This window comes from Macaca thibetana, chromosome 7 (assembly GCF_024542745.1).
Source record: "Macaca thibetana thibetana isolate TM-01 chromosome 7, ASM2454274v1, whole genome shotgun sequence".
Classification (NCBI taxonomy): Eukaryota; Metazoa; Chordata; class Mammalia; order Primates; family Cercopithecidae; genus Macaca; species Macaca thibetana.
The window spans coordinates 136,630,863-136,877,796 of NC_065584.1; the positions used below are offsets into that span (position 1 = coordinate 136,630,863).

Here is a 246,934-nt window from a genome sequence, read left to right on the forward strand (position 1 = left end):
CGGTGGCTCACTCCTGTAATCCCAGCACTTTGGGAGGCCGAGGCGGGCGGATCACAAGGTCAGGAGATCGAGACCATCCTATGAATGGTGAAACGCCATCTCTACTAAAAATACAAAAACTTAGCCGGGCGCGGTGGCGGGCGCCTGTAGTCACAGCTACTCGGGAGGCTGAGGCCGGAGAATGGCGTAAACCCGGAAGGTGGAGCTTGCAGTGAGCCGAGATCGGGCCACTGCACTCCAGCCTGGGCGACAGAGCCAGACTCCGTCTCAAATAAAGATATTTACAATATCAGTAAAAGTATAAAGCATCCAGAGATTACACTCACAAAAATGCCCTTGGCCTTTGTGGGAAAATGCTTAAAATTCTCTTAAATATCTTAAAAGGAGACCCGAGTAAACGGGAGACATACCATTTTCCTGGCTGGGAATATTTAATATGGTCAAGGTGTCACTTCTACCCAAATCAATATATATGCCTAATATATTGGGATCAGAATCCTAACAGAACTTTTGGAGAATTGTACAGTGATTCTATATTTCATTATAGAATAAAAGCCCTGTATAACTAAGACAATTCTCAAAGAGGAGAGATGTGTCCTGCCATATATTTAGTGACATAACAAAGCAGTAGTCATTAAAATAGTGTGACACTTGCATGAGAACAGATACGTGAGTAATGGAACATGCTGGAGCACCCCAACAGGGCCCTACATTAAACGGTAGGCTTAAGGACCAGATAGTGAAAGAAAAGAATATTTATTAGGTGGGCCTGTTATATGGAAAAACAATAAAAGCAGATCCATGGCAAACACTGCGTCCAAAAATAAGCTCCAGATGGATTCACGAATAAAACTTAAAAACAGGAAATCATTAGGAATAAAAGAGAGATAATATCTTTAAAATGTTGGGTTATAGTAGTTTCCATATATAAGAATTGTTAATTCGTTAAAGAAATCCAATTTTTTAAATTGACAAAAATTAATAGGCAGTTCACAGATGGGGACACTTAAATGGCTTGTTAGCATATAAGGAGATATCAGCTTTAGCAGTAATCAGATAAATACAAATGCAAACAACGAGATCTTGCTTTATACCCATCATATTGGCAAAAACATTTAGGTTAGACAATATCAGATACTGCCTAGGATGTGAGAAAATAAAAACTTGTTTTTCTTACATAACTGGTGCGGATTATACTGCCAGCCTAGAGAGCAATTTGAGAATACTTATGAAAATAAATGTAGGCAGAAAAATTCTCATATAGTCACCCAAAGAGACAGTTAAGTAGATGTTCATCACAACATAGCTATATATCAAAGAGTTGGAAGCATCTAAATATCAATAGGGGAATAAATAAAATAGTATATACATGGTAGACAGCAGAGAAAAATAAAAAAAGAAATAGTATATACATGTAAAACTCTACAGCTGCTAGTAGGAATAGACACGATCTACTTGACTCAGAAATAAAAAATAATGTTGAATAGATGTCTAACCCAAGTCTTTAATATTTAAAATCTCACAAGAACTGCAATACTGAATATTGTTCATGGGTACAACTATGTGTGAATAGAAGTGTGGAGGATAAATTACAAAGTCATTCATTAAATATGCAAGAGTGGATACCTATGAGGGAGAGAAATGGAATTGGAGATTTCAAAAAGGAGATCAAAAAATATAAAGAGGGACCTGGCATGGATCAATAATGATAAATGCCACAAAGAGAGGATTATGGTAAATTTAATTCTGTATTTGTTTATATACAAAATTATTTATGTTATTGCCCCCCAAAATTATATTTTATATAAAGAAAAAGAAAAGCTATAAGGTGAGTAGTGACAGCTGCCTGATTGCTCAGAGTTAAAAAGAGAATCTAGCTGCTTTTATTATTTAAAGAAAACTTTTATTGAAGGATAAAATTATATACAGAAAAGTGTACAAATAATAATTGTACAGCTCAATATATTCTTTTTCTTTTTTTCTTTTTTTCTTTTTTTTTGAGATGGAATCTTGCTCTGTCGCCCAGGCTGCAGTGCAATGGCATGATCTCGGCTCACTGCAACCTCCACCTCCCGGGTTCAAACGATTCTCCTGCCCCAGCCTCCCGAGTAGCTGGAATTACAGGTGCACACCACTACACCCAGCTAAGTTTTTGTATTTTTAGTAGAGACGGGGTTTCACCATGTTGGCCAGGATGGTCTTGATCTCCTGACCTTGTGATTCACCTGCCTCGGCCTCCCAGAGTGCTGCACGCCTGGTCTAATATATTCTTATTCACGGAACACATCAACACACCAAAGTAACCACCACCCAGATCCAGACCACCATGCCTGGCTAATTTTTTGTATTTTTTTAGTAGAGATGGGGTTTTACCGTATTATCCAGGATGGTCTCGATCTCCTGACCTTGTGATTGCCCGCCTCGGCCTCCCAAAGTGCTGAGATTACAGGTGTGAGCCACTGCGCCTGGCCACTGTGCCTGTTTTTTGTTGTTGTTGTTTGTTTTTTTCTTAAATCCAGTCTGATAATCTCTGCCTTTTTATTGGGGCGTGTAATCCATTCACATTTAATGTAGTCTTTGATATGGTTGGATTTATGTCTGCCATTTGTTGTTTTCTATATGGCACATGTATTTTTCTTCCTCTATTTCCCCTTTCTTGAATTTTTTGGTGATAGTTTTTATTAAGTGCATAATTTAAATTTCCCCCCTAAAAAGAACTCTATTTCTTAATTTTTCAGTGATTCTTTAGGGATTAAGTAACATTCCATTGTATTAATTAATGGATATTTGGGTTGTTTCCACCTTTTGGCTATTATCAGTAATGTTGTTATAAACATTTATGTATAAGCTTTTGTATGGACATATATGTCTTCATTTCTCTTGGGTATTTCCAGGAGTGGAATTGCTGGGTAATAGGGTAACTCTGTTCTTTAACTGTTGGGGGAACTACCAGACTGTTTTCCAAAGTGGCTGCACCATTTTACATTCCTACCAGCAGTGCCTGAGAGTTCTGATTTCTCCACATCCTTGCCAATTCATGTTATTACCTGACTTTTTGGTTCTAGGCATTTTGGTGGATGTGAAGTAGTATCTCATTGTGGCTTTCATATGCATTTCCCTCATGTCAGGCATCTGCATCTTTTTATGTGCTTTTGTATATCTTCTTTGGAGAAATGTCTATTTAGATCTTTTGTTCATTTTAAAATTAAGTTGTCTTTTTATTATTGAGTAATAAGAGTTCTTTGTATATTCTAGATATGACTCCATTATCAGATATATGATTTGCAAATATTTCTTCCTGTTATACAGGTTGCCTTTTCATTCTCTCGACAGTGTTCACTGAAGCACAAAAGTTTTCAATTGTGATGAAGTTCGGTTTATTTTTTCTTTTGTTATTTGTGCTTTTGGTGTCATACCTAAGAATCCCTTGTCAATAGAAAGTCAAGAAGATTTATCCTTTTGTTTTCTTGTAAGTTTTATAGTTTTAGCTCTTACATTTAGGCCTGTGACCCATTTTGAGGTTTTGTTTGTTTGAGACAAGGTCTCTCTCTGTTACCCAGGCTGGAGCACAGTGGTATGATCATAGCTCACTGCAGCCTCAAATTCCTGGGCTCGAGTGATTCTCCCCTTTGGCCTCTGTAGTATCTAGAACTTCAGGTGCATGCCACCATGCCTAGATAAAGTTTTTTTGTAGGCCGGGCGCGGTGGCTCAAGCCTGTAATCCCAGCACTTTGGGAGGCCGAGATGGGCGGATCACAAGGTCAGCAGATCGAGACCATCCTGGCTAACACAGTGAAACCCCGTCTCTACTAAAAAATACAAAAAACTAGCCAGGCGTGGTGGGAGGTGCCTATAGTCCCAGCTACTCGGGAGGCTGAGGCAGGAGAATGGCGTGAACCCAGGAGGCGGAGCTTGCAGTGAGCCGAGATTGTGCCACTGCCCTCCAGCCTGGGCAACAGAGCAAGACTCCGTCTCAAAAAAAAAAAAAAAAAAAAAAAAAAAAAATTGTAGAAATGGGGTCACTACCTTGCTAAGGCTGGTTTTAAACTCCTGGCCTCAAGTGATCCTCCTACCTTGGCCCTCCCAAAACACCGGGATTATAGATGTGAGCCACTGCATCCAGCTGAGTTTTGTTTTTTGTACATGGTATGAGACAAAGGCCTAACTTTATTATTTTGCATTAGCTATTCAATTGTGTCAACATTATTTGTTGAAAAGACTATTCTTTCCCCATCAAATGACTATGGCACCGTTGTTGAAATCAATTGATCATAAACACATAGTTTATTTCCCTACTCTAAATTATATTCCACTGATGTCTCTGTCTATCCTTACTTTCAGAGCCAGATGGTCTACTTTGCTGTTGCTTTGTAGTAAGCCTCGAAATTAGGAAGAGTCATCCAACTTCGCTATTGTTTTTCAAGAGTGTTCTGGCTATTTGGTGTCCCTTGCAATTCCACCTGAATTTTAGAATCGCTTTGTAGACAACATGTAGTTGGATCTTGTTTTTGATCCACTCTGACAATCTCCGTCTTTTAATTTGTGTACTTAGACCATGGACATTTACACTGACTACTGATATAGTTGGATTAATATCTACCATATTTGTTACTGGTCTATTTGTTGCCCTTGGTCTTGTTTCTACTTTTTGTCTTCCACTCTTTTTTCTGCCATTTGTGGTTTTCATTGAGCATTTAATGTAATTCAATTTTTTCTCTTAGCATATTAATTATACTTCTATTTTTACTTTTTACAGTGGTAGCCCTGGAGTTTGCAATACACATTTATAACCAATCCATGCCCATCTTCACAGAACATGGTATCACTTCAGTGTATAAAGTACAGTACAAGTACCTTATAATATCAAAAGGTTCCTATTCCTCCCTCCTGTTCTTTTATCGTTGTTGTCATTCATCAAATGTATTCTTTAACCATAGTTTCCTTTAGTTCTTTGAATATATTTATAATGGCCATTCTGAAATCTTTGTTAATCTAACACCTTGTTATTCTTATAAGCAGTTTCTGTTGCCTGATTTTTTTTTTCTGCTTGTAAGTCACACTTTCCTGTTTCTTTGTATGTCTTGTAATTTTTTGGTTATAATCCGGATATTTCTGATAATATAGTGTAGTAGCTCTGCATACTGGTCCTTGTTTTTGTAAATAAACTGGGCTTGCTTATGTTTTAGTGATCAGCTGGCTTATTTCAGTAAGATCTATTTGGCCCTCCCCCAACACCCCATAGTGGGAAGCCTCTGATGTTGCTTCTCAGGCAGTGTAGCCTGCCAAACCTGGGATGACAGTGGTTTTGGCTAGCTTCACTTCACTTCACTGTGTTAACATTCAGCTGTTAAACTCCACCAATTACGATTTTCTGCAATGCCATAAGGAACATATTGTTTCACAGACAGTATCCTATCAATTTTGGGCTCCTTTGAAAGGATAGTTCTTGAGGTCAATGTTTGAGACTTGTTCTGATCCTGCAAGGACTCCTCCTGGTGTCTCTTCTCCCAATTCTCTCCAGGAAAGTTATAGCCTAAAGTTTAGCCTATAACTCTAATAAATCTACCAATCCCCTCCCAATCCCCAGTCATTGCAACCTCCACTGTTTTTGAAGTGCCCTTAGGCTTGAACTTCTCTACACTCTTTTGCAAATGAAGTCAGTTCCTTTAGGAAGAAATTTGGAGCTTTCCGTTCCTCAGAAAACCTCTGAGCCATTGTTCTGGAGCTGGAGGTGGGGACAGTGGTTTGCATCTCTTTGAGTGATGGGAGCCAAATGCTCAGTGGATGGGGGATAGTGGCCTTAGGTCTTTTTGGTTGGCCTTTCCCAGCATGAGAGCACCACCTTACAAGCCTGAACGAGATCCACTGGGGTCCCAGTATTTTCAGCAGTGATATCCCCAAGGTAGGGCCTGTGAGCCATGAGTAGGGGCTGGGTAGAAGGGAGTCCCCACCTGTTGACTTCATTTATTTGAAACTTAGCTTAAGCAAGAGGTGGCTGGGAGCAGGATGAGAAGTGCTGACATCCTGCCCCTCCCAGGAAGACAGCCCTCCTACTGTGAGCTGGCAGAGAGGAAGCCCTGAGTTCTTGGCTATACCAGTCTAGAGTGGAGTTTTTGTCTCATTGACCTGGGAAGATGGAAGGAGGGAGGAATCTTGGTTCAGATACAACAAGCTCACTCTTCTTATCAAGCTTTAGTATGTTTTCTTGAATAAGCGTTTCTTCATTTAGTGTATGCCCTTAGGACCATTTCTAGAGACTTTAAAAAATTGCAGGTTTGGTTTGTTTTTAAAATAATTCTCACTGGTTTCACTGGTTTCCTTAGGGAGTTGTCTGCAAAGCTCCTTATGCTATCATGTCAGAAGTGGAATTCCTAAAAGCTACTTTTGAAATGTGAGAAATATTTCTCCTCTTGTATTTAATGTCAACTCAAGAATGGTTTTCCATGGGCTTTTGCCCTTTCTTTGCCCATTTCACTTCTGTTGACCAACCCCATTCCTACCTGTATTTTCCTCCATCCTAGCTAGGGTCATCCTAGACACAGGCCATTTAGCCCAGAGACCTATTTTTAGCAGACCATGGGTGTCCTGTGAAAAGCAACCATTTGTCTTCCTAGATTATAACCTGAAGATTTGACATAACCCAGATCTTCTCAGTGGAAATTTTTTTTTGGTCACAAGTAGCATTGACTAAACTCTCTTCAAATTCATTTAGCTTTCTTGATAATACAGACTCTTAGGAAATGAGTTTCAGAAGTCTATGGTTGACAACATAAACTAGTATTTTATTTCTTTTTCAGTAACTGAAGTTTCAAAATTTGTCTGTTTACCATATTTGACTTTTGGTAGGTAGTTCATGTTTTCCTTAACTGGGCTTAGCATAATTTTTTTTTGAGATGGAGTCTTGCTCTGTCGCCCAGGCTGGAGTGCAGTGGCACAATCTTGGCTCACTGCAAGCTCCGCCTCCCGGGTTCACGCCATTCTCCTGCCTCAGCCTCCCGAGTAGCTGGGACTACAGGCACCTACCACCATGCCCGGCTAGTTTTTTGTATTTTTTAGTAGAGACGGGGTTTCACTGTGTTAGCCAGGATGGTCTCAATCTCCTGACCTTGTGATCCGCCCGCCTCGGCCTCCCAAAGTGCTGGGATTACAGGTGTGAGCCACCACGCCCGGCCCAACCAAGCATAATTTTTTAGTACTTGCCCACATTCTTACCTTCTTGGCATCCATTTCTCTAGGCTGAATTGTCTCAGGATTTTCAAACCATTCTTAATGTGTAGTATCCTTTTCCTTCAATTATCTCTTTTATTCTCTTCTGAACCTCTTATATTCCCTTGCGTTTTGTTTGAAACCCAATGACCAGAACTGCCCATAGCTGGCCAACATGGTGCTAACAAGCTCTGTATGGCAGGTTTTATTTCTCTCCTTTTGAATAATGTCCATTATATTTTGGTTTCAGCAGCAAGGTGATCAACGCGAACAAATCACATGTCTTCCCAGGTCCCTTTCTGGGGTGGTAAATGTGATTTCAAAATTCTTCAGTTGTGTAACACTTTGCTTACTTCTCTGTGCACTTATGCCGACTGCTAAGACCCAGGAACCCACCCAGCAGCTCCACACTTTCACATGCATGGCACACTCCCAGTGCTGCACGCGATTCGTGTCCCTTTCTTTCCCATTCAAGAAAAGCATTACTGTAGACATACATTGCTTTCATTTCCTCTGTTAATTATACCGTTTTACCTCTGGTGAACTCCCACTACCACCTAATCAATCCTGTGTTTTCTGTGAATGATCCAATTTCTAGTTTCAGTGGGGGGTATGTCAGGCTAGGACAGTCAGAGCACTCCACTCCTCTGTACACAGTGATTATTCGGAGGATGGAGGTAGAACTCGAGCCAATGAGACTCCACCCTAAAATGTCTTACTGAGAATTACTGAAGGCAGAGCCATAGAATGAAGCCAAACACTACTGAGGGCCATCTTTGTCACTTGGGGGAGAACATGACTAAGAATGAAGCCAAAAGTAAGGAAAGAAAGGGAGAGATCCCTGATGTCAATGTTTGGGCACCTGGATATATCTCTGAACTTTAGTTCTGTTACATAATACATTTCCTTCTTGGTTGGGTCAGTTTGAATTTGATTTTTATCATATGCCCCAGAAAGAATCCTAATGATCATGCCAAAATGCAACTGGATGAGAGTGATTTTATTATGGGGAAATAATCTTGACTTGGTTCCAATTAATTTAGAAAAAGAAACTGTTGGCTGAGCACGGTGGCTCACACCTGTAATCCCAGCACTTTGGGGGGCCGAGGTGGGCGGATCACGAGGTCAAGAGATTGAGATCATCCTGGCCAATATGGTGAAACCCCATCTCTACTAAAAATACAAAAATTAGCTGGGCGTGGTGGCACGTGCCTGTAGCCGCTACTCGGGAGGCTGCGGCAGAATCACTTGAACACAGGAGGCAGAGGGTGCAGTGAGCTGAGATCACGCCACTCCACTCCAGCCTGGTGACAGAGCAAGATTTTGTCTCAAAAAAAAAAAGAAAAGAAAAGAAAAGAAAAGAAAAACTGTTTGCAAATTTTGACATTTTATTGCTTGTAACATACTGGTGTTCTGCTGTGGTTCATGGGGCCAGTGATTGAATTTAATTTGGAAGCTGATATATTTCAAGGGCCTGTTGCAGTGCTCAGAAAAGTACTTAACAAATGAGTTGAATGAATGTGTCATGGAAGTAGGAAGTGTATAATCTACATGAAAACCATGTACAGTCATATAGTCATGCATTACTAACAAAGGAGATATGCCCTAAGAAATGCATCATTAGGCAATTTCATCATTGTGCAAATATCAGTGTTCTTACACAAACCTAGATGGTATAGCCTACTATACACCCTGGCTATATGGTATAGCCTATTGCTCCCAGGCTAGAAACCTGTATAGCCCATTAGTGTACCGCAAATTGCAGGCAATGGTAAGTACCTGTTTTTCTAAACATAGAAAAGATAACAATAAAAATACAGTATTATAAACTTACGGGACCACTGTCATATATGCGGTCCATCATTGACCCAAAATGTTATGTGGTACATGATGATATTAATTCCTTCTTACCATCAATAAATATGAGACTAATTCCATCATCACAGGTCTGAATAACTGCTCTGTTTCCTTACCCAAAAAAGCACATCTGCATACTTCTTTGATCTATGTCCTACGCCAAAAAATGTCTACTCTCCCACTATATTAAAAGTAGAACTTTTGACACAAATGACATCCTCAACCTTTTGAAAGTCTAAGTAGATTATGTATCTCAAATTCCCCTTGGTTATGTCTATTTCTCTGTCAGAGAATTCCAACATATTTAGGCATGACTTTCCCTTGAAGAAAAGACACTACCTTTTCCTCAGCTGTTTCTGTTTGCTTAAGTGTTTGGCAGTTCTCTTCTTTATCATATATATTACTAGGTTGTCCAGTTTAGGAGGGGAACTCGTCAACTTTTAAATTTCCAAGACTTCTTAGAATATTCTCATGGGGAGAGATTGTATTTACATTCACCAGTCTTCAGGAAAACAACTTGTTTTGTTGTTTTAAAATGTGCAGTGGAGTTATTTATAAGACACTGACAAAAACTCTTTATATCCATATCTTTATTTAAACAAGTTTCTATAATAGCTAGGAGAATACAGCATTAATGACACACATTTACTAAGCACAACATTGGACAACTACAAATTTAGAGCATAAATGTAATTCTGATATTGTTTTGGTTTTTATCTTAGCACTAGGTGATATCTAGTGAAAACCCATGTTTCAAAGGCTTTTTTGATATGAGATGAATTATTAACTTATTTTTAAAAATTGCACGTGAGATATGCTAGAATGGGTTCTAGAGTCTAGAGTTAGTTGATAATGCCTTTCATGTCTCAGTATTTCTGCTTCCTTTTTAATGGGTAAATGTTTCACCTAAGAACTCTCAAAAAATTGTATCAAAATTTTCTATGCAGATCAAAGTAGAATTCCTTTTCCAGACCCAACAAGGAAAAATATTTGAAAACCGCAATGTCCAATTTCATTTTAGTTAAAAGGCATGTCAATTTCATAGTAAATTAATGAACTTAATAATTAAAATACAATATGTTAAATGGCATGAACTCATTTCTGTGCAACACTGTTAGAGCAATTTAAATTTCCCAAAGACACAAAAAAGTCAATTTTACTGCAGGATCCCACAAAAATACATAACTAGGAACCATAAATTACAACATATATATCCACATTTAAAGAAAAAATTCACCATTTGTTGGGAAAAATAATGGCTCAAATGATTTAGGGAGCCTGAAATGTGGGCTAAAATTTTGTAACACAGTAACAATAAGATTTGAAACTGCTGACGCTGAAAAATGCATAAAAATATACTGACCTGCCAAGCACTGAATTATATATACCAGTTTCAACTAAAAAACATTTTTTCTTTCAAATATTTCAAGCATTACAATACTGAGGAAATGTTAGTCATATGAATCCAATAACATCCATTAAGTTAAGCTAATGAACATTTTAGATAGACCAAATTACAAATAAAAAAAGTATAAAAAGCATTTTGGAAGATATTTTACATAGTATTTTTCAGTTCCTGATCTACTGAGAAATCTACTGTAATTCAGGTTGGTTTATTTAATTTAGGGTGATACAACAGAACAGAACTTATAGAACGCTTTCCTGTTTTTACTCAACCTTTTATAGTACAGGGTTCTTAAAAAATTTTGAAAAGAATGTCCACAAAAAGTTTGAGTTATACCCTTTACCTTTAGTAACAAAAGGTTAGTAGAAAGCAAGACATTTAAGTATTACCAAGAATCTAACTTATCTCCATAATTTCTTTCACATATTCATTTGCTTACTTGTGACACAGGGTCCCACTGACTCAGAAGCATTCTCTCAGCTGGCCTCACTGGCTCTGAGACTGTCGCTGCCCCACAGTTCCAGTTCCCATTTGGAAAGGAAAGAGGAAGTACAGGAGAAGAAGGGTCATGCAGGGCCACACCCAATCCAAACTCTCACAAAACCTTGAGAAACAGGGCAAGATATCCCTTCCAGGCAAGATATCCTTTACAGAAGAAAAGTTCTGGAGAACTTAAGGCAGCTCTAGAAGGGAAGGGAGCAAGGGTTAAGGCGGCCCTCACAGCACAGCCTGAGAACAAATTACAATGCACTCATCCATGAACAGAGGCGACAGCAATACAGAGCCTCTTCAACGTGCATGCACACGGCACCCCTCCTAGCACCCGTCTACACCTGTGGCATGCACACACTGCAGCGCCCACACACACACTGACATGTATATGGCCTGCCCAGTGACAGCTCTCAGAAGGTACCCGGTGGCTTGGGCTCCCCTGTGCTGAGGACCTAAATTGGGAAGGTGGCCTATAGCTGCAGGCCTGTCCAGGCTGCACAGCTCACCTGGTGGCTCCAACAGGGACTCTGATGGGTGTGTGGAGAGTAACTTTCCTCTTAATTTCAGAGAGACTTTTGCTGCTTCCTGTCTTTTTGGTTGAGATAGTCTGCCACCAATTAATGCCCAAACAGAATATTGCACCCTCCCAGAGAGCACTGATTCATGACAAAAGTCAAGCCTAGTTATAGCAAGTAACTACGACAAAAAAGAAAACCACGGGGCGCTGAGCACTTGGTCCCCTTAAAACAAGTCACTTGGTGCTCAGCACTTGGTCCGTTCCCACATGCCAGCTGCCAACTCGGACAAAAAAGCACCCCTTGCTGGCCAGGGGCATTCCACATGTACCAGGAGGGGCAGCACGTGACCTCACGACTTTTTAAAGTCTCCTGCCTCACAGGTGCCCACACCACCACTGCTCCGTATGGGAAAGCGGGACAGCCAGAGGGCTGTGCGACATCAGGCAAGTCACTGCCCCTATCTCTATTCCCAAGCTATTATCGGCAAATGATTGTAGAAGCAACCCCATCCACCGTCCATGCTGCTGTGAGGATGAAACGAGGTAACAGAGAAAAGCGCTGCAGGAAAGCATATCTGGACCCAGGTACTGTTTCTGCATTACTTTCAACAGGATGCACTAGTTTTGGCTCTGTTTTATCATAAGCAGCTGACATTACCCAGAGGATCCTTGACTATGCCTGCTAAGGAACTCTATGAATTAGTGGTGTGTGTGTGTGTGTGTGTGTGTGTGTGTGTGTGTGTGTGTGTGTGTGTGTGTGTGTGAGAGAGAGGGAGAGAGAGAGAGCGCATTGTGTGAGGACTTCTCAGGATGGTGGTAGGTGCTCATTTTCCTAGGGTTACCAGGAAAGTAATTTCTCACAACAATCACTACACTGAAATTATAATAATATAGTATTTTCATAGCCTCCCCTAGCATGTAGCTATAACCTTACTAACATATTTGATCTATATTCCACGTAATTACTCACCCAGAAAGAGCCAACTATCAGCTATCCATGGAAATGAAGAAATAACACAGCAACTCATCCAAACTGACAATAATCCCCAAATCTCCTATCAGTTGGCTTTGGAATATGTTTTTGTGCTTCTGCACCTGATGAAAGAAGCATCAGATATGTGGACATTTTTTAAACTTCCAAAGGAATTAGAAGCTGCACTTTGTGGATTTTATCCCATATTTATCTTCCCTTCTTTTAGAGTTACTCTCGGGCAGATCAAAGCCTTAACCTGAGGAAAAGCTGCAAGAAGGGGAAATTACTTTTAATTCTTCAGCTTCAAGTTGTAAGGGTGTGAGGTGAGTCTGTATGTAGTAAGGTGAATGGGGAGGGGATTATTGAGATAAAGAACTGTTGTGACTTTTAAGATCACTTCCTTTGAATTCCCATTGTGTGTCACAGAGGAATTAAGAAAAAGTCAATGACTGATCTTCTGAAGGAATGTATTGCAGAGAAGCAAGAACAACAAGACCAGCGCAAAGACTGGGCTGATGGTAAGCACCAGGAAGGCCAGCAGGGGCAACTGAGGACTGACTCCATCCACCTGCCGTCAGTGCACAAACAGCAGGCAACGGGAGAGACTATTAAGTTGAGGGAAGGGGAAGAGTGAATGTGTAGGGGAAAGGGTGGCAGGGTGTGTCTGAAGTTGGGTGAGAAAGTATGGCTGACAGAGAGAAAGAACCTCAGAGGGAAAGCAATCCTCAAACTGGCCCAAAGATCCCCATAGTCGGCAGAATCTTCTTTTACCTTCAATAAAATGGTATACAGAGTCATTTACTGGACCTTAGGGTTCCCTGGTTACAAGGATTCTTGTGAACGACTAAAAATCTCCAGGCCAATTAACCAAGAGAGGTTAATTCAGACCCTCATCTGGGGCTCTGGGTAGGCCTGGGAGGAAGCTGGAGCCCTGGAGTAGCAGAACCTTTGTGCCACCATCACTGAACAGGAGAAACCAGCAGGGGCGGCTGTGGGAGCTCTGGCTCCAGCACTTGACAGGAGAAAGACAGGAGAAGGGAGAGAAAGGCTCAGACCATAGCCTTTCTTTCATGACGCTTCAGTACATGAGCTGTCTGGAGTGAAAAAAAGGGCTGCATGGCAGTGAGAGCTACAGCGTGACCTGGAAGACTTGAGAAGATTCAGGGTGCACGTGAGTCGTGCTACACAGGATGAAGCTGGGGGAGGTCTGGGAGATTTCCAGGGCTGAGGTGGACTGCTTGTACCACGGTTGCATTTTCTTAGCAAGTCCCCAACTTACAGCATATCGGATGCTGTTAGATTCTGACACATTCAGTACAAACCAAATGGCTGTGACTAAATTGTGCATTGAAAACCGCCTTGACAACCAGGAAAAACTGGGAGAATCTGATGCAATTGGTAGTGCTTCTGGTTGATACTGCAAATAAATAAATACATGTATTCAAACTGAATAAAGCAGTATATGATGTAATAAAAATTAAACTAATTATAATACAAATATAGTAGGACCTTCTAAGAGCATGTACATAAATCATGTACATTTAAGAAAGGTTACGGTCACAAACCTGTGATTTTACATTTGATTAATCCTAAGGAATTGACAGGCACTACACACTGGTCTTTCCATCAAAGAATGAACTTACTGAATAACTGCAGCTTTTTTTCTCTAGAATCTAAGGGCTGAGAAGAGAGAATTTTAAATGTGGAAGAGACATTAAGAATCAGTGTCCAACTCTCTTATTTTATAAACAAGGAACTTGAGGCCCACGTGAATTAACAGACAGTATTCATCTTTTAATAACAATCTTTATCACTGATATGAAGCTGTTTGACTTCCACAAATATTGCACATATTTTAATAAGATTTGTCATTTTTATAGACCATCTAACAGTTAAATGATATAATCTATGATTGTAATTCAGAACCAGAGTTTCTAATGAAAACTAATAATTTGCTTTTGTGCAACCTGAAGGATTTATTGTATAAGATTCCTAAGAAAAATGGTGAATATATTTAACTAGAATTTCAGAATGACAACTTACAGAATCTGGGTCTTAATGAACCAAATCCTCTGTAAAATTCAACAATCTTCTATTTCTTATATAAGTCTTCTTAAAGTATTTCTAACATGATGTTTTTAAAAGTACCTAGTGGCATCTGAGAACACTTATAGAAGTTGCAAAGCCTTAAAAACTGACTCATAATGAAATATTTATTATATACCTTCTTTTGCATAATCAAAGTTTCAAGACCTGAATCATGAATATTCTGACAATCTTTTCTGGATAGTGAGTGATATTAAATCTTTTTTTTTTTTTTCCCCAAGGCAGTGTCTCTCTCTGTCACGCAGGCTGGAGTGCAGTGGTTCAATCTCATTGCAATCTCCGCCTCCCAGGTTCAATCGATTCTTGTGCCTCAGCCTCCCAAGTAGCTGGGATTACAGGCACGCGCCACCATGCCCGGCTAATTTTTGTATTTTTAGTAGAGACGGGGTTTCACCATGTTGGCCAGGCTGGTCTCAAAGTCCTGACCTCAAGTGATCCGCCCACCTTAGCCTCCCAAAGTGCTGGGATTAAAGGCGTGAGCCACCACACCCAGCCTAGATTAATTCTTAATAAATTAAGAAGAGAGAAAACCTGTCAAGGTTGAAAATATGCACTGAAGGAATCGGATCTGGTAATTAAAAATAAGTCACTTCACAGAACACTGTACCCTGATGCAATATCCACCCAGGGAAAATTAATGAGCACATCAGTGTAATACATCCTGAATAAATAATGACATCAACAATAGCCACTTTGTCTAATCCTACCCCTAAATGTCAAGCATTTTGTCATATTATTACATGACTTTCCAGTGTCTGCTACTTGTGCAGGTGAATCTGTAGGTATTTGCATATAATCCAGTTAAAACTGTGATCTGATTGAATTGTAAACAGAGTTGATAAGAGAAACTTATTGTTGTAGTGCCTAATAAGAATATCACTTACATTTTAAGAAGACAGTATGTAGCAGCAGTTTAAAATGCTCAGTAAACTATAGTACAAATGGACATCTATACTATTTAGCAAACCAACATTCCTTTAATATCTCTATATAATAGTGACACAAATGAGGAATTACTTTACATATTGCCAGTTTATTTCTTTGAACCAGTTTGACAATATCAACATAATTGATTCCTAAAACTGATATGATATGTACTCAATGGAGACTTTTCTTTCCATTCTCCTGTTTAGTGCAGAGGAGATTCTTTGGTGCCTTCCTAACAACAGCTCATCTATGGAAGTTATGCTTTTTATACCATTCAAATGCAGTGCTAAGGATTTAAAATAAATGCTGCCAGCTGAAGACACATTTTTCTCCTCCTTTCCTTCCTCCCTCCCTCCCTTCCTTCCATCATTCTCCTGTATGTAAACTCAGGGTACCTAGTTGGTTAAGGATGAGTGTTGCTATAAAGATAACACAGCACAAAAGAGCCTATCTTTGTTTCCAAAGTGATGAAAGTATTCTAGGGAGACTTCCAGTTAATGACTTCTCATATGGGAGATAATCAGTATTTTCTCTTTAAAAATGTATTTTCAGTAGCTCACTGGAAATAATGGGTTCCTATTTCAGGCAAGAAATGTATTGTCAATGTTTGCCTGGGCATCACTTTCAGACCCGTGAAATGAAGCCCAGGCCGAGGCTGGCTGGAATCTGGATGGTTTCTAGCGCGAGGGAAGATGGGTTGAAAGGAAAGGTGACAGGAAAGATGTGTTTAGCATCCATGAGCAGCTGGGGAGAGTCTTTCCTGTCTCGTAAACGCATCTGAGAAGATTAAGAAAAAAAATTAACAGAGCATCAGTTCTTTGAATCTAAAAGACTTTTTTCTACTAAAATTTCTACCCTCAAATTCTCAACTAATGAAGAATGTTTACCTTTGTTTTAAACTCACTTCATTTTCCCAATAAACTATTATCAAAAAAGTTAGTGCATTGTAAAATAAGATAAAAGATAACACATTATCCTTCAATAAATCACAAAATGTCCATTCAAAAGACTGTGTTGGCGAATCAAAGAAGATGGGAGCTCTTACCTGTATCGTACGAATGAATGACACAGAGACTCTTTCTTCAAACTCATTAACAGGAGTATACAAATTCAACACTTTCACAATCTGTGAGAAATGAAATGATCAAAGTTTTTGGCATATTATCAAATACACACTGGGCACCTATAATCTGGAAAATTAAAAGGATCTGTGCATACGGATTTCAGTTCTACTCAGTGGTGGGCTGGGCCCAGAAGGAAGGAGGAGCTGGTCTGCACATTTACCTTTGTTATTTGAATTTTTACAGGAGAATGTATCAATGTAATGTTTGTGTAATATTGTAAGAAGCCGTGTACATTTAGAAGAATATTCAAACAGCACAAGAGAATAAAACATGAAAAATAAATGTCCGCACTCCCATCCTTCCAGTCTCCCAAAGTGGCAACTGTTAACCAAGGGTGGCCAGGCTGGTCTTGAACTCCTGACCTCAGGTGATCTGCCTGCCTTGGCCTCCTAAAGTGCTGGAATTACAGGTGTGAGCCACCATGCCCAGCCTACTGATTTTTTCTGTCGCCCAGGCTGGAGTGCAGTGGCGCGATCTTGGCTCACTGCAACCTCCGTCTCCCAGGTTCCAGCGATTCTCCTGCCTCAGCCTCCTGAGTAGCTGGGATAACAGGTGCCTGCCACCATGCCCGGCTAATTTTTGTATTTTTAGTAGACATGGGGTTTCACCATGTTGGTCAGGCTGGTCTTGAACTGATTTTTTACTGTATTGGGCAAAACTGAAAATTTCATGTTATAGGACATATGATGAACATTAAGAAAGTCTAAGACTTAGCACAGAAAATAACTGGGCAAAAAGAAAATTGGGCATGTTCTTGCCTGTGCCTTGCTTCATGCTGTCACTATCATCCTCAAATGCCCTTCTCATTCCCTTACTTCCTTAAATTCAATGCCCAGATTAATAGGACCTTCCCTGAATACAGTTATCTCCCCTCAGCACTTCCTTTAGACATCTTACTATAGAATTTGCTAGAACCTCTACGGTAGAGTCAGTTGGATATGACTCTGTCTGCCCTACTAAACCGTAAGCTCCTTGAAGGCAGGAATTTTTCCTTATTTATTGAAGCATCTTCCCCAGCAATAAATATGGTGCCTTGAGATGGAGGCTCAATTAGTCATCTGTTGAATTGAAGTAACAAGAATTATCTGTCTCTAAAAACAAAGTCATTATTTGATAATCCACTCAATTATGAAATAATATAGAAAGCTATTTTATGGAATATAAGCTGCATAGACTGTATACTCCATGAGAGCAGAGGCTTTGTTTTGCCTTTGGGTACATCCCAGTGCCTTCAATGTTATATAGAACACTGTAAGCACTCAATAAATATTGGCTGAATATTAAATATATTTAACTATAATTAGCACTGAAATGTATTAATTTGTGGCAAAATCTCCTTGCTTTAAGATCGGCACAGGTATATATCTTCTTGGACACAGGTGAAGTCAGCTCAGAAATACAAGCAATAAGTAGGAGACTTCTTTACTTCCCTAAAGATCATCTTTGATGAATGTTAAATTATTTCATAACAGGGAAAGTGGCTCTACCTGGGCAGTAGTTAAAGCATTGCACATAGAACAAATGGCTTCTGCATCATCATCTGTTTTCTTTTTCACTTGCAAAAGTTGAGCAGCCTGAATGAGAGGTTCTAGGGTTTCTTTAGCCCCACTGTTCATCAGATTCTTGTCACGCAGCCATTCTTCAAGTTGACTGACATTGTACCTATTCCAAAAAAAAAAAAAAAAAAAAAAAAGAGAGATACAGAGAATGCAAATTTGCTGAATGTTGTCAAAAATGTCTTAATTTTTTTTTGTGTGGCCTTGTCAGGATTTATGTTAAAATGACAGGCAGTATTTTTGTTCAATTTTCTTAAATCTCATCAGCTGTGCTTAAAAATTTATTATAGTCATGAGGATTATAATCATCATTATATAAGATTAAATGACAAGATAATGTAATTCTCTTTAATGGAAGATGGAAGTAAAGTCATTATGGCAAAAGTTATTAGACTTGCTAATAAACAAAATAGAATACATAATGTAGCCCTGTCTTTATTGGTGGGCTGGCCAGAAAACACTTTGTAGCTTCTCTTACAATTTCAGAGCTGGGTTACTGTTGCAGGGTGAGACTTGATAATCCTTGAAGCACTCTCTCTTAAGACAAACTTCAAATCAGGTAACTGAATAACCAGAAGCCCTACATATACCTGTGCTCAAGCCTTAAGGGAAGAGCCTAGGAGATGAAGATGGTGACCTGAGAAAGCTCCGGGATGAAGGGAGAGAGAGGCAAGGGAGGGCCACTGGAAGAGACAAGGACTCCAAATGGGGACAGAGACAAACTACAGACACTGAGGTTTCACGAAGCAGCCAACCAAGTGGCAGCGGTCCGAAGACTGAGGTCAATGGACACACAATCAGCACTTAGCACCCAAGCAAATAGGGGCCAGCATAATATTACCACAGGCGGCTCCACATTTCCATGCAGACCTTATAGAGAAATATGTTCCACTATCTGAGAGGAAAGCATTACTGTCTTAAAATTCACTACAATTCAGTGTGAGTCAGGATGGAAAATTTGAAAAGAACACTAAGAGTTCCTGAGATTGAGTAACTACTAAGACTTTCATAGGAGAAATCATTTTTCTCTCCTCTTGGTGAATATTCTAGCTGTTTTAAAATAAAAATTTGTGTCCCAGTACGGTGGCTCACACCTGTAATCCCAGCATTTTGGGAGGCCAAGGCAGGTGGATCACCTGAGGTCAGGAGTTCGAGACCATCCTGGCCAACATGGGAAACCCTGTCTCTACTAAAAATACAAAAATTAGCCAGGCGTGGTGGTGCATGCCTGCAATCCCAGTTACTTGGGAGACTGAGGCAGGAGAATTGCTTGAACCTGGGAGGCAGAGGGTGCAGTGAGCCAAGATCATGCCATTGTACTCCAGCCTGGGCAACAAGAGCGAAACTCCATCTCAAAAAAATAAAAAATAAAAAATTTGTAAAAAAAAATTATGTTACAATAATGAGGTTATGCTGAGGAGTAGTGGGCATAAAATTAAGTGTAGCTTTTCTTAAAATATAGAGGGGGGATATTGTAATAATTAGTAAAAGATCTATTAGACCTGTTCTTGTTGTCATAGGTACAAAAAGGTATTTTTCCAAAAATATATTTCTAAAAGCAATCAAACAATACAAATATTCATTATTATAATTTAATAATTTCTTATTGTATAATTAAAACACACACATAAGGAGAGGAAGCAGCTATCTCATCTTTGTGTATGTTTGAATCATCTCTTCACTCCCCCAAATAAGTAAGCTTCACAGTGGAGTAGGGTTTCCTATCAAGCATGTGAAGAACCTGTTGGCAGGGTACAGACAGGGAGCAATAATGAGATGTGAAGAAATCCAGCCAGGCAAGGGAAAGTGGCTCCGTGCCAGGTTCTCCCTTGCCGCTTGGCCGCATGGCATCAGACATGAGATGCAAGGACTGAAAACAAGCCATCAGCTCTCCACAACCCTGGCAGGCCAGCCGGGCAGCAAAAAGAGACTGTTGTAGGTGTTGGCGTTTGCTCACCTGATCTGCATGCCTTTACTCCAGGAGCACATGTCCTTCCGCAGGAGTAGGTTGTTCAGGGTGATGGCCCCCACGATGTAGAACATCTGCTTGACCACCTGCTTGATCAGTTCAGGGTCCATGCCGTGCTGACACATAACTGAGTGGAAGGAGTTGAGCTGCCGGAGGATGGAGTCCAGTGTGTAGGTGCCCTCATCGGCGATACTGGAGGTTCGCTTTCTCAACCCTGTGGGCTTCACCCCAGACACGCCCTGAATCGTTTCATGTTCCAGCATGCCTGAGACTGCAGGAGTATTTCAATTGTTAGAGGAGAAGATGTGGACGGAAATCTTTCACGTGCACACATCCATTTGCACAAACACACACACATTCAACTTAGGAAAATTAGCTGGGCGCAGTGGCTCACGCCTGTAATCGCAGCATTATGGGAGGCTGCCGAGGTGGGTGGATCACTGGAGGCCAGGAGTTCAAGACCAGCCTGGCCAACATAAGGAAACCCCATATCTATTAAAAATACAAAAATTAGCCAGGTGCGGTAGCGTGTGCCTGTAATCCCAGTTACTCAGGAGGCTAAGGAAGGACAGTCACTTGAATCTGGGAGGCAAAGGGTGCAGTGAGCTGAGATCGCACCTCTGGGCTCTAGGCTGGGTGACAGAGCGAGACTCCATCTCAAAAAAAAAAGGAAGGAAGGAAGGAAGGAAGGAGGGAGGGAGGGAAGGAAGGAAGGCAGGAAGGAGGGAGAGAGGGAAGGAGGGAGAGAGGGAGGGAGGGAGGGAGGGAGGGAGGGGGAGGGAGGGAGGGAGGGGAGGGAGGGAGGGAGGGAGGGAGGGAGGGAGGGAGGGAGGGAGGGAGGGAGGGAGGGAGGGAGGAGGGAGGAAGGAAGGAAGGAAGGAAGGAAGGAAGGAAGATCTGGGTGCCAAGATACAGGGAAAAGGAACTTCACTACAAAAGGGCTTCTGGATTTTAAACTTTACTGAAGGAATAATTCTTAAATGCAAAAATTTACTATAAATTTAAGTAAACTTAATGGTGTCTCTTCTAAAATAAGAAGAGTAAGAAGCAGTAGCCTTGTGATAGCACAAGTCTGTGTGTCTTGGGTGGGCTTTTGAGAGTGATTGGTAGCAGTTAGGGTTAAGATAAGCATTCTCCATGTTATCTGAGCCCCACAGGCAAAAACAGTAAGAAAGGCAGGGCACTGACAATCATCTTGGAGAAGACATGGGAGAGGGGAGTGGCTGGAGAGCTGGGCCCTTCCTTATTCTGGGCTTCCACAATAGCAGTGGGCCCTTGGGCTGACCTCCGTCTCCCAGGATTCGTCTTCTCACATGTGGCCTGGCTGCTTCCCTGTTGTGCTCTCTTAGCATTTGGCTTATGCCTCCCCTAGAATGTTTCTGAGATGTCCACTCCCTGTGAGTCCCTTGAGAGCAAAGGCCACGTCTGGTTCATCTTGCTATTTAATTGTGCTAAACATAGATTCCCTAGAACTGGCACGTTTGTTGTTGCTGTTAAATGACTGGGAGATGGGGGTAAGGATTTAGATTGGGGCTTCTTTGAGGTGAACTTCTTTTTTTTCTCTTTTGAGACGGAGTCTCACTCTGTCGCCCAGGCTGGAGTGCAGTGGCGCAATCTCAGCTCACTGCAAGCTCTGCCTGCCGGGTTCACACCATTTTCCTGCCTCAGCCTCCCAAGTAGCTGGCACTACAGGTGCCAGCCCCACGCCCAGCTAATTTTTTGTATTTTTAGTAGAGACGGGATTTCACCATGTTAGCCAGGATGGTCTCGATCTCCTGACCTCATGATCCGCCTGCCTCGGCCTCCCAAACTGCTGGGATTACAGGCGTGAGCCACCACACCTGGTCCAGGTAAACTTCTTATTCAGCCAATAGAAACAGGCAAAGCAACAGAAAAACTGGCTGAAGCTGACCTTCTTGGTATCTGTGTTATCTCCTATATTTTCGCCGACCTAGGGTGCTTTACTGACTTTTTAAGGGACATCTGAAGAAAACATTGCCATCTCCCATGGCTTCCTCAGCTTTTGATGTCTCAAATAGCTAGTTAACTGTGGCCTATGAAAGCAAAGGAAACACTATGAGCCCACAGAAGGGAAATGAAGAAGTTGTGGAAACATGGAAAATGCATGGATGGGGAAAGAAAGTGTAGCTGGAAGTAGCCTTAAGAGCCTGCTGATAGGCTGGGCGCAGTGCTGGCATCTGTAATCCCAGCACTTTGGGAGGCTGAGGTGGGTGGCTCACAAGGTCAGGAGATCGAGACCATCCTGGCTAACACAGTGAAACCCCGTCTCTACTAAAAATTCAAAAAATTAGCCGGGCATGGTGGCTGGTGCCTGCAGTCCCAGCTACTCGGGAGGCTGAGGCAAGAGAATGGCGTGAACCCGGGAGGCGGAGCTTGCAGTGAGCTGAGATCCGGCCACTGCACTCCAGCCTGGGCGACAGAGCGAGACTTCGACTCAAAAAAAAAAAAAAAAAGAGAGGCTGCTGATAATTTGCCAGAAGATAACAGTGTTTGGTAACTTAAAACAATTTTTTAAAATTCAATGCATTAAACTGAATTTAAACATTAAACATTAGGGAAGGAAGCCAGAAACTACTGTTTCAGTCTTGTGGAAGCAGTGATTTTCATGCATCCCAGTTAATTATGGCTGGGTTTCTGGGATTCCTCGGCTAATTTTAGCCCTGTATCTTACTACTTTATGCTCCCCAAATGAATAGCTGCCCTGAAACATGTGCCCCTGGAGGCTACTTATTGATGGGCACGAATGATAGGCAGGCTGCAATGCCCAATGGGGCCCTGGCCTTACCAATCATTGGCTGAAGGATGTTCTCTAACACCCGCACGAGCTGCTGGTAGATCTGAATGGCCAGGTCACTCAGCACCTGCCGATACTCAGCCAGGTCAAAATTGGTGAGGCAGTGTTCATTCTGGCGAGATGTGTTGTGCTTCATAAAGCCCTAGAGTCATAATGCAAAGTTAATGATACACGTGAAGTAACCTGTCTCTTCAGTTTAACTATCTCCGATTTGATCAGCATCTTCATGCTCTTTTCTGCTCTGTCCAAGGAGCTTCCCCACTAAAATGCCAGGACTGACATTCTGCAATGCTGACGTGTGTTTGTTCGCTTCCATCACACCCCCCCTCCACTTCTTACTAGCTTTTCAACAATACCTAAACTTGGCAACCTAGCATTTAAGTCTTCCCAACAGCAATGTCAATGAAACAAGTTGGAGGAACTTAACTAAAAAAATAAAATAAAATAAAAAGGTGTTTCACTTCTGAAACAGCAGGCTTACTGTCAAACACTAAATTATCTAGAGTACTAATCTCTTAACTTCAGTTCATTATAGTCCTGTTCTTAAAAACTACACCCAAAGGACATATATAATCTTGAAATAGACCAATTTCTACAGAGACTGGTGAATACATACAAAAAGTTCCCTTTGGCCGGGCGCGGTGGCTCAAGCCTATAATCCCAGCACTTTGGGAGGCCGAGACGGGTGGATCACGAGGTCAGGAGATCGAGACCATCCTGGCTAACACGGTGAAACCCCGTCTCTACTAAAAAATACAAAAAACTAGCCGGGCGAGGTGGCGGGCGCCTGTAGTCCCAGCTACTCGGGAGGCTGAGGCAGGAGAATGGTGGGAACCCGGGAGGCGGAGCTTGCAGTGAGCCGAGATCTGGTCACTGCGCTCCAGCCTGGGCGACAGAGCAAGACTCCGTCTCAAAAAAAAAAAAAAAAAAAAAAAAAAAAAAAGTTCCCTTTACTCTATTTCGTGGTACCCACACCATGGTTTTCAGTCAGAGGTTAGAAGGGAATCTTTGGTGGTATCTGTTAAAATGGAACTGAATGGGCGGCCCTTTTTCCAGTCATTTTGCAGTTTAACACGTTGCTTGCCTGACGCTACCTGATAAAGGCAAGTGCTTACTTTGAGGATTCTCCCCACAGCCAAGCATCTGCCTCCTTACCACCTACTTAATGACTGGTCCAAAAGTGGGGACTGACAGGATGCAGTCAACAACCCCTCAGGGGGATTCTGGTCTGTTGGCCCCGTCTTCTCAAGGACCGGGCCTTGCTCATCTCTGTGTTTCCCATCATCTGCCAGGACAGGCCTGGGTCTTGGGGTGCTCGGGAAATGCTGCTGGGCACCTTCTCTGCTGCCCTCCTGGCAAAGGGATGGGAGGCATGGAGGGCAGTTGGTTAGGGTCATGGGCCCTCAGCGGTGCCAGATCCAGGATCCCAGCTCTGCTCCTTGTGGCCAAGAGGACTTGGGCAAATCAGTGAGCCCCAGTGAGCCTTGGCTTCCTCATCTGTAAAAGTGGGCTATAATTCCTACCTCACAGAGATGCTGTAAGAATTAATGATCATAAAGAACATCATGTATAGTAAGTGCTGTCTGACACATACTAAGCAGCCCTTAATGATCATTATTAACATTCTACATAGTTTTGAAATATTTGAAGTCTATCAAACAACTAATGAACACATCCCTACAAACAAAAACAATAGAGATTTTTTTGGACAAATTGAAAGACATGATCTTTGATCACCTTTTAAGGTATTGTGGCAAGCCAAAATTGATTAGTTTCTTTAAATAGTTCACTATTCTGATACTAGCTCTTGAAATGCCCACTAAAACATACTGACAAAAAGTTTCACTTCTGGTAACTATTCACTGACCAATGCTCATTTTATTTTCTCTATGCTTTCTCATAATGTAAAGAAGAAGCTGTCATTCTCCAAATCACTGTTTCATAGAGAGTGAACATTGAACAAAGCAATGAACTTCCAAGCCACCTCTGAATTTGGGTTTCTAAATAAAGAAGTGGTTAAACATTTTGTGCTTTTAAATTTTTCCTTAAAAAGGTCAGAGAAAGTATAGCATGCTGGTTTTGTAATCAAGGTTTTCTCACCTCTTCTCCACTGTACTGCTTCAAGCAGTGCAAAAATCGGCATGTGTTAGAGAGCCAGAAGGAGACGGTTTCAAAATCATCACCTCTTTTCTGAAAGAGAGAATAATTCTAAATTTGCCTTTTCCTTAGGGAAATAACCTAAAAAAAATTGAACAGATACCAAAAGACCCATTTCTTTCAGTTACCATTATAAACAATTATAAAAATAGATCACATTACAATTGTAAAGTCTTACGTCATTGCTAGCAGAATGTCAGCCACCAGGTTCATTAGTTGTTGCTTTGCTTACCATTCACTTTTTTGGCATAGAAAATTAAACTGATGTGAATTTAGCTGTTCCTTTAAGCAGAAAAAAATTCACCTGGCCGGGTGCGGTGGCTCACACCTGTAATCCCAGCACTTTGGGAGGCCGAGGTGGGTGGATCACCTGAGGTCAGGAGTTCGAGACCAGCCTGGCCAACATGGTGAAACCCCATCTCTACCAAAAATACAAAAATTAGCTGGGCATGCTGGCACATGCCTGTAATCCCAGCTACTTGGGAAGCTGAGGTAGAAGAATCACTTAAGTCCAGGAGGCGGAGATTGCAGTGAGCCAGGATTGCGCCACTGCACTCCAGCCTAGAGACAGAACAAGACTCTATCTCAAAAAAAAAAAAAAAAAAAAAAAAAAAAATTCACCTAGCCACCGCTGACCCAACCTCATGTCCGTCTTGGGGTTAATGATGGGAGTCAGAACTAAAAGCAGAAAGAGGAATAACTAATATTGTGATAGAGAATTTGAAGCACTTAAACCCAGACTAGATTAAAAATCTTGTCAAGGGTAAGACAAAATTTCTGAGCTGTGAATCCAGAGATGAGATGGAGGAAGTCCTGCGATGAGCAGTACAGTCAGGGGAAAGCTGGTTGGCTCTTCACCAGGACTGGGCTACCGTGGCAGGAAGAAGAGAGACTCATTGTGCCCGAAAAAGCTGTGAGGGCTGGGAATACTTCCCAGGAGCTTCATGGCAGACATACTTGGAAGGACCATGCATTTGTCAACTAAACCATTTGGATGAACTAATCCCAGTTTATATATGGGAAGTCACAGAAATATCAATGTTTGCCTACACTTTTTCTCAGAAAACTTTGCAAAGGAAAACCAGAATAGTTTACCTAGGACAGGTGCCTAGCACTAAATGGTCTTAGAAGCTCATTTTTTTTTTTGCATGAAATAATATATTCCAATAACTCTACTACCATATCACAACAAAACCCAGGTTCTTAGAAGCTATGTGAGAATACCTGCCTTTGGTTTCTTGGTAGTGGCTTTATGCAGTAAACATGCACAGGATATATCATGGGGAAAGATGGGTTTCTCATCTTTTTTTTTACATAAATAAAATCACCTTTTTAAGAAAGTACAAAGCACCCTTGAATTTTGTAGAATGCTCCCCTAAAAAGACTTTTAAGAAAAAAAATCCTAGAGGATATCAAACCTAACTAAGTCTTTTCAGCTGAGACAGAATTACTAAACTCAGGTCCTGACTTTACCACTAAGTAAATATCCGAAAGACCTAGCTACGTAGTCTTCCAATGTCAGAGGACTGTGAATAAAATAAATAAAATAATAAATTATTTACTGCCAGTAAATACAATTTTATTACATTCCCAAACACGGAAAATCATCCTACAGTTTAAGTGCAGATTTGACTAAAAATAACTCTGCCTCTTCCAAAAATCTGGATTACAACTGTTCCTAGCGGAGGCTCTGGGCTAAGCTGACGAAAGCAATGAATGCAGATTGGGAAAATGTGCTGGTCATTGTCAGGCTATGGGAGAGCGTCACTAAAGCACCAATCTAGACTGTCTTCACTGACGTCTACACAAATCAAACTGCAGAGATCCTCAGAATAGTCCCAGCTGGATGTAACGGCACGTATACTAAACAGTTACCAGATAAAGGTGATTAAAACCTAAGGAGAAGACTTCATTCTAGAAATAATCCAGCATCTGTTTTCATTAGTGGGCTCCAGCCTTTGCTAAGCCACTTTTTTTTTTTTTTGGAGACAGAGACTCACTCTGTCTGTCGCCCAGGCTGGAGTGCAGTGGTGTGATCATGGCTCACTGCAGCTTTGACCTCACAGGCTCGAGCGATCCTCCTACCTCAGCTTCCCAAGTAGCTGGGACTGAAGGAACACGTCACCATGCTTGGCTAATTTTTTTATGTTTTGTAGAGATGGGGTCTCACAGTGTTGTCAGGGTTGGTCTCAATTTCCTGGGCTCAAGCAGTCCTCCCACCTCTGCCTTCCAAAGTGCTGAGATTACAGGCATGAGCCACAGCACCCAGCTCACTTTTAAACAAAATAACTCAACAAATACAATTTGAACACTAAGGGTATCCTCTGTCCTCATGAAAATGAGATACTCTATATTACTTCAAAATAAAAGAACATTTGCTTCTTTGGAAATTAAAAAAACATTAAAATAGAATGCCAATTCTTTACCTAAGAGAGGTTACTAGATTGAGTTTATTGAAGTAATATTTTTTGCAATAAACAAGCTGTATTTGATCAAAATTAATAAATCCATGTTAGTTCCTACTCTACCCCATAGGAAAAACAAGTTGAACTCAAAGCTATTTGCAGTTTTTGATTTATTAGAAAAGATCATAAGCTAAAAACTATGGATTCTCTACACATCTTCGGCTAGTTATGCTGCTTAGGGCCGATGGCAAAAAACCAGCTGCCAAAGTTGAAACAGGTATGCAACACAAATATACAATTCAAAACTGGGATGTGAGACAAATGCACATTAATTTTAAATGGTATTAAAGAGTGTTATGTTCTAGTGCCCACTCACTTTTAATCTTTACAGAATTTGGTACAATAGTCAAACCAGATAAGTATCTTCTTGCAATTATGATGAGAGAAAGAAAACTTTATGATTTAGTTTTTTCTCTCTCTAGGAGTTGGCCTAACAAGTAGCAAAACTTGTAGTTTATCTAAGTACAATATTGCATCAACGCTCTCAAAATAAAATGAGTTATGTTGGGAAGACATTCATCAACTTTTAACTGTTAAATCTTCAGAAACTCCATGCTTTAGTAACCACTGTAGAATGTTAACTACAGAAAGTATCTGCACAATAGGGACCAACAGAGAACCAGCATTTATCAAAAGTTTGCTCCCCAGGGCTGACGGAGGGAGGAATGGGGAGTTAGCATTTAATGGGTACTGTGTTTCAGTTGGGGAGAATGAAAAAGCTCTGGAGATGGATGGTGGTGATAGCTGTACAACAGTGTGAACACATTTAATGCCACATAACTGTACACTTAAAAATGGTGAATATGGCAAATTTTATGTTATGTATGTTTTACCTAATTTTTTTTTAAGTTCATAAAAGAAGTCTTAGATTTGAAAGAGTGGCATGCTGACTATCCACTTATCTTTACCCTAAAAGCTCTCATTAAGTTTGATAATCCGAAAGCAAAGTACCTGAAACACATGATCTTAGCTCCTCACAGCAACACTGAGTTAAAACTAAGCCTGTGCTCACTGTTTCTCTGGAGTCAAGAGGGGGATTATGCAAGGTGACTCAGTGACTACTGAGTTGTGTAGGCTTTCTGCTCAGTTATATAACTTTGCTGTCTTTTCCAAGTCTCCTCTCTGATTAGCATCTGTGTGTTGCTTCCCACATGGAACCAGGCATTTTAGGTAACAGGGAAAATTATGGGGCGAGGTGGAGAAAAAGTTGGAAGAAAAATTGTAATGTTTTATCAGACATCTTTTTATATGAATGAGCCATATCTTAAACTTATTTAACATCTATTTTAATTTCAGCATCACATTCCCTGTATATATGAACTCTACTAAATATTTTTTAGTTCTAAGTAAAACCTCAAACTATATCTGTCCATGAATAAACTTAGTTTACTGCACAATTAAATGCAGTTATGTCAAGTTGATTTTGATTACTGTTCAACTTGAGCCCTGTTTTGAAAGAAGGCAGGCAGACATGTTCAAGGAAGAACATTTCCTCCAGTGGAAGTTTTCACTCAAGACTGAAAAGTGGCTGGGTGCAGTGGCTCACGCCTGTAATCTCAGTACTTTGGGAAGTTGAAGGGGGAGGATCACTCGAGCCTAGGAATTAGAGACCAGCCTGGGCAACACAGTGAGACCCTGTCTCTACAAAACATAAAAAATTAGCTGGGCGTGGTGGCGTACAACTGTGGTCTCAGATACTTGGGAGGCTGAGCTGAAAGGATCGCTTGATCCTGGGGTTGTACTGGGGCTGCAGTTGAGCTGAGATTGCACTACTGTACTTCAGCCTAGGTGACATAGCAAAACCCTGGCTCAAAATAGATACATAAGTAAATAAAAATTGGAAAGTTAGTAACAAGCAACTTAGCTAAACTCTAAGGAAGGAAAAGCAATCAGTGCAGATTCTGTCATCATTAACAATTCATGATGAGAATTTTGTTGAACAGGAACTGACCTTCAATACTTTTTTGATGCTGTTAATTGTTGATGTTAGCAACGACCTTACTTTCTGATCATCATTCAGGTAGTCAGCATGTCGAACACACATAAACAGGATATATGCCGGTAATCCTGGAATCAAATTGACTGCTACACCACGTGGCTTCAGTTCTAAAAAAAGAAAAAATAATAATTTTATATAACATGGAAAATTTTCACAAGGCATGCATTGTGAGATATAAAAGCACAGTTGTCATGTAAGAGTTCCATCATTCAAGGTAAGTAGGTAATATAAAAAGTGTATTTTAATAGCTCTTTAAGCAGAAAAATTCTGGAGTGTGGGGCATGTCTATGTAATGACAACTCCCAAACTGATATCTCCTGCGCTGACTTTTCCCTTGAACTCCAGTCTCACTATCAACCGCCTTCTTGACAACTCTACTCAGGCACATGAAACTAAGCCTCTCCCAAACCAAACTCTTGCTTCCCTAAGGAGCCTCCTTTTTTGGAAGTTGTCCCCATCTTAGTAAATAAATGGCAGCTCCAGTCTTCCAGTACCCTAGATTACAAACCTCATCCTCATTTTTGACTCCTTTCTCTTCTTGTACCACATATCCAATCCATCAACAAACCCTGTTGGTTCTATCTACAAAATACGTCCAAAATCCAGCTACTTCTCACTGCTTCTACCAGCTACAGACGTCCCATGGAGGCCACCATCATCTCCTGCTGGGCTGCTGCAATAGCTCCCTAACTGGCCTTCCTAATTCATCTCTCGCTCCCCAGTAGTGCATTTTCCATACAACAATCAGAACCATTCTTTCAGAAAATGTTGGTCAGATCATGTCACTTTTGTTCTGAGAATCCTTCAAGCAGCTTCTCATGTCATGCATTTATAAAAGCCAAAATCCTCACCATAGTCCATGGGATCTGGCCCTATTCCCCTTCCCCACTCCAGCTCACTCTGCTCCAGTCAAATGGGTCTCCTTGCTGTTGGTTAAACATGCCAGGTATGCTCCCCGCCCAGGGCCTACGTGCTTACTGTTTTTCTGCCTTGAATGTTCTTTCCTCAGATATTAGCATGACTTGTTCGCTTACTTCCTTTGGTGTCTGTCCAAAGATCACCTTACCAAAGAGTGTTTCCTGACAATTTTACACAAACCAGTACACCTGCCTTCACTCTTTATTCTTTTTATTCCATCATATATTTGTTTATTTTGTTTTCTTTATTTCTCCACTGGAATGTAAACTCTGTAAGACTGGATACTTCACTTTGCTCATTACCTAGAAAATGCTTGGCACATAAGAGTTCATTAGACATTTGCTGAATTGATAAATCTGTTAATTCTGTGCTTAAAAACCAGTGGCTCCTTAACATTTTTGCTAAATGAAATTCATGTTGAAACTTAAGCACCTGTGCAACTATATATAGTACTAAGTTTAATGCCAGGAACATTCAATCAGGTATAAGTGCCAACCCCATTGCTGTCACCTTGGCACCTGGCGGGAGGAATGCTGTGCAAAGGCTGAAAGGAGAGGTTTTTAGGATTTTCACTTCACAGCTTACGGGTGTGCACTGTAATCATTTACCACCACCCTCTAAAAAGTCTTCTTGCAAAGCCGGTGGGCTCAGACCCAATCTTAAAGGCAGTGTGCTATTCTGAAATGCTTTTTCCACTCCCATCTCATTTGTTCTGTCCATTCCTTCCTTTGTTAGAATCTTTTCCTTTTTTGTTTCTTCCCTATTATTACACTGCTGTACTTGACCTATTTAGTTGCAAACCTTTCTAGGGGAGTAAGGAAAAACTGAAATTCGGGAACCTAAATGGCCTAGAGCAGTTGTGCTCAACTGTGGTTACACTTGAGAATCTCTTAAGCTTTTTATTTTTATTTTTGAGACAGACTCTTGCTGTGTAACCCAGGATGGAGTGCAGTGGTATAGTCATAGCTTACTGTAGTCTTGAACTCCTGGGCTTACATGATCCTCCCACCTTAGCCTCTTGAGTAGCTAGGACTACAGGCATGCACCAACACCTGGGTAATTTTTTTCTTTTTCTTTGGAGAGATGCGGTCTTGCTATGTTCCCGAGGCCGACCTTGAGGGGTTTGTTTGCCTTCCTTCCTTCCGTACTTCCTTCAGCCTTCCTTCCTTCCGTCCTTCCTTCCTTCCGTCCTTCCTTCCTTCCTTCATTCCTTCCCTCCTTCCTTCCTTCCTTCCCTCCTTCCCTCTTTTTTTTTTTTTTTTTTTAATTTCTTTTAAAGTACTAGACATTGCCAGGTTCTTCTCTATAGAGATTTTTATTTAACTGGGCAAGAGGGAGAGATACATCAGTATGGGTCAAAGCTTCCAGGTGATTCTAATGTGCAGCCAGGGCTGAGAAGACCTGATCTTGAGCAATCCTTGTAGGTGGGTCTGAGGCATGTGTCCCTGCAGTTGGACTGAAAGTGCTTGGTGTGGTCAGAACACTACTGCAACACTAGAATACATGGTACATGATGATGTCTAATGAAACCTATGCTGAATATCTCAAAAATTAGAGACTAGTTTTTCCCACCATTGACCCATGTGCCAGAGGAACTTTTATCCAATGCAGAAAATACTTGCCCAGAATCAGGTTCTTAACAAGTTTTTGCTCATCCTCCTTCTTGTATTCCAGCATTCCTTGGAAATCCTTTTCTTTCCTGGGAATGTTGACTGGTCGAATGGGTTCATCAATGATCTGTCCTGGGGATATGTTCTCCATCTGGCCCACTTTATGAGAATTAAGAAAGGAGAAGAAAATGTTTTCCATATAAAAAACATGAGAGGTCTCCAAGTTCCTATAATTTTGAATGCATTCTACAACAACTGAAACTTGCCATATTTGCCACTTAATTGCCTCCTCTTAAAATAATTTTTTTTCGTTAAAATTGGGTGAACAGATGGCAAAATTATATGGTAATCTTACTCTGAAAGCCACACCTACCTAACTGTAAATTAACATCAAATAACCTTACATGATCCAAAACCTTTTTTATGTAATAAGGTTTACTTTTTAATAAGATTAAATGTCCAAAAAGTAAGTGGTTTAACAGATTTGTTAATTAATTGATACTAATCAGAAATGATTAAACATATTTTGACTTTAATTCACAGGAGGAACAATCAGTATCCTACAAAGGGGCAGAAGGAGCAGAAACAATTCCCCCTTGCTCTTGGCTCAATGACTTTAGTCGTTAAAAGCACAAGAATATTTACTTTAAATGTATTATTACAATCAGTTCAAAACACATACAGATAGCTGGTAGAAGAGTGTTTCTTCATACCACTTGGTCCAAAATGTATTATTTTTCACAAAGGACTCATATGGCAAAGACCTAATTTTCTCCTGCCACCCACATTCCCAGAGAAATTATGAACACATAAACTATCTCTATGTAGTATGATTTCCTAAATGTTATTATTTTTTATTTCTTTTTAATAGAATGTTAAAAATTCTACTTATGAAGTTGCAATCAATGAAGTAAAACCACTGGCTTACAATGCTTTCAGATGTTAAAGACAGTCACTATTGTCAAGGGCAGCAGCTAGAGAAGAATTATGCTAAAGGTTCAAAAAAAAGGTCTCCAATTTCATCTCAAAATTGAGACTTGAGTGGGAAATCCAACGAAAAGTAAAGGGACATATGAGTTATCACAGCTGCTGTGGGGATACAGGCTAGTAACCAGGTTTTTTATCCGTTTATCTACAGGGAGGGAGAGTGGTTAAGAGATTTGTTTAAGGGCAGATTAAGTTTGAGTTCTGAGATAGCTCTCAAACAAAATGCAGATCAGATGCAAAAACATTAGAAAGTTTAATATTGCTGACTCCACGAGGTGTCAGTAGTGCTTCTTGTGCCACTCTGGGTAATTTCCTGGGTTAGTTCTGAGAAGCCAGTCCCGCAGGAAGAGGTTATCACAGAGAACATCAGTACCTGCCAGTGCTCTTGCTTATGTGGCACGGAGCCTGGTGACACACCGTCCACCTCATGCTGCAGCAGCACACACTGGGACTATCAGCGCTGAAAATCTGGTTTAGGTGAAGTCACCACCATCCAGCAACACTATGATATCTAAAGAGTGGTCAGATTGTGATTGGACAGATCAGGGCTATGGCCATCTCCCATAATCTAGTTTTTCATATGCATGATCCAGTATGAAAGCCACGGGACTAACTCTAAAGTGTATTCTTCCATACAAGAGAAGAGGAGACTCAAGCTATTTGGTTTTACGTAATTTCTGGTGTCAGTTTAAACATAATACCACAAGGACCTCTGAAGCAGCACACGGTGGCCTCTACAGATCATAAACCTGCAGCTGCGTGTAAAAAACAAAATAATAAAACCCCTGCCATCTATGCCACTAGTAACTTTAAGCTGCATGTACAACTCCAAAAGGGGAAATTGGGAGAAAACAAGTTCAACACACCAGGTTTATCAATAAATGCACATATTTGGACTCCATGTAACCCAAAGAGCATATTTTAAACCTACTGATTTATCAAATCTTTGATGCTATCGGTTATGAAATACAGTATTTTATGTAACACTAAAAAAATTGCCAACTAAACTATAATCCATCAACAATTGTAAGATACACCCCAATTTCAGAGATGTTAAAATGAGAAACACTGTGCATCTCAGAATTTGTGAAATACGATGGATACTTTTACTAAGAAAGTTATGTTTTAAAAGGAAGCTTCACCTTCCTTTTGCAAAATCTCTAACCAGGACATTTTTGGTGCTGTATAAAAATGTCAGATAAAATTTACCATACTCTCATTAAAAATTTTCTCTCTGCCTCTGAATTCTCCCTAGGGACTTAAGTCTTTGCAAAGCTCACAAATGAAATATAGATGTCAGTTCAACATAACCTTGATTGGTTTAGCAGTATTATCCACTAATTAAAATAAAATGTTGGCCGGGCACAGTGACTCATGCCTGTAATCCCAGGACTTTGGGAGTCCAAGGCAGGCAGATCACCTGAGTTCAGAAGTTCAAGACCACCCTAACCAACATGGAGAAACCCCATCTCTACTAAAAACAAAAAAAAGTTAGCCAGGCATGGTGGCACATGCCTGTAATCCCAGCTACTTGGGAGGCTGAGGCAGGAGAATCGCTTGAACCTGGGAGGCAGAGGTTGCAGTGAGCCGAGATCACACCACTGCACTCCAGCCTGGGTGATGAAAGCAAAACTCCGCCTCCAAAATAAATAAATAAATAAATACGCAACTAGCTAAGCCCTTTGCCCTTCTGCCTTCTGCCATGTAAGAACACAGCATTCGTCCCCTTCGGAGGATCCAGCAACAAGGCACCTGCCGTCTTGGAAGCAGAAACCAGATCCTCCGAACTTGCCAGTGCCTTGATCCTTCAGAACTCTGAGAAATAAATTTCTGTTCTTTATAAATCACCCAGTCTCAAGTACTTTGTTATAGCAGCACAAAGGGACTGAGGAGCCCAGTGATCAATTCTTCTAGGAAGGCCTGAACCAAGACTCTAGTTTCATTTTCTATATTCTTTATAAACTTGAGGGAACCATTTTGTCCTCAAAAAGGAAAGAAAATTGGAAAGTTTTTTAAAAATTTACTTTAGTTTGGCACCAGGAAGATCTTCATCTCAAGTCTGAGACAATCAGATAAATTCCTAATAGCAGAAAATTTCTGTGGGAAAATCTGACACAAAGGAGAGAAATCAGTGGCCCTCAGAAGGTGTGTGTTCTAGTCCTGCCATCTCACCTGCTGCAGACATGGGTCACTTACAGGCCTTAGTTTTTTCCTCTTATTAAATAATTAATTTCTAGAATCCCTTCAGGTCTTAATTTCTTGATTCTATGAATATTAAGATGGATGACAATATAGCACAAAGCAGATCAAAGTTTGAAACACTCTTCATTTAGCTATATAGTTTCTGCTAAAAAATTATACATGCTAGCATTTTTTTTAAAGTCTCTGTTGGTTTTTTAAAAAGCCTCCTTAATTAAATGTAGCTTGTAGGAGGAGGCAAGAGTTGCGCTATTTTAAACCAAAAGGATTTAAGTGTATTGCAATACATTTAAAGAAAAGTATAAAACAACATTTAGTTATTAGAAGGTGGCCGTACTTTCTGTGTAACAGGGACATACGAGGATGAAAAGTATCACCTTGATTCTCTTCATTTGGGGTAGAAGCAGGGACACTGCACTCAGCAAGTGCCCAAGTCACATAAATCTATTTCATTTCATCCTCTAGATATGTATCACTTAACTCAAAATGTAACTCTTCTTAAGAACTATTATAATGTTTGTTTGATCTATGAATTGCTATTCTCAAATGCTACTGATAGCTTTATAGCTGTCTGGATAGTTTAAATGATGAGGTTGATTTCTGATTGACAATGGCTTAAGAGTAGTAATATCTTAAAATAGTCTAACCCGTCTCTTCAATTAAAAATATACATATCAAAGAAAACTAATAAAAAATTATGTAAAATAATGAATGGCTTTTCTGTTTATCAAAATTTACTAAAGTATGGCAAAGGAATCATTAGGAGTTGAACAAAAAAAGAATCTCACATGTCAATACACTTAAAATCTGTTTTTTTCAAGCAAATACTCTGCTGTCTGATTATCATCTCATGATATAACTAGTGCAAAGTGCAAAAAGTTCTCTGAATAAAGATTTTTAAGTTCTGCTAATAGACATTATAGCTTGTGTGAGATTGTGTGATTTAGAGGCTCAAATTTTAATGTAATACATGACTCACGTAATGCTAAAGGATTATATATAAAGTATGACTATAAAATAATCTTTCTGATTTCTAAACAAATATTTCAATATTTGTACATCCAACAGAGTAATATCCTTTACAAAGTAAATGTCGATGTTGCCATGTTATAAATATTTCTGAAACTTACTCATTCACTCAACAAACATTTATGGAATGACTATGAGATAGGTCGACACTATGCTAGGTGCTGTGAAAACCAAGGGAAATAGAGATGTTTCCTATGCTCAGGAAGCTCAGAGTCTATTATGGAAGCCAGTAATTCAAACAGAAAAATTGCTAAAAATATGACAGAGTGAAGACCATAAAAGATGTCAGCCAAACTGTGGTACACGGAGAGCAGAATCATAACGTCTGTCTGGGTAATCAGGAAAGGCTGCTCTTGAGGATATGACTCTGGTCTCAAAGGCTGAGCAGGACTTAACCAGGAGAAGCAGGATGACCAAACAGAAGGAGCAATTATGACAAGGCCTGGTATGTTGGAGGAATGAAAACCACACTTAGAGTTAATCATGATAGATTCTTTTGAACATCCTCAGTGATGGGGAATCTTCACTGTTTGAACCAAGCAAGAATTAGATGCAGAATGACAATGAGAGAAAATGATCAACATTTCACACAGGTTTGAAGGCAATTCCAAAAAGTGTCTCAAAATCCCTTAAGCAGTGAGAAAACTGAAATAACCTTAAAATTTGGCTTTAGGCTGGGAGCAGTGGCTCACACCTATAATCCCAGCACTTTGGGAGGCTGAGGTGGGTGGATCACGAGGTCAGGAATTTGAGATCAGCCTGGTCAACACGGTGAAACCCTGTCTCTACTAAAAATACAAAAATTAGCTGGGCATGGTGGCATGCACCTGTAATCCCAGCTACTCAGGAGGCTGAGGCAGAAGAATTGCTTGAACCCAGAAAGCAGAGGTTGCAGTGAGCCGAGATTGCACCACTGCACTCCAGCCTCAGCGACAGAGTAAGACTCTGTCACAAAAAAAAAAAAAAAAAAAAGTTTGGCTTTAGTCTTGTTCACTGCTAGATCCCTGTACCTATAACTCTTAACAAATAAACACACTAATAGAAAAGATGAGATTCATTTCTATATAAATAATAACAACAACTGATATTTGGTTATTTCTCAAGGAGTTTTTTCATCTTCATCATACAGAAATCATGAGATGTTTTTTAAAATCTTATTTCTTTATCATAATTTATATTTTTCTTTTTTACTTCTCTTTTTTTCCCCCATTAGACTGTAAGTTCTTTGAGGACAGACTCTGTCATACTAATCTTAGTATCCCTAATACTAAGAATAGTAGTAACTAATAACTAAGTCGCATGAAGCATTTTTACTATGTGTCGATAACTCTTCTAAGTGTAATATACTTATTAGGTTGATGCAAAGGCATTTGCGGTTTCTGCCATTAAAAGTAATTGCCTTTGGACCAACCTAATAGCTCATTCAATCCTTATAAACCATGTCAGATAGATGCTATTATCTTTCTAATTTAACAGATGGGAAAGTAGAGGCATACAGAGGTTCAGAAACTTGGCCAATATCATATGATTAATAAGTAGAAGAGCTAGGATTTGAACCCAAGAAACCTGACTCCAGAATCCACATTCTTAACTCCTATGTTATACTGCCTAGCACATTGTCTGGCATATAGAAGATATTCATTAGATGCTTACAGAGTAAAATCTGTAAATTATTACTACCATGAAAAAGAACACTTTTCTTCATCTAAAAATGTAAAATTCTACTTGACAGAGGTTAGGTTTGCCAAAAGTCCTATTTTGTTATTATCCCTAATATTTGCATGCAAACCTCATTAGGCCACTTATATAGCCTAAAGACTAGTCTTTAGGCCAAGACTCAAACCAAGACTCAGCAACTGTCATAAAAACATGTTTAAATACCTTCTAGTTCACCAATTTTTTTGGCAAATACTTTCAATTGCTTTTTCAGTTTACGGACCGTCTTATCCTGTTTTTCAAGTTGTTCCATCAAATCCTAAAGATCCAAAAGAGAAATATATCAGAAAGATTGAAGCAGGTCTTCTAAAATGCATCAAGGGAAAACAGACACATATCACAGAAACAACACTGTTAGTTTTACATAAAAGCTCCAGAAAAGCTCGTTGGTGGAGCCACCACCTGGCTAAAACTGGCAGGCATGGGAAATGCAGCTACAATAAAAGCCATATGTTAAAATATACAACACAGTAAAATCCTTTACAGCGTGATGGACAGCAGGCTCACCGCGGAGTCTTTCCAGTAGACTCCATGTGGGAAAATCAACTGAATGCTTTGTAAAATGTATGTTATTCCAGTAGAATGCTTTTTTTTAAAGGAGGACTGACTAGGCAAAAATAAATTTTCATGAATGCACAAAAAGGTCTGTGAGAAGAATGGTTGAACTTAGGTAGGAACTGACACTCCCCATGTGTGAAGCACTGTCTCTATGAGAGCCACCCTATGAGATTCTAAGAGTAGCCTTGAAACTTAAGAAGAGTTCAGAAGTTTTGGGAATTAAAAGTTAAGTTGAAAAAAATAATCACAAAGAACAGGATAAAGAGTGGTCTGTTTACCTAGGACCAAAGTGGCAAGTGGCATAAGGCATCTATAAAATCTTGCAGGTGATATAATTTTGCTTATACAGAAGAAAGGGGTATTTATGAATGCTTTATGCAAAAAGAGAAACAAAAGCAGTACACTTAAGGAGGAAGGTTAAAAAAAGTCCATGATTATTAGCTATTTAATAAAGAATTTGCTCAAATGACAGGCATGGTTAAAAACTCAATAATCAAAAAGAAAGTGGACAACAGAAGGCTCAGAAAGAGCTTAGAAGGGCTATGAGTCAGCAATGATGTATGTGGTTTTTATTCAGGTTATGGAGAAGAAAGGCATTCCAAATACAAATATTCATTTTCCAGTTTAGACAGGAGTAGATTTAGCTACTAGGCCAACCATTCAAGGGAATAGTTGCTATTCTTCAAAGTGTTAAGTTGTGCTTCTTGGATTTTAGGTGATCTTTCAAATCACATTTTGCTTCCATCACACTGTAAGCCTAGTGTTAATAACAAACCAAACATGACAATGGACTCAGGACACTGATAGAGGTGACACCACTGGCTAAAAGACAGCTGTGGGGAGAAACAGGTTTCGTGAAAAATTTGAAGAGACTTCCTGGGAGGGGGCAGGCAGCGGTGTGCTCTTCAGTTACAGAGGGCTAGAAGTAGCGAGGAAGACAGTGGAAAAGCACTATGGTTTTACATACAATCATCCGCTTGTAAAGGGAAATCCGATATGATTGATACTTCTTAGGTTCATCTGCATATAATTCCTCAAAATACTGAAAAAACAGGCACAATGGATATTTGTTTTTGTCTGTGTTTTTGAGGGGAATGCTATCTTTCAGCAAAATCAATTTTAAAATATTTTAAAACACAAATAGTGAAACTATATATACTCGAAAGGCTCTGATTTGTCACCTTCCATTACCCTTTTATCTTTCTAGTATAGACTATTATAATTATACATGTACAGATGTTTCTTGTGTGATCAAAGGAAAGAGGCTGTGGCCAGGATGCCATCACTTAGCAGGCCCAGATAAGGCTGTCATTTCCCTCCTCTAATCTGCCTTTTTACTCCCAGCCTTCCCCACGCATGATGCTCACAATTTGCTGCACCCTTTTTTTTTTTTTTTCCTGCCAGCAGCAGTGGCAAGAATAGGGGAGGCAAATATAATAAAAGTGACAATAATAGCAATGTTAGCGCGTGAAGTTGGAGAGGCTGGTGGGAAGCTGTGCATCTTCCTTCGCTGAAAGACAGCATGGGGGAGGCCTGTGAAGCCTGTTCACTAGATGAGGTAGAAAAATCATTTTTGTGTTTTGTGTTGGTGGTAGGTAGGTGGGCAAGGTAGTTTCAAGAACACTAAGCCCAGGTCTCCTGCTGGGCTTTAATATCTTGCTCAAGTATTTCTTACAGAAATGCACAATTAAGATTAAGAAAACAATGATTTTGAAAAAGTGTATCATTTCCTGTACTTATGTTTGAATCCATCCTCCTGAATTAGTAGTCAGAATAATGGCAGGAGAAGCAGTTGACCTACAAAGGGTTTTCCCCAAACTCAAATTCATTAACTGGGCTCTCTTAGCTTAGAATATAGGGGCTCAGTCTATTTTTTGTATTAGCTATGAAAAATTGCCAAGAAAATTAATATTGCAAACAAGGTTGCAAGGGAAATGTCTGACCAACTTAGTGAAAAAAACCCTGGAAATCTGCCACCCAGAAGCATCTTTATTTCACGATTTCACCTTGTATTTTAAAACAACAAATTTAAAGCACAGAATTTGTATGCCAATCAATCAACTCATTATATTTTTCAGTATATTCGGTAATACTTAGTCATCAAAGCATTGTTAGTATAATTTAAGCAACAATATACTTGAGTGTTGTAAAATGACACTTCAAAAATATTTTATGATTCAGAAAAATTTCCCCACAAATTAGTGAGATTTCAGTCACTTTGGAAAAAGCCCACACACCGCCCCCACCCTCCTCCCTCATTCCCTCCTCCCTCATTCCCTCCTCCCTCATTCCCTCCTCCCTCATTCCCTCCTCCCTCATTCCCACAGTGGAGCCTCATACAGACAGACAGACTGTGAAAAGAATAGCTTTGCGTTTTGCTTTTAATTCATATAAAAGATAGTTGAATAAATGACACTAGAAAACTATTTGTAATGTAAATTATCACTAATGGAGTAATGGAGGGATAATTCAGATTGTTAAATCTTCAGAGGAAATTCATACTATTTTATTATAGGTCATTAAAAATGTTAATTTAAAAAAGACGGCCGGGCTCAGTGGCTCAAGTCTGTAATCCCAGCACTTTGGGAGGCTGAGATGGGCAGATCACGAGGTCAGGAGATGGAGACCATCCTGGCGAACACGGTGAAACCCCGTCTCAACTAAAAAAAAAAAAAAAAAAAAAACTAGCCGGGTGAGGTGGCGGGCGCCTGCAGTCCCAGCTACTCAGGAGGCTGAAGCAGGAGAATGGCGTAAACCCGGGAGGCGGAGCTTGCAGTGAGCCGAGATCAAGCCACTGCACTCCAGCCTGGGCGACAGAGCGAGACTCTGTCTCAAAAAAAAAAAAAAAAAAAAAAAAAGCCTCGAGGCATGGTGACTCACGCCTGTAATCCCAGCACGTTGGGAGGCTGAGGCGGGTGGATCATTTGAGGACAGGCGTTCGAGACCAACCTGGCCAACATGGTGAAACTCTGTCTCTACTAAATATACAAAAAAAAAAAAAAAAAAAAAAAACTAGCTAGGCATGGTGGTTGCATGCCTGTAATCCCAGCTACTTGGGAGGCTGAGGCAGAAGAATCACTTGAACCTGGGAGGCAGAGCTTGCAGTGAGCTGAGATCACACCACTGCACTCCAGCAACCTAGGTGACAGAGTGAGACTTCATCTGAAAAAAAATAAAAAATAAAAAATAAAAAAATAAAAAAGACACAAATCATCAATCCTAAACAACTTTTCTCAAAATCAGGCTAGCACTACAATATAGACTTTATATAGAAATGTGAAATTATCACTTTTTAAGGATTTTTAATATAGTAAATATACTTGTCAAAAAACTGTAAATCTGTAATAAAAGTTATTAGGTGACTGAGAGATATATTTTAGAAAATATTTTTGGCAAAAAAAAAAAAAAAAAGGAACAAGGCAAAAAGAAAAAAGAAAAGAAAAAACTCGACTCCATGCCAGGGTTTAGAATCTGACAGAGAAAAAAACAATTTCCTCATTTGTTATACAAGTTTTGTTTAAAATAACAGAAAATATGTAAACCTGAATCCTAACACACACCTCCCTGGCATGGGAGCTCCATCCAGCATCAACCAAAAACCGCTGTTGGTTTTGCCAACCGCCTTTCTCAACCTCAACTCTAACTGTACTTGTCTGCTAGAGATGGAGCCTGGCATGGCCTCAGTGGCTATTTGGGGACCAAAGGTAAAGAAGCCTGTCCCCAGTCGCAGTTGTGACAATCACATAATAAACCTCCTAGGATGGCAGAGGATCTGCAGCTGAAATGGAGGAAACAGATCACCTGAGCCTCAAGGCCATCAAAAACCCAGCCTGCACCCAGGTGGCTGGCTGCCTCCAGGGAAGGTCTAAGAGCACTCAGCCTTCTGTGATAAATAGAACTCGTGCACGTGCCTTTTTCCTTCCTACCAAAGTATTCGTATTTTCCTTACTCTGTCTCTGCTGGAGTAAAAGGGGTAACAAATACAGAGGGGTGAGTTTTTCCAGCAAGAAAAAAACCTGTGTTTGATAAAAAAGAAACTAGACTGTCGGGCAGGCCAGGTTAAGGAGCATGTGGACCCGGCAGCTCTCCTTACCAAGTTTTCATTGGTCAGCCGGGTGATCTCGTGCTGCAGGCTGGCCTCGATGCGGGCCTCTGGGGGCAGCTGCAGGTTCTGGGCCAGCAGCTGCTGCTGTCGGTTGTTCTCCTCCTTCAGGCTCTGGATCTCCCCACGGAGGGCCTCGGCCTCATTCTCATGGCTCCTCTTCTGTGACTGGAGCTGGGATTCCAGGAGCCTGTGGAGAGGACACACAGGTCGGAAGGGGAGATGACACCCCAAGTCGCTGCCTAACGGGTGTAAGGCATCGTGTTCACTTGCAAGAGTAGGAAACGCAGATACTCTTTAGTATCTGTATATCTTCTGGCTTGATTAAAGTCAAGAAACTTAAACAAGAAGCAGAAATAGAAATGGATGCTCTCACATTTGTGTCTTTCTGCATTATATAAAGTTCTCAGAGGCCCTAAGAATCAGCAGAGTTTTAGTTCTTTTGAAAGGTTCATAGGAGGCCGGGTGCGGTGGCTCATGCACTTTGGGAGGCTGAGGCGGGCGTATCACCTGAGATGACGAGTTTGAGACTGGCCAACACAGTGAAACCCCGTCTCTACTAAAAATAGAAAAAATTAGTCAGGTGTGTTGGTGCATGCCTGTAATCCCAGCTACTCAGGAGGCTGAGGCAGGAGAATTGGTTGAATCCAGGAGGCAGAGGTTGCAGCAAGCTGAGATCGTACCATTGCACTCCAGCCTGGGCAACAAGAGCAAAACTTCATCTCAAAAAAAAAAAAAGGGGGGGGGTCATAGGAAATGAGGATGTGAAAAAAAAAATCAGTTGAAAAAAACAGCTTTAATTTGCCTTCCATTTGCATTTATAAATTAGCAAAGACAGTACACCTTTGCCACAAAACAACTCTGCACTATAAAGGGCAACATTACAAACTTCTAATCTAATTAAATGTGCCTTCAGAACTACAGAGTTACTAATTCCAGGCAGAGGGTGGGACCAGTTTCCCATTTTTATATTCTACTCCTATTCTGAAAGACAGAAAGGCTGAAACACCACTCCAGCCTTATCTATACAGATTTACCCAAATTCATACAAATAGTTCTGAAATTTCCTACACATATTTTAGATCTGTCATCTTCTCTCTCCCCATAAACGTACATATCAGAAACAGAATCCTAACAAGATGTGGTTTTAGAACACAAATATTAATAGGACCAACAAACTGGTTATTGCTTCTTCAAGCAAACATACAGCCAGCTGTGCCCACAGAGCAGACCAGGCATTGGCAGTGACAACACCAGAGTCAGAGCATCCTCCCTTTGCCACGCACCCCTGCTTCTACAGTCACTCTTTTCCAAATGCAAAGTTATGGTTAAGAACTAACTAATATGAAGAAAGAAAAGACATTCTTTTATTCCAGTCCCTTGGTTGCCAACTGCTGAGTAAAACTGATGCTATTGCAAGCAAACTGTTAACAGTGGACTAAAAATATTTTAGTGATTAAAAAATTTTAAAAAGATCTGCAGCAATAACACGCCAAAGTTAATGACAAGAGTTAATGATGAGAACAAACAAAGCAGATAAGCAGAAGCCCCTTGAACAAACATTTGAGTATTTTAAAAATTTAATCACTAAAATGGAATTTTAATGAGAGTTCAAAGACAAATATCACTAGAGTAGATGAATGTCTGTGTTAGAAAGGTGCTGCTGCTGCTGTTTCAATTTTATTTTCTCTCCTCTGAACATATTTAATGTGTTGAATTTGGGTAATTATTCTGAGCTATAGCAATGCAGAAAACTCTCCTGATTTGCTGTTTCACAAATTTGAATTTCATAATAACCACACAGAGTACCAAATCATGCATTTCATCTTGCTTTTAGACAGCATGATAATAATACATAAGAATGTAGGCTGGGCACAGTACCTCACTCCTGTAATCCCAACACTTTGGGAGGCCAAGGCAGGATTGTTTGAGCCCAGGAGTTTGATACCAGCCTGGGCAACAAAGTGAGACCCTGTCTCTACAAAAAATCAAAAAATTAGCTGAGTGTGGTGGCACATGCCTGTGGTCTCAGTTACTCAGGAGGCTGAGGAAGGAGGATCGTTTGAGCCCAGGAGGTCAAGGCTGAATTAAGCCGTGATCATGCTACTGCACTCAAGCCTGGGTGACAGAACAAGACCCTGTGTCAAAAAAAGGAAAAGAAAAGAAAAAAAAAATGTAGCCATATTGCCATAGGCACATATATCCTGTAGATTTATCTATAGGATATGAGAAGCCACTGTCTAAGTAATAAATCTTAATCTCTTCCCCAATAGTTTGTGCCCTAACTGAAAAATTTTGTTTTTCTTTTAACTCTCGGAATAGAGAGATTCACAAATTTTAGTGTCTGAAGGGGAGTGTCTTATATTCACCATGAATCCATTTTAGCTTTAATAGTATCTTGTAGTGAAGGTTTTTTTTTTTCTGAGACGGAGTCTTGCTCTGTCGCCCAGGCTGGAGTGCAGTGGCGAGATCTCAGCTCAATGCAAGCTCTGCCTCCTGGGTTCACGCCATTCTCCTGCCTCAGCCTCCGGAGTAGCTGGGACTACAGGCACCTGCCACCACGTCCAGCTAATTTTTTATATATTTTTTTTAGTAGAGACGGGGTTTTACCGTGTTAGCCAGATGGTCTCGATCTCCTGACCTCGTGATCCACCTGCTTCAGCGCCCCAAAGTGCTGGGATTATAGGCGTGAGCCACCATGCCTGGCCAATGAAGGTTTTTAAAGGTGTTTGGACCGGGTGTGGTGGCTGATGCCTGTAATCCCAGTACTTTGAGAGGCTGAGGTGGGCGGATCACCTGAGGTCAGGAGTTCGAGACCAGCCTGGCCAACATGGTGAAACCCCATCTTTATTAAAAATACAAAAAATTAGTTAGGCATGTTGGTGCATGCCTGTGGTCCCAGCTACTCGGGAGGCTGAGGCAGGAGAATTAGTTGAACCCAGGAGGCAGAGGTTGCAGTAAGCTGGGATGGTACCACTGCACTCCAGCCCAGGCAACAGAGTGAGACTCCGTTTGAAGAGAAAAAAAAAAGGTGTTTGGCTGAATGTTCTCAGTTTTACTGAAAAGCTTTGGACAAATAACACAATTACTAACACTAATTTACCCAAGAAGACAATCAATGCACAAGAAATACAGAGGTGAAAGTCAGGAGGCCACTGTTAGTAAGAAAAACAACACATTAATAACATTCCATTTTGAGGAGACAAATATAACCTGTTGGCTTGTTTTAACCCTTCATAAACCAGCCACAGCTCTCCATCCTCATTCAACTCACGGTAATCCAGAGCAGATGATCTTCCATGCAAAAGGAACAACAATGCAAAACACAAAAGGACAGAGGATGGTGATGAGGTGACGATGGTCAACAGCAGCACACAGTATTTCAACATTTTATAAGTGAATAAGACTGTTTTTATTCATTATGACAACTTTAAGACATTACCACAAAAATTATTTTTGGTTAATTTTTAAAAATGGTAACACGTAGCATCACATGTAAATGGGTAGAAATTAAAGCAAAATAATCAAGGATGTAGAGTTACTTTTCCTGTAAAATAAGAAACTACTGGAAGGTGAGAAAGAGGTTCTGTTTTTGATGTTTTATTCGGCTAGCAAAGTGATCTAATATATCACATATTATATTAGAGGTTATGACACATATAGAACGAAAATTTCAGCTACTGTCTTTGTGTGGCAAACTTCATAATATTTTTCAAAATGAATTTTTAAATCTTCTAGGTAGGAATGTTTTTAACTTAATAAAACATAATTTCCCACATTAAAAATATCAGTTTAAAAAATTCTTATAGCAGTAACATAAATCAGAACATGTCCAAGGTTCTCAGCTTTTATGACATGATTTTTAAAAGCTTTTTTGTGTCAAAAATTAATTGTAGACCTGGAAAAACTGCTATATTAGAGATGTATCACATCTTATTAAAAATATGTGTAATTAGTAATTATGATAATGTTAGTAATCACTTATTTTCTACTTAGAATATAAACATAATATTTTTTGAGTGTTTGCTCAGTGTCAGATGCTGTTCTACATTCTTTCACATGTACTATTTCATTTAGTTTCCCTAGTAACCCAACATAAATCATTTGCCACATTGCAAAGGAAGACACAGAGGCTTAGAAGTAAGATACCCATAGAGGTTACACAGATGGTAAGTAGTGGATCCCAGCACTGACTCTGGAGTCCAGGTTCTTACTCCTGCTATATTGTTGTTATGTTTACATAACCCAAATTCTAGGCATTGTCTTCTACTTTACATCTAGAAAGTTCATCTCTCCCTAAAGAATTCATCTATTTACATGGTTTCCATTGTATTATTATATTCTGATGACTTCAAAATTTATATCTCAGTACACACTGAGCTACAGATTTACATATTCTCCTGGCTACAGATTTACATATTCAACTGCCTAATATATTTCTTTCTCTGGATGTTTTCCCGGCTCCTTAAATCCAGTATGTATAAATCTACTGATCACCTTCACTGTGTATTTCCCCGCACTCCAGTCCCACCATCACAAAATGGTATCACCACATCTAACCAAGATAGCAGAAACCATGGAGTCGCCTTCAGGCTTCTCTATCCCTCGCCCACACATCCAATAAGCCAAACATTTTTCTAACCTCATCTTCTTATGTATCTTTCAAAACGTTCCATTTATGTCAATCCTAACTGGCACCCGCCAAGCCCAAGTCACCATAATCATTGGGTTACAGGCATACTCTCTGGTCTTTATGCTTTCAATTTTGTTCTACTGCAATCTATTCTCTAACATAACAGCCAGGGCTAGCCTTCCAAAAATCAAATCTCATCACACCATTCTCCTACTTAACACCTTTCAGAGGATTCCATTATCTTTGGAATAAAGTCCAAACCCTCTCAGCTGTCTCCCCAGCAGCCTATAACCTCGGTGAGAGTAGGAACCGCATTTATCTTGCTTATTACTGTATTCCCAGTACGTGGCACAGGGCCTGGCATGAAGTAGGCACACTGGTGATTGAATAGCTAAGTGGATGGAAGAACAGTGTGAGACAATACAGCTCTTTCTATATTAACACATTCTTAGATATAACATATGTTTATAATTTACACTGATAAATTAAAATTTAAGTTTAACCAAATACTTTTATAAGCATTCTCCACCCTTGTCCATAAAAGAAGATAAGAAGTATAGTCATCCTTCAATATCCATTGGGTTCCAGGTCCTCCCTTGGATAGCAAGATCTACAGATGTTCAAGTCCCTTACATAAAATGGCATACTATTTGCATATAACCACGTTCATCCTCCACATACTTTAAATCATCTCTAGATTACTTATAATACCTGAAAATTTATAATATGTAATCTCTAGATTACTTATAATACTCTGTAAATAGTTTTGTTTTAAGAAATAATGATAGGGCCGGGCACAGTGGCTCATGCCTGTAATCCTAGCACTTTGGGTGAAGCAGGTGGATCACCTGAGGTCTGGAGTTCGGGACCAGCCTGGCCAATGTGGCAAAACCCCGTCTCTACTAAAAAAAAAAAAACAAAAATTACACGTGTGGTGGTGGGCACCTATAATCCTAGCTACTCGGGAGGCTGAGGCAGGAAAATCGCTTGAACCTGGTGGGGGCAGAGGTTGCGATGAGCTGAGATTGTGCCACTTCACTTCCAGCCTAGGCGAAAGAGGGAAACTCCATTTCAAAAGAAAAAAAAAAAAAAGAAAGAAAAGAAAAAAGAAAAAAGTCTGTATATGTTCAGTACAAAAATAATTTTAAAAATTTTTTCCATTCTCCATTGGTTGACTCCACAGATATGGATCCAATGGATATTTAGGGCTGACTGCACCTTACTTTTTGTATGGCAATATTCTTCAGTTTATAAAGTATTTATGCTTACCAATCCTGAAACTATCCATCAAGAGACCTAGACCAATAGACTAAGGCTTTGCTGGAAAGGAGGGTGGTAGTAAGGCCAAGGGGAATTCCAGATATGAGCCTTCATTCTCCTATCCTAGAAGTCATGGTGCCCTTTTAGAGTTACATGGCCAACACCAAGTGATTCCAGATACCTCATCACTCCTCTTCACTCCAAGTTTCAACTATTGAAAACTGCAGTTGCCCCTACAAACCTTCACAAATAACCATCCTGAATAACAAATGATAGTGACTACCTAAGACAGTACAACCTGAGCAGGTGGTTTTCTTCACAAGGCAGCCCCTTAAAGCTAAGACATTAAATATTTTTAAAATCTTCCTTTGATTTAAAGCATATTTTCCTTGACACCTTTTGTCAATACTATTACCTTATATTATAAATGAAGATCTTAACTAGAAATACATTGGAAACCTTGGATTCCCTTTGAAGGCCAATTAATGTCTAATATAAAGGAATGTATACACACTTTTACTGTCCAAGAGGCTGGCTTGAAGGCTAAAGATCAATACAGTTAAACCAAAATGAATAAAAGAAGGACCAACTTACCTGTTTGTTTCTTTCAAACCAATGTATGCTTGTGCTATTTCACCTTTATCTTTCATTTTTTGTACGTCTTCCAAAAGTATTGTGGAATCTGTCATTGTATTCTGAGGGGGGAAATAACACACTTACGCATTAAGATTCAACTCAAAAGCTGTGGACATATAACACATTTATTTGGTATAATTGGGGGGCAGGGGTTATGTGCTCCACCACACCTGTGACCCACCAAAGCATCAGCCCCAACCTCATGTAACTGCAGAGGGGAGTTTGGCCCAGGTAGTTAAGAGAAAGGTACCTTCAGTTTTTCTCCTGAGAAACACTAGCACTCTACTACAAAGGTGGGAAGATTCTAGAGTGCCACAGCCCTGTAAATAAAATCACTGATGGGCCATATATGTGTTTTACATTATGTGAAAAAATATATATATAATTTTTATAAAGTATATAACATAGTATATGTACAGCATTAGAAAAATAACAAGGCACCAATTTAATGGAATGTACAAAGCCATTCTTTCTACTACTTTTTGACTAGTTACAATGAAGCAGATGCCCCAACAAAACAATGAAAGTTTGACATAAAGTTCACTTTTTCATTAAAAACTCAGAAAAAGAAGGTAGTATTCAGATTATATGCTTCAGCAAAATTAAGGTTTTTTTTTCTCAACTTCAGTTCTTTTTTCCTCTAGTATAATATAACATAGTACTTAAGCTTTTGAAATAAACATCTGGCAGGTCAGAATTATTAATGATTTTATATAAAAATAACTTTTTTGCCAACATTTTAATTTTCTTTTTAATTTTCTCCTTTTAGTCAAATCTGTCTGACAACCAATGTAAGTTCAAAATCTTCTATTCAGCTACTCTATCTTTCCAGACAAGAGTAAGATATAAGAATCACTGCTGTGCAAACCACCATGGAACACGTATACCTATGTAACAAACCTGCATATTCAGTACATGTATCCCAGAACTTAAAGCAAAGAAAGAATCCCTGCTCTGTAGCCTCTAAAAAAATAATATACTTCAGAACCCAATGGCTTTGATTAAATGGAAACATTTCCACATAAAATTCAACTCAAAAGCTTTTGGACCATATATTTGTCTAAATAGTATACGTCTGATTCTTTAGTAAACATGATCTAAGTAAGCTCAGGCCTTGCAATGAAACAGACTTAATAAAATACACTTCAAATACCATGATCTTAAAGACAAGTTCCAAGATAACTTTAATGCCAACTAGAGACTTACAAATGCTTGTTTCTGAATTTCAATGTGCATTTTAAAAACCCTTCAAAAACAAATACCACTTTTCTCTTAATGTTATCCTTTTGTAAGTTTGTAAATGCTTCCTCTGAGAAGACCAACTATAATTTCACAAAATATACTAATACATAGTTTAGATTTTACTGAATTTTAAAAATCTTTCCCATTAATACCACATAATTTTTTAAGCTATATTTTATAAATATTTTAGTACCTGTTTTACAGAGAGCTTCTTTTTTCTCTTTCTCTGAAAGGAATAAAATCTTTCTGTTTTATAAAGGGCCATACTCAGATTTTTAAGACCCATAAGTAATAACTTTCAAAGACCTGATTGTTTACATCAAATAATGCTATCTGTGTGCTCTGATGTCTCAGGACTTACACGGTATAGTTTTGAACTTTTAGCAAATGAGGTAACTTGATCAAATTAGCTAATTCAAGACAAGAAAGCTTTCTTAGTATGCTTCTCTCCTGGGTAGTAAGTTCTTCCCTCATTCTGCCTACCTTAGCTAAAAAGTGGCACTTGGGGAATGGGTTCAGACTTGGTCTACAGCATTTAGGAAGTTCCTGACTCACTGCTCAAACTTTGTCTCTCTCAAGCCTGTGACCAGAAGTTCTAAAAGGGTTTTGCTATATAGGAAAATCACAGCAATATCTGTCACTCAGTATAAAGAGAAACAAGATATGGTAGAGAAATCTGACTTTGCAACCTCGTCACGAGCCACTTTTCATTCTAGCTGTGGACTCTACACTCAGGGAGATAAAAGTGGTAGCAAAGAACAGTGTGCTCAGCTCCTCAGGCTCCTCTTCACCCTTAGCCAACAAGCCTGCCACTGGTAGATATGAGAGCTCAAGAGAGCCTGTGCTTTGGAATGTACTCCAAGTTCAGGGCTTTCCTCCTCAGCCTCTGGATGGCCTACCAGAACTACGGCAATGAGTCATAGAGCTGCCTATAAATCAGAAGTCATGGAGTCCCCTCCATAATCCAGATTGGAGCCTACTACAACCACTGTTTCCCTACTGACTTCCCAAATCAGAAGGAGTCAAATTGGAAATTCACTTATAAATATCAAAATATCAAAATAGACTTGGTCAGAAAGCATCAATTGCTTTTATTGGGGGATATTTGTAAACTAAAGTTAGGATTAAATAGAAGTATTTACTAAAAAACCAAAAATGTATAATTACCTTGTCATCCTGGAAATCACAAGTCAGCAAGCACAAAAAACAGAGAAAACAATAAACCCTTAGTTTCATAAATAAATTTCATCAGAGTGCCTATCATAACAGATAAAAGCTAATTTAAAAACAGCCATGAGTTGTTTCTCTAAAATTAACTCTGTAAATACAGTAACATTCCTGGAGCTATCATAAAACAGACACTAATATGTATTTATGTGTTGACAACTTCTATTTCCAGGAACAAAAGTTTGAAATTCTTTTAAAATTGTTTTGATTTTTCTGGTTATAAAATATCTTTGAGTATGGGAGAGAATGGCCCTCCTGTTAAGGTATGTGGGTGAAATTCTTATCATAGGTCTGTGGAGTTAAAGTTATGTGCCCCGTAGGAAGTCATTTGTCCAAGGGAAGATTCCTAGAATACTCTGGAGGTGGAGCCAATACACAAGACCTGCCTGGGCTGGATCATCCCCTAGCTCTCAGGGTGTTGCTCATCACTGCCCTGAAATGGAGTGGTGACATGATGGGTCTCTCAGACTAGAAACTGAGAGGGACAAATAGCCCCGGGGAGTCTGGAAGATCTTAATTAGTGTCATGGGCATTTCTCCTAGGAGGGGACATGAGTGCTGCCATGTTTAGGCTGGGAGCTGAGCGAGCCGGTACGTCAGTTGGACAGGGTCAGCCCATTAGGGTCAGGAGAGCAGCTGTCACACGGGGTACGTGAGCTGGACAAGGGAGAATGTGTGATAGTAGAACTCCATGCTCTGTTAGCTGGATTGTTTTTACGCCCTTTGCTTCATTTCTCTTTTCCTTTCTCTTGATTTTTACTAAAGTTTCTTGTGAGATTACCGCATTGCAACCCCATAAATATATACAACTATTATTTGTCAATCAAAAAATTTTTTAGAAAGAATACTAATTTGTCTCAACAGAACTAGAGAAAGGAATCTTGATTTTTGACTCTGCTCAACCAAGACTGCTAGCCTTGTTTTCTGAGGCCCAGCCACAGTGGTAGCCAAGGGAACCAACTGAGACAGCCCGGGAGTGAGGTGCGACCTATATGGCCAAGTCAAAATGGGGTCTCTTCTCATTTCTGGCTTAAGGTGTTTGTGATTATTATTATTATTAGTTTTTGAGATGGAGTCTTGCTGTGTCGCCCAGGCTGGAGTGCAGTGGCGTGATCTCGGCTCGCTACAAGCTCTGCCTCCTGGGTTCACACCATTTTCCTGCTTCAACCTCCTGAGTAGCTGGGACTACAGGTGCCCACCTCCATGCCCGGCTCATTTTTTGTATTTTTAGTAGAGATGGGGTTTCACCATGTTAGCCAGGACAGTCTTGATCTCCTGACCTCGTGATCCACCCACTTCAGCATCCCAAAGTGCTGGGATTACAGGTGTGAGCCACCACATCTGGCCTGTGATTTGTTTTAAAGTAAGAAAGCCCATTTCTCTATATAATCCACTACTACTGGAATTTTATTTCCCCAAATTAGTCAAACATCTTGTTTTTAGAATTTGATATTTTTTGGACCAGTGTTGATCTCAGGTGTGAGTTGCCTTCATCAAGTCCAAACATACGTGCCAGGCACAGTATCTAAACTGTACGCAGAAATACCATTTCTAAGAGGAGTACTCTCAGATTTTCAGGCATCCAGCTCATTATATATCATGGATTTTTTTTTTTTTTTTTTTTTTTTTTTTTGAGACGGAGTCTCGCTCTGTCGCTCAGGCTGGAGTGCAGCGGCCAGATCTCAGCTCACTGCAAGTTCCGCCTCCCGGGTTTACGCCATTCTCCTGCCTCAGCCTCCCAAGTAGCTGGGACTACAGGCGCCCACCACCTCGCCTGGCTAGTTTTTTGTATTTTTTAGTAGAGACGGGGTTTCACCGTGTTAGCCAGGATGGTCTCGATCTCCTGACCTCGTGATCTGCCCGTCTGGGCCTCCCAAAGTGCTGGGATTACAGGCTTGAGCCACCGCGCCCGGCCATGGATATTTTTTATATGACACACCACACAGCTGGGACTCTTGATTGCCTTGAGTCCTGTGATGCTCTGCTGCATGCACAAGGGCAGGGAGGCAGGCCAGGTTTTCAAGATGATCACTCAGATTCCCTCTGATGGCAAATGACCGAAAGGCCCATCTCTCATTAGCATATGGCAGCACTGGGTCTCAAATGAAGGCAGGGAAGGACTTCAAAGGGCCATCTATGTCCTCAGGGTGGGAGTCCTTTCTGTTGAATCCTGAAACAGCTCCTCCCACTGGGACAGCACCCCCTACTAAAGAGAACTGCCTGAAGTGAGCAGCAATCATCTCCATGTAACTTCACTCACTGATCTCACTTCTAACCGGTTCATCTATTATTTCTCCAACTAAACCAGCTATTTTCAACAAATGATTTTAAAGTTGTATTTAATGCCTTCCCACAGTAAGAAAATTCAGAGTTTTGTATTTAATGAAATTTTATTTTAGATCAAAATTTATTGTCGCCAGATTACTACAAAAAGATTAATTTTAAAACTCAAGAGAGATGAAATTTTGATGATCATTTGGAATTCTCCTTGCTTTTTGCTTATTCCAATTTATGCTTACAATAGTTTTAAACAACACTGGGATTTTTTTTTTTAAATGATGAATCCTCAATTAGATTAAAAATGCTCTTAAGTGTTTGCTGCACTATAAACTGGAGGGAAATGATAAGAAGACATTGAGGCCAGTCCCCGAACACCCAGTTTAGTTGTGTGCTTGTGCTTACCTTGGGATGGATGGCCTCTTTCTGGCTCACCAGTTGAGACCTTAAGATGAGGACTTCTTCCTTGCGGACATCAAGCTCCTCACTCACAGAGGTCAGCTGCTCCATGAGGACACGGTAGGCAGGTGCACCTGGGGCGGTCACCTCTGGTGCACTTTTCTCACTGAGGGCCTTGCGCAACTCATTTAGCTCATTCTTCAGTTTTTTGTTTTCCGATTCTAGTTCTTGACGCTGTATGAAAAGACAAAGAAAAGTTCATTGCTGTCATCCTCAACTTTATATTGGATGCTCAAACTTCTCCCAAGCTGGTAGAAGAATTCTGCTGAAAAAGTTCATCAGAATTATCCTAGTGAATGGCTTCCTAGGTTCTGCCAGGAGCTCTGCTCTGCAAATTAAGGAAGTCTGACATCAAGTAGAATTGAGCAAGGTCAATGGAAGTTTGCTTCATCAACCCAAATTCCAGAGACAAATGTATTCTGGCCTGCCCAGGGTGTGTTCGCTGGCATGGAGAGATTGCTGAGTCCCAAGGGGCGAGTTTAGCCAGTGCCATGGAGCCCAGCTTTTGTTTGTAGACAAATATACGGGAAATCTGAGGGTCCAGCTGGCCAGGATATTTCCAATGAATGAATCAGATGGGTGGATCCCTGAAATCTTTAGTAGTCTCCTCTTATTTCCTTTATAAAGTAGAATGGAAAGACTATTGAAATGTTAGGCTTTAACTTCTAATTTAAAAAATTTACCATATCGTTCAAACTAGTAAAACTCCCTTTAGTGTCTAAATGACAATAAATAGTGCATTTTTCAAACTTCTTTTCTGTGTGACATGCTTGCGACATTGTGGGTAGAGCCTTGGGAGGCAGGAGGCAAGGCTGAAGGCCTTCCTCCAGCCACCCAGAAGGATATGCACATCCTCATCCCCCCAATATTTCATGTCCTACCAGCCAGCCCCTGCCACCTGTTAGTGCCGCCCACTCCATGTTCAGTTCAAACAATGGCAATAGGAACCCAGAACAGAGTGACACTGACACTAGAACACAAGTGTCACAAGATGCTGGTTGGGAAACATAGATGTAGACAGGCACTTAAAAGCACCATGGTGCCTCATTTAGCACAGGACACATGGCCTGATGATACTGAAACACTTGTGTATAAACACTGCATATTTTAGTTTCTTCCCAGAGACAAAAGCTTAGGTTTGTAGCACCATATCAGTCCTTTCAATGTGTTATATTAAAACTATTTAGGCTGGGCACGGTGGCTCATGCCTGTAATCCCAGCACTTTAGGAGGTCGAAGCGGGCGGATCACAAGGTCAGGAGATCGAGACCATCCTGGCTAACACGGTGAAACCCCGTCTCTACTAAAAATACAAAAATTAGCTGGGCGTGGTGGCGGGCGCCTGTAGTCCCAGCTACTCAGGAGGCTGAGGCAGGAGAATGGCGTGAATCCAGGAGTCAGAGCTTGCAGTGAGCCGAGATCGTGCCACTGCACTCCAGCCTGGGCAACAGAGCGAGACTCCATCTCAAAAGAAAAATAAAAAAACTATTTAAAGTCCTTCTTTTTTCTAGTTTAAGAATATATAACCTTTCTTTCATGAATTAATCTATTCTTTTATAAAAATGAATGCTCCCTCCCTTCCCCGTTCTCCCACCAACTGGTAATCAGATTCTTATTGCTTATTTCTGTAACAGAAGACACATAAATGTCATTACTTTGACGTGTAAACTACAAATGTTTCCCAAGTTTACTGTGTATCAGAATCACCCAGAGGTCTTGTTCAAACACAGATTGCTGGGGTCCACCCTCAGAGATTCTGATTTAATAAGTTTAGTAGTGTGAGGCCTGAAAATTTGCATTTCCAACAAGCTACCAGGTGACATTGATCCTGCTGGTCCAGGGACCATGTTTTGAGAGCCACTAATCTAATGCTTTGTGAATCGCGGCTTCATTCATACTACAGAGAATGTTTTTATTCATTCATTATTGTGTGGGGCAGGAGAAGATCTGGAGAGCAGATTCCTACTTCTATGTCTGGTCTGCCCCATCACACCCAATTGGATTTTTATAGTGGCCGATGCTAGAGTCCACATCCTTTACTACCACAGCCTCGAATGGCAGCTACTTCTCCTGTTCCTATTTAGACTGAAGTATAGCTTATATGAAACGGAATTTATAAAAAGAAACAACAAGAAATAATGCGGAATAAGGCTGAAGCTAGGACCTCTGGTGCAACCTCCAGCCCTTAAGGATGTTCTCTGAGAAAAAGAGAGGCTCTGAGTGGGCCTCTTGCCAAAACAAAATATTCAAAGTCTTGAGCAGAAACTCCCCATTACCTTGAGTGACTCATATTCCAGTTCTGCACCTCTAATTTGTGGTCTTTCTTCTTCCTAGGGAAAAGTTAAAGTTTCATATTTAATCGTCACATTTTTACTCTTAAAATATTTACTTGCTCTACAGAAAACGGGGAAGAGAGTTTAGCCCTCACTATTTTAACCAAGTGCTGCTTGGATAGGCTGGGCTGAGTCCCCACTAAGGAAAAGACTGCTGAAATGGACATAAAGCCCCGCCTCAGCTCTGCGGACGGGCTGTGCTGTGCACCTTGGCCTTGCTGCGGAGCACCTGCTCCTCCTTGCGGTCCAGCTCATCCTGCATCACCTGCTTCTCCTGCTCCAGCTCTGTGACCCGCTTTTGGAGTTTAAGGAACAATGACATGTCCAGAGGTACCTTCTTCTCACTTGGCTCCTAAACACCAGGAATCACAAGATGGTCAAGACAAGCCAGAAGACATACAAGTCAATGAGAAAATGACAAATAGCTCAATGGAAAAATAGGCAAACTTACAGAATAAGAAATACAAACATCTAGAGAATATATTTAAAAAATGCTCAACCTAGCTAACAATGAGAGAAATGCAAATTAAACAACACTGAACTGCTACTTCTCCCCTATCAGACTGGCAAAGACTAAAAAGATTCATGATGCTCTGTGTTAGCCACAGTGTTTCATATGATATTGGTGGAAGTAAAGGTAGGCCTTTGAAAAGGGCGATTTTGCTGAACTTACTAAAATTTAAATGTGCATACCTTTAACCTAGCAAATCTACATTTAGGAATTAATCCTACAGAAATACTTACACAAGTATATAAAAATATATGGAAAAAGATGTTCATTGCAGCATTTTTTTTTTGTAATTGCAAAAAACTGGCAAGAATCTGAATGTCAGTCAATAGGACAGTTGCTTAAATAAATTACGGTATAGCCAAACTGTGAAATATTTTTTAGCTGTTAAAAAGAATGAAGTAGGCCAGGCGCGGTGGCTCATGCCTGTAACCCCAGCACTTTGGGAGGCCGAGGCGGGTAGATCACAAGGTCAGGAGCTCAAGACCAGCCTGACTGCAACATGGTGAAACTCCATCTCTACTAAAAATACAAAAATTAGCCAGGTGTGGTGGCATGCGTTAGTAATCCCAGCTACTCATGAGGCAGAGGCAGGAGAATCGCTTGAACCCAGGAGGCGGAGGTTGCAGTGAGCTGAGATCGCGCCACTGCACTCCAGCTGGGGCAGAAGAACGAGACTCCGTCTCAAAAAAAAAAAAAAAAAAGAATGAAGTATATCAACATGAGCAGATAAATATGTCTTAAAGTATTACATGAACATACAAACTGCAGGACAGAAAATATACCTTGTTTTTGTTAATAAAACACAAACGTATGTGACTTTTAAATGTATACCTAGCACATGCATATAAAAATTTGGAAGGCCATCAATGGTTATCTCAGAGGACGGAATGTACTATGGGAAAGTTTCATTTCTTTACATTGTACATTCCTATATTTAAATTGTTTACAATGGGAAGGTTCTACATTTGCAATCAGGAAGAATGATTTTTGAAAACATGAAATGCCAGCATAAATATATTGAGATCACACAGAGAAAACTGAAATCTGAAAAACCAAAACATATACAGTCAGCCCTCCATATCCTTGGGTTCTGTATCTGTGGGTTCCACATCCTCTCAGATTCAACCAACTGTGGATCAAAAATATTCCCAAAAAAACCTCCCAAACAATAAAAATAAAAATGATTATCACATTTTTACTGTTAGATTATTTACTGCCTCTTCAGAAAACAGTGAAAAGAGTTTAGCCCTCACTACTTTAACAAAACGCTGCTTGGTTAGGCTGGGCTATGTCCCCGCTAAGAAGAGACTCCTAAAATCGACATAAAGCCCAGCCTTGGCTCTGCAGATAGGCCTGCACTGCGCACCTTGGCTTTTTATTACAAATAAACAACAATACAGTATCATAACTGTTATACTGCATTGTTTACATAGCATTTATATTGTCTTAGGTACTACAATATACTGTATTTGTCTTAGGTATTAAATAATGTTTTATTTAACTATATATTTTCTTAGGTATTAAATAATGCTATAGTTACACAGCTTGTCTTAGGTATTATAAGTAACGTAGAGATGACTTAAAGAATATGGAAGGATGTGCATAGGTTATATGTAAATACTACTGCATTTTATATAAGAGACTTGAGCATCCTTAGATTTTGGTATTCATGAAAGTCCTGGAGCCAATCCCCTGCGGAAACCAAGGGATGACTGTATAGTTCTTAATAAACTGAAGAATAACCTAGTAACATTTTAAAAGTGTGTCAACTGGTTCCAAAACAGAATCACAGTGAGACCTACTAGGATAAATAAAGGTACACTAATTAAAGCTTAAAAATAATGCAAACAACTAACCATCATCATGGAAGTTGTGGGTGCCATAATTGTTTTAACATGTTTACTTAAGGTTTTAATTTTTAATGAGGTAAGAGGAGAAATAATTGTACTATTAGAGTTAATGTAGTAGAAGATAAAGAGTCCCTTTGTTAGAGAGACAGAAGTGAGGATGGAGGAGCAAGAGAATGACAGCAATCATCTATTTAACTAAACGGTCAATGTATAATTATTAAATGATTGGCAAATCTACCCAATTGTTTAAAAAGAGAATATTTACTTTTGCTTTTCTGATATGAGAGCAGAATAAGCTTTTATAGAAAATCTAGGAAATAAGAAAAGTTCAAAGAAGAAAAACACACCATAATCCTATCTCCACAGAAAAACTATAATTTTTTCTTAGTCTTTTTCTCTATGCATCTATAGATTTAAAGAATTAGAATAATATTGTCATTATAATTTTATATGATCTTTTAAACTTGGCATTGCATTGTTTCCCAAATTTATGATATTTAAATATATAGTCAGGTGTGTCACCATTTGCTTAGCTATTATTTTACTGATGGGTGTTGAAGTTGTTTCTAATTTTTTGCTATTGGAATATTACTAAAATAAACACTCCAGTATACAAATATCTAAACATTAACTTCTTAAAAGTCCATCAAATTGGCCAATTTACACTTCTATCAGCAACCACCACCTTGAACAGTAGTGACTGTTATAATTAAAAAAAAAAACATTTAGCTCAGTTAATAGACCAAAAGTGGAACTTTGTTGTTGATTTAATTTGCATTTCTTTGACTTTTTTTTTTTTTCTTGGACGGAGTTTTGCTCTTGTTGCCCAGGCTGGCATGCAGTGGTGCAATCTCAGCTCACTGCAACCTCCACCTCCTGGGTTCAAGCAATTCTCCTGCCTCAGTCTCCTGAGTAGCTGGGATTACAGGCGCCTGCCACCACACTTGGTTAATTTTTTGTATTTTTAGTAGAGACAGGGTTTCGCCATGTTGGCTAGGCTCATCTCGAACTCCTGACCTCAGGTGATCCACTGGCCTGGGTCTCCCAAAGTGCTGGGATTACAGGCAGGAGCCACTGCGCCTGGCCTTCTTTGACTTTTGAAGAGACGGAATAATTTTTATTTTCAGGAATTGTATATTCATTAGCTACCTTTGGTCTTTTGTGAATTCAGAGTAGTGTTAAGTGTTATTCCAGTTCTAAAAACAACCCAAGAAGAATCAACTGAACAAAGAAGTAGGCATTTACAGGCTGTCAAAGTGATTTGTCCACAAATTAATTACACCTGAACTTTTTCTTTCTGCCTACTTTGTAATACTCAACAATTAGAAAAAGTTTAGGTATATAATCTTTATAATAAAGTCTGTCCTGACTTAGCAGAACAGATATAACATCTTGCCACAACATGAAATCACTATAGAATTTCATTTGTATAAAAATTCTTTTCTATATGTCCCCCATAAAAATTAAGCATAAAATACTTATATTGACGCTTATTTACAATTTAAACATTCCATATTATATATTTTAATGTTTGTTCATTATGAATGATGTACATGTCCCCGAAATTTTAAATTATTTCATCTTTTCTTACACTGTCATAGAGCCTTTCGTTCCAGAAATGAATGTAATATTTCATTCATTATACCTAAAATATCATTTGGAAATCATTCCTTTGAGCCTTGAATGGGCACTTTTTGTTTAAAAGGAAGCCTCTTATTAAAATGGGATGGTGTTTTGACAACTAGAAGTAGCAAAAAAGAAAAATGAAAAGAAAAAAATGTGATGGGGTAACTCTTCAGACATCGGTTAATACTACATAAACAACTAGTTGATTGCTGGACAAGAGCAAAATTCTGTGGATAAGAGTATTAAAATAGAAGATAGAAGATCACAAAAGATTACATGTGAAAAATGCAAAATGACTTAAGGCATAAATATTGGTAATTATTTAAGGGTGCTCCCGATGGTGCCCATTCTGAGCCCTGATGACACGTCTAACTAAAGAGATGTCCGCGCTATACCCCATGAACAAGAAGGAAGATTGGGCCATCTGTCACAGAGAAGTTTCTGAGGTTTTGTTTCGCTTTCTTGCCTTAGTAAGGACTTTGTCACCCAGGGCTTTTCTAAGACAGCGAAGCTCTTTAACTGACCTAAAAAATAACACTAGTCTGTCATCTGAGGAAAATCGAAATAACTGAATGTAGTCACAAAATTACCACCATTACAGGCCTGGCAGTCATTCTGAAATAACTCCTAATGATAGCTGAGAAAGTTCTGGTGACCCTTCCCCAGATGTGAAAGGTGTGAGAAAGCTTGAGAGCAGAAGCAGAACAGGGATCATCAGTCAACGGCTCCTAGAAGAGGTGCACACCAAGCAGGAGGAGCACTGGTTCCAAAGCAACATCAACCCAGCCCGTGAAGATCTGCAAGCGCGGGAAGGCTGCAAAACAAGTGGGGCCGGCAGGGGAATTCTCCAGAGAGCTACAGACTGGTTTCCAGCAAGCACACCTTTTTTATTATGGTTTCCCCCTACCAGCAGGAGCTGCTAAAGTGGTACTACACTGGACTGGGCAGTTTGTAAATGTACTTCCCTCCGACTATTGCAAGTGAGTACTCCCACTGAGATCAACAGGATGCAATCCTAAAACCTTCCTATCTATCGAAGGCTCAGAAGTCCTAATTTTGAAGTCTTCAAAGTCTAACTTTGTGGTATGATGGCACCAATGATTCTTCTCAACATACAAGTCTTTCCTCCCAACAAGAGATGGAATCTATCCTCTTTGCCTTGAATCTGGGCTGGCCTTGTGATTTTCTTTGACCAGAATGTGGCAGAACTAACACTGGGCCAGTTCTGGGCCTAGCTCTAAGAGGCCTGGTATCTTTTAGTCTCTCACTCTTAGAACCCACCTACCTGCTGCTGAAGAGAGGCTACATGGAGAGGCCCAGGGAAGAGAAGCAAGCACTCTACAGAATGCAGCTACATGAGGCACTCTGACCACCACCACATGGAGCAGAAGAACTCCTCAGTCAAATCCCACAGAATTATGAGTAATAATAAATTACTGTTTTTTTTTTAAAAAAAAAACACTACAATTTGAGATCAATTATTACATAGCAATAGATAACTGGAAAAACCTCTATCCTGCTATATACTGGTCATACTGTTATATCCATGGGCCCAGCCCATGGATATATAGAAAAGGGATTTGGAGACTTGTAGTGTAGAATCCCTGGATGGAAGTCAGTAGAATACAATGGCTTAAGAACATGAATTCTAAAGAGACAAGCCTCAGTTAGTATGCTGGATCTACCATTGATAAGCTGTGAACTTGGACAAATTCCTTAGCCTTCTTGTATGTATGATTCCAATGATATGACATTCCAACTATATAACATTTTTCTTCAAAACAGAATGAGATGGCAGAAACTTCATTCTTAAGTAGAACTAAGACCAGAAAGGAAAGAATCACTCAATTTCTCTAGCTGTTCTGCCAGAAGCAGTCTATTTCTGATTTGGTCATTTTCAAAGAATATAATATAAAAATAGTACGGTTGTGTCTGAATTATCCATTATTGAAACTATATCATATTTAAAAAGATCTTAGAATTGGTTGGGAATAATCTAACTAGAAGTCACTATACTTTTGGAGTTACAGTAATACATCATTTTGGTTTCATACAACATAACACAAAACATTAAAGCAGATTTCTAAACTATTTTCCATGCATTTTGTAGAAGAAAGTTACATTGGTAAAAACTGGCAAAAAACAGAGGCAGCAGTTTTGCTAAACTCTGGGGCGCCAGTGTTTATGATATTCAAGGACAAAGGGCTTACTTGAAAAATAATTTACCTCTGTCTACAGTGGTGGTCTATAGATATAAAGTAAATAATAAATAAATAAATAAAATAAAATAATTTACCTCAGTCTGAAATAAAATCCTGTATACACACCATGTTAGGGGTAAAAGAGAATTACAAAAATAAAATCTCACCATCAAAATTGCATTAAAAATTAAAATTAAAATTTGTATTGACAAAAAAATATGCAATAGGTATGTATGTACATAGCACTTAAGTGTACAAAAAGGTAAATAAGATAAGTTTGTATCTACAGGTCACTTATGAAGAATAAATGATTCAAACAAATACTACGTTTATGGCCAATTGGAGTCTGCTCTGCAATGGAAATGTTCCTTGTTAACAACAGCATGCTCACATCCTACTTTCAGTCTAAACTGTACCTCTGTCCTCGATGGAATGTCTTCCATTTCTGCAATTTCAGAGCTAAAGGTATATTCAGATTCGTTGCTGCTGTGGGTGGAGTCTGTCCTCTTGTGTCCAGGCTTAGGCACATGCTGCAAGGCAAATAACCCAGGTATAATTAACACAACATAATTAGTCTAGGCATAGTTAAGACGGCATCCACCTTGACTTGGTTCTTATCCCTACTGCCTGACTTGTATTGGTGCTCAAGTGATCTGTTCCATATTGTTTTGACCAAATAATTACAAAAAGGTCACCTCTTCAAAGAAAAAGGTACACTGGCATGACATGACAGGAACAGTTGCAAATCCAAATGCCCAAATAAAAATCACTTGTGATTATTAGTGGAGTACCCTTTGGGTGTTGAAAACTTTGAGTGGTCAGTCACACTGGGTGAAGCAGTGCTCAGTGAAGCACTGGGTAAAGCTTCCAAGCACTGACTTTAGTGCTGTAATCAAATAAAACTTATCAAAAACCTCATAAAATATATTGAAATGGCATGCACAGTCATTTTACTGCATGGTAATTAGGCAAAAATGGTTTAAAGGAAAGATGAAGGAGTTCACACAGGCAGCTCTAATTTCTGTCACTTTAATACGTGCAGTTAAATCTTTGGAGTGAGCAGTGGGCAGGATGGACAGTACAGGGGAGGTAAGAAAGCTGCTCTAGTAATCCTCCGAAGAGCCCTCGGTTATTACCTCAGGACATCCAGGTGGCATTTTTATGACATGTAATACCTAGGAAATTAGTGTTCAGAAAGCTCATGGGGAATAGAAAAGTTTAGCAATGACACATCCTTTCCTCCTGTAGGAGAAGGGGTTAGAGAATAACCTGAGGGAAGAAGGAATTAAAAGGCTGGGCTCTTAGCATGTCCCCAGCAGGAGAGATGGAAAAATCCAGTGGCCTTAAGCTTTCAATGTTACAGTCCTGAGGGCTTCAGAAAGGCCTCCGAGAGCTTTCTCATCTGTCCAGTTTTCTTTGTACCTTTCCCCAGCTGCTGGAAAAGAGCTGGAAGCCACAAAGAGCTTCTTTGTCTCTTCCCTTCCTACACCCAGGCTTATGGAGAGAAGATTCATCCAGAGACTTAAAAGTCTCCCAGGCCGGCCCAACCTGTATTGCAAAGCGAAGGGAAGATCCAAGAACACCAGCACCTCTGAAACAATCCAGAAGCTGGGGTGCACACTAAAGGGGATAATCATCACAGAGGAAGTCCAAGGCACTCAAATTCACTGTCTGTTTACAGACACAGGCACTCTTACTTAAAATTTCCAGCCCAAGACCACAGTTGTATGAATGGCATTTATTTAATAAACTGGTTGTATCACTAAGAAAAATAGGTAGTCCAGATAAACACCAGGACAAAGATTTTTAATAAGCTTATTAAAAATGAGAGAGATCCCTGTCTTCCCACATATATCTATCATTATACAAGGAATACCTTAAGGCATTAATAGAAGCAACACTGCTTGTTGCTATTTAATGTAACTTTTGGATACAGGGCAGTGGTTAAGTGCTCTGGGTCTGAAAGGAGACAGAGCTAGGCAGGAATACCAGCTCTTCCACTTACTTGTCCCTTACCCAACTTTTCTAGGCCTCAGTTTCATCATCAGGAAAAAAAGGGTAGTAATTTCTATCTCATAGGGTCTGTGTGAGGATTAAATAAGAATGTGCAGGTAAACAGTCTGGTGTGGCATAACAAGCATTCAATGAATGTTAACTGCTGCTGCCGTGATTGTTAGGGGACTGCAGTGATTCAACAACTTCCTTGTTGGTAACTTTTCAGTTCTCTGTTTTTAGGATTTTGCTCCCCCGTTTATATGTTTTTCAACTACAAGGATATATATTTGACTGGATCAATATGTTCTCCTTCAAGATCTGCACCTCCCTCCTCTTCTGCTCCTGATTTCTCCCATGATTCCTTCTTTTCCAGAACCTGTTTTATTCCCTTTGCCAAGACTAATGACCCCACGATTGACATGCTGGTTTCCCTCCACTCTCTGGAATTAATTTACCCTTAAATACTTCATACGCCTGTATTCCCATGCCTCATCATCTTTTCATCATTGGCTTGAAACTCCTTAGCCCTGGATTGGTCCTTCCTCATTGCCTCTGCCCCTGTATTGTCTGGACAACCCAATGTTCTTGGAGAAAAATGCTACAACACTTCTTATACTAGGGCCAACAACTCTAGAGGCTGGTAATAAGTGACACTATTAGCTTACTAGTGTTCTTTGGCCCATGTATCACATAGGTTATGGGAAGCGCTGGAGGCAGCTTATCAAGTCCCCTCCCTAGAGTTTCCTCCATTCATATGACAACTCTGTTTACGACCAAATGCTTCATTAGCTCTGGATAGAAGCAGTGAGAATGCCATTTCCAGAAGAGTGTCAGTCTAATATTAGTCAAGTACTCATCTGTTAGCTGTTCAGTTGTACCTAAACATTAAAATAAGATATTGTCGCTAATATTTTAATTGTCTTGGGTTATAAGATCAAGTTTTTTATTCTCTGCAATTCTGGGCAAATATTTTCTGCAAAACCTGTGATCTGGACTACATCTGGAGCTAGGAAATGAGATCTAGTGAAGAGATGAGTGGAAAGCAAGCGAGCTCTTATCTCTCTTCCTCTGCTTTCTCCTTTTCCCTTCCTCTGACCATTTTGTCTCCCAAGAGGAATGACAGTGAGTCACAGGCATACACAATGGAGAGGACACACGACTGAGAAAAAAGAAATTCAGCAACTAAAACTACCCCTAGAGCACTGCTGGGAACAGATGGAGAGCAGGCAGACTTGCTTAGAAGAAAGGAGAAGCTGTGTCAAGCTGCTGGAGGATGGCGTCACTGGAGGGCCCTTCTAGAAATGGCCACCTCCTTGACTAAAGAGACCCATGACCTCCTCACAGATGGATGTCTCTGGAATATGCTCAGAGAGGGATACATGTATGGTACCTGCTTCTCTCATTTTATTTTCTGAAATTCATATTGCATGCACTATTAAAGAATCCAAGAAATTCTGCAGAAAAGACATCTGTTTATCTCTGTTTAACCTGGTAGATTACATTTATTTTACCTCAGAATTTCTTCTCCAATGCCACTTATTAACATCCCAAATAACTAGGGGGTCTCAGAAACACCTACTTATAGGTTATAAAGTTTAGCTCTAACCATAACTGAAACAGAGATTAACCACAAATGTTGGCATGGTCATCTAATAAATACAGTGAACAAAAATATACCAAAGAATGGAACTGGGGAACATAAACACTGAAAAAGAAGAAAAGAATTCTAGAGAAAGCTAAGAATTACAGAATGTGAAGGAAGAAAGGTTTCAATGGGACCAAGGGGAGCATGGTGATCAAGGAAGATGAAGCTTACCAAGGGTCTTTAGATTTGTCAATTATAAGAACAGTTACAATGGTGACTTGCATCTACTTCTAATTTCTCTGTCACACATAAATCAGAGTAGTGAGGGTTGAAATAATGGTCCAATGTGGGATTTATATTAGCTTTTTAGTCTCTTTTAGACAGGATTTTCTCATCTGCAAGGTGATGAGAGCCTATCTTTCGTATTACATAATCTCTTTTATTTTGACTTAAGTGTCATATTGTAATGAACTTTGTCAGTAGGTCCAGATAGAAGCAAATACTCTGCTCCACAGATACTGAATTATCTGGCTTTTTATGAGATATTTCAAAGTATTTCTGGTCATTTGTATAATTGTTACCTTTAAGGCTGGTACTCATAGGCAGCAAGAGAACTTGGGAACTCTTTGTTTTCTGATAGCAGGATATGTGGAATAGGGAGGATGTGCAGAATTATTACAAGTATGAAAGGTACATTGGTAAAAGAAGAGTCCTTGAAATAGATAATTCATTATAAATGGAGTCTGAATTTTCTTTTCATAGGAATATGTCTTCGAAATTATAATCAAAATCAGTCTACATGTAAATGTTTCATTAGGCCATTCAATATATGAAACAAAGTCCAACTGACTGGGCGCAGTGGCTCATGCCTGTAATCCCAGCATTTTGGGAGGTGGCCAAGGCGGGTGGATCACTAGGTCAGGAGATCGAGACAATCCTGGCCAACATGGTGAAACCCCGTCTCTACTAAAAATACAAAAAATTAGCCAGGCATGGCAGTGGGTGCCTGTAGTCCCAGCTAGCTACTCAGGAGGCTGAGGCAGGAGAATCAATTGAACCTGCGAGGCAGAGGTTGCAGTGAGCCGAGATTGCGCCACTGCACTCCACTTGATGACAGAGTGAGACTCCGTCTCAAAACAAAAACAAAAACAAAAATTCAACTGTACTGACTTTATACTACCATTTAGCCCAGTCTTTAAAGTGTTTGACTTTACTGAAGTACTTGTGCATAAAATTATATTATTTCTGAGATTTGCTTTAAAATAATCCAATCCATTGGATGGAGCGGGTTGGGGAGATGGAACGGGAGGTGAATATGTGTTGAACATTCTGGAATTGGGTGGTAGGCACACGGAAGATATGGAGGTTCATTCTACTATTCTATTTACTTTTGTATATGTTTAAAATTTTTCATTAAAAAAAGCAAAAGTGTTTGACTCACCACCATAAGGGTCATCTCTTCTTTGAGGTCATCATATCGTTCTTCTAGGCGACTGAACTCATTCAGAAGGTTCTGATACCTCAGTCTTTCATCATTAAGGTCGAGCTCGAGTTGTTTTGTTTCTTCTACTAACTTCTTCTCCATAGTTTCTGAAATTAAAAAAGGATATGCATACCAAAGATGGCCCCTTGAAAATGCAATTGTGTAAACATGTATACTGATTTCCAGTTTCTCTGCAGGGAATTTTACTTTTAGTATCACTGTGATCCATGAAGAGCGTCTTAGTAAAATTCAGGAAAAGAAAAAATGACCAAAAAATGAAATAATTTATTAATATTAACAATCATCTACTGAGTTATTGCCCATACTCTGGCCTTAGTCCCACTAATTGATACACTGGTTACAGCACATCCTTGAAAAACTTCCACTAGTCACTGTCTAGTAACTAAACTATATGTATTTTTATTCCAGTGGTATTTTATTCATAAAATTCTTTTGCCCAAAGTAGTATACCCTCTTCAAAAGTCAGAGATATTTCTCAAGAGAATGGCAAATTTTCAGTGGACCCAGCTGTCCTACTCTACAGAGTCTCTCTTCATTTACCATCTCATGGTTCTATCTTACATTTTCTATGACTTTAACCTCCCCTGCTGTCCTATTACTCTGCAGCTTCTAACCAGATAAAATGCTCAGGCCTGGCCAGCTGTGTTGTGTGTTTCTTGGTCATCCCCCATGCACTGCTGAGGAAACCTTGTCTTCTCCATTTACCTATCCCCTCCACCCTCTCTGTGGCTATGGTTTGTTTTTGGCTATGACATGATCTGGAAATTGGAGATTAGTCCTTGACTGCAGATGAAGTAAAGTAACAAAACCTCAAATCTCAGCTATATGTCTTAACTCAATCAGTCAACCAGTCACATTTATAATATTAAGCTTCCTACCACTTTGCTCCATTTTACCCATATATTTTGAGGTTAAATCTTAATCTGCCCTGCCTGCTTCTATAGCTTCACCACTGCTTTCTCTGTGAGCACCATGAGGCAAGGGCTACAAGTGTCTTGTCACAGCTGCTTTCCTGGTGCCCACCACAGTGCTTCCCTAGAGTAGGGCTTTAATAATTTGTACATGAATGAATGAATTTCTTCTCTCTAAAACATTCTACAAGTTGCCTTTTATTCTCACCAGTTTGCAGAAGCTGTTCTGAGGCTACCAAAAAATTTTCCTTTGGCAAACTCACTGACATTTCTTTGTTCTTACAGTTTACTTTCAAATAACATTTTATATTTTCCTAGAAGATTCTCATCATTCTGGATCCTTCTGTTACATGCTGCCTCCCAGCAGCCTTCTTTCCAGGGCTCTGTTTTCTCCTTCACCTCTTAATTTTATTTTCTGACACCTTTTCTTTACCTCATCCCTTAGCATGGTCATTAATTCCAGGTTTTCTTCTCTTTCCTCTCTACTGTCCCCTTCAACTAGGAGAGGTGAGGCAGTCTCTCTTACCACCACAGTTTTAATGGGTATCTTTAGGCTCCCTTCTTATTTTTTCTCTAATCTTTAATCTGGATTTGCTTTCTGAACACCTCCATGTTGAGGTCCTGACTGACATCTCAAACTTAACACTCCAACAACTGGCCTCATTAATTTGCCTCATAAATGTGTACTCTTTTCTCAATATCCCTATTACTAATAACATACCATTATTGTTTTGTTATCTCATTGTAAAATCTTAGAACATTTTTGCCTTTTTTGAATACCAATGTAATCAACGGAATGTATATGAAAATGTACTATTTTCATATAATAAATCCCCATTCCCAACCATCTTTTCTCTTCCATTTCCACCACTAATTACTGTATAGATCTGTATCTTCTTACCCCGTATTTATATATATGTGGATTCCTTATTAATTTATCACCTTTCTAACCTACCCCACAAACAGAAAACAGAATAAATGTCCATACCTGGTTAGTTCTCTATTTAAAAAATTAGTGTTTTTTTAGTTTAATAGCAAAAAGTGGTGCATCTTAGAACAACATCCATTGATTTAGTCAAAAAAAAAAGACAACATACACACACACACACACACACACATAAATATACACATATTAGCGCAAAAATTCTTACTAAAACATTAGGAATCCTATAAGCCTTAACTAACGAATCGTACATGCAGAACAAATTTAATTTTTTAAAAAAATTACTTATGACACTGACTGAACCTGAGTTCACATTTGTACCTAGAGATACCAGATTTACAAGTTTATCAACCAACTAATTCAACCAAAATACGTGATCTCTTGCGTCTTGGAACTTTGTAAATTTGCTGATGATAGCCTCAACTTTTAAAAATATTTAAACTCTAAATAACGTTGTGTAACTCATCAAGTAACACCGTAACTTATACAACTTTGGTGTGAGGTTGGTTGGCGTGTAGTACACGTGTAAGCTTTACCTGTCATCTCCTTAGCCTGCTCCACGATGCGGTGATTGAGGGCTTCTTTTTCTTGCTTCAGCAAAGTATTTTCTTCCTTCAGATTTGATACCAGCTATGAAATGAAACAATAAAGTGAGATGGCTGCAATGGACAGAGGAAGCCTGATGACCAAGGATAAAGACCATAAGCAGTCATTCCTTACTTCCACCACCTCTGTGCTTCCTGTCTGCCTGGTTATGTCTAGTAACCTTACAAACTGGCTCAAGCATTACTCCCTCCCAAGAGCCTTCCTGAAACCCTTTTCAATTAGTTGTCTTTTCCCTGTGCTACCACAAGACCCTGTATATGCTCTTTATATCCGTCACAAATGATTTACTTTCCTCTTTTACAGAATAGACTAGAAATTCTTGAAGGATAAGGATGGTGATGGTTTTTTACTTTACACCTTAAACATTAAAAAATTGCCTGGCACTAAAGTTAGCATTTGCTCTCAAAGGTAATTGATATTACCTTCTCATTTCAATGCTTTCACATAAAGCTTATGTGTACCCATGATTCAAGTGGAGAGATTAAGGAGGTTAAGAAGGATGTGAGGATATTTTAGTTTGGGAAATTCACTGAAAACCTTTTGATTCTCCCTGATATCTATGTTGAGAAAGAGAATTTCTTTTTCATCTCTCTTTAAGAGTTTTACAAGGCTGAGGCTGGGTGCGGTGGCTCACGCCTGTAATCCCACCACTTTGGGAGACTGAGGTGGGTGGATCACGAGGTCAGGAGATCAAGACCATCCTGGCTAACACGGTGAAACCCTGTCTCTACTAAAAATACAAAAAAATTAGCTGGGCGTGGTGGCGGGTGCCTGTAGTTCCAGCTACTTGGGAGGCTGAGGCAGGAGAATGGTGTGAACCCGGGAGGCGGAGCTTGCAGTGAGCCGAGATGGCGCCACTGCACTCCAGCTTGGGCGACAGAGCGAGACTCTGTCTAAAAAAAAAAAGAGTTTTACAAGGCTGAGAACTAGTCCTTTTATTCCATGTTTAAATAAGCATTGACATTACAACAATGTCAATGTACTTAATGCCACAGAACTGTCCACTTAAAAATGGTGAAAATGGTAATTTTTTTTTATAGTTTTTTCTTTCTTTTTTTCTATATATATATATATATATCCTTTTCTCATCAGGTCTTCTTTTTTTTTTTAATTATAAAGTTCTAGGGTACATATGCACAACGTGCAGGTTTGTTATATATGTACACATGTGCCATGTTGGTGTGCTGTGCCCATTAACTCATCATTTATATTAGGTATATCTCCTAAGGCTATCCCTCCCCTCTCTCCCCTCCCCACAATAGGACCCGATGTGTGATGTTCCCCTTCCTATGTCCAAGTGATCTCATTGTTCAATTCCCACCTATGAATGAGAACATGTGGTATTTGGTTTTCTGTTCTTGCTATAGTTTGCTGAGAATGATGGTTTCCAGCTGCATCCATGTCCCTACAAAGGACACGAACTCATCCTTTTTTATGGCTGCATAATATTCCATGGTGTATATGTGCCACATTTTCTTAATCCAGTCTGTCACTGATGGACATTTGGGTTGATTCCAAGTCTTTGCTATTGTGAAAAGTGCCACAATAAACATACATGTGCATGTGTCTTTATAGCAGCATGACTTATAATCCTTTGGGTATATCCCCAGTAATGGGATGGCTGGGTCAAATGGTATTTCTAGTTCTAGATCCTTGAGGAATCGTCACACTGTTTTCCACAATGGTTGAACTAGTTTATAGTCCCACCAACAGTGTAAAAGTGTTCCTATTTCTCCACATCCTCTCCAGCACCTGTTGTTTCCTGATTTTTTAATGATCACCATTCTAACTGGTGTGAGATGGTATCTCAATGTGGTTTTGATTTGCATTTCTCTGATGGCAAGTGATGATGAGCATTTTTTCATGTGTCTGTTGGCTGTATGAATGTCTTCTGTTGAGAGGTGTCTGTTCATATCCTTTGCTCACTTTTTGATGGGGTTGTTTGCTTTTTTCTTGTAAATTTGATTGAGTTCTTTACAAGTTCTGGATATTAGCCCTTTGTCAGATGAGTAGATTGCAAAAAGAAAATGGTGAATTTTACGTCATGTATATTTTAACAAACACACTCACAAAAGCTGACTCTTAACTTTCTAGTTCTTTGCTGGATAAGGATTCCCAGGAAGGAAAAATCAAAACCAAAGGTAATTTTGCAAAGTACATAATTTTCATCTTTGGAATAAAATGTTTGCTTATGAGTAAAATCTGAATTCCTTTTTCTAAGCAAAAGTTTAAGAAACTCTGAAAACAAGAGCTTTAATAATAGGGAGAAAGCTGGCAGGCAATCTCTCATCATGTCAGGGGGCTTAGGACAGGAAAAGAGGGCTCCGGGGAGCAGGAAAGTTGGATAAGCACGCTGTGCCACACACAGCAGACATCAGTCCAGAACGTATCCCTTCCTAGGGCTGTCTTCTCTCTGCACTGATCTTGCCTGAACATCCACTCTCAGTTTAAAAAAAAAAAAAAAAAAAAAAAAGGCCCCAGCTCTCTGTGGGCTTTCAGGAGAGGCTCTTGTTTGGTAGGGGTACACAAGTCACCTATGGCTCTTTTTCAAAATAATCTGCCTAGCCCACACTCCCAGAGTCTGGATAGTTCCCTTTTTATATAAAAACTCCTCAGCAGTTTTGATAAATGCTCTTGGTTAGGAACCATACATAAATCTACTGTAACTTCAGGGCTCCTTGATCAGACTGAGAATGTCATTTTCCTGACCATGAAGCTGACTGTCACAGTGAAATGTTTTCATTCTTTCCCTATCACTACATTCCATCAACAGAACTAATGGGGCCAGGTGCAGTGGCTCACACCTGTAATCCCAGCACTTTGTCAGACCAATGTGGGAAAACAGCTTGAGGCTAGGAGTTCAAGACCAGCCTACACAACATAGGAAATGCCTTCTGAATGTCTGAATTAATGGTAGTCCCTACAGCTATCTCTGTGAAAAGAGGAGAAAATGAAGTGAAATGAAAGAAGACATGTGAATCTGCTTGTGTGTTTATTCTATCAGACTAGAAAGGCAAGAACTTGGTTTTCAAGTGGAAAGGAGAATCTTCCCACCACACTTAAATACTGGACGGATTCTGAGGAATCAGAAGCTGGAAAGCTTCCGTGGTTTTGGGAGACTTAAAGGAAGAAAAGAGATCTTAAACATTCAAGAGTATCTTTATGAGTGCACGTCTGAGTTCTGAGGGAACAAACTTGCCGTATCAAAACAACATTACGTAAAACAGAAAAGAATCTCACCTTTTGGCACTGCTGTTTCTATATATAGAGTACAGATCTAGAGATATAGCAGGAATTACTTTATTGGAACCTCGAATGCAATGGAAGGACTGCAATTTTACCAGCCACCCTACCCTAACCGACCTGCATCTAAGTTCCTGCTGTGGTTCTCACTGCATATGCTGCTACTCACATTTAGAAGCCAGTACAGACAAACCATATCAGGATTCTTGCCAGCAGTTACAGCTGACACAGGCAAGTCTGTTTTCATTTAAAGTTGGTAATACCAGTGGAATCTCTGAAAATTGATTACTTTTTTCCAGGAAGCCTAATGTTGAGGTACTTTTACAAATGTTTCAGCAGTACATCTCATTACTACTTGATAATCTTAATGTCTTCGATACTTAATAAAGTTTTGATATGTTAATACAAATTTATAGCATGCAAGTACTGGTCAATCTGAAAGCATTTTGTGGGGAGGGTTCCATCTGCATAAAGCTATTGGTTGCAATCACTGTGCATTTAGATTTCTCCTGCTTGGACTTCTTAATACAGCCTTAATGCAGGCTTCCACAAGGATCCCTACCATTAGGTACTAAATATTATGCCTAATGTTCCATTATTGGAACACTAAGCATGTGGGAGTTATTTATATCCTACTGCTCAAGGTCATTGCCAAAGATTGATTCTGCAATTCAAAAAACTGCAACCTTAGGCATAAATGGGTTAATCACATTAACCTTACTGAAGAAAAAGGAGTCTATGCCCCAGACTGACTGTTTTTTTTTTTAAAGGAGTCTATGCCCCAGATGGACTTCTTTTATTTTTATTTTTTATTTTAATATACGAGTGTTAGTAGGTACTTGGCCATTCTCTCCTAAAAATACTGCTCTGCCTCTGTTCTTATTAGAGTCAAAAGTTCTGCTAAAAGACCTGCAGCCTACTCATTCATAATGTGAAATAAACACTTAGGAAACAGTAATAATTAACAGTAATTCAACTAAAATTTGTACTACATTTCTAATAAAACCAACAGTGAGTCACATGGACCAAGTCATGATGACAGCACATTTCCTTTGTGTATGGAGTAGACAGGGATATGGACATTATTCCTACCTGCTCTGTTTCTTGTTTGTATTGATCTGCACGTTCCTCAATGCATTTTTTCTCTGAACGAGTTTGCTCCAGGTCTTTCCGGAGCTTGGCAATTTCTTCCTGCAGACTAAGGACCCGCCCAGTGGCAACTTTCGCTTCCTCTTCACTTAGTTGAAGACGTTCTAAGTCACTTCGTAGTTTCTCAGTCTCAGAGTTGTATATTCCTTCCAGATTGGTTAGTTTCTCCACAAGGCATTTGTAGTCTTTGTTCTTTAAACATACACATAAATAACAATATGTATTTAGTGAGAAAACCATGCTTATTCATCATATTCATGCTGTATCATCATAACACTGATATAGTATCTAACCAAAATACTAACTACAACATTTGCAATAGCACAACCAATACCTTCTAGGTGACACAAAGAGAGAAGAAAACAGGGACAAATAATTCAATTCTGTTTGATGGGGTAAGCAAGACAGATGTGATTTTCTCATAGTCACAAGGTGAATTACATAGTAAATTCTTAATTTCCTGATTCTTAACTCAGAAATAGGAGGATCTATACTTGTTTTTGAAAACAGAACAAAATGTTGCTCCATGTAGTAGCTTAGTGATGCATAAGAATGATTAAAACAGTCTCAAAATCACAAGTTGGCCAGGTGTAGGGGCCCACACCTATAGTCTCAACACTTTGGGAGGCCAAGGCAGGAGGATCACAAGACAGCAGGAGTTCAAGACCAGCCTGGGCACATAATAAGACCCTGTCTTTATAAAAACTTTTAAAATTAGCTAGACATGGTGGTGTGCACCTGTAGTCCTAGCTACTTGGGAGGCTGAAGCAGGAGGATCACTTGAGCCCAGGAGTTTGAGGCTGTAGTGAGCCGTGACTGCACCACTGCACTTTACCCTGGGTGACAGGGTGAGACTCTGTCCCAAAACACACACACACACACACACACACACACACACACAAATTTCTCACAAATCCTTGTTTACTACCTCAAAATTTCTCCCTGCTACTCAGAAAATCTTTCCTCCCATTTCATTCTGATCCCTGTTTTGCTTTGCTCTCCTTAGCATTTTTATATTCTTAACTACCTTTATATCATTTACACGTGCTAAAATATTAGTAACTATCTTCAATCAATCAAACTTTTATCTCTGCAACAGACTGCAAGTTCATCAGAAGCATGAACATCTTCCTGCTTCTTTTGCTATTGCAATGCTAAACAACTCATCTGTAAAATAAACATGATACCACACGAAAATAAATGATAATTATGACAAAGCATTACAAAGTACAAAATACAGTATGCCTGGTTCAAGCTGATGTTTGAAAAATAAATAACATACAATGTGACTCTTGATCATAAAGGTTTGAAGCATTAGTAGATCTGTGTTCTCAAAAATAATTTCCTGCCAGGCATGGTAGCTCATGCCTATAATCCCAGCACTTTGGGAGGCTGAGGCAGGAGGATTGCTTGAGACAACAGCCTGGCAACATGAGATCCTGTTTCTACAAAATAAAAAAATTAGCTGGGTGTGGTAGTATGTGCCTGTAGTCCCAGATACTCAGAAGGCTGTAGTGGGAGGATCACTTGAACCCAGGAGGTTGAGGCTGTAGTGAGCTGTGAACATGCCACTGAACTGTAGCCTGGGTGACAGACAGAGTGAGACCCTGTCTCAAATAATAGTAACAATAATAATAATAATAACTTCCTGCCTTAGTTTTTGCAATTGTGATCCACCTTATGAGTTATAATTACTTTCATGCTTATTATGGAAATAAATACGGTCATAATTTTACTTTTTACTAAGACCGAAGGGTAAAGTCAAAGAAAAACAATATTGAAAATAATCCTGGTGGATTTCTTCGGGCATACTCCACTCTCAGGGCCCCTCTGTGAAACACACCTGCTCATCAACTTTGCGCTGCAGCTGCATGATCTTGTTCTCCATGCCGATGTGCAGCTTCTTATAGCGCTCCACTGAGCGAGCCTCGATTTTGAGCTTCTTTAGCTCACGCTTGGCCATCATCCGCCGGAAGCAGCACTGAAGGTAGATGATGGCATGCATGCTCCTCTTGTAGTGTGTGCGGGCCAGCCAGCCCCGGACTCGCTTTTGAATGATGACTGCTTTGTGCTCACGGAGTATCTGCAGAAAAGGATAAGGGAAAGCAATGTCAAGACCCTGGACTACACTCGAGATTATCAATCTATGTCGGGCTGAAAATCCATACATTACCTAGAAGAAAAGACACAAAAGTTGAATTGACAATGTACTAGGTAGATTATACATATCATAGATATATGGAGGCCACAAAATTATTTTTAAAAGTGATCTGAAAAGTAGACTTTAGAAGGTGATTTCAGAAACATAATAAAAATGTGTCATATGCACATATTATGTGTTTAATTCTAAGCAGAATATAGATTTGGAAGCTGTCTAAATAAAAAGCACCAGATTACCAAAAGAAAAACAACTTTAATAAGAAAGAAAAAAATATATTAGGTTTCTTATTAGTATATGACTTCTGTTGGCAACAGATGATCCTCTATAAAATTAACAGAATCAGGCATCCTGTAAACTATGTGCTACTAAAATAAGAGATATCCCCACCACCCTGACTGCTGATACCACCTCACTACGCATTATTAAGCCCGTGCATGAGGACATGGGGTATGGGCAGCAAACTGTCTGTAGAGGCCAACACTTGAGGTGCTAAAAAGTTTGTAGTGATTTATTGATTTTTTTTTTTTTTTAAGAAACTAAAAGATGACACTGTTGTTTACCACATTTGAGGAATACCATTCTAGTGAGGATTTTCCACTGCTATTTCAAATGTAGTAAGGATTCACTTTTGGGATTCAAAGGCAGGAGGGATGGGGCTTTAAAATGAAAGGTAAAAGTAACAAGATGTGAAACAAACTAATCTTACTTTTGATTTCATGTTACATTTCCTAAAAACAATCATGATATTTCCCTAAACTTACAAACAACTTACAACAAAAGTTTGCCTTATGAGATGAATTTGTTGTCACTAAAGAACACCAAACAGAGACTGTGTAAACATTTTCTAGGAAAGATGGAGAAGAAATTCTTGAATTTAAGAAGAGGTAGCCAGGCACAGTGACTCACACCTGTAATCCCAGCACTTTGGGAGGCCAAGGTGGGTGGTTCACATGGGTCAGGAGTTTGAGACCAGCCTGGCCAACATGGTGAAACCCCATCTCTAATAAAATACAAAAATTAGCTGGGCGTAGTGGCGGGCACCTGTAATCCCAGCTACTCAGGAGGCTGAGGCAGGAGAATAGCTTGAACCCAGGAGGGAGAGATTGCAGTGAGCCGAGATCGTGCCATTGCACTCCAGCTTAGGCAACAAGAGTGAAAAGCTCCATTTCAAAAAAAAAAAAAAAAAACAAGAGAGAAAATAAAAGAAAAAGTAAACTAGAAAAATCTGGCACCTGTAGATTTTTATGTTTATAATTTTATGAAGTAACTCTTCCATGATATAAATGATATTTAAATATTATATACTTAAAATACTTGTTGGTCATTATTACAAATGGACACAATACACCTCCTATCAAACTCTTTTTTTTTGCTTTTTTGAGACTAAGTCTCATTCTTGTTGCCCAGACTGGAATGCAATGGCGCAATCTCGGCTCACTGCAACCTCCACCTCCCAGGTTCAAGCGATTCTCCTGCCTCAGCCTCCCGAGTAACTGGGATTATAGGCGTGTGCCACCACGACCTGCTAATTTTGTATTTTTAGTAGAGACAAGGTTTCATCATGTTGGTCAGGCTGGTCTCAAACTCCTGACCTCAGATGATCCGCCTGCCTCGGCCTCCCAAAGTGCTGGGATTATTGGCATGAGCCACCGTGCCCGGCCTTATCAAACTCTTAAAATGTAAAATCTCTGAAAGCATCGATTCATATATATAGCAGTTTAATAAGATCATTAAAAGAATACTTTCTATTTTTAGGTTATTGCACTTGATAAAAATAATGACTAAAATGTGTCATCCTAGAAGATACATTTAATAAATAAGTGGTTAACTTTTAAACCATCAAATACAAAGTGAACACAGTTGTTCAGGAGATCTGAGTAGTGTCTTCAGCCCCCTCAAGCCTGCCTTCTGTGGTTGTTTTCCTAACGCGAAGGTAGCCTTCAGTTTTCCTTCAGTGTAGCCACTGCATCGCGCTGCACTGAGGTTGGGAGTTCTGAACGTTCACTGAGCATCACAGTCTGGAGGGAGGCCTCTGTCTTATCCGGATGAGTAAGGAGCAACTGGATGAGTCTCAGTGATGGCAAATTAAAGACTTTTAAACTCAAGCAACACACAGCAGCAAAGCTATTAATGCCAAGTTTCCTGTTCCATTTGCTTCTCCCATGCAACTTTGGACACTGGTCCATTTTTGTAATTTTAGTCAAATGGAAACATTATCTAATCAGAGCTTCCATTTTCAATCTCACTTTCATCATGAGTGAGAGAAATTAATCAACACCTGTACTCTCTTTAAGACCCCCCCCAAATCTCATGAAGGGGAACCTTGGACCTGAAATACAGCTAGAAGGAGTACTAATGTGATGGCTGTTGGCTTACATGTAAGCAAGCCTCTACGCTGCTACCTTCCACCCTGTCCAGTCACAGTGGGAGCCTGAGCTGGCCAGAGGCTGCTACTGCTAAACCAGTGGCCTCAAAATTCAGCTCAGATGTTCCTAAGGAGAGTAGTGAGGAACACAGGAAGGTAACTAGTTTGGTATATCTGAAAAGCCAACTTCAAACCTCTTCCCTCCCTAAAATCTCACACCTATATAGAAAGAGCATGAGACTACATAAAAGAGGGGTGAGCAGAAAGATCTGGAGTAGCTATCTTCAAAACACAGCTATTAAATACACTCATTCAAGCCTCATCAGTTTCGAATTTTTTTGTTGTCTAAAATCACTTCAAATAAAAAGTAAAATAAATAAATAAATATATAAATAGGGCCTAGGTCACACCCATATACTGCCTGTGCTTAGAGACCCAAATCACCCTATTAATGCTCCTTCTAATGGTAATGTCCATAGAGTTCTAACATCCAGGCTTATATTTCTTGCTTATTTGAAATATATTCTATAGGATAGATTCCCAAACCTTGCCAAAATGAAAGAGATAAAAATCGTTCATCAATGGTCACAGGTGATAATTAAGACTACTCTGGTGACCCCGTTAATTATCGCTAGATATAAGATTATTCGTCAAACACTTTTGGAGCATCATACCTGTCAATACAATTTTAACCACATTAATGTTGTAATTTGCCTCCTCTTCACCATGGTAAATTCTTCCAAGGTTGTCTCATTCTTGGAATAACCTTCAACCTGTTTGTCATATATTCTATCTATTCAAAGTTCTCTGTAGTCATCTGAGTAGTGGGCTCCAAAGAAATTAGGTGCTAATCCCTGGAACCTGCAAATGTTAACTTATTCAGAAAAAGGGCCTTTGCAGATGTGATTAGGTTAAGGGTCTTCAGATGGGAGGATTATCCTGGATCACATGGGTGGAACCTAAATGCTATCATAATTACTCTTATAAGAGGCAGATAGAAGAATCAGATACACAGAGGAGAAAATGCTGTGAAAACAGAGGCTGAGACTGGACTGATGCGGCTACAAGCACAGGAATGCTGGCAGCCACCAGAGGCTGCAAGAGGCCAGGATTCTCCCCTGGAGCTTCTAGAGGGAGAGCAGCCTGCTGACAACTTGATTTTGTCCCAGTGATAATGATTTTGGACTTCTGGTCTCCAGAACTCTGAGAGAATTCATTTCGGTTGTTTTAAGGTAACAAGTTTGTGATAATTTATTATAGCAACCACAGTAAACTAACATACTTTTTTTTTCAAATTATATAAACAAAGAGAAAAAAGGAGGTAAAAGATTTTTTCTCATTTCTTTTTTAATAACTATATGTGATTATTTAGTATTTTAAAATGCATTTCAGGCTGGGCATGCGCACAGTGGCTCACACTTGTAATCTCAGCACTTTGGAAGGCCATAGTGGGAGGACTGCTTGAGGCCAGGAGTCTGAGGCTGCAGTGTACTATGACTGCACCGCTGCACCCCAGCCAGGGTGACAGAGCGAGATCCTATTTCTAAAAAAGAATTTTTTAAAATAAACAAACAGCATTTTAATAGCTGGTTGTCCCCATACAGTTCCTACATTCATCGTAGCCCCTGTAATGCTAATAGAATGAATAAACAAAGTTGAAAATAATGCCTCACCTTGCGATACCTATTTCTGGCCAGGAAGCCTCGCAAGTAAGACTGAAGAACGATAGTGGCAGCTCGTCTAATCTTGTACCTCCTGCAGACCACAAACATGCGCCAGTACTTTTGAATGATGGTTGCTGCCTTGGTTCTGCGCAGAAACTTAGCATAGCTGGCCAAAGAAAATAATATTATGTTGTCAGTAATCAGAAAAAAATGCAGGAATACATGCTAGAGAAACGTAAAGAGTGTCACTGTTTTAGGCATAAAGAGTAGTACCTCCATTGTATTATTCTAATAATGTGCATGCTAAGTCAACATTTATATTTACTTACATTTGCATAGCAGTTTCCCAAATACGTTTCCCAAAGTATTTCTGCATTTATTATCTCATCTGAGCCCTCCCTAACTCTGAAAAGTAGGATGGCCCACATTGCCAGATTTTACAAGAAAGCAAAATTCATAAAGGTTCATTCTTTCTACAACAGGATCCATTTACCCTGGGCCATGCCCTCTTTATAGAGCAGACAGACATACACAGTAATCTCATACTTAGTTATCACCATCTTTCTTGGATCTAGCCATTATTAATCTACCATATTTTTCCTGAATTTGTGAGGGTATAAGTTCATGATTAATTCATTTCTACTTATACTTCTCAATTAAAATTAACCTAATATGTAATCACACTAAAGTGTAATTCTCTTCCAGACCCTCTCAGTTAACTGCTCCTGAAAATTATTCCATGAAGTCATTGTTAACTAGCTCATATTCATGACTGTTTTAATTTATACACGATTTCCTCAAGCCCAATATAAAAGTATCAAAAATAAAAATTTTGAGGACATAAGTAAGCAGCAGTTTGTAAATGTTTTGAAGATAAATCTGAATCATTCATATGGCTGAGTGAAATTTTATTCTATTTAGCTGTCCTATGAGTTAATTTGTTGTCCCTTGGAACTAAGAAAAGGTAAGGTGTTATCTTTTCAGGTATGGTGACCACTCAAAACTGTCCTCGGACAGTGAATTAGATGTGCACTCTAATCTGTCCCCAGGAGACCTACCATCGGGCCTGGTAGCCCCGCACGTATCTCTGCACGGTGATGGCCGCCTTCCGCATGCGTAGGTACTTCTTCCTCAGCAGCCACCCTCGGATGGTCTTCTGGATCCGGATGCAGGCAGCCCTCAGTTTGTCCGCTCTCAATTTTTCTAGATAGGCCACTTGACCGGCACGGAAAAAGATCTTTGTCTTACCAAACTGGTATTTGTCCTTGTCCTATTTTTGGAATAAATTGTATATTCAGAAATAATAATCATGTAAATGAAATTTAAAAGAAAAAATGTCTAAAAGCAGAATCAGTAAAGGAATGAATCTATTAGCTAAAACTTGGGCTACATCACAATTAACTAATGGAGCCAGATTTTTAATCCTATGCAAGTTGAGCAAATAGAAGGGATTTTAAGAAAAACTGCAGTTTAAGAGTTATTTTCCAGAATTATTCTACCTGGAATTATTATCTGAGGCCCAAAACTTGGTTGTGGGTTATAGGCAGTTATTATTTGCTTGTTTGTGTTTTAAACATCTCAAGGAAATGGAGATGTTGACTCTCTCTGACTGACCCAGGTTGTAAGGATTACATCGGGCTGTATATTCCATGAGAAGCTGAAGGGACAAAAACACCAGTGTGAAGAATAAGGCAGGAAGAAAGGCATATGAAATAAAATTCAAAAACCAAAAACCAAAATTCTTGGGTATTCATATTGAGTTACATTTCTAAACAGTTATCTCTTGGCTTTATCAATAATATCTGAAAACAAACTAATAAAACCCCATTAATATGTTTAAAATCCTACAAATTGGCCAGGCGTAGTGGCTCACGTGTGTAATCCTAGCACTTTGGGAGGTCAAGGCGGGTGGATCACAAGGTCAGGAGATCGAGAACATCCTGGCCAACATAGTGAAACCCTGTCTACTAAAATACAAAAAATTAGCTGGGCATGCTGGCGGGCACCTGTATTCCCAGCTACTTGGGAGGCTGAGGCAGGGGAATCGCTTGAACCCAGGAGGTGGAGGTTGCAGTGAGCCAAGATCGCACCACTACACTCCAGCCTGGCAACAAAGCAAGAATCCGTCTCAAAAAAAAAAAAAATCCTTTTAAACTCCTTTTACAAAAATATAACCATTTATATTACATTGTGATTCACCTTATCTAGAAGTATACAAATCATTAACCATTCTTGCATTAAAGAATGGAATTTATGTATAAGAATCATCACTGTGATCTGAAATTCTTTCTTTTTTTTTTTTTTTTTTTTTTTTTTTTGAGACGAGTCTCACTCTGTCTCCCAAGCTGGACTACAGTGCTGTGATCTCGGCTCACTGCTGCCTTCGCCTTCTGGGTTCAAGCAATACTCCTGCCTCACCCTCCTGAGTAGCTGGGATTACAGGTGAGCACCACCACGTCCAGCTAATTCTTATATTTTTAGTGGAGACAGGGTTTCACCATGTTGGCCAGGGTGGCCATGAACTCTGGGCCTCAAGCAGTCCACCCGCCTCGGCCTCCCAAAGTGCTGGGATTAAGGGCATGAGCCACCATGCTCGGCCATGTGATCTGAAATTCTAAGGGAAAACAGAGAAAACCATTTTTCCCTATAAGTAGATATCTTGTCATGTCTTATACATGAAACCAAAAAATCAGAAACATCCACATATACCTAAAAAATCTAAAATTATTTCAATTTAAATCAATAAAGTTTACATAGGAACCCTAGCTAGAAAAGCGGTCCTTACCGCCGACCTGCTTCACACCTCACACCAATCCTGCCTCCATCTTTCAGCCTCCTCTGCCTAAATTCCCGCAAAGCCCTGATCAGGCCTGAAGTGGCCTGGGTGAGGGGACCAGGCATAGGCCTGTTCCTACTTTCTGCTCTACATTCCCACCTGAACACAGGTTAGAAGGGGATTGGGCAGGCTGTGCACAGTGGCTCACACCTGTAATCTCAGCACTTTGGGAGACTGAGGCAGGCAGATCACGAGGTCAGGAGTTTGAGACCAGCCTGGCCAACATGGTAAAATCCTGTTTCTACTAAAAATATAAAAATTAGCTGGGTGTGGTGGTGCACACCTATAATCCCAGCTACTGGGGAGGCTGAGGCAGGAGAATGGCTTGAATCCAGGAGGTGGAGATTGCAGTGAGCCGAGATCATGCCACTGTACTCCAGCCTGGGTGAAAGAGCAAGACTCTGTCTCAAAAAAAAAAAAAAAAAAAAAAAAAAAAAAAGGGAATTGGTGCAAACTCAAAAAGCCTCAGTTTAAAAAGAAAAAGCATTATTGAGGAAGTGAACTTAGCTCTTTCAAGGAAAAAATATTATTAACAACAAAGGGGCATTACATTTAGTTCACAGCTAGTAATTATGATCAATTAGCTCAAAGTGAGGTACTCCATCTAGGCTAGTGTTAACCAAGTGAAAATATTTTTTTAAAAACTTTTCATGAATCTTTAATTCTCTAAGACCAAGATCAGTAGTTCTCAAAATGTAGTCCTCAGACAGCATCAGTATCACCCGGGAAATGCAAATTCTTGCGCCCACCTCAGACCTACCGAATCAGAAATTTTGATGGCGGGGCCCAGAAATCTGTATTTTAACAAGCATTCCAGGTCACAATAAAGTTGCAGAACTCTTTAGCCTGGCCTGCAAGACTCTCTGTAACACCAACCTACATTTCCTAACCATTTCTCTACTGTCCCATACACAAATCTCACACTGCAAAAAACTGTTTTCTCAGCAAACCCTATGCTTACCTTGCTTTTTACTCCCTCTTATAATATTCTCCTTCCATTTTTGCATAACCTTACCCATTCTCAGGGTCTGACTTAAAACACACCTCTTTCATGAAATCTCTCCTTCCCATAGCTAGATGTCGCTTTGTCATCCCGATTTCTTGTTCCACTCATTCAGCATTTGATATAGACACTATGGTTAAATATTATACTTGTCTTCAAAAAGTATTACTTTCCAAGTAAGACTATATTACCTGAGAACAAGACTTATTTTTTCTTAATCACACAGCATTTGGCCTGGTGTCTTCTAGAAGTAAGTACTAGGTACATTTTTATTAATAATAATCAAACTGTCTAAGAAGAATGTGTCTCAAGTGTGGGTCCAGGCCTCACAGCTCTGCCTCCTGACAGTGGACCATCATCCTCACTAGTTTCAGCATCCTAAACACAGTAGCGTGCCCCTCTCGGATCCCACCCTGAAATGATCTGGACTAGGAACATTTTATACAAAAGTTCCTGGGGCTCTCCAAGGTCAGAACCACAAGGCCTTCTGCTCAGATGACCGTAAGTGAAATCTTTCTTACCAGTATTAGTTTCTCTAACACATTCTTGCATGTTTGCTTTCTGTCACTCAGCACATCTTTCTGCTTCATTAGGACACGGTAGCGGCTGAAAAATTCTTGGTAAGTCCACCTATTAAAAGAAAACCATCTGAGCTTACTTAAAGAACTAGGATCTTCTCCCATTAGGACCCCTTACATCTGAAAAATGCCAGGCTCACCGTGAGGGGAAACCAGCCGCACTGATTCGGATGGTTTCCAGGACACCGCAAGCTCTTAGTTGCTGCACTGCCCTCTTCTCATCAAACCTATACATAAAAATTAAAGCCATTAATCCACAAAGAACCTGGCTGGTGGCCACAAATTACTCTCCTCAGTCAGGGTGTAAATTCTTTTGTAAGAGCAAAATGGATAAATCAGAAAAGAAAGCATTCAGAAGTCGGAGCAGTGATCAAAATGGAAAACTATGAGAGAATGGGGAGGAGACAATAAGCAGTAAAAATAACTGTAACCATTACCTGCAACTCATAACACAAACTCTTATAAGAGTTTGCTGGGTGTGGTGGCTCACATCTGTAATCCCAGAATTTTGGGAGACCCAGGAGGGTAGATTACCTGAGGTCAGGAGTTTGAGAACAGCCTGGCCAACATGGAGAAACCCCGTCTCTACTAAAAACAGAAATATTAGTCGAGCATGGTGGCACACACCTGTAATCCCAGCTACTCAGGAGGCTGAGGCTGGAGAATCACTTGAACTCGGGAGGTGGAGGTTGCAGTGAGCCAAGATCGCGCCACTGCACTCCAGTCTGGGCGATAGAGTGAGACTTTGTCTCAACAACAACAACAACAACAACAACAACAAGAAAGTCCACTGAGCACATTTAAAACAACACAACATGGCCAGGTGCAGTGGCTCACGCCTGTAATCCCAGCACTTTAGGAGGCTGAGGTGGGCGGATCATGAGGTCAACAGTTTGAGACCAGCCTAGCCAACATGGTGAAACCCTGTCTCTACGAAAAATACAAAAATTAGCCAGGCATGGTGGCGGGCGCCTGTAATCCCAGCTACTCCAGAGGCTGAGGCAGGAGAATCACTTGAACCTGGGAGGCGGAGGTTGCAGTGAGCCGAGGCCGCGCCATTGCATTCCAGCCTGGGCGACACAGCGAGACTCCATCTAAAAAACAACAGCAGCAGCAACAACAACACAACGCTCCTTTGTACTTTGCCCATACTCATTTCATGGCATGGCCTGACAAGAAGCTCTCAGAAGTCATTAGATCAGTATACAGAGCTCCCCTGGAATAAAGACTGGTCAACCCTGGAGATTTCTCTAACAGAGCACAAATTAGATATGCCTCATTCAGTTATATTTTTTAAAAAATTACTACTGTTCTAAACCTTGTGTCCACATCAATGAACAAGATTTTTATTTTGTATTACATTTTGTATTTATTTCACTCTAGGCAAATGGCATCCTCAAGCTAAACTGGCACTGAAGAGGAAGTATTAAGGTTTCCCTTTGGCCAAATGATTGCTCCTGTGACTTCCATAGTTAAGCTCTGAGTGATCCATCTAGGCCTCCCCTGTGCTATCTTCTCAGGTGTTCTGTTGGTGGTGGAAGATGAGGTTGGTTGATAAAAGGTCATGGTCCTGAGGGCTGTCCAGGACAGAGGCCCAAGTATAGCAGCTTCTTCCTGCTTCCCACTTCTTCCATGAAGGACTTCTCGGTGATGAAGCAGAGAGAAAGACAGCAGTCCTTCAGAACTGCCCTCCAGTCTAAGGCAGAATCTCCAGACAGCAGGACTGGCACGGGGGTAGGGAAAAGCACACTCATACACTGTGGAGGGGGTGGGGGGTGGGAGCTATTACAACCTTTTTAAGTGTGCCTGGTCTTTGACCTATAAATTCCAGTTCTAGAATCACATTATTCCAATGAGATAATCAGACAAATACACAAAAATGTTTGGCACAGGATGTTTATTATAGCATTGTTGGAACAACTTAAATGGCCATCAGTAGGAACTAATTTAAATAAATGATACTATGTCTATACAATAGGATACTCTGTAGTCATTATGATTATGTGATTTTTATTTACCAAAAGGGAAAGTGTTCACAATCTATTAAAAATAAAGACTAAACAGCAATCATAGCACAAGGCCCCTCCTTTTGTGTGTGTGTGTGTGTCTCTCTCTCACACACACACAGACACACACACACACACACACGGAGCATGGAGGGAAGGGAAGGTGGTTAATCAAGAACAATGTATGACAGTTAATACCAGTTATCTCCCTGGGTATGATGGATGCTTTTTCTTTTTCTCTTTTTTTTTTTTTGAGATGAAGTCTCGCTCTTTTCCCCCAGGCTAGATAGAGTGCAGTGGTGCAATCTTGGCTCACTGCAACCTCTGCCTCCTGGGTTCAAGCAATTCTCCTACCTTAGCCTCCCAAGTAGCTGGGATTAGAGGCGCCTGCCATCACGCCCAGCTAATTTTTGTACTTTTAGTAGAGACAGGATTTCACCATGTTGGCCAGGCTGGTTTTGAACTCCTGACCTCAAGTGATCCACCTACCTTGGCCTCCCCAAGTGCTGGGATTACAAGTGTGAGCCACTGCACCCAGTTGATGGATGCTTTTTCATTTATTTTTATACTATTCTGTATTTCCTGAAAACTGTCTTTACAATGTACATGTATTACTTTTAAAATTAGAAAAATAGGCTGGGCATGGTGGCTCACGCCTGTAATCCCAGCACTTTGGGAGGCCGAGGGGGCAGATCATGAAGTCAGGAGTTCAAGACCAGCCTGGCCAAGATGATAAAACTCCATCTCCATTAAAAATACAAAATTAGCTGGGCGTGGTGGTGCATGCCTGTAATCTCAGCTACTCGGGAGGCTGAGGCAGGAGACTTGCTTGAACCTGGGAGGCAGAGGTTGTGGTAAGCCGAGATCACACTATTGTACTCCAGCCAGGGCAAGAAGAGCGAAACTCTATCTCAAAATAAATAAATAAATACATAAAATTAGAAAAATATTTCTGTTTTGTAAAAACAAATCTCCAGAAAGATTGATTCTCCCTTCATGCATGGTATCTGAAGCAGGAGGAGGTGCTGGTAAAAACAGACACCCTTTGATGATTTCAACAGTGGAGAAGCAGCAGGTAAGCATTTGCCAAACAGCCTTGTCCTAGCCAGTGCTGGTTCCACCTAATGCCCAAATCAACAAAAATCCCAGAGAGATCAATTGAAGAAAATTCAAAACAGAAAACAGAACCAGAATGCTTGGTTGACCTCAACTTTTCAAATCTTCAGAAGGCTGATAATTTATTCTCACATTCTCAAAAGGGAAAAAACTGAAAAAATAATCTACTGACTAATGGTTTCCCTCTACAAGACATGAAGACTTACCCAAGTATTTTTTTCCTTTTAAAAATGTAAGGAAAATATTGGTTTGCTTGGTTGGTTTGGCACTTCTTACAAGATATGTACTTTTTCATTGGGTAGTTCAGAAATACTTACGTGAATGGGAACTTGAAGTCATTAGGTTTGATACAGCGCACATAGTGAGGGGTAGTGGCATTGAGTGTCTCCATAAGCAGGTGCAGGGAGTTTCTGAACTGCATGAAAAAGGGCAGAAGCGGGTATCAAAGATTTGTCCAAAGTCAAAGATGAGGTAAAACCATGGGAAATTCTCTTCCTATGACACTAATGGAGATAACTCTGCCACTTATAAACTTGACCCTTCAGAAGAGGAGCTGCCACAAAACAAGAATGCTAGGGCTTTTGGTTAAAATTTGCCTAAATTCTACCATTTTCATGCTTCCTCTACTAAATATAGATTCCTATACTCCCACTCCTTTTCCCCACAGGAAGCTACAGAAATCTGTTATGAGCTGTCATATGTAACTAACAATATAACCTTGCTTTAAGGCCATTTAATCACATAAAGTGGGAATTTTGATGGAAGATACTGGAAAACGTAGCAGATGACTTAAAAGAGTATAGGTAATGAGTGAGAGAATGACAAAGGATAGGCAGAGAGGAGTTAAAATTAGGGACCTAGGATCAGGACTGGAGGCTGTGGACCTGGGTCAGGCCCTGTTCCTATATACACCAGGCACAGGGTCACATGCACAGGACAGCAAGCTGAGAAGCGCTCAGCCTCCATTCAAAGCCCTACTCCCTGTTCAGGCACTAAGCATGTATGTAACATTTCCCACTCTCAGAGAACATAAGACATCAAAGAAAAGTGAGGGCCCTGTTCTGCAGGAGCTGACTGAGGCAGCATACAAATACAGAGACAAAACAAACAGAAAACTAAGCAAAGATGGGGTAGTCTGAGAGAGATGACATGCACTAGAAGAATTAAACTGTAGAGAAAATTATTCAGGGAAAGGCTTATGCAGTCACAGGTCTAAAACTGGGTGGAGAAGAGTTTTAGTGGACAGTGTCGTGTGATATCACAGTGAAAGCTCTAGGCTCTCCTCAACTGAGGATCCCACCTGGGAGGCTGAAGAGGGAAGATCTGAGGTTTCAGATGAGCCAGAAAGGAAGGAGCCTGGCAGCAGCTCCCTGAACTCACCTGATGCCCCACTGTTTTCTTGTGCTCTTTGGCCATCTGGCCTGGTCTGCCTTTGGTGGGCTTTGCAGGAATGCGTGTAAGGGGTGTGCGCCCTGAGGAGGTGGCTGAGGTTGGACTGATGGCCTTCTCATCATCTTGAAATAGTTCTGGTAGCATCTTAAACTAAGTCAGAAACAGTATAACGAAATTACATTCTAAACCAAACTTGAACATAAACCTTCACAAAATAAATATTACAGAGATTCCTTTCCTTAAGTAATCACTGTCAGAGTCACAATACAGAAAGAGTCACTATCTATGGTAAGAGCCAAGAATATGAGAGGAAGGTGAGGTAAAAGCTATAAAAAAATAACATGGAAAAATGCAATAATTCTACAACTGTGTCTGGGGGAAAGCAAAGTCAGAACTACTGCAACCAGACTTGAAAACCTAATCCACAGAAAATGACAAATTTAAACATATTAATGGGCTTGAATTATAATTATTTTATGGGAAAAATAGTAATTGAAAGCCTTATTACTTCATTTCCACAAACTGTTCTAGCATCAGGTGGAGAAAAACACTAGTCCAAGTTTGCATGTTATTTATCAAGTGTTTACTCACCTGCTTTATTTGCCTGCCTACTAACTTAAGTGCTGAGCACTAACTCAAAAACATCACCGAAAATCTCAGCAGGAAAGGGTCATAAACAAATTCTACAATATTAGAAGGTTTTAAAAGTTATGAATAATTTTTGGAAGATAATTTGGGTTACAGAAAAAAAAGTTTAAAACCCTACCCATATCCTATACATTTGATATTTGTTTTCGAGGGATTTATAACTTCAACAAATAATTCCTGTAATCAATTTTGTGTTCTATCAGGTTAGCAACGTGAAAGACTATTATAAGATCTGGTACTCAATAAGTAGGTAGATGATACTAGTCAATACGGTTGGGAGAAATTTTATGGAAAAAGAGAGACTTCAAACGAATCCAAAAGAACATCTTGATATATGTACATACCTTTACAACAGTGCCACATCCCATATAAATAAAACCAGTTCTTCTAATTAGTCAAGCTATATTTGCAACTACAATTATTTATCTATTAACCTTAATACAACCCATTTAATCTTCATAACAATTCCATAAATTAGATGCTATCATGATTCTATTTTATAGATGAGAGATCTGAGGCATAAACTCAGTAGATGAACTGTGTTTCCCCTTATTAATCAGCTATACAAAAAGTAGAGGGTTAAAACTCATTTTAATGGTACTTGGTAGAACTGAAATTTAGTGGTATTTAGTCAAGTTGCAATTTATTTATATGCTTCCTGATATTAGATGTGGCAATGGAAGATTTCTTTATGGTAGAAAAATATCAAATAAGGCACCTTCTGATAAGTTTATAATTCCATATATATATATATACATATATATATATATTTTTTTTTAATTCCTTTTCAAGTTGTAAGCTAGAGGCTGCAGGGAAAAAAAGACAAAACACATAAATACACAAACATACTCTACATTGTATTACCACAAAAATAATTCTACTCAAAACACATAACACAGATATTAATCTTCTAAAATTAGTACTTTCAAGAGAACACATTTACACTATGTGATACTGGCTTCTATCAGGTGCAGTGAAATTATGAAGTTTATACCCCTAGATTGGGTTTCAGCAAAGACCAGGAGCAGAGGAAGCCTCCAAGCTATGTTAGATAAGTCACACACTGTCCCCACTTCAATGGCAACAATGTTACACAGACTGGTGGTCATTGCAAATGATTTGTCAGAATGCATACCCACTTTATGACGACTAAGGACTCAAAAGCCAATTAGAAAACTAAATCAGAATAAAGACAACTGATCAAGGATGCCTCAAGAATGAGAACCTGGCCAGGTGCGGTGGCTCATGCCTGTAATCCCGGCACTTTGGGAGGCCGAGGTGGGTAGTTCCCTTAAGACCAGGAGTTCAAGACCAGCCTGGACAACATGGTGAAACCCCGTCTCGACAAAAACTTAGCCAGGCATGGTGGCGTGCACCTGTAGTCCCAGCTACTTGGGAGGCTGATGTGGAAGGATCACCTGAGCCGGGGAGGTCGAGGCTGAAGTGAGTCCTGTGATCATCACATCACTGCCCTCCAGCCTGGGTGACAGTGAGACACTGTCTCAAAACAACAACAACAACAAGAATCAGATGAAAACCTGTGAATGTTCTGTTTCAGCTAAACTACTTTGACAAAGTAATAAAACTAGAATTTTATCATTATTTATAAATCAAATCAATAAAGATCTTTAACTGAATAATACTTAGAGACTGGCATTGTGGGAATTTTCTCTTACATATCAATCCTATAAAACTATAAACAATTAATGCCCAGTGACTGTTAGACACTTTAACCTTTTTTTTTTTGGAGACAGAGTCTTGCTGTCTCCCAGGCTGGAGTACAGTGGCACAATTATGGCTCACTGCAGTCTCAACCTCCCAGGCTCAAGTGATTCTCCCACTCAGCTTCCCAAGTAGCTGAAACTACAGCCATGCACCACCATGCCCAGTTAATTTTTGTATTTTTTTGTAGAGATGGGGTTTTGCCATGTTGCTCAGGCTGATCTTAAACTCCTGGGCTCAAGCAGCCTGCCTGCCTCAGCCTCCCAAAGTGCTGGGATTACAGGCATGAGCTACCACACCTGGTCTCACCTTATTATTTTCTGAAGGTTAAAACTGGGATTTGGTCTTTATGTAATCTTTATATTATCAAAATAATAGATAGTAAAGGTTTTTATTCTAAAAACAAGTCAAAATATTCATATACTATTCCACTGAAGTTAAAAGGATTCTCTTAGAATAAAATAGAAAAACAAAGACTGCCAGTCAGTAATCTAGAAGAATTCACATGAAAATTTTTTATTTTTAGCTGAATACCTGAATATTCATTTTGCTGATCTAAGTAACTGGCTTCCTGCTCTGCTCTCTGTGGGATGAACATGAGCCATGCTCCCCTCCCCATTCTTTCCAGATGGAAGGTCAAGGGATGGAGGAGGGGATCAACCTAATCATCAATACAATGTAGCCATCATAGCTCTTACCATCTAGAACATTCTTTTCCCTCTAGAAAGCAGTGTCTCTAGTACCTATGCCTAAGAAAAATAACTTCAAAGTGCTTTGGGCCACACCTGGAACTGCACTCAGTGATGATCCAGAGATCAGTCTCCATCTTGATGGAGTGTGTCAGGCCATGTTTCTAGCACCTCCCTTTAAACTGACAGGGCAGAAAGACTGTTTTCTCTCATGGCCTCTCACCAAGGCACAACAGAGTCTAGAACCACTGTGGAGGCAATAATTTCACACAAAACTGAAAGAAACATTGCACAGGAGTTAAAAGCACAGACTCAGCAAGACAGCCTGGATTTTAATTTGGCTTGAAAACTCACTAGCCATGAAGTCTCTGTGTCTCAGGTGCCTCATCCATAAAATGAGAGTCATTAGATGAGTTAGCATTTTTAATACATTTAGAACAGGACCTGACATGCAGCTAAAATAACTTTGACTAACATACTAAGTCTTATATATTTGGTAAATTAAAAACTGAAACTGATTTTTGTTAAAAAATAATTTTTATTGTTAAAAATCTAATGCTTTGAATACCTCCTGGATTAGAGTAAGCCTATCTATAGTTACCTTGCTTGATTTAAGAACTTTAATTTGTTCTTCAAAAACGGTGTCTTTATTCTTTTCGAGAAATCCTTCACACTGGTATTCCACCTGAAAACACATGGAAAAATCTCCTTAACTGATAAAACTTTTGAATAGATATTATAATCATCAATAACAAGAATATTTATTAGTCTCAGGCTATACGATCAGCTCTCAGCAAATCGGTATTATCAGTCTTTTCTAAGAAACCAGGGCCATTCCTGGTAAGAAGCATGTTAACTCTAGAATAAAACTCCTCAAATATTGTTTTTTCTAGGAAACAGTGGTACTGCTGAGTAACTGTGATCTAAAAGATCCTCTCAGTTAGTGGGTGAGCAGATTCATAAGCAGATCCTCTTCTCCCATGCTGGCCAGAGAGCTCTTCCAAGGCTGACTCCTTGTATCTCCTTCCAACCTAGGTCACCATCAAGCAGGGGTGTTTCCTCTTAGAAGAGATTACAACAGGAGAGAGAATCAGAAGGAACAAATGAGGGTCTGATGGGGACAGAGGTGAAAAGCTGCTGATGGATGAAGGTGAAGGCTGGGGAAATATTGTATGATTTGGTAAAATGGGACTACTTGAGAAGGGACTGTTTCTTTTCCAAAACTCCAGCAACTTCAGTTGTCTGCCACTCAAGAGGGTCAAAGCTTGCAAGATAAAACCTTTAGGTGGCCCTAGGGTCATCTCAAGGCTTCTAGATGGAATTAGGGCAGACTTAGAAAGTCCTCAATGCCTAAAGGAGACTCTGTGAAACTTACCCCAAGGCCTACACCACAATCTCCTTGAAATATAAATTACTCTCATTGCTTGTGATTTGCTAAGTACACTATAGAACTTGTGAAGCAGTAAGACAGTATGCCTTATTAGAAGGGACCCAGTGAATCAATTGCAGAGGGTGACAAAAGTCCACAATTGCTATTCTGAAACCCTTGAGATAAGCTATGCTTTAGGACTTGGAATTTTTCAGGCATTTAAGATGTAGTATGTACATGCACCATTTTTTCATATTTCCAGCAAAATGGAAGGCAATGATCTGTAACAAAACATATTCATATTTCTACTGTGAAATATGTAAATATCCAGCCTAACTGTGATAAAGACAGACTATAAATAATCTCATGTTAATTCAGATCAGAGATCAGGTTTAGCTAAATGAGTTATAAAAAAAAAAAAAACAACTTAGTTTACAGAGTTTCCTCGATTTCAGAATTATAGACCCATACTTATTTCACAAATAACTCAATGTAGGTTAAAGGAAGAGAAAACCAACATGTCAACACTAAAGATTGCTGTCCCTTGAGCCCTGAAGAATGCAAACATCAGCAAAAGGAAAAAAAAAGATACTCCTGACTATTGGACTTTTTTCCACATTTAAGAATTCAAAAAGAAAAAATGATATAAAGCTTCCTTACTTTGTCAGCAAAATGTTGGATGATGAAAGCTTTGTTTGACAGACGAGGCTTTTCAAAGAGTGTACATTTGTTCAAATGTGTGTTGTACAATTTTTGGGCCCAGGTGTCATCTGTGCCTTTAGGCATCTATATTCATGGGAAAAAGGAAGAAAGAAAACAAGGTAAATACTGTGATTCTTCTAATGCATCAGCTGTCAAAAGATCTTTTTTTTGGCTTTACCTAAGAACTTTTACAATTCAGTTTAGGAGTTCATTCCTTCCACATTTCATTGTTAGAGGCCAACAACCAATTACTAATGAATACCATGACTCAGACCTTCTCATGGGCAACCCAGCCCAATCTTGGGGCAGTTCAATCTGCCTATAAGAAAAATCATGAAACAGATTTGTTGTTGTTGTTGTTTTTTAAACAACAAAAGCTGGCCGGGCGTGGTGGCTCAAGCCTGTAATCTCAGCACTTTGGGAGGCCAAGGTGGGTGGATCACCTGAGGTCTGGAGTTTGAGACCAGCCTGACCAGAATGGTGAAACCCCCATCTCTACTAAAAATACAAAAACTTAGCCAGGCGTGGTGGCGGGCACCTGTAATCCCAGCTACTCAGAAGACTGAGGCAGGATAATTCCTTGAACCTGGGAGGAGGATGTTGCAGTGAGCAGAGGTCACACCATTGCACTCCAGCCTGGGCAACAAAAGTGAAATTCCGTCTCAAAAAAAAAAAAAGCTTCCCATGAAATATCAGGGCTATTATATATGTTTTCAAAATTCTTTTAAACAGAAAGACAAACATTACATGTTCTCATCTATTTGTGGGATCTAAAAATTAAAGCAATTGAACCCATGACTGTAAAGAATAGAAAGATGGTTACCAGAGGCTGGGAAGGTAGCAGGAAGATGGGGGATGGCTAATAGATACAAAAAAAATTAGAATGAGTAAGTCCTAGTATTTGATAATAATTTAATTATACATTTAAGAATAAGAATATAATTGGATTGTTTATAACACAAAAGATGAATGCTTGAGGGGATGGATGCCCAATTTTCCATGATGTGATTATTATACATTGCATGCCTATACCAAAATATTTTATGTACCTCCATAAACGTATACACCAACTAGGTACCCACAAAATTAAAAATTTAAAAAAATTCTGCCAAATAAAGGTAACATTTGTACATAGTGAAACATTTCTATAATTCAGAAAGATATAAAACGGAGAGTAGTCTCCTCTTGCCATTTCCTCCAACTTAATTATTTCTTCCCCTCTCTCTTTTTTTTTTTTTTTTTTTTGAGACGGTTTCACTCTTGTCACCCAGACTGGAGTGCAACGGCACAATCTCGGCTTACTGCAACCTCTGCCTCCCAGGCTCAAGTGATTATCCTGCCTCAGCCTCCCAAGTAGCTGGGACTACAGGTGCACACCACCATGCCCAGCTAATTTTTTGTATTATTTTGTAGACGGGGTTTCACCATATTGCCCAGGCTGGTCTCAAACTCCTGAACTCAAATATCTACCCACTCAGCCTCTGAAAGTGCTGGGATTACAGATGTGAGCCCACCATGCCTGGCCTTCTTAAGTCTCCTTGAAGGCATGTATGTGAATAGGGTAATTTTACACACTCCTTGCATTGTTTTCAGCTTTGCAACAATAGCATTCTCTGCATTATTTATGGCTACTAGGTTGTTACTGATTTTTTTGTTATTATTATGACAACTGCCACAGTTTTCTTCTTACATGTATATACCTTGGATACTTTTGCAAGTGTAATCAAAGGTGGAATTCCCAGCAGTTCCATTCCTGGGTCAAGGGTATGTAGTTAAAATTATGATAAATGTTGTCAAATGTCCTATAAAGTATGTTGAATGAATTCGTGCTTTTCATCATGAGTATATATGCAATATTCATTTAGTATTATCAAATGAAAGTTATCAAGTCTAAATTTGCCTACTGGATGGGTAAAGAGTGGTGTACCATTTTTGCTTTGGTTTGCATTTTTTTAAATCTCAAGTGAGGCTGAGAACCTTTTCGTTACATGCATCCTTAATGTTGTAGGAAGTCTGGGTGCTTAGGAGGGTACACCTATGCTAAACTGTAACTTACTGCATATAAACTAAAGAGAAATAAAGAGAAAGAATAGGTTTGCCTAAGATCACTCAGTGGTAAAGCTGGGGATCTAATACTTTTTTCCAACATGCTGCACCTTTAAATATTAAAGATACAACTCCATCCCTTTCAAATATGTCAGTAATATGGAACAACTAGTTAGTTTTACAATTATAACTATTTAGAACTATTATTCAAAATATCTTCTGCACAGTTTCTTGCATTTCTTTAAATAAATTCTATCGCCGAACAAAAAGTACTAAACATAAACAAATTAATAACAAAAGTGACTAAAATTGGTAGTATCTAGTGTCAATTTTTCATGCAATTTAGAATCGGCTGAAAAGAGGAGGGAAATTCTCCTATTTTCACCTGTAATTAGAACTCTTGGGGTCTAGTGTCCCTTCGGAATGAAAGCATTTTCCCTACTTGTCACCATAATGGCATTCCATGATATACTAATGAATCTCTCCTTGAACCCCTTACCTTCTGACCTTGATACATCTATTTTGATAAACCAAGTACCCCAGGAAATCATACTTACCTTGCATTCCTCATCCAGTAAATCTAGAATGCCTAGTTTTGATTCTATAAGATTAATACAAGGCTGATTATCATAAAAATCTATGAGTGTCCATGGAATTTGTTCCTTCATATATTCTTCTTGCTCCAATTTGAAGACATGCTGAAATGAAAAAGAAAAAAAAGCAGTCATTACTGGATCATTGTAACAAAGAATGTAGTCAAGAAACAATGTTTATATAAAACACTAAGATGACACCAACATAATTTGAGATAATCTATGGCTTTCAACAACAACAACCTCATGGGAGAAGCATGATTTACACACAGAGAAAGCAAATAAAGCAACAGGAAAACCTCAGCTACATAGGATTCTTGGTGAACAAGTAAATCTAGGTATTTTAAATAGCTGATCAATGTAGCAATCTTTGTGATCTTTTGATTACGTATATTTTCAAAGCCACACTATGTATTTTTGGCTTCTTCAGTTATCGTACCATGCTGCTAACAACATGGGACACAGGAATGCCTTGGCTGGCATTTAACAACTATGTTGATGCCCTCCAGGCTACTGAACCACGCTGGGCAATGCTTTCAGCATAACAAAGTACTTCTCCTAAGGGACTGTGGTGCTGAAGTTCACGTGGCTCAGAATTAGTTAATAATTGGCCTTTCTCGTGACTGCCCTGATTATCTTTGATAGTCATGGAGTCTACGACTCACTTTTCTGGCTTCAGCCACTGTCCTCACCATTGCTTCTCATCTCCATTCACACAAAAATATGTATTAACTGTCTACTATGTGCCAGTCACTGCACATGGTTAACAACACAGACGTGGATGCTGCCCTCATGGAGCTTGGAGATAAGTGGGAGAAGCAGACAGAAACCAAATAACCATAAGGAATATAATCACAAGCTATAGTAATATTACAAAGGAAAATAATATGAGCTATAAGAGCAAGAGTCCTCATCTAGTTTGGACACAGGCTGGTCAGGGTAGGCTTCCCTGAGGAGGGCTGTGTGATCTAGTCTCTAAAGATGAATAGGAGCGAAGCTAGGCCGGGTGGGAAGGGCAATCCAACCACTGCTACAGCTCCTGTCTCAGGCTGCTGCCCAGCCACTGCCCAGCCAATGCAGCTGACACCACCACTTCTAGTCTCTACAGATGCTAATGACTGCTACTCATTCTTAGGGAGTTTCTGCCTTCCTTTACTTATCTCTTTGGTCTCCTTTGGTTCTTTCACAAATCTTGCTATTTTTGTGGGAAGAAAAGACTTTTGTGATGACGACCAAACAACCCATATTTTCTAGGACCCCACACCCTGTGAAACTTACATGCCACAAGATCTCCAATGAATACTCTCCTCATGTGTCTGGAACTTTCCCACTTTATTCTGTACTTATTGTAATGCTACTCTTGGCTCATTTGCACTTTTTTTTTTTTTTTTTTTTTTTTTTTGAGACAGAGTCTTGCTCTGTCACCAAGGCTGGAGTGCAGTGGCACAATCTCGGCTCACTGCAACTTTTACCTCCCGGGTTCAAGCGATCCTCCTGCCTCAGCCTCCCGAGTAGCTGAGACCACAGGCGCGTGCCATCACGCCTGTATAAATTTTTGTATTTTTAGTAGAGACGGGGTTTCACCGTGTTAGCCAGGATGGTCTCAATATCCTGACCTCGTGATCTGCCCGCCTCTGCCTCCCAAAGTGTTGGGATTACAGGCATGAGCCACCACGCCTGGCCTCATTTGCAGTGTTTACAGTCTAACGAGCTATTATAAGCTTTAACAAAAAACAGTCATCCATAAGAATATTTATGTCATGCTAATAATGAGGAAAGAGAGAGACCCTCTCATATTGTTTTATACTCAGTACCTGTTTTAAGAAAAAAACAAGGAAGTAAAACCAAAGACAGGCAGCCCGGCGCCAGGCCCAGAACCAGGCCTGGGCCTGCCTGGCCTAAACCCAGTAGTTACAAATCAACTCATGACTTAGAAACCGATGTTCCTGACATTGTATAGAACATTGTGAAACTCCCTGCCCTGTTCTGTTTCACTCTGACCACCGGTACATGCAGCCCCTGTCACGTATCCCCTGCTTGCTCAAATCAATCATGACCTTTTCACGTGAAATCTTTAATGTTGTGAGCCCTTAAAAGGGACAGAAATTGTGCACTCGGGGAGCTCGGATTTTAAGGCAGTAGCTTGCTGATGCTCCCAGCTGAATAAAGCCCTTCCTTCTACAACTCAGTGTCTGAGAGGTTTTGTCTGCGGCTTGTCCTGCTACATTTCTTGGTTCCCTGACCAGGAAGCGAGGTAACTGACGGACAGCCGAGGCAGCCTCTTAGACGGCTTAGGCCTGCCCTGTGGAGCATCCCTGCGGGGGACTCTGGCCAACCTGAGTGACGCAATCCAAAGACCGCTCCTGAGTAGGCAATTGTCCCGGTGGAACACCTCATCAGAGCAGCGCGTAGCAGGCCCCCACAGAGGATTAACACAGTGGCTGAACACCGGGAAGGAACTGGCACTTGGAGTCCGGTCATCTGAAACTTGGTAAGACTAGTCTTTGGAACTTGCCCCACTCCATTTGAGTGGAAGCGTGGCCTGATCGCCCGCGGTGTGCCTGTATCGGCACTTTTGTTCTGGTTTTGACTTGACTTGACTTGGTAAGACTAGTCTTTGGAACTTGCCCCACTCCATTTGAGTGGAAGCGTGGCCTGATCACCCACAGCGTACCTGTATCGGCACTTTTGTTCTGGTTTTGACTTGACATGAATTGCTGGATACTTTGGTTTTGGTTTTGACTTGGATTAAATTTCTTGGTACTCAAGATTTTGAATTTTGTGGTGTTCTGATTTTGGTTTAGTATAAACAATAAAAGCGTGTGTGTGTGCCCTCTTTACCTGTTCTTTGTTTTGTGGTGAGTGTGTGTGGTGTGAGTGTAGTATTTTGTCTTGCGAAAACATGGGTCAGGCGCAAAATAAGCCCACCCCACTAAGAACTATGTTGAAAAATTTTCAGAAAGGAAAAAAAAGTGGGGGGGGAGCAGAATTTATATAAAAAGAATGTTATATGGTAAATTCTTGTCCTGAAATAAATTAACTGGTTATTAAAAAAAAAACGTTTGTAATAAGTCAGAAAGTTGAGACATGTCAAAAAAAATTGTCTGCAAAAGACGTAAAAAAAGAAAAGTTATAAAAAAAATGTTATGCAAAAAAGTTATATAATTTAAAAGTAATAAGGCCTCCTGAATACTACTGAAAAAAAAAACAGTTTATGTGCAAGGTATATAAAAAAAGGTAAACTATACCTTTAGCAAAAAAATTATAAAGAGGCATAAGAATGTGGATTTTTACCCTACATTAAAAGGTCAAAAAAATTATTGTTTTGAAAGGTTAGGCAAGTTTTAAAACCTTAATTGTAAAGAAAATTTTGTGTGTAAACATCATAGCTGGCCGGGCGCGGTGGCTCAAGCCTGTAATCCCAGCACTTTGGGAGGCCGAGGCGGGTGGATCACGAGGTCAGGAGATCGAGACTATCCTGGCTAACATGGTGAAACCCCGTCTCTACTAAAAATACAAAAAACTAGCCGGGCGTGGTGGCGGGTGCCTGTAGTCTCAGCTACTTGGGAGGCTGAGGCGGGAGAATGGCGTGAACCCGGGAGGCGGAGCTTGCAGTGAGCCGAGATCACGCCACTGCACTCCAGCCTGGGAGACACAGCGAGACTCCGTCTCAAAAAAAAAAAAAAAACAACAACAACAACAACAACAAACCACATCATAGCTAAAGTTAAAAAGGCATCATCCAGTTTGTCTGTGAACTGGACATTAAAGTAAAAATGCAACAGATTTTTCTTAAAATATCAACCTGCTCTTTAACAAAAACTGTAAAAGGTTAAAAAGAGTCTATAAAGTCTTACCTTATGGTGAAACATGAAAAATTAGATAAATATGTCTATAAGGTTTTGTTAAAATTAATAACACACTAATATAAAGGTAAAATTTAGCTTATCTGGTATAAAAATCATACAAAAAGCATTATTAAATATAAAATGGTGTTTAGCTTTTTTTTTTAGTCCAAAAACTAATAAAAATAGGTGCTAAAGGAAACGTTCATTTTACTAGAAGATCATAGAAGTTAAAGACTTAAAACAAACTTTGGCAATTAAGACAGCATACCAGGATGCAAATGTCTGGTTGGAATGGATGAAATATTCCATCTGCACGTTAAACAAAAGCAATTGTTATGCTTGTGCACATGGCAGGCCAGAGGCCCTGACTGTCCCCCTTCCACTGAGGTGGTCCTCCAGTCGACCAGGTGTGGGCTGCATTGTAGCTCTTTTCCAGAATTCTACAGCCTAGAGTAATAAGTCATGCCAAGTTCTCTCTGCTATATCCTGAAGTCCCTGCGGGTCAGCCCCCGAGGGCCATCTAGCTTCCGTCTCCCACCACTAAGTTCACTTTGTGTCTCTCATGGCAGAGAGGAGACTTAGCATTCCTTGGAGACCTGAAGGGATGCAGTGAGCTTAAGAATTTTCAAGAGCTTATCAAGAGCCCTTGTTCATCCCCAAGCGGATGTGGGGTGGTATTGTGGTGGACCTTTACTGGGCACTCTGCCAAATAACTAGAGTGGCACTTGTGCTTTAGTCCATTTGGCTATCCCTTTCACCCATGCATTTCATCAACCAGAGGAAGAAAAAATAATAATAATCCGTGGTAAAGCGAGAGAAGCCCCTTATAGGTCTTTCAACTCTCACATCTATTTAGATGCAATTAGAGCCCCGCAAGGAATACCAAATCAATTTAAAGCTTGAAATCAAACAATTACAGGATTTAAGTCAATATTTTGGTAAATGACAGTCAATAAAAATGTAGATTAGATAAACTACATCTGTTACCACCAACAACAATGAGCTTTTCATGAGTTAAAAAGAAACTCACATCAGCCCCAGCCCTGAGGCGGTATACCTGACCTGAGAAAACTCTTTACACTGTATATGTCAAAAAAAAAAAATGGCAGTTGGAGTTTTCACCCAGACTGTAGGGCCCTGACCAAGGCCAGTGGCTCATCTCTCAAAACAACTAAACGGGGTTTCCAAAGCCTGGCCCCCATGTCCAAGGGCCCTGGCAGCAACGGCCCTGTTAGCACAAGAAGCAGATAAGCTAACTCTTAGGCAAAACCTAAACATAAAGTCCCCCCATGCTGTGGTAATTTTAATAAATACCAAAGGACACCATTAGCTAATAAATGTTAGACTAACTCGATACCAAAGCTTACTCTGTAAAAATCCCCACATAACCACTGAAGTTTACAACACCCTAAACCCCGCCACCTTGCTCCTGGTATCAGAGAGCCCAGTTAAACATAATTGTGTAAAAGTACTGGACTCAGTTTATTCTACTGGGCCCAACCTCCGACACCATCCTTAAACATCAGTAGACTGGGAGCTGTACGTGGATGGGAGCAGCTTCGCCAACCCCTGCAAAGTGACTCTGAAAAAACAAGCCCTGCTCCAGTCACACCCGGAAGCTGACTGGCCCACGCATGGCTGAACCATGAGGAAACTCATCACAGGACTCATTTTCCTTAAAATTTAGACTTGTACAGTAAGGACTTCAACTGACCTTCCTCAGACTGAGGGCTGTTCCCAGTATATATATATATATATCAAGTCACTGAGGTAGGACAAAAGATTGCTACAGTCCTATTATTTTATGGTTATTATAAGTGTACCAGGACTCTAAAAGAAACTTTATATAATGCTATTTTATCCAAGGTATGTAGCCCAGAAAATAACCAACCTGATGCGTGTTATGACTCATTTTAAGCCTCCCATGATCACAGTTTTTAAAATAAGACTAAGGACTGATCCTTTTCTAAGTGACACAAGTAAAGTAATAGCTAGGACAGAAGAAAGAGTGGTCCCCAAAAATGTAACCTTAAAATTTGATGCATGTGCCACTATTAACAGTAAGCAGCATAGATTGGGATGCAGTTCTCTAGATTGAGAAAAAAGTTACACAACAGAAAATAAGTATATCTGTCAAGAATCATATTTATGTGAAATGTGTCAATACTGGTCTTGTGTCATTTAGGCTACTTAAAATAAAAATTAAAAAGATCCTGTTTGGCTCTAAAAAGAAAAAGTCAGCCCCTCCTGCACGAGTGGGAGCTGCAACCCTTTAGAATTGGTAATTACAAACTCCTCAGACCTAAAATGAAATTTAAAAAATACATAACATTAGGCATTGATGAAAAAGAACTAGATCCTAGCGTAAGCATCCTAATAAAAGGTGAGGTTCAAAGACACTCTCCAGAACCAGTATTTCAGACTTTCTATGATGAACTAAATGTGCCAGCACCAGAGATTCCAGGAAAAAACTAAAAACTTGTTTTTGCAATTAGCCGAATATGTAGCCCAGTCTCTAAAAGTCACTTCATGTTATGCTTGTGGAGGAACCATAACAGGAGATCAATGGCCATAGGAAGCCCAAGAATTAGTTCCTACAGACCCAGTTCCTGATGAATTCCCGGCCCAAAAGAACCACCCTGACAATTTTTAGGTTCTAAAAGTCTCAATTATTAGACAGTACTGCATAGCTAGAAAAGGAAAAAGATTCACTAATTCTGTAAGGCAGCTTAGTTGTCTTAGGCAAAAGCTGTATAATAGTACTGCAAAAACAGTACCACCCAGAATTCCACCAGGACTAGACTGCCCCCACCGGGTTATACTGGATATGTAGACATAGAGCCTATGCTAAGCTGCCTGACCAGTAGACAGGTACTTGTGTTATTGGCACTATTAAACCATCTTTCTTCTTACTGCCCATAAAAACAGGTGAACTTCTGGGCTTCCCTGCTTATGCTTCCCGCAGAAAACGAAGCATAGCCATAGGTAATTAAAAAGATGATAAATGACCTCCTAAAAAATTATATAATACTATAGGCCTGCCTCTTAGACACAAGACGGCTCATGGGAACACTGGACCTCCATTTACACGCTCAACTGAATCATACGGTTGCAAGCTGTTTTAAAAACCATCACTAATAAAACCAGTCAAGCCTTGACTATTCTGGCCCGGCAAAAAACAAAAAACTCAGATAAAAAAATGCTATCTATCAAAATAGACTGGCTCTCGACTACTTGCTAGCAACTAAAAAAGGGTCTATAAGAAATTTAACCTTACTAATTACTGTCTACACATAGATAACCAAAGGCAAGTAGTTAAAGACATAGTTTAAAATATGACAAAACTGGCACATGTACCTGTGCAAGTGTGGCACGGACTTAATCCGAGAACCATGCTTAAAAATTAGTTCCCAGCACTAAGAGAATTTAAAACTCTTATAATAAAAGTTATAATAGTAATAAAAACCTGCTTACTGCTCCCTTGTTTGCTACCTGTAGTTCTTCAAATGATTAAAAAATCTTCATCGCTACCTTTGTTCACCAAAATGCTTCAGCACAAGTGCACTATATAAATCACTATCAATCTATTGCACAAAAAGACATAAGTAGCAAAAATAAGAGTGAGAACTCCCACTAATAAAAAGTGAGAGTCTCAAAAGGGGGGAATGAGGAAAGAGAGAGACCCTCTCATATTGTTTTATATTATTTTATACTCAGTACCTGTTTTAAGAAAAAAACAAGGAAGTAAAACCAAAGACAGGCAGCCCGGCGCCAGGCCCAAAACCAGGCCTGGGCCTGCCTGGCCTAAACCCAGTAGTTACAAATCAACTCATGACTTAGAAACCGATGTTCCTGACATTGTATAGAAGAACACTGTGAAACTCCCTGCCCTGTTCTGTTTCACTCTGACCAGCAGTGCATGCAGTCCCTGTCACGTACCCGCTGCTTGCTCAAATCAATCACCTTTTCACATGAAATCTTTAGTGTTGTGAGCCCTTAAAAGGGACAGAAATTGTGCACTAGGGGAGCTCGGATTTTAAGGCAGTAGCTTGCTGATGCTCCCAGCTGAATAAAGCCCTTCCTTCTACAACTCGGGGTCTGAGAGGTTTTGTCTGTGGCTCATCCTGCTACAATAAGAAAGCAAATTTCTTCTGTTCTTCTGATTAATGAGAAGGCAAATAGGGCACCATATGTCAGCAGGACACCCTGACTGATGGTACGAGTATCTTCCAAAACAATGCGCTCTGTTTTTAAAAATTTCATTAATTTATATGCAGTCTCAATATTGACAACAGAAACACTGCTCTAGACATTAAATAGAGCATTATTTCCCACACACATCTCCATGTCTTGTTTGGAAAAGCTCCTGGGGTCTTTAAAATTTTGGATGTTCAATTGTCAAAGAATACGGGCATGTAGTTCAATATGGCAAGAGATTCTTGGTCAATATAGTAATGCCTTCAAACACTAAGCATGCCAGTCACGGGGTTTCTCATGCTGACTGCCCCCAACTACATCCCCAGATCGGGTAACAGCCCTATGCAGTCAAGTTCTTTATACTGTGAGACCCCACGTTCCTAGTCACAGCTGACTAAACCAGTGTGGGTACGTGAGGGCGGTCTCCTGCTAGAGACCTCTGATGAAAAACTCAACAGTGTTAATCAGATTCTCTCTCTCAGGTATTTGAACTGCGAAACAAGAAAATAATTAGGCAATGAGTAATGGGAGTTGAAGCTGAAAGAAGCCAAAATGAGTGGGAGATAAGCGAGTTAAGAGGATGAGAAGAGCATTCCAACCACTGCTGGGTTCACGGGAAGTTTAAAGTGAGTGAGAAAGTAGAGAGCTTGAGGTGGAGAAGATGTATACAGACTAGAAGGAAAGAACCTGCCATAGGATAGGAAGAGGGGGCAGAGCAGTTGTGCAGAGAGAATCAAAGATGCAGAATGTTAAGGGGGTATGTGAAGAGAGAAGGAGAAACAGGTAGATAGAGACAGAAAGCAGGAAAGAGGAGGAGACGCAAGAGACCAAAACACACATGCAGACAGGAGGCCCCTGAAAAACAGACAAACTAGCCAGTTCCTAAAGAGGCTGGCATTGTTTCCTTCCATTCCAGTCACTCTGTGTGGAAACAATCGGAAAGAGTGGAAGACTGTGGCATTAACTAAGTATTAAGAAACTCAGAAACACCTTGAGAAACGGTAATGCTCAGTTTAGTTTCTGATAGGTTTTTATTAATTTTTTTATGCAGAGATGAAAATCATATTAGTAGTCATCTTATTATGGAAACGGTCATAGGCCTAAGGTTTTAAGATCACTTCTACGTTATTTCACTGTGGTAAGAAGCTTAATTTGCTAAACAAAGATGGTTCAAGTTTTTATCATAGTATATGGAACATGTAATCAAACAGTCTAAAAGGTTTTATAATGGCAAGCAGCAACTCCTTGTCCCATCTCTCCCCAACCCCAGTCTCGCTCCCTGGAGGCAACCATTTTTAATTCCCTTAGCTATTTCTTCTGATATTTACCTACATATTTCTAAAGAATGTGCTTGTCAGCTACCTTCTGATTTATCACTATGAAACATCTACTGATTTCGTTATGACACAAAAGAGGCTAAATTCACATACACTACCTCCATCCCACTCTTCCACTATTCTCCCCATATTAATATTTTTAGATCCTCTTTTGTTTTTTACCAAATTTGTAACTTGCAATGTCTTTAAACATCTGGTTTTTGTGCATCAACTACAAACCATACCACTTGACCTCTCTCTTTACAAGATGAGGATTTATTAAGGGTGTCTTTCCTGCCCTTCAGCTCTATCTTCTAATTCCTATGGGTGTCTCATTTTAATATTTTCTTTCATCAACACTAAGAATCACTCCCACTCTTGCACTTAGAACTGTGCCTGGCACATGATGGACACTTTACATATTCCAATCCATTTAATCCATAAAACCACACACAGCAGGTACTATTATTATGTCCATTTTATAGATGAGGAAGTTAAGGCCCAGGGAGGTCAACTAACTTGCCCAAGATCTCCTGGATAACTGACACAGGGTAGGATTCCAACTCACACAGTTCACCTCTGGGCTCTGTGTCCTTCACTATCACAATCTGCTGACTCTGATTTTTAAGCATCTCTGAATCTCCCAACACCACGGTACTCCTCTAAGATATTTAATATTACTACTTCACAAGAGCCACTCAAAATATTCCCATTGCCATTGCCTCAGTGAATGTCCCAGACTGTTGAAAAGAGAATATGTAAAATTCTGCTTTTTAGTTCTGACATCTTGCTAATATAGCAAGTAAGCATTAAGACAGTCATAATTCCACATACAATTAACTTCAAAATAACAAACTGAAAGATATCCCTGGGCTCAAAGCTTCATACTCCCAAGCAATTACCTAACACACTGCCTGCTTCTTTCAATCTATTTGTCCCAAATTTTCATTATTATCAGACAGCAATCCAAGGATAGCCTTGAATCCCACCTGGCCCGTAAAACATTTTTCTAATGTTGTACCATTCATTAATCATCAGTTCTAAATTCCATATAATAATTATAATTCACAACTTCATTTCAGGGATAAGCTTTTAAACAAAGACTAGGAATTCAAGAGAATAATTTATAGCAGAATATTATTTAAGGAAGAACATTCTTACCATATTGAATTGTTGCTGTAGTTTTTCATTTGCATAATTTATGCAAAACTGTTCAAAACTATTTATCTCAAATGTTTCAAATCTGTAACCACGAAGATAATATGGAAAGGGGAGAAAAGGAACAAAAAGCTTTTTAAAAATATTCAAAATATACACATTAGGAAGAAAGAAATGGGACATCCCCCAACATTGTAAAACTTTCTTTCCATATCAGTGAAGATAAAAATTTATAAGTCAGTAACAAGAAATATGTACCCAGCAGATGAGCATCAGCCATGCAGCGGAGAGGCTTTTTTTGTTGTGTTTTGTTTTGTTTAACGGCCCTAGCATGCAGAGGTGTTCAACACTATGAGTTTTTGAGGGCTCATTCACCCCCAAGTGGGGAACATCAGAATTATGATAAACCCATTGCTCTTGCCAATTTACTGACAGTGTTACACACACATAGGAGGGAAATAGGAACAGAGATCCTACAGGTTCTTTTGAAAAGAGAACCAGAGAATGAAAAATTAAGTATGAAACAAGCACAAATATGAGGGGAGGATTTTAATAGCTAAAGACAGGTACTCAAATAAGGCAAACTAGCAAATAAAATTAGATTTTTAGAATTTCAGTGATAATTTACCACATGAGCATCTGAAAACCAATTAAGTCTATGCACTAGCTAAGTAAATTAGCTTCAGATTTGAAGCATTTTTTTTTGTTTTACTTAAATTTTAAGCAACATGCAATTGCATCACCATCATCAAGGTATTCTTCAATTGTCGTAGGCAAAGTCTCCCTTCTCTTTACCAGTAGGAAACAGAATCAAATGCCCACTTAGACTTACTAGGTAAGTTCTAGAAAGGAATGCTCTCTGGCAGACCAATTAGCCAAATATACTCACCCGTAAATGTCCAGCACACCAATAAAAGAGTGCTGTTTGACAGCAGAATGGAGAGCCTGATTGACATTATCTACAATCCAGTTAAAAAGCTTGGCATAGATGTGCTTGGCCAAAGCATCACGGGCATTTGTGGCCTGCAGCTTGGAGATGGGCTTGATGTACGTCTCTGTGGCAGTAGCCAGCTTCCGATGGCAGAGCCAGTGACACATCTCCTCATAGTCCACACCCATGAGGTCACAGAATATGCAGAGAGGTTCATGCTTGGGCTGCCAAAAGATAATGAGTTATTTCCTATGACCAGATAAATCAAATAAGAATCTCCTGGAAAATGTTAACAAAGAGTTAACAAATAAAATTCAGCAATTTCTTTGTTACAACAAACACCAAGATAACTCAAAGTTGATTAGTGATAATAAACACATTCATCCATTAAACTGGCATCCAGGCAGCATTTTGCAATCTCTTCTGGGGCTCACTTCAAAAATTACTTCTTCCTTTAACTCTTCATAGTATTTGTTTGTATCTCTCTTAAAGTACCTTCATTCATTCGATCAAAAAATCAGTCAGTTAGTCAACAATTATTTACTGAGTGATACTATGCGCCAGACAGCAAAAGCAAACATGGTCCCTGCCCTCCTAGAACTTACAGTCACTCGGGAAAAATGGAAATTAATCAAATGATTGCTCCCTAAAATGAAAAATACCACAAAGACCAAGGACACTATGCTGAGTCCATGTGAGAGGAATATGCTCTGTTTAGGAAGCAGGAGACAGTTCCCTTGAGAAAAGGAAGGTGCTAACTGGGTGAAAGGGGGAGAAAAGGACTTTTCAAGCCAAGGAAACAGCTGGCAAAAATATTCTGTGGTAGGAAGGAAATCACCTATAGGAAGGATTGAAGCTGAATGAGGGAGAAAATGTGAACTGAAGTCACAGAAACAGACAGAGGCTATACCCCAGCTGGTCTTTATCCTTAGAGAAATGGGAGACCACTGAAGGATTGTAAGCAGGTAATTTGACAGTTATCTGTGTGACTTTTTAGATCAGAATGACTTTCATGATTTACATATCCCTGTACCCCCTAGAATATCTTCCAGGAGCCTTGCATGAGTAGGTGTTTGATAAATACTTGTCTATTTTAATCCATGTTAGTACATTATATTTTTCAACATCTTCAATCACATGTATCAGTGGAATCTGACAACATTTCTGGGGAACAGGCAGGGTGAACATTGTCTCTGGTGGATAAATGAGGAAATAGGATCCAAGATAACAAATAGCTTTGTCAAAAATCAGCTGGCAATTGATGTCAGAGTTGGCATTAGAACCTGGGTCTCCTGACACCCTCATCTGTAGACTCTTCACACTCAAGCACCCGTCTTCCTTCTTTCATCCCCCTTTCGCCCAAGTAATCACTTTAGATACAAACTAGCACCACTGCCTGCTCAACTCCCTTACATAAGCAGCCATATACATGTACGTGTTTAGAGTCTGACATCATTTAGAAGTGGGTCAGGCGGGGCCAGGTGGCTCACGCCTGTAATCCCAGCACTTTGGGAGGCTAAGGCAGGAGGATCAGCTGAGCTCAGGAGTTTGAGACCAGCCTGGCCAACATGGTAAAACCCTGTCTCCACTAAAAATACAAAAATTAGCTGCTTGTGCTGGCGGACACCTGTAATCCCAGCTACTGGGGAGGCTGAGGCAGGAGAACTGCTTGAACCTGGGAGGTGGAGGTTGCAGTGAGCTGAGACAGCACCACTGCACTCCAGCCTGGGTGACAGAGTGAGACTCCATCTCGATTTTCTTAAAATTAAAAAAAAAAAAAAGTAGGTCAGCATTCTGTAAACATATTCTACTTGAATGTTGTTACCATATTGTTCTATTACATCAAGATGGTTAACGGTTTGGTTTAAATTCTCCACAGCTTTACTCATTTTTGGACTTCACCTATCAATAATTGAGAGAAGTCAATCATCTCCCACTCTGACAGCAAATTTGTCTCTTCTTGTGGTTTCTGTTGATTTTTGCTATATATCTTTTGAGGTTATGTCATTAAGTACATAGAAGTTTAGCACTATTACATACCCCTGGTGAATAAAATCTGTTCTCTTTAAAGATGGGATTTCATTCTGTTGCCCAGGCTAGAGTGTGGTGGTACAATCGTATCTCACTGTAGCCTCAAAATCCTGGGCTCAAGAGATCCTCCTGCCTCAGTCTCCTAGGATTACAGGCAGACACCATGCACAGTGAATAAAATCTTTATCATTGCAAAGTCACTCTATTTCCTTCTAGCACTGCTTTTGGCCTCAAAGTCTATTTTGTTCAATACCCGCACAGTGCTGCCAGTTTTGCCCTAGCTAGCATGTCTTTTCTAAACTTTTTTTTTCAAACTTTCTGTACCTCTATAGTTTAGGAATGCTTCTTTAAAAAGTATATACCTGAAACTTTTTTTTCTTTTTTCGACTTTTATTTTAGAATCGGGGGGTGCATGTGCAGGTTTGTGCACAAGTACATAATAAAGGAATATTGTGTGATGCTGAGGTTTGGAGTATAAATGAATCCATCACCTAGGTAGTGCACATAGCTGCCAACTGGTAGTTTTTTTCAACCATTACCCTCTCTTGTATTCCCCCGTGTCTGTTGTTCCCATTTATGACCATGTGCAACCAATGTTTAGCTCCCACTTACGTGAGAACATGTATTTGGTTTTCTGTTTTTGCATTACTTCGGATAATGTTTTCCAGCTGAGTCCATGTTGCTGCAAAGGGCATGATGTCATTTTTTTTTATGACTGGGTAGTATTCCATGGTTATATCTGATTTTTTTTAACCAGTCTAACAATCTAAGTCTTTTAGCTGGAGCATTTAGTCCATTTTTAATTATTTCTATCTTATTTTGTTCTTTTGGTTGTCCTGTTTTTCAACATTTCTTTTTCTCCCTCTTTCTTGCCATATTTTGATTTTTTTCAATCCATTTTCCTCTCCACTAGTTTGAAAGGTTTACTTTGTTACTATTCTGTTATATAATTAACATAATGTAACTAGGTAACACTAACTCCAAACACCCCATCCCAATTTATCCTCTGTTATTCAATACTTTAGTTCTACCTTTTGTGTGTGGGGGCAGGGTAAGCGGCTAGAGATTCATTTCATATTTTAAACTTTTAATCTAATTTTAGACTAACAGAAAAGTTGCAAGAATAGTACAAAAAATTCCCTTCACTCAGATTCCCTAAATATTAACATTTAACCACATTCCCTTTTATCACTCTCTCACTTTTTAACACACACACACACACACACACACACATATATACACACACACACATTACTTTTTCAGAACTTTTTAAGAGTAAATTTCAAACACAATGCCCCTTTAATCTAAATATTTCAGTGTGCATTTCCTAAAATACATGGACATTATCTTACATAAGTGCAGTATAATGAAGAAAATGAGAAAATTAGCAATGATACAATCCTATAATATAACCTGCAGATCTAAATCAGTCTTTGCCAGCTGGCCTAACAGTGTGCTCTACAAAAAATAATTAATTTTTATGGTCCAGGATTCAATCCAGGATCATGCATTGAATTTAGCTATCATGTCTCATTAGTCTCCTTTAACATGAACAGTTCTTCATTCTTCTTTGTCTTTTGTGACCTTGACTTTTTTAAGAGTCCCTCAGTTTGTGTCTCTATGATATTACCTCATGATTAGATTTTGGCAGAAATACCAGAGAAGTGGTGTCGCACACATCCAAAGCTATGTGATATTCATTGGTCCAAATATTCATACTATCAATTGTGATCACTTGGTTAAGGGAATGTCTGCCAGGTTTCTTGACTGTAATGATAACTATCTTTCCCTTTGTAATTAATACATGTCTTGTGGGGAATTCTATCTTTTACCAGATCAATATACTATTATTATTTTAATTAATCAAATTTTACCTACATTTGCCCACATTTTACTAACTTCTTAGTTCATTTCTTCTTGCATCTTAGCTCTTCTAACTGGGATCACTTTCCTTCTGCCTAAACTATATCCTTTAATATTTAATATTTCCTCTAGTGAGGGCTCACTGGCAACAGCAGATTCTTATAAGCTTTTTTTTTTTTTTTTTTTTTTTGAGACAGTCTCACTCTATCCTCCAGGCTGGAGTACAGTGGCACGATCTCAGCTCACTGTAACCTCCGCCACCCAGGTTCAAGCAATTCTCATGACTCAGCCTCCCACATAGCTGGGATTATTGGCATGCGCACAACGCCCAGCTAATTTTTGTATTTTAAGTAGAGAGAGGGTTTTGCCATGTTGGCCAGGCTAGTCTCAAACTCTTAGCCTCAGGTGATCCACCCGCCTCAGCCTCCCAAAGTGCTAGGACTACAGGTGTCAGCTACCACACCTGGCTGCTCTTGTTTTCAATTGTCTGAAAATGCTTCCAACTTTAATTCATTCTAGAAAGATATTTTAACTGGATATATAATTCTAAGTTAATAGTTTCCATTCTAAGAACACTGAAGATATTATTCCACTGTGTTCTGGCTTTTATAACTGCAGCTGGAAAGTGAGCTATCAGATTAACTGCTATTTCTTCAAGGGCAATCTCTTAATCTCTCTGTTTGAAGTCTCCTCTGTCTTTGAAATCATTATGATGTGCTTAGGAGTAGATTTCTTTTTATTTATCCTAACTGGGATTTTCTGTGGGTTAGTCATTTTCACAGGTTCTAAAACTTTTTAGTAATGATCTCTTGGAATATTATGTCTGCTTCATTCTCTCTCTTCTCTCCTTTATGAATTTTCATTAGATTAAAATTAGACATGATTACTCTATCCCTCTCTCTTAATTACCGTTTCAAGTGTTCTATCTTTGAGTCTTATCTTGCATTTTGGGCAATTTCTTCACATCTATCTTCTAGCTTATCAGTTTTCTCTTCAGTTGTGCCAAATCTGCTGTTAATTTATTTTGGCATTCTTAGCAGGTATGACTCTGCTATCTGTCATTTCTCCTAGCTCCTTCTATTTTGTTTCACTGGGGGGACTTGTGATTTCTGATTGTGAGTCAATACTTCTTGTAACTTTTCTGATGGGACTCCACTGAGACCTAGACTGAAGGTGGGTCCTCCAAAGTAGATTTGCAGTTGCTTCTGTCAGGTGCCTAGGCAACTACCGGCCCAGGATCAATTTAAGCTATATTTTCTTTATGTCGTTTTTTGAGACCTTCCAGGAACTATGAAATCAGTCTGGGAATGAATATGTGTGAGAGTCAGTTTGCTGTTATAAATTTTTAGGGAGATAGTTTTCTGCCTCCACTTGGCACCAAAGTATGGGTCAGGTTACGTTTTCTTTATACTCTTGGAGTGGGTGGTGGGCAAACTGATTACTAGCTCCCCACTTAGGGTCTCAGCTTTAGGCAGGAGTCTTTGTGTTCCCCTGTTTATATGAGTCCTGTGCTTTGTCTTTGTCTTCTGTAGCTCACTTTGCTATGAAACCCAAAGCTCAAGGTCACTGGGTTCAGCAAATGCCTTCAAGGTGGAGCAGAACTATCAAATAGATATGTCTTACCAGTAACTTCTAAAGCTCATTTAAGGCCAGGCACAGTGGCTCATGCCTGTAATCCCAGCACTTTAGGAGGCCAAGGCAGGCACATCACCTGAGGTCAGGAGTTCGAGATCAGTCTGGCTAACATGGTGAAACCCCGTCTCTACTAAATATACAAAAATTAGCTGGACGCGGTGGCACACACCTGTAATCCCAGCTACTCGGGAGGCTGAGGCTGGAGAATAGCTTGAACCCAGGAGGTGGAGGTTGCAGTGAGCCGAGATCACATCACTGCACTCCAGATCAGGTGACAGAGAGAGATTCTGTCTCAAAAAGAAAAACAGGAAAAAACAAAAAACAAAAAACAAAAAAAAACTCATTTAATCTCCACCTACCCCAAATAGTGAAACTGTAGTACTTATAGCTATCATCAAATCAACAAAGTTGACAAGCACTGGTTAGAAAGTAAAAATAACAGAATTACAAGAACTGGATGGAAGTAACTTCTGGACAAGTTTCATACATTGTAAATACTATTCCTCCAAGATGATATTAATAACTTCTAGACATCTCAAATAGGAAAATAGTACACTCAAATTTTAGGTAAGACTCATAGTGAAGTGATACATGTGATATAACATTAGTCACGACTTTCTTGATCAGGAGAAGCTTGACACTTGGGGAAAGGTCACAAGGGCAAAGATGAAAGATGGTGATGCAAAAATCAATTGAGTTCTTTTTAAAAAATCCAGTTTGTATGCCAACATTCAGAGTAGGGTTATTCATAACAGCCAAAAGGTGAAACAACTCAAATATCCATCAATCAACCAATGGATAAACAAAATATGGTATCTCCATATAATGGACTATTATTCAGCCATATAAAAGAATAAGTATTGACACATGCTACAACATGGATGGATTTTGGAAGAAGCCAGTCACAAAAGACCATATATGATATGATTCCATCTATATGAAATGTCCAGAACAGGCAAATCAGCCAGAAAACAGATTTATGGTTACTTAGGGCTAGGGAAATTGACACATAGGTAACAATAAGTAAAGGGTACTGGGTTTCTTTTTGAGGTCACGGAAGTATTTTAAACCGACTATGGTGATGGTTGCACATATCTGTGAATATACTAAAAGCCACTTAATGGTACACTTTAAATGAGTATGATATGTGAATTATATCTCAACAAGGCTTTTAAAAAGACTAGCAATGTTTCATTAGAAGAAATCGGGGTTTAAATTAGAATTATCATTTTGCCTTTTACAAAATCACCATTAGAAAAAAAGAGGCTGGGAGAGGGAAGGAGGAATCATGCATCTAAAATTAGGACCCATGGCTTAGGAAAATTACACCTCAAATAGAATCATAAAGAAAATCATGAGGATCAAGCTTTCTGTAAACCAAACTCTCTGCCCATCTAGCTCTTGGCCCTTGGACTAATAAATAAGTTACAGGGCTGGATGCAGTGGCTCACACCTCACACCTGTAATCCCAGTACTTTGGGAGGCCAAGGTGGGCAGATCATCTGAGATCAGGAGTTCAAGACCAGCCTGGCCAACATGGTAAAACCCTCTCTCTACTAAAAATACAAAATTAGCTGTGCATGGTGGTGTGCACCTGTAGTCCCAGCTACTCAGGAGGCTGAGGCAGAAGAATCGCCTGAACCCAGGAGGCGGAGGTTGCAGTGAGCTGAGATCATATGCCTTTGCACTCCAGCCTGGGCAACAAGAGTGAAACTCCGCTTCAAAAAAAAAAAAGTTACAGAAAAAGCTTTCTTTTCAAATCATAAAGTCACTTATTTTATATTATATCATGTCTCACACATCTAATATAGTATCAAAGTAGTATATCCAGAAAAGACAAGAAATAGATTCTTTTCTTACAGGAGTAGAGAATCTGTTTTTACACAAGAGGCTATAGATCCAGAGAAAAAAGGCAACTGAGTTGAATAAATGCCATTTAAATTAAGGCCTTAATTAAGAATGCCAAAATGAATAGCATGGCTCTTTCCACAAGGACCTCAAATCCTAGTGGGTAAAGGCAAGCAAGAGAGACCTTTATAGAACAATGTGATTTGAGCTACAATAAAGGAAAGCAGAAGGGGGAGTGTGTATCTAAGAAGACATGCTAGAGGTCTGCCTGTGAGAAGTGAGTAAGAGCTGGCTAGGGAAGAAGAGCAATCTACGAACCCCAGCAGGGAGAATCTGAGCAAAGCCAGGAGAGACAGCCAGCCTGGCATGGAAATGGCTGGATGTGGAGTGTGCAAAGCAATGAGAAAGAAGCTCAATAGGAAGTCAGGTGTCAGTCATGAAGGCCTTTCATGTCATGTCATGTCATGCCAAGTAAGGTGTTGGGTCTGCTTCTGAAGGCAGTGGGGAGTCCTGAAACATTTCAATAAGGGCATAATATGATCCCTTATAGCTTTAACTTCCATGAGTTTCTGATCTTGTGGGGCCACATCTGCATCACAGTCACTAATCTCATCTATCCAACCCTCTCTCTTTCACTCTCTATCTCTGTCACACACACCACAAAATCACTATGCACCAGGGATTAGAATCCATATTTCTTTATTCTCAGTTTGAGATTCTCCTTTTGATAATATATGTCTTTGATAACTATATTTCTGATAATATTGAGAGAGAGACTTAAACTATATTGCTTCTTTACACAATCTACAAATCTAAAACACAATTCAACTGCCATCCCACTAAAGCTTATTCTGAACTTACAGGTATTGTGCAGCTGTCTGCGTCTCGGGATGTAAATCCAACATTGCCTAAGTGAAGGATGCCAGCAAGTATTCGGAAAATTCCCATTTGATGAGATTCACTAATTCCTGAAACAAGAGAGTGAATGAACAAGTGATTAATTTCAGAATAGCAACTAAACAATTATAGTAGACAATTTTAAGCCTATTGTTAATTCCTGAATATTGGCAGATGTTGTGCATATTATAATGTGTCATAGCTAACAACACTTTCGTCTTTGTTGACATTAACACATTAGGCAGTTTAGCATCATGGATGGATAACATGGCTGCTGACTGTGGCTGATCTGGCTTGAGACCTGGCTCTGGTACAGACCTATCATCTCAAATGGACAGGTAACGTCAGTATTCTATGCCTCCATTTTCTCATTTGAGATATGAAAATAATAGTGACTATTTCAAAGTATGTGAAGATTAAATGAGATAATGCACATAGCATACTTAATACACAATGTGACATACAGTAAGTGCTAAACAAACTATTGTCATCATTGTCACACACTGGGTTTAAAATTAATAGTATTACCATTTCTATTTATCTCTGCTCCAAATACAGCCCAATAAAGCTGTTACTTCTTAAGGCTGTTTAAAAAGTAATTATTTAATCACTTCTTTAAACTACAGACCAAGTATAAGTCAAAGACACCAAGATTAGAAGCGTTTGGGCTGGTGCTATATCCCAGCCTGATGAGTATGCGTCCAAATACAGCATCAGAGCAGAAGTTGAAGGATAAGGCAAGATGAGAAAGCTGGACAGCTTTCAGCTTTTATCAGATCTGGCTTCATTTTTAAATAATATAAGAATCTCATGAAAATTAGATATAATTGCATGCAAATAGAAGCAGTGAAATCATTTCCAAATATGTAATCTAAGAAAGGATAATTCAGTACTGACCCTATAATAATAATAATTATTATTTTTTACCATCTCCTGCATTATGACTTTTTCTTTTTTGTTTTTTGACACACAGTCTCACTCTGTCACCCAGGCTGGAGGGCAGTGGTGTGATCTCAGCTCACTGCAACCTCTGTATGGCTTTTTCAAATTCACAATTTACTGTTTACAAATAGATTTAGCCCGAGAAGAAATGCAGCGATTTTCAAACTTTTAATATGCATATGAATCACCAATACATTTTGACAATATGCAGATTATGTTTCAGTAGGCCTGAGAAGGGATTCAGGATTCTGCATTTCTAGCAAGGCCCACAGTGGTCCTGGTCCACACTGTAATTAGCAGTGCTTTTAAATTAAGTTAACTCACCTGAGGGTACTACTCAAAATGCCATCATATGATTTTAGAGTTATTTATATTCTGAGGTTTTTTTTTTTCTTTAAGTTGTTGATGACAAGTTCTAAAGATTAATTTATTCATATGTAGGCCCAACATTTTTTAAATCCCAGAAACAAGATAGTGACATCTGAGCTGCTTCAGAAGTGTTGGAACAGAAAAAAAAATGCTGGAATAAACTACATGTAATGTAATATTCTGTCATGATGCCAACTCAGCCACATTTCCCAGCCACAGAAAGATCCCCAAAACCAACCAAACAAACAAACCAAAAGCTCCTACAAAATGCGAGCTTGTAGAGGAGCCCATTTCACTTAGCTTCATGTTTCAGATTTCGTAAAAATTTAAGCAAAGAATTACAAGTAGCCCTCCCCTGATGCCCCAAATATATTTTGAACAGTTTTATTGAAGGCTAATTTGCATACTATAAAATTCACCCATTTTGAGTGTGCAATTCAATGATGTTTTAGTAAATTTACAGTTGCACAACTATTACCACAATCTAATTTTAGAACAGTTCTATCACTCCAAAAAGAAACCTCCTGCCCATTTGCTGTCTAAATGTGTTCTATGTGGAATATTAAATCTTTTAGCAATACTCGCCACTTAATATAAAGTCAAGCCAATATTCTAAACAAAGGTTGCTTGAGTAAAAAAGCTATTCCTCAGAAGAGCTCAAGAATAAAGTGACATTACCTAGCAAAGTGCAGGCCTGTCTGGTGTGTGCCATCTCCTTTGCATCATCCACTCCTTCAATCACAGGACTGCCTCCTTGTTGCGTGTAATTAAAGTCATCTGCATTTCCTGTAATGAAGAAAAATAAAAGTTTTCTGGTTTATGAAAAAGCCTTGACTTCTACCCTTACGTCCACTCTGAATCAGAGGTGGTGATAGCACAGTTGAGTGTACAGGGTCTAGAGTTTGACTGCCTGTGTTTTCAATTGTATTTTAATAAAAAACTAAAAATTAAATAAAATTTAATTAAATGGGGTAAAATATTTATAGTTTATTTATGTTAATTGGTAAAACAAATAGTTCTTTCCTAAAGGTTTTATTCCAATCTACACACTAGAATAATTTCCTCAAATCCTTTACTCCCCTCATAAGAAACCCTACTGGCCTCTAACAAATCAACTCCTTTAATTTTTTTTTTCTTTTAATCAAGGCAAATATCAAACATATACAAAAGTAGAGAGACTAACATAATGAGCCCCTAGGTACTCATTACTCATCTTAAACAGCCATCTAAAATCACCTCCAGGCCAATACTGTTCCATTTATACAGCTACTTACTCCTTCTCTACCCCATGGGTTATTTTGAAGCCAACTGCTGACTTTTTATCATATTATCCATAAGTATTTCAGCATGAGATAAGCTCCTTTTTAACAAGTAAATTTAGGAACTTGGAAATTAACAGAAAACAATACTAGAACAATAAATTTAATGCCATATTCATACCTAATCGTAGCATTTTAAATTCAGGTAACTTTGCTGAAGCACAAAGCTGATAGAAGATATGATAGTTTCTCTCCTCTTCTGCCTTTGAAATAAGAAGAGTTTTCAATTACAGCATTTTAATCTAAAATTCAGAAAATTCTATCATAAAATAAGATTTTAATATTTAATTATCTCAGTTGGTTAAATAAATTATACTCTCCAATATTTCCTAATACTTATTTCTGATTATTAAATCTTCTGATTTATAGTCTATATGCATATATATGAATATATGTGTGTTGGTCAAATTCAACATAAAATATCGGATAGTAATGCTTTCTGAACTAGTGAACAGCTTGATATATGTCTACAATCATAAGATAATCAGTGCTTTTGGGGGGAAACTAAAACCATTTTTTTTTTTTTTTTGCCATACTCAATACTATTTTCTAATGGTACCTCTTAGATTCACAGTCTTCCAAATGCTTTGAAAAAAGAATAATCCCATTCTTGCCATATTGTAGACTGGACCATCTACTGTGTTGTTTGTAAGAAAGCCACAAATGTACATCTTCTATATCATTTTAGTTTATACATTTTAAATCAATAACTTTTATAAAATAGAAAATAAATCACATATAAATTCTAAGATAATTTTTCAGTATTTCCTGAGAGTCTTTTCCACACATATATCTAAAAAATACAGTTGCAATAATATTGTTCATACACCTAATAGTTTATCACTATATCCTTGATTTTTACAGTATACTAAGTTGGCTAATGAATCTTATTAATAAGGCCAGGGTCAGGTTTGATGCCCACAGGGGGCTGATGTCTGGAAAAGAAAACCTATTATAGGGACAGAAGCCACTGAACAAATTACCAATATACTAATGACCACAAGCATGATTAAACAAGAGATCAGGTGGTTCAGCATACAGAAACTACAAAAGCCTGTGAGTCTGCAGAAATGCTTAGGTCCTCTTTGTACATAAAGGACAGTACAAGTATGCCTCTTCTGATTGTGTGATTCATTCTGACAAGCCAAACATCCTTGACATTCTGTATCTCTGGAGACTGGGAAACTGCTAGAAATGGTTCAGTGTCTCTAAACAAGACAATAAGGATTGGGCCTTACCATTTTATATTAAGCACTACTAGCCTTTGGTCTCATACTGACCAAGGACCATTTTTCCTCCCCGCTTACTCACTTACCTATCAATCAAACCTCTACTATTTGAACTCTAACATTTGAATCTTCTCTTAGATCTACCTCTGTTTCACCCATTCTTTCTTCTGGTAGACACTTTTCAAAAAAACCTACACAAATGGCCATCAGTGTAGTAACACTGTTCTGTATGTACCTAGATATTAAATATAATACTTCATTTGTATTGCCTTACTATACAAATCAAGTATATTTTAGGTGGCGACAAATCAGGCATAGCCCCAAAGTCAAAGCCAGAGCAACTTCAGACTGCTCAAATTATCAGACACTTTCAAACCTATGACAGACCTGGGCTATGGAAATTGTGGATGCTGTTACATGGCAGTGTCAGGGGCATTTGAACCTCAATGCAGTGGGCATGCAGTTGAGGTTAATGAAACCTAAATCTCACAGCATGAGGCAAGCAGTAGGTCTACAGAAGCCCTATACTGAGAGTGTGTGATAAATCCATACCTATAAATATATAAATGTATGCCTGTTAGTGATGTAAATATATAGTATCTCCCACTTTCCAATCAAAAGGGATCAAGAGCTTACATGTGAATGTAAACCCTACACAGATGCATCAACTATTTTTTTTGATAGTAGTTCACAATTGGGTTGTGAAGATTTTTTTAACCCTCACTATTCTATCTGAACAATAATATATTCTAAGAGAGGAGAAGGAGGAAGGAAAGAGGACAAGATAATTTCTTTTCTTGAACCAAGTTCAAACTGTAACTTATTGAAAGCATGGAACAATACCTTCCCTATCATTTGGAAATATGAGAGACAAGACTAAACTAATAGCACCTGTTCTCAACTAAGCTTTCCTGCAAGCACCTGTAGGGAAAAGTCAAACCTAAAAGTGACCAGCCCCAAAGACTATTAGCGTTTAAGTGGTACTCCCCTGCCTCTAACAGGCACCATTTTCCATGCTTTAGTCCAAGTGTGGTTGGAGGTAATATTGTCATAATATGCTCAAAACTATCTAGAAATAAAATGCATACCAGCAAGCGTGGACTCAACAATTATACAGCAATCTAACACAAGTACATTTGTGTATATGGCCGGCTTACCTGGAATACCACTCTGGATTTCTCTAAAAGATAAGTTCTCATATTGGCACCAATGATTCGATATCTCTTATCAAAACCAATCTCAATATACTTCCCAAAACGGCTGCTATTATCATTCCTGGTTGTTTTAGCATTTCCAATTGACTAAAAAGCAAGAGAGAAAATAAGATTTTAGACGTGTAATTAACAACATGACATTTACAGAATCTGCTCAGAGAGAGACAAGATGGAGTAGAACACAGGTCCTTAAAACTGATTTTTTTTTTTTTTTTTTTTGAGATAGAGTCTTGCTCTGTCACCATGCTGGAGTACAGTGTCACGATCTCGGCTCACTGCAACCTCCGCCTCCCAGGTTCAAGCGGTTCTCCTGCCTCAGCCTCTGGGATTACAGGCACATGCCACCACGCCCAGCTAATTTTTGTATTTTCAGTAGAGACGGGGTTTCACCATGTTGGCCAGGCTGGTCTCAAGCTCCTGACCTTGTGATTCACCCACCTTGGCCTCCCAAACTGCTGGGATTACAGGCGTGAGCCACTGCACCCAGCCAAAACTGATTCTTTTAAGAACAGAACCACTTTTGCCACTGCAGGCACAGGTGTATGCTTTGCTCACTGCACAATCACACAGATATATACTAATAGTTCTTATTTGTCTTGTTATTCTCACAAAAATGATTTTCAGAAACAGCAGACCTGAACTCAGAGGTTAGAATATTTTCATAACACCTTTTGGGTTATCTGAACGTTCATGCCAGCAAAGAAAGAGAACAAGTGACAATGAGAGCTGCCAAGGCATGGGCTTTGTTAGGTAAGTTTCAGGTTTTTATATTTTTCCAAAAAACTTCACCTGCTTTACATAAATAAAATGGTTAAGACCAATTAATATTTCCTGGAAATGCTGCTCTGGTGCTCAGGGTCTCTTTAGCCTGATATTTCTATTACCTTATCCTGTGGCAACAAAGGTCCAGTTAAACTGTTTATTAGCAGAGTATTAGTATTACCCACTCAATTTAAAGGCCATTTTCAGAACCAGAAAAACAAACATTTGGCTTTGGATTTTGACAGTTAAATCTAGCTTACAAAATATCTGCTACAGAATGCAGAGAATATAACTCACTGCTAAATGTTTTATATAACCTTAAAATTTTTAATGCCATATGTCTTTCTGATTTAGGTAACTCGCTTCTATAATTTTTTTTTAAGGCAAAGCAAAAAAAAAAAGGTGTAGTCAGAAAAGCAAGTGTTAACATAATGCATATATTAAATGTTTAATAAGCAAATTTCATAAAAGATTAATCTCTTTCACCTTCACAAAGCCTATGTTAGGATTAGTATATTGAAACTACAGCAGAGAGAAAGATGTGAAAATACAATGTAGTTTCAAGAGTGATACAAATGTAAGTAATGAAAACAGTAGTAACATAGCCATACAAGTCAGCACATTAGATTCTTTGATCAATCAAAGAAAACATATTTTCACTTTCTGAAATAGAGTGTAGATATCATCCTATTTTGTTTTGGCAGTGAGGACACTGCTATATTTTAGATTAACATTTTAAAATCTTTTCTAGAAAAATAAGAATAAATTTCTGGCAAAATTACAGAAGGATCTAATGTAGCCTGAGATAATTTATCTATTCATTTACTCAGATGTTACCCCTCTTGATATTACAAAACACCACAGCAAAAAACAGTCTGTACACTGTCTCACTATTTTATTTAGAAAAGGAGATTAATTATAAATGCAGACTTTTCTCTCAACACAATATATTCTTCCAAAGAGCAAATGAAAGGTCACATGTGGTAGAAGTAGCAGCAGCTACTCAATAAACACTCAGCAAATATTAGTTACGGGCCTAAGCACTTTCCTGCCAGTAACTAAGCAAGTGGAGGAAGGGTGGGCCACAGCTTCTCCTCCTTCCTCAATGCTTACCCCACCTTCCACACATCATCTCTCCCCATCTACTCAGACTGGGCGTCAGAGTGGTCCACCTGTCGAAACACCACCACATTGTGAGAAGAGGCAGGGATTGACTAGAGTTGAAGCAGATCCTTTTGTTTTCAAGTAAAATGCATTTAAACATAGACAAACAATGGTAGAAAGAACAAATGAATTAGAAGCCCGAAGACCTATCAGACCAGACCCTATTATCAACTTGCCATTATTTAATCTCTTTGAGGACCATTAGTATCCTCAAATGTAAATTGACTAGGATAGTGGAGCTCTAGGGTTCTTTTTAAAAAATAAAATTATTTGATTCTAAGTCCTGAACCTGATAGCGAAAGAAATTTCTATACACAAACAGTACCTTTTGTCCACTCCCTCAATTGTTGCCTCGGCCACATAAGCACTGTATTCACAAGAGACTCCCTAATACTATTTTCACTTTAATTAGCAAGAAGCCACTAAAGGAAAAAATAAATTTTACGATCTTGGTAATCTTGGTTTTACTATTTTAATGTAATGATGCATGAGCCACTTCTTTGCTAAATGGAGAGGAAAATCTTCAATTATGGTTATTGAAATTAAAAAGGAACAATTGGCCAGGTGCGGTGGTTCATGCCTGTAATCCCAGCACTTTGGGAGGCCAAGGCGGATGGATCACCTGAGGTCAGGAGTTCGAGACCAGCCTGACCAACATGGTGAAACCCCATCTCTATTAAAAATACAACGGTAGCTGAGCATGGTGGCATGTGCCTGTAATCCCAGCTACTCGGGAGGCTGAGGCAGGAGAATAGCTTGAATCCAGTGCGTGGAGGTTGCAGCGAGCTGAGATCATACCATTGCACTGCAGCCTGGGCAACAAGAATGAAACTCTGTCTCAAAAAAAAAAAAAAAAAAAAAATTAAGATCCAGGCCTGGTACAGTGGCTCACACCCGTAATCCCAGCACTTTGGGAGGCTGAGGCAGGAGGATTGCTTGAGCCCAGGAGTTCATTTGAGATCAGCCTGGGACAGGCTGAGATGGAGCAAGACCCTGTCTCTTAAAAAAAAAAAAAAAAAGTTTCAGTGTGCTATTCCCATCTTATGATGAAAATTTCCAGGAAAAAATGAAAACATCATGAAATGGAGCAAACAGAGTAATTATCTGTACATCATTCACATTTTGCAAAAGAAGCCTATGTTGAGAATGAGGAGCTTCCTTTTTGAAGAATAATGTGCATATCTCTTTAGACACTGGATTATAAATGTTAACCGTGCAGGATGCTCATTATCCTATGAGGAGTTTCAGCAGATCACTGGAGACGCAGGTATACCTTTCCTGACATCACAGCAAAGGGCTCTGATATAGGGACACAGTCTTGAAACGATTTAAAGCTACAAATTTTTCAGACTACATACTCAGTATTTTACCTATGTTTTCTTCCAGTAACTGATCTTCAACTCCATATTACATTTCCATCTTTCAAATTGAGATGCTCTTTTTTGTAGTTATTGAAAATTAGTTCAACTCTTTACCAAATTTTTCTTAATCCAAATTCTTATAGATGAACAATTTCAAATTATTTAGACAGACTAAATAACAGAGAAGGAAGCAGGCGAGCATAGCTGATCCCTTTATCTTTTACGTTCATCCCAGCAAGCAGGGCATATTCTTTATAATTGCGTATTGTAAGTATTATCTTTGACTGCTGTGGTTTGGATATAACATGTCCCCACCAAAATTCATGTTGAAATTTGATCCCCAATGTGGAGGTGCTGGGAGGTGGGGTCTAGTGGGAGGTGTTTTGGTCATGGGGGCAAATCTATAGTGAAAGCCTTGGTAAAGTTCTCCTGCAGTGAGTTCTCCCTCTGGTGAGACCGGATTAGTTCTCTCGGGACTAGATTCATTTCCACTGGAGTGGGCTGTTATGAAGTCAGGAGGCCCTAAGGTTTCCCCTGTTTGCGTGTGTCCACTAGCCCTGTGACATTCTCTGCCATGTTATGCAGCACGCTGGCCCTCACCAGAAGCCTAGCAGATGCTAGAGCCATGCTTACTGTATAGCCCACAGAACCATGAGCTAAATAAATCTCTTTTCTTTATAAATTACTCAGCCTCAGGTATTCTGAGGCTACAGTTACAGCAACACTAAATGGACTACCACAGTGGCTATTCCAAATTTTTAGTATCACTCCTACTAATATAATTCAAATCTGTGTTGTAGAAAAACCAATAAAGTTTTTTTGTTGTTTTTTTTTTAAAGAGGTAATAAAATAGTTCACTCTACTCATGAAAAATTCTAGAAGGTTCATTCTAGACTTCAGTTATCCTCAAAGACAACTTCAAATCCTAGTATTACATGGTCCAGGCCCAGAAGAAATGGGATTACCTAATGCTATCACATTCAAGACTTTGGGATATTCCAGTGCTAGGGACTAAAATGGCTGGAACTGTTGTCAAATACCAAGAATCTGTCATGACCAAAACCAGTCAAAACAACAACAGCAAGAAAAGAAGCCATACTGTTTTCTGACCCCAAACCAAAAACTGGCTCCACAGATTCTATTTCCCCAATATTAACACCAGTGACATCCAGCACTGTATCTGTAGCTTACATTCTTTCAAAATCTTAACATCTGCTCAACATTTTCACTATTCTCTTTCGGTGTAAGCATCTGTTTCTTCCTGTTCATCCTATTTCAGAAAGCATTCCCAGTTTTTTTTTTTTTTTTTTTTTGAGACGGAGTCTCGCTCTGTCGCCCAGGCTGGAGTGCAGTGGCCTGATCTCAGCTCACTGCAAGCTCTGCCTCCCGGGTTCACGCCATTCTCCTGCCTCAGCCTCCCGAGTAGCTGGGACTACAGGCGCCCGCCACCTCGCACGGCTAGTTTTTTGTAGTTTTAGTAGAGACGGGGTTTCACTGTGTTCACCAGGATGGTCTCGATCTCCTGACCTCGTGATCCACCCGTCTCGGCCTCCCAAAGTGCTGGGATTACAGGCTTGAGCCACCGCGCCCGGCCCAGTATTTTTTTCCATAGCACATCCAGCCCAGGAAACCTCTGAATTTCCCCATCATATCTTGTTTTTCGATCCCAAAAAGTAGAAGTCCCGCTGCTCTAGAGGGCAGCCCTACAGATAAGAGGTCACAGCATTCTGTTCTGAAGTGTCACACGCAGCACTGCAAACCAAGCACAATTACCTCTAGATAGATTATTGCAAAAACCACTTGTACCACAGGTGCACCAGGCCGATTTTAACTCCATCTGTGTTTGGGTGACAAATAAAGCTTGACAAAGGAAAAAGACAGGAATAAAAAAATGCCGATTTGAATTTTTAACAAGGAAAGTTTGCTTCTGCATGTCCAAACTAATTTATCTCCATTTAACAAAATTAATTTTTCTCCATTTAATAAGTCTTCATATAAAACTTTAACTTTCCAAAAATCATATTAATAGATAAATAATACTCTACAAACCCTAAAATACTCAAATTCTCACACAATTAGTTCCATTTTCATTGGCGTAGGCATTTCTACTTTGTATATGGTGCACTCGAATTTTGAAAGCACATTCTTTCATAGTTCTTCCCCTGTCAAAACCTTATAGTTACTGAATGTCTTTTACAAACCTATAGCTGTGTTACATTCTTGACAGAACAATAACAACAACAAAAAAGCTTATAAAGATCATATTTAAGTTTACAGTTCAAATCTGGAAAAAAAAATAAAACTTTAGCTATATTAAAATTTAAGCCAACTTAGGTTGGACTAAGTACAGAAAATGAAATATGGGCAAAGGAATAATGAAACTCATTCATACTTGAGCATAACAAATCTTATGTTTTAGAAGGAGCATAAATAAGAACTCAGGACTTGGGGGAAATGAGTAACTTGTACTTCTGGCACAAGGAAAGGAACAATAGATATGAGTCAGTTAATGAGGAAAAGGAAACTTAATTGCTGGCTGGTATTTAGGGGCAACAATTTCGATAGTAGGTCAAAAATTCAGGATTATAGACTAAAGCAGATTCCGCTATAGCTGGGCTTTATTAAAAACGTCTACCTTACCAAATTTTTACTTTTCCTAGATTTTTTATAAACATGTAGAAAAGTATTTTCTTAATTTTAGTGGCTGGGAGACCCCGGGCTTTCTTGAGACATGCTGCATCAATCAATTTTTTGAGCATGTTTCTTATCAAGAGAATATAGGAAGAAAGCCGAAGACTCTGCTGTCTTACCTCCATGATGGGGTTGGAGGCCAAGACCTTTTCCTCCACGTTGGCCTCACTGGCAGAACCACTCACAGTTGCAAAGTATCGCATGGCATACTTAGCTGAGACTGTTTTTCCTGCCCCAGACTCTCCACTTACGATGATGGACTGATTTCGTTCATCTCTGTAAAATAAAAAAAAAAAAAAAGGAACTGCCAGTGCTGCCTGTAGCAGGATTGATAAGGGAACCTATGGTCTCTATGGAAGTAGGGGGCCAATTTAATGGATTTTTTGGTCAATACTGGTGCTGATAACGCCAAGGTCGCAGGTTCAATCCCCATACCGGCCACCAGAAATGTTTCAGGAATTTTTTTTTTTTTTTTAAGGAATCAGAGAGACAGATGGGGTTGAGGAGGATATTTATTATTTAAGTGCACCAGCCCAGTCGGATTAACATCCAAAGGACTGAGCCCTGAACAAAGAGTTAAGTTACCTTTTAAACATTTCATGGGGTTGGGGGGAGATCTGTGCAGGAGATCTGTGCAGATATTACAGAAGCGAGAAACAAAGACAATTATTCAATTAATTGAGACATACATTACATCATTTCTTACTTTTCAAGAAAAATATGTTTTATGACTTGGGTTTTTCTGTCTAGTGACTTTGCAGCTGCACAGCTACAAAAATAGGGTCTTCACAATGCCTGGGAAAGAAGGAGAGATAAGGCTCACTAGCCAAAGAAAAACAGGCAGTTAATTTTTAAAGGACTCCGGCTCTTTCTCTTTCTGAGGGGGAATTGGGTTTTCTTACATACAACTGAGTTTCTGCTTACACATTCTTTAATTTCTTTTAATTCCTGTTCCACTGCCCACTTGGGAATGTGATTAACATTATTTCTTCTCTGTTCTTTGTGATAAGGCACAGTGAGTTTTTTGCTGGCTCATACATGCAACAACGTGGAAAGGAACATAAGAATGATATTCCCATTAGCCGGGTGCGGTGGCTCATGCCTGTAATCCCAGCACTTTGGGAGGCCGAGGCAGGTGGATCACCTGAGGTCAGGAGTTCAAGACCAGCCTGACCAACATGGAGAAACCCCGTCTCTACTAAAAATACAAAATTAGCCAGGGTGCTGGTGCATGCCTGTAATCCCAGCTCTTTGGGAGGCTGAGGCAGGAGAACTGCTTGAACCCGGGAGGTGGAGGTTGTGGTGAGCCAAGATCGTGCCATTGCACTCCAGTCTGGGCAAAAAGAGCAAAACTCTGTCTCAAAAAAAATAAAAAGAATGATATTTCCTAAAAATAATATCTACTTATAAATTAAAAAGTAACAGAGAAGAAGAAGATATCAAGCATTAAATTAGAAAGCATCACAACTAAGGATGAATCTGCAATAGAGGGCCTCTGAATTCTTATGCATACAAATCTCAAACATATTATTTCATTACTAAAGAATTACTTCAATATCTTACAGTACTGTTGTCAACCACTTCAGGAGATACTCTTTGGAGCCACAGAAAAGAAATTTAAATTTATACTATTTAATTAAAGTTACAAAACCATTTAAAATATTTTAAATTATCTACCAGCTAACAATGCGCAAAATGGTGTCTCCTACAAACTCCAGTTCCTACTAAAGTATCCTCATCACTAGAGAAGAAATAGTCCATTTGCTGGCTTGGCTGCATTCAACTATAAGTTAAGTAAGGTCATGATCTGTATCCTCATGTGGTTGATGGATGTTATGGTTTGAATGTTCTCTCCAAAATTCATGTTGAAATTTCATTGCCAACATGATGAAAATGGGAGGTGGGGCCTTCAAGAGCTGATTAGGTCATGAGGCCCCTGCCCTCAGGAATGGATTAATGGCATGAATGTAGGAGTGAGCTAGTTATTATGGGAGTGGGCTCCTGATAAAAGGATGAGTTTAAGCTGATTTTCTCTCTGCCTCAAACGCTCATGTGCCCTCCTACTACTGAATGACCTTCACCAGATGCCAGCACTGTGCTCTTGGACGTTTCAGCCTCCAGAACAGTGAGTTAAATAAACTTCTGCTCTTTAGGAATCACCCAGTCTGTGGTATTCTGTTATAGCAGCAGAAACTGGACTAAGACAGTCATCTAATAGGAAAGCCAGGCCAGTAATTCAAGATTGTAATACACGTGATGGGGCAGTAAGAGGAAGAACAGGTTATCAGGGAAGGTTCCCTAGAGATGACAGCTGTACAAGGTCTACAAACATGAGTAAGAGAAAGCAAACAAGGACTACAGAAGGCGGGAAGGGTACATTCCAGGCAAAGGGGATAGCATAAATGAAGGCTCCGAATCAGAAGTTTGGAAAGAACAGATCACTCAGTTTAGCTGGAAAATGAAGTAATGACAGATTTATGATTTCTGGCTTGGCCAGTCCTTTCAAAGGCCTCCACAATGATCCTAAATAGGCTGGGTACTGGCTGCTTTGTAGTGGAGGTGAGCTCTTCTGACCTGTTTCCAGAAGCTCTAATGTGAACTAAAAGCCCTCACTTAAAAATACTGCTTCACTCATTCATTTAACAAACACATAATGAGCAGCCACAATGTGCTAATCACTTTATGGAAATAAACGACTCTAGGGTCATAGTCAATGGAGAGAGACTAGAAAGGACACAGTTAAAATGCAGTTGGGGCCGGGCGCGGTGGCTCAAGCCTGTAATCCCAGCACTTTGGGAGGCCGAGGCGGGCGGATCATGAGGTCAGGAGATCGACACTATCCTGGCTAACATGGTGAAACCCCGTCTCTACTAAAAATACAAAAAACTAGCCGGGCGTGGTGGCGGGCGCCTGTAGTCTCAGCTACTTGGGAGGCTGAGGCGGGAGAATGGCGTGAACCCGGGAGGCGGAGCTTGCAGTGAGCCGAGATCACGCCACTGCACTCCAGCCTGGGAGACACAGCGAGACTCCGTCTCAAAAAATAAATAAATAAATAAATAAATAAATAAATAAATAAATAAATAAAATGCAGTTGGAAGTAACTGCTATAAAAAAGGTCTATCTAAGATACTATGAAAGTAGAAAGGAAGAGTATGGAACCAGTAGGAGATGTGAGGAAGAGATGTCAGGAAAGCATTTCCAGAGAAGGTAATACCAGAATTGAGAGGGTACTACCAGAATTGACTCACATGATCATTAGGAGAAAACCAGGTTCTGTGAGAATAAGGAAATGGGAGTTAAATTATGTAGAAGCACTTGAAACCCCAGGAAACGATTATTCAAGGATGAGCAAGAGAGAGAGAGAGAAAGAGAAAGAAAACGAGAGAGAGAGAGAGAGGCAGGGTTGGAGAGGGTGTCTGTTAGACTTTATTTTCCTCTTATGGTCATCAGTGACCTTATATCTATTTGGTCTGTCGGGTCTCTCCTTATAGTTTTCATTTTATACGACATATATTATTTTATAGATTTTCCTTTCGAATTTTATCGTTTAAAATATGTAATCTCTCTAGTTTATCATGGTCATACCAAACACTATTCATATCTTCCAAGATCATCAACTTGTCCTCTGTAAAATTAATAAACATACTTTCAATTACATCTATGGCATTAACACGGAAATTAAGTAATGCGTGCCTCAGACCTGAGTGATGCAGAACACAATTTAATATCTCCACCTATGTTGATGTTAACTCTCTGATAACCACCCATTGAGTGTTGTCATGTACCGTGATGAAGTGTACACGCACCTGCACCTAGGTCTAAATTTTTAGCTTATAAACAAACATGGCCATGTGAAACAAAATCTACAGCTTTACATTTTTGCAGGCAACCAATCTGTTTCTCCCTTTATTTGATCCCTTGTTAAAAAGAAAAAATATTAAGTTAGTGTAATAAAATGCTTTCTTTCAAAACTGTGTTTTTACCGTGGTGTCTTAAAGATGTGGCTTCATTGAGACTTTAATCTCTCTCTTGTTAGAGAGATGCTAAGTTTTTCTATATTATCACTCATCAAAATCAAGCTGCTCTGCTCTCTGTGTCTCTCTGATTTCTACTTTTAATTAGTCTCAAAAAGAAAATGCTTAAACCCTAAAGTTAATACTAGACAATGAGTTTACAATTATAATATTAATTTTATTTTTGAAGCATAACTATTTACTATGAAAAAGGTTGCTGGCACTGTTGAATGCTGTGCTATAGAGAGGCAGACAGACTCCTCAGGAAATGAAAACAAGTGTTCCCTAGAGATACTTGCTGAGGTCACTCAGTTCCTAGTGAGAAGCTTGTCACATGGCTATCAGATCCCCTCAAATCAACCTGAGTTTTCTGTTCCATCAGTACACAGCCTATACACTATAGAAAGATGCTACAGCAGAAATAGCCAATTATATTTGTTTATAACTTTTACACACTCTAGTGCTCTAATATGTACTGTATTTTATTCCTACTGTAACCTTCTGGGGTAGAAAATATTCAGTAAGTCCCAAAGTAGTAGTTTAATGTTATGGTTTGAATGTGTTCCCCAAAGTTCATATGTTGCAAACTAAATCCTCAACACAACAGTGTTGAGAGGTGAGACTTTAAAATGTCACTAGGCCAGGCATGGTGGCTCACGCCTGGAATCCCAGCACTTTGGGAAGCTGAGGCAGGAGGATCACTTGAGCCTAGGAATTTGAGACCAGCCTGGGCAACATAGTGAGATTCCATCTCTACAAAAAAGAAAAAATTAGCTGGGCATCATTGCACATGCCTGTAGTCCTAACTACTTGGGAGGCTGAGGTGGGAGGATCACTTGAGCCTCGGAGGTTGAGGCTGCAGTGAACCATGACTGTGCTACTACACCCTTGCCTGGGTGACATAGTGAGACCCTGTATTTAAAAAAAAAAAAAAAAAAGAGGGCTCTGCCCTCATGGATGGATTTATGCAGTCATAATGGAAGTGGGTTAGTGATTGCAGTAATGGCATCCTGATGAAAGAATGAGCTTGGCCCCATTCCTGTCTCTGTCTTACATGCTCTCTTACCCTTCCACCTTCCACCATAAGATGACGCAGCAAGAAGGCCCTCAACTAGATGTAGCCCATCAACCTTGCTCTTTCCTGCATCCAGAACAATGAGCCAAACAAACTGCTGTTCACTATAAATTACCCAGTCTGGTATTCTGATATACCAGTATAAAACAGACTAAAGTACTCATAAAAATGGAGAACTCTACATCAGGTATAACTCCCAATGCAATCCCTCCCCCCTCCCCCCTCCCCATGATAGGCCCCGGTGTGTGATGTTCCCCTTCCTGAGTCCGAGTGATCTCATTGTTCAGTTCCCACCTATGAGTGAGAACATGCGGTGTTTGGTTTTCTGTTCTTGTGATAGTTTGCTAAGAATGATGGATTCCAGCTGCATCCAAGTCCCTACAAAGGACTCAAACTCATCCTTTTTGATGGCTGCATAGTATTCCATGGTGTATATGTGCCACATTTTCTTAATCCAATCTGTCACTGCATTGGGAGTTATACCTGATGTAAATGACGAGTTGATGGGTGCAGCACAGCAACATGCACAAGTATACATATGTAACAAACCTGCACGTTATGCACATGTACCCTACAACTTAAAGTATAATAATAATAAATAAATTAAAAAAAAAAAAAAAAAAAAAAAGAAATTAATAAAATAATTTCTGAGGACACTAAAAAAAAAAAAAAAAAAATAAAAAAAATAAAAAAAAAAAAATAAAAATATGCTTATGCATAGAAAAAAAAAAAAAAAAAATGGAGAACTCTAAAGAGAAATCATTTACTGTGAGCTGGGGTCATCTGAAAGTAAAACCTGAGTGGAATAATGAAGTATAAATATAAATTAGACAGATAAAAAAGCATGGAGCAAGATATTCTATGCTAAACAAAAGATGCAGAAATAGAACTATGCCATCTTAATGTGAGGGAACAGACCTGTTAGAATAGGGCCAGGTAGTTGAAAGTAAGAAAACTAAATGACAAAGAAGAAAGGCTTCAGAGTCTCAGAGCTGGATTCAAATTTCAGCTCTCAGATACCATTTATTAGCATATGGCCTGGACAAGTTACTTTCCTCACCTGTAAAGCAGTGGTGATCTGCTCCAGGGATGTAATGAGGATTACATGCCTTGCACCATGTTTGGTACATAGTAGACCTCTAAATATGGTAGCTATTTATTAATTTAAGTTAACCCACCTTTATATAAGATACATAAAATTATCCTTATGAGGTACCATGTATTACTTGAAGTCTATTTGCATAAACAGGATACTTAGCATCACAGGGCAGCTGAGTCTCAGCTGAAAGAGAAGAGATTTTATCATCTGTAATAGTGTGCACTTGGCCAGTGAACCTCTGCACAGTGGCGCACCCTGAGACCACATAACCAAATGATGGAAGGGGCCACCCTAAGGAAGGGCCTGGTAATAAATTCAGAAATAATAAAACCAGATGAGAGGCTCAAGTCAATGAAAAGAGAAATGTAGACATAAGACCCCATAACGATGACAACTATGATGATAAGAACAGATCATATTTGAATAGAAGTTAGTACTTTTCGAAGGGCTTCTGTGTGTATCACCTAATATAATTTTCACCTCCAAAGTAAGCAGGAGAGACATGTTTTCCTCTTTGGAGGAAAGAGTAACACCAAGAGGTTAGATGGTTTGTCCAAGGCTGATGACTGGCATAGAGTAGAGCTGGGTTGTTACACCCCACATCTCTTGATTTCCAGGAGAAAATCTATGTAATGCTTCTTCTGCTTTGTTACACAGCTACCTACAATGGTCTCCCCTCAACTAAAAAGAAAAATGTTTATGCATTAGTTCTCATCAAATATAAAGATAACAAATGCATACCACAGAAACCTATACATGTAAAACTAGACCATCACTGATACCGTTCCATTTTAAAGATGATAAAATGGAGACAGAGGGAGGCTAGATTTGAGCTTATATGGTCAGTTTTTGGTAGACAGTGACTAGTACAGATGTCTTTTTCACTAGACCAAAGTTAATTGCATATAACTAACTTATTTCAAGCAAATTTAAATAAATGAAACTTAGTCAATAAAACTGATTTACACTATCACTCACAGTGGAGAGAAAACACAGCAAAAAAATCCATCAGCACTACCTGGTTTTAAGGAAACAACACAAAACCAAACAAAAACCCTAGTTCCAGCATGAGAAAAGACTGGCAAGAATGTCAAACAAGAATAAGAGAAAAAAATAGGTATGGCAGTCCACTGAGTTTTTCTCCATGGTAAGTCAACAAGGACAGTTAAAATTAAAAGGCTATTCTAGGAAGGTATTTTATGAGGGCATTGTACTCTCTAAGGAGCATGTTTAAAAAGAAGCCATGAGTCAAGGATCCTGCTCAAGGATCCTGGTTATTGCTGATGTCACCGGACATAGATCTGCTTGGAAAGAATCCCTAGTATGAGTTTTGTTTTTACGATAGATGTCAAAAACATCTTTTCAACCTTAAAGATCTAAATTAGAACTCTGCTCCTTTCCCCCTACTCCCCACCCCACAACACACACAACCTGCTCTTCCTGCCATCTTCTACATCTCAGTAAACAGCAACTCCAACCTTCTAGGTGCTCAGTCCAAATCCTTACTGCCATCCTTAACTCCTCTTTTTCTCAAATAACCCCACATAAGCAAGCCTTTGGCGGTTCCGTCTTAAAAACATACCCAGAGTTCATCTATGTTTTACCACCTCCACTAATTAAATGATCATCTCTTGTATGGATCAAGGCAATAATCTCCCAACTAGTCTCCTGGCTTCTAACCTTGCTCCAGCACAGTATGTTCTTTAATTTTTTTGTAACTTCACTTTTTTGTTTTTGTTTTTGTAGATAAGGTCTTGCTCTGTCACCCAGGCTGGAGTGCAGTGGCGCCATCTTGGCTCACTGCAGCCTTCAACTCCCGGGCTCAAGCGATCCTCTCACCTCAGACCTCTGAGTAGCTGGGAGTAAAGGCACATGCCACCAAGCCCGGCTAATTTTTGTATTTTGTTTGCAAAGGCAGGGTCTCATTATGTTGCCCAGGCTGGAGTGTAGTAGCACAATCATAGATTACTGTAACCTTGAATTCCAAGGCTTAAGTGATCCGCCTACAGACACGCGCCACCATGCCCAGCTAATACTTTTATTGTTAATCACGCCTGACTTCATGGGGTAGGAATTCCTGTCTATTTAATTTGTATCCCCCATGCCCAGAACAGTGCCTGGTGTTTGGACAGTGTTCAGTAAATCTCTATTAGATGAACGATGAATTGTACCTTCCCTGAAGACATGAGGGACCCCTAGAAATGATGGTAATGTGAAACACCAGGATTTGCATCCGGAAAGATGACATCTTTGTTTGACAAGAAAACAATGGCAAGAAATGATCCTGCAGCAGTTATTCCCTACTGTAAGCCTAAACAGATACAGTCTATTTAACTGTTGTGGCAGATGTTATGGGTACAGATCTATTTATATAAATGGTAAATATAATACCATATCTGATTGAGGCAAATTTTAAAACTGTCTGAAAAAGAAAACCAAGCAAAAGGAAAAAAGACAACCTTCAGTTAAGAAATCACCTTGAGTGACTGAGTCACAACAGATCATAATGAGAAGAAGAAACTACAGGAAACCAAGGTAAATCTAAAGGTAGAAAGCCATAAATATTCATATAAACCTAATACTATCTGTGAATGACCAGTAACAAAGATGGTAAGAGCTATGCTTTTGTATTTAAGACTACTACTTTCCAAAGAGTCATATAATTCTCTGAGCACTATACAATTCTCTGAGATTATTTTTAGAGTCTAGCCCTCCATGTGATTTTTTTCTCTGCCCAGTAGTTCTCAGGTTGTACTAAGTGGTGTTGAAACTGTACTGCAATGCTCTGATACTATACAAATCAGCTATTGGTAGATTTTTCCCTTATAGATGGAATTTTCTTAATTTTAAGCTTAAAAAATAATTTTTCTTAAGCTTTGAACCCTAATTACTATTTTATGGCAGAAGCTGGCATAATATGACATGTTTTGTAGTGCTAACCTATGTTTAGTCATTTTATATTTAATACATTAATATTTCATAATGTCAGACTAATTGAATTTGAAAACTGGTCTTAGGCCGGGCGCGGTGGCTCAAGCCTGTAATCCCAGCACTTTGGGAGGCCGAGACGGGCGGATCACTAGGTCAGGAGATTGAGACCATCCTGGCTAACCCGGTGAAACCCCGTCTCTACTAAAAAATACAAAAAACTAGCCGGGCGAGGCGGCGGGCGCCTGTAGTCCCAGCTACTTGGGAGGCTGAGGCAGGAGAATGGCGTGAACCCGGGAGGCGGAGCTTGCAGTGAGCTGAGATCCGGCCACTGCACTTCAGCCTGGGCGACAGAGAGAGACTCCGTCTCAAAAAAAAAAAAAAAAAAAAAAAGAAAACTGGTCTTCCTAGTTATGTGACTTTAGAAAAGTTACACAACTTCTCTGTGCTTCATTTTTCTCATTTGTAAAATGAAAATTAATAATAATACCAAATTCGGAAAGTTGCTATGAGAATAAAATTAGTTAATAAATTGAAAACAATTAAATAATGTCCTTCACAGAGCACATGCTAGCTGCTATTAGAAGTATCCACATTAATATTATTTTATTATTAAAAGGGCATAATGATTTCTAGGGCTTTGTCACTGAAATAATTCTAAAATTCTGTCACATGCTGGACCAATCATGTATACTCTCCCTGGCTGGAGAGGAGAAAATAAAAACCTCTGCAGTATTCGTTTTCTTTCCACCTTATAAATTACTTGTGGGTTTCCCATATTATATTTATAATATGTTCTGCTTTATAGGCTGGAGAAATGAATTAAACTTAAGCTATTCTTCTACACATTCACAGTTTTATATTTTATTATGTTATGCATAATCTAGTCTTGAAAATAGCATTTTTCTCCCATTTTCCACCCTCAAAATTTTGGGGTTCCATGGTTAATATAAGAGACATTTTGCCAGGTGCAGTGGCTCACGCCTGTAATCCGAGCACTTTGGGAGGCCAAGGCAGGTGGACCACGAGGTCAGGAGATCAAGACCATCCTGGCTAACACGGTGAAACCCCGTCTCTACTAAAAATACAAAAAATTAGCCGGGTGTGGTGGTGGGCGCCTGTAGTCCCAGCTACTCGGGAGGCTGAGGCAGGAGAATGGTGTGAACCTGGGGGGCGGGGCTTGCAGTGAGCTGAGATTGCCACTGCACTCCAGCCTGAGCAACACAGTGAGACTCCGTCTCAAAAAAAAAAAAAAAGAGAGAGAGACATTTTGCAGATGCTGTTCAGGATAACTGATGCCCTATCATAGCATACTAACATTAAAATTCACACTTTCAGTTGGGCATGGTAGTGCATGCCTGTAGTACCAACTACTCAGGAGGCTGAAGAAGGAGGATCACTTGAACCCAGGAGTTCAAGTCCAGCCTGGGCAATATAGCAAGACCCCATTTTGAAAGAAAAAAATTTCACACTTTCCTTTAGATTTAATTCCTTAGGATTCAGAAAGATTTTTTTTACAGCTCCTAGGCCTTTTAGTTCTGGTCTATTACTCATTAGCTGACTGACATTGGGTAGGTCACTACACTAATCCTCTCATCTGTAAAACATAACATCTGCATCTGTCTTTTCCTAGTCACAGGATTATGATGAAATTTCAAAGGCAGTTTTTAAAAACTCTATGTCCCTTTATAAATGTGAGGCTTTTTTTTGTTTTTCTTGGGTTGGTTGGTTGTTTTTGAGATGCAGTCCTGCTCTGTGGCCCAGGCTGGAGTGCAGTGGCACAATCTCGGCTCACAGAAACCTCCGTCTCCCAGGTTCAAGTGATTCTCCTGCCTCAGCCTCCCAAGTAGCTGGGATTACAGGTGTGTGCCTCCACACCCAGCTAATTTTTGCAATTTTAGTAGAAGCAGAGTTTCGCGATGTTGGCCAGGCTAGTCTCGAACTCCTGACCTCAGGTGATCCGCCCACCTTGACCTCCCAAAGTGCTGGGATCACAGGCATGAGCCACCGTGCCCGGCCCACTTTATTATTTAATAATAATCCAAGCCACCTGAGACAAACTTGTCAAGGCTGCTTATTTAGTAATTATTTACAAGGTTGCTATCCACTTTAAAATATATGTGACTCAGCAAGAAGAAATCATCATATCTAATAGCCATAAAATAACAATGAAAGCTTCTACCAACCTGGCCATTTGCTTGTAAGCTTCTTCAGCTACTGCAAAGATATGTGGATCCATATCACCCATGTTCTGACCACTGTATGCATTAATAATATCTTCTCCATAAATAGGCAGCTGTTCATAGGGATTTATAGCTACTAGGACTATACCTGGGAATAGGGTGGGGGACAAGAAAGAAAAAGAAGTCAATGATACCCTAATGGGCATATCAAACTTAGTAAAGTCAGACTCACAGTTAACACAATCCTTCATTTCAATTTAGTTAATATTAAACCAATAAATTGAGGATCAAAATGTATCATAGTCTTTGCCTCTGAACCCATTATACATAGTTCTGCCTAAAACACCATTTAAAAACTGGACTAGGGGGCTTAAAATAATGTGGCAATGTTATAAGAACTTTAAATATCTTCATATATTTAATTCAAAAATTCCACTTTACTTCTACAATTTATCCAAATGAAATAATCAGAAATTCATGCAAAGAGGTTTTATTTTTCCCCCCACAAAGATGTTTATCATAATGTTATCTGTAACAGTGAAAATGGAAACAAAATATTTAGGGCAAGGAGACTAGTTGAATGCATTCTGTTACATCCATATGATAGACTACTAAGCCACCACCAAAAATCATGTTTGTTTGTTTATTTTGAGACAGGGTCTCACCCTGTCACCCAAGCTGGAGAGCAGTGGTACTGTCTCGGCTTACTACAGCCTAGACCTCCCAGGCTTATGCAATCCTCTCACTTCAGCCTCCCAGGTAGCTGGGACTATGGACATGCAACACCATGCCTGGCTAGTTTTTGTATTTTTTTGTAGAGACAGGATTTTTTCATGTTGCCCAGGCTTGAACTCCTGGGCTCAAGTGATCTGCCTGCCTCAGCTTCCCAAGGTGCTGGGATTACATGAGCCACAGCACCTGGTCCAAATCATGTTTTTGAAGGATATTAAAAGTCATAGGAAAATATAATGCAAAACTATATATAGACTGATTCCAATTTTATATCAACTTATACCTCTCATGCATATAAAGAAAAAGGATGTAAGTCAATATTAATACTGGCTATTTTTCAGTGGTGAGTTACATATAATTGTTTTTCCTTTTTTATACTTTTCTGTATCTCCTAATAATTTTTCAGTAGGTATATATTAACTTAATGAAGTCGTTCATTCAACAAATGTTTATTCAGTTCCAACTACATGTAAAGTCTTTTCTAAATGCTGAATTTACGACAGTAAACAAAACAAAACAAAAAGGCTAATCTTTACCCTCATGGAACTTAAATGCTAGTGGGAAATTCAGACAATTAACAAGATAAGTAAGAAAATATATATATACACACACATAATCACAGATTAAATAGTAAGGAAAAGAAGGCAAAAAATAATGCAGGGAAGAAAGACAGTAAGGAGGGGTTTCTGCCTTGATATGGTGGCCAGACAAAACTTCACTGAGAAGGCAACACATGTGCAAGGAAAAAAAATGGACGAAAAATAAAAATTGAGAAAAAGAAATAATTACCAGTAAAGAAAAGTAACTATCAATGATATAAAGGATGTCAATTATTTTAAGAAGAAAAGGTGGCTGTTCCTGTCTAAAACAGGAGAGTAATGAAAAAATCATGAACACTGAGTTGGGTATACCACACGAATGAATGAATCCAGATTTGAGCTTCAGAGGACAGAGTGATTAGTGAAAGAATGATAAGACGTCAGTGGAGAAAACATAGCCAGAGGAAAGGGAGAAAATAAAAGATAAGAACAAACCGGGAAAGAGAGAAAAAAGAAGGAAAGCTGGAGAAGGGGGAAAGGAACACAAACATACACACATGTGGAAGCTTTATTTCTTGGCGAGATAAAAATCACCATGAGCTGGGTGGCTGGCAGCTAACACTGCAATGAGCAGAGGCCCAGGCAAGCAGGAGTGAGCAAGACGAATCACCAGAGTCAAGTTAGTTCTGCATGGCCAGTAACTGACCACAAGATAACACTAAATCTCTTGAACCTGCTCCAAAGATAAGTCCTTGGACATCTACTCTTCGTGTAGTAGTTTTTGGAAGAGAAGAAAATAACTGGTGAATTTGGCACCAAATCTGACATATGACTTCTGTGAGGGAAAAAATTTCCAAAAGATGGGCCCAGTCTTTTTTACTTTTAGCAAAATTATGTAAGCTCACAAGTGAGTTTATTCAGCATAAATGTAACTTGGCTAATAAATACTGGTAAATCTTTCAGATAATGCTCAAGTGATTTTGTCTCTCAGAGAAAATCCAGCCACAGCCTGCTTTCCCCATGTACAATATTTCCATGGCTATGTCCATTCAGGAAAGAGTACACAGTCTATTCAGAAAGCAAAGCATACTTACCACAATATGTATAAATAAGTTTGGAATCAATAAAGCGGACTCTGAGATTGTGGAGCACAGCAGGCTCATGAAGATAGCTGAGGGCTGTGAGGTCATTTTCACCAACAAGTATGTCAGGATTTCGTAAGTGAGGCAGCTCCTTGGTCTTTGGATCTAGACGGTATTCCAAATCCTGAAAATGCACAAGGCACAGAATCTAGATAAATTATGGCAAGGACTATGAAAAAGAGCCATGAATTTTGCTCACTTCCTATTCTTGATTTGCTTCTCAGCTATCAAATGCATTATTTTCCTAGCACCTTCCAATATCACAGAAGCTGGTGGAGATGGAAAACAGTATGAATTGTGTTTTCATCAGACATACTAACTTGTATTAACAATTTTTGCTAATATAGTTTGAAAAGTTATAGCCTAGACCTTTTTCACCCACCTACTGAATCAGAAGTTTTAAATTTTTAAATACATTTCTCTCCTCCATCCCCTTTTACCTATAAAAAAGTGGCAGACAATATAAAAGAGTGGTCAAGAGCTTGACTCTAGGATCAGATTGACCTGGATTCAAATCCTAATACTAATACTTACTTTTTATGTGGTGTTGAATTACAGTATTTAACCCAAATCCCTCCTTTGTAAAATAAGCTAACAGGGTTATGGTAAAAAGTAAATGAGGCAAGTCTGGCATGTGGTAAGTACTTAGGAACCCCTAAACCACGAGACCCAAGAATTCCCTGAAATTATGTGCAACACTCTGTATGTGCACATGTGTACTTTTTTTGAGGCAAGACAATTCATAGTTTTCATTAGATTTTTGTTTTGTTTTGCTTTTTTTCTGTGCATAAGCTGATTCATTCATTAGAGTTAGGCTGGGTGCGGTGGCTCACACCTGTAATTCCAGTACTTTGGGAGGCCAAGGTGGGCGGATAAACTGAGGTCAGGAGTTCGAGACCAGCCTGATCAGCCTGGTAAAACTCCGTCGTTATTAAAAATACAAAAATTGGCCACGTATGGTGGCTCACGCCTGTAATCCCAACACTTTGGGAGGCCGAGGTGGGTGAATCACCTGAGGTCAGGAGTTCAAAACCAACCTGGCCAACATGGTGAAACCCCATCTCTACTAAAAACATGAAAATTAGCCAGGTGTGCCAGGCGTGGTGGCTCACGCCTGTAATCCCAGCACTCTGGGAGGCCGAGGTGGGTGGATCACGAGGTCAGGAGATCGAGACCATCCTGGCTAACACGGAGAAACCCCATCTCTACTAAAAATACAAAAATTTAGCCAGGCATAGTGGCAGGAGCCTGTAGTCCCAGCTACTCGGGAGGCTGAGGCAGGAGAACGGCGTGAACCCAGGAGGTAGAGCTTGCAGTGAGCTGAGATCACGCCACTGCATTCCAGCCTGGGCGACAGAACGAGACTTCGTCTCGGGAAAAAAAAAAAAAAATTAGCCAGGCATGGTAGTGGGCACCTGTAATTCCGGCTACTTGGGAGGCTGAGGCAGGAGAATCACTTGAACCCTGGAGGCAAAGGTTCCAGTGAGCCAAGATCACGCTACTGCACTCCAGTCTGGGTGACAGAGCAAGACTCCATCTCAACAAAAACAAAAACAAAACAAAACAAAACAAAAATGACATTTTAATGGGGTTCCTGGTCCCAAAAGTTAACAAGCACTATTCACTTAACTTTTAATAGAGATGGGGTCTCACTATATTGCCCAGGCTGATCTTGAACTCCTGGGCTCAAGGGATTCTCCCACATTGGCCTCCCAAATGCTGGCATTACAGGTGTGAGTGACCACTACTAGCCACTACTCACTTTAAAGTCATGGGAATATGGCTTTATGGCATAGCCAACCATGAATATTGTCACTTAACTATATATTAAGGGGCAAATAACATAGGACAAGTGAATAGGAATAAAAATTCAATTTAGTGGTAGGGAGGGACAAGGTTTTGTAAAAAGCCAGTTTTGTTAATACTGAAAATATATACAGAGGTCAAATAGTCAAATCATATTTGAATGAATTATGCTAAAGGAGAGAAAAATTAACAATTTACCCCTTAGCATTTCTTGCTGCCTGCTTATCAGAGAGTATCACCCTTGCCTGGGGCTGACTGGTCCTTGCATTGGCCCTGTAAATACACAATTGTCTGTTCTGGTGTTAGCCAGAAGACTCCAGAATGGCAGAAGGGCAACCCAGAGCTCTTTTCTCAGTCTTCATTACAGGGTGGGGTTGTTTGTGGTGAGTGTGGGGAGGAGCTGAAATTGAAATGTTAGAGAAGACACTAATTTAAAAGGTAGAGAAGAGTCTGTAACATCTTCACAGAAATTTCTTTCTTGGAGTTAGCCTTTAAATGAACATAACCTGCTCTTCTAGAATCAATGGACATCATTAAATAAATATACTCTTCTACTATTACAAAAGCCATGCTTTCTCTATTTTAATCTAGGACCCTAAGTGACTATAGTTTCTAAAAAGAGAATGATTCTTGAATAGTTAGTGAATTTTATAATGTTTATTCTTCTTGTTTGACCCCTGTCCCTATTCTTGCTTTTATTAAAGGTATGTATCATTCTATTTCTATATTTTTAAAAAATACTAAGGATTAATAAAATTAAACATAGACACTGTACTCTGCTTGGCAAATCTGCTTCTCATAGGGGTATGGATTAGCAATTCTGAAATAACTTTACATATGTAATGAATAAGTAATATATTATAGATAATGAAAACCAAAGAGAGAAGTTACAGTATACATAATCAAAGGAAGAATAATAGAATGAACCTGGTGGCATTGGACTGGAGAAAAAAGGATCCCTATTAACTCACGGGTTTTATTTTTTTAAAAGAAGGTCAAGGCTGGGTACGGTGGCTCACGCCTGTAATCTCAGCACTTTGGGAGGCCAAGGTGGGTGGATCACTTGAGGTTAGGAGTTCGAGACCAGCCTGGTCAACATGGTAAAACCCTGTCTCTACTAAAAACACAAAAATTAGCCAGGCATGGTGGCATGTGCCTGTAATCCCAGCTACTCAGGAAGCTGAGGCACAAGGATCATTTGAACCCGGGAGGGGAGGCAGAGGTTGCAGTGAGCAGAGATTGTAGACTCCATCTCAAAAAAAAAAAAAAAAAAAGGTCAAGTGCGTAGCTAATGCCTTTAATCCCAGCACTTTGGGAGGATGAGGTAGAAGGACTGCTTGAGCCCAGTAGTTCAAGACCAGCCTGGGCAACATAGCAAGACATCCATCTCTAAAAACACATTTTATATATATAAAATATGTATATACAAACACATACACACATATGTAAACATAAAGTAAGTATAGATGGTTGAGTATACATTAGTATAGTATGCATACATATTAGTATCCATCTATCCATCCATGTATATATTTTTCACGCTCTGTATGCTAAGAGGGCCTAGAAGTGGTGTCATCTCAATAGCAACGAGCACACCTAGTGCACAGATCTTGGTTGTCAAATACTATCCTCCAATATAAGGTACCAGGGTTGGGAAAGGGGAAATACAGGGTAAGTGTCTTGGGGTACCAGGAGAAGTGTTATATCTTTAAAAAAAAAAAAAAAAAAAAAAAGCCAGGCACAGTGGCTCATGCCTATAATCCCAGCACTTTAGGATGCCAAGGTGGGAGGACTGCTTGAGCCCAGGAGTTCAAGACTAGCCTGGGCAACGTATTGAGACTCCATCTCTACTAAAAATTTTAAAAATTAGCCAGGCATGGTAGCTCATGCCTGTGGTTCTAGCCCCTAGGGAGGCTGAGCTTGGGAGCCATGATCAAGCCACTGCACTCCAGCCTGGGTGACAGAGTGAGACACTCTCAAAAAAAATAAAAAAGGATAGGGACCTGTCAAAAAAGGCAAAGGACCCAATCTAAGAGAGATCTCAATGACCAAAGCTGGAACAATGTAACTAATAAAATAAGTAATGATAGTAATGAGGAATAAAAGAAATACCCATGAGTCCATAATACATGATTAAATTAATAAATAAATGGGACAGAAGAAACAATACTTCCTTCCCTATAGAAGAATTCTAGTTAATAAGTATACAAGGAAGGAAAGAAATGGAGAATCACCACTAGAACACAATAATACTTGCTGCAGGCAAGACACAGTAATGAACACTGGGCAAATATTAGCAGGCAAAGTTTAAGGAGAAGCAGGATATATGAGTGGCCTCAAAATATCTGCCCCAACACAGTGACATTTACTAATTACAAAGGGAAAACAGTAACTTTACAGTGGATAACATGGCAGACATCACCTTTAGCAACTGCTCATGACCAGTAATCTGCAAAACTCCAATGTAGTCAAATAGTATAAGCACTCATCTTAGAGTCATCTGTGTTCAAATCTCTCTTCAAATTCCAAAAGCCACTTCCTGGCTGTGTGACCTTGAGCAAAATTACTTAAGGTCTCTGAGGTTTGGCTTTCTTATTTGGAAAACAGTGATTATATCACCTGCCAACCCATAGGGTTGGTGTGAAATTTAACATGAGAAAATCCACTCCAAAGTGCCGGACATTTTGCCTAACACGGAGCAGATGACCAATAAATGTTAAATAAGTTAATTCCCTAGTTTGGTATTCAATGCCCTCCTAATTGGCCTAATGCTTCCCTGCCTTCATCCCAGCTAGTGTCTTCCCCTCAGTTTTGCTCTCCATGCTGCCACCAATGAGTCTTCTCTAAGACCTGGCAACATGCCTCTTTTTAAAACCACTACAAGCACTCCCCATAGCACACCAGTTTAAATGCAAGAGTTTTAGGATTAGATATGAATCTAAACCTGACAATCGTAATAAATTCATAGGTCAAAATAAAAGCTTTTAAAAGTATCTGCTATTTTCACTAATCTATGCCATTAAAAACGCTATCAGGATAGAAAATTGAGTTTGCCATTTTTACTAATTTAGTAAGTAAAAATTCTAGGTAAGTTCAAAATTTAACTTCCATTGAGAGTTTACTTCACAGTAAACTTACTCTTTTGAACTCCCTTCACTTTATGCCAAGGACGACAAATGAAAGTGAGATCTCACCTTTCCTTCCTCGAGGTGAAGTAGCAGGACTTTATCTCCTGGCTTATAATCTTTGAGCAGCTCTGCTGACTTCCAGACTTCCTCTGGATCAGGTATCCAAACCCTGGCAAACTAGAAGACAAAAAGAAAAAAATTTAAACTAGCAAACCAATTATTTTACAATAATATATAAACATATAACTATTTATAATTAAACAATTTACGAAAAAAGACATCTTGGCCAATATGAAATTTCCTTTTTTTTTTTTTTTTTGAGACAGAGTTAAGCTCTTGTCACCCAGGCTGGAGTGCAGTGGCCCGATCTCAGCTCACAGCAACCTCCGCCTCCTGGGTTCAAGCAATTCTCCTGCCTCAGCCTCCTGAGTAGCTGGAATTATAGGCGCCTGCCACCATGCTCAGCTAATTTTTGTATTTTTAATAAAGACAGAGTTTCGCCATGTTGGCCAAGCTGGTCTCCAAACTCCTGACCTCAGGTGATCCACCCGCCTTGGCTTCCCAAAGTGCTAGGATTACAGGTGTGAGCCACCATGCCCGGCTGAAATTTACTTTTTAAATTAGTAAACAAAAAATATTTTAGCCCTCATAGCACTACCATTCCCAAATTATACAAAAAGTGTGTTCTGACAAAACAGTTATGATCAAAGCTTGACTTTGCTTTATACAGTAAATGCCACCTGAAAGTATAATTTTAGGTTAAAATGTACATATAAGATCTATTTTTGAAGCTATGGTATTGTGGTTCTGCCAGTTTCAATAGCTCAGACATCTTTTTATGGCTGAGTTTACAATTTGGAATTTTTTTTTTCTTTTGAGACAGAGTCTCGCTCTGTTGCCCAGGCTGGAGTGTGGTGGCACAATCTTGGCTCAATGCCACCTCTGCCTCCCAGGTTCAAGCGATTCTCCTGCCTCAGCCTCACGAGTAGCTGGGACTACAGGCATGTGCCACTGTGCCCAGCTAACTTTTGTATTTTTAGTAGAGACGGGGTTTCACCGTGTTGGCCAAGCTGGTCTCGAACTCCTGACCTCGTGATCCAAAGTGCTGGGATTACAGGCATGAGCCACCATGCCCCGCCCACAATTTGGATTTTTTATTGTGGTTTGCATCCTGTGCTCCGCAAAGCCTTAACGATTTCTCAGATATCCTTCAGGAGCCATCACAGAAGGGAGAAGAGGAGAATAAAAATAACAAATTTTTAAAAACTGAAAAAACACTGTTGTTCAGCATTTTGCCTTCATTATTTTATAAAGATGAGTGGGAAATGGTAAAAATGGCACAGCCAGTCACTAATAAACTTAGCTCCTGCAGCCTCAACACCATGAAAAAGGCATGGTAATCATCAGGGATTCCTAAAGCAGCAAATATTTTGCCTCAACTAGACACTCTCTGGACATAAGCCAGAAGATTATGTGGTCAATTTTGAAGAAAAAGGACAAAATATACTAACATGCATAAATCTTTCAAATACCTCATTGAAGAAGTGTTTTATGTGCTTGGACTCTCTGGGAAGAAATTTCCCTTTAAAACACGCATAACACTAAACCTAAATGCCCATTTTCATGAACAAATCACATATGAAAACAGGAATCCTAGATTCAGCCAGCAAAAGAAAGACATGATACAATCAATCATGGCTGGCATGGGCCCGACTGAACCCGGTCTCTGGCCTGTATCTGTATCCGCATTTCATGTAAATTCACCTCTACATTTCATTTTTAACAATGATCAGGGTACTAATTTACTTGGAGCTTTGAGAAGGAGCATCTGGATTTGAGTATGTTAAATGTGGGACAACTTCCCAAAGAATTGTGATAATGTAATGACTATTCTAAATACTGGGCACAAAGTTCTGGAAGCTTGTAACAAGGTCATTCCCAAGAACAAGAGAAATTTATATGACCCAGTGATGAACTTACAGATAGGAGAAAGCGAAAAGAAAGTGGGTGAACGAAAGTACAGGTAGATCTGAGATTCAAGATAATTTAAATTAAACGTCTCCTGTAAGAAAAACATTTCAGCATGCCATGCCACTGTCCTGGATATTATGTTAACCTCTTCTTTTTTTTTTTCTTTTTTTTCTTTTTTGTGAGACGGAGTCTCACTTTGTCACCCAGGCTGGAGTGCAGTGGCGCAATCTCGGCTCACTGCAACCTCCGCCTCCTGGGTTCGAGCGATTCTCCTGCCTCAGCCTCCCGAGTAGCTGGGACTATAGGCACATGCGACCACGCCCAGCTAATTTTTTTACATTTTTAGTAGAGACAGGGTTTCACCTGTTAGCCAAGATGGTCTCGATCTCCTGACCTCATGATTCGCCTGCCTTGGCCTCTCAAAGTGCTGGAATTACAGGCATGAGCCACTGTGCCCAGCCTATGTTAACCTCTTTACTGACAAATATTTTCAAGCCTTCCTATTAGGAAGCTGCTGTGGTATATTGCCGTAGTTTCCAAACTACCAGATTTCATGGCTGGTAAAAATTTTTTTTTCAAGTTTGGGGACTGATATAAGGTTATTAACTAACTTTTGACAAGTAAGGTTACAAAACCATTAATTATTGGCAGCACTTACAGACAAGTAGAGGCTAAGGTCCTCACACTCAGCACAGGCAACATAAATACCAATCTACTATCTAATATCACCATCGTTTTATAAAATGAAGGACATTTTAACAAGAAAACAGTAGGACAAATAGCCATCATAGTTTTTTGGTTTTCTGTTTTTCGGACACGGAGTTTTGCTCTTGTTGCCCAGGTCGGCTCACTACAGCCTCCAGTTCCAGGGTTCAAGCAAGTCTCCTGCCTCAGCCTCCCAAGTAGCTGAGATTACAGGTACCCGCCACAACGCCCAGCTACTTTTTTGTTGTTGTTTTATTTTTAGTAGAGACAGGATTTCGCCATGTTGGCCAGGCTGGTCTCAAACTCCTGGCCTCAGAGAGTGATCCTCCCACCTTGGCCTCCTAAAGTGCTGGGATTACAGGCCTGGCCCTCACAGTTAACACACAAATCCCTTACCATGGTCTACAAAGGCCTTCATGACCTGTCCTTTCCTTCCCCTGCCAACCTCTAAGCCGGAGCCATGCAGATCTTATTTTAGTTCTTCAGGAACACAGTTTTGTTTGCTCCTGTCTCTAGACCCTGGCCCTTGTTAATTCCTCTATAATGTACTTCTCCCAGATCTGCTTATGCCTGCCTCCTTCTCACTTACATGATAGCTCAAATGTAAACCTCTTCAGAGAGGCATTCCCAGATCTTTCTAGCTGAAATCAATCCAAACTACGATTACCGTTCTCCATTTTACATTCTTCAGCGCTGTTATTCACTATCTGAAATCACTTGCTGTTATGTTGTCTATTTACTTATTTACTGTCTCTCTTCCTTCATTAGAACATAAGTTCCGTGTCTGTGTTGTTCAACACTGCAGGCAGTACTTAGAAGAGTACCTGACACACAGCTGGTGCTTAGTAAGAATTTATCAAAAGAAGATCAGAATAAAAGGCATCTCTTTAAATTGAATATAAGTAGTACGATTAAAAGCTCACTCAATTGCTTTAATTTTATCTTATTATTACCAACACATACAAACTTTTAATCTAAACAGTTTGCAGAGGAAAGAGTATGGAACTAGACTATGGGTTCTAGTCCCAGGGCTACCAGATGGGCCTTGGCCTTTATTTCAGGCAACAATAAAATGAGGATGACAACAATAGTCTTCCAGTTTATTGCAAAGGCTTACACACATAGAAACTTCATGAAAAGCATAAACCAATATATAAGTACAGGGTGGGGTTGTTACTGTTTTTTCCCATAGGAAGTGATTTCTAAAGTCATATATCAAACATGTCACTGAAATCTGTTTTACAACTTTTTTCCCAGGTACACAGTCCATAAACTGAGTAATATCTGTACATATCACTAAAGCCTTACTCATGCAATACATATTTCTATGTACTAACTGCTCCCAATCTGAAGCTTATTTACAAAGACAACATTTTTGTAGCTTTCTTGGGAAGGCATTACTGGTTCCAGAAAAGATATATAAATATAAAGAGATTAAGAGTCGGGATGGGCACGGTGGCTCATGCCTGTAATCCCAGCTCTTTGGGAGGCCGAGGTAGGTGGATCTCTTGAGCTCAGGAGTTGGAGACCAGCCTGACCAACATGGTGAAACCCCACCTCTACTAAAAATACAAAAATTAGCCAGGCATGGTGGCTCGTGCCTGTAATCCCAGCTCCTCAAGAGGCTGAGGTGGGAGGATCACTTGAGCCCAGGAGGTGGAGGTTGCAGTAAGCTAAGATCACGTCACTGCACTCAAGTCTGGGCAACAGAGTGAGACTCCATCTCAAAAAAAAAAAAAAAAGAGAGAGATTCAGAATCATGAAATGACCTATTACCTTGACTGATGAAAACACAAAAAAGGAAAATGTGTCCGAGTGAGTTTGTAAAAGCATGACTGACCAGTGCCTAAACATGAGGAGACTTGAAATCTAGAAAGCGCCTTCATGCTCTGTGTCAGTAGGGAGCTCCAGCTCAGATTTCCACAAGTATTTTGCAAACAGTAGATACTTTGCCAAAGACTAGATTTCCAAGGGCTAGATGTTAACAACACTTACAGATAAGCAGTGGAAGGCTAAGGCCCTCACATTCACCAAAAGCAAGATATTTAAAGACTGAACACCACTCTCATAACCAACTTCCTCTTTATCTTAGCTTTACCTCTGGGGAAAGCATACAAGGAGAAATAGGTCAGAAACCATTCTATTATTACCATTGCCTTTCTGTGTTTCTTTTCCATCTTAACCAATGAGATCAGTGACTGCAGAAACAACTATGCCAGAAGGGGGTCAATTTGAGGATATATACCTTAGATGCTGAAACAGGGAAATCTCAACCTGACACGCCACTTCCTACTGCCTTTGTCACTTCCAACCCTGCCTCCCACTCTTCCCCCAGGCCGCGATGCAAAGACACACGGCAGGAATAGAACTAAACTTGTCCAGTCACATCCAGTGAGAAGACCGGGGGAAGGGAGGCAAGAAGACAAGGCCACTGGAACGCATGAGAAACCTAGAAATAGGACACAGTGTGAGTCCGGCAGGAATCAGAAACAAGGATAGACACTGCCCACTAAGTCTGCAGAAGGCCCTCCTCATGAAAAAGAAGCAGTTAGAAAACGATAACCCTGGCCAAAGTGAATCAAACTGGACACAGCCCCCAGCAAGGCAAGGGAAGGCCCCTGTTGAGAGACAGGACTAGCTGGATTTCCTAGGCCCACTAAGAATCCCTAAGCCTAGCTGGGAAGGTAACTACATCCACCTTTAAACACGGGGCTTTAAACACGGGGCTTGCAATTTAATTCACACCCGACCAATCAGAGAGCTCTCTAAAATGCTAATTAGTCAAAAACAGGAGGTAAAGAAATAGCCAATCGTCTATCGCCTAAGAGCACAGTGGGAGGGACAAGGATAGGGATATAAACCCAGGCATTCCAGCCAGCAACGGCTACCCTCTTTGGGTCCCCTCCCTTTGTACGGGAGCTCTGTCTTCACTCTATTAAATCTTGCAACTGCACTTTCTTTTGGTCCGTGTTTGTTAAGGCTCAAGCTGAGCTTTCGCTCGCCATCCACCACTGCTGTTTGCCGCTGTGGCAGACCGGTGGCTGACTTCCATCCCTCCAGATCCGGCAGGGTGTCTGCTGTGCTCCTGATCCAGCGAGGCGCCCATTGCCGCTCCCAATCAGGACAAAGGCCATTGTTCCTGCACGGCTAAGTGCTGGGTTCGTCCTGATCGAGCTGAACACTAGTCACTGGATTCCATGGTTCTCTTCTGTGACCCATGGCTACTAATAGAGCTATAACACTCACCACATGGCCCAAGATTCCATTCCTTAGAATCCGTGAGGACAAGAACCCCAGGTCAGAGAACATGAGGCTTGCCACCATCTTGGAAGCGGCCTGCTGCCATTTTGGAAGCTGCCTGCCACCATCTTGGGAGCTCTGGGAGCAAGGACCCCCTGGTAATGCAGTCATGTAACTGGATTCTGTCATGATTAGCTGACAAAGGGTTAGGATCTCTTTCAGTGATCCCCGTTTGTGCTCTTTCAATGATTCCCGTTTCCTCTTCTCCACTCACACTACTCTAGATCTAGTCCCTCATTATCTTGTGAGAGGCTCTCAAACATCTCACTTACGCTACCTGAGACCTTATTTTAGTTATTCATGAATCTACCTACCTTCCATACCAGACTATATACTCTTTCAAAGCTATCTTTGAATCCCCTCTGAAGTCAACCAAGTTCCTGGCCCACAGTTTGTGGGCAGCACATATACGTTGATTTTATTTAAGACTGAGATAAGGCAAGGCAAGGAAGAGAGATGAGAAAAATTGGAAACATTCCACAGGCTTAGCTCAGGATTTTCCATGAAGTCATACCAGAGTTTGAGGCCACCAAACAGGGTTGGGACGGGGCATGAATCAGAGGCTTAGAGAAGAGAGATTCATGAAGTAGTAGGTAAAGAAAGAATAAATAATGATGTAGAAACTGGTAGAAGAAGGAAAAAGAAGAGCCTGAGATTTGAGGTACTGTGATTAAAGAAAAAAGCTTAGGGGGGGGAGAAATGAGAAAATAAACCTAAATTACATAAAACTTAAGCACACAAAGATTTGTGACAATTCAAATGAACCACCTGATAAAAAATGAGAATAAGAATAAAATGAAGATGGACTAAATTTTATAATAGCTAAAATCTGATAAAATAATGCTAACACAGATTTAACCTGCATAACAGCTTGCAAGGAAAATAAAAGACATCTGTCCTTCCACAATACAATTTAATGAGGCCTGCCTGGCAGCAATGAGGTAATTTTGACAGAGTCTAAAAGAGCACTAGAAAGGCAGGTTCAAGGGACATGCTGGCACTGGTACATGCCAGAGAGGGGCACCAGTGTTGGCTCACCTAGCCCTTGCACCTTCTTGGGGGTTACACCCAGCCTTGCACATTTAAGGAGGCACCAGTCTTTTTTTTTTTTTTTTTTTTTTTTTTTTTTTTGAGATGGAGTCTCGCTCTGTTGCCTAGGCTGGAGTACAGTGGCACAATCTCCGTTCACTGCTACCTCTGCTTCCCAGGTTCAAGTGATTCTCCTGCCTCAGCCTCCCAAGTAGCTGGGAATACAGGCATGCCCCACAACACGTGGCTAATTTTTGTATTATTAGTTGAGACGAGGTTTCGCCATGTTGGCCAGGCTGATCTTGAACCCCTGACCTCAGGTGATCTGCCCACCTCGGCCTCCCAAAGTGCTAGGATTACAGGCATGAGTCACCGTGCCTGGCCCACCAGTCATCTTTCTTTCGGTATCTTACCACAATGACAACACGGAAGAGGCCCTTGATTGATGCAGATGACTCACTGGAAGTTTTGCTAACTTGCATTTTGTCTGTCAAGTAACACTGAGGGTGTGGGCACCAAAAGCAGTTGCTTCTGATGCCCCAGACACTTTGGGAACAAGACTAACAGCACTAACAGAGTAAACTGAGCAGCCCTCAAAACCTAAAGAATTTGACCCATATGATTCTCTCTTCTCCCCCTAACTCCCATATACATTGTTTGCTTTATAGCACATGTGCACATCTTTATTAGCTTCTGTATTAAATCATGAGCAGCTTGGCAATTTGGAATCTGCCATGGCTCACTTTTGATAGCCCATTGTGAATGTTTGCAAAAATGAGTGCTTTATGTCACAATTCAAACAGGCCTATTACAAAAACTAAGTGCTCCTCTGTGCTTTGAACTAAAGCAGGAAAGAAATCCTGAAATGTCACTAATACCTCCTCCTCTGAAACCTGACATTAATATGGGTGTTCCATATGATTACTAAGTAATTCATATAGCCCTTAGAGCGTGTTTTTGGCATAAAAAAAATCAGGAACTACTATTCTAAAAGGACATGATAAGCTCTCCAGAAAAAAGGAAACAAAAATTATTAAAGAAACAAATTGCCCCTCTTAGTAATGGTATATTTTGTATTTTTTTAATTTGTTATGAAATATATCATATAAGAGATGTGTCTGTGTGTGTCTGTGTGTATGTGTATACATAGATAATTTGTTGAATGAAAGAATGATGTAATGAACTTCCATATGCCCACCATTCAGGTTCAGAAGTAGAACATTACTTATATATATACATATATATATCTTTTTTTTTTTTTTTTTTTTTTTTTTTACAGAGTCTTGCTCTGTCGCACAGGCTGGAGTGCAGTGGCGCGATCTTGGCTCACTGCAAGCTCCGCCTCCCAGGTTCATGCCATTCTCCTGCCTCAGCCTCCTAAGTAGCTGGGACTACAACACAAGTGCATGCCACCACGCCCAGCTCATTTTTTGTATTTTTAGCAGAGAAAGTGTTAGCCAGGATGTTCTCGATCTCATGACCTTGTGATCCGCCTGCCTTGGCCTCCCAAAGGGCTGGGATTATAGGCGTGAGCCACCGTGCCTGGCCAAAACAGTAGATTTTATTATGAAGGAATTTCCCTCCTCCACCCCCAAATTGTTCTGGGTATCATAATGAAAACCAGCTATTAAACTGGCCCATGTCATCTGGTGAAACTTAAGAATGTCTCATCTAAGACAACATGTCAAAGACACGCCAATCAGCTTGTCATCCATGCTGCAGTGTTCCAGTGGGCTCTGACAACAGAATGAAGGCTCTATCAAAAATGAGGTTAGTCAATAACCACAAAAAACAATCTGAGGATGCTGAAGACTAAAATTTTAATGAATGAGCGAGCTCAGGTTCATGAATTTCTATAAATGAATAAAATCATAGAGTTGACTTAAAATTTTTAATTTTTTGCTGACTCTGTAAGTCACTTTGCATATACTGTGAAATGTACCTGGTTTAAAAGTAAATCACATGTCACTTTGGGAGGCCAAGGCGGGTAGATCACAAGGTTAGGAGTTCGAGACCAGCCTGGCCAACATGGAGAAAGCCCGTCTCTACTGAAAATACAAAAATTAGCTGGGCATGGTGGCAGGCACCTGTAATCCTAGCTACTCAGGAGGCTGAGGCAGGAGAATTGTTTGAACCAGGGAAGCAGAGGTTGCAGTGAGCTGAGATTGCGCCATTGCACTCTAGCCTGGGCAACAGGACGAGACTCCATCTCAAAAAAAAAAAAAAAAAGTAAATCACACTTTGGGAGACCGAGGCGGGTGCACTATCTGAGCTCTGGAGTTCGAGACCAGCCTGGGCAACATGGTGAAACCCCATCTCTAATAAAATACAAAAAATTAACTGGGAGTGGTGACATGCACCTGTACAGTCCCAGCTACTCGGGAGGCTGAAGCACAAGAATTGCTTGAACCTGAGAGGTGGAGATTGCAGTGAGCTGAGATTGTGCCACTACACTCCAGCCTGGGCAACACAGCAAGACTTTGTCTCCAAAAAAAAGAAAGAAAGAAAGAAAGAAAGAAAGAAAGAAAATCAAGTTCAAGTCAGCTCCCACCAGACATTGAAATTATCTTTTTAAATTTAGGAAGAAAACAAGAACTTGCAAATTAATGGATATGCTTTGTTACCATTAAGTAGAAAAAATTAAATATTCTTATTTTTCTAAAATTTGATATGAGATGACAGAGCTTTGGAATGAATATTTTTAGACACTGTAGTTATTTAATGTTCATGCAAAGATTATTTTCAGAACTAGGTCTAACTTCTCAAGAACAGTGTTAATATGCACATCAAGAAAAATTAGTATTTCCATCTATAATTAGCTGGTGGTATTTTAAACCACAAAATTCTAAATAAGTAAAATAATCAAAGGTAAAACAGAATCACCAACAAGGAAAGGAACCATATAGGTTGTATTCATCAGAGCTTTGATTAGGATAAAGAAAAGTCCTACTTTACTTAATCTCATAATATGCTTTGTAATTATTATTAAAGAAGTCCCTTATTCAACAAAACACCTGAGAGAAGTTAGATAACTTGCCCCAAAGGTACTCAGCTAATAAATGACAGAAGCAGAATTCAAACATAGAAAGATCTCTGATTTCAAGATGATTAGGGTGTATAAGGAAGAGTAAGAAAAACACAACCTCACTGAATCACTTTCTCCTGATTGTGACCGAAGTTGCTCAACTAAGCAAAACAACTCACACTTTCCTATCATTTTCAACGCTTGCTCTCAATGTAGACAAAAGTATTAAATGGAAGTCATGTTAAACATGTACAGGCCTCTTTATACAGGGGTCTTCTTGTCACATAGAATATCTATCACTCTGATAAATGATGTAGTGATGAAAGAAGTCATGGATAATTTTTAAAATTTTAAATGTTAAGACATTTTAAGACTAAAATGTCTTAACATGGTAAGATTTAAGGAATCATGGAATTAAACATCAAGCAACACATACATTATATGAGACAATATGGATAAGGTGCGAAAACAGTACTTGGGGAATAATAGGCAGGTGCCGGTATGTATTTCCCTCCCATTTATAACAGGCAGCTCCCTTTGTGTTGCTCCCCAGCTTTGGGAATCGATACTTCTAGGTCTGTTGCTAACTTGGGAAATGACACAGTTTGGATATTTGTCCCTGCCCAAATCCCATACTGAAATGTAATCCCCAATGCTGGAGGTGAGGCCTGGAGGTATTTGAATCATGTGAGCAGATCCCTCATGGCTTGGTATTGTCTTTGTGATAGTGAGTTCTTGTGAGATCTGGTCATTTAAAAATGTGTTGCAACCTCCCCTCTCCTTCTCTGTCTCTCGCTCCTGCTTTTTGCCATGTGATGTGTCTGCTCCTTCCTTGCCTTCCACCGTGAAAGCTCCCTAAGGCCTCCCTAGAAGCAGACATCACCATGCTTCCTGTATAGCCTTCAGAACCGTAAGCCAATTAAACCCCTTTCCTTATAAATTACCCAGTCTCAGGTCTTTCTTTATAGCAATGCAAGAATGAACTAACACAAAAAATTGGTACTGGGAGTGAGGGATTGCCTCACATACAGATAAACTGAAAATGTAGAAGCAACTCTGGAATTAGGTAACAGCAGAGGTTGGAAGCATATGGAAGGCTCAGAAGAAAACAGGAAGAAGAAAGAAAGTTTGGAATTCTTAGAGACTGGTTAAATGGTTGTGACCAAAATGCTGATAGCGATCCGGACATTGAAGGCCAGGCTGACAAGGTCTCACATGGAAATGTGGAACTTACTGGAACTGGAGCAAAGGTCACGTGTGTTATGCCTTGGCAAAGAACTTGGCTGCATTGTGGCCACTGCCCTAGGGGACCCGTGGAACTGAACTTCAGTGATGATTTAAGGTATCTGGTAGAAGAAATTTCAAGGCAGAAAAGCATTCAAGATGTGGCCCAACTGCTTCGAACAGCCTACACTCAGGTACAGGAGCAAAGAAGTTACTGAAAGTTGGAATATATATTTAAGCAGGAAGCAGAGCATAAAAGTTTGGAAAATTTGCAGGCTGGCCATGTGGCAGAGATAGCTTTTTCAAGAGAGAAATCCTAATTTGCATAACTAAGAGAGAGACAAGTGCTAATAGCCAAGTCAATGGGGAAAAGGTCTTGAAGGTATTTTGGAGACCTCCCCAGCAGCCCCTCCCATCACAGGCCCAGAGGCCTAGGAGGACATTATGGTGCAGAGGGCCAGGCCTAGGGCCCCACTACCCTGCACAGCCTCAGAGTTCTGCTTCTTCCATCCTGGCCGCTCCATCTCCAGCTCCAGCTCCAGCTCCAGCCAAGTGTCAAAAAGGTTGGAGAACAGCTTGAGCTGCCACTTTGAAGAATACAAGCCATAAGGCTTAGCAGATTCCATGTGGTGTTAAGCCTGTAGATGTACAGAATAAAAATTGAAGAATGTTTGGCAGCCTCTGCTTAGATTTCAGAGGATGTATGAGAAAGCCTGGGTGCCCAGGCAAAAGCCTGCTGCAGGGGCAAAGCCCTCATTCCTCTACTGGGGCAGTGCCAAGGGGAAATGTGGGGTTGGAGGCCCCACACAGAGGCATTTCCTAGTGGAGCTGTGAGAATGGGGCCACCATCCTCCAGATCCCAGAATCGTAAATCTACTCTGTACCTTCAGCCTAGAAGTCACAGGCATTCAACTCCAACCCATAAGAATGGCCCTAAGGGCTGAACCCTACAAAGCCACAGACAAAGAGCTGCCCGAGGCCTTGGGAGCCCACTCTTCCTATCAGTGTGCCCTGGATGGGACGTGTAGTCAAAGGAGATTATTTTGGATCTTTAAGATTTAATGACTGCCCTGCTAGGTTTCAAATGTGCCTGTAGCCCCTTTATTTTGGCCAATTTCTCCCTTTTGGAATGGGAGAAATGTCTATACCCCCACAGTATTTTGGCAATAGTCAACTTGTTTTGATTGTATGGGCTCAGAGGCGGAAGGAGAAAAGTCTCAGATGAGACTTTGGACTTGGACTTCTGAGTTAATAGTAGAATGAGTCAAGGCTTTGGGGGACTGTTGGGAAGGTATGATTGTATTTTGCAATATGAGAAGGACAAGAGACTTGGAAGGGGTCAGGGGAGGAATGATATGGTTTGGATATGTGTCCTCACCCAATCTCATGTTAAATTATAATCCCCAATGGTGGGGGTAGGGCCTGGTGGAAGGTGTCTGGATCATGGGGGCAGCTCCCTCATGGCTTGGTGCTGTCTTCATGATAGTGAGTTCTCACAAGATCGCTATCACTCACTCACACTCTCGCTCGTTCTCTTGCTTTCTGTCTCCCCCATCCTTGCCATGTAACGTGCCCACTCCCCTTTTGCCTTCCACCATGAGTGGAAGCTTCCTGAGGCCTCCCCAGCCATGGTTTCTGTACATCCTGCAGAACCATGAGCCAATTAAACCTCTTTTCTTTTTTTCCTTTTTTTTTTTTTTGAGACGGAGTCTCGCTCTGTCACCCAGGCTGGAGTGCTGTGGCCGGATCTCAGCTCACTGCAAGCTCCGCCTCCCGGGTTCCTGCCATTCTCCTGCCTCAGCCTCCCGAGTAGCCGGGACTACAGGCGCCCGCCACCTCGCCCGGCTAGTTTTTTTTTTTGTATTTTTTAGTAGAGACGGGGTTTCACCGTGTTAGCCAGGATGGTCTCGATCTCCTGACCTCGTGATCCGCCCGTCTCAGCCTCCCAAAGTGCTGGGATTACAGGCTTGAGCCACCGCGCCCGGCCTAAACCTCTTTTCTTTACAAATTCCCAGTCCCAGGTATTTCTTTATAGCAATGCAAGAATAAACTAATACAGAAAACTGGCACTGAGGTGTGAGGCATTGCCATAAATATACCTGAAAATGTGGAAGTGGCTTTGGACCTGGGTAATGGGCAGAGGTTGAAACAGTTTGGAGGGCTCAGAAGAAGACAGGAAGATGACAGAATGTTTGGAACTTCCTAGAGACCTATTGAATGTTATGACCAAAATGCTGATAGTGATATGGACAGTGAAAGCGAGGCTGAGGGGGTCTCAGATGGAAATGAGGAACTTATTGGGAACTGAGGTAAAGGTCACTCATGCTATGCTTTAGGAAAGAGACTGATGGCATTGTGCCCTTGCTCTAGGAATCTGTGGACCTTTGAACTTGAGAGAGATGATTTAGAGTATCTGGTGGAAGAAATTTCTAAGCAGTAAAGTGTTCAAGAGAATCAATCTGACTAGATTTAAGAAGATGTATGGAAAAGCCTGGAAGTCCACACAGAAGGCTGCTGCAGAGGCAGAGCCCTCATGGAGAACCTCTAGCAGGGCAATGTGGGAGGGTAATGTGGGGCTGGGCACTGCCTAGTGGAGCTGTGAGAAGAGGGCTACTGTCCTCCAGACCCCAGAATGGTAAAGTCAGTGACAGTTTATACCATGTGCCTGGAAAAGCCAAAGGCACTCAATCCCAGCCCCTGAGAGCAGCCACTGGGGGCACAGCCCTGCAAAGCCACAGGGGTGGAGCTGCCCAAGACCTTGTGGGCCCACTCCTTGCATCAGTGTGCCTTGGATGTGAGACACAGGGCCAAAGGAGATTCTTTTGGAGCTTTAAGATTTAATGACTGCCCTGCTGGGTTTTGTACTTGCATGGGGTTTTTAGGCCCTTTCTTTTGGCTGATTTCTCCCATTTGGAAAGGGAGTATTTACCCAATGCCTGTACCTCCATTATATCTTGGAAGTAACTAACTTGTTTTTGATTTTACAGACTCATAGGCAAAAGGGACTAGGCTTGTCTCAAATGAGATTTTGGATTTTTGAGTTAATGCTGGAATAAGTTAAGACTTTGGACTATTGGGAATGTATGATTGTATTTTGCAATGTGAGGACATAAGTTTTGGGGAGGGGCCAGTGGCAGAATGATACAGTTTGAGTCTGTGTCCCAACCCAAATCTCATGTCAAATTGTGATCCCCAACGTTGAAGATGGGTCCTGGTGGGAGGTGACTGGATCATGGCGGAGGATTTCCCCTTTAGTGCTGTTCTTGTGATAGTGAATTATAGAAAGATCAGGTTGTTTTAAAAGTGTGTAGCAGCATCTCCCACCCTCTCTTGTTCTCATGCTCCAGCCAGATGTGCCTGCTTCCCTTCACCTTCTGCCATGATTGTAAATTTCCTGAGGCTTCCCCAGCCATACATCCTATATAGCCTGTGGAACTGGGAGCCAATCAAACCTCTTTTCTTTATTAAGTATCCAGTCTCAGTCTCAGGTATTTCTTTTTTTTTTTTTTTTTTTTTGAGACGGAGTCTCGCTCTGTCGCCCAGGCTGGAGTGCAGTGGCCGGATCTCAGCTCACTGCAAGCTCCGCCTCCCGGGTTTACGCCATTCTCCTGCCTCAGCCTCCCGAGTAGCTGGGACTACAGGCGCCCGCCGCCTCGCCCAGCTAGTTTTTTGTATTTTTTAGTAGAGACGGGGTTTCACCGTGTTCGCCAGGATGGTCTCGATCTCCTGACCTTGTGATCCGCCCGTCTCGGCCTCCCAAAGTGCTGGGATTACAGGCTTGAGCCACCGCGCCCGGCCCTTTTTTTTTTTTTTTTTTTTTTTTTTTTGAGACAGAGTCTTACTCTGTTGCCCAGGCTGGAGTGCAATGGCACGATCTCGGCTCACTGCAACCTCTGCCTCCCGGGTTCAAGCGAGTCTCCTGTCTCACCTTCCCATATAGCTGGAATTACAGGCATGCCACTATGCCCGGCTAATTTTTCTATTTTTAGTAGAGATGGGGTTTCACCATGTTGGCCAGGCTGGTCTCAAACTCCTGACTTCAAGTGATCCACCCACCTCGGCCTCCCAAAGTGCTGGGATTACAGGCGTAAGCCACCATGCCCAACCTCAGGTATTTCTTTATAGCAGTATGAGAATGGACTAATACAGAATGTTACACATCTTTCATGATCTGGCTCTGTCAACTTCTCCAGTGTCATCTCTCACCTCTCCTGGCCTTGCATTCAACCCTCTAAACTGCAAACACCATCTGATTCCTCCATATCTATCTCTACTCAAATTGCCCAGCAAGCCCTTTCCCCCATCCTCATCACCCATATAATGCCTATGTATCCTTTAAGGGCCCACGTTTCAGCAGCGTTTCACCACTGACCCTGGCAGCCTACCTGGAACATTCTGGCCTGGCATGGTTCCTCCCTGCCTCTCTAATAATTCTTTTCCCATTTCCTGTGCCAGCTCTACCTTCTCTATCCTACCCTGGTAACCATTAGAATTGACCAGATCTCTAAGCTAAGTCTCTTCTCTCTTTTAATGTGGTGTTAAGAATTCGACTTGCTAGGCACAGTAGCTCATGCCTGTAATCCCAGCACTTTGGGAAGCCAACGGAGGAGGACTGCTTGAGTCCAGGAGTTCAAGACCAGCCTGGGCAACATAGTGAGACCTCCCCTCTACAAAAAATGAACAGAATTAGCCAGGTGTGACAGCACGTGCCTATAGTCCCAGCTACTTAGAAGGCTGAGGTTGTGAGGATTGCTTGAGCCCAGGAGGTCAAGGCTACAGTGAGCCAAGATCTTGCCACTTCACTCTAGCCTGAGCGACAGGGCTAGATCCTGTCTCCAAAAAAAAAAAAAAAAAAAAAAAATGAATTCAGGCTCAGGCTTTAGAGCAGGGCATGGTGGTGCACACACCTGTAACCCCTGGTACTTGAGAGGTTGAGGTGGGAGGATCACTTGAGCTCAGGAGTTTGAGACCAGCCTTGGCAACATAACAACACCCATCTCAATAATAATAATAATAATAATAGTTCAGGCTTTAGGAGAAGACTTGCTGGGTTTACTAGCCCTGTGGCTTTCCTATCCATTGTCTACAATGAGGGTAATAATACCTACCACATAGGGGTATCATGAAGATTAAATCAGTTACACATGTGAAGTACTCAGAACAGTGCTTAGTATGTAGAAGGCAGTTGATAAGTGTGAGCTATTCTCATTAATAATATTCTTTAAAAAAAAAATAGAGATGGGGCTGGGGGCAGTGAATCACATCTGTAACCCCAGCACTTTGGGAGGCTGAGGTGGGCAGATCACTTGAGGTCAGGAGTTCAAGACCAGCCTGGCCAACACGGTAAAACCCCGTCTCTACCAAAAAAAATACAAAAATTAGTCAGGCATGGTGGTGCATGCCTGTAGTCCCAGCTACTTGGGAGGCTGAGGTGGGAGAATCACTTGAACTCAAGAGGTAGAGGTTGCATGAGCCAAGATTGTGCCACTGTACTCCAGCCTGGATGACAGAGTGAGAACTCATCTCAAAAAAAAAAATAAAAATAAAAATTTAGAGACAAGGTCTCGCTGTCACCCAGGCTGGTCGTGAACTCCTTGGCTCAAGTGATTCTCCCATCTCCGCCTCCCAGAGTGCTGGGATTATAGACATAAGTCACCACACCTAGCCTATGTTAATATTATTCTTATGATTAGACTGCACTATTGGGGTGGGTTTTTTGTTTGTTTGTTTCTTTTTTTGATACAGGGTCTCACTCTGTCACCCAGGCTGGATTGCAGTGGTGTGATCATCGCTCACTGCAACCTTCACCTCCTGGGTCTTATTATTTTTATATTTACATTGTATCCCACCCACTCTCATGAGTTTAAATGCCAATTTTTCCCAAATTTCTATCTCTACCTAGACTTTTCTGCTGAACTCCAGACCCCTAGATCCACATAACTTCCTAAAATCTCTATTTAGATGTCTCATAGACATCTTAAATTCAACAAGTCCAAAACAGAACTCTTCTGCTACCTCTTTTTAAACATGTCCTTCCTGCAGCATCCCCATCTCAGACAGGCACCTCTACCCAGCTAGTTAGTTGCTCTTGGGGAAAAAACTGATCCTTAGGACTGCCTTCTCCTTCACTCCTATATCAAATCCATCACTAAATCCTACCTGCAATATTATAACTAAATTTTGTCCCTCTCTCTCCATCTCTACAGCCACCACCCAAATCCTAGCCAATATTCACTATAATGCTAGAAATAGCTCTGTATCAAGCTTTCCTCCCCCAACTCTCTATTCAGCAGCCAGAGTGATGTTTTTGAAATGGAAAAACAGGAAGAAAAATGGAAAAATGTCTCATCCTACTTAAAACCCTTTAACAACTTTGGCTAAAACATTCACATAACCCCCTTGAGCCCTGTATTATTTGGCACTTGCCCTGAACCAATCCCATCTCATGGCACTCCCTACGACCTCACTACTTAGCCCTTCTCTTCACCCCACCAAGGGCCATCTGCACCACCTGTCCTTTAACTGCTTAAACAATCCATGCTAGATCAAGCCTCGAGATTTTCTCTCTTGCTTTTTCTTGGCCTGGAATCCCTAGTTCACTTGTTTCCTGACTGACTTCTCCTTATCCTTCACATCTTATGCTTTAATATCCGTTACTTGGAAAGACCTTCCCTGACGTGTCTATCCAAATTAAGCTCCACTGTTACGTTTTCTCAGATAACCCTGTACTTTCTCTTCACGATGAAAACCATGAAGACAGGAAGGTGTCTGTTTTACTCAAACTGATGCCCACAGCCCAACATAGTGTCTGATCTGTAACAGATGCCCAGTAATTACTTACTGAATAAACGTATGTCATATTTCATTAAATCTAAGACACTATCAATAAGATGCATTCCTACTATTTAAAAAAAGTGTCAGAATTGAGTAAATATAGACAGATTCTTCTCCAAAATGGTGGCACAGATGCAAGCTGGCTTCACCACCCCCTCCCCCCACTAAAAACCAAAACCAAAAATATAATGCCAAGATAATCACCAGCAATATCCCAGAATTAAAATGAGAATGAGACAGTTCCCAGGACCACAGAGAAGTATAAAAAAAACTCTGAGCAGATGGTAAGATAATCAGACTCCTATATCAATGACGCAGCTCCACCAAATCTGTCTGGCACCAAGTGCAAGGAAAATTTCCCCCGACTGAGTTTCTACACTGGAAAAAGTGAGATCAAGGTGCAACTTCCCCGCCATCTTGGGTCACCTGACAGAAGACCTATCTTTGCCTCAACCCACAGGAAGCATCACGAGTGCCTGAAGGGTGAAATACCCCTGAGGATAGCCAGAAACAAAGAGAGGATACAGGATCATCATCCCGGGCCCTGGAAACTCTGCTCTTAAACTCAGAGGAGACTCCAAATCAGAGTTCAGCAGTACCATACTGTAGGAGGTATATTCCACAATTCCCCTGGGCACAAATCCCTAGCCAGCCTTTCCACACTGACAGGATATTCCCTTTGGGACCACCCCCATTCAGGATGGGCAGCACTCAGGTCATTTACTAGAGCCAGGTGTGGTGATGCACACCTGTAATCCCAGCTACTCAGGAGGCTGAGGCAGGAGAATCACTTGTACCCGGGAGGTGGAGGTTGCAGTGAGCCAAGATTGTGCCACTATACTCCCGCCTGAGCAACAAAGTGAGACTCCATAAAAAAAAAAAAAAAAAAAAACAAACAAACAAAAAAAAAACAAAAAACAAAAAACACAGCCATAGGAGAAACAAAAAAGAATAAAAAGGAATGAAGCTCTGCAAAGGAGATACGGAAAATTACCCTAAAAGACTAAACCTAAGAATTACTGGTGTTCAAGAGAGAGTTGAATAAGAATGAGGGAAAGAAAGCTTATTCAAAGAAATATTACTAATAAGAGAAAACTTTCCAAAACTTGAGAAACATATAAATATCCAGGTATAGGAAGGTCATAGAATACCACATAGATTTGACCCAAATGAGGCTACCACAAGACATAAAATAATCAAACTCTCAAAGGTTAAGGACAAAGAGAGCGTCCTACAAGTAGCAAGGGAAAAGAAGCAAATAACATATAAAGGAGTTCCAATTCATTTTGCAACAGACTTCTCAAGCAAAAGTATATGGGCCAGAAGGGAGTGAAAGGACATTTTCAAAGTGCTGAAAGACAAAAAAACCCTGCCATCTTAGAATACCATATTCAACAAAGCTATCCTTCAAACATGAAGGAGAGATAAAGTCCTTCCCACAAAACAAAAACTGAGAGAATTCACCACCACCAAACCTGTCTTATAAGAAATACTAAAGGGAATTCTTCAATCTGGAAGAAGAAAAAAAACAAAATACTAATGTGAAAAAACAAAACATGTGAAGGTATAAAACTCATAGGTAAAAATAGGTACACAAAAAAAACTCAGAATAATTGAAACTGCAATGGTGATGTGCTTTCAACTCATAACTAATATAATGTCTGGAAGATAAATCAAAAAGAAATAGCAGCAGGAACCTGTTAAGAGATAAGCAATATTAAATATGTAAACTGAGACAATAAAAAGTGAAAAGGTAGGGGGAAAGGAATTAAATTATAGAGGTTTTTCTAAAAAAAAAATTATTTCTGCATTTCTGTCTTGTCCTTGCGATCTAAGATAAACAGTCATCTCCTTGACATAACTTACTATGTCTATAAGATGTTTTCTATAAGTCTCATGGTAACTACAAAGTAAAAACTTGTAAAAGATACAGTATAAATAAAATGCAACAAGTTAAAACATACTACTAGAGAAAACTACTTAACCACAAAGGCCGGCGGATCATTAGGTCAGGAGATTGAGGCCATCATGCCTAATACAGTGAAATCCCGTCTCTACTAAAAAAATACAAAAAAATTAGCCGGGCGTGGTGGTGTGCTCCTGAAGTCCCAGCTACTCGGGAGGCTGAGGCAGGAGAATGGCGTGAACCCGGGAGGCGGAGCTTGCAGTGAGCCGAGATTGCGCCACTGCACTCCAGCATGGGCGGCAGAGCGAGACTCCGTCTCAAAAAAAAAAGAAAAAGTTGGATCAAAACCCACAATTTCTACTTTCTGGCATTAATATTTTTAAATATATACTACAGGTTAGGCTAATAATACAAGGCTGCAGTGTTCTTCTGATATCCTGAAAGCACAACTGTATGAATACTAAGTACCAAAAAGGCAGATCACTGAGAGAAATCCTTAAGGAAGAGGAGAACACAGAAGTGGTGTTAAACCCAAGCCAGCTGCTGGCCAGGCTTGCACCTTGATCATGATGAGACAATTACTAGAGAACAAAGCAGGAGAAATAATTAGATATTAAGGTTACTGGCCAGGCGCAGTGGCTCACGCCTATAATCCCAGCCCTCCTGGAGGCTGAGGCGCGCAGATTGCCTGAGGTCAGGGGTTCCAGACCAGCCTCGCCAACATGGTGAAACACCATCTCTACTAAAAATACAAAAATTAGTTGGGCATGGTGGCACACACCTATAATCCCAGCTACTCTGGAGGCCGAGGCAGGATAATCGCTTGAACTCTGGAGGTGGAGGTTGCTGTGAGCCAAGATTGTACCACTGCACTCCATCCTAGCCGACACAGCGAGAATCCGTCTCCAAAAAAAAAAAAAAAAGGTATGCAATTCTCATTCAGTAATTTCCAAACGTCTAGAGAGACCAAGAGTACACTTTGCTTCCCTTAACTCTGACAACCCTAAGATGTTAAGTGGTATGGTTGAATTGATAGAGAAAATCATCCAAATTGGGTAGTCACGGGTTGTCAGTATGACTGAGAGAAACTGACAGGACAATGGGAATCATAACAGAAAGATCAAAATTGATTGTCAGTCTATTTTAGGTTGTAAAAATCTCATGCACTAAAGGACATTTTTTCTTGAGTGAGAGGTACTCCAAATGTATACGCTGAGAGGGTATTTTGAGAGAGAAATGCAGCATAAGCAAACAGATTCTAAAAGAACTTGGGCCTCAGCCTTTTCCCCAGATGTCAAGTCAGCATCCTGGCAGTGACTTGATCACACTTTCCAGATCAAGATGGATTTCTCTAGAAATAAGAATTTCATTCTGTCTGTAAAAACTAATAAAGGATATTATTTCCTTTACCCCTCTATAGTGGCTTTTCAGTTATATTTTAAAAAGTCATCCATGAGTTAAGTGTTTCTTTTCTTAAGACATATAAAACGAAAATGTTTAAATATTATAAAACTTACAACTAAAATTGCTTTCATTTTTTATTATTATAAAATTTCAGTTTCCCTGCACTCATTTTTTCCTCATTTTCTTAGTTATTTAAACTTCTCTTACAGACATTTTCATCAGTATTTTAGTATGCTTTATACAGAAGAGGTTTTCTGTTTTGCTAACTTGTTCTACAGACTTCCTAAAAGCTACTGGAAACATTGTTAATCTGTATCTGAAATAATCAGCTACCAACAGTGTCAAAAGCACTTCCTTTTATTTGACCTGTGAATTACTTCTCTGAAGCTTCAGAAGATGCCCAAGTTATTTTTGTAGTGAGTAAGTCAGCATTGCCCTCTTCAGGTGCCTCATAGTGTTAGAAGCTTCCACCAGATAGGAAGTTCATTCTTGATGTTTCCAGATGGAAGAGCCTAAATTATTTGAACAGTGCCTCACATCCTCTTACTCATTCTAGCTTATTTTTAATTTTTCTGAATCTCAATTCCCTTACTTACAAAAAAAACCCACTTAGACTGTATATACAATTGAATTTGAGAACATGGGCTCTAGAGTCAGACCGATTCAGTAGCTCCAATACTTTCCAACTGTGTGACCTTGAACAATTACCCAACTTTCTTCCTCAGGATTCTCATCCATAAAACTGGTTATTAGTAATACCTACCTCAGAGAGTTGTGATGCAGATAAATTAGATAAGGCTTAAAACCACTACACAGCTTGTCACCAGCCTGACCCCAGGCCAAACCCCGATTCAAGTACCTCATCGTGCTTCATCTGAATTCCTTCACTACACTCTACAATGTACTATGTGATCTGGCCCCTACCCACAGGTTTAACAGCAACTCACTGGGGTCTTCTCCCTTCCCCTGAGCTCTGGCTGTGCCAGCCTTCTGTTGTTCCTAGAACAGCCAAACTCTGTAAGTTCAATACCATTGCTGTGCCCAATGCCTAGAACACCCTCCCCTCATTTCCCATCTCTTCTTAGGACTAGTTCCTTCTCACTCCTCTGGTCTCAGTTTACAGATGTGTTTTTCTCAGAAAAAGTCCACCCTGACTACACTAAAGATTGTTTCGCTTACATGGGATTCTCTGTGTCCCTAACTAGCCAGAAAGCCTGTGAGGGCAGGGACAACTAACACCGAAACCTAGATCAATGTTTGGTAACTAGCAGGTACTCAATAAATACGTGTGAAATGAAAGTGCTTAGCACAGTGTTTAGCTGGCTGAAAAAATAGGTTAGGAGCAGGATGTGAAAGACCTCATGTGCCATGGTAGGCAATTTGGCCTTTATACTGCACTAGACAGGGATTCATCACAGGCTTTTAAGCAGAGTAATGAATGACCAGATGTTTCTAACACCCTGGTTCTAATCAGCAGTCTTTTAATCATAAGCAAAAGCAAATCTTGTACAACTCCTGCTTATGATCATTTTCCTAGTTATGTATATATGGCTATCACTCACATTTTGCCTGTAGACAGGATTTATCTAATATACACATAATTGTTTCCAAAATATCATCCATATTAGGCAAATAGAGACTGTATTGGCCATACTGGGAGTCAGCTTTACCTACAGGCAGGGGCAAGGAGGGACGTTTCACTGGTATTACCTCATTAATGATGAGCACTAGAAGGGAGATTCTTGACCTGGAAACAGCAGCCTTGTTAGTAAGGTCAGGGCAAGATTATTAGGGAATTCTATAATGAGCTGGCTTTGAGAGGGCAAATGAGTAGGCCATCTTGCTGCTGGCTGAGACACCTTAAACAAAAAAGCCCTGTTGGCCTGCATCTTTAAGTGGAAGTGTCAAACTGGGCTGCATAATGCTTTCTTATTAACTCCTCCCATGATCTCCTATCCCTAACCCGTTTATTAAATGTCCTTTTAGCTTAATTTTAGCTGAGAAAAGCAGCTATGAAAGTTGATCTAGGTCTTATAATTTTGAAAGAATGGTTGGTACAAAATATTTTTCAGAAAAACAAAAAACTTCTGGGTGCCAAAATATATCATAAACAAACCCAAAATACAGGGCGACCAAAAATACATTTGTAAAAAAAACAAATTCCCTTAATGTATAAAGAACTCTTGCCTGTAGTCCCAGCTACTTGGGAGGCTAAGGCAGGAGGATTGCTTGAGTTCAGGAGTTTGAAATTATAGTACACTATGATCATGCCACTGCACTCCAGCCTGAGCAACAGAGCAAGACTCTGTCTCTAGAAAATAAATAGAATAAATTTTTAAAAACTTTTTAAAAGAACTCTTACAAATCATTAAGAAAAAGACATATCTTGGGGTTTTTCCCCCCCAAGATGGCTGACTAGAGGCTTTTCCAGCACACTTCATAAACTTAGAAGAACCAAAATAGTGTGTAGACAATTATACTTTGAACATATTATCCATGATAATATGTTTGACATGAAAAGCAATGAGTCCAACAGAAAAGCAAAAAGAAACTCCAAAATCTGACAAGAAGGAAGGTAGGTATCCCGTATGGCCAGGACCAGCCAAAAACCAGGAGTGAATCCCCAATATGGGAAAGGGTGGGTATCTCTCTGTGGTCCACTTTCCCACTAGGGAATTGAGCAATCCAGACCACGGGAAAGTACCTTACCCCTTCTAAGCCCTAGATCTAACATGGGGGGCAGCCAGGGGACTGTGAGAAGGAACTTCTTGAGGAAGTATCCCAGGCATTCTTTTAGACCTGGACACCTACAGCAGGACACTATTCTCTTTCCTAGCTCTTAGCAAGCTGTACCTCACATGCCTGGAAGCTAGCCATAGCAGCAGTCTTTGGCATTAGAGAGACTCAGGCTGAGGCTTGGGGAACTGAAACCTGTGGGAGGGGCTCCCACAGCCAGAACTGAGAAATGAGTGTGGTATGGGCTGCAGCCGCTGGTGCTGAAACTGGGCTCCCCTCAACCCCACCCATGGACCAGAGGAGGAGAGGTGCCAGGGAGGTGTAGTATTGAGCTGCACAGTGACTCCTATAGCCAAAGACTGCACTGCAGACGACAAGCAAACGGTAGTGACTAAGTGAACAGCCAGACTGGCTAACATAGGTGAGATGGGGACATGAACCTTGCCAAGACTGGGGTGTAAGAGGTAAGCAGGTCCCATGTCTGCCAGCAAAGGCTGTGAAGCTGGAACCACCCTCCCTTCCCATGCTGAGACATCAGCATAACAGTGGTCAGCCCTAACCCAGGTATTTTACCAGAGGCCTAAATCAGGGTAGGTGACCACCACCATCAGGGTAGGTGGTCTGAGTGCAGGCCTAGCTAATTTAGCTCCATTCCAGCTTTGCCCCCGACTCCAAGATAGGGTGCAGGATCCAGGCCCCTGGGGATTACATGGCCCAATACACTATCTGGGACAGCGTGAACAGCCCACTGCAACAATTAACACAAGAACACAGCACTTGAGAATGAGAAGAGCTTCTCACAACTACTGCCCCCATCACCCATGCCATCACAGCTGCACAGAAGGTTGTGTGCCTGCTCACCTGCCTAGTACACCACTACAACCAGCATTCAATAAAGCTACCACATTCAGGATATGTATATCCAAGGAAATCATACACAGTCTTTGCCACTGCATGCAGACAAATGGCCCTACCCAATCAGCATCATAGTCACATCTTTAGATACACAGAAATCAACATATAGGAAGTATGAAAAAGCAAGGTATTATGGTACCCTCAAAGGAACATAATAATTATTTGAGCCTAAGCAGAAAAAAAATCCTTGAAATGTCGATAAATAATTCAAAATACTGATTTTTTTTTTTTTTTTTTTTTTTTTTGAGACGGAGTCTCACTCTATCACCCAGGCTGGAGTGCAATGGCTTGATCTCGGTTCACTGCAAACTCCACCTCCCAGGTTCACGCCATTCTCCTGCCTCAGCCTCCCGAGTAGCTGGGACTACAGGCACCCACCACCACACCCAGCTAAGTTTTTGTATTTTTAGTAGAGATGGGATTTCACCGTGTTAGCCAGGATGGTCTTGATCTCCTGACCTCGTGATCTGCCCACCTTGGTCTGCCAAAGTGCTGGGATTACAGACATGAGCCACTGCACCTGGCCCAAAATATTGATTTTAAAGAAGCTCAATGAGATGCAAGAGAAATCTGAAAACGAATATAAAGAAAATCAGAAAATCAATTTAGGATACACATGAGGAATTTACAGGAGACAGATTTCAAAAACAAACAGAAATTGTGGGTCTGAAAAATTACTGAAGGAATTACAAAATACATTCGAAATGCTTCGAAAATAGACTAGACTAAGCAGAAAAAAGAATCTCAAAACTTGAAGACAGGTCTTTTAAATTAACATAATCAAACAAAAGTGAGGAAAAAAGAATGAATAAAAGACATCAAGATATTAGGGTCTACATAAAGCAACCAAGCTTACGAATTATTGGTATTCTCAAGGAGGAGGAAAATGCAAAAAGTTCTGAAAACCTATTTAAGGAAATAATTGATGAAAATTTCCCAAGTCCAGAAAGAGATTTAGACATCCAGCTACAGGAGGCCCAGTAATCCCCAGGAAAATAAACTGCAAAAAAAAAAAAAAAAACCACCACAGCATATTATCATCAGACTGTCTAAAGTCAAAGTGAAGGAAAAAAGTTTTAAGTCAGCAAGAGAAAAGCACACTTAGTTGCCTATAAAGGAAACTCCATCAGATTAATGGCATACTTCTCAGCAGAACTCTTACAGGCCAGAAGAGAATGAGATGGCATTTTCAAAGTAATGAAAGAAAAAAAAACACCTAGCAGTCAATAATTTTATGTCCAGCAAGATTAACCTTCATAAAACAAAACCTCATATATCAGCAAATTAATAAGAAAAAGATAAATAACCTAGTAGCAAATAGGCAAAAGAAAAAAACAGGTAGTGAACAGAAGCACCATTAAAAATGTTAAACTAGGCCGGGCGCAGTGGCTCAAGCCTATAATCCCAGCACTTTGGGAGGCCAAGGCTGGCGGATCACGAGGTCAGGAGATCGAGACCATCCTGGCTAACCCGGTGAAACCCCATCTCTACTAAAAAATACAAAAAAACTAGCCGGGCGAAGTGGCGGGGCACCTGTAGTCCCAGCTGCTCAGGAGGCTGAGGCAGGAGAATGGTGTGAACCTGGGAGGCGGAGCTTGCAGTGAGCTGAGATCCGGCCACTGCACTCCAGCCTGGGTGACAGAGCGAGACTCCGTCTCAAAAAAAAAAAAAAAAAAAAAAAGTTAAACTAAGAAAAGATGGACCAGGCGCAGTGGCTCATGTCTGTAATCCCAGCACTCTGAGAAGCTGAGGCATGAGGATTTCTTGAGCCTAGGAGTTGCAGACCAGCCTGTGCAATATAGTGAGACCTCATCTCTACACAAAATTGTCCCAACTATTCGGGAGAATTGCTCGAGCTGGGAAGGCAGAGGCTGCAGTGAGCCAAGGTCGCACCACTGTACGCCAGCCTGGGTGACAGAGTGAGATCCTGTCTCAGAAAAATAAAAAGTAGAAAACAAAAAAGATGTGCAGTCTCACTAATAATTAAGCAAATGCAAATTTAAAATACAATATTAGGCCAGGTGCAATGGCTAACGTCTATAATCCCAGCACTTTGAGAGGTTGAGGTGGGAGTACTGCTTGAGCCCAGGAGTTCAAGCCCAGCTTGGGCAAGATGGTGAGACCTCGTCTCTGCAAAAAAAAAAAAAAAAAAAAAAAAAATTTTAATTAGGTAAGGGTGGTGATGCACACCTGTAGTTGCAGTTACTTGGGAGGCTGGGGTGGGAGGACCACTTGAGCCCAGGAGTTCAAGGCTGTAGTGATCTATGATCACGCAGCTGCACTACAGCCTTGGTGACAGAGACAGACCCTGTCTATAAAACATAATAATGTAATATTAAAAAGTTGCATATTAAATTTGAAAATATTTAAAGGATTGATAATAACCTGTGTTACAAAGAAAGTGGACAAACAGGTATTTTCATATATTGGTGATAGAATAAACAGGCACAACCTTTTAGACAGCAATTTGGCAATTTCTTTAACAATGTGAAATACATATTTCAGGGATGCATAGTGAAATAGGTGGTGAGGGAACCTTCAATTTTGTACTTTACATACTTCCATATTTCTCATTTTTTCAGGAGTAAGTACTACTTTTACAATAAAACCAAAAGTTTTAAAAATATACATATCCTTGGATCAGAACGTTCATAAAATTTTCCCATGGAAATACTAAAAAATACAAATAATTATTTCTAAAAATGTTCTGCAGCATTGTTGTAAAAGTGAAAAACTGGAAATTACACAAAGGTTAATTCATATGTGTACATTAGTATAAAGGTTAATATAACTATAATAATATACAGTTGACCCTTGAACAACATGTGGGTAAGCAGTGCCAATCCCTGCACAGTCAGAAATTTGTGTATAACTTTTGACTCCCAAAAAACCTACTACTAATAGCCTCCTATTGACCAGAAGCTTTACTGATAACATAAACAGTTAATTAACACATTAACATTCCGTATGTACATGTATTAAAATATCATATTTTTACAATAAAGTAAGCTAGAGAAAAGAAACTGTTATTAAGAAAATCAAAAGGAAAAGAATATATTTACTATTTAGTAAGTGGAAGTGGAGCATCATATAGGTATTCACCTTGTCATCTTCATATTGAGTAGGCTGAGGAGGAGAAGGAAGAGGAGGGGTTGGTCTTGCTGTCTCAGGGATGACAGAGGCAGAAGAAATAGAGGATATAGAAGGGGAGGCAGGAGAAGCAGGCACACTTGGTGTAACTTTACAGAAATACATCATAATTTCTGTCTTTTTTGCTTTTCCATTCTCTAAGAATGTTTCTATAAGGGTACCAGTCCTTCTGCAACTGTTTGATTAGTTTCAGTGCCCACATCATAGAAGGGTCCATGTTGTAAAAGAAGTCAAAAGCAGTCTTGAGAAATCTGAACTCTTCTGCTAGTTGTCTAATGTCAATTTGCTTCCTGACACTGCTGCTTCTACATCTTCTTCCTCACAGTCTGGCACTGGTTCAGACATACTCATCTCCATCAAGTTGGCTTCCGTTAATTCCTTTGGTGTGGTGTCTATTTGTTCTTGAATTTCTCCAAGATTCATAGCCCGAAACTCTTCCCTCCCCACCCTTTTTGCCACATCCATAGTCTCTTTTATGATTTCCTTGATTGGCACTGTTGTAAATCCTATGAAGGCATGCACAACATCTGGATAATTTTCTACAGCACAAATTTATTGTTTTGGGCTTCATAGCTTTCAGTTTTTCCTATAACAATAATGGCACCTTCAATGGTGTAATCCTTCCAGACACAATGACGTTCTCTCTGTTGGGGGTCTTCTTCCATAGCGTTGACAATTCTTTCCATAGAGTACCATGTGTAATGAAGCTTAAAGGTTCTTACGACCCCCTGATCTAGAGGCTGAAATAGAGATGTTGTGTTTCGGGGCAAGTAGACCACTTTGACACTTCTGGTGTTGAATTCATGGGGTTCTAGGTGGCCAGGGACATTGTCCAATATCAAAGGAACTTTAAAAGGCCATCCCTGGGCCAGGCGCGGTGGCTCAACGCCTGCAATCCCAGCATTTTCGGAGACCGAGGTGGGCGGATCACCTGAGGTGGGGAATTCGAGACCAGCCTGATCAACATGGAGAAACTCCGTCTCTACTAAAAACACAAAATTAGCCGGCATGTTGGTACATGCCTTGTAATCCCATTTACTCGGGAGGCTGAGGCAGGAGAACTGCTTGAACCTGGGAGGTGGAGGTTGCGGTGAGCCAAGATTGCACCTTTGCACTCCAGTCTGGTCAGTAAGAGCGAAACTCCATCTCAAAAAAAAAAAAAAAAAAAAAAAAAAAAGGCCATCTCTCATTGACAAGGTACTCCCTTACATCAGGGACAAAGCATCAATGGAACCAATTCAGGAAAAGGGTTCTTGGCCAGGCACGGTGGCTCACACCTGTAATCCCAGCACTTTGGGAGGCCGAGGAGGGCAGATCACTCGAGGTCAGGCATTCGAGACTAGCCTGGCCAACATGGTGAAATCCCATCTCTACCAAAAATACAAAAATGAGCCGGGCATGGTGGCTGGCACCTGTAGTCCCAGCTACTCGGGAGGCTGAGGCAGGAGAATTGCTTGAATCCAGGATGTGGAGGTTGCAGTGAGCCAGGATCACGCCACTGCATTCTAGCCTGAGTTGTAAAAAGGTCTTGTTGTCCAGACTTTCTTTTTGTCCACTTAAAAGACTGGCAGCTGGTATTTATCTTTTCCCTTCAAGGCTCATGGATTAGCAGTTTTATAGATAAAGATAGTCCTGATTATAAACTTGACTGCATTTGCACAAAACAGTAGAGTTATCTTGTCCCTTCCTGCCTTAAATCCTGGTGTTCAATTCTCTTCCTTACTAGTAAATGTCTTTTGTGGCATTATTTTCCAGAACAGGGCACTTTTGTCTGCATTAAAAATCAGTTCAGGGCCAGGTGCAGTGGCTCACACCTGTAATCCCAGCACTCTGAGAGACCAAGGTGGGAGGATCGCTTGAGCCCAGGAGTTTGAGACCAGCCTGGACAACATAGTGAGACTCTTGTCTCATTTAAAAAAAAAAAAAAAGAAGAAGAAGAAGAAGAAATCTGTTTAGCCAGGCATGGTAGTATGCACCTGTAGTCCCAGGTACTTGGGACACTGATGTAGAAGGATCGCTTAAGCCCAGAAAGTTGAGGCCAGCCTGGGCAACAAAGCCAGACTCTGTCTCTAAAACACACACACACACACACACACACACACACTCACTCTCACAACAAAAACAAAAAACAAAACAAAACAAAAACAAAAAAACAACTTGTTTCAGGCAGATATCCTTTCTCCTCAATTTTCTTTTTTGGGAGAGCTGGGGTCAGGTGGACAGGGTCTCATTCTGTTGCCCCAGGCTGGCATGCAGTGGTGCAGTCACGACTCACTGTAGCCTCAACCTCCCAGACTCAAGTGATCATCCCTCCTCAGCCTCCTGAGTCGATGGAACTACAGGTACACACCACCATGCATGGCTAATTTTTAAATTTTTTGTAGAGTCAGTGTCTCCCTATGTTGCCCAGGCTGGTCTCAAACTCCCAGGCTCAAGGAATCCTCCTGCCTCGGCCTCTTAAAGTGCTAGGATTACAGGCATGAGCCACTGTGTCTGGTCCTCAGTGATTTTCTTAATGGTATCTGGCAACTCATTTGCTGCCTCCTGGTCGGCAGAAGCTTCTTCTGTTATCCTGACTTTTTTTTTTTTTTTTTTTTTTTTTTCGAGATGGAGTCTTTCTCTTGTCACCCAGGCTGGAGTGCAGTGGCACCATCTAGGCTCACTGCAAGCTCCGCCTCCCGGGTTCACACCATTCTCCTGCCTCAGCCTCCAGAGTAGCTGGGACTACAGGTACCCAGCACCACTCCTGGCTAATTTTTTTGTATTTTTAGTAGAGACGGGGTTTCACCTTGTTAGCCAGGATGGTCTCGATCTCCTGACCTTGTGATCCACCTGCCTCAGCCTCCCAAAGTGTTGGGATTACAGGCATGAGCCACGGCACCCAGCCCTATTCAGACATTTTTAAAAGAGTGAACCTCTTTCTAAAATTATCAAACTATCCTTTGCTGGCATTACGTTCTTCAGCTTCAGTTCCTTCATCTGCCTTTTACCTTAAGTTGTCAGGTTTACTGTATTGCACTAAACACAATGAAAAATACGTGAGAACTGTGAGAAGATCACTTTTTGCTGTGATATGCAATGTACTGGAGAGACAAACTGCTCACATGGGGATGATCAGTGTCACACATTTTAAGGGAATACTCACAACCTTTGAGCTCACTCAAGCAATAGCAATATGACATGGCTACAGAATTACTACAGTAGTACCTTGTGTACTGCAGTTAATTTTGTGTGGTTATGTCTTTACGTCTGTTTACATTTCTCTCAACTGTGAAAAGTGCCATGTGCAGTCTATGTCTGTTTAAGTTTTTATAAATTTTAATTTTTTTTTTTTTTGAGAAGGAGTCTCGCTCTGTCACCCAGACTGGAGTACAGTAGCGTGATCTCGGCTCACTGTAACCTCTACCCTCTGGGTTCAAGCAATTCTCCTGCCTCAGCCTCCCTAGTAGCTGGAATTACCTGGCTAATTTTTGTACTTTTAGTAGAGACAGGGTTTCACCATGCTGGCCAAGCTGGTCTCGAACTCCTGGCCTCAAGTGATCCACCCGCATTGGTCTCCCAAAGTGCTGGTATTACAGGCGTGAGCCACTACGCCCAGCCAATTTTAACTTTTTCTAATAGATTTATGTGTATTTTACAGTAGTAAATGAAAAAATAGACTAGTATTTACATATACTTTATGCATTCATGACATACCTTTTTCTTATTTTTTTAAATATTTCTAGGCTACATAATTCTCTGAGAATTTTTTCAAATTGTTGCAAATCTCAAAAAATTTTCTAATATATTTATTTTTAAAAATCCATGTGTAAGTGGACCCATGCAGTTCAAATTCAGGTTGTTCACAGGTCAACTGCATAGTTCAGAGGTTGTGGTTTATCTACATAATGGAATACTTAAAAAAAAGTTAGGTCTATACGTACTGACATGGAAAGACACTGTTGGCTTGGAATTCACAGATTATCATTTGTGGTTTCCCCTCTTTGTGAACCATGCTGAAAGTCCATGGCATCTAAACATGTATCATTCTGCCCTATCATGAAAGAGCCATACCTCTCTTAGACCTCTCTGAGTAAAGAAGAAAAGAGCTGGACAGTGAGTCTGGCCTTGCCCTGAGCTCCATCTCAGCATGCCTTTGCTCTTCTCCACCAGTTTGTGTGTGTCCTCCTGAAGAGATACAAACTGAAGCCACCTATCTGCACCTGTGATGGAAGTAAAGATTATGTAAAGAGGCCTCTGAATGTGACTGAGCTAAGCAATGCTGTCTGCTTTCTCCCAAACCCTACATCCCCACCTAGCATCACATCATATACCTTGAATATATACAATTTTTGTCAATTATACCTCAATAAAACTAAAGAGAAATTAGTTCCCTTAATTTTCTACAGCATGTCTATTTGATTTATTCATATGTGAAGGAAGAAATAAGAACTAAATACTAATCACCATGGAAACTTACTGGCAAACATCTACAAAGTCTTTAGCTAAAATCCAAGGAACCTTAACTACACCATCTACAATTTGATCTATTTATAGTCAGCTTTTAACTCATCTAGGAAACACCTGCAGAATTTAGGAAAACCCCTAACTATTTCAAACCCTACAATTGTTTAGAGAATGTAAAATCTCAGAATCAGAATAGGACTTAAAGGTGATCTGGTCCAAACACCCCATTCCCAAGAAAACTAGAGCTCCAAGAACAAAGCTGGCTCAGACCAGAGCCCACACCAGACCAAGGATGTCCTGATCCCTGATCCATGAGGCCCTCTCTGGCTCCCCTCTCCCTTCAGACAAAAACATAATGATCTGAAAAAAGTTTCACAGCTGCACAAATGGCAAGAGGAAAGCAAAATCAGGACTCAACTAAAATTCCACTTCATTGTAACACAACTTGGTTTCCCACATTCTCTTTTTCTTGGCAGTGTTAGTTATCATTGCAGACTGTGGTATAAGGAGGAGTCCCATGAGAAAATTCTTCCTTAGCATCATCTCCCCTAGCTTCAATCCTTAGCCATGCCTCCAGCACAATCGAAATCGACAGTGCTACAAAGCACCAAACCATAGCTTCCTTACATATAGCTAAATCCATTTACCCAAACGCAGTCATTCATTTAACAAGTACTTACTGAGTACCAACTTTAAAACAGGCACAGGTCTAGTCCTGAGATATAGCATTGCAGTTGCAGCTGGATTTATGGTTGTGTCCCCTTATACCTACCCACCTAAGATACTAGAGGGTCTGCTACAGCCATGGCATTTGGTAGTGCACTGTACCACACTATATGTAGGTATTAAGAGTCTTCATAATCATGTCTACTGCCTGACTTTGGAGGTGAGAACTAGCATTATTAGATGCAAGCACATTTATCTGCATTGCCAAAACCCCAGTCAGCCCCAGTGCAGTAAAAAACAGATGGTGTGCCTATAACTCATGATTGACACATTGCTGCAACAGATGCTAGGGATGTCCTTGCTGAAGATCTAAATAAGTGGTCTCTAGGAATGAAAAACAGATTTTAATGCAAACAAAGATTGCCTAGAGATTCTATAAGATTTTCTATTTTACTTTATACCCTAACTAATTCTGTTTGGTTCCACAAGTATTTAATATGTGTATATTCTATTTCATACACTGTTCTAAGAATTGCAGAAACAAAAATGGGTAAGATGTTTTCCCTTCCCTCAAAGTTCTGCTGATGAGATGGACACACAAAGACACTGTCGGTTGGGAGCAGACCCCCCCAAAATTTGGCCATAAACTGGCCCCAAAACTGGCCATAAACAAAATCTCTGCAGCACTGTGGCATGTTCATACCAACCCTAATGCCCACACTGGAAGGTTGTGGGTTTACTGGAATGAGGGCAAGGAACACCTGGCCCGCCCAGGGCGGAAAACCGCTTAAAGGCATTCTTAAGCCACAAACAATAGCATGTGCGACCTGTACCTTAAGGACATGCTCCTGCTGCAGTTAACTAGCCCAACTCATTCCTTTAATTCGGCCTATCCCTTCGTTTCCCATAAGGGATACTTTTAGTTAATTTAATTCTATAGAAACAATGCTAATGACTAGTTTGCTGTTAATAAATATGTGGGTAAATCTCTGCTCGGGGCTTCCAGCTCTGAAGGCTGTGAGACCCCTGATTTCCCACTTCACACCTCTATATTTCTGTGTGTGTGTCTTTAATTCCTCTAATGCCGCTGGGTTAGGGTCTCCCCAACTGAGCTGGTCCCGGCAACTGTCTATACGACACACAAAGTTCTGTGATGAAGGAATGTGCAAGGTGCCATGGGAGCCCAGTAGAGTTTGAAAACCTTACCTGACTTGTGCAAAGAAAAATAGAGTACACAGTAGCTTCCCAAAGAAGGGGGACCTGGATTTGGGCTAGAAGGACAAATAGGAGTTAACCAAGCAAATGAACAGATTCATGTTCCAGACATGAGTGAAGACATGAAGATGTGGAACAGGATAAAATACACGTGAGGTATAACAAGTAGTTTAGAATCACTGTAGCAAGAAATGAGAGGCCAGAGAGATTCCCAGGGCTGAGATCATAAAAGGACTGGAACATAGTAGTACTCAATAAACACTTGATGAAAGAATTGGCTAGAGCTTTCATGAAGGAAAAGGTATAAGTATGTGGTTATGCATGTTGGACAAATTTTGTATGTCCGTTTTGTTAGTAGAAACAGGATATAATCAGTAGTACTCTACATCAGTAGAATTATAAGAACATGATTCAGTCAGCAAGAACTTGGCTCACTCAGCATGATAATTGGAGACTCAGGCGTAATAAAGAGGAAGTGGCTAGACAGTTTTTATATTCTTGTGACCACAAGAGAGAGAAGAGCTAGAGTGGTATCTGCACAGACACAGGCTAAGATCATATGGAGAAAGATAAAAGGGGCATGCACGGGGTCTGTGAGTTTGAGAACTTCCTGGATATAGCAACCATCTCTTTTCTCCTATAGGCCATCTCTTTTTTTTGTTTAACATAAATAAACCAAATATCTGGGACTCCACCTGACCTTCTTCGTGGCATCATGTGGAAGAAACCCTGATCCAGAAGGGAATAGAACTCATATTCCTGGTAGTTGTTTTTTGAGAGTGGGCTTGGCCCTTTGCTGCTGCTGAAGAGGGAAGAGGATAGCCAGAGCTAAGAGAAAGAGAAGTCGACACGATCCATACTCTAACAACTCCATATTGAACATACTGAAACACACAGGAATCCTGGGCCAGAGTAGATTTCCAATAATTTTACAAAAACAGAAGCAATAAAGATACCATAAGTACTGGCTGTAAATTCTAAAAACTTTTCATCACACATCAAAAACAACTCAACAAGGTGAAATTTATTCCTCTTGATATCCCTAACATTAATTTCCTGTTCGTAATTTTTTTAAAAAAATAAAAGGTAAGACTATGGAGGAGGGCAATCTGCTTAATTTTGCTGTGAACCTAAAATGGCTTTAAAAAAATTTGGGGGGATTCGGGCCAAGATGGCTGTGCAGGTGGTGCAGGTAGTGCAGGCAGTTCATCTCGAGTCTGACGCTTTCCTCGTTTGTCTCAACCACGCTCTGAGCACAGAGAAAGAGGAAGTGATGGGGCTGTGCATAGGGGAGTTGAACGATGATCCAAGGAGTGACTCCAAATTTGCATATACTGAAACTGAAATGTGCACAGTTGCTGAAAAGGTTGATGCCGTCAGAATTGTTCACATTCATTCTGTCATCATCTTACGACGTTCTGGTAAGGGGAAGGACCAAGTAAAGATTTCTCCAGAGCAGCCGTCTGCAGCTTCAACAGAGCAGAGAGGTTGGCTGAACTGACAGGCCGCCCTATTAGAGTTGCAGGCTGGTATCATTCCCATCCTCATATAACTGTTTGGCCTTCACATGCTGATGTTCGCACACAAGCCATGTGCCAGATGATGGATCAAGGCTTTGTAGGACTTATTTTTTCCTGTTTCATAGATGACAAGAACACAAAGACTGGCTGGGTACTCTACACTTGCTTCCAATCCATACAGGCCCAAAAGAGTTCAGACTATAAGAGAATCGAAATCCCAATCCATATTGTACCTCATGTCACTATTGGGAAAGTGTGCCTTGAATCAGCAGTACAGCTGCCCAAGATCCTGTGCCAGGAGGAGCAGAATGCGTATAGGAGGATTCACAGCCTTACACATCTGGACTCAGTAACCAAGATACATAATGGCTCAGTGTTTACCAAGAATCTGTGCAGTCAGATGTCAGCAGTCAGCGGGCCTCTCCTACAGTGGCTGGAGGACAGACTGGAGCAAAACCAACAGCATTTGCAGGAATTGCAACAAGAAAAGGAAGCGCTTATGCAAGAACTTTCTTCTCTAGAATAAAGCAGGAGACAAAATGGGGAAAGATGAAAATATCCAAGGTAAAGTTACTTAAGCTAAATCAATTTTGAAGAAGAAAAACTTGGAGGACTCATATCACCTGATTTCAAGACTTACTATAAAGCTATAGTAATCAAGATAGATGGTATTGGCAGAGGAACAGACACATAGATCAATGGAACAGATGAGAGAACCCAGAAATAAATCCACATAAATATGCTCAACTGATTGTGAAAAAGTGCAAAAGCAATTCAATGGAGGAAGAATAGCCTTTCTGACAAATTATGCTGGAGCAATTAGACACCCACAGCGAGGAGAAAAAAGAACCTCTACTTAAACCTCACATCTTATATAAAATTTAATTTACATAAAATATAAAAATGTATAATAGACTTAAATGTAATACATAAAACTATGTAACTTGGAAAAAAGCCACAGGAGAAAAATCTTCAGGATCTTGGGCTAGGTGACAAGTTCTTGGACTTTGCCCTAAAAGCACATCCATACAAGACAAAAACTGATATCCTGGACTTCTTCAAAATTTAAAAACTTGTGATTTAAGAAGAGGAAAAGATAAGCTACAGATTGAGATGAATTTGCAAACCATATATCTGATCAATTTGGAATATATAAAGTGTGCTAAAAACTCAACTGTAGTCAGGCATGGTAGCTCATGCTTGTAATTTCACCACTTTGGGAGGCGTGCTTGAGGTTAAGGGTTCCAGACCAGCCTGGGCAACACAGTGAGACTCTGTCTCTACAAAGAAATTTTTTTAAAAATTAGCTGGGCACCATGACACACACCAGTAGTCCCAGCTACTAGGGAGGCAGGAGGAACACTTGAGCCCAGGAGTTTGAGGCTGCAGTGAGCTATGATCACACCACCACACTCCAAACTGTGTAACAGTGAAGCCTTGTCTCAAAAAAAAAAAAAAAAGGCCACAAAAGCTCAACAATAAAACAAACAGTCCAGTTAGAAAATGGGCAAAAGACATGAATAGATGTTTCACTGAAGAGGACATCTATAGATGGCAATTTAGCATATAAAAAGCTGTTAAAATCCATAAGTCATGAGGGAATGCAACTTGAAACCACAGTGAGGCTGTGACTTACTTATCTGAATGGCTAAAGAAAAAATAGTGAAAATACCAAATACTGATGAGGATACAAAATGGGTATTTTATACATTGCTGACAGGAATGTAAAATGTTACAATCACTCTGGAAAACAGTTTATAAATTTATTATCAAGTTAAACATAATTTTTTAATCAAGTTAAACATAAGACCCAGCAGTTGTGCTCCTGGACATTCATTCCAGAGAAATGAAAACCTATTATTATATTTGTACCCAAATATTCATAGGAGTTTTATTTGTAATAACCCCAAACTGGAAACAACCCAGATGTCCTACAACAGGTACATGGTTAAACAAACCATCCATAACTTGGAATACTACTCTGGAATGAAAAGGAACTGTTGATACAAGAACTTGGTTGTACCTCAGGGGTATTATGGTGAACAAAAAAAGCCAGACTCAAATGGTCACATACTGTATGACTGCATTTATATAACATTCTTGAGGTGACAAAATTATTGAAATGAATAACAGATTAATGGTTGCCAGGGATAGGGACTGGAGGGGGTGTGGGATATGTATGACTACAAAGGGATGACGTAAGGAGTTCCTTTGTGCTGATGGAACAGTTCTATGTGATTATGATGATTATGATGTTGATTCTAACATTTGATTATGAGGTTAAGCATATGAATCTATACCTGTGCTGAAGTTGTATGGACCTACATACACACAAATGAATGCATGTAAAATCTGGTGATACTGAATAAAGTCTGTAGTCTAGATAGGAAAAAAAAAAAAAAAAAAAAAAAATTTCTTTAAGTGAATCTGGTCCATCAGTAGAGGAGCTGTGGCAGCTCAAGGCAGACAGCCTGAGGCCCAGATTCCTAATTTCTTGGCCCTAAATAGTGACTCTATCCCCTGATGCCCCTGGACTACCAACCTGCCCCTGGCTCCTCCAGGTATCTAAGGTCCCCTATGATTGGGCTTCTATCATTGCAATGAACTGATACTCAAGCTCACTCAGGTGAAGGATGAGCAGGGCACACATATGAATACAGAAGAAACAACAGGGTAAGGAACCAGAGAAGGGCTAAGTTACACAGAGGCAAAAAACCGAAGCAAAGTGTTGGTTCCAAGGCAGGCCCTGAAAGCCCATGAGTAAGAATTGGTGGCTTTTCTGGTACACCACTGCTAATGGGGTCACAACTGTCAATATGTCTACACCACTTCTCTGGTTTATCTTTTCCATACTTGTTATGGAAATTCCCAAAACAGGACACCTAAATTGCTCAGTTAAACATTGCTATTTCTGTTTAGACTGCTCTTTTGAAACCAGGCCACATCAAAAGGCCCTTACAAGCCTGTGAGTGAACCATTCTCAGGTCAGGGCCTCCCCTTGTCCAATCAGCTTGGCTGGATCATTTGGTTTCTTAGCAGGGACCCTGAGTCAACAGGGAGAGTGAGGGGTACAGTTACCCTTTGAAGGGACTGTGAGTATGGCAAGCACTGTGAATTCATTTATGATACACTGATGGTAGCAATGCCTTAGAAGTTTCAGGAGTAGGGAAGGGAAAAAGTGACATCTGGGTGGCAATAGAGACTCAGCAATACATTTTAAAAAAAACTATGGGTGCAATGACACACCTAGAAATTTCTAAAAAACCCATTCTCAGCACTCAGTTTTCCTTCCCCATCCATTCCAATCCATAATTTTGAAAAACATGTCCCACTCCCCAACATTCTAGGGATTAAGGTATTTTAATTGAACAAATGTTATGTTAAAAGACATCGTGGCAAGAATGTGAAGGTCCATCCCCAGACTAGATGAACTTTTTCCTTAGCTTATGGCTATGTCCACACCCTTACGACAGCCCTAATTATGGTTCTTGAACTTCTATTATTATAACACAACGATTTAGAAAAACAGTCTGCTCTATACAGCTAATGTCACACTATGGAAATGAATCATTCTGACCAAAAGCCTTGCTTCTGGCAGTGCCAATCCCTTCCTAAAGCAACTGAAAGCAGCCTGCCTCCCAGTCAGGAAGCATCTGGTAGCTGGGGCTCTAGAAGCATCCCTGGGAAGTCAGTCAGAACTAGGGAGACCACTAACATTTGTTAGGGGACGCTGGAATTGTTGAGCTCTGACACACGAACAAGTAGGCCAGGAAAAGTAACTAATCTTAGGAGCCTCATGTTAAGAAAAATTAAAGTGATTAGATCAATCCCTAAATGACTATAAAAGCAGAATCAAAAATATTCTATGATAATTGTAGCAAGTTGAACGTATTACAAGTATGCATTACATTTTCCTGAAAAGTGTATTTGAATTAGAATGCAAAGAACTAGAACACAAGAAGCCCTGGTTAGTTAGGTAACTATGGTAGAAAATACACATACACACACCCTTCCTTTTTGTTTTTAGAAAATAAGAATGTGGATCTGTTCCAGTAGCCAGGGAGGGTGGAGTAGATATTTAAGAGGAAAGTATTTTGCTCTCCTAGTCCTTTTTATTACCAGAAAAAGGACAGGAGATGAAATCAACACTAAGTTTAATCCTGACTTCTGTTTCACTCTTCACAGTATTTTGGAGATATAAGTATTCCAAAGTGATCATTATGAAATGCCATATATGGTCCTGAATTTAAAAAAAACTTGGTAGAAAGAACCAAAAATTGCAGGTATTTCCTTATTCCTCCAAATGTTTTCTGATTTCAATGTTTGCTTGTTTGTTTTTGAGAAAGAGTCTTGCTCTGTCCCCCAGGCTGGAGTGCAGTGGCATGATCTCAGCTCACTGCAACCTCTGCCTCCCAGGTTCAAGCAATTCTCCTGCCTCAGCCTCCGAGTAGCTAGGATTACAGGCACCCACCACCACACTTGCCACCAGCCTGGCCAACATGGTGAAACCCCATCTCTACTAAAAATACAAAGAAATACAATTTTTCACCGCTCCTGGCTGAATTTTTTTGTATTTTTAGTAGAGACATGGTTTCACCATGTTGGCCAGGCTGGTCTTGAACTCCTGACCACAGGTGATCCGCCCGCTGTGGCCTCCCAAAGTGCTGGGATTACAGGTGTGAGCTACCGCACCCAGCCTCAATGTTGTCTTTTTAAGTAAGTAAACTGTCTGTTCTTTTGAATAATTATGAAAAATAGAAAGGCAGAGTTCATAATTACAGAACTTTTAATCGCTAGGAAGTATGTAAGTCACTACAAATGATTTTCATTTCTAAACAATTTTCAACTAACTTCCTAATCCCTTAAATTACCCTTCCCTACTGAAGATCTGTAAATGACAGAACACGAATCTTTAAAAGAGAATAAAGAATTCACTATGTAAAAAAAAAAAAAAAAACAAGACTGTCAGGTGATTAATCACTTCTAATGACAAAAAATGTTTTAGGATATTGAATCTGAACAAAGTAGTGTATATTCCCAAACACTATTGGAATTAAGGGGACAATTAGAATCCTAGAGAGTTCAAGTTTTCCGTCACATGAGTTAAGTAGCCTAAGTCAGTTGATCTCTGCACGAGACCTCTGATTAGATCATGAGATACTGAAGTCTAGAATAACAACGTCTCTTTTTAGAAATCCTTACACTAGGTAGTACTAGAGGAATGTTATTAAAATGAAATGAAAACATGAATCAGCATAATATTTACCCTTTTAAAAACAGATTAAGTAACCTCTTGTATGGATAACATACTTTCCACTATGCTAATGCAATTTTTCACATAATAGCCAGAAAGCAGTGGGCTTTACGTAGACTGTTAAAAAAGATAATAACATAAACATAAACTTTTGGTAGAAAAAGCCTCAATAACTTGAACAGAAAAGAGAAGAATAAAGATTGTTGCCCTGTTGCATGATAGTAATATGCTAAATAAATTTCTTAAATTTTTCTTCTAACAACACGCAAACCTATTTGTCAGTTCAAAATGCTGCTTCTTTGAAAACATTATAGTAAATCCTTTAGGCTGAATCTTAGGATTTCAAGAGCCTCGCATTAAGCATCAACACAAAATTATTTTAAGTTGCTAATTATCACCGTAAACAAGGAGTCCTGAGAGCACAGTTCTGAAACCCACATTTCCATAGTAAACGTTTTCATTAAGAACTGTTTAAATCACATTCCTCTTCTATACTTTTCCTATTCATTTTCAAATCAAATTCCAATTCAACACGTATTTACCAAGTCCCTCTTACGAGCGAGGTTCTGCGTTAAGCTGGGGGTGTGGGACAGTGAAACAAGGAGGATGAGAGCAGAGCCTGTTCTCCACTTGCCATGTCCAGGCATCTCTTCCTGATCCATGTCAAAAGAAGGTCAAAGAGCTATGTCCATTTTAATCCTAATAGCCCTATCGCTGTGCATTATTACCTCAGTTTTATAGATGAAAAAACTCAGGTTGAGTGAGTCAAAATAGCTTGGTCAAGATGACATGACTAGTTAAGTGGTGGAGCCAGGATTTGACCAAAGAATGTCTAGCCCTGACTTTCATTCTCTCTCCACTACACTGTATCTTCCTTGTTCAAACCTCAGCTCAAATGTTACCTTCTCAGAGAGGCTGTGTTTTTAAATGAGTAGTTTTATTTTCTTCACATTTTAAAAGAGATTAGATCCATTAATAAATTCTAGAAATCAGACTTTTCCAGTTGAAAACAAACAAGAGACTCTTGGGGATTTTTTTTTTAATACTTTTGTCACTTAGGTAAAAGTCTTTAAAAAGAGGAGAAATAAAGGAAAGGAAGTAACACATAAGCAGAGAAAAATAAAGACGATGTTACAAAGAAGAGCAGTATTACACTTTCTCCTTTGTTGCTTCACTAAAGGCAAAGAGGAGTGGGGCCAATTCTACAGGTCAAGGGTGTACACCTGGCCACATCATGCCCACTGGAGTCACCAAAGGCTTACAACTGAGGCTCTATAGAAGATTCCCACAAGGATACACCCATGCCATAGGCACACCGGTGAAGGAAACACTCAGAGCTAGAAATGTCAGCCTAAGGGATATGGGCTTTCTTAAGAAAAGAATGAATTAGTATTTGCGTTATGTACGAATGCTTCTTAAATATCTTTATAGAAGACTCTGGGATACAAGTTTTATCTTGATACTAAAAATTTGGAAGCTTTCAAAGAGGAGAAATAGGTCACATGACACAAAATTATTTACTGGGGGATATATGAAACACTGCGCTAAAATGGGTCCTAGGGCCAGGAGCAACAGCTCACTCTTGTAATGCCAGCACTCTGGGAGGCCAGGGTGGGAGGATTGCGTGAGCCCAGGAGTTCAAGACCAGCCTGGGCAACATATAGCAAAACATTGTTTCTACAAAAAATTAAAAGTTAGCTGCACGTGATGACACACACCTGTAGTTCCAGCTACTCAGGAGGCTGAGGTGGGAGGACTGCTTGAGGACAGGAGGTCAAGACTAAAGTGAGCCATGATCACACCACTGCACTCCAGCCTGGGCAACAGAGCAGATCCTGTCCCAGAAATTAAAAAAAATTAAAAATAAGGGCCGGCCATGGTGGCTCACACCTGTAATCCCAACACTTTGGGAGGCCGAAGCAAGTAGATCACTTGAGGTCAGGAGTTCAAGACCAGACTGGCCTACATGGTGAAATCCCGTCTCTGCTAAAAATATAAAAATTAGCCAAGCATGGTGACAGGTTCCTATAACCCCAGCTACTCGGGAGGCTGAGGCAGGAGAATCGCTGGAACCCAGGAGGCAGAGGTTGCAGTGAGCCAAGATCACGCCACTGCACTCCGGTCTGGATGACAGAACCAGGCTGTGTCTCGAAAAAAAAAAAAAAAGTTTTACACTATGACGTTCCCTGGTTTCAACTTTATGTTATCGTTGGCTGATTGAGGAAACCAGCATACTTGTATGGCCAGCATTCCTGATGCCCCTCACTCACTCTCCTCAATCCCTACCCCACATTCCCAAACAGCTTTATTTCAGTCTGCCGAGATGACCTGTCCACCAACAGCCCATTCTTTGGGCTCCCGCAATACCTGACAATAGCAGCATAAACACTGACGGAAGCTTTCTAATTCTAGGTGAGGCCCCTGATTATCTCTCATTTCCATGGCCATGTATTTGTGAATTCTTAACTTCTACATAGTATTTCTATAGCAAAAAGTTCCCTTACTTTATTGAGCTTTACTAAATTATCTAGGGTGGGAAAAAAAAAACCCATAAGGGGTTGAAATAATTATGGATGAGGTGAATGCTTTTGTTGCACAGTATCCACCAGGACTCAAAAGACAGGGAAGGAGTAAAAAAAAAAAAGAAAAGCTTATTTTTGTAATCTTTCCGGTGAGTTTTCATTCTAAGCCACTTGTAAACGTATATAGCTGATGTCTGTAAATAATGAATTCTTGGAAACCACATTTTAATGTGGCGGGCTGTAAAGCAATTCATATTTCCCCAGAAGAGCTATGTTATAATTGGGGTTTGCATTTCTGAAGCGTATGCAGCATATTAGTTGTAGACATGATCAAATACATTCTATAAAGCAAATATGTGAACTCTAAAGCAAATTTCAAATATCAAAATTCTGCTGCTGGTGCCAGTCCCTAGTCCCAGGCTTTAAAACAACAAAATTAATTATACAAGAACTCTACTATAAAGTACATAGAAAGGCATACTCTGACATAACACACATTTGATTAGAAATGTCTGTGTTTACATTAAACATATAAATATGAGTGAAATAATAAAATGGTTGTGATTTGTCTTAAAATCTTTCAGAAGAAGAAAATGTTGGGAAAAAGAAGAAAAGAAGCAAATGTGCAGAAGGCTGTTATTTGTTGAAGCTGCATGCTTGGGGGGATTTGTTTTACTCTTCTTACTTTGTGAATGTTTTGAAAACTTTTCAAAATAAAAAGTTTAAAAAGCTAAGCTAAAAAGTATAAATAATACTTAATAACTAACAATATTTAACAATTTCTCTTTCTTAAAATTTAAAACTCTCTTGGGAAAGATGAGATAAATCAGTAACAACTGCCTATGAGAGGAGGCATTAGAGCAAGATTTCCACAGCAAGCAGTTGTCAATAGCATAACTAAATTTAGAACCTTACATTATCTTCTGCATGGCGTGTACATGCATCATTAAACCAAAGTGTAAAAGTGAAACTGCAGAGAATGAAGATAAACCTTCATTATACCACATAGAAAAATTAACTCCAAACGAACCAAAGACCTAAATGCCAAGAGCTAAAACTGTAAGACTCTTAGAAGAAAATACAGGAGGAAAACTTCATGATACTGAATTTGGCATTGATTTCTTGGAGCTGACACCAGGAGCACAGGCAATAAAAGAAAAAAGTAAATAAATTTAAAACGTCTCTGCATCAGCTAGGTGTGGTGGCTCATGCCTGTAATCCCAGCACTTTGGGAGGCTGAGGTGGGCGGATCACAAGGTCAGGAGAGCAACACCATCCTGGCTAACACAGTGAAACCCTGTGCCTACTAAAAAAAAACAAAAAATTAGCCGGGCGTGGTGGCACACACCTGTAGTCCCAGCTACTCAGGAGGCGGAGGCAGAGGTTGCAGTGAGTCGAGATCACACCACTGCACTCCAACCTAGGCGACAAAGTGAGACTCTGTATCAAAAAAAAACAACAACAACAAAAAAAAAGAAGGCCAGGTGCAGTGGCTCACATCTATAATCCCAGCACTTTGGGAGGCCGAGGTGGGTGGATCTCTTGATCTTGATCAAGAGATCAAGACCATCCTGGCCAACATGGTGAAACCCCATCTCTACTAAGTAAAAAATCAGCAGGGCGTGGTGGCGCACGCCTGTAGTCACAGATACTTGGGAGGCTGAGGCAGAAGAATCACTTGAACCCAGGAGGCAGAGGTTGCAGTGAGCCAAGATCGTGCCAGTGCACTCCAGCCTGGTGATGGTGTGAGACTCTGTCTCCAAAAAAGCAAAAAACAAACAAAGAAAACCCTCTGTGCATCAAAGGGCACAATCAATAGAGTGAAAAGGAAACCCAATGAAAGGAAATATTTGCAAATTATATATCTGATAAAAGATTCATACCCAGAATATATAAAGAATTCTACAATTCAGCTGGGCATGATGGCTTACACCTATAATCTCAGCACTTTGGGAGGCCGAGGCAGGAGGACTGCTTGAGTCCAGGAGTTCAAGACTAGCCCAGACAACGTAGTGAGACCCATCTCTAAGTAAATTTAAAACAAAAATGAAAGAATTCTACAGCTGAACAGCAACAACAATGAACAACCTGATTTTAAAATGAGCAAAGACTATGAATAGACATTTCTCCAAACAAGATATACAAATAGCCAATAGGCACATGAAAAGATGCTGAACATCATTAATCATTAGGAAAATGCAAATCAAGCCACAATGAGATACCATTTCACGCCTATTAGAATGCCTACTATCAAAAAACTACAAAACAAGAGTTGGACAGGATGTGGAGAAATTAGAACCTTTGTGCCCTGGAGAAAGTAGAACCTCTGTGCACTGGTAATGTAAAACGGTGCAGCCAGTACAGAAAATAGTATGGTGGTTCCTCAAAAAATTAAATATATAATTCCTATATAATCCAGGAATCCCACTTCTGGGTATAAATCCAAAAGATCTGAAGGCAAGGTCTCAGAGATGCTTGCACACCCATGTTCACAGCAGCATTCTTCACAACAGCCAAAGGATGGAAGCAACCCATGACCGTCAATGGATGAACAGATAAACAAAATGTGGTATATTTCACAAAGGAATATTATTTGGCCTCAAAAGGGAAGGAAATTCTGAAAGATGTCACAACATGGATGAATCCTGAGGACATTACGCCATATGAAATAAGCCAGTCATGAAAAGACAAATATTATATGATTCCACTTATAAAGAATACCTAGAATAATCAAATTCATAGAGAGAGAAAGTAGAATAAAGGTTGCCAGGGACTAGAGCGAATGGGGAATAGGGAGTTATTGTTTAATGGGTACAGAAATATAGTTTTGCAATATGAAGAGTTTTGGAGATTGGCTGTACAACAATATGTTGTTGTTGTTGTTGTTGTTATTGTTGTTTGAGACAGGGTCTCATTCTGTCACCAAGGCTGGAGTGCAGTGGTGTGATGATCACAGCTCACTGCAGCCTCAAACTCCTGGGCTCAAGCAATCCTCCCACCTCAGCCTCCCAAGTAGCTATAACTACAGGTGCATGCCACCACGTCCGCTAATTTTTTTATTTTTTGTATAGACGGGGTCTCACTATGTTACCTAAGCTGGTCTTGAACTCCTGGGCTCAAGCGATCCTCCTGCCCCAGCCTCTCAAAGTGCTGGGATTACAGCTGTGAGCACCATGCCTGGCCTGGTTGTACAACAATATGAATGTACTTAACACTACTGACCTGTACACTTACACATGGTTAAGATGGTTAACTTACATTATGTGCACTTTACCACAATTTAATTTTTTTTAATTTAAGTATACATTTACATTCTAAATGTTTATTAAATGCCCAACCATCCAGCTGTTTCAAAAAAGGCACATCTCCAAAGATGACCTATGATAACGACATTGGGCCTTGGCTGTTGGATTATTCCTACAGAGTTGAATTAAGAGGGGCTTAAGTAACTCATTAATTAGAACTGCATTACTAAGGTACTGAAGGATTTCACTGCATAGGAAATTAATGTATGTGGGGTCTACAGTTTTTAGTAGGGTTCTGTCATTTTCTATTAATATTTTGTTTTTATAGAGTCTTAAAAAAATAAGAAAACCCCACATTTTCACCTATATCAGAATATCTGGTCACAATGACACTGTACCAACTCTAGGTCATTAAAGCCTGCTTTTGCTCAGAGATCACTGCCAGGGTTACCTCCTGAAAAGCAAGTAATGAACACTAAGCCTTTTTTTTTTTTTTGAGACAGAGTCACTCTGTCATCCAGGCTGGAGTGCAGTGGCGCAATCTCAACTTACTGCAAGCTCCACCTCCAGGGTTCACGCCATTCTCCTGCCTCAGCCTCCCAAGTAGCTGGGACTACAGGCACCCGCCACCACACCCAGTTAATTTTCTGTATTTTTAGTAGACATGGGATTTCACCGTGTTAGCCAGGATGGTCTCGATCTCCTGACCTCGTGATCCGCCCACCTTGGCCTCCCAAAGTGCTGGGATTACAGGTGTGAGCCACCGCGCCCGGCCTAAGCCATGTATTTTTTATTGGATTCTCTAAAGTAAGATGAGTCAGGCTCCAAGTGTCAGAAGATCTGTCTCATGCTAATGAAAACAAAGATATTTACTGTTTAATCCCCTTTTATCCAAGTACATCAATGTTCTTGGCAAACATTAATCAAATGGAAATTAAGGCATATCCTCAGGATATATGAAGGCATTGGGCTTTCAAAAACTCACACAAGAAGCATCTAGATCCAACAACTAATTTACAAAGCAACACATTGAACTACACCATGGCAATATAATTAGCAAAAACTAGACTGTGGGAAACTATGCAGGAAAAATTATACAGTTTTTTCAACAAAATAAATTTCAAGGAAAAAAGAAAAGAAAAAGATAGAGTAAGAATCTATAGCTTGAGACTTACAATAAGTATCAACCAGTTGCAATACCTGAACCTTGATTAGAACAAAGTAGAAAAAAAGAGTATGACATTTATGAGACAATAGGAAATGCAAAAATTGGCTTGATATTTGATAATATTAAGGAATTATAAACATTTTTAGGTGTCATAATGGTTTTGTGGTCATACATAGATATACAGATTTTTTTAAGTGCTTACGTTAGAGATAATCTGTTAGGGATCCCCGGACCACACTCAGGTTTGGTGATCTGGTAGCAGGGTTCACAGGACTCAGCATATAACCGTACTCGTGGCCAAGATTTATTATAGCAAAAAGGCACAGAGCAAAATCAGCAAAAGTAAAAGGTGCATGAGATAATGTTTAGAGGAAACCAAATACAGGTTTCGAAGAGCCCTCTCGCAGTGGAGTCACACAGGATGGGCTTAATTCCCCCAGCAGCCAGTTACAATAATGCTATCTACCAGAGAGGCTCATAGGGACACATTGCTCAAAGTTTTTACTGAGGACAGGTTACATAGGCTCACTCTGTATAGCACTTACCAAGATTCCAGACTCCCAGAAGGAAAGCAAGTATTCACCATAAACCATGTAGTTTGCACACAAAGCTTAGGCGCAGTACAATACTACTAGTTAGGGTGGTTGAGAACCCTTCCAAAATCCAAATTCCCAGATGCTTGCCAAGGGCCAACCTTGTAAACAGATCTTCCAATGGATAGCAGTCAGGCCTTTCAAAGGATAGCAGTCAGGCCTGCTATGCTCTTTTCTGCACAGATACACTGTGGAATATTTGGGATGAATTAACAGTATGTCTGGGACTTGCTTCAAAATAATATGGAAAGGCAAAAGTGGGTGAGGGTATAGCTGATATAAGACTGGCCAGGAGTTGATATTGTTGAAGTCGGGGCCCAGCTACATGGGAATTTATTGTACTGTTCTTTCTACTTTAGTATATAGGTTAGATTTTCCCATAATAAAAACTTTTGGTTGTTTTTAAACATAGGGGAAAACTCAGAGTTAGTGCTTAGGCTATGAGTCAACAAAGCCTATAGGCTGGTAGGGATGAGAAGCAGAGTTTATGGAACCCTTAATCTATCATCAAGGCCTGAGGGAAGAAAGGTTAGCGCAGGCCATACGTGAAAAAGGCTTTCGATTGGGACTCTCAAGAGTCAGTTAACATGTTTTGGAAGATAGAGATAGAAAAGGTAGTCTTTCATCCAAGAAAAACTAAATCTCAGAGTCAGAAGTTTGAGAGTAATTTAATTATAGCCACAGATTAAGTGGCTGGCAAATGATCTTCAACAATCTATGGAGCATTGCAAATGAGATATATTATACTTTGAATCATTAATTTCAGAGCTATAAAATAAATATGTAGCCACTCTTTCCCATAGCACATTAACGAAGAATGGAGAATGTTTCTTCCATTTCAAAAATTTATTACTGGAGCCGGGCGTGTTGGCTCACACCTGTAATCCCAGCACTTTGGGAGGTCAAGGCAGGTAGATCACTTGAGGTCAGGAGTTTGAGACTAGCCTGGCCAACATGGTGAAACCCTGTTCTACTAAAAGTACAAAAATCAGCTGGGCATGGTGGGAGGCGCCTCTAATCCCAGCTACTTGGGAGGCTGAGGCACGAGAATCGCTTGAAGCTGGGAGGCAGAGGTTGCAGTGAGCTAAGATCGTGCCACTGCACTCCAGCCTGGGCGACAGAGCGAGATTCCGTCTCAAAAAAAAAAGAAAAAAAATGTATTCTTTAGCACTGATAATTGCTTACACAACAATATTATACTCTAGAAGACATTAGGCTCTGTGTGTCTAAAACCTCGACAACAAGGTCCACACACTAGAAATATTGTGCATTCTGAGACTTGACGCAGCCTCCACAGACAAGAATTAAAGGAAGTGATGGAAATATGGGCAAAAGTATATCCTTTATCTGAAAATATAAATAATCTGTATTCAATAATAAATTATCTGAAACACAAATATTATGAAACCATATTTTAGCTTGTATCATATAAGAGTAGAAAAAAACAACTAAAAGCCCAAGAGCAAACTTCCAGCATAGAAAGCTTCACCGCCTGGCCCCTCGCTTCAACGCCCCACAATCTGAGATGTCAACCTGTAATAGACAGAAAAGAATGAGGCAGGGAAGACCAGAGTAAATCAGCAACACAGGGTCAAACATCTTCCCTATATCATATGAAGGAAATACATGTTTATCACTGAATGGTGCCATCTTTGATCTCCAAACAAAAAGCATTAATGACTCATCATCAAAACATTCCCTATTACTAAGGATGGCTTTTCACTAATCCACCTGCAATCTGTTATCCAATATGAACAAAAATATAAGATGAAATCTCTGGCTGGGGACCAGAACAAAGCCCACATACACACAAGGGACCAAGGGTCTTCTTGGTTCTCTGCTAACACCCACAGATCTTTCTTACCAATGGAAATCATTTAGTGTTGGGTTACAAATATACTATAGCATCTAGTCACAGAGGTCATTCAAAATAACATGATTAAATAAAAGATCTAATGTTATTTCTTGTTTTTTTGTTTTGTTTTGTTTTTTAATAGAGTTTTGCTCTATCATCCAGTCAGGAGTACAGTGGCACCATCTCGGCTCACTGCATCCTCCCCCTCACGGGTTCAAGAGATTCTCCTGACTAAGCCTCCCAAGTAGCTGGGACTTCAGGCACACACCATCACGGCTAATTTTTGTATTTTTAGTAGAGACGGGTTTTTGCCAAGTTGGCCAGCCTAGTCTCGAACTCCTGCTCTCAGGTGATCCATCCACCTCGGCCTCCCAAAGTGCTGGGAATACAGGCATGAGCCACTGTGCCCGGCCTTTCTTGTTATCTATTATCCTAGGTGCTAGGTGCCAAGCTATGGGCAAGTTTTAAGGATTCTGCTGAATGCATCTACCTGAGCACTTCAATGCATAAGCAAGAACAAGTATTGCATAGACTTTACAATAAATGTTAAAGGTTAACAATAACATAATTCTCAACAATGTCCAATTGGCAAATTAATTTTCCTTATACTATCTACAAGCTTCAATGTTAGCATTCATTCTTGAGATATATGATATATATATATCCCTATTTTTTGACCTATATCAAAATATATTTAAGCCCAAAATACTAAAAAAATTAAATTGACTTTAAAATGTCTAAAATTCAACTATTCAAAGCAAACCTAAGTGTCCAGTAACAAATGAATGGATAATGAAAATATACTCTATACACACACAGACACACACACACACACACACACACACAATAGAATACTACTATTCAGCCTTAGGAGGAAGTCTTGTCATTTGGGACAACATGAATGAACCTGGAGGACATTATGTTAAGTGAAATAAGCTAGTCACAGAAAGATAAATACTGCATGATTTCACTTATATGTGAATTGTAAAAAAGTCGAAGTTATAGAAGCAGAGAGTGAAATGGAGATTACCAGAGGCTGAGGGTCAGGAACACTGGGGAACTACTGGTCAAAAAACACAAAATTTCAGTTAGACAGGAAGAATAAGTTCAAGAGATCTATTGCACTTCATGATGATCATGGTTAATAACAATATATTGTATATCTGAAAATTGTTGACAGTAGATTTTGTGTTCTCATCACAAAAAAAAAGGTGAGGTAATGCATATGTTAAACAGCTTGATTTAGCTATTCCATAGTGTATACATATATCAAAACATCATATTGTAAGCCATAAATATATACAGTATTTACTTGTCAATTAAGATAAGTAAATAGATAAACAAGTTTAAGAAGCAAAAATGGACTCTGAGTGGTCAAAAGAGAAGGCATAAAGTCCTTGTATGCATTAAAGCTTTTCTTGGGAGAGAATCCCTTGTTTTCATTAAAAAACTCTACCTCTAGCCTTATTTTATAATTTTATCTGTTATACAGTTTCCAAGTTCATCTGAGTTTAAAGTTAGAACATTAATATTGTCCTCAGGGTGGGGAACATCACACCCCGGGGCCTGGTGTGGGGTGGGAGGCAGGGGGAGAGGTAGCATTAGGAGAAATACCTAATGTAAATGACGAGTTAATGGGTGCAGCAAACCAACATAGCACATGTGTAACAAACCTGAACATTGTGCACATGAACCCTAGAACTTAAAGTATAATTTAAAAAAAAGAGAGAAATTTTTTCTTAAAAAAAGAAAATTAATGTTGTCCTAAGTAGCATAAACTGGCTTGAGTTAAGTTAAGGCAGGCAAAGAAGATTATAAGGATATAGGTCCCTTCATGAAGCCCAAAAACAGGAACAGTGCTTCAGACAGGACTGGAAACAGGGCTGAGACGGCTCATCATCCCTCTCGGTTTCTTGTCTCTGCTCATTTGTGTATATCTGCCCCCCGGGCTTTCCAGGCCACATGGCTGTTAAAAGATGCCCGCTGCATAGCTCCTGAGCTTCGAGTTTACAGGTGTAACTACAGACAGTAAGCTTCCTCCCCTGGAAACGTTACAGGAAATGGACACGGAATGACCGCGTTGCCACTCCCGGTCCAGCCCCTTGTGGCTGAGGTGAGAGAGGAAGTCAAGTTATAAAATGGCTGGGGATTAAAGAAGGTTCTTACAATCTAGGAAGACCCTCCAAAGAGTATTTGCTACAGAAGGAAAGCTGTGAAAATACGGGGATCTAGAGAAGCTTTGAAAATACAACAAAAAGTAAGGGTTGATAACCTTATAATGAAGGATACAGGCCCTCCAAATATTTTGACTTGAGGTAGTTTAGTATATGGGCAAATATCCCATAACACCTTAGTAGACTATAAGGGATTCATTGTACTATTGGACTACTGATGACTCATCACTCAGGAAAGTTTAAGTTGTATTAAATACACAATTTGAGAAGAACGCAATGCCTCCCTCAGTCAACCCCATGAGGTGCTGTGAAACCGGAATGCCTTTCCTTCAGGGTAGTTCTGAGTTGGCACAATGGGGATAGGCCTTTAGTAAACCTGTGCAACAACCAGTCAGTCACTAGATACAGGCTGCCCTGCAAGAGGGTGTGATCTTGGGTGAAACAGCTTTTTTTTTCAGACAGAGTCATCTTGCTCTGTCACCCAGGCTGCATTGCAGTGACACAATCACGACTCACTGCAACTTCCACCTCTCAGGCTCAAGCAATTCTCCCACCTCAGCCTTCTGAGTAGCTGGGACTACAGGCATGCACCACCATGCCCAGCTAATTTCTGTATTTTTAGTAGAGATGGGGTTTCACCATGTAGCCTAGGCTAGCCTCAAACTCCTGGGATCAAGGAATTCACTCACCTCAGCCTCCCAAAGTGTTGGGATTACAGGTGTGAGCCACTGCACCCAGCCCTAGAAAAAAATGTTAAGAGCAGCTGGCAGCAGATGGAATGAGGAGTCAGGATGGCAAGTCTCAACAAATTTCAAAAAATATACACAGATAATGGAGTATGTTCACTGTTCACAGCGAAATTATGCTAGAAGTTGAGAGCAGATGTCCTGAAATAGCTTACATACATACATACATACATACATACATACATAAAATTTAAATATTTAAAAGAAGAAATTGGCTGGGTGCGGTGACTCAAGCCTGTAATTGGCCCAGTGCTTTGGGAGGCTGAGGTGGGTGGATTGCCTGAGCTAAGGAGTTCGTGACCAGCCTGGGCAACATGGTGAAACACTGTCTCTACCGAAATACAAAAAATTAGCCAGGCGTGGCAGCGTGCACCTGTAGACCCAGCTACTCCGGAGGCTGAGGCAGCAGAATTGCTTGAACCCGGGAGGTGGAGGTTGCAGTGAGCCAAGATCATGCCACTGCATTCCAGTCTGGGCAACAGAGCAAGACTCTGTCTCAAAAAAAAAAAGAAATTGAGAGCAGAAGGATAACTTAAAAACTGCCAAATTTTTGGAGGTAAACCCATTTCTTTTTTTTTTTTGTTTGTTTGTTTTTTGGGTTTTTTTTTTTGGTTTTTTTTTTTTTTAAAGTTTTCATCTTTAGGCCGGGCGCGGTGGCTCAAGCCTGTAATCCCAGCACTTTGGGAGGCCGAGACGGGTGGATCACGAGGTCAGGAGATCGAGACCATCCTGGCGAACACCGTGAAACCCCGTTTCTACTAAAAAATACAAAAAACTAGCCGGGCGAGGTGGCGGGCGCCCGTAGTCCCAGCTACTCGGGAGGCTGAGGCAGGAGAATGGCGTAAACCTGGGAGGCGGAGCTTGCAGTGAGCTGAGATCCGGCCACTGCACTCCAGCCCGGGCTACAGAGCGAGACTCCGCCTCAAAAAAAAAAAAAAAAAAAAAAAAAAAAGTTTTCATCGTTAATGAAATGACTTTGGAAATAACGTACATTTCCATGACACCAATACTACAGTTTTCGGAGTCACAGTAAGATACACAGAATTACATCCGTAATTAATAAGAATGCCAACATGTCAAGCAGTAATTTGTTACATGGCAAACAAAATCAAGAAAGCAACCATCAAACAAAAGAGACCCATAGCTTCAGACAAGGCAAATCCCAGGATAGCATATGAGAACAGCTGCTGCTTCAGCGAAGGGTTTCTGGCATAACCAATGATAAGGCTGCCAAAGACTGTTCCAATACCAGCACCAGAACCAGCCACTCCTACTGTTGCAGCACCTGCACCAATAAATTTGGCAGCAGTATCAATGTCTCCGCTGATTGCACTGCTCTGAAACTCCCTTTGGATTAGCTGAGACACACCATTCTGGGCCCCATTAAATACCGTAGAGCCCTCTCCAGTCCTAGCCTCTGGTCGAGATAACACTGATGCAGAAATTGGTCTGTATGCAACTCTGGATCCAGCTCGGATCAGAGCCGGCGTGCAGGCGAGCTTGGCGCAGGCGAACATCTTACACTCTTCAGGACCGCGCGGCTGGAGATACTGGGTGACAGGTGACGTGGGCTCCTCTCCCTCTTCCTCTCTTCCCGAGAGGTGGCTGCGGCACCGGCGGCGGCAGAGGTCGAAGTAATGGGACTCAGTAAACCCATTTCTTTATGAAATGATTCACAGAAAAACTATCAAGGGAAATTAATAAATAAATGAACAATAATAAAAATTCAACATATCAAAACCTGAGAAATATAGCCAAACTGTTGCTTCGAGAGAAATTTACATCCTTAAATCATATATTAGAAGTGAAGAAAGGCTGAAAAGCAATGTCTGAGCATTCATCCCAGGAAGCTAGAAAAAGAATAGCAAATTAAAGAAAGTAGAAAAAAGAAAATAACAAAGATAAACACAAAATCAGCAAACTAGAAAATAATTGTACAATAAAGACAAATCAACAAAGCCAAAAATTAATTATTTGAGAAGACTAATAAAATTATAAAACACTAGTAGGTACAGATATAACCTATGTAAACAATTCCCTATTGCTGGACATCTACGTTATCTCCACTTGGATACACTATTCCACAGCACTGACATAATCATCCTTCCAATATTCACTCATGCTTATTTCCTGAAAATAAATTCTTAAAATTATGACTGTTAGCTCAAAGGGTGTGAAAAATTCTATGGCTTCTGATACATATATTGTGCTAAATTGCCCTACGGAAAGATTGAACCAATTTTACTCCCACTAGCAGTTTATGATAGTATTCAATTCCCTAAGAAATAAGCATGATTTTAAAAAATATTTATTAATTTGTTTGGTTAAAAAAAACCTCTTCATTTTAATTTGCATTTCTTACATTACTAATGAGTTGAACACTTTCTCAATGTTTACAGGTTAAGTTTCTTTTGTGAAATGCCTTAGTGTTTTCTATTCTTCTATTAAGGTGTTAGCCTTTCTCACAGATTTTATTACTTTTTATATATTGATATTGAGCCCTGAACCAAAGAATTAAAAATATTTTCCTGTTCTGTCAGATTGCTTATTAATGTCCTTTCTAACATGTTGTTGTAGAGAGCTTGAAACTGTTTATATTCTTGTCAATTTTTTTCCTTTATGGTTTGCCTTTATTTGATGTTTAGAAGTACCAACCCCATACCAAGGTTATTATGTGAATACTCACCCATATTAACCCCTAATGGAATAGCAGTGGTAAAGACTTGATGAATTTCTACAAATGTCTTGCTGGCTCAGGAATGTAGTCAGGAATTCCATAAAGCATATCAAAGGTAAGATATCATTTAAGATTTTTAAAAACTAAAGATACTACTAGATTCTAGGCTTTGTGGGGCAGAGTCAAGGCAAGGCAAAATTGTGATGTGACTGAAATTGCTTTTAGTGGCCCAAAGTATCTCCTTTTTTCTTTGCCCTTTTACTCCTGAAGCAGCTTTTCCTCCATCCCCAGTTCTAGCTACCTATCTCATTCTCAGTGAAGGAAGGACTGATACTGGTTTACTACAAGACATTAAAGATATTTATGCTTTTAAAATAACAACTTGCAAAGAGCACGGCCAAGAAAAGTTTGGGGAAGATTCTGAAGCATTAATGGATTTTCTTTTTTTATTATTATTTTTAATTGTGATAAAATACACATATTTACAATCTTAATTATTTTTAAGTATACATTTCAGTGGTGGTATTAAATGCATTTACTTTGTTGTGTAACCATCACCACCATCTGTCCACAGAACTTTTTCATCTTCCAAAACCGAAACTCCATATCCATTAAATGAACGCCCCATTTTCCCCTTCCCTCAGCCACCAGGAACAACTACGCTACTTTCTGTCTCTACAGATTGTACTACTTTAGGTACTTCATGTAAGTAGAATCATACAGTATGTATCTTTTGTCACTGGCTTATTTCACATGGCATAATGTCCTCAAGGTTATCCATGTTGAGGCATCTTTCAGAATTTCCTTCCTTTTTGAGGCTGAATAATGTTCCATTGTATAAATATACCACATTTTGTTTATCCATTCATCCACCAATGGACACTGGGTGGATTCCATCCTTTGGCCATTGTGAATAATGCTACTGTGAACACAGATGTGCAAGTATCTCTTTGAGACCTTGCTTTGAATTCTTTTGGGTATATACCCAGAAGTGGGATTGCTGGATCATATGTTAATTATTATGTTTAATTTTTTTAGGGGGCCAGGCACAGTAGGTCACACCTGTAACCCCAGTGCTCTGGGAGAACAAGGCAGGGAGATTGCTTGGGTGACCACAGGATTTTGAGGGTTACAGTGAGCTATAGTTACCCCTCTGCACTTCAGCGTAGGTGACAGAGGGATATTCTGTCTCTTAAAAATAAAAAATAAAATAAATAAAAATTTGAGGAACTGACATACTGTTTTCTATAGGGGCTGCATTTTATATTACCACCACCAGTGCACAAGAGTTCCAGTTTCTCCACATCCTCTCCAGCACTTGTTATGTTTGTTTTTGTTTTGTTTTGTATGATAATAGGCATGAAATGATATTTCATTGTGGGCTAGATTTGCATTTCCCTAATGATTAATGATGTTCAGCATCTTTTCATGTGCTTATTAGCCATTTGAATATATTCTTGGAGAAATGTCTATTCAAATCCTTTGCCAAATTTTTTTTTTTTTTTTTGAGATGGAGTTTCACTCTTTTTGCCCAAGATGGAGTGCAATAGCATGATCTCAGCTCACCGCCACCTCCGCCTCCTGGGTTCAAGTGATTCTCCTGCCTCAGCCTCCTGAGTAGCTGGGAATACAGGCATGCACCACCATACCCAGCTAATTTTTTGTATTTTCAGTAGAAACCGGGTTTCACCACGTTAGCTAGGTTGGTCTCCAACTCCTGACCTCATGTGATCCGCCCGCCTCAGCCTCCCAAAGTGCTGGGATTACAGGCATGAGCCACTGCGCCTGGCCAGAAAACTTTTAACTCAAAAATGTCTCTTTGAAATACCTTTGGCCAGGTGTGGTGGCTCGTGCCTGTTATCCCAGCACTTTGGGAGGCCAAGGAGGGAGGATTGCTTGAGCCCCAGGGCTCAAGACCAGCCTAGACAACATAATGAGACCCCGTTTCTACAAAAAAATACACAAAAATTAGCTGGGCATGGTGGTGCGTCTGTAGTCCCAGCTGCTTGGGAGACCAAGGTGGGAGAATTGCTTTAGCCCAGAAGTTCAAGGCTGCAGTGAGGTATGATTGTGCCACTGTACTCCAGCCTGGACGACAGAACAAATCCTTGGCTCTAAATAATAAAAATAAAAATAAGATAAAATTGAAAAAGAAATATATTTGTTCACACTACTTGAAAAAGGAAAATATTTGTTTTTTGATTATAAAAGAATGTATGTTGATTATAAAAATTCAGATATTACATAATTGAATAAAGTATTAATAGAAAATGAAAATCCCCCAAAATCTCACCCACAGAAAAAACTCTTTTAAACAGTCTAAACAGTCTAGTATAAACTTCCATAACGTAGGCATACACACAGACACACCCACACACACACACACACACACACACACACTGTATTTTACTTTTCTCTGCTTAACAATATATCCTGGACATTTATCCATATTAATATGAGATGCTGTTAATTACCTTTTTTAAATAGTGGTCAAGATAGTATTTATATATATAAACTAATATTAAATTTTTGTTTGGGAGGCCGAGGCGGGCAGATCACCTGAGGTCAGGAGTTCCAGACCAGCCAGGCCAGTGAAATCTCGTCTCTACCAAAAATATGAAAATTATCCAGTGGTGCACACCTGTAATCCCAACTACTCAGGAGGCTGAAGCAGGAGAATTGATTGAACCCGGTAGGCAGAGGTTGCAGTGAGCCAAGATCGTGCCACTGCACTCCAGCCTGGGCAACAGAGTGAGACTCCATCCCAATACATACATACACACATACATACATATATACATACATACATAAATTTTTTTTAAATAAACAAAACCTAAGACAAAACGGATTCTAATAAGATCAAAAGCACTTCAGGGTCTAACATTGAAGAATAGAGAGACAAAATATAAAATAAAGCTCGTAATCATTCTGTATCACTTGTACATAAAATCTAAATATTGAATAGTGCTATAATTGCAGACTTGCCATATTTACCTATAGCGCATTTACAAACTCTCTTTCTCTCTCCAAACCAGAAATAATGTAACCTCTGACCATGCCACATCTACAGAAGTGTCTGATCAGTAAGGCCAGCCATTTCCAAAACTTTTAGTAAGAGAACAGAGAGGCTACCAATCTAGTTGACAAATGTAAAAGGCAGATGAACATATATAGGGGTTTGCAAGTGTCAGCCTCCATTTAAAGTACAATTCTCTCATTGTGCCATTAGTAAATAACATTTTGGTTGATTTCTTCAGTTACACAAAGAATTAGTGTCTTCCTTTATGATTAAGGAAAGAGAGATTGCCCTGTAAGTCTCAGCAAACGATACAAATTTAAGTACAAGTTGAAATCCTGTCATTTGGAGCAACATGGATAGAACCGGAGGTCATTATGTTAAGTGAAATAAGCTAGGCACAAATATCACATTTCTCATTCATATGTGAGAGCTAAAAAAGTACTCTCATGAAGACAAGAGAGTAGACTGGTGGATACCAGAGGCCAGGAAAGGTAGCAGGGAGGAGGAGATAAAGGGAGGTTGATTAATGGGTATAAATATTAATATACAGTTTGATAGAAGAAATAAGATCTAGTGTTCAACAGATCAGTGGGATGACTACAGGTTACAATAATCTATTGTATATTTCAAAATAGCTAACAGACTAATTTGAATGTTTCTAGCATAAAGAAAAAACAAATAGGGAAGGTGATGGCTATCCCAATTACACTGATTAGACCTTTACAAATTATATCAATGTATTAAATTATAACATTACCCTCAAAATACATACATCTATTATGTATCAATAAAAAATAAATTTAGGCTGGGCATGGTGGCTCACACCTGTAAATGCCAGCACTTTGGAAGGCCAAGGTGGGAGGATCTCTTGAGTCAAGGAGCTCAGGACAAGGGTTGAGCCTGGGCAATGCAGTGAGATCCCATCTCTAAAAAAAAATTAAGTAATTTGCCAGGCATGGTGGCTCATGTCTGTAGTTCCAGCTGCTCAGGAGGCTGAAGTGGAAGGATCACTTGAACCTGGGAGGTTGATGCAGCGAGCTAAGATTGTGCCACTGCACATCAGCCTGGGTGACAGAGCGAGACCATGTGTAGAAAAAATAATAAGAAATTTACAAAAATAAATTTTAGAAACAACAAAACTGAATGAAATAAAAACTGAATCAAAAAAATTAAGCAAGTGGAAACTTACATATCTCCTGATATGGTCAAATTTTCTTAATTTCCTAACTACTTTTTTTCCACAAGGGTCCTGGGTATTTTCTCACTTCTAAGAGGTATTATCTACCTCTACTTTAACTTTCCATACCAAATGAACAAATTTACCAAACATTTTATCATTAATCTAAAACTTAACGGGAATGGCATATGATCGGCATGGCTTTACCATCAACTTCACATAAGTGTTCAGAAACCAGGTGAAAATGAACTCCTAAGTTGAAGGAGCTTTTAATGCTTGCATGAACATTTTCTAGGCCTTCAAAGGCTGTTACTGCTGTTTCTCCTTCTCCTTTTTTTTTTTTTTTTTTTTTTTTTTTTTTTGTCTTTTTTAATATCTTGTTCTCTTCTTTCCCTCACTGAAATTCAAGAATATGTAGCTACCATAAGCTTGGGATATCCTAGAAACAACGATGGTTAGAAGACTGGTATGGTTTCTACACACTCATCTTTTAATTGATGTCTTCTACCCACTCACTCTTACTCATACCCAGCTTCTCCCATATTATTGAAACTTCAATCCTTGCCTCTGTTATGTTCAGGTTTCTAAGCCTGGAGAAGATAACACTTTAAAATGCCGTAAGTGCAGTGGGAAAGGACTCAGGAGGTAGCCAGAAAACCTAGAAATTATGACTAGGACTGGATACTTTGGCATTAATACCTATGTTTTGCAATGTCCAAAGCATGACTAGAATTGATCTTTCACCCCCTGAATGCTGTCATATTCCCATATTACCTGTATTTCTGTGCCTAAATAACACCATATAGACAAATTCTCCAATTTTATATCAACTTTATTCACACTGAAGCTGCCACATCTTAAATTAGGAATGCTTTCAGCTACAAGAACAGAAAAGTCTGACAGAATGCTGGGCGCAGTGGCTCACACTAGTAATCCCAGCACTTTGGGAGGCTGAGGTGGGTGGATCATGAGGTCAGAAGATTGAGACCATCCTGGCCAACCTAGTGAAACCCTGCCTCTACTAAAAATACAAAAATTAGCCGGGCATGGTGGCAGGTGCCTGTAATCCCAGCTACTCAGGAGGCTGAAGCAGAGAATTGCTTGGACCCAGGAGGCAGAGGTTGCAGGGAGCCGAGATCACACCACTGCACTCCAGCCTGGGTGATACAGCGAGACTCCATCTCAAAAAAAAAAGAAAAGTCTGACAGGTAGCTTAGACTCTTAGTAGTCTGTATCCTTAACAAGAAGTCCAAAGGTTATCTCAGGGCTATTCTGGCAGCTCAATAATGTCGTTAAGAACTCAGACTCGGCAGTTCCCGTCATCTTCGGGAGCTGTAGAGGTATGAATTTAAGACAGGCCTATTTTATTAATTTATTTCCAAATGCAGCGAAAGGTCCAACGACCATCTGTGGGCCACTTAATTCAGGGCCCCCAATTTGTACATGAAAAACTCTCAGATACAGCCAACGCCATGGGTTTTGCAGACCTGAAAAGCCCCACTGGCCTCCAGGTGCTCAATGATTACCTGGAAGACAAGAGCTACATCAAGGGGTATGTGCCATCACAAACAGATGTGGCAGTATTTGAAGCAGCGCCTCGCCCACTGCCTGCCGACTTGTGTCATGCCCTACATTGGTATAATCACATCAAGTCTTACGAAAAGGAAAAGGCCAGCCTGCCAGGAGTGAAGAAAGCTTTGGGCAAGTATGGTCCTGCAGATGTGGAAGACACTACAGGAAGTGGAGCTACACAGATAGTAAAGATGATGATGACATTGAGCTCTCTGGATCTGATGAGGAGGAGGAAAGTGAAGAAGCAAAGAGGCTAAGGGAAGAACGTCTTGCACAATATGAAACAAAGAAAGCCAAAAAAACCTGCACTTGTTTCCAAGTCTACCATCTTACTAGATGTGAAACCTTGGGATGATGAGGCAGATATGGAGAAATTAGAGGGCGTCAGAAGCATTCAAGCAGACGGCTTAGTCTGGGGCTCATCTAAACTAGTTCCAGTGGGATACAGAATTAAGAAACTTCAAATACAGTGTGTAGTTGAAGATGATAAAGTTGGAACAGATATGCTGGAGGAGCAGATCACTGCATTTGAGGACTATGTGCAGTCCATGGATGTGGCTGCTTTCAACAAGATCTAAAATCCATCCTGGATCATGACATTTAAATAAAAGTTTGAAAGATTGAAAAAAAAAAAAAAAAAAAGATCTCAGACTCTTGGCTGGGTGCAGTGACTCACACCTGTAATCCCATCACTTTGGGAGGCCAAGGCGGGCAGATCTCTTGAGGTCAGGAGTTTGAGACCAGCCTGGCCAACATGGCAAAACCCTCTCTCTGCTAAAAAATATGAAAATTAGGCCGGACACGGTGGTACATGCCTGTAATCCCAGCACTTTGGGAGGCTGAGGCAGGCAGATCATGAGGTCAGGAGATGGAGACCATCCTGGCTAATGCAGTGAAACTCCATCTCTACTAAAAATACAAAAAATTAGCCGGGCGTGGTGGCAGGCATCTGTAGTCCCAGCTACTCAGGAGGCTGAGGCAGGAGAATGGCTTGAACCCGGGAGGTGAGCCGGGTTTTGCAGTGAGCCGAGATTGTGCCACTGCACTCTAGCCTGGGCAACACAGCAAGACTCTGTCTCAAAAAAATAATAATAATATGAAAATTAGCTGGGCATGGTGGCACACGCCTGTAATCCCAGCTACTCAGGTGGCTGAGGTGTGGGAATCACTTGAACCTGGGAGGCGGAGGTTGCAGTTAGCCGAGATCGTGCCATTGTACTCCAGCCTGGGCAACAGAGTGAGACCTTTTCTCAAAAAAAAAAAAAATTCAGTCCCTTGGCCAGACACAGTGGCTCATGCTTTATTTCCAGCAATTTGGGAGGCCAAGGAGGGTGAATCTCTTGAGGTCAGGAGTTCAACACCAGCCTGGCCAACATGGTGAAACCCCGACTCTACTGAAAATACAAAATTAGCCGGCGTGGTTGCCTGCACCTGTAATCCCAGATACACAGGTGGCTGAGGCATGAGAATCGCTTGAACCTGAGAGGGGGAGGTGGCAGTGAGCTGAAATTGTGCCACTGCACTCTAGCCTGGGCTATAGAATGAAACTCTGTCTCAAAAAAAAAAAAAAAGAACTCAGATTCTGTCTTTTCTTTCTGCTCTACCTTCTTAGCTTGTTAGCTTTTCATTCTGAGGCTTGTTGCCTTATAATTACAATTTGGCTGCCACAACTCCATACATCACATTCCACACTTAAGGATGGAAGAAAGAGAGTATACATACAAACAAATGTTTCTATTCCTTTTATGGGAGAAGCTACCTCCCTCCTCTTCCGCCCCCCCCACCCCATAGAGGTCTTCCAGAAGATTTCTGGTTATATCACAAAAGCCCGAACTAAATCACACAGCTAGCCCTAACTGCAAGGGAAGTTAGAAAAAGGCATATTTGTCTTCCAACCTCTATAACAGAAAGAGAAATGGGTTTGGAACTGGCTTTAGGATTCAAACAACAGTTTACGACACATGTCTATATTACACATAAAATGCTAATTATGCTAGTTAATTACAACTAGGTGCAGGACCTTTAAAAGTCCTGGTTTAGAATACAGTTCTCCTTTCCAGCAGAAAACCGGTTAAGAATGTTAATGAAGGAGACATTAAAAAGGGACGGGAATGAAAGCTACAGCTTTGTCAGATGGTGCTGACAGTGCCGAGTTGTAGACAGATTACAACTGAAACAGTATCCATAGCCAAATCCTATCTAGAATGAAGGGAAAATTGTAATAGTGTACATAGCTGGTGTCCTAAAATGTTCCAGAAGCTTTAAGAGTGTAATAAGGCCCTGGTGCAGGGACGCACACCTGTAATCCCAGCACTTTGGGAGGCCAAGGCAGTAGGATCACTTGAGCCTAGGAGCAGACAAGCCTGGGCCACATGGCAAAACCCCAACTCTACAAAAAAAAATACAAAAATCAGCAAGGCATGGTGGCATGCACCTGTAGTGCCAGCCAAAGTGGGAGGATCACTTGAGACCGAGAGGTCGAGGCTGCAGTGAGCCATGATTCCACCACTACACTCTAGCCTGGGCAACAGAATGAGACCCTGTCTCAAAAAAAAAAAAAAAAAAGTATGATAACTAGAGATCTATCTGGGGCTACCATTTTTCTTTAAATAAGAAAATAGATTTTTACAAAGTATTTAAAATAGACAAGCCAATAATACTAAGAGTTAACACTAAGGGACTCTATTATGATATGCCAAGTACTCAGCTTTACATATATATGTATGTATCTAATCTCTCAATTGTCCTATCAGGTAAGTACATTCACTAATTTGCTTATAGTCACACAAGGAGAAGCTCAACCTAACTCTAGAGATCATGCCCTTAACCATATTACATTACTGTTTGTTATTTTAGTTGTTCTCCTCGGTGTTTCTTATTCATTTTATGTATTTGTTATTTAATCATTCAAATTTGTAAAGTTTAACTCTTGTTTATAAATCGTAAATTGTCTTTCTCTACTTTCTTTCCATAGTATTTCTAGTTCACAAAGTCCTAAAATGGCAAAGCTGTTTCAATATCTTTCAAAAACTTAGAATCAGATAATCCAACTGGATTTTGTAGCTAGTTTTATGAAAGCTTTGATAACATTACAACAAACCTTGTTAGGGTTTTATAAGAAAAAAAAAAAAAGAACTAACCCGACAAAATAAACCACCAAAAAAGGCATCACAACACACAAGGTACAAACAACAAAAGTAGAAACATAAATATACATCTATATTAGTCCTGTGTGTTCTAAATTCCTCCTCTGTTTCATCTACTGTGAGTTTGCTACCTCCACAGCACACTGGCATACCATTGGTTCCCTGAATTATTGGGCTATTATTCCCCACCTCGCCCCCACCCCCCGCCAAAACAATAACCCTGTTTGCTCCACACATAGCTGGTAACACACATGTGGTTAATTATACCCAAATCTCTAGTCTCAAACTACCATACTTAGCTTTTTATTTTAGGTTTTTATGCTTCCTTTTTTCTTTTACTGTCTTTTTCTTTACATCTTTATTATTATGTTTCCAGAAATTTAGCTCCCAAACACACATAAGATCCTTGCATACTTTCAACAATACAATGAAATCTGTATCTTCTTATCTACCCAAAAAACCATAAGCCGTATGTTATATGTTATTTTCTCCTATTCTCTCCTCATGTATTATTAAAATTAGAAGTGGATTAAACTTTTTTGTAATTTTTTTTTTTTTTTTTTTGAGACAGAGTCTTGCTCTATCACCCAGGCTGGAGTGCAGTGGTTTGATCTCGGCTCACTGCAGCCTCAACTCTCGGGCTCAAGCGATCCTCTCACCTCAGCCTCCTGAGTAGCTGGGTCTACGGGCATGTGCCACCACACCCAGCTAAGTCTTTAATTTTTTGTAGAGACGGAGTCTAACCATGTTGCTCTGGCTTGAATTGAACTCCTGGGCTCAAGCAATCCAACTGCCTCAGCCTCCCAAAGTGTTGGGATTACAAGCATGAGACCCAGGCACCTGGCCAGATTAAACGCTTTTTTTAGTTTACTCAAAGACAGTGTCCTCATATTGGGTTGGAAAACCAAGATGATCACATATAAGGATCTTCCTGCTTGTCTCTCCAGCTGTTTTTCCCAACTCTGGCTAATCTCTGTTTAATAAGGCATCTTTCTTTAACAATTTAGAAGAAAGACAAAAACAAAAAAACTCCAGGACAGCATGATCAGCTGACAGACAGCATGATTAGCAAAGAAAACAGTGATGGGAACACACAAGCCTCTTCTCTCCCTCCAATAACCTGGCAGACAACCCCACCTGGTATTTGTCCCATACTTGTAACACACAAATGTTTGCTTGCTAGGTCAACTGTATTTAAACTAAAATATGACAGCTGTAAATAAGAAAATAGAATAGGTGCCATTTTTAGATTCTAACAAGCAAGTTGAGGCACTGCTCTCTTGAAAACTGTCACCAAAGGCAAAGAGAGAGCAGCCTCAAGACAAAATAAGAGAAAATCACTACATGGCCTGAATGATTCACGTTGAAATCAGAGGCATCAGATGAGGACTTAAGATGGATCAATAGCTTAAAAAGGTCTCAAGTGAACAATCTGTGCCATTCTCCTTCTCTAATCTCTTGGAGAAAAAAAAAAAGAACACAAAAAAGCTCTAAGGTCTTTTAATGAGACTATTATTCCATTAATTATTTGAGGCAGTTTTTGTTTCACTAGAATTAATTAACATAACCCTTCTACTTTTAGCTCCAGCTGCATCTGATGTCACTGCTATGGCCGTGAAGAATGAAAACCAAAGGACAACTGGCTACTTAAGGAATTAAGCTGACTAAAATGAAAACCATTCACCACAGCAGTTCCAGTACTCTGGCTGAGACTCTGTTTTTCTACATATAGCCCACACATTCTGACCAAACTCAAATCTACGCAATTTCAAACTTAGAAAACTTTAACTGCTGCCCCACTGAAGCCATTTTCAAGCTGGAATCATGTTTAATAAACTACTCCATCTATTTCACCATATATATATTTTAAAATAATTAATTTAGCCTCTACTCATTCAGATCTATTAAGTTTCACCATAGTCTATCATGGTTACCTTATAAAATCCTCTTAAACATAACCAACAGATAAATCAAATAAGAATTTTTGGAAATGTTTAACCTTAAGGACAATATTATTTTAAGAATCTAGGTCAAGGGTCTCCCATCCCCGGGCTGCGGACCAGTATCAGTCCCTGGCCTGTTAGGAACCGGGCCTCACAGCAGGAGGTGAGTGGTGAGCTAGTGAGCAATACCGCCTGAGCTCCGCCTCCTGTCAGATCAGCAGTGGCATTAGATTCTCGTAGGAGCATGAACCCTATTATGAACTGCACATGCGAAGGATCGAGGTTGCATGCTTCTCATGAGAATCTAACTAATGCCTGATGATCTAAGGCGAAACAGTTTCATCCCAAAACCAACCATCACCATCACCACACCCGCTCCCCAGGTCTGTGGAAAAACTGTCTTCCATGAAACCTGTCCCTGGGGCCAAAAAGGTTGGGGACCACTGACCTAAGTCTAATGTATAGAATGGCACAGATTACAAATGAGTCTTACAGATTTGTGAAACAGTCACTGACTTTCATTTAATTGTACCCCTCGCTTTGATTTTTCATGAACTCAAATGAGACATCCTAATCCTCAATCTAACCAGTTAAGCTGTACTATACAGGTTTTGTGCAGGTCCTTCTTAAACACACCCTAGCAGACGCCCCAGCTCCAAAAGACAAATTGGACCTCAGTGACTCCCACAGGCAGTGACTGAGGAGGCAACTTCTGCATTGTCCACAGACTATGCTCATTTTCCTGAGACTAAGGCACTGCTCCTTACACAGACTCAGAAAAGTCTTCAGCCCTAGGAGATGCCACCTCCGACCCAAGGGAAGCGAATGCCTTCTGAAGAACCAGGCTCCTTAAAACCCCTGGCCAGTTTCCCAGACACATTTCAGTTGTAAACTCATTATGAGAAATATTTAATTACGGAATCTGCAAACCAGGGGAGCTTATTTGAAATACATTAACTAAATAACTCTTTTTCAGATCTTTCAAGATCACAGTCTGTCTCAGAGATTATTTCCCACATTACTTCTCCTGATTCAGTACATGTGTTTTTTTCTTGAATAACTGCCTCTGCTATATTTCTCCTTCCTTTAGCCTAAGTCAACCTTTCCATTTCTAAAGCCAACAGCTTCTGAGTAACCAGGCTATCCTCCCATTAAATATGCATGCAAGAGCTTGACAAATCTTGAGTGCCTTTAATTACTCAGGGATAGTCTCCTCAGCTAACATGAGAATACAACTCATGCTCATATGGCTTCCAAAATACTGGAATAGGAAGGGATCCTTTACCCTCTCAGGTTGGAACTAGCTGGCCCACTGATTAATAATCTTAACCTATCTACCTCTGTAGTTTGGAGAATTGCCTTCTAGTAAGCTGTTGTGCCTGGCATACTCTGAGGTTCCAAATACATAACTATTTTTAAGGATTTATTCCTGAGTTCTTTGATATTTCTGTTTGTTTTTTGGCCTTCTAAGATCTAACTAGATTAATCTTAACATTGATACCATAATTCACCAAGTTTTTATACCAATATTGTTATAGTAGAAAAATGGGATGTTTTGCAATTACAGTCAAATTAATTAATGACTATAATTTATTTCTTTGTAAACAAACACACAAAGGCTTTGGTTATCTTCAGTTTAAATGTAAACTGTCAAAAAATTAGAAGTCCTTATCACAGGGGTCTGGTTGAGTAACATATGACTAATTAATGCAATATAACACTCTGAAGTCATGAAAAAAACACACTGTAGAATAACACGTATTGGCATGGGAAAACCTTCACAATAGACTTCTTAGAGAAAACAATCTTGCCACAAAATAGTATTCACAAAGTAAAGCATTTTGCTAAAAAATATATATATAGAGAGAGAGAAAAAGACAAGAAGGACATACATCAAAATATTAAGAGTATCTGAGGACAGTGAGATTACATACAATTTTTCTTTTGCATTTCAAAATGTTCCAAGATTCTACCCCGGGCATTTATTATTTTTATACTTTTTAAAATAGTTTATTTTAAAGGAAAAGAGTTCCCAAGTAATTCTGCGAGTGATTTCCTATACTGTTTCACACCCATTTAATATTAGCAAAGGTAATGGAACATCTTTTGCCACAGAAGACTCTCAATTATGTTTTAATATAAGTGAGGCAGTTTTTCCAGTTGCCTTTAAAAATAGCAAAAAGAGCCAGGTGCGGTGGCTCACGCCTGTAATCCCAGCACTTTGGGAGGCTGAGGCGGGTGGATCATGAGGTCAGAAGACTGAGACCATCCTGGTAAACAGGTTGCAGTGAGCCGAGATCACACTGGTGCACTCCAGCCTGGGTGACAGAGCAAGACTGTCTCCACAGGAAAAGAAAAAAAAAAAAAAGTATTCCAGATGATCGCTACACATAGTAAAGTCTCAGAAACTCTAGTGTTGTGAAAGATCAAGCCAAGACAGTAGGTTTAGAAAAAGATTATAATTCTTAATCACGAGGCTACAGAATAAGCTGGCCAGGTGCGGTGGCTCCCACCAGTAATCCCAGCACTTTGGGAGGCCGAGATGGGCAGATCACCTGAGCTCAGGGGTTCAACACCAGCCTGGCCAACATGGAGAAACCCCATCTCTACTAAAAATACAAAAATTAGCAGGGCGTGGTGCCCTGTGCCTATAATCCCAGATACTGGGGAGGCTGAGGCAGAATAGCTTGAACCCGGGAAGCGGAGGTTGTGGTGAGCCGAGATGGCACCATTGCACTCCAGCCTGGGCAACAAAAGCAAAACTCCGTCTCAAAAAAAAAAAAAAAAAAAAAAAAGAATAATTATTTTATTAAAAGAAAATAATTATTTATAAAGCAGGGGAATGGTGGAAATCAGAAGAAGGCAAAGTTGGCAAGCTCCTGACTTAAAATAAAGACTGAATGCCAGGAGGGAAACAGGAGAGATGAGGCTAGGCCTAGGTCGAAGGCAGGTCATACAGAGCCTGTGTATTACAGCCTCACTGCTCAAGGTGTGGTTCTCAATTCAGCAACACAGGCATCACCTGGGAGTTGTTAGAAATGCAGTCTCATGCCCCATCACAGACCTACTGAGTCAGAATCTTCCCTGTAACAAGATTCCCAGTAATTCAGATGGACCCCAAAGTTCAGGAAGCATTACACTAACAAATTTATTTTCAGGACAAAATCCTATGGGGAATCATAAAGGAATTTCAAGCCAGGTAGTGGCATGATCAGATATGTGCATTACAAAGATCTCACTAGTAACAGAATGAAAAAAAAAAAAAAGATTATAGAAAGTAAGACCAAAGATTGCTTAGGAAGCTGTTTCAGGAACTAGGAAAGAATAAGGGACCAAGCCAAGCATGGTGGCTCATGCCTCTAATCTCAGCACTTCAGGAGGCCAAGGCGGGAGGATCACTAAAGCCCAGGAATTCGAGACCAGCCTGGGCAACACAGTGAGACCCTGTTTCCAAAATACAAAAAATTAGCTAGGTGTGGTGGCATGCAGCTACTATAGTGCCAGCTACTTGGGGGGCCGAGGCAGAAGGATTACTTAGCTCACAAGGTTGAGACTGCAGTGAGCTATGATCACATCACTGCACTCCAGCCTGAGCAACAGAGCAAGACCCTGTCTCAAGAAAAAAAAAAAAAAAAAAAAAAAAAAACAGAAAGAAAAAAAAAAGATAAGGGTCCCAAATAAAGCAGCAACAGTACTAGGAAATAACTGATTAGGTGGGGTGCAGGGGTGCAGGGGAAGGTAAATCAAGACTATTTCTAAGTTTTGTGTTTGGGTTACTGGAGGGATATTGATGTCATTCACCAGACAGGAACAAGAAATAACAACAACAATTACAGTAGCTAACATTTCTTAAATATGTGCCAGGCATTATGCTAAGTGCTTCCCATGAACTATCTCATTTAATCCTCATAACAACCCTATGAAGTAAGTATTATCCCATCATATAGATGAAGAAACTAAGACACAGAGAAATTAAATCAGGTAGAGTAGTATGAAGAAGGAGGGAGGAGATGACAATCGATTTTGAATATGCTGGGTTTGGGGCGCTTGTGAAGATGTCCACAAGGCAGCTGTCTGTAGGGATCTAGGTTTGTAGGGAGAGCAAGTGGACTGGAAACAGGTTTGGAAGTCATCAGCACAGGGCTGGCACCTGACTCTTCAAGACTGGATCAGGCCACAGTGGGAGGGAGTGTAGGTCAAGGACAGAGCCCAGGAACGTGCAATAGGAGGTAAGTGAGCTTATGAAGACAAGAAAGCAGACAGAGAGAAAAGAGAATGACAGCTGTAACAGCAACAACAGTAATAACTAATACTTGTAAGAATTTACTAAATACCGGCCGGGTGCGGTGGCTCACGCCTGTAATCCCAGCACTTTGGGAGGCCGAGGAGGGAGGATCACGAGGTCAGGAGATTGAGACCATCCTGGCTAACACGGTGAAACCCCGTCTCTACTAAAAATACAAAAAATCAGTCGGGCGTGGTGGCGGGCGCCTGCAGTCCCAGCTACTCGGGAGGCTGAGCCAGGAGAATGGCGTGAACCCAGGAGGCGGAGCTTGCAGTGAGCCTAGATCACCCCACTGCGCTCCAGCCCGGACGACAGAGCAAGACTCCGTCTCAAAAAAAAAAAAAAAAAAAAAAAAAAAAAAAAAAGAATTTACTAAATACCGGTCACTATTCTAAGCATTTCTTAATATATTATAACTTAGTCATCATTAAAACCACATAAGGTAGGTTTTATTATCACCACTATAAAGATAAGGAAATTGAAGCATAAAGAGGTTAAGCGGCTTAAGGACACAGAGAAAGTGAATAGCAAAACCAGGATTCAAACCAAGATCCAGTATCTAGGTGTGGACTCCTCGCCCTTGACTTCTGTGATGCACTGCCTCGCTTTCAGGACCCTGGGAGGGGTGGAAGGCAAGGAAGGAAACAGTTGCAACAAAGCCCTCAGAATAGCATCTGGCCTACAGTAAAGCCTCAGTAAATATTGATCACTATTACTTGCTAATTTACTGCCATGGAACCACACATTTGACTGAGCCACAGTTTTTAGAAGAAAACAAGTAATAACTATATAAGGTTTAAAAAAATCAAGGTTTTAGTGGAGGAAGAAAAGCAACTTCCAAGGCTGCTAAGGCTTTCAATTCAGTTTCCTATGCCTTTAATGTCTAAGGCTCCACACAATCAACCCCTGTCCGGGTCTGTGGCTACTGCCATGATCCTAGTCCTTCGGAAGGGCTGCTACGCACAGCAATGACCTGAAGGCCTCACTAATCCCAAAACACTTTCTGACTGCTATAAAGATTCCATTCTAGGGCGCTCCTTTAGCATTGGGCATATTTTGCTCCATTCTAATTGTTTTACAAAGCAGGTAGTTGATGCTGAAGGTCTCTCAGGTTCTCAACTGTCCCCGAAAGCAAATGCATAGCCTCCTCCAGACACTGTTAATTTGTTCTAATTAGGAGGACATGTCTACAATGTCCTGATAACATATTATCAGGTAATTTTCAAACTAAAATTATATCATGTATAGTAATTCAGAAGCCTCATATTTTTTCTCTTTTTAAAATTCTTTCTAGTTCAATTATTCTCTCTGGCACAGATCCATCCAAGATCAAGAAACAGAGTGAATAAAACCAACAATAATGACAATGGTCAGAAAAAGAAGCAGTCTCAATTTCCAAAAGGTTAAATTTCTGAAGTGAACTTATATGTTTCTAGTCTAAGAAAATTTCTCAAAACAGAATAAAGATATTAAAAGGCAGAAAGCATCTTCTAGAAGTGGGACATCTGGTCACCCTATCCCTCAGGCAATGCACATAAAGAGAGCTATTTTTAAAATGAAGTGAATGTGAATGCCCTATCCTGCATAAATACAAATGCTAATTCTTGCTAGGGAGACTTGAATTCTATAATTAACTAAAACTGACTAAGCAGACTTATGAACAAAGATGCTCACCATAGCATATCACTTCCATTAGTGAAAAATGCCCAGCAGTAAATACATTTTGGTATACCCAGATGATTGAATATTATGCTGCCATTAAAAATATTTTCAATGGGCTGGGCACGGTGGCTCACACCCGTAATCCCAGCACTTTGGGAAACTGAGGTGGGCAGATCACCTGAGGTCAGGAGTTCAAGACCAGCCTAGCCAACATGGTGAAACCCCATCTTTACTAAAAATACAACTTAGCCAGGTGTGGTGGCAGGCACTTGTAATCCCAGCTACTCTGGGCACCTGTAATCCTAGCTACTTCAGAGGCTGAGGCCAGAGTATTACTTGAACCTGGGAGGCGGAGGTTGCAGTGAGCTGAGATTGCGCCAATGTACTCCAGCCTGGACAACAAGAGCGAAACTTCGTCTCAAAACATACATACACAGATATATTTTTTCAATGAATATTTATTGATATAAATTCTCACAATACATATTAAGTTTAAAAATTATTTTAAAAATCATTACCACTTGTGAATATAGACAAAAGACTTAAAATCAATAGTTGACAATTATTATTTCTAGGTGGCATAATTAGTTTATTTTAACTTTCTTCCTTTATATGTTCTGTATTATTCAAATAATCCAGATTAGCTACAAGGCATCACTTCTATAAGCAGAAAAATAATGCTTATAAATCAACTTTTTAAAAAGTTTTCCCTCTTAATCCTAATTTCCCAATTAACTTCTTCCTACTTGTTCTTACCCTAGTTGAAGGCTTATCATCTAGTTTAGTGGTTTGAAGGGTATGTGTGATTCTCCCCCATCCCCACCACCCCAAGAGATATCTAGCAATGTCTGTAGGCAATATTGGTTGTCACAACTAGGGATGTTGGGTGCTACTGGATCTCATAGATAAAGGTCAGAGATTTGGCTAAACATACTACAATACACAGGAGAGCCACCCCTCCCACAAAAAAAAAAAAAGAATTATCTAGCCTACTATCAGTGGTGCAGAGGTTGAGAAATTTTGGTCGAGGATGAAAAAAATTAGTATAAACAGTACGAGTGGGTTAAAATGCAATAGTAACTCTAAGGGGCTTAACTTTTTCATTTCTAAAATAAGAAATACACATTCTGACTTTATGAAAATTTAATCTAGGTTGTGGACCAAAATTCCTTATTATTAAGATACACATATCCCAATTTTACAGAAAAGGTCTCCAGAAAAATTCTGCTCCCAACCCAAAACCATGCTGCTTATCAAACTAGAAGTAAGATTTTTTTTTTCTGAGTTTAAGCATAGAGAGACCAACCCTGTGTAAAAGTTGTTTAAGTACTGGCAGAAAAATGTTTTAAGGTGAGATCATATCTTTAAAGGAATATCCAGTCATCTTACTGTAATGTAGACCAGTATGGTAAGCTAAAAAACTAAGGTTGAACTAGTCTAGTCTAACTAGTCTAACACAAAAGTGTTTGTTTGAAACACACTCACATACACAGAAAATGATTTACGCAAACTCGTAAAAAATTACTTTGTGATGTCAGATCAGGGAGTGGTAATAAAGCAAAAGCAAAAATGAAGTTCCCTCTTCAATCTAAGTTATGAAGAAAAGATTCACTCTTTATTTATTTATTTATTTATTTATTTATTTATTTATTTTTGAGACGGAGTCTCGCTCTGTCGCCCAGGCTGGAGTGCAGTGGCGCGATCTCGGCTCACTGCAAGCTCCACCACCTCCTGGGTTCACCCCATTCTCCTGCCTCAGCCTCCCCAGTAGCTGCGACTACAGGCGCCCGCCAGCACGCCCGGCTAATTTTTTTGTATTTTTAGTAGAGACGGGGTTTCACCGTGTTAGCTAGGATGGTCTCAATCTCCTGACCTCGTGATCTGCCTGCCTGGGCCTCCCAAAGTGCTAGGATTACAGGCATAAGCCACCGCGCCCCACAAAAGATTCACTCTTTAGTAACCTATTTTATTCCATTATAGGTGTAGGGTGTATATATACTTGGTTATAACAAATCATAACAGAAGGGGTGGGTAGATAAAATTAAATAGTAGGCGGATAAAGAAGATGAACAGATGGGAGGAAGAGAACAGAAGACAGACTACCACCAGACATGAACAAGGGATGACGGACAGACAAAAAGAAATTTTGCACAATTCTGCTTCCCGGGCTCAAGCAAATCTCCTGCCTCAGCCTCCCGAGTAGCTGGGATTACAGGCAGACGCCACCATGCCCGGCTAATTTTTGCTTTTTTGTTTTTTTGGTTTTTTTTTGAGACGGAGTCTCGCTCTGTCGCCCGGGCTAGAGTGCCGGACTGGAGTGCAGTGGCGGATCTCAGCTCACTGCAAGCTCTGCCTCCCAGGTTTACGCCATTCTCCTGCCTCAGCCTCCCGAGGAGCTGGGACTACAGAATTTTTGTATTTTTAGTAGAAAATTTCACCATGTTAGCCAGGCTGGTCTCAAGCTCCTGACCTCAGGATCTGCCCGCCTCGGCCTCCCAAAGCGCTGGGATTACAGGCGTGAGCCACCGCACCTCGCCTGGCTTTTATTTTTCAATCCAAAATGATTCTCTAGGGGAAAGATACCTAATGTCCCCTGGTCAAGCAAAATCTCCCATTCTTCTGCTCAAAGATCAGAAAAGGAGGGCTAGAATTCAGTGACTATCATTTTCGGTGACCTATTCATAGCCGACAAGCACTGAGGGTAGTTGTTTATTTGGTCTACCTAGCACTTTTCCTTCCAATGGCGAACAGCTCACAGCCATCCTATGAGGTTGGAGTGAAACTATCAATCACGGTGCGCTGTCCTCCCCCAGGCCTCTGGGGTGAGCACAGACTTGACCACTCATGGTGCTCCTCTCCTACTGCCTAGAGGCCACAGTGAAAGGAGAAGGCACATGACCAGAATTCCTCTCTCAGGCTCTCTTCCTCCAGCCCCAGGGCTGTAAGATCACGTGATCTGCAGGTGCCACTGACCATCTTTTCACCCCTAAAAAAAGCTATCCTGAGGATGAAACTAATGTCAGACAGCATGTGAGAGTTAGTGAAGAGAGCCCCAAAGACCATGTCTGAGCCTTGATTGCAGCCATGCCTAGATTTTTAAGTCACATGAGCAAATAAACTACTTTTTGGCTTGAGTTGGGTTTCTGTTTCTTCCAACTAAAATAGCTATGGCTGGTAAACTGATTGACACTGTTAAAGAGAGGTTTGGTAAGTCAGTGTGCCAAATCTCTCATCCATAAATTACCCAGGCCCTCTCTATTTACATCCTGCATCTCAGCTAATACCATAACTTGAGGTAATGACTTTCAGAAATGTAAAACTTAATGTTGAAAGTAGAAATTCATTTAAAATGGCATATATTGATTTGTTTCAAGATCTAAAACATATCCCTACTAAACTGAGATTTGATGTTACAAACTTCCACTATTCTGGATGTCAAATAGTATACTGTAGGGCTGGGCACGGTGGCTCATGCCAGTAATCCCAGCACTTTGGGAGGCCGAGGCAGGCGGATCACGTGGTCAGGAGTTCGAGACCAGCCTGGCCAATATTGTGAAGCCCCATCGCTACTGAAAATACAAAAATTAGCCGGGGGTGGTGGCACACACCTGTAGTCCCAGCTACTTGGGAGGCTGAGGCAGAAGAATCGCTTGAACCCAGGAGGCAGAGGTTACAGTGAGCCAAGATGGTACCACTGCACTCCAGCCTGGGTGACAGAGCAAGACTCCGTCTCAAAAACAAAACAAACCACTCTACTGTATTCCCAGCTCACCTTCATCTTTCTAAACTAGAGAGTTCTACACTTTTAATCTGTCTAGCCTCTTCACTGTTCTGATCATTTTACTTCTCCTATTCTGAAATTTCTCTGGTTTCCGGTATATTTATCAAAAAGTAGAAACCCCAACCACACATGCAGGATTCCTGGCCAGGACTATATGTTTTTGTATATGTGACAAAAGATGGACAAAACCTATCTTTTTTGTGCATCCAGTCTCCCTCTAGTCCAGCATCTTGCCCACATTTTTGGCCACAGTAATACATTAGGCCAAAGGAGGTAGACACATGGTCCTCACGAACATTCATGAACACTTAGTGCATTATGTACAATGTACAATGCACTTCTCCCTTGATTTCAATCAAATTTAGAATCATTATTTTGAAATCAAAAAATAATTACATCATCCCTAAGTTTTACAATTGGCAAAAACCTTTGCTGTACAGGGAGATACTTAATGCTAATGTCTGCTAGTTAAAAAGAATTCCAAGTAAGGAGGTCTTAGAAGAGAAATGGAGAATGCCTAAGGCATGAAGAAGCCAGGGATAAGTTTCTGCAAAGTTTAGGTTGTATCAGCACAAACTCAGACTGACGTTACAACCAAGACAGATGGGGAAGAGGAACTGTTAAAGGGCAAAATTAACCAAAGGGCATTTCAGAAGGCATCAAAGGCAGATATCATTAATAAAGGCAAAGTGGTCAGTGTGTGAACGAAAGATTAAACAAAAGTCATTTAAACTCCTTTTACATCCACTTCCGCCTCCCACTGAAAATGAAACTCCACAGCCATGACCTCCAATGCCAGGCCTTTGTAGTAAGTATCTCTATTGGTTGGGCTAAGGTGGAACCATAGCATTCATTTCGGAAAAACCAAAAAGAAAAAACTTCCTTCTGCCCTAATGAGCAAACAAACTCCTTGAAGATGTTGCGGAAGATAAGCGACTAAGCACAAGGGAACTTTAGGGGTGATGGAAATGTTCTGCATCTTGTTTGTGGTGGTGGTTACATGACAGAATATATGTCAAAACTCATCAAACTGTACACTTAAAATGAGGGACTTTTCATGTATATTATACCTCAATAAAGTGGATGCAAGACTGGGAGTGGGGTGGTGCTGGGGAGGAAAGGACAAACTCCCTAGGAAGACAAATAGAACAAGTCTAGGAAGACCACTGTAGGATGGAGGACATGCCTTCGGGTGGGGTGGAAGAAGTGGAATTGCTCACGTAATATTTTGCCTATGGCCAGACCTTACTCCATAGATCAGCCAGAAGTTTATACTTCCAGCAGTACCTCATACTTCACTGGGAATTGCCTGAAGTGAAGACAAATACAACCAAGTCTATCCTCTAGTGGACCACGTACTCCTGAATTCTCCCAATGGAGGCAAAATTCATCATAAAACGAAAAACAGAGAAACTAAATTACCTTCTGAGGTAAGAAGTAAGGCGGATCATCTCTCCCCTCCCATATTCTCCCCTACACGAGTTAGCATTCCCTGTCACCCCTCCCCTGAGGTTGTTGTTAAATCCCTGGAAGGCCATTCATAAACCTTCCTCCAGTTCTCTTTCATTATTTAAAAAAAAAAAAAAAAAAGCTAAAAGTACCAGTAAGATTTAAACTATGTGACAGCAGCAATTCTCATTAGAATCAGAACTTCTCTGTAATCGTTTCTGGGCAATACACAAAACTTTCACACTTCAAGAAACAGTAACAAATTTCAAGAGGAAACAATGGGCATTTTGCTTTGTCAAGCTGTGTAAAGAAGTATTTCTTAGTAGGATTCAAGTTCCACAGAGGCAGTCAAAATTTGTGATGAAACAGGAATTAACTTTCAGTTTCCAAGGCTGGAGCTACTGGTATTATTTCAACCCACTCCTGCTCCTTCCCATCCTATATGTAATCCATCTCGGAGAGACTGTCTCTCAAATTTGTCCTCTTCTTTCCCACACCTTCTGCCCCTGCCTCAGTCCACCAGACCTTCATCACTTCACACTTCGTTTCCTGAAAGTTTCCTGGTCTCCCTGGCTCCCAGTTATATTACTCATCCTGTTCAACATGCCTGAAAATGTGTTTACTTGTTTAACCACATCTTTATACCCTGCTTCGTCCCTACAAGTGGACTAATCATGCCAAACCATTATTTTCATTCCATCCCTCCCCTGTTTAAGTATTCATTCAACAAATAATCAATGAGCAGCTATTCTGTGTAAGACACTGTGCTGGGCTCTACAGGAGGTAAACAAAACGGCATCTCAGGGGGCTTACAGTATGGTGGGAGTGGTAAACATATACACAGATACAGTAACCATAATAAGACAGAAACATGTTTGGGACATTAAGACAGAGAAAAAGAGTACTAGTGGAAGTTCCAAATCTGAGCTATCAGCTGGATGTCAATTGAAATTAGAATTGATACAGAAAAAGTCAAATGTGAAAGATAAGAAAAAAAGATATGGAGGTTTCCAAGCTGAGGAACTAGGAGAACAGCAACGCCTTTAACAGGCCTAGGAACACCAGGAGGAAATTCATATGGAAAGGGCGTGACAGGAGACTTGAGGACAGCTAACGTCCTTGCCAAACTCCGAGTCAGGGCACATGATCAGAGATGAGATTTCTGTTCCTCTTTAAGATGTTGAAAGCAGTCTGAGAAATACAGTCTCAATATGAAAATATTAGAATTTCCAGGATCAATAGTTTGAAGAGACAGTGCCATAGAATATAAAAGTGGATCTATCCCAGAAAACATCTAGGCCATGTGGCTCCTGTACATGTGAGAGGATATGTTGGGAATCAAAAGTTACACATATACAATCTACCAACCTTAAGAGCTGTTTCATCTAGGCAAGTTAACATGCTTTGCAAATGTGGAATTTTAGATTGTCTTTGTACTGTTACAATACTCAGCATCTTAGCACACATGGGAACCTCCTAATCAAACAGCTTCAAGTAAAAACAAAACAAAACAGAAAAGTAAACAAAAAAATTTAAACTTTTTAAAAATTAAAAATAAGCCAGGCGTGGTGGCTCATGTCTATAATCTCAACACTTTGGGTGGCCGAGGCAGGAGCATCACTTGAGCTGAGGAGTTAGAGACCAGCCTGGGCAACATAGCAAGACCCTGTCTCTATAAAAAGTACAAAAATTAGCAGGGTGTGGTAGCACGTGCCTGTAGATTCAGCTACCCGGGAAGGTGAGGTGGGAGGATGGCTTACGCCTGGGAGGTCGATACTGCAGTGAACCATGTTCACACTACTGGACTCCAGCCTGGACAACAGAGCAAGACCCTGACTCTAAATAAATACATAAATAAATAAACAGGCTGGATGTGGGGGGCTCATGCCTGTAATCCCACACTATGGGAGGTGGAAGCAGGAGCATCACTTGAGTCCAGGAGTTTAAGACCAGCCTGGGCAACATACTGAGACCATCTCTAGAAGAAATTTTAAAATTAGCTGGGTGCATAACTGTGGTCCCAGCTACTCATGAGGCTGAGGTGGGAGGATAGCTTGAACCCAGGAGTTAAAGGCTACAGTGAGCCATGTTCACTTTCACTGCACTCCAGCCTGGGTGACACAGTGAGACCCTGTCTCAAAAAAAAAAAAAAAAATTAAAAAAAAAAAAAAAAAACCAGCTTCAGGTAATCTTGACCATTCTACAGCATTTATGGTGCTATCCATGGTGTCTGGGAACATGATGAGAGGAGGAATAGCATGCCATTCATTATAATGCTGCCGGTAATCCTTCTAGGTCTAATTGATAAACCCCATTCCACAAATGTAGAATTGCTTCTAGTTACCAAAAGCACCTATGGGTGATATAAATATGCACTGACAAGTCAAGACTAGCAAATATTTTCAAAATCAGAAGCAATGACATATCATAGTTTCCTTCAATTTTTTGGGGAGTAAGGCAGGTTGACCCACAAACAAATCAACATACTACTGTGTGAATAAACCAAAAACCATTGAATAGTACACTTTAAATGGTGAATTATATGGTATAAGACTCATATCTCAATAAAGCTGTTATTTTTAAAAATCAACAAAACATGTTTCAACCAAAATATTAGTTTCCAGAAATGTATCCCAAGAACCTAGCTACTGCCCTGAAAATGTTTATACTGCAGGAAATTTTGACAAAATGGAAGCCTTGTTAAATTGCTGTGACAAAACCATTATCATTCTGGCTAAAAAGAAGAAACTGAACAGTCTCTTGTCCTTCACTGTAATAGGAACTGATCTGTATCACACATCAAAATCTGCCCTTAAGATCTGAATGACATTTTTTTAAAGGGTACTTTTCATATTTAACCACTATATTAAATACCATAATTATGGCATGTCACTAATACATCTTTCCTTGTAATCTATCCTAGAACTTCCTTCCTATAATCCTCTGCAAGGGGAAGATCCTTGTGCTTATCCACTGATAATACTTCTAATGATTTTCCTATTCCTCTAGTAATTACAATAGTAGCTTTTATTTCTGGAATCAGCCCAATCTTCCCCATGTCCCAACCCATTCCCTAACTTCTACTAATAAGGTTATTTATGTCCCTATAGATTCAAAGTGGGTCAAGAATGTAAGAAGCAGACTGTGAGCACGTTGAGGGAAAGGACTGTATCTTGTTCACTGTTATAAACATTAAGCAAAGTACCTGGCACACAGGATGCCAGGATGCCTGATAACTATTTCCGCTTGCCATTAAGCTAAGGCCCATTTACAAAAAGAATTAGCCAACAACCAACCAAGTAACCAGATTATTAATTAGGCATAAGTGTATTTAGAAAAAGGCAGTGTAAGCCCCAACTTCAGTCTTGCTCTCTAAGCCAGTCTGTTTTAAAATGAGAAAGAGGTTAAAAAGAAAAAAAATTTTTTTTGAGACATGTTCTTGCTCTTTTGCCCAGAATGGAGTGCAGTGGCACAATCATGGCTCACTGCAGCCTCAACCTCCCAGGCTCAAGCAATCTTCCTGCCTCAGCTGATCCTCCTGCCTCAGCTCTTGAGTAGCTGGGACCACAGGCGTGACTACAACGCCCAGCTCATTTTTTAATTTTTTTTTTTTTTTTGAGACCGAGTTTCCCTCTTGTTGCCCAGGCTCGAGTGCAATGTGCAATCTCTGTTCACTGCAACCTCCGCCTTCCAGGTTCAAGTGATTCTCCTGCCTCAGCCTCCTGAGCAGCTGGGATTACAGGCATGCGCCACCACGCCCAGCTAATTTTCTATTTTTAGTAGAGACGGGTTTTGCCAAGTTGGTCAAGATGGTCTCGAACTCCTGACCTCAGGTGACCCACCCACCTCGGCAACGTGTTGGGATTACAGGCATGAGCCATCGTGACCAGCCTAATTTTTTAATTTTTTGTAGAGACCAGGTCTCACTATGTTTCTCAGGCTGTTAAAAGGTAAATTTTAAAATAGATTGTGATAAAGCTGTGACAGAAGCCCAAAACTTTACCATTTGCAAATCATAATATCTTTCCCATTTTTTCTCTCAAATCATCTTGGGGGGAAAAAGTGTTCAAAATCCAACAACAATTTATTATCCAATCAGTCTCTAGTTAAGCAGCCTACTATTAAGTAGCTCAAAGATGACTGCTCACCATATACAATGGAGGGTGTCCAATCTTTTGGCTTCCCTGGGCCACGTTGGAAGAACTGTGTTTGGCCACACATAAAATACACTAATGATAAATGATGAGCTTAAAAAAAAAATTGCAAAAAAAAAAAAAAAAATCTCATGTTTTAAGAAAGTTTACGAATTTGTGTTGGGGCACATTCAAAGCGGTCCTGGGCCCGGATGCAGCCCACGGGCTGCGGGTTGGACGAACTTGATGTAGAAGTGGAGGGGAGGGGCTACACAAAGTAACCAAGGAATGTTTACAGACCGATTATCTCTTCATGTGAAAATGATTTTGATATTTCTTAATATCAACCTCATAAGTCCCTTATAAGGATTATGAGTTCATATTTTTAAAACGCTTAAAACAGTACCTGGCACATAGTAAGCACCATATTAAGTGTCTGTTAAGTTACTTTTAATCAGTTTCCAATTGCATTCGTTCACACATCAGAGATCTGCAATGCCTAAAGAAATTACCAGGTTGAGAGAGAAGTTCCAATTGGACAGTCCTTAAGCCTAAAACTAGAAAGAAAGAGGTCTCAGAGAATGTTTCATGCAAGTTCCTCATTTCATGGTTGAAGAAATTAATCATATTACCTCATATTTGCAGAGAAATTCATAGGTTACAAAAAGCTTTCACAACTATTATTAAGTTTAATTATCAGAACAGCTTGTAAGGGATGAAAGGCAAGTATAATTAACTCTATTTACTCATGAGGAAATCGAACCAGAAATGTTAAGTGACTTGTCCAAGGTCACAGTGAGTAAGTGAAAAGGTCCCGGCTTGAATCCAGGTCTCTCGATGCCCAGTCCAGAATTCTTTCCTCTGTAAAACACACTGCAACTTGGGCCCTGGACTTGAGTCACATTTGGAAACAATGATTCCAGTGATTACAGGACCCTAAATGAAAGTTCTATTGCAAATGCTAATGTGAAAAGGCAACTCTATTAACTGCATGTAGAAGTAATCAATAGTTGGCAAAATATCTACCTACACATGGGTGTATAGTATAAAATGCCATGATTACATATATTCACAAAGGTCATCACAAATCTGCACAGCACTCAAGTGACAGTTCTCCATAATAGGCCATTCAGAGATTGCCAGACCCTGAGAATATTGATGTCACTCTAAGAAAAGACTGCCACTTCCCTTAAAGCAAACCCAGAAGGAAAGGTTTGCCCCAGAGGATGTGAAGACACGGAGCCTAACAAGGCTCTGCGGGATTACACGCAGGTTGCAAACTCCCAGCGACAAATGAGTACCGACCCTCCCAGCCGGTGAATCAGCTCGCGTTCATCCGGCAACATCTTTCCCCGGGGCTCGCCACCCCCAGCGCAGCTAAACCGGGGAGCTAAAGGTGATACGGCCACCGTTTGCAGGATTCAAAATAACCTCACAGAAAGGCTGGCTGGCGGTACAAGCAGCACTGCATACCAACACAGGACGTTATTTTAAGCGCGTGTCCCCATGAGAGAAACCATCCAATCTACCGGAGCAAGCATCTCCCACCCGCCGGGAATTTTCCAAAGCCAAGCAGGAGGGGAGGCACGCCCGCCCTGCTAAATCCACATGGGCCCCCTTTCCACTCGGAAGCCCGCTCTGCCCCCAGCTCCAGCAGCGCAGCAGGAGCCGGGGAGACCCCCGAGGCGGGCCTCCCTCCGTCGCCTTAACCATCTCGCCCGAAAGAGGAAAGTGCTGCAGCGGGCGACCGGCGGGTAGGGCCGAGGGTTCTGAAGCGCTGAAGAGGGTGGCGCTGGCCCCGCCGCTCCCGCCCCCTCCCCAGCCTGACAGCTGGCGGCGAGGGCCGCGCGGCCCCAGTCCTCCACGCCGGCCACGGGGCGCCTTACCTTTGTGTAGAGCTCCGACGCAGCCATGGCGGGCTCCGCGCGCCTACGCCCCCCGCCTGTGCGGAGGCCGCACCTCGCCTGGGCGGCCGTCCGCGCGGACTAGGAAGCGCCCGCAGCCGCCGGCGGGGAGCAGGGCAGGGCCGGGCGGGGCCGGGCGGGGCGGGGCGGGGCGCCTCAGGCGCTGGCGGCCCGCGGGGGCCTAGCCATCACTCCCGGGCTCGCGGCGAGTAGCCGCGAGCGCTCCACCTGCCCGGGGTCCTGGGGGTCGCCGCCGCCGCCGCAGCCACCTCGGCGGCCCGCGATGCTGCCGCCGCCGCCGCCGCCGCCGCCCTGTGCATTATGGGAGCGGGAGGAGGCTGCGCTCCAGCTGGGCCACCGCGGCTGCTCTGGGCTCTCTCAGGCTCACGCTGCCTCCCAACGGCTGCGAGCACAGAGCATCATCATCATCAGCCTGCCAGCCGGCGCCGCTGCCAGCCGGCGCCGCCGCCTCCCGCGCTACCGAGGCCCGGAAACCCGCCTGGGACACTGGCCCCGAGGGCGCGGCACACCCCGGGCGCAGGCCCCGAAGCGAGCCCGGGACTCTGCTGCGGAGCCTAGCCCCCGTGGTAGGGCAGCCATGGCGGGGGCCGTCACTGTGTCCGAGTAAACGATGGGAACCTCGAGGCTGCTCCTCCCGTCCTTCCAAGCATTCCTAGGGAGAGGATTTAGGGGAAGCCCTCTTGAAAGACTGTAGAATAACCCAGAACTGCAGAAGAGCCTTGTCAGCAGGAGTGACCCGGGAGATGGGCAATGCAGGACCGGGAATTTGAGGTTAAGGATGATCAAGGTCATTCCGAGCACCTCGATGTCTGCAGCAAAGCCGTGTCATCATGCCGGGAGGGCAGGAGCCGCTTATAAGCTACAGAAACTTAAGTGACTTTGAAACGAGATAGCCTCAGGGGACAGCCCAGGTGCCCCTTTCCTAGACCTGTGCGTTTGCAGAGATGCAGCTACCCTTCTGTCCCAGCCTTCTTTCCTGTCCTGTTCTCTCCTGGTGATTGTCGGCTCCATGGTGGCACCTGAAGTTTATCCCGTTGCCACCTGAAAATGACAGAGTACTTACATGGAAAATCTATCTGCAGTTTAACTCAGCATCAAAAGATCAAAGCCGCCCTCACTCTCCTCAGGGTGAGCCTTGCACATCCAGCACAAAAATGTGGTCTTTCTACTCCCAACCCTGCGCTGTCTTCACCCTCTATCTTCTCCCCACCCTCATTTTCGTTCCTGGTTGAATAATCTTCATTGTTGTTGTTGTTGTTGTTTGTTTAATCCCTGCCTCATCTCTGGTGTCTTTGAACTACAACTGGTCCCCAGTAGCCTGTTATAGTAATCTGGTAGACCATTTCTATCAAGACCAACTCTCATGGCTGGGGGCCCCGGTTGTGTGTGTTATGTGTGTGTGTATTTGGAGAAAGACCATTCATTCGCTGAAAGGAACAGGGGGCCAGTCCTTACTCCCTGGAACTCAGACCTCTCCTCTTCGCCCACAATCCCCACGGAAATGCTAGAGGGAATGGTTACAGAGTCGAAAGCCCTGCAGATTTGTCTCTGTTCCTTTCCATTGTAAAACCAAATCGCTTTCATGTTTCTGGGACCCACCCTTTCTTCACCCAGACGTAAAAAGAGAAAACGTGTGCAGTGACGACCAGCGGAACGGAAGGAGCACTGGATTGAGATTTAGGAGGCCTGGCTCCTACGCCTTGCAGTTTCTTCATGCCATGTGCAAGGTGGTAACCACTCTGCCTGTTTTCTCACCATCAGATAATACCTACCTCCCAGGACTGTTGAGAAATACTGAGTATACTGAGAAAATAAATAAATAAAAACTGGAAGAGTTCTTGTAGGTGTGAATGCTTTCTTCGTTTTCTTTTCTTTTTTTCAAGTGACGAGGAGAAAAAAGAAACGGGAATTATCCTCTTTTAAGTCCAGAACACATGCATTCAACCACTCAAATATTTGGGGCCATGCTAAAAGAAAGGTAATGGAGATGAGGAGGAGAAGAGTTTTGTTTATTTATTTATTTATACTGAGTCTTGTTCTCTCGCCCAGGCTGGAGTCCAGTGGCACAATCTCGGCTCATTGCAACCTCTGCCTTCCAGGTTCAAGCGATTCTCATGCCTCAGCCTCCTGAGTAGCTGGGATTACAGGTGCCCACCACCACGCCCAACAAATTTTTGTGTTTTTAGTAGAGACAGGGTTTCACCATGTTGTCCAGCTTGGTCTCAAACTCCTGACCTCAAGCTATCCGCCCGCCTCGGCCTCCCAAAGTTCTGGGATTACAGGAATCAGCCACTGTGCCTGGCCAGGTTTTGTATTCTTGACCTTACCTTACTTCCTTCAGAAAAAAAGCAGAGTAAAAAGCCAGAAGCAGCAAAGGGAAGCCCTGAGGGGTGGCCTCTGCTAACTTTCACGTATACATTCACAGTTCCAAGCACTCTGTCACTAGTGAGGTGTAGAAATCAGCAATAGATACAGCTTCCCAGGGTCTGGAATCCCTCTCTCAAAGAGTAGCTAGAGGGTAGTATATTTTATTTTAAGTTGTTAAAGTTTTCCGTTATTGCTTTATTACTGGGAACATTTTTATGTAGATTGTTTTCAAATGAAAACAAGGTCTAGGTTTATATGAAAAATTCCATTCCTCATTTTCAACAAATATTGAGAGCTATCACATGCCTGACATTGTTCTACATGTTGAGAATTCATGCATGAACAAAACAGATGAAGAGTCCTGACCCCATGGAGATTCCATTTTAGTCAGGGAGAAAGGCAATGATAGAGTTAGAAGGTAAAGGTGGTAAGTGGTGTATTAGTTTCCTAGGGCTGCTATGACAAAGTAATACAAACTGTGTGTAACCAACAGAGAGGTATTATCTCACAGTTCTGCAGGCTAGAAGTCTGAGATCAAGGGGTTGGGAGGGTTGGTTCCTTCTGAGGACTGTGAAGGAGAATCTGTTCCTTGCCTCTCTCCTGCTTTCTGATAGTTTGTGGACAATCTTTGGCATTTGACATTTTTAGCTTCTGCGACATCCCCTAATCTCTGCCCTCATCTTCACGTGGCAGGCTCCCTGTGTGTGCACATGTCTCTATATCCAAATTTCCCCTTTTTATAAGGACACAGTCATAATTGAATTAGGACCCAACCCACTGCCCTCATCCTAAGTTGATTATCTGCAAAGATGGTGTTTCCAAATAAGGTCACACTCCCAGGGGTGGTAGGGTGGGGAGAGGTCAGAACTTCAACATTTTTTGAGAGACACAACTCAAACCAGAACAGTATGCAATGAGAAAAACCGTACAGAGAAGAAAGAATTTGGAGACAGAAGCAATTTGAATTACGGTAGTCATCAAATTCCAACTGAATTATTTTTAATTGAGGGCTTATTATATGCCAGCACTTATGATAATAAAGATATAGAGGTGAGTGGAACGTGATCATTGGCCTGGAGGAGCTCACTGCAAGGGGTGGCTGGAGGTATAGGGGAAGAGGCAGTCCTTGCTGCACCGTCATACAAAATAGTAGCTAATTCTGTAAGACTGGCCCAATTCTAGAAGTAGAAGCACAGTGCTGTGTTACTGGTTATATATAGTACAACAGTTGAGATTGACATATCCTAATATTTAACGCTTCAGAGGACTAGGTACTGAGCATAGGTGACATTTAAGTCAGTAAGAAAGAACTCCAAATAGTTCATTGAGAGATCCAAGTGGTGATACGGATAGGAAGTGGTTTATGGTTGAAGGGTATGTGGAGGAACAGCATGAGGAAATGAAACTATGGAACAGAAAAAAGTTAAGAATACGGTAAGGCTAACTGAAAAGACTTTTGACAGATGGGAGGCAAGTATCAGGAACTGCTTGGTTTCCCACCTCTTCCCTTCCCCAATTCCAGCTAGTTATCCTAGCTGCCCCTTACCTGTGAGCTTAGGCAACCCTAGGAAAGGAGGCTCAAAAGGTACAATATTTAATTCAATATCAAATAAATAATATATGTGAAAATTTTGTGTGCAAAGTATATTGTAAATGTAAATTATTTTATTTTTTATTTTTTGAGACACAGTCTCACTCTGTTGCCCAGGCTGGAGTGGAGTGGGGTGATCTCAGCTCACTGCAAGCTCCACCTCCCGTTCAGGTTCAAGCAATTCTCCTGCCTCAGCCTCATGAGTAGCTGGGATTACAGGCATATGCCACCACACCCAGCTACTTTTTGTATTTTATGGTAGAAGCAGGGTTTCACCATGTTGGCTAGGCTGGTCTTGAATTCCTGAACTCAAGTAATCCACCTGCCTTGGCCTTCCAAACTGCTGGAATTATAGGTGTGAGCCACCGCGCCTGGCCTATTACTATTATTTTTATTCCCAATACCTATTACTATAATTCTAGATTATAATCTTGTGTGTCCTAACATATCTGTCTGATCTCTGGTCTTTTGTACCCCATTCTTCTAGCCTGTGTCCTGACTACCTGCTGTTTGACCAGCTTCTGTATCTCTATGCTTAGCTCCATGGCACCTGATTGCTTCAAACAGTTGAATTTTTTTTTTTTTTAATCTTTAAATACTTCCAGCCCAATTCCATACGCTTCATATTGCCTTTATCTTCCTGAATGACATCATGTTATAGTACTTATGGACCCCTCTCATCCTGGACCTCCAACACCCACAGACACACACTTGCCTTACATGTCGTGGTGATGGAAGCTCTCGAATAGTGAAAATGACTTAGATCCAGATGACCTAGATTCTAGTCCCAGTTCTAACCTAGAGCAAGTCAGGTGAGCTTTTTAAAAATATAATAACAATAATAAACTTTTAAAATTTAGAACAGTTTTAGATTACAGAAAAATTGCAAAGATAGTATGGAATTCCCATATATCCTGCAACCAGTTTCCTCTATTATTAATGTCGTACATTTTTATGGTTCACTTGTTATAATTAATCAGTCAATAGTGACTTGTTATCATTAACTAAAATACATACTTGATTCAGGTTTCCTTAGTTTTACCTAATGTCCTTTTTCTGTTCCAGGATCATGTCCAGGATGCCACGTTACATTTAGTCATCATGTCTTATTAGGATCTTCTTTATGACCTGAAGGCTTATTTAAATAACATAAAAAATAAAAAAAGAACAGAAGATCTTCCTAGCTGACAATTTCTCAGGATTTCTTTGTATTTGATGACAATTTTGAGTATAGGTCAGGTATTTTGTAGAATATGTCTCAATTGGGCTATGTCTTGATTAGACTGAGATTGTAAATTTGTTTTGCCTTTCTTTTTTTTTTGAGAAAGGGTCTCACTCTGTCACCCAAGCTGCAGTGCAGTGGAGCAATCTCAGCTAACTACAGCCTCAACCTCCCAGGCTCGAGTGATCCTCCTTCCTCAGCCTCCCAAGTAGCTGGGACCACAGGTATGTGCCACCACGCCTGGTTAATTTAAAAAAAAAAAAATTTCTTTTTTAAATGGATTCTTGCTCTGTCACCCAGGCTAGAGTGCAGTGGCACGATCTCGGCTCACTGCAAGCTCAACCTCCTGGGTTCACGCCATTCTCCTGCCTCAGCCTCCCGAGTAGCTGGGACTACAGGCACCCGCCACCATGCCTGGCTAATTTTTTTGTATTTTTAGTAGAGATGGGGTTTCACTGTGTTAGCCAGGATGGTCTCGATCTCCTGACCTCGTGATCCTCCCGCCTCAGCCTCCCAAAGTACTGAGATTACAGGTGTGAGCCACCGTGCCCGGCCATTTAAAAAAAAATTTTATAGAGACAAAGTCCTACTATGTTGCAGAAGCTGATCTTGAATCTGTGGGCTCAAATGATCCTCTCACCTCGGCCTCCTCAAGTGCTGGGATTACAGGTGTGAGCTACTAAGACCACAGAGTAAAATGTCATTTTCATCACATCACCAGGGTCACACTAGCAACTTGACTTACTATTGTTAATGTCGACCTTAATCGCCTGGCTCGGGTTGTGTTCATCAGGTTTCTTCACTGTGAAGGTGCCTTCTCCCGCTGTTATGGGCTGCATTGTGTCCCCATCCAAAATTCATATGTTGAAGTCTTAATTCCCAGTACCTCAGATATGACTATATTTGGAGGCAGTGTCTTTAAAGAAGAAATTAAGTTACAATGAGGTCGATTGCACTTAATTCAATATGACTGATGTCCTTATAAGAAGAAAAGATTAAGACACAGACAGGTACAGAGGGAAGACCATGCAGAGACACAGGGAAAACACAACCATCTATAAGCCAAGAAGTGAAGAAACCAGAAGACTCTGCCAACCCCTTGATCTTGAACTTCTAGTCAGAATTGTAAGAAAATTAATTTCTATTGTTTAAGCCACAGTTCTAGCAAACTAGTACCAGAGTCCTCTTCTTCATACTGTATTCTCAAAAGAAGTCACTATATGCAGCCCCCACTTAAAGACTGGGGCGTTATGCTCCACCTCCGTGAGGATGGAGTACCTACATTATTTAGAATTCTTCTGCATGGGAGATTTGTCTCATCTCCCCCCTGTATTCATTCATTCAATCGTTTATTGATATCAGTATAGACATGGGTATTTATGTTATGCTCTGGGTTATAATTCAGTTTTACTCTATCTTCTTGCTCGGATTGCTGATGCTATGGCCATGGGGAGCTCTTTCAGTTGGCTCCTCTGTCCCTTTGACACCCTCATCATTGTGTGTTATTTGGTTTTGGTTTCGTCTGTTTTCTTCAGAGTACTTCCTTACTTTCTAGAACTATGAGATGCTCCAGGCTCATCCTATATATTTTCTCATCCAGTCCTATAGTCAACCATTTCTCCAAGGAGCCTTTCATTGGAGAATGGTATTAGAAACCAAGATTTGGGTCTTGGTGCCACTGGGGTATCGTTGCTTCTAGGCCCTGTCAGCTACAGAGTGAGGAAATACTGTATGTATGTTTACTAACTCATCCATGTACACATATCTGTAAGGATTTCTGTATGTGGCCCTGTGCATCTATATTAAGGTAAATGTGAGTTCTCTCTGAGGTCTCCCACTTTAATTCATTACCATATGAATCATTCTAGCCTCCTCCCCTTGCTTTCTATAAACTCTCACTCAGTGAAAAACCTGAGCCTACCTTTTTAGTCAGAGAAACCAAGACAGCCAGGCACAGTGGCTCACGCCTGTAATCCCAGCACTTTGGGAGGCTGAGGCAGGCACATCACAAGGTCAGGAGTTCAAGACCAGCCTGGCCAACATAGTGAAGCCCCATCTCTACTAAAAGTACAAAAAAATTATCTGGGCATGGTGGTACATGCCTGTAATCCCAGCTACTCAGGAGGCTGAGGCAGGAGAATTGCTTAAACCAGGACCCAGGAGGTGGAGGTTGCAGCGAGCCGAGATCACGCCACTGCATTCCAGCCTGGGCTACAGAGCAAGACTCCGTCTCAAAAAAAAAAAGAAAAAAAGAAACCAGGATAACTTTTATATGTATTATTATTATGGAGTTCAGATGAGATAATGAGAAAGTATATTGGAAACCAGACTGTGCTATACAATTTTAAGATATTATTAATCACGGGTTTTTTGTTTGTTTTTTTGTTTTTTTCTTGTTTTTGAGACAGATTGTCACTCTGTCACCCAGGCTGGAGTGCAGTGGCCTGATCTCGGCTCACTGCAACCTCCACCTCCCGGGTTCAAATGATTGTCCTGCCTCAGCCTCCCGAGTAGCTGGGACTACAGGCGCCAGGCACCACACTCGGCTAATTTTTTTTTTTTCTATTTTTAGTAGAGACGGTGTTTCACCATACTGACCAGGCTGGTCTCGAACTCCTGACCCTGTGATCCGCCCACCTTGGCCTCACAAAGTGCTGGGATTACAGGTGTGAGCCACTGTGCCCAGCCATTAATCACGTTTCTAATTCCACCTCCTCCTACATATTCTCTCCATGCCCTGGACTGCCCGATTCTGTCAGGCTGCAGGATCCAATGGAAGCTAAATCAATAACTGAGTGGCTTCTGAAAGAGCACTTTGATAGGGAACAAAATGAAGTTAGGGTCAGCCAGAAAGGATGAGTAACTCAACGATCAGGACTGTAAGAATGTATTGATATATTTGGGTATACAGTACTACCTGGCTGTAAGGGCCTCTTTTAATAACTTAAGGCATAGCAAATCAAAATGAATAAGGAGATATTGGATTCTTATAACTCTCTGAAGTTCTCACACACTAAAGTGGGTGACTGACAACATTGCAGTGTTGTAGTGAAGAGGCATATCAGAAGGTGTGACAGCTGTCATATTTATGTTTGTCTGTCATCTTTTCTATAATTAGGGGAATTTCTGTATTAGTCCTGCCTCCTGATAAAAATACCGGACTCAAATGTTCATCTCTTTTATAGCTCGATGCAGTCATATAACCTAGGCTCTAGCAACCTAGATTCTAGCAACCTTGATTCCTCTGTGCAAGACAGGATTCAAAAGTGAGAAATGTGAGGAAAGAGGCTCTTCCCAGAATTTCCAGTGAGCATAGCAGCAGAGATGAACAAATCTGGGGGATAACAGCGATTACAGCAAGGTTGGGCTCCTGACTTTCAGTGTTTTGTGGTGGCAATAGCAGCAGCAGCAGCAGTTTCCACGATCAGACCATTGCTGTAACGTGTTTCTGGGGTTGCTCCTGGAAGATTTACATAAGGCTGTTTCTCCCGTCTTTCCAACAATTTTGTAAGACATCCAGTAACTTTTAGTTAGTTTGTTTGTTTATTGAGACGACGTCTCGCTCTTCTTTTTTTTAAAAGGCCCTGTCTCACTCTGTCACCCAGCTGGAGTGCAGTGGTGTGATCATGGCTCACTGCAGCCTCGACCTCGCTGGGCTCAGGTGATCTTCCGCCTCAGCCTCCCGAGTAGCTGGGACTACAGACATGTGCCACCACACCCAGCTACTTTTTGTATGTTTTGTGGAGATGGAGGTTTTATCATGGTGGTCAGGCTGGCCTCGAACTCCTGGGCTCAAGCATTCCACCCACCTCAACCTCCCAAAGAGCTGGGATTACCATCGTAAGCCACGATTTCTGGTCATGAGCCGGTAGCTTCTGATAAATCTTTATCTGGTTAAATGAGCCAGAATTACATATTTGTGATTAATAACCCTGACTATTATAGAGTGGTGTACTAGGGGTCAATGGAAATGACTATAATCTCAAGAATACAGTTTTTTCCAGAAAGTATTTACTGGGTACTCACTGTGACTGGGCACTGGACTGAGGGCTACAGCAAAATAATAAGACACTAGAAGGGATAGTAACAGAATGAAAGTACTTAAAGTACTTGTGATTCAGTGCTAAAACAGTGTTTCATGGAAATAGTTATTGTTTCAGAGGATGGAGCAATTAACTTGCTGTGGGGAAAAGAAATATTCAGCTTTCACAGAGGTGATGTTTAAGTTCTAAAATATAAGTAGTAACGTATAAACAGATATCACCAACTCAGACAAGCCATGGATTGGAGAAGGATATTTATGATGCATATAACTATCAAATAATTTTTTAAAATAAAGAACTTCCACCACTTCTAGGCAACCTGACTGATATGGTTTAGCTGTGTCCCCACCCAAATCTCATCTTAAATTGTAAGCCAAATTGTAATCCCCACCTGTGAGGGAGGGACCTGGTGGGAGTTGATTGAATCACAGGGCTAGTTTTCCCCATGCTGTTCTCGTGGTAGTGAGTGAGTTCTCACGAGAACTGGTTGTTTGATAAGTGTCTGCACTTCTCCCTTCTTGCTCTCTCTGTCCTGCTTCCTTGTAAAGAAGGTACTTGCCTCCCCTTTGCCTTCTGCCATGATTGTAAGTTTTCTGAAGTATCCCCAGCCATGTGAAACTGTGAGTCAATTAAACCTCTTTCCTTTATAAATTACCCAGTCTCAGGTAGTATCTATAGCAGTGTGAAAACAGACTAATACACTAACCTAAGACATGAACAAAAAGCAATAGCTGCCATTCATGTAATCCAGAAAATAATGAATTCAGTTCAGAGTTTTCTGTAGCAAAAAACAAACAAAACCCCACAAAAAACTCTACAGATGCTTGATATGACAGAAGATATCAAAATATTATGGCTGGCTGGGCACAGTGGCTCACGCCTGTAATCCCAGCACTTTGAGAGGACGAGGCAGGTGAATCACCTGAGGTCGGGAGTTCGCAACCAGCCTGACCAACACGGAGAAACCCCATCTTTACTGAAAATACAAAATTAGCCAGTCATGGTGGCACATGCCTGTATTCCCAGGTACTTGGGAGGCTGAGACAAGAGAATTGCTTGAACCTGGGAGGCAGAGGTTGTGATGAGCCGAGATCGCACCATGGTACTCCAGCTTGGGCAACAAAAGCGAAACTTTGTCTTGAAAAAAAAAATCATTGTGACTGTGATAGAGGCCAAAAGTACAAGGGAAAAAAATAATTAGAAACACCAGGTGTGTTGCTCCATTCTCATAGTGCTATGAAGAACTACCCAAGGTTGGATAATTAATAAAGAAAAGAGATTTAATTGATTCACAGTTTCACATGGCTGGGGAGGCCTAAGGAAACTTACTATTATGGTGGAAGGCACCTGTTCACAGGGCAGCAGGAGAGAGCATAAGTGCAAGCCGGGGAAATGCCAGATGCTTATAAAACCATCAGATCTCCTGAGAACTCACTTGCTGTTTCAAGAACAGCATTGGGGAAATGACCCCCATGATTCAATTACCTCCCATGGGGTCCCACTCATGACAAGTGGGGATTATGGGACTACAATTCAAGATGAGATTTGGGTGGGGACACAAAGCCTAACCATAGCATTCCGCTCCTGGACCCTCCCAATCTCATGTCCTCACATTTCAAAACACAATCATGCCCTTCCAACAGTCCCACAGATTCTTAACTAATTCTAGCTTTAACCCAAAAGTCCTAGTCCAAAGTCTCATATGAGACAAGGAAAATCCCTTCTGCCTATGAGTCTACAAAATCAAAAGCAAGTTAGTTAGTTCCTAGATACAATGGGGATACCTGCAATGCGTAAATAATACTCATTCCAAATGAGAGAAATTGGCCAAAACAAAGGCGCTATAGGCCCCATGCAAGTCTAAAATCCAATATGGCAGTCATTAAACCTTAAAGTTCCAAAATGATCTCCTTTGACTCCATGTCTCATATCCAGGTCACACTCATGCAAGAGGTGGGTTCCCATGGCCTTGGGCAGCTCCACCGCTGTGGTTTTGCAGGATATAGCCCTTTTCTCAGCTGTTTTCACAGGCTGGTGTTAAGTGCCTGTGGTTCTTCACAGGGTACAAGCTGTTGGTGGATCTACCATGCTGGGGTCTGGAGGACAGTGGCCCTCTTCTCACAACCCCAGAAGGCAGTTCCCCAGTGGGGACTCAGAGTGGGGGCTCTGACCTCACTTTTCCCTTCTGCACTGCCCTAGCAGAGGTTCTCCATGAGGGCCCTGCTCCTGCAGCAGTCTTCTGCCTGGACATCCAGGCATTTCCATACATCCTCTGAAATCTAGATGAAGATTCCCGAACCTCAATTCTTGACTTCTGTGCACCCACGGGAAATTGCCAAAGCTTGGGGTTTGCACTCTCTGAAGCAACAGGCTGAGCTGTACTTTGACCTGTTTTAGCCATGGCTGGAGCAGCTGGGATGCAGTCCAGAGGCTGCACACAGCAGGGGGCCCTGGACCCGGCCCAAGAAACCATGTTTTCCTCCTAGGCCTCCAGGTCTGTGATGGGAGGGGCTGCCATGAAGGTCTCTGACATGACCTGGAGACATTTTCCCCATTGTCTTGGTAATTAACATTCAGCTCCTTGTTGCTTATGCAAATTTCTGCTGCCAGCTTGAGTTTCTCCCCAGAAAATGGGTTTTTCTTGTCTATTGCATCGTCAGGCAGCAAATTTTCCAAACTTTTATGCTCTGCTTCCTCTTGAGTGCTTTGCCACTTAGAAATTTCTTCTACCAGATACCCTAAATCATCTCTCTCAAGTTCAAAGTTCCACAGATCTCTTGGGCAGCGGCAAAATGCCACCAGTCTCTTTGCATGCCAAAAGTGACCTTTACTCCAGTCCCCAACAAGTTCCTTATCTCCATCTGAGACCACTTCAGCCTGGACTTTATTGCCCATATCACTATCAGCATTTTGGTCAAAGCCATTCAACAAGTTTCTAAGAAGTTCTAAAATTTCCCACATTCTTTCTGTCTTCTGAGCCCTCCAAGTCTCCAGGAAGTTCCAGACTTTCCCACATTTTCCTGTCTTCTTCTGAGCCCTCCAAACTGTTCCAACCTCTGCCTGTTACCAGTTCCAAAGTCACTTCCACATTTTTGGTATTCTTTGTTGTTGTTGTTGTTGTTGTTGTTGTTGTTGTTGTTGTTGAGACAGAGTCTCACTCTGTCACCCAGGCTGAAGTGCAGTGGTGCAGTCTCTGCTCACTGCAAGCTCTGCCTCTTGGGTTCACACCATTCTTCTGCCTCAGCCTCCAGAGTAGCTGGGACTACAGGTGCCCGCCACCATGCCCAGCTAATTTTTTTTTGGTACTTTTTTAGTGTACAAATGCCATCAAGCAGGGGCTCAACCACTGTGTTAGCCAGGATGGTCTTGATCTCCTGACCTTGTGATTCGCCTGCCTCGGCCTCCCAGAGTGCTGGGATTACAGGCGTGAGCCACCATGGCCGGCCATTTTCAGTATTCTTATAGCAGTGCCCCACTATCTCAGTACCAATTTACTGTATTAGTTCATTCTCGTGCTGCTCTGAAGAGATACCTAAGGTGGAGTAATTTATAAATAAAAGAAGTTTAATTGACTCACAGTTTTGCATAGCTAGGGAGGCCTCAGGAAACTTATAATCATGGCAGAAGGCACCTCTTCACAGGGTGGCAGGAGAGAGAATGAGTGCAAGCAGGGGAAATGCCAGACAGTATAAACTGATCTGCAGTGACTTATATCAACCTAAAAATAGTGAGAGGAACTACTAATAATGGTTATAAGACAGAATGCAAATGTTATCAAACTTGATAATGTAATTATAAAAACACACATGACAAAACTTAAGAGAAGGGTAAAGAGTCAAAGAGAAATAATAAGGGCCTTAATATTGCCATCTTATACAATAGAGAGCCAAGAAACACTGTCTACAGCTAATGAAATAAGAAAGATAAAACTGTATTATTAAATATTATAAAGGAAGCCTATAAAGGAATAAAAAATAGTGATATTATGACACTGGAAGAAGGATGGGGAAAAAAGGAGGTGGGAAATGTTGTGAGCAAGATCATCATCTATTGGTCTGGAAAGCCATTAATTAATTATTAATATTATTAATATGTATTTTTTTAGAGACAGGATCTTGTTCTGTTACCCAGGTTGGAGTGCAGTGGCACAATCATATCTCACTTCAGCCTCACACTCCCAGGCTCAGACAATTCTCCTGCCTCAGCCTTCTGAGTAGCTAGGACTACACACCACCATGCCCAGCTAATTGGAAATTTTCTGTTTTTCTTTTAGAGATGGCTTCTCACTATGTTGCCCAGGTTGGTCTGAACTCCTGGCCTCAAGCAATCCTCCTACCTCAACCTCCCAAAGTCCCGGATTCCAGATATGAACCACTGCACCTGGCCCCCATTAATATGTGTCTAAAGTTAAATTAAGAAAACAAGAAACAGTGGTATAAAATACTATTGAGAGGTATAGAGGCAGCTACCAGAAAAAAACCAAAAACACAAAATGGTTTGAGTGTTCCAAGTAGTTCTCCCTCTTGAAAGCTAAACTTGGTGGCAGAGAGGTATATTTTGTAATTCTTGGGTTTTCACAATGTCCTTCTGTGCTATTCACTTCAGAATCACATGCAAGAACAATATTTGATGAAAAAGATGAGAGGAGCAGAAAATGAAGTGTAATGGCAATTTAGAACCAACTTTCAGTTCTATCATTCTATATCATATTTTTTACCCTATGGTTGAGCCCCTGCTTAATGGCATTTGCTGCATTTTGTTCCCTTAAAAAAATAGTTATGGTAGATACGAATTTAAGCAATGATCCCAAAGAAACTACTTTTACATTTTGAGATCCTTTCTGGATCTGTCAACGTACTTAAATGCTTTTACAAAGTTTTAAAGACCCTTCTGAACCCTCAGCACACTTCTCAAACCTCTACCCTCTTCCCTTCATACCCCACCCTGGAAAATGACCTTACCAACCTTTCTCCTATGGATGGAACTCAGGTCATTTAGCAGGCACTGTCCTCTACTGTCCCTTGTCCCCACCTGACCTCTAGTCACTCACCACTGACTGAAAGACATGCTAAGGCTGGTCATCCCAGCGCTTGCCCTCTTGCCTCCTCTGTCTTTGGTTTGCCTTTCATACTTTTTGTTTTGCCTATAACCATAATCAAATCTTTCCTACATTTAAAAGCAAAACCAAAAACTTTTTTTTTTTTTTTTTTTTTGAGACAGCATCTCACTCTGTCACCCAAGCTGGAGTGCAGTGGTGTGATCATGACTCACTGCATCCTTGACCTCCTGGGCTCAAGGGATTCTCCCACTTCAGCCTCCTAAGTAGCTGGGACCACAGATGTATGCTACCATGCCTGGCTAATTTTGGGGTTATTTTTGTTTTTATTTATTTTTTGAGACAGAGTCTCACTTTGTTGCCCGGGCTGCAGTGCGGTGGCACAATCTCGGCTCACTGCAACCTCCACCTCCTGGGTTCAAGCAGTTCTCCTACCTCAGCCTCCCGAGTAGCTGGGATTACAGGTGCACGCCACCACGCCCAGCTATTTTTTTGTATTTTTTAGTAGAGATAGGGTTTCACCATGTTGGCCAGGCTGCTCTCAAACTCCTGACCTTAAGTGATTCACCTGCCATGGCCTCCCAAAGTGCTGGGATTACAGGCGTGAGGTGGGATACAGTGATGTCTGGCCCTTGGCTAATTTTAAATTGTTTTGTAGAGATAGTCTCAATGTGTTGCCCAGGCTGGTCTCAAACTTCGGGGCTCAAGTGATCTTCCCACCTCAGCCTCCCAAAGTGTTGCGATTACAGATACGAGCCACCTCACGCAGCCTCTTTCGCTAACTTTGAGCTTGGTTTGTTCATGCTTTTCTAGTTCTTTGAGGTGTATTATTAGATTGTTCATTTGGAAGCTTTCTACTTTTTTGTTGTAGGTGTTTATTGCTATAAACTTCCCTCTCAGCACTGCTTTTGCTGTATCCCATAGGTTTGCTATGTTGTGTGTTTCTTTCTTTCTGCCTTTTTTTTTCAGACAAAGTCTTGCTCTTGTCCCCCAGGCTGGAGTGCGATGGCACGATCTCGGCTCACTGCAACCTCCGCCTCCTGGGTTCCAGTGATTCTCCTGCCCCAGCCTCCCAAGTAGCTGGGATTACAGCCGCC

The 246,934-nt window shown here is 40.5% G+C and overlaps 2 protein-coding genes and 2 pseudogenes across 6 annotated transcripts; 2 read left to right on the top strand and 2 right to left on the bottom strand.

Moving 5' to 3' along the window:
* Positions 1–9,638: 9,638 nt before the first annotated feature.
* Positions 9,639–231,660, bottom strand: MYO5A (myosin VA). Of its 5 annotated transcripts, none has more exons than XM_050797908.1 (41): positions 231,520–231,660; positions 147,253–147,363; positions 142,205–142,376; positions 139,843–139,987; positions 128,661–128,817; positions 122,507–122,650; positions 120,242–120,323; positions 119,480–119,587; positions 117,455–117,561; positions 109,175–109,440; positions 108,289–108,370; positions 97,731–97,871; positions 95,086–95,211; positions 93,658–93,741; positions 89,986–90,147; positions 88,923–89,020; positions 85,624–85,710; positions 85,427–85,535; positions 82,125–82,336; positions 81,076–81,232; positions 76,720–76,959; positions 74,820–75,068; positions 70,415–70,508; positions 67,962–68,110; positions 63,357–63,470; positions 56,961–57,104; positions 56,696–56,749; positions 54,367–54,594; positions 49,175–49,275; positions 45,901–45,981; positions 42,679–42,877; positions 39,553–39,627; positions 38,193–38,286; positions 32,109–32,255; positions 29,521–29,675; positions 25,048–25,137; positions 22,939–23,089; positions 20,121–20,403; positions 18,095–18,269; positions 16,529–16,609; positions 9,639–16,260 (listed from the first exon to the last, which is right to left on the bottom strand). In XM_050797908.1, the coding sequence occupies exons 1-41, from the start codon at positions 231,544–231,546 to the stop codon at positions 16,108–16,110; spliced, it is 5,634 nt and encodes a 1,877-aa protein (XP_050653865.1). In that variant the 5' UTR covers positions 231,547–231,660; the 3' UTR covers positions 9,639–16,107. The 5 variants fall into 5 exon arrangements, with proteins under 5 accessions (XP_050653865.1, XP_050653866.1, XP_050653868.1 ...); XM_050797909.1 differs by lacking the exon at positions 231,520–231,660 and adding an exon at positions 230,040–231,278; XM_050797911.1 differs by lacking the exon at positions 45,901–45,981 and having other exon boundaries at positions 231,520–231,595.
* LOC126959047 (lys-63-specific deubiquitinase BRCC36-like) lies at positions 182,880–184,100 on the top strand (annotated as a pseudogene).
* LOC126959053 (ATP synthase F(0) complex subunit C3, mitochondrial-like) lies at positions 201,739–202,458 on the bottom strand. Its single transcript, XM_050797951.1, has one exon. It carries the CDS (start codon positions 202,304–202,306, stop codon positions 201,881–201,883), a length of 426 nt encoding a protein of 141 aa, XP_050653908.1. The 5' UTR covers positions 202,307–202,458; the 3' UTR covers positions 201,739–201,880.
* On the top strand, positions 209,135–209,857 carry LOC126959049 (elongation factor 1-beta-like; annotated as a pseudogene).
* Positions 231,661–246,934: the final 15,274 nt, after the last annotated feature.

Excerpts from the sequence above, each read along its gene's own strand:
- MYO5A (XM_050797908.1), bottom strand. The coding sequence starts at position 231,546 with ATGGCTGCGTCGGAGCTCTACACAAAG. Across the intron at positions 147,364-231,519 it reads CGTCGGAGCTCTACACAAAG|TTTGCCAGGGTTTGGATACC; the intron begins GTAAGGCGCCCC and ends TTTGTCTTCTAG. Across the intron at positions 95,212-97,730 it reads TACTGGATGAGGAATGCAAG|ATGCCTAAAGGCACAGATGA; the intron begins GTAAGTATGATT and ends CCATGAATATAG.
- LOC126959053 (XM_050797951.1), bottom strand. The coding sequence starts at position 202,306 with ATGTTCGCCTGCGCCAAGCTCGCCTGCACGCCGGCTCTGATCCGAGCT.